Here is a 256,998-nt window from a genome sequence, read left to right on the forward strand (position 1 = left end):
ATATCAAGATGGTACTCTTTTAAAAAATCCTTAAGTTTAATTTTAACATGTTTGTGGCTCAAGAAGGAGCTTTGTCGCTTAAATGTGTGTTTGGTAAATGGTAATTCTTCATCTACTATGTAAGCAATTAGCTAGGTTTGGTGCAGTTGTGAAACTTAAGAGTTAACTTAGCCTTTTGGGATTGATTTTATGACACTACCAAATTGTCTTGAATTTGGTTACATACCACTTTCCTATGCAAAGAAGCTGGCTCTTAAACAGGCACAGTAATGTTACTGGGAGAATGGAAAGACTGATCACCAAGCACCTTGGTGTTTTCATCCCTGGAAGACTGTACCTCAAGTCTTTTTCTGTTCCATCAATTCTGTTCTGTTTTGGCCTATGACAAAAACAAAAATAAAATCATGGAAGACAGCAGTGGCATAGTGGTGTCATCTGAAAAAAAAAGAAAATGCACAGCCTACAAGTTGAGAGTTATGTTTTATTCAGCAGACAAAACTGAGGATTTAAGCCTGGTTCACAGCACCTCTGAGAGCTCTGAGAAACCGCTCTGAAGAGGTCAGGGAAGAGCCAGGATATATAGGAGTTTTTGCAACAAAGACCAGGTAGACAGAACATCAAAAGGTAACTGTTAATTAAGGAAAACCAGACATCTCAAGTTAATGAGTTTAGTGCTTTTCTGTGTATGGGAAGATGCCAAGTCTGGGCTCACTGAAATCATTCCTTTGATGTGCACCTCAGCTCTCTGGGGCCAGTGTCCTGTGCTTTCTCATCATAAGTGTCCTCAGGGTGCACTGCTGGGGGTGGTTGCTGGTGGCTTGATGGTCACAACATCCTTTGCTTATTGATACAGCAGGTGGCATTCTTAGCCCATGGTGGTGACAGGGAAACCCAGGAGAAAGCGAAGTGGCAGTGACCGAGAGGTCTAGGCAACTCTGACAGAGGTTCTAACCACTGCCAATGACTCTGGCCACGTTCATCAATGAGGAGCGAGGTGGCCCACCAGGCACACCCAAGGTCTCTGCTCAGCCGGCTGCACCCGACACTTGAGCAGCCCCAGCTGTGAGAGCAGGTGAGCACAGGAGACCGCAGCCAGATGTGGAAGAGGTGACCAAAAACGGACTAGGCCTTGTGGGGGAGATAGGGAACATTCACTCTCTCCGTGGATGTCGGTTAGAAAGGGGACTCTGAGCTCGTGGGTTCTGTTCACCTATCCTTGAAAGGCCTAGAAGAACATTCGTGACCCGGGCTCTCCGAGTTAGGCACCGAGAAGGAACTGTCCCAGTAATGGATGTAAACCAATAGAAGGAAGCAAAGAGTAAATCTTCGTTATATCATAATTCCACACTTTTCCCACACTAAACGTTTCCTGATTAATTTTTTCTCAAACCATTAGTACACAAACTAATACCATAAAATGCTCTTACCAATGATATTGCAATGTAATGCCTCATGGTGACAATCCAGGAGAAATTTTAAGATTTGAACATTCCATCTGCTTTCGTTCTAGCTAAATGAAACTTTACTATCTTACACAAGTTTCAGTCAGAGCAGAAGGAAAGTAAACTCTGAAGAGTGTAATCAGACACCTCTGAAAACTCACAAGTGGGTTTAGCCTGCACATTTCAAATAATCCCCAGGAGAGCCAATCAACCAGGACCTTTATTTTCATTCCACAGGGAAGCAAACTTTTCTAGCGTCAGTAACACTGGACTTGAACATTGAAATCTGTGAAAAGTATCCATTAGGAGTAAAATATGAGAAGTTATTCTATTAGGGTGAGGTGTGACATTGAGAAACAGACTTACCTACTCAATTCTATGCTATATCTGAGTGTGATTCTAGGGACAAAGATGCTTAGACATCAGCGAGCACAAGCTCTTTGCCATATTAAGTTGTATCCTACTTTTCCTGAGAAGCTTCCTTAACTTTGGACTTCTGGGAGCAGGTCCAGCCTCAGACCCTCCCGCCCGAGGGTTCCTGGGTTTCCTCTGTAAAGGCTCCAGCCCCTTCCTCAGATCCCTGCAAACCCAGGGAGAGGTGACCATTTCTAAGTTCCAGATTTCCTAAGTAAGATCGGGCCTCCACTGGTGATTAAGCTGGGTGACATGGGCAAAGTAGTTAACCTTAGTTTCCTCATCTTGAAGTAAGAGTAAAAGAATCTACCACATGGGATCCTTGTGAGGATTAATTAATATGGGTAGATCAGAAGATCACTCAAGTGATTCCTCACAGAAAAAGTAGCCCGGCCCCAGAGTTACTTTATGACTACCTAAATAAACACACTGTAGAGATATTAATTTTACTTTCAACTCTACTTCACCGATCACCCTTTAAGGACCAGTGGTTTGAGGACTTTAGAAAGCATCACAGTCACCTGGAGGGATTGTTAGAACACAGATTGATGGGGCCCATCCCTGGATCTTCTGATTTTGATGGAGCCTGAGAATTTGCATTTCTAACAAATTTCAAGGGAAATTTGGGGACTACATTTGGGGACCACACAGTGAGAACCATTGTTATAGACCATTAACTTTGTTAGATATTCTCTATGTTAAGCAAACTCCTTTATTCTAATTGGGACAAGATCAGATTAAAGCACATTAGTCTATTTATGATTCTTTTCACATAACTTATAAGAATTTATAAGCAAAAGTATATTTTCTAAGACTATTTTATAAGTTATTTTCTTTGAATGGGAAATTCAGGAAACAAAGTGAAGACACAGATATGAATTTGATATTTACAGGCATCACACAAGTTTGTTCAACTTTGAGTATCAATTATGGCTTGTTTTATGTCTACCGTTTTTATTTACAAAACCAAAATGAAAAGCTGCGTCTCACTGTATGTTGGGAATTTATGAGGCTGTGGATCAGATGGTACAATCAAGGGCCTAAAGACCTTTTCTTCACTTTCTGCAAAGTGCAAGCTGCAAGGTCTTCTGAGATCACAGGGAGAAAGAAAATCTCATCCTCTTGATGGAAAATGAAAATCCCTGTATCATTTACGAGACTTGGAGAGGAAGTGGCTGTTCACTTCATGATACGGAGAAGCACATACATAGCTCAAGGACCCAAAACTCTGAGCCTGCCTTCCATCATGTTACACACGGAGAAGGGACACAGACATGCCAGAGATAGTCTCTATTGGATACAGATGTCTACCACAGAACAAGTTTATTCTGTTAAACTGCCACAGCAACACCAGCTGCTTATGCAATCACGAGGAGACAGAGGTGAAGAGGGTTACATGTTCAGACATATAGTTAAAATCACTTTACAAACCTAATTATGTCCAAAGAAGAGCAAGATGGAAACAGCCGGCTTATAAAAACAGACTCGCCAACGAGGCCAACCATCCCCCACTCCCTTGAACACCATTTCGGCAAAATATATGTCCTAACTGGAGAACTGAAGCAATTATCCAGCGCGTCCAACAAAAGCCCTCTTTGATGCAGTCAAGGGCCTGACTTAGTAGGCAGACGTAACTTATATAAATGGAATCGAATCTCATCCCCTTATCACACAGGATGTGTTCAGCCTTCACATTCTAAAAAGACATCTGGCTAACAGTCCTTGAAGAGAGCCCGCCCAGCTTCCTCTAACATTTTGCTTCACTTTCTGATTTTTTCTGGCTAAAAATCCATGCATCTTCAATCAATCAATGAATTAATAATGATGCGTACAGCTCTGAAAAGAAGAACGGATGGGCAACTATTTCCAGAATTTGAGGGAATGTCCAATGACTATAAAATTGATGGAAATGTGCATACTTTCTGCTTCTGGCTCAGAAAGATAAGAATGGTACCAATCAGAGGATTGGACCATGGTGTCTCATCTGCATGGAAATGCCAACTGAGGCGCTACATGTGATTTTGAAAATGTGATAGTACCTTTATGCTTAAATTCATTGGAGAATGAGATCATTCTCTACATCCTGGCAGAAGTTTTGAATTTCAAAAGTAAAGAAAAATTTGATAAGCCACTGGAATAGGTTGAAGAGCAGTTGTCCAGCACCTCTAAGTACAGTTGAGAAGACTGTCTGCACCCTAAGAAGACAACTGAGTCACGTGCACAGAGGAAAATACATTGTCGGTGCATTTTACCTTGTCAAGATGCCCAAGAGAAAGACTTAAACATTTAGTCACTCAGAAAATGACCCTGGGATTTTGAACAGTTTCAGTTGGACGAGAGATAAATCGGAATGTAATTCTAACATATATATGTATATATATAGTCTACATAGCGTAACTTATGCTAACATAACTAACAACATAACATAACCATATTGCTTTCTACAAAGTCACCCAGATCACGTCTGTCTGACTCATCTTTTTACCTCACCCTTTCTACACAACTGAGAATGGCATAAAAGATCTGTTAAGGTTTCCCTTCCTTCGCATTCATCCCAGACCTAGAATTGAGAATTTTCCCACGTTATCAGACCATTCTGCACCTCAGGGGTGAAACTTGACCCTGGAATGCTTCCCTTGGTTTAACTCACTTGGTAACAGCCATGATGAATGACACCTGAGATCAAAACTGGTTTTACTTGTACCTCCCCTTGTCAACTGTGGCTAAACTCTTAAGTATCGGGGACACTGAATTAGAAGGAGTATTAAAGTTTTATTTGTTTCCTTTATTCATAAAATTAAAAATGCGTAGATAATATAATGCCCAATTGCATTGCAAGTTACTTGAGTAATGATTTCTGGCCCCTTTAAAATTCACGTTGAAGACAGCAGTGATTGGCGATTTTTAATTAGGAAAACCTAATAAATCCACTCGGATTGATATTAGCTGCTGGTGAATAATTCTTTACGAATGTCTCCTATAGGATCTATAAATGTCCCCTTGTTAGTGCTTAAAATCAGTGTGCATGGTATGGGTTCAACTATGTGTCTTTAAAAACATAGAAAAAGGCTATAAGAAAAGACACCCACAATATTAACTAGCAGCTGTATATTTTCAATGCTACGAGTCAGCATTCTGTAAGCATTTCTAAGTTTTCTACCATAAACATGTATAAATTTTAAGTCAGAAAAAATAAGCTCAAAAAATTCAGCATATACAATATGTTATATACTTCAACACAATCACCTAAAAATTCACAGCAAAAGATAGAAAGGAAATAAATCAAAATGTCAACAATATTTATCTCTAAGATGTAGAAATAAAGGAAATTTATTTTCTTCATTTTTGTAATGTTTTAGACATTTTGAAAATAATCATGTTTTAGATCCATAGGGATTAAACTAAAGAGACAGAGAAGCACTTAATAATGATTTATCTTTCTTTGGGGAATAACTGTATGAAAGAGTTTCACTGAAGAGTTCTGTAACCCAGTAATAATAGAAATCATACTCATAGTAACAAAAAGAAGTAATATTTATATGAATGTTATTAATTGTCAAGCACTATCTAAGCATTTACATTTTTTGTCTTATTTTATCTCTAAAACAATCTTATGAGATGGATTGCTACTATGATAACCATTTTACAGATGAGAACACTAAGGCTGAAGGGGAGGAAAAGGGAGTTTGTCCAACAGCTAGCAAAGAGTGAGGTCTACGCTTAGACCAAAATCTCTGGCCTAAAAGTAAAAGAATAAAGATGAAAATGGAATATATGGAAGAGGTTCCCTCCTACCCAGGTCAGGATCCTTTACTTATAACAGATTAACTTCTAGACCAAGCGCCCTCTTCCAGCCTAGACAAAACCCAACTCATGAACACCTAACTTATTGTACTTTCATATGGGCTTTACCTGCACACTGACCCATGCACATGGGGACATGTGAATGACCTGAATCCTCGGCAACCCTAGCTGACCCCTTTTCTCTCTGTGTTTGTGTAACCCCATCAGTGGACCCCTTCTTCTTAGCCCTTCTCATCTTTGTAAGTTTACATTTATTTGGGTTTTTTTGTTTGTTTGTTTTTTTGGCAGTACACAGACCTCTCACCGTTGTGGCCTCACCCGTCGCGGAGCACAGGCTCCGGACGCGCAGGCTCAGCGGCCATGGCTCACGGGCCCAGCCCCTCCACGGCATGTGGGATCTTCCCGGACCGGGGCACGAACCCGTGTCCCCTGCATCGGCAGGTGGACTCTCAACCACCGCACCACCAGGGAAGCCCCTACATTTATTTGAGATTATTTTTAAGTTATGTCTTTCTCACTTGACTGTTGGTACCATGATAACTAAGATAACCAGAGTCTATTTCATCTGTATCCTGATTTGTTTAGCACAGTACCAATTTAAGCCTGTTTTACGGGTATATTTATTAACAGTGCCCCTTTCACTCGCAAACGGATCTGATTTGGACAATGAATTGTGTGATAAGCCTATTTTAGTTTAACTGTACCCTCACTGCCAAGGATAGCTGGCACATTTTGAGAATTTTCTATATATGTATTGAATGAATAAATGAATGAATGAATACCACTACCACCTGGGAACACAAGTTGCAATATCTCATTTTTCCAAGTGCTAAGCAAGACCTTTCCCTTGGGAGTACCCATGATGGTGAGTTGAAGTGACACATCTAGTCCCCTTGTCACTTGTGTCAGTCACGGCTCATCCAGGGAGCTAGAAACACTCAAGTTACAGAACTACAGGAATTTGATCTTATACAATCATGGGAGAAGCAGGGAAGTAAAAGTCCAGGAGGGGAGATGCATGGTGAGTCAAGTCACCAACCAGTGAATCTGTGTGAGGTCAAGTGTGTTTAGCCACCAGTGTGGGTCTGCAAAGGGGAAGCTCACGGCAAGACTTTAGGAGACACAACAACATTCAGAGCATAATGGCTGGCTTTCACCACTGCCCTCCAGAGCTCGCATCAATTCATCGTTGGCCAAGTGCAACTCAAGACCATGCAGGGAATGAAAATCTGGGAAAGTATGGGTTTTTGCCTAACCAAGTTGACATCGCACAAACCAGCATGCTTTTCCTCTGTCCCCTCTGTCCACACACACACGCTCTTCTTTTTACCTGCAGGGTTCCCAGCCTTTGTCAGTATCCTACAGACTTTTCAAATGATCCTGCATTTTGTTCCTGGGAGGAAATGCCTAAGGTGGTTTGCCCCAATTCTGAGCTTTTCTCTAAAAGAATTGAAGGAATATTTCTTCGAGTCCTCTGTGTGCTCATTACTGTTATCATTTTAACTTATAAGGCTTAATTGAGAACAGGACTGAAACTTAGGAGAGCAAAATTTTTCCTGGGGAAGAAAACAAAAAATCTTCCACTTATGATGGTGGGGTCAGTATTATGCTTATACTGTGGCTTCTCTTTGTTCCTATGTGCTCTACTGGGGGTGGGAGGCGGGGAAGTGTAATCACTTGTATAATGTTCCCTTTATCAACAGGAAGGAAGAAGAATTCCTGACTCTTAAAATGAACTTCTAAGTGAACTCAAGGCACTTAACTATTTTCTTTTTAGGGAAGATCCCAGGCCTGGTTGAAGATGTCATGCTTCAGAGTATCAGATCATGAAGAATGTCCACAGTCCTTCCCTGGCTGAGCTGCCAGATACCAAGTTAGAACTGGTGGGAGAGACGTAACACCTGGAGGCAGGCTTGGGAGTGAAAGCCAGCTAGCACAGCACTGATGTCCATTTGATAGGCAAGTTTATTATTAGGACTGTGTGGCCATGAATTCATACTCAGAATCACAGAGGCAAGAAGACTACAAAGATCAATTAAGAAAGAGGGAGGGGCTTCCCTGGGGGCGCAGCGGTTGAGAGTCCACCTGCCGATGCAGGGGAAACCGGTTCGTGTCCCGGTCCGGGAAGATCCCACATGCCGCGGAGCGGCTAGGCCCATGAGCCATGGCCGCTGAGCCTGCGCATCCGGAGCCTGTGCTCCGCAACAGGAGAGGCCACAACAGTGAGAGGCCTGCGTACTGCAAAAAAAAAAAAAAAAAAAGAAAGAGGGAGAGGCTAAAAATATGGGTATAATTTGGAACTCAGATAAGGTGTAGGAGCTACAGTTGAGGCATAGCAGTCTGGATTCCTTTCGTGTTGATACTGACTGTCCTTCATCCTTAGGACCTACTATTATGTCTGTCCCTGCCTCTCTGCTTTTTGTCTCTCTGTCTTGGTCTCTGTCTCTCTCAGACACATGCAATCATTTGCATGAGAAGTCTGAGAATAGAATAAGATATTCAACAAACACAGACCATACCAGGAATTAGCCAATCTGCGTGCTGGCAACCTACAAAAGCCATTTGAGAGTGCTCTACCTTTATAAGGCCACTGATGACACTTTGATTTACTATGTTGTGTCTGCTTGTGCCACTGTATGCCAGCCAGTTTGACTGTGTTAACAGACTCATACTTGGTGAGCCCAATTTGGGGTGACTGTATTTCCAAATGTAGAGATTCAAGGTAGGAGGTAGACTGAGACAGTGTCAAGAACATGACTCTTTGTTCATACTCTATACATCTCTGCCCTGTCTTACCAAAAAACCTTGTCTGCCCTTCCCTTATAGTATCCAGTCTTTGCTTTCATATGTTATAATAATCTATATCACATCTTCTCTCTCTACTCAGACATAAAACTCCTTTAGCTCAGAATTTGTATCAGAATTGTCTTTTTATTTATCATAGGTGTCTGGTTAAGTATGCCTAAGTAATCAAACAATAGGTTTTAGGACCTTGACATTGCTTAACAAAATTCAATTTAATTACTGTTCTAGCATTTATGTTATGTTTTCCCTATTAGTTTACGGTTTTCTTATATTTAATGCCCATTTTCAATAATGGAGTACTTGAGGATGATAGTCTTTCCTATTCATTTGCGAGAGAACACTGTTGATGTCAAGAAGTATTACCTGGTTATGGGGTAAAGTCTTTGAGTTGCCAGTGAGGGTTTAGATGCACAGGATTTGTCATGGAGGATAAAATATTGCCTCTGAGTCAGACAGACATGGCTTCAAAACTTCACTCTGCCATTTGCTAATAGTGTGACCCTGGACTGTACCCTCATTTGCAAAGTGTGGATGATAATGCCCATCCTTTGGACTGGCTGTGGAGAAAAAATAAGATACATGTTAAAACCTTACCACACACAGTTCATGCTCAATGCATGGTGGCTTTAGAAATTTTTCTAAATTTCAGAGTCAATAAAGTAAGTTTTAAAATCACAAAACTCCATAACTTGGAGTAAGTGCATTAAAAAGCATCATGGGGCACTTTTTACTCTGAGATCTAAGATATTAAGTTGGATGTGTTCCAGAAAACAAGGGATGCCTGTCGTAGGTATATTTCTAACTTTCTAACGATGATATCAAAGAGCACAACTGTGCCCTCTCACACAATGCAAGAGGTGTTTGTGGCCAAGAGCGAGCAATGGCCACCTTGGAGTGGCCACCTGACTTCTCCAATGCAACAGGGAGCCAAGATGGCAGCCTGACACCCACCCACCCCCACCCTCTTCAACTGCATGCTCCAGCTTCCTGTGAACACACCTCAGAGAGATGAGTAGAGTAGACGCCATTTTTATAGTGTCCAGGAGGCCACGAATTCAAGGGATGTGAATATGGCTACCAGGTAGTAAAATTCCAGAAGAAAGCTAAAAGTCTTGGTCACATGTCATCTGTCAGCTCCCTGGGGTTCCTGCAAATATAGGGCTGAGTCACAGCAGGGTGTGGAAAACAGGAGAGGTCTAGAAAGAGGCTTATTGACCTTGAAGTGCTGTACTTTTTATGCTCTTACCCTCCCCTACCCCCACCTTTTCTGTATGGCTCATGATAGCAAATAAGGATATAAAATAGAAAAGGATCTCTCTACTATATGACATGCTGTTCCTCACAGGTGTGACTGTCTTCCCAAAGCCCCCTCCCACTGGCTTGTAGAGGAATCTTTACATCATCCTTCACCCCTTCCTTCCTGTGATAACTTTGTGATGCATCAGCTTAGGTAGGCTGAACTGCAGTCTCTGGAATTCCCTTTCTAGAATGTTTGTGGCTCGGATGAGTTCAAGGGATAGCTCTCCTAAGAGTTGGAGGATGGAAGAAGGGCAGCAGCTGTTCTGTAGCATACACACACCTTCCCTGCGGTATTCAACCAAACACTGTTCTGGGTGCTGCTATGAAGGAATTTTTTACCTGTTAATTATATCCTTAATCGGTTGATTTTATGTTACTCAAAAGGGAGATGATCTTGAGTGGGTCTGAAACAGTTGGAGGCCTTTTCTGAACCCAGAGACTCCAAACAGCAGCAGAGTTTGCAATTAATTATTCCCCTTCCTCCTGGATCTTCCCTTTTTTTTTTTTTTGTAGTACGCGGGCCTCTCACTGTTGTGGCCTCTCCCGTTGCGGAGCACAGGCTCCGGACACGCAGGCTCAGCGGCCATGGCTCATGGGCCCAGCGACTCCGCGGCATGTGGGATCTTCCCGGACCGGGGCACGAACCCGTGTCCCCTGCATCGGCAGGCGGACTCTCAACCACTGTGCCACCAGGGAAGCCCCTGGATGTTCCCTCTTAACTGCCTGTCTGTGAGCAATAAGCTTTAACCCATGCTCAGGGGGTTCCTTCCAGCTAGTGAGCTTCCCTCCCTGACTTCCTTTTCTGTGGTCCTTGGGCTCGCTTAATGCAGCTGCACAACTGTGAAGGCAATTCCAAATAATCAATCCATATATAAAAACCATACATCCTACTGGTTCTGCTTCCCTGGTTGAACCCTGACAGGTATACTCCCTCTTAACCCTCATCATCCAGGCATTCACCAAGTCCTGTCAATGCAATTCTTCCTTCTAAGTGGTACCTTAATATCACTGAAGGTGACACTGCCACCTGGGGAAGCCAGTTCCAATTTCTCACTTCTCCCAGTGCTAATGGAGGGTAATATTTTTCTGTGTTTTCCACTGCCACTAGCCAAGTCCAGAATATTGTCAGCTCTCACCAAAATGACTAGAACAGCTTCATGATCTGCTACTCAGCAAGCCACTCTTATCCAACCTACTTTCTTCATTGAAGACAGGGTAAACTTCCAAGGATAAAAATATGAACAATATGAACGCATCAGCCTGACTTAAAACCCTTCTGTGGTTTCCCAGTAGGTCGAGTCCAAGATCTCTGACATGCAGGTAAAGCTTCTGCACTACCTGGCTTCTTCCCACCCCTCCACTTTCCCTACATGACACACTATCTTTTCATTGCTCCCCAGTGGCCTGAAATGTCCTGCCAATATTCCCTACTTAGTAGGCAAAATAATAATCTCCCAAAAATGTCATATCCTAATCCCCAGGACCTCAGTGTATGTCACGTTCTATGGCAAGGTGGAATTAAGGTGGCTGATGGAATTAAGGTTGCTAATCAGCTGACCTTCAGGCAGGTGATTATCCTGGATTATCTGGGTGGGTCCAGTGCTATCACAAGCTTTCTTATTAGTGAATGGGGGAAGCATGAGAGTCAGAGTCAGAGTTTAAGAGAGATTTGAAAATGCTGCAGGACTGGCTTTGAAGGTGGAGGAAGAGGCCACGATCAAAGGAACAAGGGTACTCTCTCTCAACAAGCCCGGTAAGACCTATTTTGGAGGTCCAACCTCCAAAATTGTAGGTTAATAAATCTGTATGTTTAAAGTCATCAAGTTTGTAGTAATTTCTTAAGTTACAGAGGAAGGAAACTAATATAACCTCCTGCAGAGGAAGGAAACTAATATATCCACCATTGGAAATTTGTGCAGCTGCAAAACTCTAAGATTGACGGAAAATGCTATTAACTTCTAATTTTTTAAATAAAAATAATTACCATCTACTATACCCTTATTTTCAGTAATGAAAGGACTTTTTAACCTCTTGTTTTGAAAAAATCAAACTTACAGAAAACTTATAAGAAAGTCAAGGAACTCCCATTTATACTTTACCCAGGTTCACCAATATATAATTTATATATATATAATTTATATATATTCACCAATATATAATGTATATGTATATATAATTTATATATATTCACCAATATATAATTTATATATATAATTTATATATATATATATATACACACATACACAAATGCGAACAGTTATCACTACAAAGGGAAAATTTTAACACAAAATAATTAGGAGGGATGCAATCTCAGCAAAATGGAAAATCTCATATATCTAATAACTTCACAATATCATCCTTGCATTTTCCTCATTTTATCTTGGGAAACTTTATTATGGAGCAGTACTGATTCATGGACAAGCATATGAAAACCATTGTAAAGTCATACACTTACTTTTAAATGCTTCATTTTCAGGGAAGCATTATATCCTGCATTAGAGTTAATTTCCCAGTTATGGTCCCTCTTGAAACCTGAACTTCTTAGTGTCTGTCATAACATTTGCATACTGGCCCCATACCTGCTAGACTGTAAGCTCTTTTGAGGACAGGAACCATCATCTCACCTATCATATCATCTGCTTAGGACATAATCTGAACAGAAGACATACTCTTCAAAAATACTTATTGATCATATTAAAGAAATGACAAGATGGCCTGTATGGAAAAAGAATCTAAAAAGAAAAAAAAAGAAAGAGTAGATATATGTATATGTATAACTGATTCACTTTGTTGTACACCTGAAACTAACACAACATTGTAAGTCAACTATACCTCAGTAAAAATTAAAAAATAAAATAAAATAAAGAAGAAATGGCAAGAAAACAGATTAAAATATAGAATATAAAGTACCTTAAAAAACTGTCACTGTATGAATCCAAAAAAAAGATGTCAAACTCAAAAGGCAACAAATAAATCTGCTATGAACATTTACGTACAAGTCTTTGTATGCACATATAGTTTCTTTTCTCTTGTGTAAATGCAGGGGAATAGAATGACTGCAACATAAGGTAGGTGCATGTTTTCACAGTGGTTGTAGCATTTTAAATTCCCACCAACAGTACATAGAGGTTCCAGATCCTCCTCATTCTAGCAAACACTTAACATGGTCAGTCTATTTAATTTTAGCCATTTTAACGTGTGTGTAGTGGTTTCTCATTATAGTTTTAATTTGCATTACTCTAATGACAAATGACATTTAGCATGTTTGTTTGCCTTCCATATATCTTCTTCGGTGAAATGTTTGTTAAACTTTTTTGCCCATTTTTTATTTGTATTTTTTAGCTTATTTTTGAATTTTGAGAGTTTGTATATTCTGGACATAAGACCTTATAAGATGTATGCTTTGTAAATATCTTCGACCATTCTATGGGCAGGAGTCGATTACAAAATGAACCTTTGAGAATGGTAGAACTGTCGCATCCTAATGGTGGTGGTTTATGACTGTATGCATTTGGAAAATCTGTAGATCTGTACACCTACAGGCTGATTTTTATGGTATATAAAGTATATCCCATTAAAAAATACTATCTTTGCATCAAAAACTATAAGCCAGAGGATTCTGGGAAGATGGCAGAGTAGGAAACACCAGCAATCTGTCTCCTTGTCTAGAAAGCAATTGCCCTGGCAGAGTCTCCTGATGTAACTGTTTGCAACTCTGGAGTCTATTGAAGGTTTGCAATTTCAAGGGAAAGTTTTGGATGGTACATTGTGGTTAATTTCAGTCAATCTCAGCTCTTAGCTTCACAGCAGCCACCCATCTCCCACTTCCCATGTGTTCCTGAAACAGTTTGCACACATCTTGCAGGAGCCAGGGTGGGCGAAGAAGACTGTGTCCTCTAAATATCAGGGATCTGTGTCTGAGTGCCGATTGCTGTTTCTAATCACACAGCTGCAGAGAAAGAAGAGGGCAGCCATTGTTTCAAGCTCCTCCCCCTCACACTGAAATGACTTCCAGGGGAGTTAAAGTACCAAAATCTTCTCCCTAACCTTCATATTTCTCTTTTCCCCTTTGGGAGCTAGACATTAAAGACAAGAACATTCAAAAGCAATATATAGGAGAAATTAGAAGGTCACTGGGCATACACAGGGAAAGGCACAGATCCTGAGAACACCTGAGATGACTTTAAGTTTACACCTCATGATGATCCTCAGGACAGAGGCAGTCTATAATAATTAAAAAAGAAAAAAGACAAACAAAACCCAGCAAATTCTAGGGAAGGGGAACTGTCTGATTTCCAGAGTTACCACATTATTAGATCCAAATATCCAATTTTAAATTAAAATATTACCGTATATACAAAGATACAGGAAATTAAGGCTATCCAAAGGGAGGGAAAAAAAAAAAAAAACAACAAGAGAAACTGTGCATGAAAAAGACCTGTTGGTGAATCTACTAGACAAAGACTTTTGGAAATTATTGAGTCTGAGGTATAGAAAGAAAAAATATTGCAGAAAAGTCAACAGAGACTAAGGGACCTGTGGGACACCGTTAAGTGGACCAACATACATTGTAGAAGCCCCAGAAGAAGAGAAAGAAAGGGGCAGAGAGAATATTTGAAGAAATAGTGTCTAAAAGCTTCCAAAATTTGATAAAGACATGAATATAAACATCCAAGAAGCTCAATGTACTCTGTGTAAGATGAACTGAAAGAGACCATCAAACATTACCATCGAACCATCTAAAGACAAAGACAAAAAGAGAACCTTGAAAGTAGCAAGAGAAAAGTGACTCATCACATAAAAAGGGTCCTCAAAGATTATCGGCAGATTTGTTACCAGAAACTTTGGGTGCCAGAAAATCGTGGGCTGATATATTCTTAATTCTAAAACAGAAAAGCCAGTCAACCAGGAGTCCTATATCTGGCAAAACTGTCCTTCAAAAGTGAGGTAGAAATTAAGACAAACAAAAGCTGAGGGAATTAGTTACCATTAGATCTCCTCTTTGAGAAATGCTAAAGGTAGTCCTGCAAGTTGAAATGAAAGGACACTAGACAATAACTTGAAGGCATATGAAGACATAATTGTCAGTAAAGGTAGATACATGAGCAACTATAAAACTATTATTATTGTAACCATGGTTTATAACTCCACATTTTGTTTTCTGCACAACTGAAGATAGTTATGCATTAAAAAATTACTAGTTTATGGTTTTGGACACATAATCTATAAAGATGTAATTTTGTGACAACAGCTTAAAGGAGTGGGGAAGGAGCTGTAAAGAACCAGAATTTTTGTATGTTATTGAAGTTAAGACAGTATAAATTCAAATTAGAATATAATAACTTTAGAATGTTAAATATAACCCACGTGATATCCACAAAGAAAATAGATACACAATATATTAAAAAGAAAATGAGTAAGGAATTTAAATATTTCACTGCAAAAAATCAACTAATAAAAAAGAAGATGGTAATATAGGAAATGAGGGACGAAAAAACTGTAAGACAAATAGAAAACAAATAGAAAAATAGCAGAAGTAAGTCCTACTTTATCATTAATTACTTTAAATGTAAATAGATTAAACTCTCTAATCTAAGAACAGAGATTTGCAGAATGGATTTAAAAATGATCCAATTATACATTGTCTATAATAGACTCACTTTAGTTTCAAAGACACAAATAAGTTGAAAGTGAAAGGATGGGGAAAAAATTCCACACAATTAGTAAATCAAAAGAGAATAAAGATGATTATACTATTAGACAAGATAGACTTTAATTTTAAAAATGTATAAAAGACAAAGAAAATCACTGTATATTAATAAAAGTTTCAATACAGGAAGAAGATATAACAATTATAAACATTTACACAGCTAATAACAGACCATCAAAATATGAACCAATAGTAAAGTTCACTATCAAAAAGTGTCTTTCCTTCAAAATATAATCCTATATTTAGTTTGGAAGAATTAATATTGTTAAAATGGCCATACTACCCAAAGCAGTCTACAGATTTAATGGAATCCCTATCAAATTACCCATGACATTTTTCACAGAACTAGAACAAATACTGCTAAAATTTATATGGAACAGCAAAAGACCCAGAATTGCCAAAGCAGAAAAAAGAACAAAGCTGGAGGCTTAACCCTCCTATATTTCAGACAATACTACAAAGCTACAGTAATCAAAACAGCATGGTATTGGCACAAAAATAGACATATGGATCAATGGAAGAGAATAGAGAGCCCAGAAATAAACCCACACACCTACAGACAATTAATCTTTGACAAAGGAGGCAAAAATACACAATGGAGAAAATACAGTCTCTTCAGCAAGTAGTGTTGGGAAAGTTGGACAGCACATGTAAATCAATAAGTTAGAACACACCTTCCCACCATACACAAGATAAACAAAATGGCTTAAAGACTTAAATATAAGACATGATACCATAAAACTCTTAGAAAAGAACACAGGCAAAACATTCTCTGACATAAATTTTAGCACTGTTTTCTTAGGTCAGTCTCCCAAGGCAATAGAAATAAAAGCAAAAATAAATGGCACCTAATCAAATTTATAAGCTTTTGCACAGCAAAGGAAACCATAACCAAAATGAAAAGACAACCTATGCAATGGGAAAAAATATTTGCAAATGATATGACCAACAATAGCTTATTTCCAAAGTATACAAACATCTCATACAACTCATTAACAAAAACAAACAACCCAATCAAAAAATGGGCAGAAGACCTAAATGGACATTTCTCCAAAGAAGACATTTAGATGGCCAACAGGCACATGAAAAGATGCTCAACGTTGCTAATTATTAGAGAAATGCAAATCAAAACTACAATGAGGTATCACCTCACACCAGTCAGAATGGCCATCGTCAAAAAGTTTACAAATAATAAATGCTGGAGAGGGTGTGGAGAAAAGGGAAATCTCCTACATTGTTGATGAGAATGTAAATTTGTGCAGCCACTATGGAGAACAGTATGGAGGTTCCTTAAAAGACTAAAAATAGAGTTACCATATGATCCAGCAATCCCACTCCTGGGCATATATCCAAAGAAAACTCTACTTCAAAAAGATACATGCACCTCAATATTCATAGCAGCACTTTTTACAATAGCTAAGACATGGAAGCAAACTAAATGTCCATTGATAGACGAATGGATAAAGAAGATGTGGTATATATATACTATGGAATATTTCTCAGCCATAAAAAAAATGAAATAATGCCGTTTACAGCAATATGGGTGGACCTAGAGACAGTCATACTAAGTGAAGTAAGTCAGAGAAAGACAAATATCATATGATATCACTTATATGTGGAATCTAAAGAAATGATACAAATGAACTTATTTACAAAACAGAAATAGACCCACAGACTAGAAAACAAACTTAATGGTTACCAAAGGGGAAAGGGGATGGGGGAGGGATAAATTAAGGAGTTTAGTATTAGCAGATGCAAACTACTATATATAAAATACATTAATAACAAGGTCCTACTGTATGTAAAGCACAGGAAATTATATTCAATATCTTATAATAAACTATAGTGGGAAAGAATCTGGAAAAGAATATATATGAATCTGAAAAAGAATATATATATATACACATATATTTATATACACACATATTATATATATATATATATATAAAACTTTGCTGTATACCAGAAAGTAATACAATATTGTAAATCAAGTATACTTTAATTATATATATATATATATATATATATATATATATATATATATTCCTATCTCTTATTTTCTAGACCAAAGTGTCTAGCAGCTGAAATCATGAGGACATATCTACCACACAACAACATAATTTACTTCATCAAAAACTTTTCTACAAAGCCATCATGGGAAACATGGGCCTCTAGAAGTGAATATATCAGTTTATCCCTTAATAGTGTTTAATACTTAAAGCTTTTCTGACTCATCTATGCCCTTACATGACTAATTTCTAAACCACTACAGAGCCCTACTTATTTTCTCCCCACCAAGCATCCTTCCAACCTGTGTATAATGAGATGAATTTAAAAGATGTCAGTGAACATATTAATTTTTAAACATCTCAAACACATAAACAGGCTTTAAAAGACCATATGCTAGTCTTCCTTAGTTTCTAAACCACAATATATGCACTGGGAATGATTACTCCAAAGTCCTTGTGACAAATGAAATCCAAGGTGGTTCCACAAGTGATGAATTTATGATGGAAAAATAATTTCAGTCATTTGTTTTCTTAGCCTAGGATTTTTTCCATCCAAAAATATATGGGGGTGGCTATATAAAAAAAAAAAGAAACAGGAGGCATACTTGCAATGTTTACAAAGCAAAAAAGAAATGTTATGGTTCTGTAAATGAAGAATGTTTTTACAGTGTTTCAGGCTTGGCAGGACATCTGGCGTGGATGTTATCAAGGGCTTTAGAAGCAAACAGATAAATTCTGCTATCAGTTCCCTTACTCCGCTACCATATGGAAATCTTTTTCTTTTTTCCTTTATACTATGCATTATTGACTTGGGAGAGACAAAATCAATTAAAAATTACTTTGTAAACTCTTTCCTATCCAACTTTTGGATTGCCTAACATTATGGTCTGTTTTTAGTACATAGACTCAGTTCTGAACCTCAGCTTCCTTAAATAGGTTTCCATGCATTGGCTTGAATCTTATATAGAAATAAGACTTTTAAAAAAATAAGGATCTGGAAAGCTCAATATTGTTAAGATGTCAATTCACTACAAATTAATCCGTGCAAACCAAATAAAAATCTCAGCAAGTTGTTTTGCAGATAATGACAATTCTGATTCTAAAATTTACATGTAGCTAATGGCGGACTCTGGGAGGGCTCATGCCAAGGAGTACTTCCCAGAACTTCTGCTGCCAGAGTCCTTTTCTTCATGGTGAGCCACAGCCACCCCCACCTCTTCAGGAGACCCTCCAACACTAGCAGCCATGTGGATGAAAGGCTCTTGGTGCTGCGGCAAGGAGTCAGTGTTGTGCCTCTGAGGTGGGAGAGCCAACTTCAGGACACTGGTCCACAAGACACCTCCCACCTCCACGTAATATCAAACAGTGACAATCTCCCAGAGATCTCCATCTCAACACCAACACCCAGCTTCACTCAACGACCAGCAAACTACAGTGCTGGACACACTATGCCAAACAACGAGCAAGACAGAAACACAACCCCACCCATTAGCAGAGAGGCTGCCTAAAATCATAATAAGGCCACAGACACCCCAAAACACATCACCACACGTGGACCAGCCCACCAGAAACACAAGATCCAGCCTCATCCACCAGAACACAGGCACTAGTCCCCTCCACCAGGAAGCTTGCACAACCTACTGAACCAACTTTAGCCACTGGGGACAGACACCTAAAACAACAGGAACTACGAACTTGCAGCCTGCAAAAAGGAGACCCCAAACACAGTAAGATAAGCAAAGAGAAGAAAGAAAAACAAACAGCAGTTGAAGGAGCAAGATAAAAACCCACCAGACCTAACAAATAAAGAGGAAATAGGCAGTCTACCTGAAAAAGAATTCAGAATAATGATAGTAAAGATGATCCAAAATCTTGGAAATAGAATAGAGAAAATGCAAGAAACATTTAACAAGGGCCTAGGAGAACTAAAGAGGAAACAAGCAATGATGAACAACACAATAAATGAAATTTAAAATACTCTAGAAGGGATCAATAGCAGAATAACTGAGGCAGAAGAACGGACAAATGACCTGGAAGATAAAACAGTGGAAATAACTACTGCAGAGCAGAATAAAGAAAAAAGAATGAAAAGAACTGAGGACAGTCTCAGAGACCTCTGGGACAACATTAAATGCACCAACATTCGAATTATAGGGGTCCCTGCAGAAGAAGAGAAAAAGAAAGGGACTGAGAAAATCTTTGAATAGATTATAGTTGAAAACTTCCCTAATATGGGAAAGGAAATAGTTAATCAAGTCCAGGAAGCACAGAGAGTCTCATACAGGATAAATCCAAGGAGAAACATGCCAAGACACATATTAATCAAACTATCAAAAATTAAATACAAAGAAAACATATTAAAAGCAGCAAGGGAAAAATAACAAATAACACACAAGGCAATTCCCATAAGGTTAACAGCTGATCTTTCAGCAGAAACTCTGCAAGCCAGAAGGGAGAGGCAGGACATATTTAAAGTGATGAAGGAGAAAAACCTACAACCAAGATTACTCTACCCAGCAAGGATCTCATTCAGATTTGATGGAGAAATTAAAACCTTTACAAACAAGCAAAAGCTGAGAGAGTTCAGCACCACCAAACCAGCTTTACAACAAATGCTAAAGGAACTTCTCTAGGCAAGAAACACAAGAGGAGGAAAAGACCTACAATAACAAACACAAAACAATTAAGAAAATGGTAATAGGAACGTACATATTGATAATTACCTTAAATGTAAATGGATTAAATGGTCCCACCAAAAGACACAGACTGGCTGAATGGATACAAAAACAAAACCCATATATATGCTGTCTACCAGAGACCCACTTCAGAACTAGGGACACATACAGACTGAAAGTGAGGGGATGGGAAAAGATATTCCATGCAAATGGAAATCAAAAGAAAGTTGGAGTACCAATTCTCATACCAGACACAATAGACTTTAAAATAAAGACTATTACAAGAGACAAAGAAGGACACTGCATAATGATCAAGGGATTGATCTTAGAAGATATAACAATTGTAAATATTTATGCACCCAACATAGGAGCACCTCAATACATAAGGCAAATACTAACAGCCATAAAAGGGGAAAATGACAGTAACACATTCATAGTAGGGGACTTTAACACCCCACTTTCCCCAATGGGCAGATCATCCAAAATGAAAATAAATAAGGAAACACAAGCTTTAAATGATACATTAAACAAGATGGACTTAATATTTATAGGACATACCATCCAAAAGCAACAGAATACACATTTTTCTCCAGCGCTCATGGAATATTCTCCAGGACAGATCATATCTTGCATCACAAATCAAGCCTTGGTAAATTTAAGAAAATTGATATCATATCAAGTATCTTTTCCGACCACAATGCTACGAGACTAGATATCAATTACAGGAAAAGATCTGCAAAAAATACAAACACATGGAGGCTAAACAATACACTACTTAATAACCAAGAGATCACTGAAGAAATCAAAGAGGAAATCAAAAAATACCTAGAAACAAATGAAAATGGAGACACGACGACCCAAAACCTATGGGATGCAGGAAAAGCAGTTATAAGAGGGAAGTTTACAGTAATACAATCCTACCTTAAGAAACAGGAAACATCTCAAATAAACAACCTAATCTTGCACCTAAAGCAATTAGAGAAAGAAGAGCAAAATATCCCAAAGTTAGCAGAAGGAAAGAAATCATAAAGATCAGATCAGAAATAAATGAAAAAGAAATGAAGGAAACGACAGCAAAGATCAATAAAACTAAAAGTTGGTTCTTTGAGAAGATAAACAAAATTGATAAACCATTAGCCAGACTCATCAAGAAAAAAATGGAGAAGACTCAAATCAATAGAATTAGAAATGAAAAAGGAGAAGTAACAACTGACACTGCAGAAATACAAAAGATCATGAGAGATTACTACAAGCAACTCTATGCCAATAAAATGAACAACCTGGAAGAAATGGACAAATTCTTAGAAGTGCACAACCTGCCAAGACTGAACCAGGAAGAAATAGAAAATACGAACAGACCAATTACAAGCACTGAAATTGAGACTGTGATTTAAAATCTTCCAACAAACAAAAGCCCAGGACCAGATGGCTTCACAGGCGAATTCTATCAAACATTTATAGAAGAGCTAACACCTATCCTTCTCAAACTCTTCCAAAATATAGCAGCGGGAGGAACACTCCCAAACTCACTCTACGAGGCCACCATCACCATGATAGCAAAACCAGACAAAGATGTCAAAAGAAAGAAAACTACAGGCCAATATCACTGATGAACATAGATGCAGAAATCCTCAGCAAAATACTAGCAAACAGAATCCAACAACACATTAAAAGAATTAATCATATAACATGATCAAGTGAGGTTTATCCCAGGAATGCAAGGATTCTTCAATATATGCAAATCAATCAACATGATACACCTTATCAACAAATTGAAGGAGAAAAACTATATGATCATCTCAATACATTCAGAGAAAGCTTTCGACAAAATTCAACACCCATTTATGATAAAAAACTCCTGCAGAAAGTAGACATAGAGGGAACTTTCCTCAACATAATTAAGGTCATATATGACAAACCCACAGCCAACATCATCCTCAATGGTGAAAAGCCGAAACCATTTCAACTAAGATCAGGAACAAGACAAAGTTGCCCACTCTCACCACTCTTATTCAACATAGTTTTGGAAGTTTCAGCCACAGCAATCAGAGAAGAAAAGAAATAAAAGGAATCCAATTCAGAAAAGAAGAAGTAAATCTGTCACTGTTTGCAAATGACATGATACTATACATAGAGAATCCCAAAGATGCTACCAGAAAACTACTAGAGCTAATCAATGAATTTGGTAAAGTTGCACGATACAAAATTAATGCACAGAAATCGCTGGCATTCCTATACACTCATGATGAAAAATCTGAAAGTGAAATCACGAAAACACTCCCATTTACCACTGCAACAAAAAGAATAAAATATCTAGGAATAAACCTACCTAAGGAGAAAAAAGACCTGTATGAAGAAAATTATAAGACACTGATGAAAGAAATTAAAGATGATACAAAGAGATGGAGAGATATACCATGTTCTTGGATTGGAAGAATCAACATTGTGAAAATGATTCTACTACCCAAAGCAATCTATAGATTCAATGCAATCCCTATCAAACTACCACTGGCATTTTTCACAGAACTAGAACAAAAAATTTCACAATTTGTATGGAAACACAAAAGACCCCAAAGAGCCAAAGCAATATTGAGAAAGAAAAACAGAGCTGGAGGAATCAGGCTCCCTGACTTCAGACTATACTACAAAGCTACAGTAATCAAGACAGTATGGTAGTGGCACAAAAACAGAAATATAGATCAATGGAACAGGAAAGAAAGCCTAGAGATAAACCCACACACATATGGTCACCTTATCTTTGATAAAGGAGGCAAGACTATACAGTGGAGAAAAGACAGCCTCTTCAATAAGTGGTGCTGGGAAAACTAGACAGGTACATGTAAAAGTATGAAATTAGAACACTCCCTAACACCATACACAAAAATAACCTCAAAATGGATAAAAGATCTAAATGTAAGGCCAGAAACTATCAAACTCATAGAGGAAAACATAGGCAGAACACTCTATGACAAAAATCACAGCAAGATCCTTTTTGATCCACCTCCTAGAGAAATGGAAATAAAAACAAAAATAAACAAATGGGACCTAATGAAACTTCAAAGCTTTTGCACAGCAAAGGAAACCATAAACAAGACGAAAAGACAACCCTCAGAATGGGAGAAAATATTTGCAAATGAAGCAACTGACAAAGGATTAATCTCCAAAATTTACAAGCAGCCCATGCAGCTCAATACAAAAAAACAAATAACCCAATCCAAAAATGGGCAGAAGACCTAAATAGACATTTCTCCAAAGAAGATATACAGATTGCCAACAAACACATGAAAGATTGCTCAACATCATTAATCATTAGAGAACTGCAAATAAAAACTACAATAGATATCATCTCACACCGGTCAGAATGGCCATCATCAAAAAATCTAGAATCAATAAATGCTGAAGAGGGTGTGGAGAAAAGGGAACATTCTTGCCCTGCTTTTGGGAATGTAAATTGATACAGCCACTATGGAAAACAGTATGGAGGTTCCTTTAAAAACTAAAAATAGAACTACGATACAACCCAGCAATCCCACTACTGGGCATATACCCTGAGAAAACCATAATTCAAAAAGAGTCATGTACCAAAATGTTCATTACAGCTCTATTTACAATAGCCAGGAGATAGAAGAAACCTAAGTGTTCATCATTGAATGAATGGATAAAGAAGATGTGGCACATATGTACAATGGAATATTACTCAGCCATAAAAAGAAATGAAATTGAGTTATTTGTAGTGAGGTGGATGGACTTAGAGCCTGTCCTACAGAGTGAAGTAAGTCAGAAAGAGAAAAACAAATACCGTATGCTAACACATATATATGGTATCTAAGGAAAAAAAAAAAGGTCATGAAGAACCTAGGGGTAAGACAGGAATAAAGGCACAGACCTTCTAGAGAATGGACTTGAGGATGTGGGGAGAGGGAAGAGTAAGCTGTGACAAAGTGAGAGAGTGGCATGGACATATATACACTACCAAATGTAAAATAGCTAGTGGGAACCAGCCGCATGGCACAGGGAGATCAGCTCGGTGCTTTGTGACCACCTCGAGGCGTGGGATAGGGTGGGTGGGAGGGAGGGAGACGCAAGAAGGAAGAGATATGGGAACATATGTATATGTATAACTGATTCACTTTGTTATAAAGCAGAAACTAACAAACCATTGTTAAGCAATTATACTCCGATAAAGATGTTAATAAATAAATAAATAAATAAAAATAAAATAAAACTTACATGTAAAGAACAAGGAACTAGAATAGCCAAAGTCAATTTGAAAATGATCAGAGTTAGAACCCACACTATACAATTTCAAGACTTAATATTAAGCCACATTAATCAAGACAGCATGGTATTGGTAAAAGCATGGACCACTAATGGAGTTTAGAATCAATGACATCCCAGTAATAATGAAATCTCCTAGATCCCAGATCTTTGTTTCTAAACGCCACTTTTTTTTTTTTTTTTTTTTTTCGGTACGTGGGCCTCCCACTGTTGTGGCCTCTGCCGTTGCGGAGCACAGGTTCCGGACACGCAGGCTCAGCGGCCATGGCTCACGGACCCAGCTGCTTCGCGGCATGTGGGATCTTCCCGGACCGGGGCACGAACCTGCGTCCCCTGCATTGGCAGGCGGACTCTCCACCACTGCGCCACCAGGGAAGCCCTAAACGCCACTTTTTAATGATGAAAACCAGAACTTCTTGTAGAAGTAGTTGATTTCAAGGATGGGGCAGGGAAAATATAAGATGAACGTGAAGCATCTTGTGGTCCAGAAGTAAAGAAGTGCTCAAAAAAGGACTGGAGCGTGTCAGGAGGTCATAAGAGCCAACCGAGAAGAGCTCGCAATAGCTAAAGCTGGGACAAATTAAGTAACAAAATAAATAACGATGGATTGAATTATAACCAATAGAATAAAATAAGCATCCATAAGTCCATAATAACTTAAGTCAATAATTGAATAAATAAATAAATGAGAGAGGACAGCTCTTCCAATTAAGAAATATGGAAGAAATGATGAGAATAGAAATATATCACAGTAAAACTGTTGCAAGCAAGATCTACCAACAAATGCTAAAATTAATGGGCAAAATTTTGTGGAGAAACACAGTATTTGCCTAGTCTCAAATTATTTCCCCCAAAATCTTTATTAGTTACAGAAGGAAAAAATAGTAATTTTAAAACAGGAAATCCTGGCAGATAACACCTTAGCCGGTGACAAATGTCAGCATCACCAGTAAGAAGACATATTGACAACATGTACCCCCTGGTACAATACATTAAGGAGGGCTCATCCTCTCTGTCCTACTCTTGCAAAAAATTCACAAATTTAATCTATTTATGAAAAAACATTAAACTAATCCAAATTGTCAGATATTCTACAAAATATCTCTCTATTATCCTTCACCAGTGCCAAGGTCCTGGCAGACAGAGAGAGAGGAACCCTCACAGACTGGAATCCTGGATTGAGTTATGGGCCAGAAAAGAGCATGAACAGGGAGATTGTTGAAATCCAATTAAGTCTCTAGTTTAGTTTAAAAAAAAAAAAAAGAAAAGAAAAAAAACAAGGGCCCAGGTGCTGGCTGTTTAATAAAATTCCCCTACTTACCATAATGCAATCCTAAAAAATAGCCCCCATGGTGGGCTACAGTGACTATTCACTGCATTTAGGAATAAAGAATAAATAAGGATGTGTGAACAGATGCTAATAAACGAAAGCTTCAGAAAATGCTGCTAATACACACTCAGCCCAAAGAGATAGCATCATGTAACCAAAATACTTCCACATTTCATCACCCATTGACCTCCCTCTCTGTTCTCACTGGTCTCTAAATCTGTTGTTCTCTCCCTCCTCTTCCCATCTGTCTCGCTTTTTTCCTCTTCCCTTTCCTTCACCCAGCCTTCTGCATTAAGACATCATATAGAAGTTAAGTATACTTTTAAGTAACTGATATTATCAAGTTTTATAGCTTGCCTACTTAAGCTTTTCAAAAGTTTCTCTCTTTCAAAATAAAAAGCTAAAGCCGTATTAAGGTGATTGTTCTTCCATGTAAACCTTAAATTGATATAGCATGTGTGAGGTTATTGGCTCTTTTTTTTAAATTCTAACTTTATGTCAACTATGAAATTTCTTTTTTTGTGTGTGTGGTATGCGGGCTTCTCACTGTTGTGGCCTTTCTCGTCGTGGAGCACAGGCTCTGGACGCACAGGCTCCTCACAGGCTCAGTGGCCATGGCTCACAGGCCCAGCCACTCCACAGCATGTGGGATCTTCCCGGACCGGGGCACGAACCCGTGTCCCCTACATCGGCAGGCGGACTCTCAACCACTGTGCCACCAGGGAAGCCCCTAGGTTATTGGCTCTTTATAGAAAATGTTTTCCTGTCTCCAGCAAAAAGCTTAGAAGTCCATTCAGAATGATGTTGTCAGAGTATCTTTTTATGAGATACTTCAAGTAGACCAAAAAAAGCACACAAAGATTTTATTCTTTACCACCACAAATCAACCCAGTTTTCACCTGCTTGTTCATAAGCATGCTGCAACTGAACACAGTGTATAAATGGCCAGATAAAATATCATAAGTAATTGTAAAATATGATGTTTCCTTTTTTATAGAAAAGCCCTAATTTTATTTTGAATGTCAAATAGATTTTTTATTTTTTTATTGGCGTATAATTGCTTTACAATGTTGTGTTAGTTTCTGCTGTACAATGAAGTGAATCAGATATGTGTATACCTATATCCCCCCCTTCTTGGACCTCCCTCCCACCTGCCTGCCCCATCCCACCCAAGAAGGTCGTCACAGAGCACCGACCTGAGCTTCCTGTGCTTTATAGCATGTTCCCGCTAGCTATCTATTTTACGCATGGTATGTATTACTTGCGAAAAAGAGTTAATTGAATTCTGCTACGTTTGCTTTTCCATCGCTACTACTTCTTTAGAAAAACAAATTCTATTGAGTGCTGATACGGTACAAATTAGGAAGATGAGAGGTGCTCTGAGTTAGCTACCCCATAATTTATACCAAAATTAACTTCAAGTGGTGTTCAAGCACTTTCAGAATTTGGCTGTCATCCTAAATGCCTTCACTGGAGGATGCAAATGTTATTACTTTTTTTTCAATTTGCTGCTGATTTCCTAAGTTGAATTACCTCTAATTTAGTTCTGAAAGAGTTTGATCAAGAGAGATCCCAAAGATCAAGGAGGATATGAATCTATGTTCTGAAAGCGAAATCAAATATAGTATATCTCAAATATATTAGTATTAGGTTTCCTAAATCTATTCTTTCTTCACTCCCCAATCCTGCCTACATCTGGCCCTGGACTGAAGTAAATGCCAAATACAGGAAAAGAGAATGAACTCCAGGTGTGTGTGTATAAGAATGGGTGTGCTGGACGCATGGGCTGGGGGAATAGGGAGTGGACTGCCGGGATATCTTTTTATATTTACAGTAGCCTGCTGATTGAAATTCCCCAGCTATATGCACAGCTCCCAACCTTATTCTTACTGTGAGACAACCAAAATAACTAGACATTTGGGGAAACCTGGAACATGAAAGAGAAGGATCAAGATACAAAATTCTGACCCATAGATGATTCGAGTAACTAAAGGACACATTTTAAAATCCTTCCACTAGTCCCTGAGAGAACTACAAAAATATTTTTGCCTCCATAAACAAGAGTAGGGAAGTTTCAATAAATTAAAATCATGATTGCTCAGATTTTTAAAAATTCAATAGGATGGTTGGAAAATACATTTAAAGGATTCTGTTATTCACTGCAAGAGCAAAAAATATAAAGACCATAATTATGGGAGATATGATGAGGGACATAGAGACTAAATCAGGAAGTCTCTAGCAAACAATGATAGCTACCTACTCAACATCCATTCTCCATTTCTTTCTTATTAATATCTAGTCTAAAGTGGGTCCTTGATGGCCTTTCCCTTTCCTTTCACTCTTCCTTCCACTTTCCAACTGGACCACAGGAAGGATACCTGGAGAGGGAGAGGCCACCTTGGGATGTTGAGGGTGAAGGGAACATGCTAAAAATGATGACCCAAGAAAAAGGAATAAAAAGAATGACGCTGGGTCTTTATAGCATTGAATGAAACATTTCGGCAGGTTTCTGTTTACCTGGAAACAGAAATAATGTTAATTGATAGAATTAGAAAGCATTAAGATAGTATCATTCATTATTCATTAATAACATAACATTATTCATTTATAACATTCAGATAATATCTAAGTAATGTCATCTGATACAACATTCAACTAATAGAAAAAAGTGAGTAAAGTGGGAAGGAGAGGGAGGTGGGGAGGAAGGAGAAAACAGAGGTGAGGGATTTTTAAAGAAAAAGTTTTAAATTCCAAAAGATGAAGGGATAAAAGTGTCTTACATTTGGAAAGGTCTCCCAATTGCTGGAAAAATTAATGACAAATGTCCACTTTGTACCACAAGGGTAAAACAATTATCTTAAGTTTCCTGAGAGAAATAAGAATATACATAATATAAAAATAAAATTGAAGAAAAAGTTTAAGCTAGAATTCTTTGCCAGAGTGTCTAATAAAACATTTTCAGACATACAAGGGCTCAGAGTTTCCCTCCCATACAACTTTTTTAGAAGTTGGGTCAGAATGTACTCAAGCAGAACTGTATAAACCAAGGAAGAAGTTAACATGGATGAAAATATTCATCTAACCCAGAAAAGCAGTGAATAACAGTCTTAGTCTCAGTCTGATGCAGAGCTATCAGTTCAGATTAAAACACATAAGGTAATGAGAAACTCCAGGGAGGAAGATAGTTGTAGAACAAATACAGATTAGAATAGAAAGTCAGTAATTTTCCAAAAAAATTTAATGGATTCCATATGACAGATTTTATGTACTTAGTAGAAAGGTAGGACATACTAGGGCTATGGTAAGGAGGGAATATATTTTTCATTTCCCAGAGAAAGAAAGTACCCTGGGAAAATTTTAAAAACAAAACCAAATACCTTTTACAAGAAAGAAATGAACCATATATAAAGTAGACCAAGACGTTGCATGATTTTGAGCAATTCCAAAGAGTAAGAAACAGAATCTGTTTTGACATGCTTCTTTCATTGCCCTGAAGATTGCATTATTACAACTTCAATTCTATGACTTGATGATACTGTGAACAATATTAATGTCATCAAATAATGTAAGTATTGATTTTCAGTTTTTAGACACAACCTGTGAATTAATCATGGAATGCTTACTAATGTTTACAAAACAGAATGTAAATCTTATCGATCTTGACCTTGGTAAAGTACAGCTGAGAGAAATGGGAAGGTAGAAGAGGGAAGAGAGAATGAGAAATAAATAGTTCTGCTGATACCCTCACTTTATAAGGTGGAGGGTTGAGAGATAATGTCTGAGGAAGCTGCGTGGTGTGGGAAAGGCATAGAACCTGGAGCTAGACTGCCAGAGTCTCAGTCCAGCTCCATCTTTTACTGAATACAGGCAATCTCTGCAACCTGTCTGAACCTTGGTGTCCACAGATGTTTGAGAATCAAATGAGGAAAGTCTCTAGCAGTGGCAGATCCTCAGTAATAGGACACCTGGTTCTTCATGTCCTGCACAGCCTGGGACCTTCTTAAGAATGACACATGTAACTCTTAAAATAAGAAACTAGAAGAAGAGATTATTAATTAGAATGGTACAGAAAAAAATAAAATGAAATATCTCAGAAACAAATTTTACGTTGTTGCTGGGATACAAGGTAAGTTTTCTCAAACCTTTGAATTAGGAACTTCTTTTAGGAATGGATAATCTGATATTCAAAGACTTGTGTGGGGGCTTCCCTGGTGGCGCAGTGGTTGAAAGTCCACCTGCCAATGCAGGGAACATGGGTTCGTGCCCCGGTCTGGGAAGATCCCACATGCCGTGGAGCGGCTGGGCCCGTGAGCCATGGCCACTGAGCCTAAGCGTCTGGAGCCTGTGCTCCACAATGGGAAAGGCCACAACAGTGAGAGGCCCGCATACCGCAAAAACAAACAAACAAACAAACAAAAAAAGACTTGTGTAGGAGAGTATGAGGATGTTCATCATAGCATTGTCTATATTAGTAAAAAAAAAAGGTAACAATGTAAATGTGCAAACACAGGAAATGCTTAAATAAGTTGACATATCTGTACACTGATATATGACATTAAATAGTAACTTTTTAATGATTTGGGAAATACTCATAATACAATATCATTCAAATAACTGGATTGATTAGGATTCTCTTTTCTTAAACATATGATAACGTTTGTCTTAGTCAGCTCAAGCTGCTATAAGAAAATACAATAAACCGTGTGGCTTAAACAATAGACATTTATTTCTCACAGTTCTGGAGATAAGAAGTCCAAGATAAAGGTGCTGGCTGATTTGGTTCCTGGTGAGACCCCTCTTCTAATCTTGCAACTGGCCACCTTCTTGCTATGTCCTCACATGATGGAGAGAAAAGGTGAGAGAGAGAGAGAGCTCTGGTCTCTCTTCCTCTTCTTATAAGGACACCAGTCCCATCATTCATGACCTCATCTAAACCTAGTTATCTAACCCCCAAGATCCCACCTCCAAATATCATCACACTGGGGGTTAGGGCTTCAACATATAAATTGTGGAGGAACATAAACATTGCATAACAATGTTGAACATTTATTGGATATTTAGTGGGTGTGAGATAATTTTTTGAATTTTACATGTATTAATTTATTTAAATCTCCAAACCACCCTATGAAGTAGATAGTATTTGTGAGCATGTGTTGAAAATGTGCATACATACTTATATACACACATAAATATAAATATATATACATGTTTACATACATAAATATATATTGTACATATAAATACATTATATGTGCATGTACATATATAACTGTATGTGTGTGTGTGTGTGTGTGTGTGTGTGTGTGTGTGTGTGTATGATTTGCTTACCGTTTTTTCTTCCTCCCTTGCCTTGCTCTAGTTCCCCCTTCTTGGGAGTGTGTTCCTTGACCCCACTGACTCTGATTGGTCATGTAAGTAGCTTTAGTTTAATGAACTCCTACCAGATGTGATGCGAGCAGACAGTTTTAACTAAGCTTGAATGGTTTAACTTACCTTCTCTCCTTCTGCCATTACCAAGAGAGGAAGAGGCATTGGGTATTCATTGAGCCCAGAACGAGACCTGAACTTACCTACTTGCCTAGAGACAGGTCAAGTGAAATTGACTCAGCCCAGAAAGATAAATTCCAGCCAAATTATTAATCTATACATTCATGATGAAGAAAAAATAAATGTTGTTGTAGTCCCCTAAGATTTTGTAGTTCTTTGTTAAGCAGTATTACTACTGAAACAACTGACTAATACAACATACCTTAAGAAAGACTTTAGTGGTAATAATCTCTGGGTAGCAGAATTGTGAATGATTTTTATTATCTTCTTTATAGTTGTTGAATGACTTTAAAACTACTGTGTTTTGCTTTGTTTTGGTTTTTTAACATTTCTTTAGGTAAAGCACATTGCTTTCACATTTATGTTACATATTTGTATTTATACACACACTTGTCTTAAAATCGTTTTGATTTGGAACTTTTGGTATCATATATTAATCAATGTTTATTCAAACTTAATTTTAAAATTCCACTTGTTTCATACCTTAAAATGTCAAAAGTTAAATAATCTTCTGGCTCAGAGAGTCACTTAAATTTTTTTGAAAAGCAAATTGAGGAATCAGTGAATTGTAGAATACCTTCTTGGGGATACATGAATTTCTTCAAAATGTCATAAGGCTGGCATAATAAGTTGCGCATGGAGAGCTCATTGTTAGAGCCACAGCCTTACAGAAAAGGCAGTCTTAGTCTATTTTAATTTATCTAGAATCCTGAATTAACTTTAATTTATACAACCACTGGAACATCCCATGTGGATACGTTTGTTGAGCTGTGATAAATCATGGCGACCTTTGAGAACACTGGTGAAGCATTTGATGAAGTAGTTAAAGGAAGATAGTTCATCAACAGGATAGTGTTAAAGAACTGTCCAGAATCCAAATTTATTCTTCATGTTGCTTCTGAGTTACTGTCCTAAAGTCCCTTGAGCAAGAAAGGCCAAGGCCAATTACTTTGACACAGGGGAAAATCAAGAGTTAGCTTCCCTGCTGCCATTTAGGCTTTTCCTTTAGCCTCTCACTCTCCTGGGTGGCTTGGACTAAGAGTGACATTTGGGCTGGTCCTAAGAAGTACACTTATAAAAACATAAAATCCATCGTTATAGTGTTACAATAATTTTTCTCATATTGACCTCTCCAACAAGACTTTAAGAACCACTAAATGATCTCAGGTAAGAGGACAATAAAGACCCTGAAACTTTTGAATAGTTTAAGTGTTAATCATAATTCCAAATTTTCTTATTATCTACTTTCTAGTGCCTTCTTTCATCACAAATAACATTGAGCTAAAGTAATGTACAAAAGTCAAAATTATGCAATGCTTTGCCTGCTTTGGCTTCCCCTGGACTCAATATTCTCCCCTTTGAGGGCTGTTTAAACTAGATAATAACATGAATTACAGAAGACATGGTGGGATGGCAAGAGTGTCCTGATGCTCATCAAGAGATCTTTTCAATGTCTTTTCCTGAAATAGAAAGAGTTCAAACTGCAGATTGCCTCGTGAATATTTGGGGGTACTGAGAGTATAACTTACAACTAAAGAAGCAAAGTGTATATTCACCTTATTGATTTTAGTAAGACTGTTGACAATTTAGAAATTATTAAAAGAAATATAGAGTTTAATTAACTTTCTCATTGAAAGTGTTTCTTCTTTGGATATTATATTAATATCTCTGATAGTTCCTTTATACCTTTTTTGCTTATCTTTTTTTTTTCTCTTTTCTGTTCATCCGTCTCCATTTCAGTTCAATTGTTTTCTTTTGCCTTTTCCCAATTTTCTTAGGCAAGTTACAATAACATGTTTATCTTAAAAACTCAAATATTGTTTTTAAAAAAAGGAAGAAAATAAGGAAGAAAGGGAGGGTGGGAAGAAAGAAAGAAGGAAGGAAGGAAATTTTTCTATTTTCTACCCATATTCACTTCAACGCCTAAAACACTCCTAGTATCATGAATCCCAATTGATCCTCATATTTGGAGACTAAAAACTGTTCTGTGGAGAGAAGAGATTTATAAGCTGCTACTTAAGCCTCCCTTAGCAGTATTACCCCTTATTATTGATGTACATAAAATTAGTACGAGAGCTAAATATTTTAGCAACCTCAGGCACCTTTTTGTAAACTATGCTCACTTTGCCATTTATCCAGATGCTCCTATGACCTCTTTGTGGAACTAGCAGTTTATGAACGGAAACAATTTGAGGTAGGCTGATGCCTTTGGAACCCAAAGGGCTATCCCTGCAGGACTGTGGGCTGGTAAATATTTAACAACTAGCTCTCTGTTTAAAAACTCTAATTGCGGTGTTAGCAAATTTCCAAGGTATAAATATCCCCACTATGGCCAATTTCAAGCTACTAACATTATGTCACTGAACTCAGAGTTGGGGAGAGATGCCCATGGTGCACACATGGGCACCACAGCTCAGGCGTCCTCTGTGCTTATTGGATGGATTTATTAATTCTTCAAGCACTTGTGGATGCCCTGAGTGAGCCATCTCAAGTTCCATTTCTAATACTCACTCTCTCAGCATCCTCCAGTGCTATCTACCCGGTCCCTAGCTCTGCCTACCTTGGCCTCCTACTTCTTAGGGAACGCCTTGAGGTGATGTGAAGATATTCCATGAAATTCCTGCCCCTGCACATACAATGTCCACATGTGCATCCACCCTCATGGTCTCACATCCATCCTCAAGAGACCATGAGGGTGGATGCAATGTCCCACATGTGCATCCACCCTCATGGTCTCTTTTCCAAGAAGAGCTTGTTCTTCCTTTAAGTTAAATCTTATATTCAGGAGCCGTATCCTCAATTCCCTTTACGATTATTTTCACCCTCTTGGAGTTTTAATCCCTTTTTTGTATCCTTTCTTCTCAGCATGTAAATATGTTCCAGGCTTGCTCTTGCTCATGGTTTTAAAAAGAATCATTTAATCCCACTTCCTCTCAGGATTCTTCTGTTCTTAGCCAAGCTTCTTGAAGGAGTATTGTGGTAGGCAGAAATCTAAGGTGGCTCCCAAGATGCCCAACTCCTGGCATACACACACTGTATAATCATGAGGATTTGAGAATGTGATGGATCTCTTTCCCATGGTTAGGTCATCTTACATGGCACAATTGAATTTATGAATAGGAATTATCCAGGTGCACCCGACCTAATCACATGAGTCCTTAAAATCTGGGTCTAGACACCAAAGAAGTCAGTGATTTGAAGCATGAGAAGGATATGATATACTATTGTTGGCTCGGGAATGGAAGGGACCACATGGCAAGGAATGTGGCAGCCTCTAGGAGCTCAGAGTGGTCTCCAGCCAATAGCCATCAAGGAAACAGGAACCTCAATCCTGCAACCACAGGTACTGAATTTGGCCATCAATAGGAATAAGACTGAAAGTGACCTCCAGACAAGAACTGGAGCCTTCAGACAAGAACTCATCCTGGCAAAAAAAAAAAAAAAAATTAAATTAAATTTAAAAGATTTATGACATTTGAGTGAAGCAAATTCAACTAATTTTTGTATGAATTTTCTTTCATTATATACATGATGGGATTTATTTCTAACTTTCTACATTATTTTAACATATTTTAACATACATTATTTTAACGTTAATTGAACATTCTACTCCTGTTCATGCAGCTCTACAAACCTGTCCTGCCTATGTTCATACATGCACAAACACACACACACACACACACACACACACACACACACACACACACACAGAGTCTCATGGATTCCGGAAGAAATGTTTGGCTTTTGATTCCTTATGCACAGAGAACCATCCCAATCTGACCCTTCTTTTAGTGACCTTTTCTGCCTTTTGGATTGCTGGTATAGACTAAATCCGCATGAAAGTAATAGAATTTGCAGAAGTGGCCCCATATTGACATATGTACTAGAATATACTGGGGAACTAAAAACTACAGATGCTGGGGCTCTAGCCTAGAGAATCATTTTTAATTGGTCTGGGATGGGGTTCAGATATTAAGAAACTAAAAGAGTTCCCCCTCCAGCTGATATTAATGTACAGCCAGAACTGAGAAACACTGATGTAAATTTTATTACTTTTCCATGGGAAAATGCACCGCCTCCCGCCCCCGACTAATGAAAGAATCAAAGGGAAGGGGCCCAGGCAGCAGTATTTTTTAAGTTTCTCCCCCGTGATCACAATGTGTAGCCAGGGTTAAGAATCTCTGCATCAAAGCAGTGGTTCTAGGCCAGTACACAGAGAAGAAACATGCAAGGAGATTTGTAAGACTACAAATCCAAGTAGCACGCTCAGTCTAAATCAGGTTCCTTGGTTTGCAAAGCTTCCACTTCTGTCACTGCTGGCGACGGAGGAGAGAATGAATGGGAGCAGACCGTGTGTGACTTGCTTGCTTGAACTCCTCACACCCCATTAAAGGTGGAGCACCCCATCACACGGAGTTGCTACTATTGCAGACAAAGGAAAAAGCTCCCTAGAGAGGCTCTGAAAAGGAGACTGTGGAGTGCTGACAAGCTGACTTGGCAAAGAGAGTGTCCTAGACGGGCTTCTGTGCTTCCTGGTGGGTCTACGCTTAGCGCTGGTGTCTGGGAGTGACGTCATTGCCTTCAGTGGAACCAAGTTTATATCTACACATAGTCGAGCCTCCAAAAGTACTTGTTGAATTAATGAATCTAAAAAAAGTTCCCTATGAGCCTGAATCTCTGCCTCTCGGGTGTTCATCTAGCAACAGGAGTCCTTATGGAATTTGTTCCGAAGAGTTTACCAGTAATAAACAAGTCCAGTCAACAGCTCCCGGCTATGATGAATCTTGGTCCTGACATTGGACACTCTGCTGCTAGTGACAAAGTAAGAGAATGTCGGCTCTGAATGTCAACTCTATCCTGTACCTGTCAACCCACTCACCTCACAAGTGGAAGAGAAAAGGATTAAGCTTGCAACATAACCTCCCCTGGGAAGAAGCATCACTGTTGCTTTCTGGTAGCCTGACCTTGCCCTGAGCTGGTAAATGAGAATTGCAATTTGTCTAATGCATAACCAGTTCCCATGTAATCTCGGCAAAATGTCAAAGGGAGTTTTGAGACTTTCTCAGCATCACTTTGGTGATTAAAGAATATTCTCTCTTTGGGTAACAACACATTTTATGGGGTTAGTTGCCTCTCGCCTCAGGGCAATGTATTCCAACCCTTCACCTCTGCTCCTTAACATAATGTTGACTCCTTGGATAAAAATGCAAGGAACTTCTGTTGAATGAGCTAACTGCTGGAAATATGATGACTGCAGCTGAAAGAAATGAGGTGTGTACCACAGACCACACAAAACAATGAAAGCAATTTAAAGGCAAAATGTACAGAGTAACTAGGAACAATTTTGCAATATCAAAAGCATATGAGTGGCCCGCTGCTTTGGGTGATGCTCTGCAGACCTTGGTGTTCTCCCAGCCTGGTCCAGGAGACTCTCTGCATGAGACCTGGACAGCTAGCAACTTCCATCTTCAAAATCAGCCTTTCTGGTGCCCGAAGACCGTGGCCACTCTGACTGGTGCCGGTGTGGTCTGCGCTCGGGGTGAGCGTGGTCCGTGCGGCGTTTCCTGTTCTCACCCCTGTGCCGCTGCAGCTCGGGCCTTGCCTGACACAGCCCGACCATGGCTTCAGCTGTGGAGGAGCTACAGAAAGATCTAGAAGAGGTGAAGGTGCTGCTGGAAAAAGCCACTAGAAAAAGAGTACGTGATGCCCTGACAGCTGAAAAATCCAAGATTGAGACAGAAATCAAGACCAAGAGGCAGCAGAAATCACAGAGGAAAGCAGAGCTTCTGGAAAGTGAAAAGCCTGCCGCTGTGGCTGCTTCTATAACGACAGAGAGACAGTGAAAATCAGCAATTATGGATGGGATCAGTCAGATAAGTTTGTGAAAATCTACATGACCTTAACTGGAGTTCATCAAGTCCCCGCTGAGAATGTGCAGGTGCATTTCACAGAGAGGTCATTTGATCTTTTGGTAAAGAGTCTAAATGGGAAGAGTTACTCCATGATTACGAACAATCTCTTGTAACCCATCTCTGTGGAAGGCAGTTAAAAAAAGATCAAGACAGATACCGTTCTTATCTTATGCAGGAAGAAAGCGGAAAACACACCGTAGGTCTACCTGACTCAGGTTGAAAAAGAATGCAAAGAGAAAGAAAAGCCCTCCTACGACACTGAAACAGATCCTAGTGAGGGATTAATGAATGTTCTAAAGAAAATTTATGAAGATGGAGGTGATTATGTGAAGCGAACCATTAATAAAGTCTGGGTGGAATCAAGAGAGAAACAAGCCAAAGGAGATACAGAATTCTGAGACTTTAAAGTCTTTTTGGGAGCTGTGATGTGGATATATTGATGTTTCCAATAAGGAAATGTTGGTGAGCTGCGCACATAAATTTGACATATAACTAACTACTTACACAGTCTAAGTAAAGGCAATGAATTCTCCATTTCCTACTGGACGATTCATTTAAATAAAATATGCTTATTAAACACTCCCTCCAAAGATGGTTTCCTTAGTAACTGGGTCATTTTATTCAAGAAAAGGGTAATGTTGTATTCTAGTGTGAAATGTGAAGAAGCAATGTAAAGAAGCCTAATGAAAATGCCACATTGTGTGTATTATTGTTCAGAAACAAAAGTTATTGCTTGCCTTTCAGTTCCTGACATCAGCTCCCACCAATGTAGAAATAAAAATAAAACGTGAATTTTTGCATTAAAAAAAAAATCAGCCTATCTGGCCAGCCCTAGAGGGTCAAGTCAGCCATTAGGAACCGGAACTTTCCAACGCAGTCCATTTCCTGCTGATTCAGAAGAGGGGCCAAAGCAAGGACAACCTGCAGTTGATTAAGCACCCTGTGATCTGTGTTTTTCCTTCCGGTTTGATTCCCTGCCTGTTGCCCTTTTAATGAAACACTTTGTTGAGCAAGAGCTCCATCTATGGGAGAAATCAGTTGTATTGATTGTACCCTTAACATCACCAAGATTATAATTTATTTACACTAGACCAGTGATTTTCAAGTGGGGGTGATTTTGCCCCCCAGGGGACTTTTTTGGCAATGACTGGAGACATTTTTTGTTCTCATAACTGGGGTTGCAACTGGCATCTAGTGGTTAGAGGGCAGGGATACTGCTAAACATTCTGCAATGCACAGGATACCCACCCCCCATGACAAAACATTTCCCGCCCTAATAACAAGGTGGAGAAATTCTGCCTGAGAACAAGAGAATTGGTGAAATTTATGCTTACAGATGGGTTTCCCAGGCAAAATATTAATTTTTGATTGAAATCTTTTCATATTCCCTACCACTACTTTAAGCTTCTCATGTCCCCACCTTTTGTTATTGCCCATGGATTTGTCAAACTCTTTCACCCTAAGGTGTTAATGGCTTGGTTCATTAATCTGCATCTGGGCTATTTGAGAAAGGGAACTAGAGGGAGAGGACAATACTCAAGGCAAAGAAATGAATCTGTAACAGTAGAGTTTTAGGGACTGCTCCCTAAATGGGATCAATACTTTGGGTTCAACCTATCCTTGTGGCTGATTAAGGAAATAAAACTCTATCCCCTTGTGTTCAAACCACTGTAGTTGACATTATAGTTGTAAAAGTCCTCATGGTATGAATACAATGCTGAGAAAGATTTCAGTTTTCTTGGATTCTCCGCTCAACACGTGCTGTTCAGCAGGTCACCGTTCAGTTTACTAAGTGGGGTTTTGAAGAACTAAATACTAAAGGTCAGCTTCTGAGAGATTTTCCTTTTGTCCACAGAGAAGCACATGTACCCCTAGAGTTTATGATAGAGCAGATTTTTATAAAAATATAGCCTTGGGCCAGACTTTTCTGTCCTCTGAGGACTCCTCATTGCAGACTATGAATAAAACATTGAAGCCTCATGCTTCAGGACTGTCATAACCTCAAGTGCTTTGAGAGACCAGCCCCTGCCCCACAGAGAGTAATCTTTGTACCACCTGTAGAACCTACCTATCCTATTCCAGGGAACCCTAATCTAGCCATGCTACCTGCAAGAAAAGCAAGGATAAGCCCATGAGCCTAAAAACATGAGTCATCTCTCTTCATCTACATGGGTTTGTCTCTCTCCTCCCCTCTCTAATGACTCAGCATTAAATTCATCTCATCAACCAATGAGCACCTACAGTGTACAGCATGGGAATGCAGAGATAAATGAGAGCGTCCTATTCAATGAGATGTCCAAACAAGGGCGTTGTTCCTGCATTCCCTGACTCCAGAACACTTTTCCATTTTGGCATCTGGCCCTGGATGTTGCTCTTCAAGGAAAAACAGGCATCCTTGAAAGTTACCTGTCCATCTATTTGGTCATTAGCAACAACAGACTAAGCATTAAACCCTGGAAGTCACTAAGATCTTGCCCAGGTTTTCTACACAATATCTAGATTTCTACACTGTGACTGTACTAAGCAAAGAATATAGTGAGAAGTATTAGCGCATCCTAAAAGTTTATATTAAATGAGTAATGATTTAATAACTTTCTTCTTCAAGTGCCATCAGTAAGAAATTGTACAGTGTTATGGGATGCGATTTATTGGTAATGAAGATTGCCACGGTGCAGCCAGTTTGCCTCATAATTTGTGGGAAAGAAACAAGATTAAACAGGAATTTGAAGGGAAAAAATGAGTTGAGAAAAATTGGCAACAGGGCTCATGCAGTATTAATTGTAATTGAGAAAAGAGCAACCCTGCTGAATTTAGGGCACTTTTATATATCAATACTATGTGCACTTATAAAACAAATGTTCCCCAAACTATCTGATGTCTGATCATTGCTTTTAGTCAAATGGATCTGATGAGTAGTGAATATTAAAATGATATTCTCAGTAATTGTAAGAACATAAGGTAGAGAAAATAATAATGCCACGTCTACAAGCCAACATCAACTGTGAAAGGTGCTGGGTTGTTCTCTTCCCAAGTAGGACTTGGTGAGATGGTTGGAGGAGTGTGGGATGATGGGGGAAATGAACAGAAGTGGTATGTAAATAAACTATTGCAACATTTTATCTTCTTAGTTCCAAGAATAAAAACTTTCCAGAATATTGGACACTCATTCTAGGATCTAAATATAGTGAACAAAGAAGAAGAAAACAGCTGGCCAGGACTCCATCTACTCCTAACAGATCAGTATACAGCAGTTCAAAAATCTAGGATTATAGGGTTTGCGAAAGATGAAAAGTCTGAGTTATATACTCAGATTTGTGTGTAATGGTATTATTTGCTAGTCAAAATGCTGCTGAATTTTGGTTTGCTAGTTCACTTCTTTTTGCAATACAGAAAAAATGTGTTTTAAAAAATATTAATATTATATCTACATTGGGCTTATGTTACTAAGAATATGTAATTGCTTTTGTTACCAATAAACCAAGGTTAATAGTTAGGCAGTTTGGGGCAATTGCTTAGATTTCTCATGTTCCATTTGAAAAGGGAGGTTATTAAATCATCACCCATTTGTTACAAATTTATAAAGCACTACAGTTTCAGTCACATACCCTGCATACTTCAAACCCAGAAGACCAGATTTTCTACTCAGCCTCTTTCAAGAGCAGCATGGATGGATCAAGGTTCTAAGAAACTATGGGTTTTACAATCATTTCTGCAGACCTCTGAGGTTAGAAGGAGGCAAGGATCATCTGACCGCCCTCACAAGGTCAAGGCAGCCATGAGGAGCCAGAGTCTCCAGGGCTGACCATTTTCTGCAGGTCCAAAGTCCATGCTGTGTCTTAATTATGTTAAGTCTAATGTATCCAACAAGAGTCTGTCTAACTGAAGATTTGAAGACTTCCTAAAGTTGTTCATTCTATTTGGGGACAGATTGAACTATTAAAAGCACTGTTTTTTTTACATTGATCTCAAATGTTTACATTCTAGTAATTTTCATAGGCAACATTGATCCTAGACTACCCCCAGGGCCAAATTTAAAAATCGTGTGCGTGTGTGCGCGTGTGCCTGTGTGTGTGCGTGCATGTGCCTGTGTGTGTGTGCATGTGTCTGTGTGTGTGTGTGTGCGCATGTGTCTCTGTGTGTGCATGTGTCTGCGTGCATGTGTCTTGCGTGTGTGTGTGTCTGTGTGCGTGTGTCTTGTGTGTGTGTGTCTTGTGTGTGTGTGTGTCTTGTGTGTGCGTGTGTGCGTGTGCGTGTGTGTGTGATAACACTCGCTGCTCTGGAGACAACCCTTGCAGTATCTTTGGACAATAGGCAAGTGTCATAGTCCATGTCCCCACTCCTTACCTTGAGACTTTTCTCAATGGGCTAAGTGACAACATTTCTTTATATAACTTAGAACCAAATCTCCTCTGTAGCTTAGGATCAACTTTGATAACACGTTGGTTCCTGTGTTCTCAACATAACTTGTCTTTGTCCATATGCATTTAAAGTTTGACATCCGTAATAGCAGCAATAGCCCAGCAGGCTTCTTATCTAGTAAAGCAGAGATGTTACTTCTTCTTTCATTCATTTTTTTAAAAACATTTTATTGGAGTATAATTGCTTTACAGTGGTGTATTAGTTTCTGCTTTATAACAAAATGAATCAGTTATACATATACATATGTCTCCATATCTCTTCCCTCTTGTGTCTCCCTCCCTCCCACCCTCCTTATGCCACCCCTCTAGGTGGTCACAAAGCACCGAGATGATCTCCCTGTGTTATGCGGCTGCTTCCCACTAGCTATCTACCTTAAGTTTGGTAGTGGATATATGTCCATGTCTCTCTCTTGCTTTGTCACACCTTACCCTTCCTCCTCCCCATATCCTCAAGTCCATTCTCTAGTAGGTCTGAGTCCTTATTCCCATCTGACATCTAGGTTCTTCATGACTGCTTTCTTTTTTTTTTTTTTTTAGATTACATATATATGGGTTAGCATACAGTATTTGTTTTACTCTTTCTGACTTAACTTCACTCTGTATGACAGTCTGTAGGTCCATCCACCTCATTACAAATAACTCAATTTCGATTCTTTTTATGGCTGAGTAATATTCCATTGTATATATGTGCCACATCTTCTTTATCCATTAATCTGTTGATGGACACTTAGGTTGCTTCCATCTCCTGGCTATTGTAAATAGAGTTGCAATGAACATTTTGGTACGTGACTCTTTTTGAATTATGGTTTTCTCAGGGTATATGCCCAGTAGTGGGATTGCTGGAACATATGGTAGTTCTATTTTTAGTTTTTTAAGGAACCTCCATACTGTTCTCCATAGTGGCTGTATCAATTTACATTCCCACAAGCAGTGCAAGAAGGAATGCACTTTTCTCCACACCCTCTCCAGCATTTATTGTTTGTAGATTTTTTGATGACCAGTGTGAGATGATATCTCATTGTAGTTTTGATTTGCAGTTCTCTAATGATGAATAATGTTGAGCATTCTTTCACATGTTTGTTGGCAATCTGTATATCTTCTTTGGAGAAATGTCTATTTAGATCTTCTGCCCATTTTTGGATTGGGTTGCTTGTTTTTTTGATTTTGAGCTGCATGAGCTGCTTATAAATTTTGGAGATTAATCCTTTGTCAGTTGCTTCATTTGCAAATATTTTCTCCCAATCTGAGGGTTGTCTTTTGGTCTTGTTTATGGTTTCCTTTGCTGCGCAAAAGCTTTTAAGTTTCATTAGATCTCATTTGTTTATTTTTGCTTTTATTTCCATTTCTCTAGGAGGTGGGCCAAAAAGGATCTTGCTGTGATTCATGTCATAGAGTGTTCTGCCTATGTTTTCCTCTAAGAGTTTGATAGTGTCTGGCCTTACATTTAGGTCTTGAATCCATTTTGACCTTATTTTTGTGTGTGGTGTTAGGAGTGTTCTAACTTCATTCTTTTACATGCAGCTGTCCAGTTTTCCCAGCACCACTTATTGAACAGGCTGTCTTTTCTCCATTGTATATTCTTGCCTCCTGTATCAAAGATAAGGTGACCATATGTGCATGGGTTTATGTCTGGGCTTTCTATCCTGTTCCATTGATCTATATTTCTGTTCTTGTGCCAGTACCATACTGTTTTGATTACTGTAGCTTTGTAGTATAGACTGAGGTCAGGGAACCTGATTTCACCAGCTCCATTTTTCTTTCTCAAGATTGCTTTGGCTATTTGGGGTCTTTTGTGTTTCCATACAAATTGTGAAATTTTTTGTTCTAGTTCTGTGAAAAATGCCAGTGGTAGTTTGATAGGTATTGCATTGAATCTGTAGATTTCTTTGGGTAGTATAGTCAATTTCACAATGTTGATTCTCCCAAACTCATCTTCGAGGCCACCATCACCCTGATACCAAAACCAGACAAAATGTCACAGAGAAAGAAAACTACAGGCCAATATCACTGATGAACACAGATGCAAAAATCCTCAACAAAATACTAGCAAAAAGAATCCAATAGCACATTAAAAGGATCATACACCGTGATCAAGTGGGGTTTATCCCAGGAATGCAAGAATTCTTCAATATACGCAAATCAATCAATGTGATACACCATATTAAAAAATTGAAGGAGAAAAACCATATGATCATCTCAATACATGCAGAGAAAGCTTTCGACAAAATTCAACACCCATTTATGATAAAAACCCTGCAGAAAGTCGGCATAGAGGGAACTTTCCTCAACATAATAAAGGCCATATATGACAAACCCCACAGCCAACATCATCCTCAATGGTGAAAAACTGAAACCATTTCCACTAAGATCAGGAGCAAGACAAGGATGTCCACTCTTACCACTCTTATTCAACATAGTTTTGGAAGTTTTAGCCACAGCAATCAGAGAAGAAAAAAAGGAATCCAAATTGGAAAAGAAGAAGTAAAGCTGTCACTGTTTGCAGATGACATGATACTATTGATAGAGAATCCTAAAGATGCTACCAGAAAACTACTAGAGCTAATCAATGAATTTGGTAAAGTAGCAGGATACAAAGTTAATGCACAGAAATCTCTTGCATTCCTATACACTAATGATGAAAAATCTGAAAGTGAAATTAAGAAAACACTCCCATTTACCATTGCAGCAAAAAGAGTAAAATATCTAGGAATAAACCTACATAAGGAGATAAAAGACCTGTATACAGAAAACTATAAGACACTGATGAAAGAGACTAAAGATGATACAAATAGATGGAGAGGTAAACCATGTTCTTGAATTGGAAGAATCAACGTTGTGAAAATGACCATTCATATATATCTATATATTTTTTTCTTTTTTTGCAGTACGCGGACCTCTCACTGTTGTGGCCTCTCCTGTTGCGGAGCACAGGCTCCGGACACGCAGGCTCAGCAGCCATGGCTCACGGGCCCAGCCGCTCTGCAGCATGTGGGATCCTCCTGGACCAGGCACGAACCCGTGTCCCCTGCATCGGCAGGCGGACTCTCAACCACTGTGCCACCAGGGAAGCCCGACCATTCATATTTTTAATTCAACAAAATTTTACTGGGCAGCTGCTGGGTACTGGACACTATGCTGAGTGTAGGAGGTACAACAATGAACTACAAGTTACAGCCTCTGCGACAGTGAGACAGCTTTAGATGAATAGACACCAATAGACATAAATTACTACTTTATATAAGTGAAATGAAGACAAAGACTTTAGGTGCTTTAAACAAGAATAACAAGATTAGGTTAGATTTTGAAGTCAAGAACATTTTCTCTAAAGAAGGGACATTGAATCTGAGACCAGAAAAGTGAATGAGATCATTGTTGTCATTGTGTCGTAATGTGTCATCATTAATAGATCCTACAGCCAAATTAATTTTGAAAGCAGCTATATCAACATGTGGACTCATTTTTGACCTTATATTCTCATGTTAAACATTTACTCATTCTTCAAAACATATTTATTGAGCACCTGTTACCTTACAATAAATAAATACAAAGATACACAGGTACATATTTTAAACATACATGCTAAGCCCACATAAAACTCCCTCTGCAGGGGTGGGTATATATGCTAATGTAATTCCTGCTCTCGACGTCTCAAAAAACTCTTTAGACAAGCAGGGCAGTAGAAGATAAATTATCCCCTTAATAAGCCTTTCCAGGAATCTTGCCCAGGAAGAAAGTCAATCTCACTGGCTGCTAGTTGTCAAAATCTACCTTACTCATCTTGTTGCAAATTACATTAACATTTTCTCTCTTTTTAATCTTCTCACATTCATCATTGGTTTATTTCACTTTTAATCTTGGACCTCTAGAGCACAAGGCAACTTCTCTGTAAATTAGGATGTTTCTACTTCCAGACGAAAGAACTGCAAAATGGACACCCCATGGTAGACCAGGTAGAAAAGAGGAACCCCTTCCTCTGGGCTGTCACAGTCCCACTGCAGGAATGATGGCCTGCCCATTAGCAGAGAGTTGGTTATGTTTCACCCCTTGCTAGACACCCTCCTTCTGCTACCCTTGTGCTCTGCCCCCACGCTAAGGAGCACCATTCCTTTTCGTCACAATACCTCAAAGATAGCAAAGATCACAGAAAACAATTTAGCATTTTTATTTGTAAGCTCTTTCTGTATAGCAGTCTGGAACACTGGCTTTGTCTTAAGTTTAATTTTTGCCCCTTGGAACAGGTCTTCTGACCTTTTCAAATCTGACCTCTATTGTATGTATAGTGATGATATTAATGAATACATACTCCAAAAGAACTTCTGTAAAGATTACATGAGATAATTCATATAAAGCACTTAGCACAATGCCTAGAACTTTGTAAGAATCCAATAAATCATAGCTATTCTTACTTCTGGTCCCTGGCAGGAAACCGTCTAAGCCAAGAAAACAGAACAGCCAAAGTTTCATTTTCACTTACTCATACATCTTATATTTCAATCCCACTTACCAGTGTTTAACTGAATCATATCTTAAAACCTTTCCAAATAAATGTACGCAGGACCTAGGCACAATCCCTTAACTATCACCAGGGATATGACTGGGAAGACAGGCTTAAGTGTATTCTGGACATTGAAAGGACTCTGTCCACACAAAGGAGTCAGCTGGAAGCTGAAGGAAGTTTCAGGACTGAGCCAGGCATCATGTTCACTGAACATTTAGACCTCGATGTGCTGACTGCTCCTTTCTAAAATCTAAAGGATCACCGAAGCCCACAGAGTTCAAGATTGGCCCTAAACTTAAATGCAAGGGAAATAAAATTTTAATCTTTGTGCATCATTTCACCCAATGGATATATTCTGCTAACTCATCCTAATTCTTTCGACCCATTGTTAATACCTGTTAAATTATTTAAAAGTTAAATTTATTTTAGCAGATCTCAAAAGTATAATAAGGGGGATGTATATCTTATGTTAGAAATTTGGGGATTTGCTTCTGAAATTACATTGAATGAGACTAGCCCTGAGGAAAACAACAGAAAGAAAAAAGAAAATGCCACCAAAAACTTTAAAGCCCCCAATCTGCTTCTGATAGGTCAACTTTTCCAATAATAATAAAAATATTAAACAGTTCACATTTATAGAGTTCTTATTATATGTTAAGTACCATATAAAGTATTTCCCATGTGTTATTGCATTTTTCCTTTAAAACAATTCTGTGAGGTGGGTAGATCCTTTACTTAGCTCCGTTTTGCATTTGAGAAATTAAATAAGTTGCCTAAGCACCCCCGAACTCCCAGTTATTTAATGGCAGGGGCAGTAATTGAAGTTGACCCCCAAAACAGGAGCCCTTAGCCACTGAGTTGGACTTCCTTTTGCCTACCCACATGGTCATTTGCCAACTTTTCTAAAGGATTGCATACTTGAAGGGTTTTGTTCTGGGTTTGGAAGATTTTCAGATGTATTGATTAATAACTTGCTCATTAAAGTGGCCAAGATTTATTCTGCAGGCTGTGTGAAGCAGGTAAGAAGAGCAAGTTTCCTCGAATGGGTAGCTATTCACCAACTTTGTATAATATGTTCATGTTATGCTCATTGGACTATGACAATTAAAGTGAAATAAAGAACAATTTCTTGTCAGATTCTTTTTTCTTCTCTTGTTTATTGGTTTAATCCTTGAATTACAATAGATACTTAGATCAGTAATTTTAACGTTTTGAGGTTATGGATACCTTTGGGATGGGTGAAAGATATGAAATATTTTTCTAGAAAAATTCCTGTATTCACATGCTTACAAAACCTATCTAAATTTTGGAAGATTTAGAAAAGCCCTAAAAGAACCCATCTGTGGAGTCTTAAGAATTTAAGGAACCCATTTTAAGTACTTCTAATTTAATAAAATAAGCCCAAATTCCTCTCTTGTATCCAGGGAAGCAACTGAAATGAGAGGCCCAGAAAGCATCCTCTTCTCTCTCCACCTCCTTGGCTTCTCAGGATGAACCTCGGGAAGCACCAACCCCACCATCATAGCCACCACACTCAGGCATGCAGGCTGGGCCCTGAGCAAGTGTGGCTGGCCAAAGAGGCCAGTGGAGATTGAACACCAGTTTGTGGCTTGCTTGCTGACCACCAACCCTAGCACAGGACTGCATCCACCAGGAGTGAGTACCTTTTTCTAATTTGCACAAAGTTGTTTGTATATGGGCCGGCCAATGTACTACATGACCACCTACACCCTGGACTATGTGGCAACCAGAAATGCCCTGACTGTGGAGAAATTTCCCCCAGTCATAACATCAAAAAGCTCCTCACAAATATAACTGAATTACTTTGCTGTACACCTGAAACTAACGCAACACTGTAAATCAGCTATATTTCAATAAAAATATTTTAACACACACTCACAAGTTAACTCAAAATGGATTAAAGACTTAAATGTAAAACCTGGTACCATAAAACTCCTGGAAGAAAACACAGGAAAAAAATCTCCTTGACATTGGCCTTGGCAATGATTTTATGGATATGACACCTAAAGCACAAGGAACAAAAGCAAAAATAAACAAGTGGAACTACATCAATTAAAAAGCTTCTACACAGCAAGAGAAACAATCAACAAGATGAAATGGCAACCTACAGAATGGGAGAAAATATTTGCAAACCACATACCTTATAAAGGTTAATATCCAAAGTATATAAGGAACACATACAACTCAATAGCAAAACCCCACATGAGTAAAGGACCTGAATAGACATTTTTCCAAAGAAGACATACAAATGGCCAACAGTTGTGTGAAAAAGTGTTCAACATCATTAATCATCAGGGAAATGCAAACTGCAATAAGCCATCACCTCACACCTGTTAGAATGGCTACCATCAAAAAGACAAGAGAGAAGTCCTAGTGAGAAAAGAAAACCCTTGTATACTTTTGGTGGGAATGAAAATTGGTACAGCTACTATGGAAAACAGCATAGAGTTTCCTCAAAAATTTAAAAATAGAACTATTGTACGATCCAGCAATTCTACATCTGAGTATGCATCGGCAGGAAATAAAATCATTATTTCAAAGAGATAGCTGTACCTGTACCCGCCCCCCTCTCCAGCACGTTCATTATAGCACAATTCACAGTAGTCAAGACATGGAAACAACCTTCAACAGATAAATGGATAAAGAAAAAATATATATGTATGTGACATACACACACACACACACACACACACACACACACACACACACATAAAGAAATATATATACCAGCCATAAAAATCAGCCATAAAAGAGAAGGGAATCCTGCCATTTGTGACAACATGGATGAATCTTGAGGGCATTGTGTTAAGTGAAATGGCAGACAGAGAAAGATAAATACTGTATGATCTTACTGATATGTAGAGTCTAAAAATAAAACTGCACTTCTAGAAACAAAGAACAGGTTGGGGATTGCCAAAGGAAGGGGTAGTGGGGTAGGGCAAATGGGTGAAGGTGGTCAAAAGATACAAACTTCCAGTTTAAGTTCTAGGGATATAATGTACAGCATAGTGGCTATTGTTATCAATACTGTATGGTGTATTTGAAAATTGCCAAGAGAGTAGATCTTAAATGTTCTCATTGCAAGAAAAAACTTGTAATTACATGAGGTGATGGATGTTAAGTAAATTTATTGTGGCGATCAGTTTCCAACATATACATATACCAAATCATTACATTGTACATCTTAAACTTATACAATATTACATGTCAATTATATCTCAGTTAAACTGGAAAAAATTTTAGATTAAAAATTTTAAGAGCCTCAGTTCAGCTGCTTACAGCTTCCTGCCTCCCAACCTGAAGCTTTAGGCCACTTGGCATCTGAAACCTAGCTCAGTCCCTAAAGCTAGTCTCCAATACGCCCTAGAGCAGCATCGAGATGGTCATGTAATATTTTTATTTATGACATTTTCATAGACACAATTTTCTGAGGTCATATTCTTTAGAATGTGTTTGCTTTGATCAGAAGCCTTTGGTCCTTTTTTCCCACCTGCTTATTCATCACAACTTATAACTATGCAATATTTTTGCAATGCAAACCACATTCCCTCCTAATGAGTCACACTGGATTCCATTTTCCAGCAGTGGAACCTGCATGGTGAAGATTTTCATAGCTATTATGGTTCTTAACAGACTTCATCAGCTGTGAGAGTGCCAAGGATCTGGATCTGAGTCTTTTATCCATGTCACAAATATTTCTGAAACACCTACTGCATATCAAGCATTGGAAAACCCATTGCAGGATGGAGGTAAGAAAACGTGATGCTGTCCATCATGGAAAGGCTATCATGTGGTCAATGTGATTAAACTGGATAGACAAGACCCAGGGGTTTCCTGGCAAGACCCTCTCAAGAAGACATAAGCCCTTGACCATATATGTGTTGGGACCTTAACTCCTCTGGTCTGACTTGTGTAATAATAGCTTCATATTAACATGAAAAGTAACTTGGATGGTTTAGAGAAATCTTGCCTAAGGGCAAGAGAATAATCCAAACGGCCTCTGAGGTCTCTTTTAACCATAATGCTGTAAGGCATTGACAGACAAGTCAGTCCTCTGCAGTTTTATCATGCTCTTGGGGGAGGAAGTAGCTGAAGGAGACTTACTGTTATGAAATCTACTTCTTTACATTATAGAATTAAGACGTGGACTGTGCTGACAGCCTGCCAATTCAAGACCTCTGCTTCTGACCGAGTGAGGACCCTGTACTAAGCTTCAGGGAGGATGGGGCAGTAGCAGCACAGGGTTTCCCTAAAGCACCTTATTTTACACTCACATCTCATTCCATCTCTGCTTCTCCTGTGTCTGTCCCCTAACCTCTGATGTCTTGCAGGCTTCCACTGTCTTCTGTTCTTTTTGGTTTTTTGTTTGTTTACCTGTCCCTCCAGATTCTGACATTCTGTGTTTTCATTACCTTGCACATAGGTTTGTGATGAGGAAATGGCTTTTTCGAGTTGCTGCCTGCGCATTTTATAGTATGACAACCCTGCTGGACATTTAGATAAGGATCTGAGTTTAGGATCCCTGCCCCAAGTTCCCACTTTGCTTTTTCCCGGGACACTTTTAAAAATAACCACTTAGATTTGAGCTAGTGAAATGTTAGGGACCTCTGTCCCAGCCACCTTAAAAGTAGCAGGTGCTTGCTACCCTGCTGTCTATCTCCTTCTCCCTCCTGACCTGGGACAGAGGACTGCCTTTCCGCCAGCTCATTGCCCTGTTTCTGGGATCCATCAGTAATAGATCTTGTGACTTGACTTCTTTTGTGTGAGTGTACTGAAACTGTACGGTCAGTCAAAATGGCCCCAGGGTTTTCACTTCCCCAAAGTGGGAGCTCAGATGCTGAGGGAGCTCCCTGCCGACCCCCTGTGGGTGACTTGTGGCTCCCCACTCAGCAGGTCAACATCTGCATGTGCTTAATTTAATACACCAGCTACAGCCCCCAACACAGGGGTGTCTCTTTTTCTTGACTCAGGGTCCTTAGCACTGATTCCATGGATTTGCCTCTCCGACACACCTTGCCTCGTCCCCAAGGAGAGCACTAGTAGACAGTCCCCCTCATTCCCTGGATGTGTCATACCATCTCTGGCTCTTATGCTCAAATGTCTGATATCATATTCTGGTACAAGTGATGACCAGAACGACAAAAACACACTGCAATTGACTGTGACTGACCTATCCCTTAGCTGGGCGTGGCTGCAAATTCTACCCTGTTGGCTGTCTCCTTTGAAAGTATGATGGTTGTGAGTGCCTGTTACCATTTAATATATTCACTCAGTGTGAAAATATCTTCAAGGTAAGAAAATCTTTGAGAGCAGTGAGAAAACCTAATGAGTGAGCATCCCATTGTCTTTTGAATGAACTTTGGGCCTGGACCAGAGGCCCTTCTTAACGTTGAGTTAAGACGGCTCCGTGGAGACATTGTCAGTTCTGGCCTTGGAGGGAAGGGGAAGTTATCACAGTGCAGCAGGCCTCCTGGCAGTACTTTGTGGGGTGTTGATGCGTCCCCAAGGCCAGTTTCTATGCCAGTATTCTGTTATTTAGACAGTTGGTGAATTGTTCCAGAACAGGTCAAGCTATGCACACTTAGCATCATTTTTGAGTGTTAGGGGCAGCCCAACAAAAGGAGCATTTGCTCTGGTCCAGGGACATAGTAAAACGGGAAGAGGAGACAGAGAGAAGCAGGGAAGCAGACCAACAACTGAAATAGCTCAGCGAATGACAGTACTGCAACGTTCCAAAAATATTCTCTTGGGTTCCACTTTGAATAATGACTCTGTCTGGAAAAGAGAACAGTTAAGGACCATAAGCATTTATAGAAATGCTCCCATCCTGAAGAAAAGTTGAATAGTTAGATGGGACTTTGGAGGATTATAGCAACAAATGCAGTCCATTTCCATTGCAATCTTTTATTTGGAATTGCATGTAACTCATTTGTGTTGTTCTTGGGATTTGGTACTGAGACATATATACGCTGAGGTGCATTTTATGAGTGAAGAAAATAAGAGGATTTTCAACAGATATAAGAAAGGTTAATCCTTTTCAACTGAAAAGCTCCTGTGCTTGCCTACAGGGCTTAGTAAATTTGGGTCTCCCTGAAGTGAATATTTCTTTCCAATGAGTAAGTGTAACCACCTTTTATTTCAGGTAAAGAATGTGAAGGTAGAATTTGAAGGATGTTACTTTTTATAATAAGCTCACGAATGACTGACAGTTTAGAGGAAAATAAGACAGGAAATATGCAAAGTTAGTTCATACCCAATGGGAAGGGATAAGAAAAATTAGAAGAAGAAATAGAACAATAATGCCTTGGATATGCAGACTGCTTTAGCATTTACAAAATACTTTTCTCACTGGAATGTAGACTTCTTAAAAATAAGAAATTTGTCTTAATTAATCTTTGATTTCTCAGTCTTTAACTTAATGTCTGGCTGATAATAGGAATTCACTATGTATTAGCTTGATGAATATACTAAAGAATGGTTGAATGAAGGAATTCACTATTTTATTTAAGTTTTGCTACAAGCCTATGAATTTGGGTTTATGTTCTTCATTTATATATGAAGAACTCAATTCATATAGAGAGCAAATGACTTGTCCAAAATCACGTAAGTCAAAAGTAGCGCCAGAATTCTAGACCAAATTTTCTGTCCTTGGCTGGAGTTTTTTTTTTTTAACAGAAACCTCTGAATATGTTATGTTGCATAGCAAAAGGGACTTTACAGTGTAATTAAGATTATGAACCTTAAAATAAGGATATTGTTCAAGATTATCTGGATGGGCTCAATCTAATCACATGGGTCCTTAAAAGCAGAGAGCTTCCTCCAGCTGGAGTGAGAGAAATGCAACAGAAGGGAAGTTGGAGAGATTTGAAGCATGAGAGGAGCTCAACCCACCATTGCTGGAGATGATCACACGGAAACCATGAGAAGCAATGCAGACAGCCCATAGGAGCAAAGACTGGCCCTCAGCTGACAGCCAACAAGGAAAGGTAGATTTCAGCCATACATTCACAAGGAACTGAATTTGACTAACAATTTGGATGTGGTTGGAAGTAAATTCATCCCTAGAACTTCCATCTAAGAGTCCAATCCTGCCGTAACCTTGAGTTAGGCCTTGTGAGAACCTAAGCAGAGGACTCAGTTGAGCCCACTGGACTTCTGACCTTCATAAACTATGAGATAATAAATGGAAGTTTTTTAAAGCCAACATCTTTGTTGTGATTTGGTATGACAGTGATAGAAAATATTACAGCTGATGAAAGTCATGTGGCCAAGCCCAAAGTCAAGGGTCAAAAAGGCCATTCTGCCTATCAGTTGGCTGTGGCCAATCTTAAATGTAATACTACAGGATAGTGAAAAATTAGAGCCAATATTTTAAACTTCTCCAGTAGAACTGAGGTGGAAGATGAGCATCAGTTGTCTAGAGGAAGTTTAGTTAAAATAATTGGGAGGTGGGGAGGCTATTAGAAAAACCTTTCCCAAGGGACAACAGCCCAGAAAGAAGAGATATTTAAATAAGTTGTTAAACCAGAGAAGTCATTGAGTGGTGTTTGGCAAAGGTAGTTTTGACCTGAAACTGGTGTGGAGTGGCCTTTACATTTTCTCAAGAAACAAGGGACCGTTTAGGGTGTGGTGGGGGATAGAAATTAATACTGTGAGATTAATATGCTGGGTGGGTGGGATCCTTAACAACCAAGGCTCCATCAGTTATTCACCTTTGTATATAGTTTGCCCCTTGAGATTTTCCCAGCAATTTATTAATGTATGTTTGTATTTTACTAGGTGGGTTCTAAATACTAATGCAGAAAACCCAGAAACTGGATGTAAGTTCATGGCCATGGTCCCCTGATTTAAAAAAGAGAATCTTCTCTTTCTCTTGGATGGTAGTGGCATAAATTATTGTGATAGTGTCTCCCAAGGGCCCAGGGGCATGCAGAAAATGGGATTTTAAGGAGAGGACTACTTTTGGCCTTTTCTTATTTCTGCTTTGCATCCATAATCCTGGCTGGCCGGGGCAGTGAGTCACATAGCAACCAATGCAAAGGATACGGGTCCTGCATCTTCCAAGGAAATGGAGTTAATAATGCTTCTCTAGGGAAATCTCATTTGGAGACAACAGTTCACTATGGGTATGTGGCAGATATCCTACATACAACTCTGTGCTGGGCCACTTTTATTGGGTTTGCAAGACCTGGGGGAATTCAGAACAAAGCAACCTATCCCAAGATGTGTTCTCTTTATGTGTTGGGGAAATCTGTGTCCATTTCTACCTCTAGGAAAAATTAGCTCCTGTATCTAAGAAAACATTTTCTCTAGTGTGGGGCAGCAATGGATAAGGGTTTCAGATTCTGAGTACCTATGAATCCCAGCTCTCCTCCATCCTAACTATGTGACTTTGCATAAAGTCCTTCATCCCACTAAACCTGACGTTATTAATCTGTAAACAAGGGCTATAAAAGTACCCACCTCACAGGCAGAGAGCCATTTTGAGGATCAAACTGTAGCTGTTGTTAACACGACTCAAGGTCAAACAGAATGTAATCTCCTGAATTGCAGGAGAAGAGGTTTAAGGTTGACATAAAAAGGAGCTTCCCAGAAGAAAGAGTTACAAATCTTACAGTGAAAATTTATGGAAACTCCTTCCATGAAGACGTTTGAAAATAATCCTGACTATAAAATTATGTGATGGATGTCTCTGGACCTTCAAGAATTTGTACAGTCAAGTGACTGTCATCACCTCAGAGTTACCACCCTGGGAGTTTATACACTGATCCAGATGATATTGCTTTTGGGAAAACGCTGTTTTGTACTTCATCACTATAACAGCCTTCAGAGTGTGTAATGTACTCCCTTGACATCCCTTTATCAGGGACAGTTGTCATCTTTAGAGGGCTGATGTGACTTAGAAACAACCAGAAGTCATTCAGAGCCACTGAAGAGAGGTGGCTATACAGTGAAAGAGAATCTTATAGGGCTCAAATGCTGACATTTGCATACATGGACTCTAGATCATACGAATAGATTAGAAATGAAGATGACTACTTATGGCCTAATAGGTAATGCTTTAGTTATAGATGCAGTGGAAATTGCCTTTTATTTCTTAGATGGCTGAAACACAATTTTTTACCATGGTCTTTGTCCTTTGTGATGAGTCTGAAATATTTCATCATAAAAATTCTTTTAAAAAGACTAAGTTCAGAATTAAAAAAAATAGAGAAATCTAGCTTCCCCCAAAGTCACCTCTTCTCAGCTCTTCTCAGAGCCTCACAATATGTTTTCCTAACTCCCTCATCATTTCATGATTTAGTCACAGGCAGTGACTAAAGAAGTCTCTTTTGAGTCTTCCAATTTCAAGTTCCCCATGTAAGTGAAACGAAGCAGGACTCTGTGGAGCCTTCATGGGACAGACCCACCCGCATGTCCTCTGCCTGCCTCTTGACTGTAGAAAAACTTTAGCCAGAGATTAAACTTAATCAGAGAAATGAAAGAAATGAAGAAACAGAGAAAAGCAGTCGAACAGGACAAAATAATAAAAATTTCGTCATTACGCAAAGTCAAGGACATTTAGTTCCTCCTTAAGGGCTATAGATCATATTCTGAGCCACATCCTTTGAGCTGTTTTGTAGATACTGAAACCCCCACCAGGTGGAAGAAGGTAACTACATAATTACCAGACAGTAGGCATGACATAAGTTGCTCCATCTTGCACAACTCCAAGAACTGGCCTCAAGGAAATGGGAACAAACTGACCCTGGAACTGAAGATTAACTGTACTTAAAACAATCAAGATGATGCTGATCAGACCACTGAATGACTAATTTCAAGATGATTGTCAGAGATGACTGTGCTGTTATTCATGTAGCCCCTCCCTCCACCTACACCTCTGAAACTTCCCTTTAAAAGCTCTATGCCCCTTGATTGACAGTTCGGAGTTGGTTGTTGGATAGCAATCCACCTTCTCCCCCAGTTGCCAGCCTGCTGAATAAAGCAACCTTTCCTTTCTAACCACGCTTGCCTCTGAAATATTGGCTTTTGAGTGGTGAGCAGCCGGAACTGAGTTTGACAACATAAGGACCTTGGAAGCTGCAACTGTGTCCTAACAATGAGTAACAAGCTGAACAGACTTGTTCAACTTTTCTTGGATCCTTAAAAGGGGGGAGGACACAGGGCAAACTGCTGCTCTGAGATTGGAGGGACAGACAGGTGAATATAAAGAGCTAAGGCTTACCAGAGCAGAGACTTGGCAGTGGACCACGATGGGAACCAGTGCCAGGGAAGGAACACTTAAGCCATAATTGAAGAACTGCTGGAGGCTCAGTTCTCAGCAGAAAGCTCTGAAAGTATAAAAACTCCAAGGGGACCAAGTCATGAGGAGATCCTCACAACATTGTGAGATTTAACTCCAGGAGCTCAGTGGATTCTCATACTAAGTAAATCCCCTCAGGCTTCTGGCAGGGGGAGGGGATGGAGAACCATTTTGAAATAGGCCATAGTAGTTTGTTCTCTGAACAGGGCCTGCCTTCAGGGGAAGCTAGTTAACTAGAGCCTGCCCTGCTGAGGTATTATCAGAGCTGCAGTGAGGTGAGGAAGGGAATTAATTACCCAACTCCTACTGGCTCTAGTCATCCTGTCTCACCTAAAGGGGGAGAAAAAAACCTGAGAAATACTTGTGAAGTTCACAGTCCAGGGGCACAGGCATAGGCTCACTAAAATACCGAGACCCAATCATAGACCACAGAACACTTCCCCTCACCCCACACCTCACCAGCACATTACTAAAGGCCTATTTATAGCTATTCCTTTTATCTAGTACAACATATCCAACTATCAGAAAAGAAAAAAAATCTGTAAGAAAAAATTACAAGACATACCAAAAGGCAAAAAACAAACAAAAAACTCTGCTACAATTTGAAGACACAGAGCAAGAATCAGAACCAGACATGGAAGGGACGTTGGGATTATCAGACTGAGAATTTAAAACGACCTTTAAGGTCCTAAAGGGCTCTAATGGGGCAAGTAGACAGCATGCAAGACCAGATGGGCAATGTAAACAGAGAGATGGAAGTCCTAGGAAAGAACAAAGGAGAAATGCTACAGATAAAAGACATGATGACAAAAATGAATAATGTCTTTGATGGGCTTATTAGTAGACTGGACATGGCTGAGGAAAGACTCTCTGAGTTAGAGGATCTATCGATAGAATCCTCAAGAACTGAAAAGTAAAGAAAACAAAGACTGGAAAAAAACAGAACAGAATATCCAAGAACTGTGAGACCACTATAAAAGGTGTAATGTGTGCATATTAGGAATGCCAGAAGGAAAAAGAGAGAAAGGAACAGAATTCATTTAACTCTGTCAAATAGTAGTATTTCTAATCTACCTTAATAGATGGACTGTGTCTATTTAAGTCTCACACTTCATTAGCAGACAGCCACATAAAGTGAGGAGTGCAAATGGTTGAAGCTTCCACTCCCTCTGTGGTCAGAGTCTCACTTTCCAACTGCAAGCAAATACCAAAGGACAAACTCACATTCCTACTGGGTATTTTGATAAATATGAATAAACTATCTGTGTGTCAAATAATAAGAAGGCAACTGTCCTCCTTACCTTTCGTGTGTCTACTATTCTGGTGAACCTAGTTAGTAATAGTCAAAAGGAGCAAATACAGGAGAGAATGAGGCAGATGAATTGAAAGAAAATATAGAATCCACCAACAGAAAAGAATTTGCGTGGAAGATATTCCCGGGCCAAAAATTTCAGCCCTTTTCTTGGATCTGCTTTTCTAGCACTCTTCCACACCAGCACAGTCACTTGTGTTCTGAAATCCACCATGGAGAGGCCTCAGGACCTGTGCTCCAGGGAAAGAAACTCCCATATGCAGGAAGAGCTGGCCTAGACCATTACACCTACGTCTTCTAAACCATTTACAGTGAGGCCACCAAACCAGGGTCTAGACAGGTGTCTACACTTGTGACTAATGATCTCGAGACTCTTGGTCATCAGACGGGCTGCAGAAGTATAGGGTAATCAGTGTTCCAGTATTGGCCCTCTGTCCTCACTGAGCTTAGTGCTGTGTCTTAAGGTTCTTCACAGAAAGAAAATCAATAGGAGATATATGTATATAAATAATATTTATTATAAGAAGTTGGCTCACATGATTATGTATGCTGAGATCCCCCAAGATCTGCAGTTGGCAAGCTGGATACCCAGGAGGGCAGGTAATGTATGTACAGTCTGAGTCCAAAGGCCTGAGAACCAGGAGAGCAAAGTTTGTAAGTTCCAGTCCAAGGGTAAGAGAAGATCAATGTCTTAGCTCAACAGTCAGGCAGGCTAAGTTCCCTCTGACTCAAGCTTTTGATTTTATTCAGGTCTTCAGTTGATTGGATGAGGGCCACACACATTAGGGAGGGCAATCTGCTTTACTCAGTCTACCAATTCAAATGCTACCTCATCCAAAAACATCCTCACAGACACACACAAAATGATGTTTGGCCAAATGTCTGGACACACCGTGGCCTAGTCAAACTGACACGTACAACTAGTCATCACATCCTGGCTATTTTCAACCATGACCTGAAGCTCTCCTAAGGGGCTGCTCCCCACTTGTATCTCCCTCTTTGAGGAGAAAGGCATCGTGCATGCAAAGGAGAGGTTCTGGCCCCTAATATTTCTGAGTTAGGCTAGAATTGTTAGATAGGTCACACAGGTGCTACCCTTCTCCACTTTCATCCTCCATGCTTCTGGTAGGTGACCCCAACTCTCTTCCCTGATGACTGCAGGGTCATTCTCTGAATTACAGCTTTGGAAACCACCATCAAGCAGTAGAAATTAGCATACAAAATGAAACCTCTTTGTCATCAAGACTCTTAGCCAGGTCCAAGCAGCTCGGAAAGCAGATGTTTTATGTGCTACTCCCTCCCGTATTTTAAAATGACAATAAACATATTTATGATATGCATAAGCATCTAGGTATTACTCCTCTAGAATCAGAACATCCGAAAAGCTAAAACAATGTCAGAGATCATTTAATTTAACCTGCTCAGTTTGCAGAAGAGCAGCTGGAAGGCTGTTGTAGGCAGTCTAGTCTTTCTGTCTCTGTCTGTCTCTGTCTCTGTCTGGCTCTGACTCTGGCTCTGGCTACTGGGCATTTGAAACCCTTTTACAAATGGATGGTTCCTCAGTTCAAGTGCATCAATGGGAAGCAAAGTTTGACTCTCACTCTAGTTGCTGAAAACCCCAGATTTTACATTCCAGCCTCTCTTGCAGCTAAGACATGGGCATGTGACCAAGGTTATAGGCATCAGATGTCCTTGTCCCAAACTCTGAATTGGGAGCTTGAGGTGTACAGAAGCAGAGAGATTCCATTCTGGTCGTGGGTGGTGGTAACAACGTTTTCAGCAAGTCGAGCCTGGATGCTGCAAGAATGACATGCTTGTTCGGTTCTGCAAGCAGCAATGGTGTCCCCACCTGGCTGGTTTTGTCCCAAGGTTTGGCATGGTCCTAGCTGCTGCCAGCATCCACGTTCCTGAGCAAGCCTGTTTTTATGGCCGTGCTGGTTGTTCTGAGAGCTACGCATTGTCTTCTCAATAAAATACTTATCTGCCTAAAGTAGCCAGAGGTTTTGTTTCTTGTGTTGATTTTGTTTTGCTTTTTAGTTTCTCATACCCAAGAACCCTGACTGTGACCCACTGGGGACAGGCAATCAATATGGTCTTTGGGCAGAGCTGGGATTGCTGCCCTATAACGTCCAGCCCTTTGTGACTGACACAGGCACCAATCTCGCTCTTATTGTGCTAATGTCACTTCTAGCCCTATTCCCCACCTTCTCCTAGAAACACCATTCTGACTCTACTTTTCTTCTCCATCTTGTGTGAAGGAAAAAAATAAAGTAGGAAAGCATATAGGATCAGTTTTACTTAAAATATTGTAACAGTTTAGGTGCCTGTATTAGTGAGAAATAGATTTGGCAACAAGCAGCCTAAAACTCATAGTATCGACAGCTTAAGTAAGCTAGAAGTGTATTTCTTTCTAACACACAGTGGTGCAGGGGGGAGGTTTGAGTCTCTGGGCAGTTAGATACCCAGGCTCCTTCCCTCTCATTTCTCCTCCACCCTCAGCACTAGGGGTCTACCTTCTGGTGGGTTTGTAGTCAATATCTTGCTGTAGACAGAGCCTAAAATGCTTACTAACCAGCCCCCTTTTTTTTCAAAGACGTATGCAGAAGCTTGCTAAAATTCTTCCTCACCTTAATCAGTTCAGACTGCTATAACCAATACCATCCTGAGGAATGTAAACAGCAAACTTACTTCTTACAGACCTGGAGGCTGGGAGGACCAAGACTGAAGCACCAGCCAATTCTGAGTGTGATGGAAGCCTGCTTCCTGGTATGCAGATGGGACCCTCTTGCTGTGTCCTCACATGGTAGTTGCGGGGTGCACTCTAGTCTCACCGAGTTTCTTCTTCTTATGAGGACACTCACCTCATTATGGGGGCTCCACCCTCATGACCTCTCCAAGGCCCCTTCTAATAACATCACTCTGGGAGTTAGAACTTCAACATATGAGTTTGAGGGAAAAGAAACCTTCAGTCCATAGCACCATCCCACTGCCAAATATTTGAGCAGACGCCGTGCTTGATAAGGATCTCATAGGGGGTGGATCTCATGGGAGGTGGGGGTCAGGGCTGCAGAGCAGAGATCTCTGAGCTCAAGCAGCAGAGACTGTGCTGCTTTGACCCTCCTGGCACCAACAGTGGGTGAATGACTTTGGAGGGCAGTGTCAGCTCTCAGGTCAAGTTATAAATCCAAGGCGAAAAACAAATTCCTCTCTCTGTGTGGTGTCTGGATGTGTAGCACATCTATGCCTCTGGGCCTACATGGCAAACACAGGGTCCAGATGCTGCAATGCCAGGAAATGGAGGCTTTCATCTTCAACTTTTCCAGCTGAACTTAATATCTGATTAGACGAAATAATTGCATTGCAAATTTTAAGTGCAGGATGAATTTTGACTCTTGGCCTCGGTTCCTCTTGAAAATCATCAAAATTATTCTGAAATCAATATCACAAAAACTCCCAAGAGAAATAAAAGATCCCCTGTACTAAGGAGGAGATTATTTAACATCTGTCAAAGCCAAGATGTCATCCACCGGTAGCTTCATTGATCATCTGCAACTCTTCCCTCATTCGCCTGATTATCAGTAATTCAAATCAGCAGAGGTGATCAGTACTATCCACGCCAGTGACAGCTAGTATTTAGTAATGGGATGTGTTTTCTCTATGTCACTCCGATACAGATACATGGTAATTATACAAAAAGGCCCTCTGTGAAGAAGTTTATGGGTGGTGTTATCCTGTAACCAGAACGGGCAGCTCAACTTTTAATTATCTTCTCCTCCTTCAGATTTTGAAAACTACTCCTTTAAGCTGTGGACTCACCGCTGACATCTGTCATTTTAAGGGCCAGGCCTCCCCCTTCTTTCCTTCAACATCGGTCAGTCAAGGTTGGCTAGTAGGAGCTAAAATCATTTCCCATCTCGGTAATTGCGTCTTCCCCAGTCTGTGGACAGAGTGATGAATAGCCGTAATGAAAGCAACAGAAATAACAACTACTTGCAAAACACTTTGACAATTACAAAATGTTTTTACATCAACTATTAAAAATAACCTAAATCTTCCAACCCACCTTCATGTTGCGTGATCCAGCCAAAATGCCAACCCCAAGCTGATAATGTTTTTTGCATTATTTTTCTTTAAAAGAAAAAAAAATTCTACAGTTTCAGTAAAAGTCCAGCAACTCTTCTCCAAGTAAAAAGGGTAAAGTAGCTCCAGGTATGTTTGATAGAAATCAAACTACCCAGAATGAGGGACTGAACACACAACATGACAAAACGGGGTTGCTATGAAAATCAAAAGCATTGACTTTTTTTTTAAGGCAGAGCATGTGCTCCCAATACTGAGTGAACACGTGATGCTTCGGGTCTCTGGTGTGAAACATGAAGCCAGGGTGGAAGCAGTCAAGGTCCGGGATCCGGTGTCGGTTGCTACTTCTGTATCTAAGCAGCACTTGAACAAGACCGCCTCTTAGGTGTGACTCTGCATGAGGTCACAGAGCATCTCAGTTGGGTTTTAGAACCGGTGAAATGCCGTGAAATGACTTCTGCCCGTTACAGCATTGGGTTCCTAAGCTTGGATCAGATCATGTCAATGAAAGAAGATGTGTCCCATGACACGGACACTTCAGGACTCTCTGAAGAGAGGGAAGGCAGAGGACCAGTAAATTGGTGTGAGCTGAGGCTTCCTCTTTGCATGGTTGGCCTCATGCACAGTTGTGTCCTGGCCCAGGCTGGTCCCTCAGCAACTGAGCTCACTTTCTAGACAAGGAGGGCTTGTGTCTCACACTCGCCTCAGGCAGTGGTGGGGAAGCGAAATCCTGACGAGGGTGGTTTTGCTCTTTTTTTTCAGTAACTTACAGTTTATTATGTTTAATTCACAAATGTTGGAAACAAACCAGAAAGGCAAATTGAGTTCATTTGAACCCATCAAAGTTTCTCTAAAATAATATACACATTGTTCCATATAACGATTCTGAAAATATTGGTTTATCAATGACTGTTATTTTACAAACAAAAATCCCATTTGGACAGCACATCAATGTTAGCAATCGTGAACAGCAGGAGTAAACACCATGTGGTTTTTATTCTACCCTTGGCCTCTGCTTACGTCTCTAGCTGCAACTCTCACCTCTCATTCTTCCCTTCACACGTTGCTTTAGCTGCAAGGAACTTCTTTTTGTTCTAAAACACTGTGCCCGTCTTCCTGTCTCAGTGATGTTGCCTGTTCTGTTTCCCCTCACTTTTGATTGCTGACGGTCCTTCCAGCCTTCAGATATCAGCTTGAAACATAATTTGCTATGTGAGACATTTTTCATCCACTGGATAAAATTAGATCCTCCAGCTATGCAATTTCATAGCATCTTATGTTTCCTCTGTCTTCATCATGATAATGGAAATTACTTATACAGGTTCTAGGTACCGTACTAAAAATACCCACACACAGACCACACACACACACACACACACATATATATATATATATACCTATATATCTATGTATGTATACATGTAACTATCATCTATCTATTTTTCCATTTGTCTGGCTACCTATTTTTTGCCCATTGTGAGTATTGAATGAGTATCTATATAGTAGCTATAGATAGATAAGTAAATAGATGATAGATAGATGGAAACAGTCTTACTCTTTTTGCTCTTTCCCTCTGAGAGGAATATGAAAATCCAGATGGTAAACACTCAGCTGACAACTATAGGTACCCTAATACCCTACTGCTGCTTCAGACCATCAGTCCCCTTTGTATTTTCTCAGAAGCGGTACCAGCAGAGGCGAAAAGAGCACAAAGCATAATTTTGTATGCATGCCTGCTATGATCAGACATTGCAAGAGTTTCATCCAGCAAGGGCCATGACTGGCTCTACCCAGGAAGGAAAAGAATAAATCTACTGATAAAAGAATGATATTGAGGGTAAACGAAACCATGCACCAGCGGCACTAGTTAGGATGACACCAACCACTGTAACAAATCAACCCAAAAGAACTCACAGCTTACACACAACGGAAGTTTATTTCTTGCTGAGTCGTCACAAATCATCAGGGTTTATTCTTCTATGGTTTTTCAAGGGCATAGGAAACTCTGACATTGTCAACATGGGGCTTCTATGGTCGCCGTGTTTTGCTCCATCCAGTCAAAAAGAGCTTTGAGGAGACCACGTGGGCAGTTACTACGGACCATGCCTGAAAGTATGCTCAATCTACTCACCTTCCTTTGGCTAAAACTCGGTCACATAGAATATTAGTTTCCCATTGCTACTGTAACAAACTTGAAAATTAAAACAATGTACATTTATTCTCTCACAATTCTGGAGGTCAGAGGTCTGAAATCAGTTTCACTGGGCTGAAGTCAAGGTGTTAGCAGGGCCACACTTCCTCTAGAGGCTCGAGGGGAAAATCTGTGCCCTCTAGATTTACTAACTTTACTTTACTAACTTCTAGAGCTGCATCCCTTATATTGCTTGGCTCCCAGCCCCTTGCTCCATCTTCAAAGCCAGCAGTAGCATCTTGCTTCAGCGGTCACATTATTTTCTTCTCTGTCAAACCTCTTTTCCAAGGACACTCATGACTGCATTTAGGGTCCACGCCTCTTGGCCCCTAGTTCATGCTCGCTGGATAGTCCTTTGCTTACAACCTGCTGGAAATACAGATTTGGGTTTGGGCTTTATCGATAAAGAGGCCCCCTTAGAAGTTCTCCATATGGCTCAGGTGGATTAAAAGCATTTCTCATTGGGGTTTGGGGGCAACCTTCTAAGCAACTATAGTGTTATTTTATCTTCCACTTGTAAACCACTGTCCTTTGACAGTGCAGCCTTTTGGGGAAAGTGATGTGTCTGCAGCTGATGTGGTCATTATGATCCGCTGGCGAGATGACATTTTAATTATCTAATTATATCCTCCAATAGTCATGGAGGTATTCACCATTCTTCCAATGAGCTGTTGGTATGAGGGGGGCCAGAATCCACATTCTTTTTTCTTCTAATTCAGATCTCTTAGAAGGTATAGTATTTTTAAAAATTTTTATTGGAGTATAGTTGATTTACAATGTTGTGTTAGTTTCAGGTGTACAGCAAAGTGAGTCGGTTATACATACGCATATATCCATTCTTTTTTTAGGTTCTTTTCCCATAGAGGTTATTACAGAATATTGAATAGAGTTCCCTCTGCTATATAGTAGGTTCTTATTAGTTATCTATTTTATAAATAGTAGTGTGCATATGTTAATCCCAAAGGGAAAGAGAACATAGAAAATGTAGAAAATAAAAGTCTACAAGAAGAATGATGCCTTTAAAATAGAAACTGTAGTCAGATATAGTAAGAGTCAAAGCAGAGGAAATAAGGACATGCAAAATATAACACATACAGATAAGCATTTAAAAGCTGAATAAAATTGAGAGAGAGCAAAAGACAATGTACTAGAAGAAAGTGCAGGTTCTTTTCAAAAGAAGATATTGTGAACTTATGATCTGGGGTTTGTAAAAATTGCTTTTTATTTTGTGACATGAAACATAGTGTAAGATTTGAACTAGAGGATCTTTCATATTTCTTCCAAGTCTGAGTCCCTGTGAAATCCAAAATGGCTATGTAGTGATATAACACATCGTTTTGAACGATAATAAAGTGTTCCACCAACATTTCATTCTTGATTCTGTAGCTAAGTAGAAACATGTATGCTAATAGACTCATCAACTTGTGCACACATGCACATGTAACACACATACATGCTCATGTTCATACTTGTGCACACGTTTTCCTGAAATATCCAGCAGATAGAGATTAAGGACATTTGGGGAGCGTAAAATGGGAATACATCACTTAGTTACTGCACGCTGCACTGGCATATGAACAGGATAGAATAAAACCTTATACTGGGGAAAACATTGATACACTGACAATTGTACTTGGAGAAAAATTTTACAGATGTAAGAGACAATCATTGTTATGTGGTGTTTGGAGAAGGGAGGCATGGTTTCAATTAGTTTAACCCCGGAGTCAAATATTTAGAGCATGAAGTCACCATTGACCAATGAAATATTAACACTCCTCTGCTGCTCTGGTCTTGTCTCCAGAGCCCTTTGCCCTGGGTGGGAACTGAGAGGTCCTTCACTCAACAAGCAGAGCCAGAAATCAGGGTCAATGAACAGAGCTCAAGGTCAGAGGTGGGACAAGGAGACATTGCATGGTTTTCAAGTATGTTCATGGAAATGGTCAGCTCTATAGTGTATCTCTATGTTAAAATTAGGCAAGATGCTCGCTCGATAGAAGCATTGCCTTAGTTAATGTGTTAGGAGTTTTAATGTACTGAACACAAGCACTGAATTTCCTGGAGTTCTGTACATGAGTCTGAGCCTGGATGTATACAGCAAATGGGAAACCCAAGCCTTTTGAGCCCAAGCCTCATTTTCCTGGCCTAGACTTTAGATGTCCTCAGCAAAAAATCAATGGGAAAGCCTCTTAAATATACAAGTATTGGTTCCCAATCCAGAAACATGGAAGCGGAATCCACTGGAAACTGCCTGCAGACCAGGCTGGAACAATTCACCTGACTTTGGCTTTAAAGGTTCTCTATAGGTGAGGCAAAATTCTTAGCAGAAGATCACCTCTCTGTCTGATCTTTACTACCCTTCTCTCTTCTTCATCCAAGAATCTTTTTAAAGAAGGCAAGTGTGGAGGGTCATAATTTGGATGGATATGAAGGTGGCTTTGACACATGTTGGCCATTGTTCTCCAGACGTAATTTGCTTGATCCAGCTGCCCAAGGGGCCCTACTCTGCAGGTACATCCAAAGATGGGTGATTCCTATAAGGGAGGTTGGGGGTCTGTACTTTTCTCACAGAATCCCCCAAATTATAGCTTTTTAATAGGGAATAATGTTTTTCTCCCTTGATTATGGCACTCTGCTTGTTTGTGATGTTTGAACATATTCTACCATCTGCAAATTTTCTTGTGTTTTCTCCTACAACCATCTCCTACATGAAGGCATGGATTTCATACATTAGAAAAATCATTATCACTAGTTAAATTTAAAGTATTTTCCAAATTTTGCTTGATGATGACACATACATATGAAATTATGATGCGTGTCTATTACATTATGGCAGGTAGCATGAAAATTAAAAGCATAAACTTTGGTCCCACACATCCTGGGTTCAAATCCTGGCACTGCCACTTGCTAATCTGTGACCTTGGACTTAAACTCTTGGTACCTCAGTTTTCTCATCTATAAAAACCACTTCAGGGTTTCCCTGGTGGCGCAGTGGTCGAGAGTCTGCCTGCCGATGCAGGGGACACGGGTTCGTGCCCTGGTCCGGGAAGATCCCACATGCCGTGGAGCGGCTGGGCCCGTGACCCATGGCCTCTGAGCCTGCACGTCTGGAGCCTGTGCTCCACAACGGGAGAGGCCACAACAGTGAGAGGCCCACATACTGCAAACAAAAAACAAAACAAAACAAAAACAAACAAACCAGAAAGCGTTTCATAGGGCTGTTGTGAGAGTTAAGTCTGCTAATATCTGTAAAGTGCTTAAAACAGAGTCTGGGCAGTAATAAGGATCTAATAATAAGCTAATATGAGTTAGCTTTTATTATTATGATTTTTGTATAAACGTAGATGAAGTGTGGCTTAAAAAAAACCTACTTCCTACTCTGCATCCTTTTCCTTTTCCTTAAAACAGAGCAACAAATAAAGAAAACTCCTCCATCTCTAGGTTGGACTCTTTGTCCATTTTAAATTTTAATTGGATTATTTGAGGTTTTTTTCTGTTGAGTTGTATTAGTACCTATAGTGGATATTAACCCCTTATTAGATATGTGGTTTGCAAATATTTTCTCCCATTCTGTAGGTCACTTTTCATTTTGCTGATGGTTTCTTTTGGTGCAGAGAGCTTTTTAGTTTGATGTAGTCCCTTTTTTTTTTTTTTTTTTTTTTTTGCTTTTGCTGCTTGTGTTTTTGGTGTCATTGCCAAGACCAATGGCAAAGAGTTTTCCCTTATATTTTCTTCTAAGATTTTTATGGTTTCAGGTCTTACATTTAATTCTTTAATCCATCTTGAGTTAATTTTCATGAGTAGTGTAAGACAGAGGTCCAATTTCATTCTTTTGAATGTGAATTTTCAGTTTTCCTCATACCATTTATTGAAGAGACTATCCTTTTCCCATTGAGTATTCTTGGCTCCCTTGTCAAATATTAGTTGACATGTAGGCAAGGGTTTTTTCTGGGCTCTTAATTCTGTCCCATTGGTCTGTGTGTCTGTTTTTATGCCAATATCATATTGTTTTGGTTACTATAGCTTTGTAATATAGTTTGAAATCAGTAAGTGTGATGCCTCTGGCTTTGTTCCTTCTCAAGATTGCTTTCAAGTTGCAAAGTCTCTAACACCTGGGAATTTGGATTCCAACGCTTCTAGTAGCAGTTTGCCCTCTGTGGGAAGTGCAGAGCCCCTGACCCTTCCTACCCACAGAAACAGGGATATCAAGGAGACCCCATCTCTAGTTCCCATCTGCTGGTCTCAGTATGGCCATTTTCTCCCCACACTTCCTCAGAGATGAGACAGGAGGTTAAGTGCTCACTTCCAACACAGAGACAGATAAGAGAAGACAGAGCTCTTTGGAGATGTTGCTAGCACTCACCCCAACCTACACCTGTGCACCCTACCCTCGCCCTCACCTCCAGGGCACATGGGTCACCCTCACTCAGGGGCATGCTCCACCTCTCTCCAGAGTACTATCTACAGGGGCTTTGGGAAAATTTGCTCGGGGGAGGTAGGTTGAAAATTTTTATTGAGTTAATGAGATGTTTTGGCACTATGCAATCTCCTGAGATAATATTTATTTTTTGAATAAATAAATATACTTCTAGAGTACATCCCAGCCTCATCTTAGAAGTTCTCAGGAGTCTTCTTCCAAATTTTAGTGAATATATCTTTACTTTTCTTGTTTTACTGGGGAGACATACAGAATATAATTTTAATAATACTAATTATGCATTTTCATGTATAAATATTGAGCTATACATATTCCATAAGATTATATTTTTGTATGTACCTGTAATAAAGGAGTATCTTAGAACATAGACCTAACACAAGTAGAGAGGAAAACAAGACTGAGTCATGCCAGTCACATAATTTGCCCATTGGGAAGCAGCAAAGGCACAGACTAGGGATATAGTCCTGGGGTGAAGGACTCTTTGTTTTTCCTATGGCCCGACATGAACATGAAGCACATACTTCCTCCTAATACATTTATACCCAGCTCTTCACTCTGTGAAGAAAATGGGCATTTCACAGAATAAAAATTTTCCCTGCTTTGTATAAGGGATACAACTAGATTCAAAGAGCTACTGCAAACTGCATAGATCAACACAGGGCAAATAATATGCACCTTACAAGCATTAACTGCTATTATTATTATTATCATGATTATTTTAAGGGATAGCCACCCTTTTCTCCTGAGCAATAAGCCTCAGTTTCTTGGCCTAGACTTAATGGGAAAAAGCCTGAATTATCCAAAGGGGAAATACAAGGATATTACAAACCATTTCTGCTAACTTACAGTTTTCAATGTAATAGTTCTAATTGTTTGCTGGCTTCTCTTGGGTCCTTGAAACATAACAGAGACAGAGCTACCCCCTAAGACTGATAAGTTCTATATTTGGAAGAAAACTGTGACTCAGCCCTGCCTCTCAGTTCGGTTTCTTAAAGTGACATAGATGTATAGACAAGCCACCTTTTTCTACTTATTACCCTGAGAAATATTCTCATTTAGCTCAGGGCATCCATAGCTGTAAGGAGGTATTTTGGTAATAGTTACCCCATGATTCCCTGTTCTTAAGACAGATAGACTCAGGCTTTTGACCCACAAATAGATTTTGGAGCATAATATAGGCACCGATAGAGCCAATTCTTTACAGTGGAATCAGGCAAATGATGACTTCAAGGGAAATAACATTTGAAGAAGTCATCTCTCTCACATCAAAGCCAAATTAGAGACACACATTAGAAACCAAAGGCCAGATAAAACTGCTGGTTTCATAGAGAGGAAAAGTTTAAAGGTTTGTTGAAGAATACAAGTATAGTATTTCTTTCCAAAACAAAATCATTATCACAGAGGTTTGCTTTTGCAAGTAGCTACAGCTGTATACAATATGTAATTATAAGAAAGAACCTGGAGGGTGAGAAATCTGAATGAAAAGTAATGGTGGTCTTCATCATTGTGCCTTGGTGGGAATTAAGAGGGAGACAAGGTCATTACAAAGAAAATCCAAGGAATGACTCCACGAGTTCCCTGTCCAAGGGGTTGTGGGTTTGAAACGAAGGGAAACCTTCCATTATGTCTAAGCAAATTCCATCTTTGAAATGGACTTAAGGGCTTTTGTCTGGCTGTGGTAATGAAGAGAGAAAAACATTTTGCTGTGGAATTTTGTGTGAATAGATAGTGCAACTGATGGATACTTCAAATTTGAACAAAGAAACAACTACATATTGATTATATAAATATTCAGTATTCTCTGGATTTATCATGTGCCTTTCTGCAGAAGTGATGTATGGACAAGTGGCAGGAAACATTGTCTGCTCTGACAGATCTTTTAATTGGTGGAAAGTTGCTGCATAAGAAATTGAGATATTGGAGCCTAAATATCCCCACAGTGAAAAATCTTTAATGTGTATCTACCTATTATGCTTTGCTAGGTGTCAGCCCTACTGCCACCTCACACCTGCTTTATAACCTTGGGAAAGTAATAATTTTCCTCCCTGTTCTTCATCTCTTCTGCTAGTTACATAACTAGAAAAAGTTATAAAATTATGACTATATTTTCAGCCTCTTTGAGAGTCATTGATATGTCCAATCCATACTTTCTATAATAATATGGAAAATACAACATCTCCTTATATTCACCAAGCTTTCAAAAATATAGTCAAACTGTGTATTGATCACAGTTTCCACGTCCTGATGTTTATGTAGCACTTATCACCGTAAACTGCCATCCAGTTAGTCCTGTTACTCGGACCTCTTCTAAGAGTTTCTATATTCTTTTTCTGCCTTCAAAAACTTTCAGATCAAATGATGAAATATGGAGCTCTAATGAATGCAAGCCACTGTATACAATAAGGAATCTTGATGTAGACATATGTCGAGAAAGGATAACGCTTAAAGTTTACACGAAAGTACATGATACTGTTATTATATTAGCAAATATAATAAAGCTTATTTACAGCACTCTTCAAAGAATGAAGTGAATTTTTGTCAAACAATATAATCTGTATATATTTGGGATCTTGGACCTCAGTTTTCTTACCTGTAAATTGGGGGCAATAATCACACCTAATTCCTAGGGTTGCTGTGAGGATTGGGTAAGATAACATAAGTAAAGAATTTAGATGGAGAGAGCCTGAACCTGAATTGTAATGAGTACAATTATGAGTTGGACAGGGTTGAAACCTCAATACCTCAGAATATGACTGTATTTGGAAACAGGGCCTTTAGAAAGGTAATTAAGTTAAAATGGGGTTGTTAGGATGGACTGTAATCCAATCTGACTACTGTCCTTATGAGAACAGATTATGACACAGAGAGAGATGCCAGGGGTGCATGTGCACAAGCAGATGGCTATCTGTAAGCCAAGGAGCAAAATCTGGAACAGGTCCTTTCCTTATGACCATCAGAGGAGACCAACCCTACTGGCGCCTTGCACTTCCAGCCTCTAGAACTATGAAAAAATAAATGTCTGGTGTTTAAGCTCCCCAGTCTGTAATATTTTGTGGTCACAGACAGAGCAAACTAATGTAAGTGCTCAATATACATTTGCTCTTACGGAGATGAGACGGGCAGAGAGGGGAAAATGAATGTGTACACAGGACACTACAGAAGAATGGACTTGGTTATAGTTTCCCTCTTGAGTTGACCTCTCTGGACCTCAGGCTGCTCCATCTTTCTGGCACCAGAGCAGTATCATTAGATTGTCTTCTTAAGTCAGTGAGGAAACTCTGGTAAGCATCACAGTTACTTGTAGACAGAGGAAAGCAGAGCATCCTCATCGGTATCAATATATGGACTCATTTTGGAAGGAGATTGAGCTTCAAATCGTACCAAAAAGAGCACACAAAACAAAAGGAGCCCTCGTTCTCCCCAAGGCTGTTGTCCATTTGCAAGCATATAAATCAATAGTGCATTTCAGCATGCCTGGCTTCTCTTATGAATGCCTTGATTTCTCCAGGCCAAAACAACTTGGAGTCCAGAGTGAAATAAAACAAGCCTGGACAATATGTATCAGCATCAGTTCATAGGGACCTAATCAGTGCAATCATTAAACAATACTCTCTCAGTAAGTCACTTGCATTGGGTAATGTATGCTAATGTGTAATTCCTTACTATGGACCCAGCCTGCTGATGTATGTCATTCTCCAGTTAGGCCCAGAAGGCAAGAGAAACGGACTCAGAGCTATCTGCCTTTGCCGTGTCATCTCAAAAACAACAACAAAAATTCCACAGAGATCGAATAGTGTATTGCTGCCAGTATCTGGATCTTCTTACTGCTAAATGTTCTCTTTCTCCTTTGCTTGCGGCATAGTTTTAAAATCACGTAGTGCAGCTTATGTTTAGGAGAAATCAGATTATATCTCTATATCCTGAGTCAAGACTCCAAAAGCCCATCAGTTAGCACTGCCATGGGCTATGTATGTGACGTTTTAAGTACTTCATTAATCTGGGGCTGTGTTCCCTGGGGCTTTCATCTAACAAAGGGCGTTATGGGTGCTTTCCAAATGTTCAGTTGTTTTAAATCATTGTTATTAAATTTAGGCAGGCTGTATAAGGAAGAGAAGCCTAGGATTTTAGATGGTACCTTGGAAATCTTCTAGTCCAGGAGTGGCAAAAAGGTTTAGTTAACCCTTAGCAATTAATTGTGGCTACCTAGAGCATGATGTTGAAAATGTCCCAAGGTCAAGAGTGGGCTCAACAGGAAATAATAACAGGATCGATATTGATGTCTGTTTTGGGACAAGATTGGGGAGTGTCTTTGGGGTAGAAAGACATGCTAGGTATTTTCTGCCAAATTGAACACTTTCTTCTTATGGATGAGGAAACTGAGCTCCAAAAACATTAAATGATATTCTCAAGATGACATAATTAGTTTGCAAAAATGCCAAAGTCAGAATCAATACATCCTGACACTCCCTTTCTACTTTCCCAAAGTCTGAAATCTGCATGTTGAATTTAAGTCTCTCAAGCCCTTTGAGTTCTTTATTAAAAAAAATCCAAAAATTAAAATCCCTTTGGTTGTCAATATACTAAATATAGATAAGAAAATATTGATGCAAATGTAAAATGTTATGTACTTGAATTGGGCAAACTATGGGGGGAAAAGTTTTAAGAAAAGGTAAAAATGTTAGTGAACATTTTTGAAGGAATAAGAGCAAGGAGTTAAATTCTAATTTCTTGCAGCAGTTATCTTTTTTCACCTTGGGGAAGGACAGTAAGAACTTTTTTGCTGCAATTGCATCTACATTTTATTGCGCCAATGAACAAGTACATCTTTCCAAACTGTCACTATTCATCACATTTAAATAAGAATAGGTGAGTTTGGAAAGACATGAAGATTCATTAGTTCCAGCTCTAAATATTGCAGGTAAAATTATTTCCATCCACTGCAGCCTAAAACAGACTGAGTGAGGAGTCACAAAATACCCTTGAAAATTGTATTTCCAGAGAACATGGCCACCGTTGGGCAAATGCAAAGTCAACAAGGCGCAAGTCGTCTGTTCATCATCCCAACCTACTATGCATCCTACTATGCAACCTACTATGCATCTTTATGTACATAAAGAATGACAATTGATCACATGGAAGGAGTCCTTTCTATGTAAGGAGAATATTTGAAAAGCTGGGGGAGGCGGAGTTTGATGTTAAGGATATATATATATTTTTTAACATCTTTATTGGAGTATAATTTCTTTACAATGGTATGTTAGTTGCTGCTGTATAACAAAGTGAATCAGCTATACATAGACATATATCCACATAGCTCCTTCCTCTTATGTCTCCCTCCCACCCTCCCTATCCCAGCCCTCTAGGTGGTCACAAGGCACCAAGCTGATCTACCTGTGCTATGAGGCTGCTTCCCATTAGCTATCTATTTTACATTTGATAGTGTATATATGTCCATGCTGCTTTCTCACTTTGTCCCACCTTTCCCTTCCTCCTCCCCATGTCCTCAAGTCCATTCTCCACATCTGCATATTTATTCCTGTCCTGCCCCTAGGTTCTTCAGAACCACTTTTTTTTTTGATTCCATATATATGTGTTAGCATATGGTATTTATTTTTCTCTTTCTGACTTACTTCACTCTATATGACAGTCTCTAGGTCCAACCATCTCACTACAAATAACTCAATTTCATTTCTTTTTATAGTAATATTCCATTGTATATATATGCAATATCTTCTTTATCCATTCATCTGTCGATGGACACTTAGGTTGCTTCCATGTCCTGGCTATTGTAAATAGAGCTGCAATGAACATTGTGGAACATGACTCTTTTTGAATTATGGTTTTCTCAGGGTATATGCAGAGTAGTGGGAATGCTGGGTCGTATGGTAGTTCTATTTGTAGGTTTTTAAGGAACCTCCATACTGTTCTCCATAGTGACTGTATCAATTTACATAACCACCAACAGTGCAAGAGGGTTCCCTTTTCTCCACACCTGCTCCAGCATTTATTGTTTTTAGATCTTTTGATGATGGCCATTCTGAATGGTGTCAGGTGATACCTCATTGTAGTTTTGATTTGCATTTCTCTAATGATTAGTGATGTTGAGCATCCTTTCATGTGTTTCTTGGCAATCTGTATATCTTCTTTGGAGAAATGCCTATTTAAGTCTTCTGCCCATTTTTGGGTTGGGTCGTTTGCTTCTTTGATATTGACCTGCACAAGCTGCTTGTAAATTTTGGAGATTAATCCTTTGTCGGTTGCTTCATTTGCAAATATTTTTCTCCCACTCTGAGGGTTGTCTTTTCATCTTGTTTATGGTTTCCTTTTTTGTGCAAAAGCTTTTAAGTTTCATTAGGTCCCATTTGTTTATTTTTGTTTTTATTTCCATTTCTCTAGAAGGTGGGTCAAAAAGGATCTTGCTGTGATTTATGTCATAGAGTGTTCTGCCTGTGTTTTCTTCTAAGAGTTTGATAGTGTCTGGCCTTACATTTAGGTATTGAATCCACTTTTTTTTTTTTTTTTTGCTGTACGCGGGCCTCTCACTGTTGTGGCCTCTCCCTTTGCGGAGCACAGGCTCCAGATGCGCAGGCTCAGCAGCCATGGCTCACGGGCCTAGCCGCTCCGTGGCATGTGGGATCTTCCCGGACTGGGGCACGAACCCATGTCCCCTTCATCGGCAGGCAGACTCTCAACCACTGCGCCACCAGGGAAGCCCTTAAATCCATTTTGAGTTTATTTTTTGTGTATGGTGTTAGGGAGTGTTCTATTTTTATTCTTTTACATGTAGCTGTCCAGTTTTCCCAGCACCACTTATTGAAGAGGCTGTCTTTTCTCCATTGTCTATTCTTGCCTGCTTTATCAAAAATAAGGTTATGATATGTGCATGCATTTATTTCTGGGCTTTCTATCCTGTTCCATTGATCTATATTTCTGTTTTTGTGCCAGTACCATACTGTCTTGATTACTGTAGCTTTGTAGTATAGTCTGAAGTCTGGGAGCCTGATTACTACAGCTCCATTTTTCTTTCTCAAGATTGCTTTGGCTATTCGGCATCTTTGTGTTTCCATACAAATTGGAAAATTTTTTGCTCTAGTTCTGTGAAAAATGCCAGCAGTAGTTTGATAGGGATTGCATTGAATCTGTAGATTGCTTTGGGTAGTGGAGTCATTTTCACAATGTTGATTCTTCCAATCCAAGAACATGGTATATCTCTCCATCTATTTGTATCATCTTTAGTTTCTTTCATCAATGTCTTATAATTTTCTGCATACAGCTCTTTTGTCTCCTAAGGTAGGTTTATTCCTAGGTATTTTATGCTTTTTGGTGCAGTGGTAAAGAGGAGTGTTTCCTTAATTTCTCTTTCACACTTTTCATCATTAGTGTATAGGGATGCAAGAGATTTCTGTGCATTAATTTTTTATCCTGCTACTTTACCAAATTCATTGATTAACTTTAGTAGTTTTCTGGTAGCATCTTTATGATTCTCTATGTAGAGTATCATGTCATCTGCAAACAGTGATAGTTTTAATTCTTCTTTTCCAAATTAGTTTCCTTTTATTTCTTTTTCTTCTCTGATTGCTGTGACTAAAACTTCCAAAACTATGTTGAATAATAGTGGTGAGAGTGGGCAACCTTGTCTTATTCCTGATTTTAGAGGAAATGGTTTCATTTTCACCATTGAGAACTATGTTGTCTGTGGGTTTGTCATATATGGCCTTTATTATGTTGAGGTAAGCTCCCTCTATGTCTACTTTCTGGAGGGTATTTATCATAAATCAGTGTTGAATTTTGTTGAAAGCTTTTTCTGCATCTATTGAGATGATCATATGTTTTTTCTCCTTCAATTTGTTAATATGGTGTATCACATTGATTGATTTGCGTATATTGAAGAATCCTTGCATTCCTGGCATAAACCCCACTTGATCATGGTGTATGATTGATCCTTTTAATGTGGTGTTGGATTCTGTTTGCTAGTATTTTGTTGAGGATTTTTGCATCTATGTTCATCAGTGATACTGGCCTGTAGTTTTCTTTCTTTGTGACATCTTTGTCTGGTTTTGTTATCAGGGTGATGGTGGTCTTGTAGAATGAGTTTGGGAGTGTTCCTCCCTCTGCTGTATTTTGGAAGAGTTTGAGAAGGATAGGTGTTAGTTCTTCCCTAAATGTTTGATAGAATTCGCCTGTGAAGCCATCTGGTCCTGGGCTTTTGTTTGTTGGAAGATTTTTAATTGCAGTTTCAATTTCAGTGCTTGTGATTTGTCTGTTTATATTTTCTATTTCTTCCTGGTTCAGTCCCGGCAGGTTGTGCTTTTCTAAGAATTTGTCCATTTCTTCCAGGTTGTCCATTTTATTGGCATATAGTTGCTTGTACTAATCTCTCATGATTCTTTGTATTTCTGCAGTGTCAGTTGCTACTTCTCCTTTTTAATTTCTAATTCTGTTGATTTGAGTCTTCTCCCTTTTTTTCTTGATGAGTCTGGCTAATGGTTTATCAATTTTGTTTATCTTCTCAAAGAACCAGCTTTCATTTTTGTTGATCTTTTCTCTCGTTTCCTTCATTTCTTTTTCAATTATTTCTGATCTGATCTTTATGATTTCTTTCCTTCTGTTAACTCTGGGTTTTTTTTTTTTTGTTCTTCTTTCTCTAATTGCTTTAGGTGTAAGGTTAGGTTGTTTATTTGAGATGTTTCTTGAGGGACGATTGTATTGCTATCAACTTCCCTCTTAGAACTGCTTTTGCTGCGTCCCATAGGTTTTGGGTCATCGTGTTGTCATTGTCATAGGTTTCTAGGTATTTTTTGATTTCCTCTTGGATATCTTCAGTGATCTCTTGGTTTTTAAGTAGTGTATTGTTTAACCTCCATGTATTTGTATTTTTTTACACTTGTTTTCCTGTATTTGATATCTAGTCTCATAACATTGTGGTCAGAAAAGATGCTTGATACGATTTCAATTTTCTTAAATTTACCAAGGCTTGATTTGTGACCCAAGATATGATCTATCCTGGAGAATGTTCTATGAGCACTTGAGAAGAAAGTGTATTCTGTTGTTTTTGGATGGAATGTCCTATAAATATCAATTAAGTCTGTCTTGTTTAATATATCTTTTTTTTTTTTTTTTGTGGTACACAGGCCTCTCACTGTTGTGGCCTCTCCCGTTGCGGAGCACAGGCTCCAGACACGCAGGCTCAGTGGCCATGGCTCACGGGCCCAGCCGCTCTGCGGCATGTGGGATCTTCCTGGACCGGGGCACGAACCTGCATCCCCTGCATCAGCAGGCGGCCTCTCAACCACTGCGCCACCAGGGAAGCCCTAATGTATCTTTTAAAGCTTGTGTTTCCTTATTTATTTTCATTTTCGATGATCTGTCCATTAGGGAAAGTGGAGTGTTAAAGTCCCCTACTATGATGTGTTACTGTCCATTTCCCCTTTAAAGGCTTTTGTCATCTACCTTATGTATTGAGGTGCTCCTATGTTGGGTCCATAAATATTTACAATTGTTATATCTTCTTCTTGGATTCATCCTTTAATCATTATGTAGTGTCCTTCTTTGTTTCTTGTAATAATCTTGATTTAAAGTCTATTTCATCTGATAAGAGAATTGCTACTCCAGCTTTCTGTTGATTTCCATTTGCATGGAATATCTTTTTCCATCCCCTCACTTTCATTCTGTATGTGTCCCTAGATCTGAAGTAGGTCTCTGGTAGACAGCATATATACAGGTCTTGCTTTTGTATCCATTCAGCCAGTCTATGTCTTTCGGTGGGAACATTTAATCCATGTACATTTAAGGTAATTATAAATATGTATGTTCCTATTACCATTTTCTTAATTGTTTTGGGTTTGTTATTGTAGGTCTTTTCCTTCTCTTGTGTTTCCTGCCTAGAGAAGTTCCTTCAGAATTTGTTGTAAAGCTGGTTTGGTGGTGCTGAGTTCTCTTAGCTTCTGCTTGTCTGTAAAGGTTTTGATTTCTCTGTTAAATCTGAATGACATCCTTGTGGGGTAGAGTAATCTTGGTTGTAGGTTTTTCCCTTTCATCACTTTAAATATGTCCTGCTACTCCCTTCTGGCTTGCAAAGTTTCTGCTGAAAGATCAGCTGTTAATCTTATGGGGATTCCTTTGTATGTTATTTGCTGTTTCTTCCTTGATGCTTTTAATATGTTTTCTTTGTATTTAATTTTTGATAGTTTGATTAATATGTGTCTTGGCGTGTTTCTCCTTGGATTTATCCTGTATGGGACTCTCTGCACTTCCTGGACTTGATTGACTATTTCCTCTCCCATATTAGTGAAGTTTTCAACTATAATCTCTTCAAATATTTCCTCAGTCCCTTTCTTTTTCTCTTCTTCTGGGAACCCTATAATTCAAATGTTGGTGTGTTTAATGTTGTCCCAGAGGGCTCTAAGACTGTCCTCAACTCTTTTCATTCTTTTCTCTTTATTCTGGTCTGCAGTCATTATTTCCACTATTTTATCTTCCAGGTCACTTATCGATTCTTCTGCCTCAGTTATTCTGCTATTGATTCCTTCTGGAGAAGTTTTAATTTCATTTATTGTGTTGTTCATCATTGTTTGTTTGCTTTGTAGTTCTACTAGGTCTTGCTAAACATTTTTTGTATTTTATCCATTCTATTTCCAAGATGTTGGATCATCTTTACTATCATTACTCTGAATTCTTTTTCAGGTAGACTGCCTATTTTCTCTTCATCTGTTTGGTCTGCTGGGTTTTTACCTTTCTCCTTCATATGCTGTGTGTTTCTCTGTCTTCTCATTTTGCTTCACTTACTGTGTTTGGGGTCTCCTTTTCACAGGCTGCAGGTTCATAGTTCCCATTGTTTTTGGTGTCTGCCCCCAGTGGCTAAGGTTGGTTCAGTGGGTTGTGTAGGCTTCCTGGTGGAGGGAACTAGTGCCTGTGTTCTGGTAGATGAGGCTGGATCTTGTGTTTCTGGTGGGCAGGTCCACATCCGGTGGTGTGTTTTGGGGTGAATGTGACCTTATTATGATTTTAGGCAGCCTCTCTGCTAATGGGTGGGGTTATGTTCCTATCTTGCTGGTTGTTTGGCATAGGGTGTCCAGCACTGTAGCTTGCTGCTTGTTGAGTGGAGCTGGGTCTTAGCATTGAGATGGAGATCTCTGGGAGAGCTTTCGCCATTTGATATTACATGGAGCCGGGAGGTGTGTGTTGGACCAATGTCCTGAACTCAGCTCTCCCACCTCAGAGGCAGAGGCCTGACACCTGACCGGAGCATCAAGACCCTGTCAGCTACATGGCTCAGAAGAAAAGGGAGAAAAAAAGAAAGAAAGAAAATAAAAATAAATAAAGTTATTAAAAGAAAAAATTTTTTTAATTATTGAAAATTTTAAAAAGTAATTAAAAAAAGAAAAAGGGCTTCCCTGGTGGCGCAGTGGTTGAAAGTCCGCCTGCCAATGCAGGAGACACGGGTTTGTGCCCTGGTCCAGGAAGATCCCACATGCCGCGGAGTGGCTGGGCCGGTGAGCCATGGCCACTGAGCCTGCACCTCCGGAGCCTGTGCTCCACAATGGGAGAGGCCACAACAGTGAGAGGCCCACGTACCGCAAAAAAAAAAAAAAGAAGAAAGAAAGAAGAGAGCAACCAAACCATAAAACAAATTCACTAATGATAACAAGTGCTAAAAACTATATTAAAACAAAAATTGGACAGACAGAACCCTAGGGTAAATGGTAAAAGCAGAGCTATAGAGACAAAATCACACAAAGAAGCATACCATATGCACTCACAAAAAGAGAAAAAGGAAAAAAAAATATATCTATATATTAAAAAAAAAAGGAAGACAGCACCCAAATCAATAAACCAATCTACCAATGATAATAAACCCTAAATACTAAACTAAGATAAACATAAAACCAGAAAACAGTCAGTCTCATATACCCAACCCCACATCTATTCGTTGTCTATTCATGTATTCCACAGATGCAGGGTGCATCTAGTTGACTGTGGAGATTTAATCCGCTGCTCCTGAGGCTGCTGGGAGAGATTTCCCTTTCTCTTCTGTGTTCGCACAGCTCCCCGGGCTCAGCTTTGGATTTGGACCCACCTCTGCGTGTAGGTCACCTGAGGGCGTCTGTTCTTCGCTCAGACAGGACGGGGTTAAAGGAGCAGCTGATTTGGGGGCTCTGGCTCACTCAGGCCGGGGGGAGGGAGGGGTACAGATGCGGGGCAAGCCTGCGGCAGCAGAGGCCAACATGACATTGCACCAGCCTGAGGAGCGTCGTGCGTTCTCTCGGGGAAGTTGTCCCTGGATCACGGGACCCTGGCAGTGGCGGATTGCATAGGCTCCCAGGCAGGGAGGTTGGATAGAGATCTCTGGTTGCACACAGGCTTCTTGGTGGTGACAGTAGCAGCCTTAGCGTCTCATGCCCGTCTCTGGGGTCCGCGCTGATAGCCGCAGCTCGCACTAGTCTCTGGAGCTCCTTTAGGTGGCGCCCTGAATCCCTCTTCTCACGCGAAACAATAGCCTCTTACCTCTTTGGCAGCTGCAGAGTTTTTCCCGGACTCCCTCCCGGCTAGCTGTGACGCACTAGCCCCCTTCAGGCTTTGTTCCCGCAGCCAACCCCAGTCCTCTCCCTGGGGTCTGATCTCCGAAGCCCAAGCCTCAGCTCCCAGACCCGATCCGCCCCAGTGGGTGAGCAGACAAGCCTCTCAGGCCAGTGAGTGCTGCTTGGCACGGATCCTCTGTGCGGGAATGTCTCCGCTTTGCCCTCTGCACCCCTGTTGCTGCGCTCTCCTCCGTGACTCCGAAGATCATAAGTAAGTATCAATATTTAAGCTAAGAACTTCCATTAGGTGCAGCCCAGTATATCTCCAAGTCATCTGACCCATTCTGTTCTGTACCAGTTGCCATCTTTAAGGGAAAAGATATATTGACATTGTCCATAACATTCATTGAAGATATCTGGACGTACAAGGTGAATGGTGGGTCATTGTAACCCCTTACAGGATTGATAAAGGGACGTTATCTTCTAAGGAGTCACGTAACTGGGGCCAGAAGGAAAATAATTGATCTTTATGGTTGAGCAGGTACTTCTGCCATTGGGGAAGTCTGGTTAGTGCATAATGCAGATGCGCAATGCATACTAGAGGGGAGGGAGGAGGCTCAAATAGGAAGAGGAAAAGAAAACGTATGTTTAAATTTTTCTTGTCTTGCCTTAAAATGTGAATTTTTATTTCATCAACATTAACCTCCAGAAGACAATAACTGAGGCCGTATTTACTCTTGGGGAAAAGTTGGCGTGAGGAGCCATGAGTTCTAATGAACGCCTTTCTGTCCAACACTCTGGTTGGTGATTTACACCTATTACCATACTAATTGTCAGAGCTCTCCAAAGGGGTAGATTAAGTGGACTGAGGTAGTTCAGTGCCCTGGAAGCATGAATAGAACTGTCCCTTGAGTCGTTTCCACTAGGCCAAACTGAAGGCTATTTTGTGCCATATTTGGTGACCATTCCATATTCTTCAGCATCCTAAGTCCTTCAAAGGTTTCTTTCAAAGCAACCAAACCTCTACCACGGCAGCCATCTGGTCTACCTCCCTCATCACGCACCCAGCCCCTGAATGAAAATATCTAACTCTTCCACACATAGGAAGGGCTGGTCCTACATACTTTCTTGGAGTCATGTTTTGAGCTCCTAAAGAATTCACAGAGAATAAGACGTGACTGGGGAGGGATTACTGTATCTCACCTACTACATTTACTTCACCTTGCCCTTCACTAGACTTTGTTGCCTGTATGACTGGGGGCAAGAACTGTATCAAGCAACCTGAATCCCCTATGGCATCCAGCCCCCTGCCTTGCACATAGTAGGTGCTCAATAGTTGTGAGTGGAGTGACCAACTGATTAAATCAATTAATGGGCAGATAATAGCTCACTGATAGGGTGTCGTCAGCTGCCAAACCTTTCCTCCCTTTTCACTCATCTTCCAGCACCTGACCCACTTCCCTTCCCTTTCCTCCTGATAACCTGACATGCCCTCCACTGTGTCACCCTCCACTGATTGACTTGCCACAGTGTAATGAGGGCCCAAGGAGAATGACTTAGCTCAGTATTATGTCTGCCTCTCCCCTGACCTTGCTCCTTCATTATTTGCTCATTACCAGACTGAGTGACTCAGCACCTGGCTTAATGGAAGTGGTGTTTATAGTGTATATAATACTATACATGTGTTTGCATATATATTATATATATATATGTATATATATATATTTATATAAAATACATTTAAAAAAACTCTCCTCAGCCACTATCTCATTTTATTGACACAGCACCTTCTTGAGCCAGCAAGCTGCACCTCATGAGTCTTATGGGAAATAAAGTTGACTTAACAAAGGTCACATAGCTAGTTAAGCTGGTTAGTGGCAGGTGCATGTCCCAATATTCCTTTTACTGGATCACCAATCTCTTCTTCAAATTGCTGGCTTACCTTGTTTCTGCCCTCAGGGCAAAGGCTTATCACCAATGATGCAGTTCTAATATAGTACAATGGATGTTGATAAACTTGACCATAGCTTCTAAAAGTGCACTCTGGTAGTTTTTTAGCTCAGAGACTTTGAAGTACTTGTGGAGGCACATTTTTGTTATGAACAAACATTACCTGAAATACTGATATTTAGTATTTTAAAAAATCCCACCTCACTGAAATCTCATCAAAAATCCTCACAAATTCATTTGTGAGGATTTGGGGGGGATGGAGGTAGCATAAGATGTGAGTATTGTAGGAGCTTGGAGGGGTCTTCTGCCCCAGGAAAGGGTCCATTCCTGCAAACAGCCTGAGAACAATTGCACAATCAGCATGGCTGGGGCCCCCAGGCCAGGTGAGTGGCTGAAGGCCTAGGTGATTTGTTTTGAGAGATGAGGAAGTTTGTCAAGGAAGAAGTGGTGGGTTAAAGGATGCTTAGCAGGAGAAGGAGGACAAGTGAAGTAGAGACACGGGCTAAGGGATGTCTAATTGTTGGGTACATTAGGGTACCAATTTGCTATGTGCATCTGTAAGAACTACTTGGGTCCCCAAAACATGCATTTAGGCATTTTTTATTTAGTTTATTTTTTAATTGTTTTAAAATTATTTTCTTCTGAATCCATTTTCCTGTGTGTCAGGAGGTTACATTGACAAATTTACTACTTGTTAGCTATGTGACATAGGAAAAAGGTTTTAATTTCTCTGAGCCTCATATTTCTACTTTTGTGAATTAGAGAGACTTGGACCTGCCACACAGCACTGCTGTGAGGATGAAATGAGGTGATCTATGTAAGGCATCCAGGACAGTACTTGGCAAAGAGTAGTTGCTTAGTAATTTATTGTCTGGGTGGACTTTCAGGTGTTTCCATCACTTATACCAAATATATACATTTCTAATGACTGTCTTGATCCCCAAAGTCCAGATCTCTTGGAAACACTCTTGTAATCATTTCTTTTTTTTTCAATATCTTTATTGGAGTATAATTGCTTTACAATGTTGTGTTAGTTTCTGCTGTATAACAAAGTGAATCAGCTATATGTATACATATATTCCCATATCCCCTCCCTCTTGCGTCTCCCTCCACCCTCCCCGTCCCACCCCTCTAGGTGGTCACAAAGCACTGAGCTTATCTCCCTATGCTATGCAGCTGCTTCCCACTAGCTATCTATTTTACATTTGGTAGTGTAAATATCTCCATGCCACTCTCTCACTTCGTCCCAGCTTACCCTTCCCCCTCCCTGTGTCCTCAGGTCCATTCTCTACGTCTGCGTCTTTATTCCTGTCCTGCCCCTAGGTTCATCAGAACCATTTTTTTTATTCCATATATGTAATCATTTCTTCAGTCTGTTGACACTATTATATAGATGATAGATAGATAGATATAGAAATGAGAGCTAAAGGAACAAATGGGTAGAGAGACGTGGAGAGAGAAATATACATACATACACTAATGGAGAGAGAGAGAGAGATGGGAAGGTAAAGAGATATAGAATTGAAGTATTTATTGCTCTTGACTCACCCACATCCCCATGAAATGTCACTATTTAATGGCTCTGAATCCAAAGCCTGAGTAATTGCAAATGATTGGACTTAGGAACTTTCACTGCAGGTCCTGGTTATTTATACTTCTTTCTTGTTACTGAGTAATGAGCCATCACACAGGAATATGGAGGTCATGAATAAAGAGAGAACAAATTTAAACCTACTCAGATACTAAAACTGGGCTCAAATAATAATTGAAGAGCAAAGAGAATATATTTTCTCCAATCTGATTATACATTTTCAACCTCCCTAACTCCATCATGACTTCAATAAATGCCTCCCCACCTCAGCCCCACACCTCCTCTCCCCTGCCAAATGCACCTATGACCTCAGTTTTTACTGTGTAGCTGGGAGGTAACTAAAATGATTGTTTATGTGGAACCCAGGAAACCTGCCTAGTGAGTAGGGGTAGAGTCTGTAAGGGGTAGGTTCTTGGAAGAAAGAGCATGGGAGGGCAGAATCCACGGAGACTAGATGTCCTGGAACAATCACACACTTCTCACACACCTTGACAGGGAAGAGTCTCAGGTGAAGTCATCGTCACCAACCATTACCAGTGGGCAGAGGACACATATTGTAATTAATGGACCCATCAAGTCTTGCCCGTAACAGATGCTCAATAAATATTTTTGGAGTGAATGTAGTGAATGAATGTGTAGTTCTGCGTCTAGCGCCTCCCTGAGGGTATTAGCAAGTAAGGATAGTTTGGAAACAACTAGTTTAGATTGTGTAATGGATGGTAATCCCGCTGTTTTTTGACAGGGGAAATTTCAGAGAAGGATTGTAAAAGTGCTCCCCCTAGAGGGACCAGTATAAAAAGTATGGCACAAGGTAGGTTCCAGCAGCCCTTCTCCAGGACCTCTGATAAAGCAGCTATTTGGGGATGGTAAGTCATCATGGTCAATGGGGGACCAGTAGTCAGTGTTAACTGACACTGTCAGTGGAGATGGCAGGGTCTTTGGCCAGTCCTGGTCTGAGGCTGCTGCAGGTCACGACTTTCGTGTGGGACCTAGGACAGAGTAAGAAACACCTTCTTCAGGGCTGTGAGGACCACACTGGCCGCCAGAAGGATGAACCGGATGGACTTGGTTCAAGCTGCCTGGGTTGCTATCTCTGCTGTGCAGCAGAAGTTTGCACCTTCAGGTCGAATTTTAGCCGATTAACAGGGAAACTTCTCCTCCCAAACTCCTTCCAAGGGTGAGACCCAAGGTGGGATCCGCTCATTGCTAATTAGAATGAATAAAAAGAGACGCTGGAAAATTTGAAGCGTGTAATTATGGGTATAACACTGGCTAACGGGAGCCTGGAGGTGGCATTCTGAGAGGCTGGCGGAGCTTTCTATTCACAGCTCTTGGGTCTGCCCCATGGGGGATGCTGGGGCTCTTAAGCAGTCACTTCTCACTCTAGAAGGCAGCTAAGAAATCCCAGAGGGCCCCGCATGAGCCCTGGATAGGACAAATAAGAGTTTCCCAAAGGGAGCAAGGTCTGTATTATATCATAAAAAATGATCCATGAGAATTGGATAGCAAATCATTGATGTTGAGAGGGTTTTTTGGTCCTGAATTGAATGATACATGCAGAGATCATTATTTCCTCTTCATAAAAGCATTGGTGTCCTAACTGCAAAGTGCCAATCACTAAGATGGGTTAGGGGGACAGGACAAAAGGGATGCAGAGGACATTCCCAAGTAGTGTCCCATTAAGGTGGACTTATATCAAAGAAGACTGTGCTCGAATCCTTGCTTGGAAAGCACATTCTGAGTCAATAACGTCCTTGTCCTTCTCTGTTACCTGACATTCCACTTGCCTTTGCGTCATTACTTGAGACCTTCTTTACAGAATGAATCCTGATGGCCACTCGGTAAATCCAGCAAAGCAGTGTGGTCAAATTTAAACTTCTCAAAAATGAAGAATATATAAAAAGAGTAGGGGGAAGGAGGAGATTCTCATTTATAAAAAAAAAAAAAAAAGAGTAGGGAAGAGCAGAATGTTGGGTATGCACACGGAATCAACCTTTTTATTGCTGGGTAGAAATAAATCAAAAGCAGACACTTTCCTTTACCCTAGATGAAGCAGTGCCTGGAGCTGGATAACGGTAGGTCACTGAGTCTGAAGTGCACATAAAATCCAATTGTAAGTTGGCTGATCACAGCACATGACTGGATTCACTTATTGCTAATTAGAATGAATAAGAAGAGACACTGGGAGATGTGAAGCTTGAAATTATGGGTAGGAAAAGCCGCTTGATGGGAGGAAACCAATTTTTCCTAGTGTTTTGGAAAACTGTTTCACATAGTGTCTGGTCCATTATTTATGCCCTGATATTTACATGTAGTAAGAACCACAGATATTTCTGTTCAAACTACACTCCAGGACACCCAATTTGAAGGGGCTTTAAGGGTCCAAGCTGGGAAGAGTGAATGGGTTTTGCTCCCTGTTAAAGAAGGGATCTTCTGTTCCTGGCTTGTTTGGAAAGATATTTTTCCTTCTGCCTCAAGTGATAAAATGCACACCGTTGAGAAAGGCGCTGGATACTGTACTGTTAGCTGAGGTTGATGTGATGGCCAGATAGGCCTCTTGATTATTGATCATTTTATTTGTACCTCCTGGTGCTAACTTCTCTTTCTTAGGGTGAGCTCACTCTTCCTTTTATCTATTTAGAAAAGAAATGAACTGCTAGGCTCATACAAGCTAGGGGCGGCTGTAGGGAGGTGTATGGCCCGAAGAAACCAGCTAGACATAGTGCTGGTTAAAAATACAAAGGGATCTTTTGTGGGAATTCTTACTCTATAATGTTGGAATATCTTTTTCCCCCAACTTTCTGGCCAGAAGTGAGATGGCAGAGTTATTTTAATCTTAATTCTATTTAGGGGATTGGAGTGTTCCAAAGAGAAGGAGAGCTTTGCTGAACATTTTAAACAATTGATACCAGATGGATTTTTTGTATCATTTTTCAAATAGTTTTCTCTAAATGAGTTCTAAAGATAGAATGTCCATAATCACTAAATATTGAAGGATGCTGAAATATTAAGCAACTAGGATGGCGAATCCTGCTGTATCCAGGTGTCACTTTGTGTAAATGGCTTCAATTCTTTATTTCTTGGTGCTCCTATGATGTATCTGAGACAGAAACCCTGGCAAATCAGGGACCACAGAATGAATTTGTAGGATGAATTGCCCACATCTCTGCTCAGTGGCATACTTTGAGAATATTTTGCAATAATAATAAATGGCTTTTATTTCAAATTAGTTTTAAGGGTAATTGTAATGACAAGTGTATTTATGTGTGTGTGTTTGAGAGAGAGAGAAAGAGAGGAAACAGGGACAGGGAGAGACACATAGAAAAAGACAGGGAGAGAGAGAGAGAAATTCCAGTGCAGAAGCCAAGATTAAAACTGGGGTTGGGGCTTCCCTGATGGCGCAGTGGTTGAGAGTCCGCCTGCCGATGCAGGGGACACGGGTTCGTGCCCCGGTCCGGGAAGATCCCACATGCCGCGGAGCTGCTGGGCCCGTGAGCCATGGCCGCTGAGCCTGTGCGTCCGGAGCCTGTGCTCCGCAACGGGAGAGGCCACAGCAGTGAGAGGTCCGCGTACAGCAAAAAAAAAAACAAAAAACAAAAAACCAAACTGGGGTTGGATTCCCACCCATGACCTACTGCACAATGCTCCTGTCTCCTAAGGCTTTTCATCAAATAATCACCATGCAAAGGTGAGAGTCAAGACAACTGGCACAGCCCCAGCTCTGCCCAAATAGAATTAACATCCATTGTAAACTTTTAACATGGTTATAACTATGCATTGAGCAAACACCAGCCATGAACTGATATTCCAAGGACTCCCCATCCTTGCTACACCTACTGCCAGAGTGAAAGTACATGGGTTTTCTTGCTCTGGGTCACTAGACATAGATATCTTGGCCATGATGGTTTGAACTAGAGATTGCCTCCTCAGCTAAAAGCCACATGACATATATGGTAGCCCAGTAGCTTATAAGGTGGCCAAGTGCTGGATAAGTGTGCTCCTTTTTTGGATGAAGACCAGCCCACCCAGAAAGAGCCTTTCTCTGGAGGGACTGAAAGAGTGATACAAGAAGTAAAAGGAAGAAATATAGGCAAGGCAGCCACAGAGAGAAACCAAGAGTAAAGAGAGAAGCAGCTAGAAAAGTGGTTAGGTGGTGAAAAGGGCAAACTCACTAGAATAGGTGCTGTTGACAGAGAGGACAAGAAGGGACCAGAGCCCCTGAGGATCCAGAATGATGCTTCATCTCTTGTGACACCTCCTGTGGGAGAATGGGCGAGACTGCCTGACCCCTCCCACTTCCCCAAGTGTTCCTTGCTCGACTCCCCTCCCCTGAGGTTATCTGAAGCCTCTCTCTCCTCCTTGTGACCCAAAGTAATTATAATAATAATAACTCTAATAATCAAATGCTTACTATATGCTAAATGTTTAAGTAGAATGTTTTACTTAATTATTGCAAAAACACTCTGAAATAAGTATCATAATTACCATACCCATATTACAGATGAGTTAACTGAGGAAAAAGGGGGTCTAGTGCTGTGGAAGCCTTCATACTGATTGCAATAAGTATCACTAACTAGTCAGTTAATTGAAAATGCCAACTGAAATGAGAAAATATTAAAAATGGATTCATGCATACCTTCAACATTCCATTTTCTTTAAAACATGAATGTATATCAATTGGACAAGGCCTTCTCTTTAAGTAGAAACCACTAATTGGAATTCAGCCCTGTTTTTCTGGCAGAAACTACACACACGACATATGCTCAGCATTTCTAGTTTCAGTTTCTTTGATGCAAAATAAACCTGGCGGCATGCGTGAGGCAATCTGATGTGGAAACCTTCTAGATACTTTAAAATTTTTTCTAACCTTTTATAGTTATTTTTTCAACCAACTTGCATGGTTTTTCTTATCCAGTCCTTCCAAAGCATTCACTTAGTTTTCACAGGGGGAAAAAAAGCATCTTTTTCTCACACTCAGATTTTATTATTAGTTATCATATTTAATTAAATTATCTAATGACAACTGGCATTAAAACATTTAAGAACTAACTTTTAGACAACTCATCTGGTAAGAGCAGAAATGTAGGGGACTCAGAGAGGATTCTACATTCTAAGGTGGTTGTAACTATGTATACCATTTCATAAGTTCAGCTAGAATCTCCGTCATCGCCCCTTGAAGCTGGAGGGGCCTTGGTGACCACCTTGACAGAGTATGGTGAAATTGAGGCTCTGTGGCTTCCAATCTTTTTTTTTTAAATAGATTTTAATGAGTTATTTTATTAATTTTTATTTTTGGCTGTGTTGGGTCTTCATTGCTGCGCACGGGCTTTCTCTAGTTGCGGCGAGCGGGGGCTACTCTTCCTTGCGGTGCGCGGGCTTTTCATTGCGGTGGTTTCTCTTGTTGCAGAGCACGGGCCCTAGGTGCACGGGCTTCAGTAGTTGTGGTACCCGGGCTCAGTAGTTTTGGCTCCCGGGCTCTAGAGCGCAGGCTCAGTAGTGGTGACGCACGGGCTTAGTTGCTCCGCGGCATGTGGGATCTTCCTGGACCAGGACTCGAACCCGTGTCCCCTGCATTGGCAGGTGGACTCTTAACCACTGTGCCACCAGGGAAGCCCATGGCTTCCAATATTAAGTCATAAAAATGCCACACATTTCCACCTTGTTCTTCTGCAACACTGCCTTTTAGAACCCAGCCACATGCTGCAAGGAAGCGAAGCAAACTGTAGAGATGCCCCGTGGAGAGGAACCAAGGCCCTTATCCCATGGCCTTGTCTGAGCTCCCAGCTGACACCAGCACCACTTGCCAGTGATGTGAATGAAGGATCTGGAAAGCAGATCCTCCAGGCCCAGTCACACCACTCTGCCTTCTACCATGGGCAGCAGGGAGGAACCGTTCCTTTTGAGCACTTCCGAAGTACAGGTTAGTCAGCAAAATAAAAGATAGTCATTCATTTTAAGCCAGAGTTTGGGCCGTTTGTTATGCAGCAGCGGATAACTGCAGTGAGTGCTTTGGGTTTCACTGGTATGTTTCACAGAGGGAATGGAGAACTTAGGTCAATTAATGGGTCTGTTAGGTAAACATCCCCTATAACTTCTCCAAGGTTACACAAGGATTAAAAGATAAAATCTAGTTTTGAACCCAGAAGTTTGACTTCAGAATTATATTACTATGTCCCTGAAAACATTTTATAAGCCCCTGATAAGCCATATATAACAGCTGATGATTCACAATAATTTGGTTTTATTTCTTAACTCCATGCTTACAGACAAGCTCTTAACATTTACAGGGTCCAAGGCAGGAGTACAAATAAATCCCAAGATGTCTAACATTTAAAAGTTTAAAATGAAGTTTAAAACAGTTAAATAAGTTTTATCCTCTTAACTGTACAAAAAGCTTCATGAAGTCTAAATGGCCAGGTTTGAGTTTTTGGACTCCATGGCTCTGCCCTCTCTCTTTCTACCCCTGGATCCTCACCTCACTGCAGTGGTTTTGGTCACATGTGTGCAACCTCCAGCCTATACATCCAAGCTTCATTCATGGATCCTCTTGCCCCATCAGCTGCCTCTTGGATAGCCCTAAGTTCTATAGGGATGTTCATCCTGGTGGATGGTCAGTTCCAGGAGAATAACCGAGGAAAGAGGCTCATGAAGACTCAGGAAGTAGACTTGAGCCATTTAGGTAGAAAATTCTGAGATCCTAATGCTTAGAACATGGTTCAAATAAAGAAGTAGAAGTGGGCTCTGGATGGACTCTGGTGGGCAGGTACCCTTGGCCTACCATCCCCTTGTGCCATGTGAAGCAGTGTAGCTAGAGGAGACTAGAGCAGCACATATACCATGAGGGACACAGGACAGGGACCCCTATTCTCAGGTCCTAGGACAGTAGTGACTCCACCTCCCACTTGCTGTTTCTCTCCAAGCCCTCTCCCCCACACCCTCGTTCACAGTGTCTGACACGTGATGGGAATGGATAAATATTTACTGAATAGAGTAGCTTTATTCCCAAAGGCAAGTTATACCTGCTCAGTCTTGGGTGCTGCTGGGGGTTAAGCCTGTCAGCCCTGGGTGAGGTCATAAGTCTGGAATAGGAGCCAGACTTCCCCACACCTCTGAGCACAGCTACAATTGATGCTAAGTGAGTCTAAAGAGCAAACATGATGAATGGGAATTAGATTTGGCTCAATGAATGGGAGCACAACACAAGCACCGGACGTTTGAGAAGGAAACCTTGAGCACTGACTGTCCCAATGTTTTGTCCTGACAATGACGTTTTCCACTGACACTGAGAAACTGCTGTAATCTCTCCCAGATACCTGTGCCCAGCTGAGAGCACCCCCTCCCTACCCAAGTATATATATTCTTCTGGTAATGACAACCGAGTAAAGCGCAAGTGTTTGGAGCTAATAGTTGCTTTGTTGCTCTGTAGAATGTTGCAACTGCACATTTAGGAGATTTATTTAAAGAGAACTACTCATCCTGATTGTATTTTCAAAGCAGCCTCTGCAGAACCACAGAATCTTCCAAGTCCAACACCAGTAATGATCGTAGCACACTATTATTCACCAGACCTGTAAGTCACAGACCTTCCAAACTTGTGTATGTCATGGACAAAACCCCACTTACTTAGTTTCAGTGCTGGTTTCAAGCACATTCTCTGCTACGTCCAGAAAAATCATTACCCATGGAAATAGTTGTTTTGGTTAATCGGAGCTAGATATATACAATTTAAGTCCAAACATAAAGGCCTTGAGTCATGAAGTCCTATAAAAAATTTCCCGTCATTTTGATTAAACATAGTCCTACTAGCCTCAGAAAAAGACCAAGGTAAGTTATACCCCTATGTATTTTTAGTAAAAGTGAAAAGTAAAGGAAACTTTTCGTCTTGCAATTCTGTCACTAAATTTAATTTACTTTTATTTGGAAGGGGGTTAATGCAAATTCTTCATAAACATGGCTATGTGAAGATTTCTCATGGAACAAATGCTGAGGCATAATTCTCCTAGGGTCTAATTCAAAAGTGCACTCGGAATTCTGTTTCCTCTAAAGGTATCAGATCCAAAGCAAGCAACAGGGATTAAAACCATGAGAAATGAATGTTGCACCCTCTCCCTGAATGTTCTTTGACATCTAAAACATCCCTCAGCTTCAAGAAATCCATCTCTACCTAAACTCATGTTTGGTGTTGTGGGCATAGATATTGACAAAGAATTATATAACTTGTTTTAAATGGTACTTTTATCTTTAGAGATTTTGAGAGTTTCATGAATGGGGGGGGAGGAAGAAAGCAAACTGTGGAGATCGAATTTATTAATTATTAACTATTAATTGTTTTTTCCCCCTATGTCCATGGGAAACTAAAATATAAGAGAATAATACTCCTCCCCCCATCTTCAAGGCTGTGTTGGCACCTTTTTCCTGTTACGGGCAGTTTATTTTTGTTTATTATTATTATTACTTTCCATGAGGAGAATTTCACTGGGTCCTGGAAGGGATGGGAGGTGAGAGATGCAGGGATGATGTGTTCTAGGTCAAAGAATGGCCTCCCGAATATGCCCAAATTCTAATCCCAGAAACTGGTGACTATGTTATTTTACATGGCAAAGGGGAGTTAAAAGGCAAAAAGTTTCAGAGTGAATAAAAAAACAGGACCTAACTATACCCTGTTTACAAGAGGTAAACTTCAAGTATAGAAACACAAAAAATTTTAAAGTAAAAGGATGAGAAAATATATACCATTGCAAATAATAACTATAAGAAAGCAGATATGGCACAATTAATATTGACCAAGTAAAATTTCCATATCAGAGATAAAGAACATTTCATAATGAAAAAGGTCAATTTATCAAGAAGACAAATGATATCTATAAAAGCAAAGCTTTAAAATACGTGAAATAAAAAGTTACAAGTGAAAAATAGACAAATCTACAATCATAGTGGAGTCATTTATAACAACATGTAAATTTTAAAAATCTGTAAGGATATAGATTTGAATAATACTGACCAATTCATCACTATAGAAATCTATAGAATACCACACCCAACAATTGCAAGGGCATACTTTTTTTCAAGAAGCCATGAAAACTCCATGAAGTGTAGTACATTAAAAATGGCCACATCTGGTGGGAATGTGAATTGGTTCAGCCACTATGGAGAACAGTATGGAGGTTCCTTAAAAAACTACAAATAGAACTACCATATGACCCAGCAATCCCACTACTGGGCATATACCCTGAGAAAACCATAATTCAAAGAGTCATGTACCAAAATGTTCATTGCAGCTCTATTTACAATAGCCTGGAGATGGAAACAACCTAAGTGCCCATCATCGGATGAATGGGTAAAGAAGATGTGGCACATGGAATACAATGGAATATTACTCAGCCATAAAAAGAAACGAAATTGAGCTATTTGTAATGAGGTGGATAGACCTAGAGTCTGTCATACAGAGTGAAGTAAGTCAGAAAGAAAAAGACAAATACCATATGCTAACACATATATATGGAATTTAAGAAAAAAAAATGTCATGAAGAACCTAGGGGTAAGACAGGAATAAAGATGCAGACCTTCTGGAGAACGGACTTGAGGATATGGGGAGGGGGAAGGGTGAGCTGTGACAGGGCGCGAGAAAGTCATGGACATATACACACTAACAAACGTAGTAAGGTAGATAGCTGTGGGAAGCAGCCGCATGGCACAGGGATATTGGCTCGGTGCTTTGTGACAGCCTGGAGGGGTGGGATAGGGAGGGTGGGAGGGAGGGAGATGCAAGAGGGAAGACATATGGGAACATATGTATATGTATAACTGCTTCACTTTGTTATAAAGCAGAAACTAACACACCATTGTAAAGCAATTATACCCCAATAAAGATGTTTAAAAAAAAAAAAGGCCACCAATTAATTGTCCCTCCTCCTGTCAAATGGTAGAATCTACTTTCTCACCTTCTTAATCTGAGCTGGTCTTGTGACCTGCTTTGACCAATGGCATATGGTAGAATTGATGCTATAGTACTCATGAGTCAAGGCCTCAGAGGCCTTGCCACTTTATCTCCACCCTTTTGCAACGTTGCTGCCACTATGCAAGGAAGCAGAGACTAACCTCCAAGAGACTGAAATGTCACATGAAGAGAGGTCCAGCCAAACCAGTGTCCCAGCTGGGCCCAGCCCCCAGCTAACCCTCCAGTTGAATGCAGTCTCATGAGTGAGATCAAGGGAAATTAGCATGAGAATCATCCAGACAACCAACAGAATCAGGAAAAATAATAATTTATTGTTTTTAAGCAACTAAGTGCTAGGGGTGGCTCGTTATGAAGCAACAGATCACTGATACACTAAGAAAGACTGTATTCTTGGCCATAAAATCATCCCAACAAATTTCAGTGGATTTAAATCATACACAGCATCTTCTTGACCACAGTGAGTTAAATTATAAATCAATAACAATAAGACATCTATATGCCTACAAACATTTTGATATTAAGCATGTAGTTCTAAATCATTTATGGATCAAAGAAGAAACCACAAAGGAAATTATAAACTAGTTTGAGCTGAATAATAAGGAAAACATATGTCATGATATACTGTGTAGTTAAAACGACACTTAGAGGGAAATGTATAGTTTTAAGTGCTTATATTTGAAAGGAATAAAGGTTTAAAATTCATGATCTAAGCTTCTACCTTAAAAAACTAGACAAAGAAGAGAAAAATTAAACCCAAATTTAGTAGAATGAAAGAACTAATACAGTCATTATTTATAGATACATACCTGATTATGTATTAGAGAACATCAGGTCAATAATAACAACAAAAACCTCGATAATAACGAGGAGATTTAGTCACATCTCAGGACACAAGGGCTACATAGAAAAATGAATATGTTTCTACATACTAGCAATAAACAAATAAAAAAGCTAAATTAAAATATACCACCTACAAAAGCATAAAAGTATAAAGTACATAGAAATGACTTTAACAAAATATATAAAGGACCCCTACACTTAAAACTATAAAATGTGGGGGCTTCCCTGGTGACGCAGTGGTTGAGAGTCCGCCTGCCGATACAGGGGACATGGGTTCGTGCCCCGGTCCGGGAAGATCCCACGTGCCGCGGAGTGGCTGGGCCCGTGAGCCATGGCCGCTGAGCCTGCGCGTCCGGAGCCTGTGCTCCGCAACGGGAGAGGCCACAACAGTGAAAGGCCCGGGTACCACAAACAACAACAACAACAAAAAAAAAACTATAAAATGTGGTTGAGATAAATTAATTGAAATCCTAAATAAATGTTTATGTGTTAATAAAAGACTCAATATTCTTACAATCACTATTTGCCCCCAAATTCATCTATAACTTCAATGCAATGCCAAACAAAAGCCCAACAGGCTTTTTTTTTTTTTTTTTTTTTGCAAAATTGACAAGCTGATTCCAAAGTGCATATGGAAATGCAGTGATTCTAAAATAATCCAATCAATTTTGGAAGAAATGAGACAAAGTTGGAGGGCTTACACTAAACGTTCTCAGGACTAAACTACAACCAGAAATTCTACCTTAGATATGTTTATCTAAGAGAAATACTTTAAAATATATGTTCATAGAAGACTTGTACAAGAAAGCCATTTTCTTTGTAGTAACCCCAAACTAGAAATACCCTAAACGTCCGTCAAAGGAGAATGGATAAACAGTTTATTCGTGTAGTAGAATACTACTCAAAATACAAAAAAGAACAAATAACTGATACACATATATTGTGGATAAATCTCAAAAACATTTTGAAGAGCAAAAGTTGTCAGGCACAAAGTACACATACTGTAGTATAGAGTATATATGTATTTCATTTACATAAAGTTCAAGAACAGCCAACGCTAATCTATCTCAATAGAAACTACAACAGCAGTTTCTTCTGGGGGGCACCGAAACTGACTGAAAAGGTACATAAAGGAACTTTCTGGGGTGATGAATATGTTCTACATTTTGATTCGGATAGTTGTTGCACAGGTGTATACATTTGTCAATACTTACGAACTGGGTGCATTTTGCTGTATGTACATTAAAATGATAGAATTAATTTATAAGAAAAAATTAATTAGCATGTCTGCAGGGTGTTTTCAACTCCTGGGACAAGCAAATCCCATAGGACAGGCAGCCCAAAGCTAGGAACTGACTGAAGGATCCGGGTGAGAGCCCAGGTTGGGGTGTCACTCAGCCAGGAGTGATTACCAGACTTCCTTGGGGCAATCACCACGTAAGCCCAAGTAAGAGAGGAGGCATGTGGGCTACTGGAGCAGCAGAGGTAGTAGGCAGCACGGCTGATGCCCAAAGACCCAGGGCAACTAGCTACACCACAGACTGGGGTCAGTGGAGGCTGCAAAGTAAGATCACATGCAGACCAGACAACCTCCTCCCACCAGTGGTATATAATACAAAGCTTTCCCGTTTTCCCTTCTGCCTCCTGAATAAAAGAGAAGAAAAAGGAGGAGTGTTGAAAATCATTTTTTAATAAAAACATTTGTTCACACGATACAGCTTTTATTTAGAAACTTGTGTTCTAAAGCAGAAGAGGTTGGAGTCACCTTAACCAGCAAATTCAAATACCCAACCCAGGCTATACACTTGCGGACAGCAGGGGCTCCAAAACTCCAGATCCACAGCTATAAAAACGAAAATCCCTTCTTTTGTTTTGTTTTTGAACATTTGGGCTACAGTATGTACATTTCAATATTGATTCGTTCTGATTTTCAGTCTTCATTCTGGCTGGGACAGGTGGGATCATGGCAAGTAATGAGGCTGTAGAGAGAGAAAGGAACCAAGCCCTTGGGTACAATTTCAGGAGTTTGGATCTTATCCTGAAGGCAGAAAGGAGGAGGCTTTGACATTTTTTAAATCAGAGAGTGACACAATTAGATTTGTGACTTGGAAAAATGACTGACAGAAGTATGGGGTTTGGTGTGAGCAAAATTAGAAACTGGGAGACTAGATAAGAGGTTATTGCAGAAAGCTAGGCAAGGAATCGTGAGGGTAGTTTTTAAGAGAGTGGCAGTGGGTGTGGATAAAATGGCACTGAATGAGATCAAGGAAGTCAATCCGCAGGAAGGCAGAATATAATCTAAAACAAACAAACAAACAAAAATGACTCTGAAGAACCTAGGGGCAGGACAGGAATAAAGACACAGACCTACTAGAGAATGGACTTGAGGATATGGGGGGGGGGAAGGGTAAGCTGTGACAAAGTGAGAGAGTGGCATAGACATATATACACTAACAAATGTAAAATAGATAGCTAGTGGGAAGCAGCCACATAACACAGGGAGATCAGCTCGGTGCTTTGTGACCACCTAGAGGGGTGGGATAGGGAGGGTGGGAGGGAGATGCAAGAGGGAAGGATATGGGGATATATGTATATGTATAACTGATTCACTTTGTTATAAAGCAGAAACTAACACACCATTGTAAAGCAATCATACTCTAATAAAGATGTTAAAAAAAAAAGAGTGATGCCTATATCTTGGCTTGGGCAACTGGGTAGATTGTGATGCCATTTAATGAGGAAGGAATACAGGAGGGTTGGATTTGAGGGACAGAGGGAGGAAGATGACAAGTTTAGCTTTTATCCTGTTACAGTGAGATGCCGATTCAGGAGGACACCTCCAAGGTCCTGTTGCATTTTAGGTTTTAAAACTCAGCAAAGAGTTTTGGCCTGAAGTTAAAGATAATAAAGAGATCAAAAAGGACTAAAGTAAATTCTTGGCTGAAAATTCTACAATGGAGTGGTAAGGAGAATTGGAAGATTGGGTGTTCAGTTTGCAACAAGATTGCTTTTTTTGTAAAAACAAAACCAAATCAGAAAATCCAACTACTTGACAGAGTTTTATTCGTCTCAAGAAAAAGCTAAGAGGTTAAGTGGTTGCTGACATTGGTTCAGTTGTTCAATGATGTTATCACCAACGTATCTGAAGTTCTGTTATCCTCACAATTTTGAGACGGCTGTTTCAGCTCTAGCCACCATATCCATTCAAAGCAAGGAGGAGACAGTATCACTGCTCTGATTCTTTTTATTAAGAAATCAGAAACTTCTCCAGAGCTACCCTACCTGGCTTGTGCCTGTGTCTCTTTTCCCAGAGTGGTGGCACATAGCCAATCCTGGCCAAAAAGCTGGAAAAGTGAGTATACTTACGAAGTGACATATATAGCTGCAAGAGACAAGATACAAGGTAGTAGGAGATGGATATTGGGTTGACAAAGCAGCAGTGTTTGTACAGTCCAAAGCAACACACAGGTGTTAGTGATGAGGCAAGTTGGACAAGTCTATAAAGGGAATCATGCAGGGTCTTTTTCTATTTTTTTTTTAATTATTGACTTGTAAGAGTTCTTTTTTTAAATTTAATTTTATTTATTTTTTTATACAGCAGGTTCTTATTAGTTATCTATTTTATACATATTAGTGCATATATGTCAATCCCAATCTCCCAATTCATCCCACCACCACCAGTTTCCCCACTTGATGTTCATATGTTTGTTCTCTACATCTTTGTCTCTATTTCTGCCTTTCATGCAAGGTCTTAATACCTTAACTAAATAGATTTTTTTAAACCCCTTATTTAGATATTTAGGGAAATTAAAAAAAAAACTGATTTGGAGAGCTTTATCTTTATATGATACTAAAACAACCAAGTGGTAGGTGGGATATCTTGGAGCTGAAGAGAAAGAAACTTGTCAGGCTGCCTGAGTTTCCACTCAGCTCTGCCACTCACCAAGTGGTAGCCTTCCACATTTCAGTTACCTCCTGTGCCAGAGTTTTTTCATCCATAAAATAGAAATAATGAACATTCCAAACACTGCCTAGCATGGAGTAAAGACTCATTGATGTCAGCTGCTTTTAGTAAATCATGCACTCTGAAGGTCTTCAAACAAGTCATTACATTTAATTATTATAATGGAAAATTACATTTAAAGAGGTAATCAGTTGATTTTTATTCTGAAGCTGTGCTTTCTAAAAAAATTCTCATCTATAATTTGTCAAATAAAATTGTATGTTTAAAAAAATTCTAAAATTAAATAACAGTAACAAATAAATAAAAACAAAAGCAAGGGAAATTTAGAGAGTGACATGATTCTGCTTGCAGGTCTATCTGACTCCATTTCATTGCCAGTGAATTCGACTGGGCTTCTTTTTTTTTTTTTTTTAAACATCTTTATTGGAGTATAATTGCTTTACAATGGTGTGCTAGTTTCTGCTTTATAACAAAGTGAATCAGTTATACAGATACATATGCTCCCATATCTCTTCCCTCTTGTGTCTCCCTCACTCCCACCCTCCTTATCCCACCCTTCCAGGCGGTCACAAAGCACCAAGCTGATCTCCCTGTGCTATGCGGCTGCTTCCCACTAGCTATCTACCTTACGTTTGGTAGTGTATATATGTCCATGCCTCTCTCTTGCTTTGTCACACCTTGCCCTTCCCCCTCCCCATATCCTGAAGTCCATTCTCTAGTAGGTCTAGTAGGACACAGTCTTTACTCCTGTCTTACCCTTAGGTTCTTCATGACAGTTTTTTTTTTTTCTTAAATTCCATATATATGTGTTAGCATACAGTATTTGTCTTTCTCTTTCTGACTTACTTCACTCTGTATGACAGACTCTAGGTCCATCCATCTCACTACAAATAACTCAATTTCATTTCTTTTTATGGCTCAGTAATATTCCATTGTATATATGTGCTACATCTTCTTTATCCATTCATCTGATGATGTACACTTAGGTTGCTTCCACCTCCTGGCTATTGTAAATAAAGCTGCAATGAACATTTTGGTACATGACTCTTTTTGAATTATGGTTTTCTCAGGGTATATGCCCAGTAGTGGGATTGCTGGGTCATATGGTAGTTCTATATGTAGTTTTATAAGGAACCTCCATACTGTTCTCCATAGTGGCTGTACCAATTCACATTCCCACCCAGCAGTGCAGGAGTGTTCCCTTTTCTCCACACCCTCTCCAGCATTTATTGTTTCTAGATTTTTTGATGATGGCCATTCTGACGGTGTGAGATGATATCTCATTGTAGTTTTGATTTGCATTTCTCTACTGATTAGTGATGTTAAGCATTCTTTCACGTGTTTGTTGGCAGTCTGTATATCTTCTTTGGAGAAATGACTATTTAGGTCTTCTGCCCATTTCTGGATTGGGTTGTTTGTTTTTTGTTATTGAGCTGCATGAGCTGATTATAAATTTTGGAGATTAATACTTCGTCAGTTGCTTCATTTGCAACTATTTTCTCCCATTCTGAGGGTTGTCTTTTCGTCTTGTTTATGGTTTCCTTTGCTGTGCAAAAGCTTTGAAGTTTCATTAGGTCCCATTTGTTTATTTTTGTTTTTATTTCCATTTATCTAGGAGGTGGGTCAAAAAGGATCTTGCTGTGATTTATGTCATAGAGTGTTCTGCCTATGTTTTCCTCTATGAGTTTGATAGTTTCTGGCCTTACATTTAGCTCTTTAATCCATTTTGAGTTTATTTTTGTGTATGGTGTTAGGGAGTGTTCTAATTTCATACTTTTACATGTACCTGTCTAGTTTTCCCAGCACCAATTATTGAAGAGGCTGTCTTTTCTCCACTGTATATTCTTGCCTCCTTTAACAAAGATAAGGTGACCATATGTGCGTGGGTTTATCTCTGGGCTTTCTATCCTGTCCCATTGATCTATATTTCTGTTTTTGTGCCAGTACCATACTGTCTTGATTACTGTAGACTGTGTAATATAGTCTGAAGTCAGGGAGCCTGATTCCTCCAGCTCCATTTTTCGTTCTCAAGATTGCTTTGGCTATTCGGGGGTCTGTGGTGTTTCCATACAAATTGTGAATTTTTTTGTTCTAGTTCTGTGAAAAATGCCAGTGGTAGTTTGATAAGGATTGCATTGAATCTGTAGATTGTTTTGAGTAGTAGAGTCATTTTCAAATGTTGATTCTTCCAATCCAAGAACACGGAATACCTCTCCATCTATTTGTATCATCTTTAATTTCTTTCATCAGTGTCTTATAATTTTCTGTATACAGGTCTTTTGTCTCCTTAGGTAGGTTTATTCCTAGATATTTTATTCTTTTTGTTGCAATGGTAAAAGGGAGTGTTTTCTTATTTCACTTTCAGATTTTTCATCATTAGTGTATAAAAATACCACAGAATTCTGGGTATTAATTTTGTATCCGGCTACTTTACCAAATTCATTGATTAGCTCTAGTGGTTTTCTGGTAGCATCTTTAGGATTCTCTATGTATAGTGTCATGTAATCTGCAAACAGTGACAGCTTTACTTCTTCTTTTCTGACTTGGATTCCTTTTATTTCTTTTTCTTCTCTGATTGCTCTGGCTAGAACTTCCAAAACTATGTTGAATAAGAGTGGTGAGAGTGAGCAACATTGTCTTGTTCTTGATCTTAGTAGAAATGGTTTTAGTTTTTCACCGTTGAGGTCGATGTTGGCTGTGAGTTTGTCATATATGGCCTTTATTATGTTGAGGAAAGTTCCCTCTATGCCTACTTTCTGCAGGGCTTTTATCATAAATGGGTGTTGAATTTTGTCGAAAGCTTTCTCTGCATCGATTAAGATGATCATATGGTTTTTCTCCTTCAATTTGTTAATATGGTGTATCACGTTGATTGATTTGCGTATATTGAAGAATCCTTGCATTCCTGGAATAAACCCACTTGATCATGGTGTATGTTCCTTTTAATGTGCTGTTGGATTCCGTTTGTTAGTATTTTGTTGAGAATTTTTGCATCTATGTTCATCAGTGATATTGGCCTGTAGTTTTCTTTCTTTGTGACATCTTTGTATGGTTTTGGTATTGGGGTGATGGTGACCTCATACAATGAGTTTGGGAGTGTTCCTCCCTTTAATATCTTTTGAAAGAGGTTGAGAAGGATAGGTGTTAGCTCTTCTCTAAATGTTTGATAGAATTCACCTGTGAAGCCATCTGCTCCTGGGCTTTTGTTTGTTGGAAGATTTTCAATCACAGTTTCAATTTCAGTGCTTGTGATTGGTCTGTTCATATTTTCCATTTCTTCCTGGTTCAGTCTTGGCAGGTTTTGCATTTCTAAGAATTTGTCCATTTCTTCCAGGTTGTCCATTTTATTGGCATAGAGTTGCTTGTAGTAATCTCTCATGATCTTTTGTATTTCTGCAGTGTCAGTTATTACTTCTCCTTTTTCATTTCTAATTCTATTGATTTGAGTCTTCTCCCTTTCTTTCTTGATGAGTCTGACTAATGGTTTATCAATTTTGTTTATCTTCTCAAAGAACCAGCTTTTAGTTTTATTGATCTTTGCTATCATTTCCTTCATTTCATTCTGATCTGATCTTTATGATTTCTTTCCTTCTGCTAAGTTTGGGGTTTTTTGTTTTTCTTTCTCTAATTGCTTTAGGTGCAAGGTTAGGTTGTTTATATGAGATGTTTCCTGTTTCTTAAGGTAGGATTGTATTGCTATAAACTTCCCTCTTAGAACTGCTTTTCCTGCATCTCATAGGTTTTGGGTCGTAGTGTCTCCATTTTCATTTGTTCTATGTATTTTTTGATTTCCTCTTTGATATCTTCAGTGATCACTTCATTTTTAAGTAGTGTACTGTTTACCCTCCATGTGTTTTAATTTTTTACAGATCTTTTCCTGTAATTGATGTCTAGTCTCATAGCATTGTAGTCAGAAAAGATACTTGATATGATTTCAATTTTCTTAAATTTACCAAGGCTTGATTTGTGACCCAAGATATGATCTATCCTGGAGAATGTTCCATGAGCACTTGAGAAAAATGTGTATTCTGTTTTTTTTTGGATGGAATGTCCTATAAATATCAATTAAGTCCATCTTGTTTAATGTATCATTTAAAGCTTGTGTTTCCTTACTTATTTTCATTTTGGATGATCTGTCCATTGGTGAAAGTGGGGTGTTAAATTCTCCTACTATGATTGTGTTACTGTCGATTTCCCCTTTAATGGCTGTTAGTATTTGCCTTATGTATTGAGGTGCTCCTATCTTGGGTGCATAAATATTTACAATTGTTATATCTTCTTCTTGGATTGATCTCTTGATCATTATGTAGTGTCCTTCTTTGTCTCTTGTAATAGTCTTTATTTTAAAGTCTATTTTGTCTGATATGAGAATTGCTACTCCAACTCTCTTCTGAGTTCCATTTGCATGGAATATCTTTTTCCATCACCTCACTTTCAGTCTGTATGTGTCCCTAGGTCTGAAGTGGGTCTCTGGTAGACAGCATATATATGGGTTTTGTTTTTGTATCCATTCAGCCAGTCTGTGTCTTTTGGTGGGACCATTTAATCCATTTACATTTAAGGTAATTATCAATATATATGTCCCTATTCCCATTTTCTTAATTGTTTTGGGTTTGTTATTGTAGGTTTTTTCCTTCTCTTGTGTTTCTTGCCTAGAGAAGTTCCTTTAGCATTTGTTTAAAGCTGGTTTGGTGGTGCTGAACTCTCTCAGCTTTTGCTTGTCTGTAAAGGTTTTAATTTCTCCATCAAATCTGAATGAGATCCTTGTTGGGTAGAGTAATCTTGGTTGAAGGTTTTTCTCCTTCATCACTTTAAATATGTCCTGCCACTCCCTTCTGATTTGCAGAGTTTCTGCTGAAAGATCAGCTGTTAACCTTATGGGGATTCCCTTGTATGTTATTTGTTGTTTTTCCCTTGCTGCTTTTAAAATGTTTTCTTTGTATTTAAGTTTTGATAGTTTGATTAAAATGTGTCTTGGCATGTTTCTCCTTGGTTTTATCCTGTATGGGGCTCTCTGTGCTTCCTGGACTTGATTAACTATTTCCTTTCCCATATTAGGGAAGTTTTCAACTATAATCTCTTCAAATATTTTCTCAGTCCTTTTCTTTTTCTCTTCTTCTGCAGGGACCCCTATAATTCGAATGTTGGTGCATTTAATGTTGTCCCAGAGGTCTCTGAGTCTGTCCTCAGTTCTTTGCATTCTTTTTTCTTTATTCTGCTCTGTAGTAGTTATTTCCACTATTTTATCTTCCAGGTCACTTGTCCGTTCTTCTGCCTCATTTATTCTGCTAGTTTTTCCTTCTAGAGTATTTTAAATTTCATTTATTGTGTTGTTCATTGTTGCTTGTTTCCTCTTTAGGTCTTCTAGGTCCTCGTTAAATGTTTTTTTGCATTTTCTCTATTCTATTTCCAAGATTTTGGATCATCTTTACTATCAATTATTCTGAATTCTTTTTCAGGTAGACTGCCTATTTCCTCTTCATTTGTTAGGTTTGCTGGGTTTTTACCTTGCTGCTTCATCTGCTGTGTGTTTTTCTGTCTTCTCATTTTGCTTATCTTACTGTGTTTGGGGTCTCCTTTTTGCAGGCTGCAGGTTCGTAGTTCCTGTTGTTTTTGGTGTCTGCTCCCAGTGGCTAAGGTTGGTTCAGTGGGTTGTGTAGGCTTCCTGGTGGAGGGGACTAGTGCCTGTGTTCTGGTGAATGAGGCTGGATCTTGTGTTTCTGGTGGGCAGGTCCATGTCTGGTGGTGTGTTTTGGGGTGTCTGTGGCCTTATTATGATTTTAGGCAGCGTCTCTGCTAATGGGTGGGGTTGTCTTCCTGTCTTGCTAGTTTTTTGGCATAGGGTGTCCAGCACTGTAGCTTGCTGGTTGTTGAGTGAAGCTGGGTTTTGGTGTTGAGATGGAGATCTCTGGGAGATTTTTGCTGTTTGATATTACATGGAGCGGGGAGGTTTCTTGTGGACCAGTGTCCTGAACTTGGCTCTCCCACCTAGTGGCACAGGACTGACTCCTGGCTGGAGCACCAAGAACCTTTCATCCACACTGCTCAGAATAAAAGGAAGAAAAAGTAGAAAGAAAGAAGGAAGGAGGATAAAATAAAATAAAGTAAGATAAAATAAAGTTATTAAAATAAAAATTAATATTAAGAAATAATTTTTTTAAAAAGTAAAGACAACAACAACAAAAAAAAGGACAGACAGAACCCTAGGACAAATGGTAAAAAAGCAAAGCTGTACAGACAAAATCTCACACAGAAGCATACACATACACACTCACAAAAAGAGGAAACGGGGAAAAAATAATATATCTTGCTCTCAAAGTCCACCTTCTCAATTTGGGATAATTCGTGGCCTATTCAGGTATCCCACAGATGCAGGGTACATCAAGTTGATTGTGGAGCTTTAATCCGCTGTTCCTGAGGCTGCTGGGAGAGATTTCCCTTTCTCTTCTTTGTTCTCACAGCTCCTAGGGGCTCAGCTTTGGGTTTGGCCCCGCCTCTGCGTGTAGGTCACCTGAGGGCGTCTGTTCTTCTCTCAGACAGGACGGAGTTAAAGGAGCAGCTGATTCGGGGACTCCAGCTCACTCAGGCAGGGGGAGGGAGGGGCACGGAGTGAGGGGTGATCCTGCAGCGGCAGAGGCCGGCGTGACGTTGCACCAGCCTGAGGCGTCCATGCGTTCTCCCGGGGAAGCTGTCCCTGGATCCCGGGACTCTGGCAGTGGCGGGCTGCACAGGCTCCCGGGAGGGGGTGTGGATAGTGACCTGTGCTTGCACACAGGCTTCTTGGTGGCGGCAGCAGCAGCCTTAGGGTCTCATGCCTGTCTCTGCGGTCCTCGCTGTTACCGGTGGCTCGCGCTGTCTCTGGAGCTCCTTTAAGCAGCGCTCTTAATCCCCTCTCCTCGCGAATCAGGAAAGAAAAAGGGAAGAAAAAGTCTCTTACCTCTTCGGCAGCTCCAGACTTTTCCCAGACTCCCTCCTGGCCAGCCGTGGCGCACTAACCCCTTAAGGCTGTGTTCATCCTGCCAACCCCAGTCCTCTCCCTGCGCTCCGACCGAAGCCCGAGCCTCAGCTCCCAGCACCGCCCGCCCTGGCGGGTGAGCAGACAAGCCTCTCTGGCTGGTGAGTGCTGGTTGGCACCGATCCTCTGTGCGGGAATCTCCCCACTTTGCCCTCCGCACCCCTGTTGCTGTGCTCTCCTCCGTGGCTCTGAAGCTTGCCGCCTCCGCCACCCGCAGTCTCTGCCCGTGAAGGGGCTTCTAGTGTTTGGCAACCTTTCCTCCTTCACAGCTCCCTCCCACTGGTGCGGGTCCATCCCTATCCTTTTGTCTCTGTTTATTCTTTTTTCTTTTGCCCTACCCAGGTACGTGGGGAGTTTCTTGCCTTTGGGAGGTCTGAGGTCTGCCAGCGTTCAGTAGATGTTCTGTAGGAGTTGTTCCACGTGTAGATGTATTTCCGGTGTATATGTGGGGAGGAAGGTGATCTCCGCGTCTTACTCTTCCGCCATCTTCCTCAACTGTCGAAAAATATTTTTTAAGGGAGGGAGAAATGAAAACTCTGCTCTGAGAATACAGCCATTTTGTACTGTCATTCATAATTAGATCACAGTTTCTTCCCCACCAACAACTTCACTGATACTCCGTAGTCCCGAGCTGACTTTTTCGTTGCAGTTGACACTCTTGACCTCCTTTTCCCTTTTGAAGCAGTCTTTCCCCTTGACTTCTATACATTCAACTCCTTTGGTTTTTTTTCCCACTCTGACTGCTGCTCTTACATGGCCCCCAGGTGCTGATCACTCCCACACGTACGTACATCCCGCAGAGACCTTGCTCTTGAGCTCTGGACTCACACATCCAAATGCCTTTTGGACATCTCCATGCTGCTGTGTTACAGCCACGCAAACTCAGTGAATCCACAGCAGAACTTAGAATCATTCTGCCACCTCCTCCTGCCCTGTGCTCCCTGTTGGCACATTGCCCCTCTGCTCTCCAGACCCTGGACAGCTCTCAGTTTCTGTCTCCCTCCACCCCTTAAATCTCCAAGTCTTCTGCTCATCTCCAGATGTACTGGCTTCCCGTGAACGCTCCCTGGCTTCTGCTTCTTCAGGTTCTCAGTTTGGAGGTTACCTTCTGTAGGAAACTTTCCCTGAATCTTCCATCTGAGTCATCTGCCCTTCTTAGGCATTCCTTTCTTAAATTCTTGTTTGTGGCATCGCAGCACTTAAAACCACCTAATTGAATCTCCAATTTACTTGACCTCATCCTCCCCAAGACCACGAACTTCTTGAAATCAGCCTGTCTCTTATCCTCATCCCCAGGTGGCCTTCCCTCATTGTCGCCTCCTGGGCAGTCCCTTGGACTTGTTGCCACCATGCCCCACTTTTTCCTGTCCCTTCATTGTTGCTGCCTCTCCTGACCTCTTTCTGACCTCTCTAAGGGAGGCACTCTGTGCAGCCCATCTGGGAAGCTGGTCCTTAGTAATGTGCCCACCAGGAGCAGCCTGTTGTGTGCCTGGGTCAGAATATTTGTAAGAATGGCCTAATGGGGATGAAGCCACCTCGTTTGCCTAAGGCAGGATTAATGAATAAGGAGGGGAAGGTACAGAAGGAAGCATCCTGAGAGCTGCAGCTAACAAAGCCATCACATTGTGAAGAGCATAGTTAAATGGTACTGCATTTTTCTTCTCCTGTTCTCTGAATCAATGCTTTGGCTCCTTCTTCTTATTAAGTCCTGACATTCCCAAGACTATTATGGGAAGAGTGTCCAACAGAGCATCTCCAGGCTCTATCCACATGGTCCTTGTTGCCATAGTAGCCTCTGGGCAGATCTCCTGTATTCCCAAAGCCCCTGTACAGCTGTGACGAGGAGGTAAAGGTGGCACTGTCAGAAGATATTTCTCCCTTGGTTACTCACCCATGGGTGACGTCCTTCTGTGGTCCAGCAGTCAGGATGAATGTTCCTGCTTGATGGCTCCATAAGACAGGATATAAAATGCCTAGGTCACCATTACCCACCTACATACATTAGGCTTCATTGCCTGTGCATCTGAGAGCAAACCTCTTTTTTCTTCTTGTAGCACTAGAAAAAGATAATTTTCCCTTAAAGCCCTGAAAAATGTCTCAAAAATATGAAAAAGTTTCAAGAAAACTAAGGGACTGCTAACTTGTCTTGGAAAATCACTGTGAAATGCTTTGGGGTAAGGTTTATTAAAAAATATAATACACCTTCAAAATTTTATGGGAGATCATGCATTGTTTTCATTCTCCCACGGGCTCCCAGGGGAAAATCCCTTAAAATAACTTTGTTTATTAGTCTTTGACTAATTTACTAGATAAAATCACTGTGTATAAAATAGCAACTTTATGAAGATGGTGAGTAATTCTGTAGATTCCACTGAGGCCTGGAACTTTGAGCTTTGCTATAAATTATGGTACCTGTTGCAGTTCTGTACCACACACATGATGGGAACATTTTTTTCTGAACTGATAAACTGGAACTAAACTAGTTGTGTGAAGTATCTTCTTAAGATCTTTAACCAATTATTTCTAAATATACAGAACATAAATTTATGAGTTACATCATTTATACAAACATATATATTGAAAATAAAAACCAGATTTCACCACTGAAGTTTGATAAAGGATGATCTTGGAAAGAAAATGATAGAATATCCGATATTTGCAATCTACTGTCATTAAAATGTGTAAGTAAAAAAAAAATAAGTCTTAAAGGAAAATATGGACAAATAGTGACCTCTGTTTAAAATAAACATCAATTGCTAGATGACAACAAATCAAATTCTGGATTAGCAAAGACAAATCAATTTTGCGATTTAACTCCATAGATAAAGAAGGACTGAGAATCAAACGTAATAGGCTATGTTAACATTGCTAGTCTATGGGAAAATAAGGAAAAGAATAGCAGACCCAGATGGAAACAAAAGCAAGAGCGAGAGCGTGCTTTATTTTGGCATATTGTTAGCTGAACATATAGCATTCAAACATTTTTAAATGATGTTTAAGAAAAATCAGATGATAAAATTTATTTACTCTGGGAAATATTTGGAAGTACTTTCAATAACGGAGAAACTATATTCTACCTCACAAGAGCTACGATATGCTTTCCTCTTCTGAATTAAGGGTTTTGCTGTCTTCTGGGAGAGAGGAAAGCCGTTTGATGCTCCAATATTTCTACTCTTTTAGCTAATTTATTGCAATAGTGCTTGCATGTGACTGCTGCCTACTATTTCATTTTGTAGGATGTCTTCAAACGCTTTTGAGGATAGGGTCACAATTCATTACATTTTACCCCTGACCTTGAGAACTGGGAGTGTTACCCATAGGTATAAGGTCAAGAGAGGACATCCATCCCCCAGAGATGACCTTGCCAACCCTTACCATCTGTTTCTTGAGCACCATCTTCTCATGGGTCCCTGTGGGCTTCAGTCCCAGCTACCGAGCCAACCCCATAGGGCTGTGTCATGTCTTCAGATGTGCGCTATGCTCTCCCACATGAAATCTCCCACAATTACCGGGACACGTCTCTCTTTTACCCCCAAGCTCTTCCCAGAATGTTCTTCTCCACTTACCTGATTGGCAAACTTCTACTCATGCATCAACGCCCAGGTCCCACCAGCTCCTCAGTGATGCCTTCTCCAGTTGCCTCTGGCAAACTTTTACTCGTGCATCAGCACCCGGGTCCCGCCAGCTCCTCAGTGATGCCTTCTCCAGTTGCCTCAGGGCAACCTGACTGCTCCCGTGGACTGTCACTGCCCTCCACTCACCTGTGACCTGACACTTACCATGCTGGGCGGCACTTCACCCACTCTGAGTCTCCCTGTGAAGCTGGGTCATTCCGTGGCCACAGCTCACAGTGTCTGGCACACAGCAGGTACCCCATCAATGTTTGTTCTGTAGATTAGTGGTTGAAAAGAGACAGACTGGATACAGGTCTAAGTTTCTATATATTTGAAAAGATTTTTAAAGTATTTCCAACTAATTTTTTTTTTTTACCACGAATGGTTTTGCGATTTAAGACAGGCTGAGTTTGAATTACAGCATTCACAATTGAAATTTAATTGTTTATATCATATCTCATACGGCATATTAGAATTTTATTTATTTATTGGTCCCCTGCCCACACTCCCGCATGGCATGTGGGATCTTAGTTCCCCAACCAGGGATGGAAACCACGCCCCTTGTAGTGGAAGCATAGAGCCTTAATCACTGGACCATCAGGGAAGTCCCTAGAATTTTTATTTTTAAGCAGTGAATTCAATTCTCTAAATGCACCCATCCCACCCTTCACCCAGTGCTGGAGTCTCTATGTAATCATATCATGGATTGTACATTTTGAGTGGAAATTCTGCCAGATCCTTATTCCAATATTGATTTGTGTCACATATGGGTGTGTGAGTGTGTGGGGGCGTGTTAGGAGCTGGGGCCTGTGAAGATGGTGAAGGAAGAAAATGGGTGTAGACAAAAGGGGCATCCAAAGGGCAGGGCCCTGGGAAGGAGGGGAAGCTCAGGGCACACGTTCCTTTCAGGCTGATAAACCCGCTGTGCATCTCATCTCCAGGTGTCTCTGCCTTGTGCACCCCATACAGGGGTTACAGAGAGAGGGTTTCCCATCCTCTGTCCCTCCTTGCTTTTGAGTGAGTTGATATGAATACAAAGGTGCATACTAGTTAGAATACAAACGTGTACGCTTGCTAAATACTGGAGCAGTGATAGTCTAATCTGTGTCTAAAGTCTCTTTATCTGGTATTTTTAACACAATGCTCTAAACAACAGTACCCACAATTATTCTCCATTAAATGTGGTGCCATTGATGACTTCCCTTAGTGATTAAAGTGTCCAGGGCAAGCACCCACACCTGCGGGGCACAAATAATGGATTGCTGCTTTGACAGCAGGTCTGCATCCCTGGCTTCTCTATTAAACAGTCTGCCTTCCTGTCCCAGGTGGCTAAACTCAGGGCAGAGACCAGGTTGATAGGACTGATCTCCACCTCTCAGTGCCTCACCCAGGACTGTGCTCACGTGACATCAAACAATCAACAACCCTCTCATTTCCTATATATGCCCCGAAAGAGTGGTTGAATTTTCCTTCTTTCGTTACTTACTGATTCTTCATATTTCTGCAAATGGTCACATCTTTAATTCTTTTGTGACACACTTTTTTAACTGGGAAAATATTATTTCAAGTGTTGGTAGAATTTGCTATGTAGGAATCACAATGCTACCTGTAAATGTTAACTATTCTATTATGAATCATTAAAAGGTTATTTTTTAGAAAATATTAATAGAATGTAAAGCATTTTATTTCATATGCTTTAAAATCTAATCATCAATTACTTCAAATGACCTACATGTCCAACTTCTGTTTCTAAGGAAAGCATGACCTCCTGCCTCATCTATTCTGTTGCTACCCATTAAAATATGTCATTTACCTCCATTAGAAGGAGAAAAAGGTGCAAAATTCCCAGGTATCACTATTTAGCAACCTGTTCATGGGGAGTCAATAGCCTCATTTTTCTTTTCCTCTTTTCATTTGAAAAATACTTATCTAGTCAAAGAGAAACACTTCTCGCTGCTGGAGAATATTGCTTCATTAAACCAAGTAATAGAATCAGTGTTTAGATGATTAAGTAGGTATATAAGCTTTCACAAAAAGAAAATCTAATTAAGATGGTACTCATAGAAATCAAGACACGAATAATTAACAAAAATAATTGTGGCTGGTCTATGAGAGGGCTATGCAAATGTGAGGCAGTGTTATTATTACACGTGCAATGGTGCAACATTTTGGTGAGCTTTCAGGGTTATAAGTATGCAGGGTGCCCTGTCTGTGTAATATGTACTGCAGGACAGGCACACCTTGTTTTATTGCGCTTCATTTCTTTCTTTCTTCTTTTTTTTTTATCGTGCTTCGCAGACATTGCGTTTTTTTACAGATTGAAGGTTTAGGGCAACCCTGTGTCAAGCAAGTCTATTGGCACCATTTTTCCAATAGCATTTGCTCACTTCATGTGTCTGTGTCACATTTTGGTAATTCTCACAATATTTCAAATTTTTCCATTATTATACTTGTTATGTGACCTGGGATCAGTGATCTTTGATGTTACTATTACAACTTGAAGGTTCAGATGATGGCTAGCATATTTTAGATTTTTAAATTAAGGTATGTACATTTTTTTTAAGAATTAATGCTATTGCACACTTAATAGACTGAAGTATAGTGTAAACGTAACTTTTATATGCTCTGGGAAGCCAAAAAATTTGAGTGGTTTGCTTTATTGAGATACTCACTTTATTGCGGGTCTGGAACTGAACCCACAATATCTTCAAAGTATGCCTGTAAGACTATTTTATTCCAATTATCTTTATCTTTTTACAAGCTCTCTGTACTGTTTCAGAAGTTAGAAAACAAGCCGTAATTCCTAGAACTTGCATTCCTGGTGACAGGTTAATTCATCCTACACAAAAAGTCATGCTCAAGTGTGCCAACCAGCCTGAGGCATGAGGAAGACCAGTGCATCACAGAATCACCTCTGTGCTTCGCCCTTGATGGGCACTTTGGAATTTGCCCACAGCATTCTAAACTCTTCCCCATTGGTAGCATGCCTGAAAAATTACACATGGAGCAAAACGTTTGATAAAAATATATTTAAAACAAGCAAGAAAAAAATAGTTTTGACCTTAAGGATAATGTTCACCATTCTTTTAACCAAGTAGCGTTAAATAATATGTATAATGATTTCAAGTACCAACTTATAAAAGATGTGATAAATCAGAAAGCAAAGAACAGGAGGACTCTTTTTTTTCAGAAAAATGTATTTGCAATTCAAATGTTCATATAAAAAGCATAAATTTTAAAAAGTTCATAGATGTGTGTTTTTAGAAGTGCTATGGTTTTGCCATTCACTGCAATTACATTCCAAAATGTGCAGGGTGGTCCACATCGCGCCTTCTTAGCTTTGTCACACTGAAGTCACTCTCATCACAACCTCCCCCGAGCTGTTATCTTCTGACAAATCTTCATGGGGCCTCATCCGATTGAACAGATGTAATAACATGTAGCCACACTGAAACCTTGGGGAGGTCAACTGTGTTGGGTGGACCAAGTTCCTGTTTCGTAGAGCCGTCAATGGCAACCATAAAGTTCTGCTTGTGGAAGACTCTCCCCGGCTACTTTCTTCGATGTCTGTGGCTTTGTCATAATTTAATACATCCCAGTGTAAGTTGACAGCTCGCCAGCGTTTAAACACTCTGTAAACTGCAGCTCCTTCATGGACAATGAGACCTAAATTTGAGGGAAAAATGAAAAAGACTGGTCATCATCAAAAGTTGAGAATGTTATTTTGTATACAAGTAAGATTAAAGATATAGTCTATTCTCTGTTACGCATCATCATCAAAAACGTGGTATTCTGACTGCTCAAACACTATGTCTAATGGCAAGCTATTATTACCTGTATTACATAGGAGTTGTCAATATTCAAAAATAAGAATCCACTGCCATGCAGACAGTAAAGTCATCATGGGTATAAATTACTTGCTCCATTATGGCTCAGAACATCCTTAGGCATTTACGTTGCCTTAGGAGAACCATTAGGTTCGTTTCTTCATTCACCATCTCTTTCTTGAGTGCCCACTGTGAGCCAAGCAATGTGTTAGAGACTTGGTCCCAGTTGGCAACTTGATTTGTGAAAGAGACAAATATCAAGGTCACTGCCACCTCCCCAGCTTCTAGAACAATGTCTGACACACAGGAGATACGATCGAACCTTTTGTTATTTTTCCTCTCCTCAACAATTCAACAAATATTTATTAAGTGCCTACTTGAGAGATTTATGTATATTATCTCATTTATTTCTCACCACCCCCTTACAAAGTAAGCACTAGCATGTCCCCCATTTTACAAACAAGAAGTTGCTCAAGAGCAGACAGGTGGCAGCAGTGGAACAGGGATTCAAACCCAGGCAGGCGGGCTCCAGAGGGCTCTTTGCTGCTATACAGGGAATTGATGATTCCACATTTCTGAGACGAACTTTCAGGAAAGTAAACAAAATAATACGGGAACCTTGGGGACTACAAACTAGCCAACCGTAAGTTGGATATGGTGCCCTGTCGCATGGCTCCATCTCCACCATCCACTGCAGATCCCACCATACCCTGCATTTTTCACACATTTATATTTCAATATGTAGTCCAAAAGCTTTTGAATCTGTGACCTAATACAAAAAGGAGTTCCTGGTGGGGAGGTCCCTTCAGGTAGAAAAGTGAGGAGGAGCTTCTCTCAGAGGAATTTGCAATTCCATTGAAAGTTGGAGGAGAAGCCAATGAAGTCTTTCTTAATGGAATATGGCACGTAAGGAGGATGTGTCAGTTTTGACACAATCACTTTTAACCAAAATTTGAAACTGAGAAGATCTTACCACCTCCTAGCATTTAGAATCTTGGGAGTATGTCCTAGAGAAGCTCTCATAAATATGAAAAAGGAAGCATGTTCAAAAATGTTTATTACATATTTGTTTGAGAAAAAAAAACGCAAACAATCTCAATGTCCATCCTGAGAAGAATGGACAAATTGTCCTGGGTGGATCCAAAGGACTATAGCAACGAAAGAGAAGGGAACAAAGTCACATGCACTAACACGGATAAATCTTAAAATAAGAGTGGAAATCTCAAAGCCACATAACAAATGAAAATTTCAGAAGTATAAATGATTGGAGTGAAGAAATACTATAAATTTTTATGGATACAGATACATATGGTTAAAATGTTAAAACGTGCATGGGAATAATAACCATTAAATTCATGATAGTGAGGGGGGGTGAAATTGGAGAGAGGCTTCAAAGAGGGCTTTCTATTGTGCCTTTAATATCGCGTTTTTTTTAAGCTGGGTGGTGGGGATATGAATGTTTAACGTGTTATTCTATATACTTTTCATGTACCCAAATAATTCATAATTTCAAAAGTTATGGAAAATTTATTAGGAAAGTTGACCTAAGATGGGTTGAAGAAGAGACAACAGAAGTAGGGGAGACAAGTAAGGAGGTTACCACGTTATATGTGAGGAGCAGAGCGTTAGCAGTAAGGAGAACACAGAGAAACAAAGCAATAAACTTGTCAGAGGAAAAACTGACAGAAATTGTAAATGCAAGAAGGGGAAAAAAAAAAATCAGAGGCTCACATTTTTAAGGCTAGAAGACTGGGTGACTGAAAGGATAATAGTAACCTTCCCAGAGGTATAATGAGTACGGGTTTTGAACAAGTTTTTATTGAGGAGATTCTTTCTTTTTTTTTTTTTTTTTGTCAATTAAAACAATGCCACAGAGGTGATGGAGATACCAAGTCTTTGAAAAATCACACCTACCTAATATGAGAATTTAAATTTTACATCTATCCCTTACCAGGAGATAAACTTCTGGCACACGTGACTTAAGAGCATTCCAAAGATACTAACATAGGCCACTAAAAAATGCATATGCTCTAATAAATAAAAACGTCTTAAGCCCAATTATTGTACATCACCAAAATAATGCGAAGTAATGTAAACTTCTGTTAATCATAGGAATTCAATGGTTTGATTCCTTTTTCCTAAAGAATAATCAGAGTTGACCCAACTGACCAGATGTTTTGGGGAAACAGTCAGAATTATAAGTCAAGACTACCAGAATTTAATTGGTAATTCTAATATTAGCTTTTTGAAATCTCCCTGGCTAATGATTTAACTTTTCTGGTTCTGTTTTTCCTCCTTAAAATGCAATTGGAATGCCTAATCTATACATTCAGTGGGATAGTATGAAGATAAATTGGAATTCATGAACTATAAAGCACTCAGATTTCTTTGGAGATGGTAACTATCTAAATACAAGACATTATTATTGATTAAAAAATCAATAGTGAATCTATGTGGTGAGAAGCATTCATTCACACTAATCATAAGACCATTACAGTCTGCAACAGGTTCATTCTTGTTAAGTGCAGTGATGGGGGGCTGACTTCACCAGGGGAAACCACTTGTTTCACAGGATCCTCTTCTTTTTTTTTTAGTGATTTCCTTTGAAAGGCCAGAAATCAGATCATTTACTCAAGCTGAAGGTCATTTTCTGGGAATATATTCCTGGTAGCACTTTTCTAAATATTATACATAAATCTACCCAACGTGTAGAAATAAATCCCATAGGTCTTTATAGTCCATTTTGAACTAAATTTAAAGAAAGAGAACTACTTGAAGTTCTCATGAAGACATAGTCCTCCTGAATTTCCAGCTCCATGTGCTGCTTCTTCATTGCATTCAGGTTATGAGTGACATTTAGACTTTGCTTTATTCCCCGTGAAAGTTTGGAATTACTCCTCATCCTCTAGAGGCTTAAATTTTACTGAAATAGGAGGAACCCCATCTCACCCTCCTTTGTAATGTAAACTTTTCCCCTTTTCCTTAAGATTTTTCTGGGGCAGTGGCAAATGCCATTTGTACTAGTGGTTATGAGAAGACTTGACTACTGTGATCATTGAAATCCAGAGGTAAGGATTCATTTAACTCTAGTACAATGTGTTGAGAATCTGGCTATTAAAAATCGTACTGCCCTCCTGTCTTACTGATGATAGGTCCCCTCTTGTTTCATATCTGATCAGTTCACATCCTGGAGTAGCCTTCACTCTCTGTGTAATACCTCAAGTTAAGCCTTAAAATGAATCTGTCACCTTGACATTTCAGGTCATAGGAAGACAGGCTTGGATTTGCTTCATCTGAGTCACTAACTCTGAAGGGAAAAGCAATTATAATTTCTATAAAATGTAAATATTAAATGTTACTTGCTACATTATTAATGGCAAAGGTGTCAACAAGGTGTGATTCATGGGAACTTGGGGTTTTGAAACTTGAGGACCGTGTGTGTGTAGGTGTCCCTGTGTGTGCAGTTGGTTGTTTCTTATCATTTTCTTGCCAGTAACATTAATTTGAGCATTCCCTTATTGATGTGCAAAGGAACATTTTTGTTAGGGAATAATCTTTAACGACAGAGCAGGTTTAAGTATTTTTTGGTTTCATTGAAGTAAGAGCACAGTGTTTATGTAAGTAAAATATATCCCAAATTTGGAAATGGTGTGTTAGTTGAAATTCTTACAAGGTAGTAGAAAATGGGCTAACTACCCATGAAATAATGGGAAGACTCTCAAGGTACACAGACTCACGCATGTGCATGTGTGCGCACACTCACCATTTGTCTATGTTTATTTCAATATAGACAAATGGTGTGTTACAATTAACAGAGACTTGCAAAATTTATGTTCAAATACAAACAAATGTTGATATTAACTACCAAACCACCAGTCTAACCATTTCACTTCTTGTGTTGCTTGTTTCAGCTTTTGTTTGAATAGATTTGGTCATTTTTCATAATTTAAAAACTAAATTGTTATCAAGGATCTGTTCTGTGCCAAGTGCTTTTACATGCACAATTTTCATTTAATCTTGACTGCGACTCTACAAATATATATTATTGAATAGTTTCATAGTTAAGGAAATTGAGACCTAGAGAGATTTAGCCAATTGTCCAACATTATGAAGATATCAGCTCTGAGAAGGAAGCCCAAAATTTGTCTATATGTAAACCTTGAGTGCTACAGTGCTATTCATTCTAAACATCCAGGGAATGGCAGCCTCTCCTAGTCATAGAATGACCAACTGAAAGAGATATTGCTATGGACTGAATGTTTGTATCTCCCCCAAATTCATTTGTTGAAGCCCCAATCTGCAACATGATGGTATTTGGAGGTAAGAGGTAATTCATGAGGGTGGTTAATGCCCTTATAAAAATTGGGAGAGACATAAGTTTTCTCTGTGTGTGTGTGTGTGTGTGTGCGTGTGTGTGTGTGTGTGTGTGCACCAAGGAAAGGCCATGTGACAATGTAACGAGAAGATGGCTGTCTGCAAACCAAGAAGAGAGCCCTCACCAGACTGAATGTGCCAGCACCTTGACTTTGGACTTCCCACAGCCTTCGGAACTGTAAGAAATAAATGTTTGTTGTTTAAGCCACCCAGGCTGTGGTATTTCGTTATAGCAGCTCAAACAGGCTAAGACAGACCTGGTATAAAAACTACATCATCCTCATTTAAAATATGAGTAAATGAAGCCCCGGAGACTATGATTTGGGCAAAGTTACACAATTAGTTGCCATCTTTAATATCCTTGTGTGTCACTGACACTGTTTTATCTCTAGGAGTGCCAATAAAACAGTGCCTTCCATCTGTCCCCATCCTAGGAGAGAAAAGGGTTGAGGAACCTCATATGAAGGCAACACTGTAAGTGGTGAACACTCCATCTGGTAAGCTGCACTCATCCTGAGCTTTCCCAAGAAATGTAAGATCCTGATAACACAGCCTAAACGCCTGTGTGCTGTTCAGTCACAGAGACCCTTGGGAAAGCTAAAGAACTCGCAGCTCGCAGCGGATATTTGGCCAGAAAAGGCTCTCTTGATTGTGCGAAAATGTCTAAGATTTCTCAGTTAAATTTAACCATTCTCCCTGGCCAAGATTCTCACTCTCATTCTCCCTCTCTCCCCCTACCTCTCTCAGTGAGTTTCATTCTGGAAAGTCAGCGTGCACCAGAGCGGAATGGTGACTTTGGGGCCCCTATGGTTACAGTTAAGAAGAACAGGGCTTCCCTGGTGGCGCAGTGGTTGAGAATCTGCCTGCCAATGCAGGGGACACGGGTTCGTGCCCCGGTCCGGGAAGATCCCACATGCCGCGGAGCAACTAGGCCCGTGAGCCATGGCTGCTGAGCCTGTGCATCCGGAGCCTGTGCTCCGCAACAAGAGAGGCCGCGACAGTGAGAGGCCCGCGCACCGTGATGAAGAGTGGCCCCTGCTTGCTGCAACTAGAAAAGGCCCACGCAGAGAAACGAAGACCCAACACAGCTAAAAATAAATAAATAAATAAAATTTAAAAAAAATAAAAGAAGAACAGATTAGAGAAGATTAGAGTCAACCTCATAAAGTGGCTCCATTTTTTAGTCCTTAATTCCCACTGGAACTTGGGGAAGACCAGAGTGTGGTTGCACAAAAGAGGGTTAACTAAATGAGACTGTGGCCCAAGATACCCTTTGTTGGGAATCATCGTTGCTAGAATGTAATCAAATGCATGAATCCTCCTGGCACATCTTCCCAAGATACTCTACATTTAAATGCCCAACCATTATGGAAACTTAGATGTAAGTGTAGAGGTAATCACTTTAAAAGTTACTCTTCCATTGTTGAATCTTGTTAATATGAACCTTGAAGAAATAACCACAAGTCATTTCTATATACACTGAATGGTTTTTGTTGGGACTCAACTATATATGAAGCTTAAAGTAAAACAAAAACCAGGAAAGAAAAAAAAAGCAAAAATATAAAACTTAAAGAGAGATATAAAGATTGAAAGACAATACATATTCCATTACAGAAATCACTAAGCTCACAAAAGAAAGCTATCATCAGCTGATATCCTGAAATCTAGGCCTCTGGAAACTACAGTATCCTGATTATATATGGGGATTTTTGTGAAACATATTTCTAATATTGCCCATCAGAACAAATAATGAAAAGAAATATCCTGCATAAAATGTACTTATATCTCTAAAAGATGAGTTGATTCTTCTATTGTTGAATATTTATATATATATATATATATATATATATATATATATATATATATATATATATTAAGAACCAAGTTGAGAATGGCAGGTTGGTCATCAAAGTTTAAAGCTCAGGGGTTCAAACACAGATTCATCATTAGCATTGGTAGTAAGATCTTCTTTGCTAAGAAACGTGATAAGGACAACGAATTATTCAGAAACTTTCCACAACATGAAAACCCTTGACACTAGAGGCTGGCTAGTTTCCAAATATGGATGATCTAATCCACCTCACCCCCAAAGTAAAGAACAGCACACATGAAGAAATGATTATGACAACGATTATGACAACAGAGCCTAAATGACCGTTTCTCTGAGAGCACACAAAAGTAAATTCATGGTGTTTGTTTTACAACACTGCCACCCTCTATGTCTCCCTCTCCACTCAATGAAATCTGCCGTCATCAGCCTGGTTGCAAAGAACACATTTGTGCTGTTCCTTCAATGTTGAGGACCAACACTGCCTGGGCACAGAACAAGATGCAAAGGCAAATTTTAACATGGAGTGTAACCTCTCACTAGTTGGCAGTGAGGGAAGCACCCCCTTTTCTAGAAGGTCTTGACATAGGTTGGATCTGGTTCTTAACCTACCATCTCTATTTCAGTTAATGATCATCCCCCAAGTCAGTTAAGCTGAAACCCAAGAATCACCTAGACTAGTCTATCCTCTTGCATGAAATTCTGCTAATTCTCTCTTCTTAGCAAATCTGAGATGAAACCATGAAACACAGAATCATCTCTCCGTGACCCCAACCAGTCATGTGCTCCCTGAGGACAGGAACCCTATTCCTACTTCAATTACTGTCATGAATCCAATAGTCACAAAATGACTGTGCCCGGGCCAAAAACCTAAGAGGCAGACATGGATTCCTCTCTTCTATTTCCAGGCAAAACAGGAGAATTAAAAAAATGCTGTCCATTTATCTGACCACTTGCTCTTTTAAGAAGCCAATCCATCAATCAATTATTTTAATGAATTTTTTTCTTCCTTAGTAGAGAGGAGATTCTGCTGAACTTTCAATTACTAGCCCTGGAGCACAAATCTACCATAGGCATATTCACAGAATAGTCCTCAAAAGCTGCAAACTTGTTATACATTATAAAATACATGATATGTTCATTTTTTAAAAAAAGGATTAAAAGAATTCACTGGAGAGAAGAATTGTTATATTATCTAAGTTTCCATCCAAAAGTGCTTGAGGAAAAAAAGATCTATGGATATGATTATTTCAATAAAAGAAATAAAGGAATGAGTCCAATACTTTTATAGGTAATAAAGGTATCCTAGAGTTCCCCTGTAACTGGGAGCATGATTTAGAATCAGTTTAATTTCAGCTGAATGCAACTCCAATTCATGGACAGATGGAACACCTGGTAGCAAAGAGTAACATCATATCACAGAGATGAGAAGTTGTCAAATGTAGTCACTGAATTTCAAAATTAGGAAATATTGGGTATGATTTAACCCAACCTGTTCACATGGGGGGGATGAAGTCTCTGAGGCCCAGAGAAGTGACACGGCTTGACCAACGGGCCACAGTTAAGTGTCCAAGCCCAGAATCGGAGCCAGACCCCTGATGCCTGATCCAATGCACTCCCTCTGCAAGAACTCATATCTCAGGAGCCACCCCTGGCTGAAGCTGGTCCTCGCTAGTGTCTATTTGGCCCAAGGGATATTATACTGACTACGAAGTAGACAGAATCAAAATCTCTTTTCAGACTAAGATGGTCAGTTCTCCTCTGGCCTTTATTCTAAAGTGTGCATTGCAGCATCTGGATGGTAGATGGGAGTGATCCTCCCAGTTTATAAAATAAATAACTCTGCAAACCTCAATATCACAGTATTTGGTTAAAAAGCCTATCAATGTCTATCTTCTGGGTTAATTAATGCCTCAAGGATTGGGAATCTACTTTGGTACATTTCCATTTGTTTCCCACACTCTGGACCAAAGCCAGTTCTTAGAAAGAGTCTATTAGTGGACTTTTCCTAGTGGCAAGTCAAGATATGTACAACTAATGTTCCCTTCCATCTCCAATGGATAAACTGTCTACTCCAAACTTGCAGATTATGATTTTATTAATCTTTGGGGTAAACAATACATGTATTGATTGTTCCATTTCAGGGGTGAGAACAGCATTTTAAAAGTTTCAATTGATCTAATTAAAACCTGTGGGCTTCCCTGGTGGCGCAGTGGTTGAGAGTCCGCCTGCCGATGCAGGGGACACGGGTTCGTGCCCCGGTCTGGGAAGATCCCACATGCCGCGGAGCGGCTGGTTCCGTGAGCCACGACTGCTAAGCCTGCGCGTCTGGAGCCTGTGCTCCGCAACGGGAGAGGCCACAACAGTGAGAGGCCCGTGTACCGCAAAAAAAAAAAAACAAAAAAACCCCAAAAACCTGTTTCTCTCTGGACCTGACATAGGCTATTTCACATTTGTTGGCTTTGCTTTTCATTTCTCTTAAATCACACAGACTGTGGGTAAAAATTCCAAACAGAAGCGGCCGTCTCAGCATAAGTGCAGTTTCTAACTCTCTGAATTCATCCACATAACATCAGTAAGATTTTTAATTGAAAAAGCAATAAAAATTTTTATCCTGAATATAAAAATGCTCAGACCTTAAGTTTCCTTAATATTCTATTCTGTGATCTAGCAAGAAAATTCAAGGTTGAGATGTGATTCTTTACATAAATTATTCTTATCAAGAAACTGTTTCACTCAGAACAATGCAAAGAGAGAGACATGGCTTTTGGTATGGTATATTTTCCATTCTCTTTACTAATGTTTCTGTATGTTGTGGTTCTATGAATTTACAATAAATAAAGGCTTCGCAAAACAGCTACATTACTTTGGGTTTCTAAGGAAAATTTTTTCTTTATTTCTGATCTAAAATCAGTAGTTGAAGAAAGTATTTATTCCTGATTCCGTGCCTTAGGTGTTCGAGACAGCAACTGACGAAGTAGTTTCACTTTATTGAATAGACAACATTTTGTAAGTTAGCCATTTGAGCTCACCGTATAAGGAGATAGAATTAATCACATAAACATTTTTACACAGGCTCTGGAGTTGCAGTGTCCGGAGTCCAATCTTGGGTCCCTCTTCCAATCTGTGTGACCTCCGGAAACTGGTTAACGGCACCTTAGTTTTCTCATCTCTGAGGTGAGGAGAACGGTACCTACACCTCATTGGGTTGCTGTGAGGACTGAGTGTGAAAATGCAGGTAAAGTGCTTAGAATGCTGCCTGGGCCAGGGTAAACACACTCTTAGTCATCACTGGAGATTTGATTTTAAAACCTCCTTTCAACGTATTTGGAAGCAGCTGAAAACATATACAGGCTCCACTTCTCTGCTCCTCTGTGTGCTTCCTCATGACCCCAGAGAAACCCTGGCAGCGTGCCGCAGTCCCACATCCTCCGTGCGCTACGTAGGAGCATGGTTTAGAAAAATCACGTTCACACTCTCCGTCGTGAGAAAGTTCTTTGTTGCAAAATAGCGTGAAGCCAGGAGGCTCCCAAAGAGGTCGGTGCCAGTTCTGAAGAAGAATCTCCAGCTTCTCAGGTTAAGGGAGCTGTGTCATCTTGTCATGGTTCCCATTACCACGGTCTACTCTGCTTTCTCTTCCAAGGAAAACGTCCCATGTCCAAGTTGAATTGGCCTCTTTAAGAACCTCATTTTAGAGAAGCCTAGGGATGTACTCAGATCTCTCTAAAGTAGTTGCAATTGTTCCAACCCTCACGTGTTTAGAAATCACACAACCACTCTCGTGGAAGACAGTAAAGACAAAGAAAGAGTGAAGTCGCGCAAATCACACACACGTGCGCGCACGAATGTGCGGATGCTCACACACAGAGCGAAGCCACAAGGGGTGTCCCCTCCTGATGCCTCAGCTGACCCCTACAATCTCAGATGATTTGTCCCCTGGCTCCTGGATCTCCTCAGCCCCACAGACCCACACTCCTCAGGTCCATGTGGAAGACTTGACCACGACCTGACCTGCATAACCCTTGCCCTCCGCTGTCCCTCCTTCACTCCACCCCGGGCCTTTCCCTTCCAGAAACTGGTCCAAGTGCAAAAGCCCTGACACTGTACCAGCACTGCCAACAACCACCACCTCACTGCTTCTCACTCACCCGCTTTCTTCCTTTCAATGAGTGCACCCGTTCTACTTCCTGAAGACCTCGAGCCCCTCTATTGGGCAATCTTTCTCCACTCTGCCAGCTTCTTTCTGGCTCTGGTTGCTTCCCCAGCCACTGAGAAAGCAACCCCATCCTGTAATCGTCCTCCACCACTCAAGGTGAAGGGCAAGGTTCATCTCGCTGCTGGTCTCCCAGCAGCTCTGTATATACAACCTCATCTTAGCCCAGTCTCACCATTTCACCGCTCTGCACTCACTCTCAGCGCTAGTGGGTAAGAATACACAGCCTCATAGCCCTGGATGTCGGGGCCACCCCCCCGGCCCAGCCTCGGGAGGGCACGCAATCACGCCCAGTGGTTCTTCATGTCTCCTGGCTCAGCTCCCCTCCCCAAAGCCCTGCGCTGCTGACTGTCATTTTTAATTCTCTCCACAGACTCCTGTCCCCAGGCTGTGCCTTCCCTATCTCCACAGATGACCATACTATCTGCCTGCCTGAAAAAGGGGAGATCTTTGGCAAGGAGAACCATCTACTTACCCTCCCAGAGCAGCGTGTGCAGTATCTCCAGCTGCGCCCGCCCTCTCCTCCCACCCTGCCCATCTCAGGGGTGAGGGCGCCCTTCCTGTGCAAGACACGGACCCCTCCCCTGTGTGCTGGGCTCTATCTCCGCACCTCAGGGGCATCAAGCTGTCCCCTCCCACCTGGATCTTCAATCTGCCTTTCTGATTTCTTCTGGGTCTGTCTTCTCAGCATTTTGCTCAAACCTCGCTCCACCATTAAAACAAATAAACAGGAACTTTCCTCAATTCTACACCCACCCCCCAGATTCTACCCTCATTTAACTGTGCCCCTTTTCAGCCAAGACTTACAAACTTACATTTTGAGCCCCTTCTGCCTATCCCAGCCGTTCTCAGCAATCTTGTGTCTATCCACCGAACCCCCGTATTGCCAGCTCCAGTGATACGTTTTTGTCCTGATTTCACCTGCTCTTGGTAAGGCATCTGGCACTGTTGGCCACTTGCTCCTCTGCCCCGGTCCCTTCCTCCCCTCGCCCGGCCCCACTCCCTCCTCCTGTGGCCGCTCTCCCCTCCCTGCCTGCTCTGTGTCTCACTGTGCTCTGCAAACTGCTGCTCATATCACCCAAATCACTTGCCCTCGCAGACGCTGGTTTCAACCACCAGACACAAGTCCCCAGCTCAACTTTCCAACCCTAAGTATGATTAACCTTCCCCCACCTGCACTCACATATATTTCTCTCCTGGCACTTTCCACGTTGTATTTTATTTTTTATTTTTTATTTTTTTTGCATTACACGGGCCTCTCACTGTTGTGACCTCTCCCGTTGCGGAGCACAGGCTCCGGATGCGCAGGCTCAGCGGCCATGGCTCACGGGCGCAGCCACTCCGCGGCATGTGGGATCCTCCGGACTGGGGCCCGAACCCGTGTCCCCTGCATCGGCAGGCAGACTCTCAACCACTGCGCCACCAGGGAAGCCCTCCACGTTGTATTTTAATTGCTTATTTCCCTGACTGTCTCTTGTCAGCAGCTGGAGAGCAGGGAGGATGCTATATTCCAAAAGCTTTTCTGCAAAGGCCCAGATAGTAAATATTGTAGGTCATGCATACATCATGGTCCCTCTTTGATGAGGCTGCAAGCACTCACTGACAACATATCAGTGAATGGATATGACTGGGTTCCAAGAAAACTTTTTTTATGGCCACTGAAATTTATATATGATATAATTTTCATAGGCAGTAAAATAATATTCTTCTTTTAATGTTTGTTTGACCATTTCAAAATCATTCTTAGATCATGGATTATACAAAAACAGGTAGCAGACTGTGAACTACTTGTATTTCTATCCTGTACTTTATTATTGGGACACAATAAATACCCAGTGAATGTTGGCCTAATAGATGACTAATACTTATTTGGCTAAACCGCCCCAACTGAGACAGGCTGAAAGATTCACACTATTTCCTATGGAGGAAAGAAAAGTCAACGATAACAATATACTTGGTCTGCTGCTCGGCTTATCATGTCCATGTTTCTCCAAAAGAACTTGAACTGTACAAGGTCACAAGAGGGGAAGGTTTGGGTTGGGTTTTCTCCCCCAGGAGGAGGCCTGAAGAGTTAACTCACTTTGAGAGACCATTTCAGGCACAGCCTTGAGGACAAGTAGGAAAAGCAAGTTCCTTTCTGCTTTCTCTCCGGGGGTTTTAAAGGCAGCGATACCACTAATAACTATGATACTAATCATAAACTATGATAATAATCTTTGGAAAAGTTGGTAAACGTCAGTGTGATCAAGGCACAGAATAGCCTATAATTTGTACTTCCAGAGTAAAGAGATAATAACGGCCTGCTTCTCAAAGCATATAAAGGGTAAAGCTCTGTTCTTTCTCTAACGATGCTGAATTACAAGGGCCCATTCTGCCTCTCCGTCCAAGGGGCCTGGCTAGATTCTAAGTGAAGCTGGGGCACTTCCTGGGGCATCAAGTCCACGAATACATTCTGAGATCAGGAACTAATGATCTGTGCTTGTAAAGGAATTCTGCTCTAAGGAACGATTCCAAACAAGCCAGGAGAGCATCCGAATCTGGTAACAGGCTGCAAGGATGACAGACCAACCAGCGCGGCCCACCTCGCAGCCCAGTCCCGGCCTGGGAGGAAGCTTGATGGGAAACCCAGAGGGGCTCTGGGCCAGAGTAGAAGGCCTCTGTCCAGTTGCTGGGCAAGGGTCTCCCAAGTGGCCAAACTGAGACGCTGGAGGGACGTTAGTCCCCGATCAAATGAGAGATCAGGAAATTGAAGCAGGAAATGGAGCAGAGGTGGCTGACAGTCCTCTCCCATCTGGAGGGAAAACTGTGATAGGACGATTCAAAAAGGAAACACCGGGCTAATCGACTTCCTTCGTTATTTTGCCAGACACCGTTCAAGCTGAGCTGCTTTTTTCTCACGCCTTATATGATTCACGCAGACTCACCCACATCCGTGCTTCCTATGAAACTCAGAATGAGACAAGGGCAACACCACCTCCCATCATCCGCTGCAACCTAAAGCGCCAACCAGGCACTCGCGCAGCCTTCTGCGTCTCCCCCGCGCCCCCCGCCTCCCCTCCGTGGCCGAATGTGGACCCACTGACGTCCAAGCTCCGTTTTCCTGAGTGATCCCAGTGGCTCAGATCCCAAACCTGGTGGTAGTGGTGGTGACTGGGGTGGGAGCGGGTGGAGTGTGATGAAAGGTGGGCTCCGCCCACCAAAAAAATCTACTTTACGTAGATTTGAAATCTTACGATCAAACTCCCTGACAATTTTAAATGAGTTGGCGCTGTACCATTTGGCGGCCCTGAGAAGAGGTGTCCCCACTTCCCAGAAAGAAAGTCTCTTCGATGCGGAGACGCCCCATGTCAGGTCACACTGGACTGACTCCGTGGCCTAGGCTGTCCCCTGGGAGCGCTGAGACGTCTGTCCAACATCCACAACCCCTTCTGTGAAAGAGAGCGCCCCACAGGCCCTAGAGAGTGTGGTGAGCTTGAGTATTCTCTCGGTAATTTTACATTTTTCTCCTGGAACTATTTGATAACTTTTATATTTGCCCACAAATATACTGCAGCTTAAAAAAAATGCTATCTCTCTATCATGACCCGGGAGCTGAACTTTTTATAAATCTCGCCAACTGCTGTCCTTTTAATCACACATCTGTATGGTAATGACCCTGTGTGACAAGGTAAGAAGCAGAAGCCCTCTGGAGGGCGCTCCACAGCAAACCCATTTTCCTCTGCTCTAAGTTACGGCATGTTTCAATTCCAATGTTACTTTCTTTCAGTAAATATGTTTTTCACCTAAAACACTTTAAGAAATATTGTCACCTTCTGAATCATGCTAGGAAATGCCAGCGAGCATGGACAATTTTAAACAGGGGATGGTTTCAATGTCATTTATATTTTGTTTGGAACGCATTAGAATTTTCTTCCCTTAGTTGATTCACTTTCTTATGCTTTGCTTATGCTAATTGGGTTATACGTATTGAAAATGAGCCACAGGAAGGAAGATGACCTAAATGCACCATTTTAGGCGGAAGTAACCCTGGCATTCAATAGACAACTGGTCATCCTCCATGGCAAGGACTCATTTGTGGTAACCAAGACTCTGATTATCCTGAAATTCTTTGTCAAACTTCTTCACCTTTCCTCATATAATATCAAAAAAATAGAAAATGTACACTTTACACTTCACATTAATAAAATGTTAAATCATGTGTTACTGTTAGCTGCTCTATATGGAGAAAAAAATAGCAAAGTAAAGCAATACCAAAAGCAAGAGAGAATTACCGTGTCTTTTTTTTTCCCGGTACGCGGGCCTCTCACTGTCGTGGCCTCTCCCGTTGCGGAGCACAGGCTCTGGACGCGCAGGCTCAGCGGCCATGGCTCACGGGCCCTGCCGCTCCGCGGCATGTGGAATCTTCCCGGACCGGGGCCCGAACCCGTGTCCCCTGCATGGTCAGGCGGACTCTCAACCACTGCGCCACCAGGGAAGCCCTACTGTGTCTTTTAAAAAGTAAATATAGGTCTTATATCACTAATCCAAAACCACAGGAATAGGTTGTATTTATCTATTTATTGTTCTAAAGTTCTATAATGAAATGTGAATAAAAGTTACCAACTGGTAACTCTAGATAGTTTTCTTACATGTGCCTACGTAGCTTTAGCTTGGTATAGTACCAACTGTGAAAAACAGATTTTCAAAAGGGCCGTGATATATATAAGAATTTATCTGAATTTTAAAAAAATTATTTAGATTTGAAACTTAGGAAAAGAAAACTTCATGTTGAAGAGTATGAGATTTCTGCAGAAGAAGCATTCTTCAATATTGACTATAATTGATACAGAAAGAAGAAGAAACTTTGATCAGATCCTCGTCCTAGTATACCTCAGGTTATTTTTGAATACCATACTGAAATACCGGATCTGCGCTATAAACACTGCACTGATTCTTTTAGAAGATAAAATCCAGCAGGGGTGATCCAGATCACTGCCTCTCAAAACCCCTGGCTTCGCCAGCACGTTTAGGAGCTCTGGGGTCAGTTTCTCCTACCTATTATACTGTTGACATGGAGGGGATTTCAATTTTCAATCTCTTCTTTTCGTGCAGTAAATGCTCCCTGAAATTGCTTTAAGAAAAACTGCTTCCCTCTGTCGCACGGCTCTGTGGCTAAAGTACCGATTCTGTTATTGCTGGATCTTCTGATTATTCTATTTCTCAAATTCAAGTGCAAGCATGCAGAACAGAAGAGGTACACACACACACACACACAGGAAACAAGCAGCAACCAAAAGTACCTCTCAGGGCGCTTTTGAAATAATGAGATAAAGTATAAGATGGTTGTTTATGCCGTCCTGCTTTAGAAAGCTTCACGTGGCATCCCTGGTGTCCCCCAGAGATGCCAGGCAGGATGAGCTGCATAGCAGCAAGGCTCACTCTTACTTTCTTACATAAAATTGCCCCGCAAACCTAAATTGTCAGAGAATGGATTTTTTAAGAAAACCACTAGAATGGGGTTAAATATAGTCCAAGCTACAAATGTCAAAAAGCAAACTGTGAAAAAGATCTGGAGGATACACATTAAAATGTTGAGAGGGGACATTTCTGCAAAGGAAGTGACATAACAAAAGGGCAGTGTGAGGGAAATCGTCTTTTTAAAAACGTTACATATTTCACAGTTGTAAACACAAAATGTTTTTTAATTTGAATAGGCATATATTTATACTCTGTGGACGATTAAGAAAATCTTTAAAAAAAAAACAAAAGTAATTCAAGTTTTTAAATTTTATAGCCATAACCAGTTCCTTCCCTTACCATCCCAGGGAAGATACAAATATTTTCCCGATGCGGTTTTGGCACTAACTTGGAGTGTTAATGTGATTAGGTATAAGCACTGCTACCTCTGTTTCGGGAATCCCACTAACATAATAGCGTTTTCGTTTTAGTTTGTTGCTCCTACAAAGAGACTGAACTCACCTCATGAGGTTCCACCAGACACTGACGAGACTTGGTAAACTGCCCTCACCTTCCAGAGGCAACGTAATCAAATGACCCCCTGTCCTTATGGCCGAGTCTTACTTAGCCCCTCATTTCTGTGAGTCATTCATAAACGTATTCCTCTCGTGGCCCAAGCTTCCCTTGAGTTACACGGCCGATGGAAGTGTTTTATGTGCAAAGTGTGGAGCTGAGACCCAGGTCCTGTGCCCGGAGCCTTCCGCCAGGCATTTGCTTTTCATTTCTAAGTTTGCTCATCTTTCTTTGTCCACTGTGCAAATCTTCTTAGGGAGCCAATGCAGGCCTGCTGTGCTTATTACTTCTCCCTAAGTTGCTGACCCTGGGCTACAACATCTTGGTGATTTAAATCCTTTATATTAGTTTTCCTGGTGCACAGTCATAGTCTGAATGCCATCTATGTAAATATTTATAAGAGCTCCACAAACATAATACAAAGTTATATCTCTTTGTACTTCCATTTCCTTAAGGCGTCTCCCTCTTACAGCTCCCTGTTTATCTCTTGACCACCACCCTCTCACCTTAACACCCTTCTCCTAACCCTCTTGAACTCATTTTCACTTTATTCATCTCTCATGGAACAGAGTTACTTTATCATTTAGGAAATACAGCCTGTTTATACAGACAAGGTGAAACTTGTTCATCAAACCCTCACACATTTACCATTCCATCATCTAGAAATCTGTCCAATGTGGTAGCCACTAGCCACATGTGACTGAGTTAAATTTAAATTAATTTAAATAAAATTAAATTTAAGATTCAGTTTCTCATTCTCACTAACTACATTTCAAGTGCTCAACAGCTTAATGCAGCTAGTGTCCATGGTATTGGACAACACAGATATACAACATGTTCATCATTGCAGAAAATTCTGTTGGACAGCCCTGATCTAGGTATTTGAACAATAATGGTACCTAGACCCTTGGGATAATTCAAACTTTAATAGTAAGAAGAAACTGGATCTTGGGAAAGCAGAAAATGTTTTACATAAAAATAAATGAAAGCAACAAACAAATTTACTTTGCCTGGAAATAAGTAAATTTCCCCAAGTAAATAAATTTTCTACAAATCTTTACTTTTCTATTTAACAATCCAATAAAAATCTCTTCCTAAACATTACATGCACTGGCTGGATTATAACATATTTTTGGTTCTGCAATGGTCCTCTATGGATTCGCAGAATTCTTTTTTAAGAAGAACATTTACGAAGCTGTCAATCTGCTCCTCGTTTAGGTACAAACAAGTTTGAAAAGCTTGGATGAACAGGAATACGGGAATGTTTGCAACTACTTTAAAGCCCTCTGTATGGGGAGCCAATCTTACATCCTCCAATGGTGACAGCGGGGCCATCTCCCCACTTGCCAAGCACCTCTTCATCCATCAGCCTGCTTGGCTATCACTTTCCCCACAAAATCTGCCTGAAAATGTTCCCTCCCTGCATAAAACAGCCAGCATCAATCTCCCCCTGCTTTGTCCAACGACCATCTCCTGTGCATACGTCCATCACTCTGCACATCCAGCTGAATTCTAGTTATTTCCACGTCTGTCCTGCTCTTGTGGCTGGGAGCCCTTAGGGGGACAGGAAAGCGACCGACTCTCATTTGCATCCCCAGCACTTAGTACTCTGTTTGACACATACAAAGTTTATTGAACTGAGCTGAACAAATAGGACTCGAAGTTGAAAAGCCTGCTTTTCACTCTAACTCTGACTCTGGTCTTGCAGTCAGGGGTATGTATCTGAGGTATAATCAATGTAATCTACTTTGTTACTGTCTACATTTAATTAGAAGACATTTTAATTCATTTGAAATGGCAGCAGGAGCTATTACCTGCTATGATCCAGTTGGCTGTTGGTAGCCTACATCTATTTGCTTTCTGACTATAATGGTTTCTCAATTTCTTGGGAAAAAAAAATAAGATTTTCTCTGGGTCCAAACAGGCTAGTTAATGAGATTGCCAAATGAAATGAGCACTGTTGTTCAGTCTGAATTCTTTAATATTTTTCAAAATACACATAAACTATTGTATGATGGGATTTTGATGTGATGAACAAAAAGACAATGAAAAGTACTGTCAATATTTAAAACTTAGATAAAAATCCACTCTCCAAAGCTTATTCAGGAAAATGTCAATTGGTTTTTGTCCCTAAGAAACTTGACTTTATAAAAAGGGCAAACACCCAAATTTCAAAAGGGAGGCCCAAAGACATCATACATTGTCAAAAAGATCGTTAGTTTATACGTATGTGCTCTTAAAACCAGAATCCTAATAATCTTGATTAAAAGACTGGCATTAACAATGAAAATTTAAGATATAATAACTCAGCATTAAATTCAGGCTGCGGAATTCAAGAAAATGATTTCCTAACCAAGAAATACATGGCCCTTTTCAGTGCTGTAATAAAGTCAACTGGAATTTTTTTCCCTTCAGGTTGGATTGGGAGCCTAATGGCTCTTTTGCTTTTCATCTCCCCTTTTAATATCAGTGGAATACCACATTTCATAACTTTTATGTTGAAATATAGAATAAACACTGTTTCTGAATTTGCTGAGGGATTTGTAGAACAATTTTGTAATCCTTCTTAATTTAGAGCAATACCCCAGAGACTATATTTGTACAGAGATTTAGAATTTCCAAATGCTTACATATGCATTGTCACATTTAATGCAAATTGTTCATATACATGATTAGCTCAGTTATTCAGGCAACATCTGTTCAGTTTACACATTATTCATGACATTTCCCTCCCTTCTTTTTTCGTTTCTGGCCTGAAATTTTATACATTTCTTTCTTATTAGTCTTATATTAGTAACAAGAGAGGAAAGAAGAAAAGGAGGTGAAATCCAAGCTGATCATATCTTTTAAATGTATAGAGTTCTTTTAGAAAAAAATGAGGCTATTAAAACTGCGAGTTAAATTAAGGGTCTAGTGAGTAGAGGCGTTAATTTAGGTGGTTTAAAGCATTTCAGTGTTCGTGACTTATTTAAATACTCTTAATCTACAACTTCCAGTTAACAGCATAATTATTTTATAATAGTTATTTCCTGTACGCCTGTGTGCTAGGGATGCTTATTCCCATTTTTATAGGTGAGAGAGAGGACTAGGAGAGACGAAGTTGATCTATCCAAGCAGAGGCCAGCGTTGCAAACCAAGGCACCTGATCGCAGGTCGGGAAGCCTTTCCCTGAAATCAGTGGCTCTCAAGCTTCATCGCACCTTGGCGAGCTTGTGAACACAGACTGCTGGGGTGGGGGGCACCCGGAAGTTTCTGATTCGGCAGATCTAGGGTGGGTCCTGAGAATGTGCATTTCTCAAAAAAAGCACTGCAGATGCTGCTGCCATGGGTGGTCCTTGGACCATTCTTTGCAAACCACGGCTGCCTCCCTCGGCTCTTTTTACATCCTTTAAGCTGTAAACCACATCAGAGCAGGGAATCTCCTGGATACGGTGCTGCCTCTCTCCATCCCCATCTCCTATTGCCAACTGGTCACCATCACAATGCCTGTGGCACCTCACACACACTGGGTAGACGCTGCATGAATTGAATCGACCTCCATTTTCTCATGGTATAAGGGAAACAAGAGATTGGTTAAGTGAGACACGTACGGAACCTTTTTTGTACGGTCTATTTAAGGTAAAATATTCTATCCTTTATTTCTCTTCTAAGCCACTGAATTTAATAAGTGAAACAAAGAGGCACAGGACAGCAAGGAAAACTGTCCCCAAGTCCCTACCCTTCCAAGGGGCCCTTTATGCCCTCGGAGTCACCACACCACCACGTAAGACCTCCAGGTTATCAGTGCTCTCCCCAGATGTACAATATCGCCATTGGTACTAGTCAGTGCTTTCCCAGCTTTGTGAGGGGGATTTATGTGCTCCCATCCCTCAGAAATAAAGGACTATCCTTCCATCGCCCACTCCAAATAATTTCTTCAACTCCACCTTCCTTGTGTTGCAAAACAGATCACTTTAAACGGGCATTATCCTGTTCATTTTTTCAGACTACTTGAGAATAGAGATGCTATGCTTTTTGAGAAAAGTGGCGAGATTGTGACGCCCCAGATAGTCAATGAGCTGGATGACCGAGATCACGTGAACCACAACATTCTGCGTTAGATCCAACTGATGAAAACGTAAGAGCTGCAAGAAATGGATTACTGACAGTTTGTTAACGTTGAAGGTCATGATCTTACCTATGCACACTAGATCCATAAAACCATACATTCCATAGCAGATTTGAAAAAGGATGTCCTTCCTCTGCCACACTGCATAGGGACTGAAGGCTGACCAGAGGAGCCAGGTCACACTCGCTATTAAGAACAGGGATCCTAGGATTACAGCAATCATCTGAACTTTCTCAACCAGTGTTATAGAAATGCTTTGCCACTAAAAGAAAAACAGAGGCAGGTAAGAAAAAGGTGCTGTGTATAATTGAAAAAGAAAAAAAAAAACATTTTTCAGCCCCATGTTTCTCTTCATGTTAGACCCTTTTCAATCTGATCGGCCCCCAAATGAATTTTTCCATTTCATCCAGGCTATAAAAAATAGACAAGCAGATAAAGATTAATGAATGGCCTCTACTTCATTATTTTCAGTAATTCACCATTCTACAAGTTGAATCTAGTTTTATTCCAGATAACCACACTGAGTGTGAATGGTGAGGAATGTTTAGTACCTAGGAATCACATTATCATCTTTCACATGTGCATGAAATTAAATACACTCTGAAGAAATATGGTGAGGACTCTTCTATTCGGAAATTTATTTTGCTCTTAACACATTTGCCTACTGCAAAAAAAAGGGAATTATCCCTTTTTTATGAAAAAAATGTAAAAAGCAAACAAATAAGCTATATAAGAACATCCGTGAAAAAGTCATTTAACACACTGAAATAATTATAAGGGAACTAGAAAATTGTATGTTATCTGTTACTGGTACATTTCATATGCTCAGATATTACTGGCCATTCATTATCTAATGAGTAATCCATGAAGCCATTCTTGTCAAGATTTAGAATTTGTACTTGAAGGAGTATCTTTGAAACTCACAAACTGTGTAAGCACACACCATTCAATGGAGAAAGTAATTTGGTGTCTGAAGCATCAACGTTTGAGAGGGTTTATAGTATAAATGATGAAAAACCTTTCAAGGGTGTTATCAACTTGAGAGAATTTATTAGTCATGTTCTCACTTTCGCATTGCTGAGACAGGAACAAAACTAGAATTTCTGTTATAGTCTGCCAGTAAACAATGAAACTCAAAACAACCTGCACAATCTCCCTGTGTGTGAGAGTTATGGCTGCTGCAACATGGGGCTTGTCAGCAGAATCCCTAAACAGTTTAAATAACCTTGAAAACAACAAACTTGAACAGTCAGCATCCATTGGGTGAATCAGATATCTCCTTAACCTCTTTACTTACCTGGAGTCTGAATATGTGCATCCCCAGATAGGGGTCTATCACTACTCATAAATTCCCTCTCTCCCTCACTGCCTCTGTCTCTCATCATAAAGAATTAACATATAATGATTTTAAATATGCTTTGAGTCTTGCATATTCTTAGAGGCAAGGTTCTAAATTCTATACTTGTTAAAGATTAAATATCAAAATGCATTTGAAATATTTCATTCTCTCAGGTCATTTACTTCATGTTTCTCTTAAAAAAAAACAGAACCAAATGACAAAGGTTGTAGATTCTATAAGAAAGGTATTTCTCATGATTTTAATACTAAGATTCATTGACTGAAAAGTGGTTCTTGCTTTTGCATGAATAATAACTGAACTAGTCAATATTATTTTATCATTACAAATGAATCAATGTTGTATTTCAAGCACGTATTTGAAGTTTTTTTTTTTTTACTAGCATCCTGACATAATTTTAAACACATTAATTTCAAATGACTAGGCATTTGAATTTTAAACCATTTTAAATTTGGTGTCACAAGTGTGAAGTGTCAATGTCTGTGGTCTTGTTTAGTTCTGATGCTCATTAAAATCTGCATTAAATACAACATGGTAAATGATATAGAAAACTACTTCCAACTAATATCCGTCCTAGATGGATGCTATCGTGTCTGTATGCACTACGTTAGCCTTTGTCAATTTATTAATCACATCAAATAGATGAAAACAAATCATCGTTTTAAATCCATGAGGCAAAGGTGTCCAACTTGTGTGCGTGTGTGTGTGTTTGATTTTCCCATGATGTGCTACATGTTTCAAAATACATATGCCTGAAACAAAGAAGTCGGGTAATCAAAAATGAGTGAAGAAGATTCACCAAGAATGCGTTTTACATACTGAAATCTATTTTCCTTTTGCCAGGAATCCTTTACGTTCCAGATTCATTATGTGATTTTAGTGGAGTTAAATTTGGACAGCTCAATATTGTATAATTAATTATATTTAGCTTCAGTTAGGCTTATTAATTAATTAGTTGATCCAGGCTGCCTGCATGCCAATTCAGTAACAACACGGTGGACCCTAGTAGGCACTCGGATTTGGGTGAACTGGTGGGTATAGTTTTATGGTGCTGTGGTGTGACCTGGGACAAGGAAACTGGTGGCTTTGGTCTCAGAGTCAGCATGATTGCCAGGACCCGGAGGCCATGCTCAGGTGGCAGGCTTCCCACACATGAGGCTCAGCTGTTCCTTGACAAGGAAGGTCAATGAGCAAAGGGACAGACTTACTAGGAATAAGAAACATGTGATATGGCTTATATGTGGAATCTAAAAAAAAAATTGATACAAATGAACTTATATACAAAGCAGAAATAGACCCACAGACAGAAAACAAACATGGTTAGCAAAGAGGAAAGGTGGGGGGAGGGATAAATTAGGACGTTGGGATTAAAATATACACACACTACTATATATAAAATAGATACGCGGGCTTCCCTGGTGGCGCAGTGGTTGCGAGTCCGCCTGCCGATGCAGGGGACACGGGTCTGTGCCCCGGTCTGGGAAGATCCCACATGCCGCAGAGCAGTTAGGCCCGTGAGCCATGGTCGCTACGCCTGAGCGTCCGGAGTCTGTGCTCCGCAACGGGAGAGGCCACATCAGTGAGAGGCCCGCATACCGCAAATAAAAAATTAAAAATAAAAATAAAATAGATACGCAACAAGGACCTACTGTATAGCACAGGGAACTCTACTCAATATTTTGTAATAACCTATAAGGGAAAAGAGTCTGAAAAAGAATACATATAATATATAATATATATTATAGAACTGAATCACTTTGCTGTATACCTGAAACTAACTCAACATTGTAAATCAACTATACTTCAATAAAAAAAGAAAGAAACATCAATGCTTCACACTTGTGTGGTGTTACCAAATTTAAAATGGTTCAAAATTCAAATGCCTGGTCGTTTGAAATTAACGTGTTTAAAATTATGTCAGAAAGCTAGGAAAAAAAGAACAACTCGATTACAATACACTGGGAGGCTCAATTATTTACTATTATCATAGAAATTATTTTTTGTTGTGGATATAAGAAGTAATTTGGGATTTTTGAAGTTTACTTTTAAAGAAGGATAAACTGTTTAAAATCTATAATGAGCCCCTTAAAAGTTTGGTTTTATGTCACTTCGCTAATAATGCAGGCGTGCAAATGTGTCTGAAAGTGCATAGATACTCTTCACATACTGATGAACCCTAAAATTAATACCATTTCACTGAATAGCTAATGAGGACAAACTGTTATGGAAACAAAGTTTATTAAACCAATTATGAACTTAGGGATTTCCCTTTGAACACTGATAACATCTTGATAATTTCTTTTCTCACTATACACTGCTCTCTTATTTTTACCATTATGTGTGAAAAGTGGGATAGCTCACATTCTTCCCCTAGGAAAAATAATGCTGCTTCCTACCACTAGGAAACAGCCACCTAGCGTCCTTGCCCTGGAGGACACACATCACCTACCAGGCTCAGCCTAAAGGAGCTGTGTTAACGCACCATTTGCTTGGACAATATAAACAGAAGAGGAGTGTCTTGGGTCTTCTCTCTCTACCCCAATGGTACGCCAAGGACTGAATTTCGTTTGTAAAGCACTTCTGAATCTTGAACAAAATTTGTCAACTGCTGAGCACACTTCTCTCCTCTAAAACTTGATATATAAGTATGTATATATATATTTTTCACTTAAATTTCTTCCCATATTTGGAAAGTAATATAACAATAACCAGATTGGCTTAGAGCCAATAATTGCTATTATTTTCTTTCTTTCCATAATATGTGAGTGTGTGTGACTCTTTTATAGCCCTGAAACGCTGTTCACTTCTACACAACTATTGAACCTATTGTTTCTAGCAAAAATGGGCCCAATTGGTTCCTCTTTGGGAAGTTCATTCTAATTTTCTGTACTAGAAGAAGTAATTGAATATTCACAGCCTGTATTTATCTAGGGCTAATATGTGCCAGGCACTTTTCTAAGTCCTACGTACTAATTCAATTCATTCAATTCCCACAACGACCTTAGGAGGGAGGTACTATTATAATCCCATTTTACAGATAGGGAAACAAGCAGAGATAAGTTAAATAATTTGCCCAAGGTTAAACACCTAGTAAGGACTGGAGTTGAGATAGAAACACAGATAAGTCTGACTTCTAGGCTCATGCTCTTCACCCTTATACTATTCTGTGTAATGATTCCACTGAGCTCTGATAACAATTAATTGCACACCCCCCATCATTTCAGTGCCATGGCAATTTCCTGATAAAAGCTTCAAGTCTGTCTTCTCCGGTCTACCGAGATAGCTTTCTAGCTGGATGTCCAGCTGTGAGTCATTCGCTGATCCTCCATGTAGCTCCCCAGTCTACATTCCTAATGAAAGAAAAGCTGCCCCTGCTGGGCTGGACTCCAAGCTCCATCCAGGAGGCTAAATATTTGGTTCAGCACATATTCTCAGTGCCTGGCACGTGACTGCTGCAGGAAGGATGAAGAAAAGGGATGTAGGAATATTACAAGGACGAGAGGAAAGAAGAGAAGAAGAAAGTTGGAAGGATGAAGGGAAAGAAAGAAGGAAGGAAGGAAGGAAAGAAGGAAGAAAGGAAAAAAGGAAGGGAGGAAAAAAGGAAGGGAGGGAGGAGAGACAGAGGCACACTCCTCAATTCAGCTTCATCTGATTCTTTGTATTCTCCCAAATGCCGGGTACTTTGGTCCCTCTCTGCCTTTGAGCATGTATCTCACCTGATGAAATCTCTCATCCATCCATAACTGGCTATGATGCCAGCTCTTCTAAAAAGCTGTCCCCCTCCTGCCCCTCCTTTTCTAAGCAGAAATCCTCCTTAGGGACCCCACAATCCACGATGTATACTTCTGCTTAGTGTGTATTTCTTTCACTGGAATCCCAGATAGCTGTTTCTCTCCCTGTTGTCCACGGACTGCATACCATGATAGCAGAAGCTGAGTCTCACCTCCCCTTATGTTCACCAGACAGCTGAACACACCTAGTCAATGCTTTAAATACACCAGAGGCTGATTTTAGTTTCCATCACCTATCTGATTGCCAGATTAACATTCTCTCCACATCCATTCTATCACTGCCTACAAGATAAAGTTCAGCTCTGGCTGAACCACCAGTGAGTAGAGAAGTGAGAATGTAAACTCAGATCTGTTTCCAAAGCCTAATTCTTTCTAATGTGTCCTTCTCTCTGCATAACGTCTGCCCTTCACACCTTCTCTCTGCCTACTTAAACTGACACATTTTACATCTAAAAGCAAAACCAAAAAGGACATAGTTACATCTATCTAAAAGGTAGCTGTAGGGGTGAAAAAAAAGTCAACAAATGCAAAACGCAGCTCAGCAGAGTATCGACTAAATCTGACCTATAACTTCCCAACTGGCATCCTCACATACTTCTTGAGTCTGAAAGCTGCAGTTTATTAAATGAGTATTAACATAAAGATAACACTCTCAAGGAGTTATACTTCTTTAATTTTAGTGAAGTTTGGAGGGAATTAAATAAACTCATATTGGAAATTATTTAATATTCTCTTTATATATGACTATTCAGAGAAGCACCAAGTAAGGTCCCTCAGCCCTGGAAAGATACAACGTGTGGCCCCAAACTGGGCATCACTGTGTGTGAGGGTCCACGTTGGTGTGGCACCCTTCCTGTGAAACTGGGTAAGTACCCCAATGATTACCACAGACTGCTCTGAAACCATGGCACTAATTGTTGCCCTTACCAATGAAATTATATCCCAGGTTTACTACTGCCTTCAGACAAAAAAGGATAGAAGAAAAAGCTCGGAATTTTCTTTAAAGAAATGATGGGAGTCCAAGCCATGACAAGACCGAGTCTTCCCCTTGTATAAATCACTTCTAGCCAGTAAGATAAGAACCGGAGAAAGGAGTGCACTCCATCAGGCCTCCAGGAAGCTATTTAGAAAGATGCTCTTGTCATTCCATTGTCTGAAAGAGTTGATGCAGCTTCTCAATTTAGAATCAATTTCCTCCCTGAAAATAACACATGCTCAGAGGGAATGAGGCTGAACTCAGAGCAAGTAGATCTTTCAGTATGCATTAGATCACTCAGTCTGAAGCACTGTTTCATCTTTGTTTTTACAAGGTAGGCCAGATATGAATCTTAGCTAATAGATTTGTAGTACAATGATTTATAGCACGCAGTGTGACAGGTGGGATTAGTTACTAGTGTCACAGGAGAGAACACCTCCTCTTAAGAAGTGTCCTCTTCAGAAAAATGAATTTAGCTGAGACCTATTTTCAGTCATCTTTAGATGGTGTTTAAATTGAACCACTAAAGTTGGGATTTGAAATGCTGGCAGAAAACATCTCAACGTGTAATCAATTTGACATGCGGATAAGACATTCAGTTAATTATATGCCCATTCTTTGTAGAGTTGTATTTATATGCTGCATATTAAAAATGATTTCATGGTTTAATTTGCGTCTTCTCTGCGAGAAAAGCATTTTCATAAACTTATCAGACAGGAGGTAAAAGTCAGACAAAAGAAATTTACTTTGTCTGAGAAAGGGGAAATCTAAGCCACCTAGAGAAAACAATTAGGGAAACACGAAACTGCTTCTTCTAAATGTTAACAAAACTGATAAAACTAGCAGGACTAACCAAGAAATGAAAGAGAGGATATGATGATGGATCCTACAGATGAAAAGAGAAGTAAAAGAATATTATAAACAGCTTTATGCTAATGAATTCAATTATACAGATGAAACAGACATGTCCTCTGAGAAACACAACTTATCAAAACTGACTCAAGAAGAAACAGAATGTATAGAAACAGAATAACGCTATATAAAATAAATTGAATTTTTAATCAAAAGCCTTCCACAGACAAATGAACAAACACCTCCAGGACCAGATGGTTTCACTGGAGAATTTTATCAAACATTTAGAAAACACAATGTCAATTTAACATATACTCTTTCAGAAAATAAAGGAGGACAGAATATTTCCCAACTCATTTTATGAGGTCAGCATAAACCAGATACCAAACCCTGACAAAAACATTACAAGAAAAAAATAATTTCGGACCATATTCCTTATAAGCATAGGTGAAGAAAAAAATCCTCTACAAAATATTAGCAAATCAAATCCATCAATATATAAAAATAATAATGCAGCACGAGTGAGTGGAGTTTATCCTAGGAATGTAAGGTTAATATAACATTCAAATATCAATCAATGTCTAAAAAAAACGGGAATAAAGATGCAGACCTACTAGAGAATGGACTTGAGGACACAGGGAGGGTGAGGGGTAAGCTGGGACAAAGTGAGAGAGTGGCATGGACATATATACACTACCAAATGTAAAATAGATAGCTAGTGGGAAGCAGCCGCATAGCACAGGGAGATCAGTTGGGTGCTTTCTGACCACCTAGAGGGGTGGGATAGGGAGGGTGGGAGGGAGACCTAAGAGGGAGGGGATATGGCGATATATGTATATGTATAGCTGATTCACTTTGTTATGAAGCAGAAACTAACAAACACACCACTGTAAAGCAATTATACTCTGATAAAGATGTTAAAAAAAAAAAGATAACTCATGAGAACCTACTGTATAGCACAGGGAACTCTACTCAGTGTTCTGTGGTGACCTAAATGGGAAGGAAATCTAAAAATAAGGGGATATATGTATACGTAAAACTGATTCACTTTGCTGTACAGCAGAGACTAACACAACGTTGTAAAGCAACGGCACTCCACTAAAAACTAATTTTAAAAAAATCAATGTAATTGATCATAAACTAAAAGCTAAAAGAGAAAAAGTCTTTGGAAATAGGAGGCTGAGTCCCAAAGACTATCCTATCGGGCTGTCTCCAGATGCCAAGGAAGATAGCAGATCAAAGGAGTGGAAGGTGTGACGTTCTCTCATAAGGGACGAGTATCCTTAGTTTGGAAGGTTTCGCCTCACTGAGAAAAATCTCTCAAGTGACTGAATCAACAGGAGCAACAGCTTTTTGAACTAACAAGCATTATTTTAGCAACTCTAGGGTCTGGAGTCTACACGAGGACACCATAATTCTGGATCTCACTTAAGAAAAAGCATATTTATTCCTCCAGTTTTTTCTCCTAATTCTTTCAAAACCATCCATATCTCATTTCTCAATGTAATCTCTTTGTTTGTTTTGATTGCTACAGATTTCCATACTTTTCAAGGGCATGTTGATCCAGATTCAACAGTCTAAATGTTGAAATAAAAATACACTTTAGCTCTTCAGTGTTCAAGAGTTTATACTGCACTTTCCCTGTCTGTGTTAATTCTTTCTTGCAAAAGCAGGTGCTATCCATTATTTCAAATCAGGGAAATTTGCCCCAAGTGTCAACTGTCTAATATAGTTAATCTCAGTAACCAGATTTTGTCCCATATGAATTAAAAGTGTATGTCTGCATGTAATGCATTTTTGTTTCAATATTCTTCTCAGTATTTGGTATTAATGATGTTTGAACACAAGCTCCCCAGGGGATCTCTAAGTAATTAGTAGGTGGTCATAATCGTATTTATTTGTTCTCTCCACAAGGAGTTGAAAGCTACCTTTGCTAAAGGAGCTTATTAAAACTCTCAATGGGCTGTTAACTGTTTTCAACGTTGTTTTTGGAACAGAATTTTCATGGAAAGCAACTACCTTCCCATTTGAAATACTCAGTTCATGCGGACTGATAAAAGAAATGTTCACATATTGAGGTATGGGGAAATCACTCTGGCTTATACATGAGTTAACATGAATTTTATGCTAACTAAAACATCCTGTTTGCGGCCCATCAAACATACATTGTACACCTGCTTTAATTATTAAAGAAAAGGGTGATTGACCAGAAGTAAAGAATGTCCAGGTTAAAAATAAAGTTTAAATGCCTCCCTTCCCGGATGCCAATGCCGGTACTTCTTTGATAATAAGACTGTCTCCCCAGGTGCCAAGGCCATACCGTCTGGGTGTGTATACGCTGGTCTGTTTTTCTTGAAACCTTGAAGGAATGTATCCCTGACTTGTTTCATGTTTTTTCTTCTGACAAGATACAAAACTGTGCTGAAAACCATGCTTCTCTGGAGCAGTTCCTTGGAGTTATATGACAGGGTGTCTCCTGGGATATAGTCCTCAGTTTGTCTCAAATAAACTCTTTTCTATTCTTATTATAGATTACTTATTTATTATTTTCATCGACAAGACCAAACACTGTATATTCTCCTGGTGGTCAGAAGAGCACCCTTGGTAATTAAGGACCACAGCATGAGTCAAGGTCACCTCTTCTGTGTAATTTATGCAGAGTCTTTACATAGTGGTTTTCCTTGGCTCTGGGGAGGCAGTATAATGTGCTGGTTCAAACAGAGAGCTGTGAATTGGCTCTTAGACCAAGTGAGTTATTCTTCTCATAAGGACCTCAGTGTTCTTCACTATAAAGTGACATCTGACATAGCTGTCTCAGAATAATTGTGTACTGACACCTCCACACCTAGCTCTCCTTCCTTAACTGGGTTCTAGACTCTGAACCAGTGGCTGTAAGACAGTGAAGCTGGTGAATCAGTAACAGGGAGGACAGAGCCCAAAAAAACTGAGCATTGAACGTGCAGTGTCTACTGCGTGAAGCTGGGCTTTGCCTCAGTTCTTGGTTAGAGAAGTCTCACTATGGGATGACACCACCAACGCAAAGGTGCACGGAATTCTGCCGCCTTTAAATTTCTGACATGTATATGTTGTTGATTCAACACATACTTACTTACTGGCAGCCTGGTACGTGCCAGGCCCTACAGAAGGCAGCAGACTGAGGAAAAAGCCTTTTTCTCATGGGATCACTCACAAATAGAAAAAGAAATACATAAGGCTTCCAGGACAAGTGAGCTGAGTTTAAAAGTTTAGGTTAAAGAAAAGGGCTCGGTGGAAAGAAAGTATGCTGAAGATTTGGCAGAGAGATGGGAAGGGCAGGCAAAAAGAAGCATGTGCAAAGGAGCTAGTATATTTTGGAAAGAGTGAGATTTTTATTGTCACTGCAGAGTAGAATTCATGTTGGCAAGCGGCGCAGGCCAGCTCAGGAGGGGCTTCCAGGATGTGGCTGTGGAGTTGCACTGTATCCCGTCAGGCAACGGCTATTAGATAATCACAAGAAAGAGCGAGGTCTGAAGGTGACAGGATGCTTCCTAGTCCCGTCACACCTACCACCATGCCTGGGTACATAGCCGGTGCTCAGGCAGCTATAATTATCATTCCAAAGGCAAAAGAGCCTTAATTGAAAACTTCTCTGAGACAGGGAAACCTTGAGCCCTCCACTTTTAGATGTTTCTAGATGAAGTCTGATGGAGAACCACCACCAGTGTGTCTGGGGACGGCTGCCCCACCCAGCTTCCAGATACACCTCAAACCGTGACCCATTTCCTGACATCCTGCCACAGTTAACATAACACTTTGCTTAAGTGCAAAGAATCCTTTCCACTGACATAAGAAACTATAAATTCCTTAAGCAAGATTTGGCAATTCATTAATCGCCAGTAAGGGGGAGGCGAGTGGTGGGAAGAATAGCTATGATATCTTCTCATATCTTATTCTTTACTCTGAGCAATATTTTGAACAAAACACACAGACGAATGCTTCCTACTAGTTCCTGGAATTCCTCACTGTCTCGTAGTTTCCCCATCATAAAGGTTTTATACGAATAATAAAGAAGAAGCTTTTCCTCACTAAAGAGAGCTTCCCTTTGCTTAAACTTGAGGTCATTTGTTCACATTTGAATTGAGAACCTACTATTTGCCAGGCCAGGCGGAAGTACAGGATGGAACACTACTGTGAGATATGTCAGCCCCTGTTCTGGATACCTGAGCGTCGAGACACGGGACAGGTGCCCGCAGGGGATCTCCCAGCAACCACATCTGTGCCCACAGCGTTCTCCAAGTGCAGAGCATAGGTACCCTTCATAATAGGCAGCCACAGAAGCATAAAGAAGGAGGTAAGGTGCTCTGGGGTTTGGAAGCATCAGTAGAGGCGCGTTAGGCAGAAAAGAACGTGCCAGACAGAAGACCAAGCGGCTCTCACTCTTTGGCTACAGGTTTTGCTTTAATTTCATTTTATCATTCACGCATCTTTTCTAATAGATTTGAGTTCAATTCCCACACCTAGTTTTGCAAGCCAATAGCAGTCAAATAGTGAGTTCTTAGACCATTGACGTAAATATCCCAGTATAAGACCTGGTTCCCACCTCAAATAGCCCATAATCTACTCGAGTGATGAGGCCACTACATGGGAAACAGAGGGGGATCAAATAATGCAGCATGCAGTTAAGCCATAAACCGTGCAGAAGAGACTGTGAGTTTCATAATGGGAGTTTGGTGGGCAGACATCAATACAAACTCAAGCAATCTAGAATGGCTTTCTGGAGGAGACTGGCCTGCCTACGAATAGCAGGGAGAACATGGAGATGTACAAGTCTGAGATTAAGACCTTCCAGGCAGGAGCGACCTAAGCAAGGCTCCAAGGTGGGGAAATGAACAAGGGATGTTTCTGGGGTGCCCAATTTAAAGTAAGGCTGTGTCTGCAGAACCCCCGAGGAACCATTTGAGAAGTGATAAGTGACAGATAGAGAACAATCTGATAGATACAGAACATCCAGCAATATGACTAACTGTCTCCCTATTAAGTCACGCTGATACATGAGTATCTGTTTACAGGTCTGCTTCCCTGACCTCACTGTGAGCTCTGTGCAGGCAGGGATGGGACCTTATGGATGTCTGACTGAGTCCTTGTTACTTGGTACAGTGCCTGGCACATCAACAGAACTCACATTTGGTCAGTGAAGGAGACTTAGTTTTGCTTTACCTCTTTATGTGAGTGATTTGTTTTGACAGCATGAAAGGACCCCAAAGTCACTGTAACTTTCTAGTCTAGTTCTCAACCAGGCCCCAAATGTCGATAGTGCCAAGGTCAATAAACCCTAGTCTATCACACGTAAGACTAAAATAGATGCTGTGTTTGGACTGTGGCTGTTTTAGTTGTACTCTCCTCTGAACTTAAAGCACGCTTATCTAAAAAAAAAAAAAAATGAGGGGGAAAGAGCCTGATTCTTTTCAAGATAATTGCACTTAATTTCCCGGGAAACCTAACAGCAGTGATGTCCAAAATGTGTCACGGGTCATCTCATCAGCCAGCAAACTGCATTACATGGTGACTCAGCCAGAAAATGCATGAGAAACAGTGCAGGGAGGATAATGTCAGATGGCGACTAATAGGCTGATATGTTCAAGGTGCCTAATTAAAAACAAATTCAAATTCCTTGTGATCCTGCATGAAATAAGCTACAGCTATATAGTAACACAGGACGCTAATTTTTGAAATGAATGATAGATGATTCAATGAAGCATTGATAAAGGAAGGAAAAGCATGTTGCTTAAGGAAAGATTTCTTTATAACATGGGACAGATAGATAGGCATGCATGGAAAGAAACGAGGGAGGGGAGGGATAGAGGGAGGAAGCAAGGATAGATGGGTGGATGGATGGGTGATAGGCAGATAAATGGATGGATGGATAAATGGACAGATGGACAGACAGACTGAGCTACCCTCATCCAAGGCCACAGCCAAGGTCACTATAACATCAGTAACTGTATGGTCATCCTGCACTGTGTCTCTATTCACTGAAATAACCCAGATTAGTAAAAGCAGCTGGCCTTTTCTGGTTTTGATTAGGAATTGGAAGAAAGCTATTCAAAAATGTTAGGATAATTCTAATATTTTGACACCAAACAGCTTCCAGATTAGGCAAATCAGAGAGGGAAACTACCTTACAAATGAAATGATTGTGCTGTTCTAGAGAATGGATAGCTCTTCAGATAAGAGAGAAAAGCAAAATCAGTCTGGTTCTGAGGCAGATGATGGGCACGGGTGAAAAACAAAATGTGTCTACTGAGGAGGGACATCAGCCTATTCCAGATCTGAACATACATATCTGAAAACCTGTCCTCATCAAAACACATTTGGAAGGAGGCAGAGAGCTCTTCAGAGGCCCTTTATTTTACGGAAGGGAAAAGAGTGGTCCAAGTAGAGAAGTAAGCTGCTGGGCAAGGCCAGAAGCTGGCTGGCGGGACAGCAACATGACCACTGGCATTGATCCAGCCGTCCTGTCACTCTGCCATGATGCCTCTGAACTCATCCTGAAACCTCTCCCTGTCTCAAACTGGGTCATCTTCTCACTCCTATGGGCTAATGTACTGTTCACTCTAAACTCTTTCTTGCCAGTCCCACGGAGACAGCCCATTACTTATGATAGTGGCAGAAACCACCTGCCCCATGACCCACAATGTCAGAGGCAGCTCGGGGAGGACCCTCGACCCTGGCCAGGGACCTGGTTGCAGGTCAGATGTTTCACAAAGCTGCTCCTGTACTTCTTCTTAGGAAATCTCTGTCTATCCTGAAAAACATTCCAAAATGATGCACATTACAGAAGGAATGAATATGAAATTATTCATATGACAGCTGAACTAGCTTTTAAGCCATTTTACTTATAAACAGGAGTTATCTGACAGGAGATGTGAAGGCGGCTTTTCTAGAGCTTTCCCTCCCCCAAGAAATACTTAGAGTGAGAAAAATAAACTAAGTGGTTTAGAGAAAAGAGAAGGGCTTGAGGGAAGTACTATTGATTTTTTTGGAAATTAGATTACTGCATTATTGCTTTTTAGGAGGTTATATCCCTATTAAACAATAATTTATTCTTCAACAAACTTCTTTGACAAAAGTTTTGTAATTGGAAGCAGGACTGAATGACTGAAACTAAGCATGCTTTGCAAACAGTGAAATAAGGCAACCTGTATCTCCAAATAATTAATCAATTATTAAATAGCTACAACAATATTAAATGTGCCTCCCCACTAAAAGAAATAAAGCCTAAATCTGGGCAAGTTAGAGCTAAGAGATTGGAGAGGGACGGCAGGCACAGGGCTGCAGTGGTAGATGCAGAGCTTGGAAGGTCCTGTCTTAACGTCTATCAGGGAAGAGAAGGGGGACCTGCCGGTGGCAGAACTGTCCCTACGCAGGACAAGCTCCAGATGGAGAAAAGGAGGGGCACAGAGGATCAGATCTGTTCACTTCCATAAGCCCCAGTGGCCTGGGGCAGGGGAGGGAGGGTGAAGAGGGGGCTGCAAAGTGAGAGATTCGGAGTTGAAGTGGCCCAAGAGAGCAGGCAACACAACACAAGGCCAATGTATTTCCTAGTAGCTGAGGCACATGAGAGAAAAGTGTGCTCTGGTCTGTGTTTCTCCTGCAGCTGCAGAAACAGAACTCTGCATAAAGAGCTCTATGGAGAGAACGTTTGTATAGTGTGTGTAGTGTCTGTGTGTGTGTGTGTGTGTGTGTGTGTGTGTGTGTGTGCGTGCCTATGAAAAGGGAACATTGCCAGCCATTCCAGTAAACTGCCATTGTTGCCCACCATCAAGCCATCAGCCCCTGCAGTGGCATCCAATGGTGTGCCCTGAGGGGAATGCAGAATGAAGAAAAACAGGAAATGATCTATATTCTGGATACTGGCCCTAGATAGTTAAGATGCGTATCTAAGAAACAATTTCAATGAGTCTAGACTCCTGCATCTCCCGTACATAGAAAATCACTATAATCATTTTTTTGTGATTAGCAGTACTTGTGATGTTTGACAGCATGTTTTTTTCAGCAAGAACTCCTATATACCCTGGCTCCTCCCTTACCTCTCTGGAACTGTCCCTCAGAGCTATCTGAAAGGCTGGCTCCTGGGTTATAGTCCTCAGTAAGGTCCCCAAATAACTTAACTCACAACTGGTATGTTGTGCGTTTTTCTCCAGTCACCACACACGTGTGTACGTGTGGGTGAGTGTGTGTGTGTGTGTTCATGACCACATACCTGTGTCCTCCTCCTGGCGTGGGTGATGGTTAACATCACAAGCCTCAGTGTGGTCCAGCCTCAATGAGAGTCCTAATTCTGCTATTTCCTACATAACCTTGGAAATTTGCTTGACCTTTCAGAGCCTCAGTTTCCTCATTTGCAAAACAGGATAATAATACCTACCTCATAGGACTGTTGTGAGCATCACAGGAGACAATTTTCATAAAATGCTTAGCAGCATCCCTGGAACAGAAATGCTCAGTGAACTGCATCTAGCTATTAACTGTAAACATGACAGAGTTCCCAGAAATTCACCAGCTGAGCCCTGAGAGAAGGCAGGCCCAGGCATGTTTAATCCAACAGGCAAAAACAGCAATTGTCACTTTTTTTTTCCCAGGACCACTGGTATAACATACCATTGACGTTTCATTTAGGGAATATATTTTCTTCACAGATCTCTAAAAAACTAGGCAAATTATATCATATATTTTTATTAATTTAGAAAATTTATAATATATGCAATTTTAAAGGTCTCCTTTAGAAGACAGAAATGATAAGACAAAGAATATTATTTAGGACACTAACTGAGACCGAGATCACAGAATTCAGTTTCCGTACTTTTAAGATTGTTTTGCGCACGTGAATCATTACATCCTGCCACTGGACTCAAAGGAGACCAGATGTAGTTGAAGAAAACCATATAGCCCAGCCATCTACTGCACTTTTCCACAGCTTATATGTGGGCTACTAGTTGTGGGTGAAGACCAGCATTTTGGATATATGAATGCACAATTGTAATACAATAAAATAAAACTATATAATATTAAATAGATATTTATTTGAACTAGAGAATATTGGAGGTCAAAAACAAAGCAGAAAGTCTACCTCAACAAACAAGAAAAACCTCAAATAAACAACCTAGCCTGCCATCTAAAGGAATTAGAACAAGAAGAATAAACACAGCCCAAAGTCAGCTGAAAGAAAAAGTATAATAAAGATCAGAGAGGAAATAAATAAAACAGAGGCCCCCAAAACAATAGAGAAGATCAATGAAACCAAGAGTCACGTTTTTTGAAAAGATGAACAAAAGTGATAAGCCTTGAGTCAGGCTCATCAAGAAGAAGGGAGAGACGACCCAAATAAACAAAATAAGAAATGAAAGAGGAGAAATAACAACTAATACCACATAGATACACAAAAATCTTTAAAAAAATACTATGAACAGTTACATGCCAACAAATTGGACAACCTAGAAGAAATGTTCAAATTTCTAGAAACAAAAACCTGCTGGGACCAAATCAGGAGGAAATAAACAATTGGAAAACTGTTAACTAGTAGTGAAATTGAATTTGTAATAAAAATTACTCTCAGTAAAAATAAGCCCAGGACCAGACAGCTTCACAGGGGACTTATACAAAACATTTAAATAGGAGCTAATATCTATCCTTATCAAACTATTCCAATAACTTGAGGAGGATGGAACACTCCCAAATTCGTCCTATGAGGTCACCATCACCTTGATACCACAACCAAAGACACAGACACTACATCAAAAGAAAATTACAGGCCATTATCTCTGATGAATATAGATGCAAAAATCCTCAGCAAAATCTTAGCAAACCAAATCCAACAGCATATAAAAAGGATAATACACCACGGTCAAGTGGAATTTATTCCAGGGATGCCAGGACGGTTTGATATTTACAAATCAATTAATGTGATATAGCACATTAACAAAAAGAAGGATAAAAATCACATGATCATCTCAATAGAAGCAGAAAAAAGCATTTGGCAAACTTCAACATCCATTCGTAATAAAAACCCTCATCAAAGTTGGTATAGAGGGGGCTTCCCTGGTGGCGCAGTGGTTGAGAGTCCACCTGCTGATGCAGGGGACACGGGTTCATGCCCTGGTCCGGGAAGATCCCACATGCCATGGAGTGGCTGGGCCCGTGAGCCATGGCTGCTGAGCCTGCACGTCTGGAGCCTGTGCTCCGCAACAGGAGAGGCCACAACAGTGAGAGGCCTGCGTACCGCCAAAAAAAAAAAAAACAAACAAAAAGTTGGTATAGAGGGACCATATCTCAACACAATAAAGGCCACTTATGACAAACCCAAAGCTAACATCATACTCAGCAGTCTTTGCTCTAAAATCAAGAATAAGACAAGAATGCCAGCTCTCATCGTTTCTACATAATATAGTATTGGAAAGAGAAAGCAAGAAAAAAATTATGTTTAAAAAATCTCACCAAGAAGAATAAAATACCTAGAGTAAACTTAACCAAGGAGGTGAAAGACCTGTACTATGAAATCTATAAAACACTGATGAAGAAATTTGAATATGATACAAAGAAGTGGAAAGATATACTGTGTTCCTGTATTGGAAAAATTAGTATTGTTAAAATGTCCATACTACCCAAAGCAATCTACAGATTTAACACAATTCCTATCAATATACCCATGACATTTTTCACAGAAACAGAACAAATAAACTTAAAATTTATACTGAACCACAAAAGACCCTGAATTCCCAAAGCGATCTTGAGATAAAAGAACAAAGCTGTAGATACCATGCTTCCTGACTTCAAACTATACTACAAAAGCTACAGTAATCAAAACAGCATGGTACTGCCCCAGAAACAGACACACAGATCAATGAAGCAAATAGAGAGCCCGGAAATACACCCACGTACTTATGGTCATTTAATCTACAACAGATGAGGCAAGAATATACAATGGAGAAAAGACAGTCTCTTCAATAAGTGGTACTGGGAAAACTGGACAGCTACATGAAAATGAATGAAATTAGAACATTTTCTCACACAGTATAAAAAGATAAACTCAAAATGGCTTAAAGACCTAAATGTATAACCAGAAACCATAAAACTCGTAGAGGAAAACATAGGCAGAACACTCTTTGACATAAATCTCAGCAATATTTTTTGGATCCTACTCCTAAAGCAAAGGAAATAAAAGCAAAAATAAACAAATGGTAACTAATTAAGCTTAAAAGCTTTTGCATGGCAAAGGAAACCACCAACAATACAAGGAAAACAACCTACTGAATGGGAGAAAATATTTACAAATGATGTGACCAATAAGGGGTTCATATTCAATACATATAAACAGCTCATACAACTCAACATCAAAAAAGAAAAAACCTGATTAAAAAATGAGCAAAAGATCTGAATAGACATTTTTCCAAAGAGGACATACAGATGGCCAACAGGCACATGAAAAGATGCTCAACATCACTAATCATCAGGGAAATGCAAATTAAAACCACAATGAGATATCACCTCACACCCGTCAGAAAGGCTGTCATCAAAAAGAACACAAATAACAAATATTGGAGAGGGTGTGGAGAAAAGGAAACCCTCCTACACTGTTGGTGGGAATGTAAATTGGTGCAGCCACTATGGAAAACAGTACGGAAATTCCTCAAAAAACTAATAATAGAACTACCATATAACCCAGCAATTCCACTCCTGAGTATATATCTGAAAAAAAAAAATGAAAACACTATTTCAAAAAGATACATGCCCCCCAGTGTTTATAGCAGCATTATTTACAATTGCCAAGATATGGGTGAAACCTAAGCGTCCATCCACAGATGAATGAATATATCATACACAATGGAATACTACTCAGCCATAAAAAAGAATGAAATCCTGACATTTGCAACAACATGGATGGACATGGAGGGCATTATGCTAAGTGAAATAAGTTAGACTGAGAAAGATAAATACCATATTATATCAGTTATATGTGGACTGTAAAACATACAATAAACTAGTGAATATAACAAAATAGAAACAGACTCACAGATATAGAGAGCAAACTAGTAGTGACCAGTGGGGAAAGAGAAGTGGGGAAGGGGCAGTGTAGGGATAGGGAATTAAGAGGTACAAATTAATGTGTATAAAATAAATAAGATACAAGGATGTAATATACAGCACAAGGAATATATCCAATATTTTATAATAACTATAAATGGAGTATAACCTTTAAAAATTGTGAACCACTATATTGTATACCTGTAACTTATATAATATCGCACATCAACTATAATCTTAAAAATCTCAGCACCATGATGTCTTTGAAAAAATTTTAAAAATACAATCCTCCCTCCTAATAACAACACTTTATATCAAGAGCATATTTTTATTTTCAAAAGAAAGCTATTATCTTAGTTTTTCACAGAGCTGGTTTATAGTGCAAGAATTAAAAGTTAACAGAAATCTTGGTTTTAATATGTAAACTGAGATTTATGCAACTCAAAAAAAAATACAGAAAGAGGCTAAAATCTGAAAAAGATTTTTTGTGTTTCATTTGTGCAGTGATTAGGTTTGTAGGTCGATTGCCAACATGCCCTTTTTTCTTACTTCCAGCTTGGTTGTCTCCAGTAAAGCATCATTACTCTTTTTTTTTTTTTAACATCTTTATTGGGGTATAATTGCTTTACAATGGTGTGTTAGTTTCTGCTTTTTAACAAAGTGAATCAGTTATACATATACATATGTTCCCACATCTCTTCCCTCTTGCGTCTTCCTCCCTCCCACCCTCCCTATCCCACCCTTCCAGGCGGTCACAAAGCACCGAGCTGATATCCCTGTGCTATGCGGCTGCTTCCCAGTAGCTACCTACCTTACTTTTGGTAGTGTATATATGTCCATGCCTCTCTCTCGCTTTGTCACAGCTCACCCTTCCCCCTCCCCATATCCTCAAGTCCGTTCTCCAGTAGGTCTGTGTCTTTATTCCTGTCTTACCCCTAGGTTCTTCATGACATTTTTTTTTCTTAAATTCCATATATATGTGTTAGCATATGGTATTTGTCTTTCTCTTTCTGACTTACTTCACTCTGTATGACAGACTCTAGGTCTATCCACCTCATTACAAATAGGTCCATCATTATTCTTGAGTAGTAATCTCCCTTTTTGGTCCAGAGGTGTCACATTGCCCAAACAGTAGATTAGGAAGACCTTCTGTCATGTGCACAAGGGCTGACATTCTTGGAAGTCTTTTATTATAAGGAAGACATGGTTGCCATAATTATAAATATGAAAATGAAATACAGTGTGGTTTCTCATGTTTCCCCTTAATTAAATCTGCTCTGACTACTTGGATTGTTCTTTTAAGAATAAAAAAAGACCTGTGCTATGGAATCAAAAGCCATTATTCTAGGCTTTTCTAGTTGATGGTATTTGTCTATAGCACTTACCTGCACACCATGGCTTACCCCGTTGCAATTAGTTCATCCTTTTGCAGTGAATAAATTCCTGTCATCAGTGAAAGTCATGAATAAGGTTGTGAGTCTTGACTCTGCAGTAACATTTTTAATGGAGGCTGAGGTGGGACTTTGTAAAGGGCATTTTGCAATGAGCATAACTTGAAATGAAATATTTACTCAATCTATTTCTTATGATAAAATTTGTGAGTCGAATTTAAAATATTATTTTATAATGAGTGCCCTCTCATTCCTTAATTCACCCATTTCCGTCATAACACTTGCATTCAACATGCACTTAGATCCTCTTCCTGTGCTTCCCTGAATTGCGTCTGTTGTGCTGCTGGCTTTCTCCTCAGCTGAGGAGCACCGTCAAGTGCAGCTTGATGTCACAGTCTCATGAGTTTAGGAGAGAAGAATGAACTCATCAGTAAAATCTGAATCAAGAGCCCAGCAAGGTAGAGGAGAGGACAGAAGCAGTGACAAGCAAAGAGAATCCTGCTTCTGAAAGAAGCATTTACAGGAAGCATGCGAGTTAGGAGTCATCTGGAATTTTTAACAAATTGGGTAAGAGGGATGGAATAAAAAGAGTGACATAAAAATTTTGTTATCAGTTAAACTGAAACTTGGAGCTTGTTTAGTTTTTTAAACCTCATCTTTTTATCTGGGAAAACTTCAGTATAAGCAATTGGGTTGAGACTGGTTTTGCAGGTTCCTCTGTGGGAACAGGAAGCACAGGCTGACATGCATTTTGCATGCATTTCATGAGGCTGAGCATCGCTTACAGTGAGATGGCAAAAGTTTAGTGGCATGATTCTTGCCTTCAGAAATGTACTTGTTAATGACCGTCAATAGAGAGACACTGCAGGCAGCAAAGAAAACCATCCTCTTTATGTTTAATTATATCAAGTCAGTGAATAGTATTCTTGATGTTAGTGTCCTCAATCTCATCTGTCTGTCGGCTATCACAAAGTTGAATCTATCTGTAAGAAATCAAACTGGCTGCATTTTGGTGCCTAGAGCCTGGGATTGGTTCCCTCTCACCAGGAAATGTACTGCACCCACTACACTACCTTCATGACATGTGCCCCGTCTAACAGGGAGCTGGGATTGCCTGCTTTTCCATGCTTACGATTTCATCAAACAACTCTGAGTACCTCCAATGGCTTAGTTCCCTGTAACCTCTACCCCCAATTGCAGAGAACTGATATTACAGGTGATTTAGAAAATCGTTTCTGCTACCATATGAACTCCTCAAAGAAAGCAATACTGAACCACTGATTGTACTCTGTCTACTTTGACAGAATAAAAAGATCCTATAAGGACTTTAGAAAAATTAATCTTAGGTTACTGGAATGACAAGTAAAAGCTGCTATGCTACTGTGCACAATTATATCACATTTTGAAATATTTGGAAAGAACTCAAAGGTATCACTTCGTGCAATGATGAATAGCACTTCAGCATCCCAAAACAAATAGTATTCATGAATAGCATCCTTTAACATTTTAAAATCTCAAGGCTTGTAATTTTCATGGCTCTGGAAATTTAAACAAAACTATCTAAACCTAGGGACAAATGTTTAAGAAATTGAATTTGGGTAAAATTCCCCAAAGCACTCTTATAATAGAAGTTGCTTTCTCAGAGTCCCATCACCTCATGAAGGGTCAGACAGCAGGAAGTGCTAAGACTTTTTTCAGGCACAGGGATAAAAGCTCAAGGAAAAGAGCTGACACTGTCCAGCTAGGACATTTAAGGAGGACACAGATAATGGAGAAGAACTAAGCTCTACTGTAAATGTCATTCTGGCGATTAGAACCTCGAAGCAATTATTTAAATTGCAAGTCAGAATTACACTGAGAAGGACAAATGGGCAAACACTGCAGTAGTACCGGCCGTGGGGATCTTACCAGAGAGGTAACGAGAGCAAGAGAGAGGATGAGTTTTATAGCTGTTCCATCTGAAAAGAACCACCTAACTTAACACACAGAGGAGGGGAAGTGGGTAAGCACCAGGAGACCAGGATTGCTCTGGAAATCTCCTCAAATTGATTTCCTTCAATCCATAAATAAATAAAATATGACTGAATCAGCTGTGCTGTAACATGGCTCATTTGGGATGCTGTGAATTATTTATTCCTGACTGCATACCCATTTGGCATGTTGACTCACTAACCTTTTAAAGCCATCTGATAAAATGATGCAAACTTCTTAAATTGATTCATTTGGGTAGATATGCTTCAGGACCAGCTTCTTTCTTTGCAGTCCTGAACTAACTTCCATTTATACATCCGGAAAAAACCATACATGTAGGAAGTGCTCTACACAAAGCAACAGAGCACAGTCACACCCACATGTGGACTTGGTCCCTCAGGACGGTCACAGGCCCAAGGAAACTGATGACCGCTTTCTTCCACAATAAACTAGGAAATAAAACTCACTCGTTCATCCTATAACTTAGTGCTTACTATGTGTCTGACGTGGGACGTGCGCTGGTGAAAAGACAGGCAAGATCCCGCATATGTGATGCTTACAGGCTAGCAGAAGATGCAGACATTAGAACAAAAATGGCACAAAGAAAGTGGCATGTAACTATACATTGTGACACTTACTATGGGCAAGCAGAGGCTGCTCTGAAGGAGGAAAGCAGAAAGTACTCATCTGGGTTTTGGGGTTCAGGGAAGCCTCTTCAATCAAAAGGCTCTTTATCCTGAGACCCGAGGGATGGGTCTAAGGTCTCAGGATAAAGAATTCATCAGGAGAAGAGCCGGGGGACAGGTGTGCATGGCAAAGGGAAAAGCACTGAGCACCTGGGGGGATTTTGAGGAACACACAGAACCGTAGCTGAAATATGGCCGGTGAACATACAAGTAACATGAAAGGAGCTCGACGATGCAGGCATGGCCTGGGTCAGGCAGAGCCTGTGAGTCCTTTTAAGGATTGAGGTTTTCTTCCAAGCTCACAGGGGAACCAGCCACTGAAGGGTTTTAAGGCAGGGGGTGATGTTTCCTTCACTGCCATATAGGCAGAGAATGGATCTGAGCAGGAGAGAAGTAGAAAATCCATGTAAAAGGTCATTCAACTGGTCCAAATAAGAGGTGGCCATGACTCGGGCCAGACGGTGGCTTGAGACGGCAAGTGAATGGGGGCACAGCACATGGAGATGGGGAGACTGGAGGAGGACGAGGTTTGAGGGGAAAGACCAAGAGTTCTGTTATAGACATTTAGTTTGAAATTCCCGTTAAACATTCAAGGGGAGCTATCAAGTCGGTAGTTGGACTTATGAGCATGAAAGAATTACCATATTCGATAGAGAAGGAAGAACCAGGATGAAAACCAAAACAAAAAACAAAATAAAGCAGTCAGAGAGATAAGAACCCAGGAGAGAGGAATCAAGAGCAACAGAAGAAAGGAAGAGCCCACTGCCCACCATGCCACGCTCTGCGATGTCTGAAGACCCCTCTTCCAGGCCATGACTGGGTTTGTCAAGAACATTCTCAGCAAAGTAGCAGAAGAAGAATCTCACTTAGAGTGGGTTGAAGAATGACAGGGAAGTGAAGAGGTAGAAACAGTTAATCACGGGCAATACTTTTAAGGAGTGTGATGGGAAAGAAAAAGAGAGCAGTAGCTGAGTGGGTCAGAGGAAGGTTTATTTGTTAGCTTTTTGCTTTTTCTGTTCTGTTTCTTAGAATGGGAGGGAGACTCTAGAACTCTATACAACTACTCTTGGAAATAATCCAAGTGAAGAGGAGATGCTGAAGAGTCAGGAAAGAGAAGAAACAACCAGGGAACAAAAGAAGAGAAGAAACATGAGTCCTGAAGAGGCTACTATGTCCTCTCTGGTACAAGGTGGGGAGAGATCATGCAGGAAGCATCACTGACATTACACACAGGGCTTGGAAAAAAACTGATTTTAATCCAAACTCCCAGAGCCACGAAGATTGGAAGCCTTGAGATTTTAAAATGTTGAAGGATGCCTACCCACGAAGACTATACATTTTGGGATGCTGAAGTCCTATCAGCCAACAAAACAATTATGTTTACTGACTGCTGACAATACCTTTTAAGAATCCTCCAAGTCTGAGTTTATTTCACCAATTATTCCTCTAAGGCAAAGAAACCCAAGGCTCTGTGTTTTATTACTTCTATTTATAGTAATAAAAACTCAACCCACAGATTCAAATAAACATGCAGAATGAAATGAAGTAAAATGAACTAGCTTAAAATGCACTGTGTACTAAATAACCCTTCACAAATGGATTCCCTTAGGCTTTATGTCCATACTTATGCCACTAAGTGCTTAACTCAAGGACAATCTCCTCCCAGCAGATGGTCCAAGGACAACAAGCAGGACCTGCACCTGAGCAGCATCCATGAGCATCCTAGAGCCAGTGGGGTCCATGGAGGAGTTTCTGAGAACGGGGCTCCATTTCTTTCTGTAAGTTCACCTTGGAAATCTAAAGTCCAACAGATTCATTTACTCATTCACTCATTCAACAAGTATGTATTGAACATCCACCATGTGGCAGCCATGGTCCTAGGTGCTGAGAAAACTGTGGAAAATAAAACATTCCTTGCCCACAAGGATCTTTCACTCAAGATGACAGAGAGCGAGAATAAGCAGGGGATGGCTTCCAACATATATCTAGAATGTGGTCAATTCTCACGACTTTCACTGCTTCCACCCTAATTCAAGTTGCCACCAAGTCTCTCTTAAGATTAATGCAACAGCCTCCTAACTGGACATTCAACTTCCACTTTGCCCCTTTGTGATCTCTTCACAGAGCAGCCAGAGAAACACTTTTCAATTATTAATTCAGATATGTCAAATTCTGCTCCAAAGCCTCAGATGGCTTTCCAGCTTACATTTACAACTTACATTATGAATAAAATACAAACCTACATTTACAGCTTGCAAGGCTGCACTCCTCTCTGACCTCATGCCCTGCCACTCCCCTCAGGGTAGATTGCAAAGAAATGGCCACAGTGCTTGGCAGTTTGTCCCATCAAGACGTGGAGCCAGTTCCCCACCCCTTGAATCTGGGCTTGGCCATGGGACTTGCTTTGACCAATCGAATGTGGCAGAAGTGACCCGCCGTATGAACAAGCATCCAATAACCTACTGTTGGAATATCAATGTGGGCCAGAGACTGGCCATCCTGCCTATGGTCCCCAAGGCCAATCAGCACTCAGCTTCCTGATGGCTGCCAGAGACACATGAGTGAGCCCCGTCAAGACCAGAAGAAGAACTGCCCAGCTGAGCCCAGCCAAATGCCCACAAATAGGTTACTAAGCTAAATGAATGGTCATTGTTTTAAACCACTCAGCTTTGAGGTGGCTTATTATGCAGCAAAAGCTAACTGATACATCTCCCCTTATCTGTTTCATCCCTGCCACACCCGCTTCCTTACCATTACATGAATACAAGTAAATTTTGTACCTCTGACCCTTTGCACTTGCTACTCCCAATACTTAAGAGCACTCCTCACCCAGATATCCACAAATATCACTCTCTTCAGATCTCTGCCCAGCTGTGAGCCCTAAGGGAGGGCTCCCCTGCACACACTATATAGAATTGCAAACCCACCACTCCAGCCCAGCACTTCTTTGTTTCTCTGCATAGGGTTTCTCACCATCTGACATATGAAATTTACCATATATTTAACCTATTTATTGGTTTTAAATCTACCTTTCCCATTAGAATATAAGTCCCATGAGGACCGGGACTTTCTCTTGTTTTGTCATCCTTATGTCTCCAGTAACTAAGACAACGCCTGGCACATGGTAGGAATGCAATACATATTGGTTAAATGAATAAGCCAATGAGTGAATGAAACAAACTAGGAAATACAGCATAGTAATAACTACTATAGGGTGATGAGGTAGTAAGTGAGCAGGTGCTCACTTTAGATTCAGTGGCGACGGAAGGCATCACCGAGGTGGTGACATTTGAGTGGACACCTGAATAAATTCAAGTTCTAACTATACAAGGTTCAGTTTGCATGTAAGTGTCACACCAATAATGGCACTGTCCCCAGTTGCAGCTGACTCTGCTACAATGGCTGAGGGACAGTGTCCATTGATAGATCCAAAAAGCAAGGAAAAGCTTTGTACCCGTCCTGAAGTAGGTAGTTTTTCCTGTCCTCTTCATCAATTACACCATCAATATCATTATAGCTACACTATCACAGCTGCCAACAATCACATGAACCTTTTCAAGTGATTGTACTGTGCCAGGCAATGTCCAAGGTACATCATGGGTTTTACCTCATTGGTACTGTCATTACCCTCATTGTCCAGACAGAAACTAGGAGACAGAGAATACAGGTACTTTGTCCAAGGGCACAGGACTCAAAAGCAGTAGGACTGGATTTAAACACAGGCAATTTGAGCAATCCCACTCCTGGGCATATATCTAGAGAAGAACATGGTTCGAAAGGATACATGCACCCCACTGTTCATTGCAGCACTATTTACAATAGCCAGGACATGGAAGCAACCTAAATGTCCATTGACAGACGAATGGATAAAGAAGATGTGGTACATATATACAATGGAATATTACTCAGCCATTAAAAAGAATGAAATAATGCCATGTGTAGCAACATGGATGGACCTGGAGATTATCATCCTAAGTGATTAAGTCAGACAGAGAAAGACAAATATCATATGATGTGACTTATACGCAGAATCTTTTAAAACTTATACAAATGAACTTATTTACAAAACAGAAACAGACTCACAGACTTAGAGAACAACTATGGTTACCTGGAGGGAAGCGGGGGGAGGGATAGATTGGGAGTTTGGGATTGACATGTACACCTACTATATTTAAAATAGATAATCAACAAGGACCTACTGTATAGCACAAGGAACTCTGCTCAATATTCTGCAATAACCTAAATAGGAAAAGAATTCAAAAAAGAACAGATACATGTATATGTATAACTGAATCACTTTGTTGTATACCTGAAACTAACACAACATTGTTAATCAACTATGTTCCAATATAAAATAAAAATATTTTTTAAAAAGTACCTTGCAGTAACACGGATGGACTTAGAGTTTATCACACTAAGAGAAGTAAGTCAGAGAAAGACAAATATCATATGATATCACTTATACATGGAATGATACAAAAAATGATACAAATGAACTTATTTACAAGACAGAAATAGACTCACAGACATAGAAAACAAATTTATGGTGACCACAGGGGAAAGTTGGGGGAGGGATAAATTAGAAGTTTGGGATTAACAGATACACACTACTATATATAAAATAGATAAACAACAAGGACCTACTCTATGGCACAGGGAACCATAGTCAATATCTTATAATATCCTAAAATGAAAATGAATCTGAAAAAGAATAGAAGTATATGTAAAACAATCACTTTGCTGTACACCTGAAACTAATACAACACTGTGAATCAACTACACTTCAATAAAAAGTTGCTTTGAAAAACATAAAGTACCTATTTACATAGAAAAAAAGTAAAAACAGGCACTTTGGCTCTGTCGCCCACACCCTTTCTCAGCCACTACACACTGCCTCACGTGGATCCCGATGCCTTGCTCAGAACTTTGACAGAAAGAAACTTCGGGGCCCTGGGACCTAAGCATCATGCTTTCCCTGGGAAGCCTTGAAGCAGGCACGGGGCATGGGCCTAGAGAGAGGGAGCGGAGTCTCCCAGGAGAGAACGGAAAAGCTTCTCCACTTTCACAGTGAAAGGTGAAAGCCAGCCTTGTGCCACCTACTGACTGTTCAAGTTCCAGAACCCACGTTTGGTCAGCAATCTGAAATACCAGTGCTCATCACATATGTGATATTCATGTTTATTATCTCTTAAGAGCCCAGCAGAAATAAGTAATATTGAAGGAAAATAATTATGTATTTTTTCTGCCAGTTTTATTGAGATATAACTGACCTACAGCACTGTATAAGCTTCAGGTGTCCAGCATAACCATACGACTTACATACACTATGAAATAATTACAATAAGTTTAGTGAGCATCCATCATCTCATATTGACACAAAATTAAAGAAATAGTTTAAAAAATCGTGTTTCCTTGTGATGAGAACTCTTAGGGTTTACTCTCAACAACTTTCGTATGTAACATAGAGTGTTAACTATATTTATCGTGTTGTACGTTACATCCCTAGTACCTTTTTATCCTATAACTGCAAGTTTTTGTCTTCTGACTGCCTTTGTTCAGTTCCCCCTCCTCCACCCTCTGCCTTTGGTAACCACAAATCTGGTCTCTTTTCCTATGAGTTTGCTGGTTGGTTGGTTTTTGAAGTATAATCGACCTGCAACACTACGTTAGTCCCTGGTACACAACACAGTGATTTGATATTTCCATACATTTCAAAATGATCCCCATGGTAAGTCTAGTTACGATATGGCACCACACAAAGATATTACACAGTTATTGAATATATTCCCCGCACTGTACATTTTATACCTGTGACTCACTTAGGAAAATTTTTTAAAACAAGAAGAATTATGCAAGTGCCAGAAGCTCACAAAATGGCTCTCTTCTCCCTGTGCCTAACAACTGCCTCGCTTTTCTATCTTACAGTGGTGGCCACGACGATTTTCCTCCATCCAGCCTGGATGCTCCATGCAGCCTTGTGACTTTCTCCCCCTCCTCTCTAGCATTCTCTCACCACACACCTCAGTGGCCCTGGCTTCCCTCTGCCTTGGTTACCCAGCGCGTCCCTTTCTAACTGCAGATTAAACCACCTGGGCAGTAAGGCGAGGAGCCCGGTACAGTGGAGGTTTGTTTGCCCCATTTCAGAACGAGGGGCACATCACCGAGAGAGGGCCACGGAGATGTCTGAGAAAACCCAGACCACACACGTCCATGTTCCCTGAAGAAAACACCACTGGTAAGACAAGCTCTGTTAAGCAGAAAGGCGAGTCTACGCCATCTCAGTCTTGCATGTGTTACCTACGATGAGCCATTCTTTCAGCAACTGTGCTGAGAGCCTGTAAATTCAGAGGCACTTCCTCACGAGCTCACCTTGCCCGTTCTTGTTGAAAAGCCGCCACTCTTCACACCCAACTCAGAAGCCACCTCCTCCAATGCAAACCTTTCCCTCTTTCAAACTCATCACTTCTTGTTTGTTCCATTTATTTCCCACATGTTATGGGCTGAATTGTGCCCCCCTAAAAATTTCCTATATTGAAGTCCTAACCCTCAGTGTCGTATTTGGAGATAGGGTCCTTACAGGTATTACCACGCATCTTAGTCCATTCGGACTGTTATGTCAAAGTACCATAGATTGGGTGGCTTTTAACAAAAGACTTTTTTTCTTACTGTTCTGAAGCCTGGAAGTCTGAGATCAGGGTGCCAGCATAATTGGTTCTGGTGAGGACCCTCCCCAGGGTGGCAGACTGCCTTCTTATCGCACCCTCACAAGGCAGAAAAAGAGCTAGGCATCTCTCTGGCCTCCCTCTTCTTCCAAGGGCCATGATCTCATCATGGGGCTCCACCCTCATGATCTAATCACCTCCCAAAGGCCCCACCTCCTAATACCATCACACTGGAGACTAGATTTCAACACATGAATTTGAGAGGTATACATATATTCAGTCCATAACACCAGGTAACTGACATAAAATAAGGTCATTAGGGTGGGCCCTGATCCAATATAACAGGTGTTCTTATAAGAAGTGGGGATTTGAAATGCAAAAACACATATAGAGGAAAGACCATGTGAACACACGGGAGAAGTCAGCCATCTACAAGCCAAGGACAGAGGCCGGGAACAGACCTTTCCCTCATTGCTCTCAGAAGGAGTCAATCCTGCTGACACCTTGACCTTGGACTCCTAGCCTCCAGAACTGTAAGACTATAAATTTCTGTTGTTCAAGCCAGCCAGTGTGTGGCACTCTGTTACTGCAGCCCTAGCAAACTCATACACTGTAAATGGGCTTAGGATATGTCCTGTGCTGCCTTGTCACTGAACACCTAGGGTTTTATCTTATGACTCGATTTGGTTGCCTGGTATTGTTAGAAGGTGGTGAGGATGACAAGGAATTCAAAGATGAGACTCAGTAATCTGGACAAAAATGACCCCTCTTCTTCATTAATCCAAGAGAGGACAGAACTGTGAGTTGTAGGCAAACAGTTCTACACGGGATGGAGAGCTGGATCTGGAGGCCAGCATAATGGACTGAAAGTAGACGAGCAGGGAATACAAAAGCATGTTTTCTAGAAGTGGAGTCAAAACTGGAGGCATGGCCTCTTTCTCTATATGCTCCATTAATAAAGTTCGCTACGTCCCATAGGGCAGGCTGAAACATGCGACCCTACTAAGGAACCTCACATCCATTCACTTCAGTGACAGCTACAGGGAATTTGGTGTTTGAGGCATGTCCTCAGCCTGTGTCATCTCAGTTGCATAATCAAATTAAAACCCAAGGTAAGCCATGGTTTTGGAAATTCAGTCACCATTTCAGGGTAAATAATGTCTCAAGATATGAACTGAGGTTAGCCGAATGCAAATTTGTAGACATGGTGAGAACTATCAGATTTCATAAGACCTTCAAAAGGTTTGAGGCACATGAATAAAAATGATCTGCTTTGTTCAAACGTGATTGGAAACTATCTTTACAGAAACAATGTAACAGATCTGTCTCTCTGTTTTGCATATTAATTTTTGAAAAGGTCTGTGTAATGATGGATTTACAGCTGAGGTTCCCAAATCTTCTCGGTTCATGGAGCCCCTAGCATCACAGTAAATTTTCTCACACTGCCCCTAGGCCAAAAGAAATAGCTTACAGTTCTGTTTATGAAGTAGTCAGATCCAGACAATTTAATAAGTACTTATTTCTTAACAACTTCGCAGCCATTTGAAAAAATACTAATAATTGTCATCATTAAATGACCACAATTGCTTGTAATAGAACATGTGACCCTGCTGGGCACTGCTCAGCTTCTCAAATTTTGGACTGAGAGAAGACATTGACACCGCCACTCCCTGTTCCACATCTGTCTTCACGGGTCACTTTCACTGTATCACGGCAATCCTGAAAATCTGACTTTACCAACTATGATATCATCAAAAGGAAACTTGAAACCTGAAACCATGAATTACCTTGAGCTAGTAATTCACCCAATTCCCAACAGGTGGTGCTGTATTTTCCTTGAAAATTTACAATATCCGGTGGTATCCCCAGAAGTTTCTGGGCATAAATTTCCAAGCCAGAGATTTATACCATCATTAGTTTATATCTCAAACACAACAATACACTTAGGGACAAGATTCATAATTAACAGTAGAAGATGCAAATCCACATCTTTGGATTTCTGATAATCTGTTAATCATTTCTAAGTTTTGGGCTGACTTTTCATCAGATCTGCTAGATTTGCACTGGTATGAGGAAGGCCAGCTGAGCCATGTTCTTATTGTTTGATTATGTGTGTATTATTATAATTGCCTTCAATCCAAGGTTTCTTTGCCAGAATATTTTTCAGCCTCTTGTCAGTTATGTGATGGTAAAGCGGAGTTTAAACCAAGTGTTGTCGTCTACAATATCAATCCCACAGGGTCCTGATAACGTGATATGTCACATTAAGCTGAAATGAAACTCCGGTGAGGGTGACACTGCCAACCGCTCCTTCTTTGGAACATTGCTGATAGCATATTCATGACCATCTGACGTTTGAACTGAGCACTGGCACAAAAGCCAACCTGTATATTAAACATCAGTAAAGCTGCTCTTGTGTGGACTGAGGATAATACATAACTGTATTATCTAGGACTGTAACTGTCCTAGAACTGGGATGGCACGTGGTTCAAGTTCAATAAATCCTATTATTATCATTATCCTAGAGCCCTCAGTGCTGTGAAGTCTCCAAAATGGACCCCTGCCATGTGGCTTTTAAAGTATGAAATAACTCTCCAGCAATGGTTGAGCTGCCATGAAGAATCTAGACCCAAGGCTGGCATCTAAGCATGGATTTGGAGCTTGTAAAAGTAGCCAAGACCTTAGGACTGTTTCATCCATGGACACCTCTCAGCTGGGGAACCCTGGCTACCCGTAAGTTCATATTGACCGCTGCTTCATAATATTATCTAAGGGATCCATGTCAAGAAATCCAGAATATGTGGCCTGGTTATGAGAAAATCTAACTACAGTTGCTCTGTGAGGGACCGAAAAGTTACATAAATAAGTGGTAAGAAATTTAGTACAAATCACTTTCAAGTTCAGCTGACAAATGTCAGGAGGCGTGTGAGGTAACCTACGTTTTCTCTATGAGAAAAAAGACACAGCAAAGACATGTTGCCCCTGAAACCTGTATATACTAAGCCAATGTGATGAGAATTTTTATCATGCTGATTTGTGAACATTAACTTCTTGCTTGCAAATTTTTAGAAAGTGATCAGAATATGTGCTCGCTGTAAAGAATTCAGATGAATCCCTTAATTGTCTCAGTTGAGCTGCGGTGTCTTAAATAACATCACTCCAGCTAATGGTTATTGTGCAAATTAGGCACTGCAATGTGATGCAGTCAAGGAGAAATTGTTAACGAAGGACTAAAGGAGTCATCATTTTAACATAAACTATGGATGGCTGTAAGTTGGGGTGGTGGGTGGAAGGACCACATAGGGATCACTTGACATTTACAGAAAGGAAAATAAAGATAAATCACTTTCTCATCTGCATGGCGCTCACCGATTCCATGAAGTCACATGCCAAGAATGTGCCATAGAAACGCCGCTAATTAACAACTAAATCATTTACAAGAAAACGTTGGCACATAGACCAATTTTTAACACGTGAATTATTTTGTACTTTATTTCAAATTATAATACTTTGCAGCTGGAATTAAACTTAAGTTCTTAATAGCAAAGCCTCTTTAGATTGTTCTTATTGTTATCATAGCTACTTTTTTTTTAATGCCCTGCAGAGACATTTTATAAGCAAGAACTAAGTGCTTATAAAAATAAAAAATATGGAGACCTTCAAGATGGTGTAGGAGTAAGATGTGGAGATCACCTTCCTCTCCTTAAATACATCAGAAATACATCTACACGTGGAACAACTCCTACAGAACACCTACTGAACACTGGCAGAAGACCTCAGACCTCCCAAAAGGCAAGAAACTCCCCACGTACCTGGGTAGAGCAAAAGAAAAAAGAATAAACAGAGACAAAAGAATAGGGACGGGGCCTGCACCAGTGGGAGGCAGTCGTGAAGGAGGAAAGGTTTCCACACACTAGGAAGCCCCTTTGCGGGCGGAGACTGCAGGTGGCGGAGGGGGAAGGCTTCGGAGCCGTGGAGGAGAGCGCAGCAACAGGGGTGCGGAGGGCAAAGTGGAGAGATTCCCGCACAGAGGATCGGTGCCAACCAGCACTCACCAGCCCAAGAGGCTTGTCTGCTCCCCCGCTGGGGTGGACGGGGGCTGGGAGCTGAGGCTCGGGCTTCGGAGGTCAGATCCTAGAGAGAGGACTAGGGTTGGCGGCATGAACACAGCCTGAAGGGGGCTAGTGTGCCACAGCTAGCTGGGAGGGGGTCCAGGAAATAGTGTAGAGCTGCCTAAGAGGCAAGAGGCCACTATTTTGGGTGCGCAAGAAGAGGGGATTCAGAGCACTGCTTAAAGAAGCTCCAGAGACGGGCGTGAGCCGCAGCTATCAGCGCGGACCACGGAGACGGGCATGGGACACTAAGGCTGCTGCTGCCGCCATCAAGAAGCCTGTGTGCGCACACAGGTCACTCTCTCCACACCTCCGCTCCCGGGTGCCTGTGCAGCCCACCACTGCCAGAGTCCTGGGATCCAGGGACAACTTCCCCGGGAGAACGCACAGTGCGCCCCAGGCTGGTGCAACGTCACGCCGGCCTCTGCAGCTGCAGGCTCGCCCCACATCCGCACCCCTCCCTCCCCCCGGCCTCAGTGAGGCAGAGCCCCCGAAGCAGCTGCTCGTTTAACCCCGTCCTGTCTGAGTGAAGAACAGACGCCCTCGGGCGACCTACATGCAGAGGCGGGTCCAAATCCAAAGCTGAACCCTGGGAGCGGTGCAAACAAAGAAGAGAAAGGGAAATCTCTCCCAGCAGCGTCAGGAGCAGCAGATGAAATCTCCACCATCAACTTGACGTACCCTGCATCTGTGGGATACCTGAATAGACAATGAATCATCCGAAAATTGCGGCGGTGGACTTTGGGAGTAACGATATATACATTTTTTTCCTTTTTCTCTTTTTGTGAGTGTGTAGCTTTATGCTTCTTTGTGTGATTTTGCCTGTATAGCTTTGCTTTTACCATTTGTCCTAGGGTTCTGTCGGTCTTTTTTTTGTATAGTATTTAGCGCTTGTTATCAATGATGGAATTGTTTTCTGGTTTGGTTGCTCTCTTCTTTCCTTCCTTTTTAATAATTATTTTTTATTTTAATAACTTTTTTATTTCATTTTATTTTATTTTACTTTATTTTATTCTTTCTTTCTTTCTTTTTTGCTCCATTTTCTTCTGAGCCATGTAGCTGACAGGGTCTTGATGCGCCGGTCAGGTGTCAGGCCTGTGCCTCTGAGGTGGGAGAGCCAAGTTCAGGACACTGGTCCACCAGAAACCTCCCAGCCCAACGTAATATCAAGTGGCAAAAGCTCTCCCAGAGATCTCCATCTCAACGCTAAGACCCAGCTTCATTCAACGACCAGCAAGCTACGGTGCTGGACACCCCATGCCAAACAACTAGCAAGACAGGAGCACAACCCCACCCATTAGCAGAGAGGCTGCCTAAAATCATAATAAGGTCACAGACACCCCAAAACATACCACCAGATGTGGACCTGCCCACCAGAGACATAAGATCCAGCCTCATCCGCCAGAACACAGGCACTAGTCCCCTCCACCAGGAAGCCTACACAACCCACTGAACCAACCATAGCCACTGGGAGCAGACACCAAAAACGACGGGAAATACAAACCTGCAGCCTGCGAAAAGAAGACCCCAAACACAGTAAGCTAAGCAAAATGAGAAGATAGAGAAACACACAGCAGATGAAGGAGCTAGGTAAAAACCCACCAGACCTAACAAATGAAGAGGAAATAGGTAGTCTACCTGAAAAAGAATTCAGAATAATGATACTAAAGATGATCCAAAATCTTGGAAATAGAATGGAAAAAACACAAGAAACGTTTAATAAGGACCTAGAAGAACTAAAGAGCAAACAAACAATGATGAACAACTCAATAAATGAAATTAAAAACTCTCTAGAAGGAATCAATAGCAGAATAACTGAGGCAGAAGAACAGATAAGTGACCTGTAAGATAAAATAGTGGAAATAACGACTGCAGAGCAGAATAAAGAAAAAGAATGAAAAGAATTGAGGACAGTCTTAGAGATCTCTGGGACAACATGAAACACGCCAACATTCTAATTATAGGGGTCCCAGAAGAAGAGAAAAAGAAACAGAATGAGAAAATTTTTGAAGAGATTATAGTTGAAAACTTCCCTAATATGGGAAAGGAAATAGTCAATCAAGTCCAGGAATCACAGAGAGTCCCATACAGGATAAATCCAAGGAGAAACACGCCAAGACACATATTAGTCAAACTATCAAAAATTAAATACAAAGAAAAAATATTAAAAGCAGCAAGGGAAAAACAACAAATAACATACAAGGGAATCCCCACAAGGTTAACAGCTGATCTTTCAGCAGAAACTCTGCAAGGCAGAAGGGAGTAGCAGGACATAATTAAAGTGATGAATGGGAAAAACCTACAACCAAGATTGCTCTACCCAGCAAGGATCTCATTCAGATTCGATGGAAAATTAAAACCTTTACAGACAAGCAAAAGCTAAGAGAACTCAGCACCACCAAACTAGCTTTACAACAAATGCTAAAGGAACTTCTCTAGGCAGGAAACACAAGAGAAGGAAAAGACCTACAATAACAAACCCAAAACGATTAAGAAAATGGTAACAGGAATATACGTATTCGATAATTACCTTAAATGTAAATGGATTAAATGCTCCCACCAAAAGGCATAGACTGGCTGAATGGATACAAAAACAAGACCCACATATATGCTGTCTACCAGAGACCTACTTCAGACCTAGGGACACATACAGACTGAAAGTGAGGGGATGGAAAAAGGTATACCATACAAATTGAACTCAAATCTGAAGTAGCAATTCTCATATCAGACAAAATAGACTTTAAAACAAAGAGTATTACAAGAGACGAAGAAGGACACTACATAATAATCAACGGATCAATTCAAAAAGAAGATATAACAATTGTAAATATTTATGCACCCGACATAGGAGCACCTCAATACATAAGGCAAATGCTAACAGCCATAAAAGGGGAAATCGACAGTAACACAATCATAGTAGGGGACTTTAACACCCCACTTTCACCAACGGACAGATCATCCAAAATGCAAATAAATAAGGAAACACAAGCTTTAAATGACACATTAAACAAGATGGACTTAATTGATATTTATAGGACATTCCATCCAAAAACAGAATACATTTTCTTCTCAAGTGCTCATGGGACATTCCGCAGGATAGATCATATCTTGGGTCACAAATTAAGCCTTAGTAAATTTAAGAAATTGAAATTGTATCCAGTTATCTTTTCAAACCACAATGCTGTGAGACTAGATACCAATTACAGGAAAAAATCTGTAAAAAATACAAAGACATGGAGGCTAAACAATACACTACTTAATAACCAAGAGATCACTGAAGAAATCAAAGTGGAAATCAAAAAATACCTAGAAAAATAAGACAATGAAAACACAACGAACCAAAGCCTATGGGATGCAGTAAAAGCAGTTATAAGAGGGAAGTTTATAGCAATACAATTCTACCTCAAGAAACAAGAAACATCTCAAATAAACAACCTATTCTTACACCTAAAGCAATTAGAGAAAGAAGAAGAACAACAACAAAAAAACCCCAATGTTAACAGAAGGAAAGAAATCATAAAGATCAGATCAGAAATAAATGAAAAAGAAATGAAAGAAACAATAGCAGAGATCAATAAAACTAAAAGCTGGTTCTTTGAGAAGATAAACAAAATTGATAAACCATTAGCCAGACTCATCAAGAGAAAAAGGGAGAAGACTCAAATCAATAGAATTAGAAATGAAAAAGGAGAAGTAACAACTGACACTGCAGAAATACAAAGGATCATGAGAGATTACTACAAGCAGCTATATGCCAATAAAATGGAGAACCTGGAAGAAATGGACACATTTTCAGAAAAGCATAATCTTCTGAGACTGAACCAGGAAGAAACAGAAAATATGAACAGACCATTCACAAGCACTGAAATTGAGACTGTGATTAAAAATCTTCCAACAAACAAAAGCCCAGGACCAGATGGCTTCACAGGCGAATTCTATCAAACATTTAGAGAAGAGCTAACACCGATCCTTCTCAAACTCTTCCATAATACAGCAGAGGGAGGAACACTCCCAAACACATTCTACAAGGCCACCGTCACCCTGATACCAAAACCAGACAAAGATGTCACAGAGAAAGAAAACTACTGGCCAATATCACTGATGAACATAGATGCAAAAATCCTCCACAAAATACTGGCAAACAGAATCCAACAGCACATTAAAAGGATCATACACCATGTTCAAATGAGGTTTATCCCAGGAATGCAAGGATTCTTCAGTATCGCATATCAATCAATGTGATACACCATATTAACAAACCGAAGGGGAAAAACCATATGATCATCTCAATAAACACAGAAAAATCTTTTGACAAAATTCAACACCCATTTAGGATAAAAACCCTCCAGAAAGTAGGCATAGAGGGAACTTACCTCAACATAATAAAGGCCATATATGACAAACCCACAGCCAACATCGCTCTCAATGGTGAAAAACTGAAACCATTTCCACTAAGATCAGGAACAAGACAAGGTTGCCCATTCTCACCACTCTTATTCAACATAGTTTTGGAAGTTTTAGCCACAGCAATCAGACAAGAAAAAGAAATAAAAGGAACCCAAATCAGAAAAGAAGAAGTAAAGCTGTCACTGTTTGCAGATGACATGATACTATACATAGAGAATCCTAAAGATGCTACCAGGAAACTACTAGAGCTAAAGTAGCAGGATACAAAATTAATGCACAGGAATCTCTTGCATTCCTATACACCAATGATGAAAAATCTGAAAGAGAAATTATGGAAACACCCCTCTTTACCACTGCAGCAAAAAGAATAAAATACCTAGGAATAAATCTACCTAAGGAGACAAGAGACCTGTATGCAGAAAACTATAAGACACTGATGAAAGAAATTAAAGATGATACAAATAGATGGAGAAATATACCATATTCTTGGACTGGAAGAATCAACATTTTTGAAAATGACTATACTACCCAAAGCAATTTACAGATTCAGTGAAATCCCTATCAAACTACCACTGGTGTTTTTCACAGAACTAGAACAAAAAATTTCACAATTTGTATGGAAACACAAGACCCTGAACAGCCAAAGCAATCTTGAGAAAGAAAAACGGAGCTGGAGGAATCAGGCTCCCTAATTTCAGACTATACTACAAAGCTACAATAATCAAGACAGTATGGTAGTGTCACAAAAAGAGAAATATAGATCAATGGAACAGGATAGAAAGCCCAGAGATAAACCCACACACATATGGTCACCTTATTTTTGATCAAAGAGGCAAGAATATACAATGGGGAAAAGACAGCCTCTTCAATAAGTGGTGCTCCGAAAACTGGACAGCTACATGTAAATGAATGAAATTAGAACACTCCCTAACACCATACACAAAAATAAACTCAAAATGGATTCAAGACCTAAATGTAAGGCCAGACACTATCAAACTCTTAGAGGAAAACATAGGAAGAACACTCTGACATAAATTAGAGCAAGATCCTTTTTGACCCACCTCCCAGAGAAATGGAAAGAAAAACAAAAATAAACAAATGGGACCTAATGAAACTTAAAAGCTTTTTCACAGCAAAGGAAACCATAAACAAGATGAAAAGACAACCCTCAGAATGGGAGAAAATATTTGCAAATGAAGCAGCTGACAAAGGACTAATCTCCAAAATTTACAAGCGGTTCATGCTGCTCAGTATCAAAAAAACAAACAACCCAATCCAAAAATGGTCAGAAGACCTAAACAGACATTTATCCAAAGAAGATATACAGACAGCCAACAAACACATGTAAGAATGTTTAACATCACTAATCATTAGAGAAATGCAAATCAAAAGTACAATGAGGTATCACCTCACACCAGTCAGAATGGCCATCATCAAAAAATCTACAAACAATACATGCTGGAGAGGGTGTGGAGAAAAGGGAACCCTCTTGCACTGTTGGTGGGAATGTAAATTGATACAGCCACTATGGAGGTTCCTCAGAAAACTAAAAATAGAACTACCATACGACCCAGCAATCCCACTACTAGGCATATACCCTGAGAAAATCATAACTTAAAAAGAGTCTTGTACCACAATGTTTACTGCAGCTCTATTTACAATAGCCAGGACGTGTAAGCAACTTAAATGTCCATCGACAGATGAATGGAGAAAGAAGATGTGGCACACGTATACAATGGAATATTACTTAGCCATAAAATGAAACAAAATTGAGTTATCTGTAGTCAGGTGGATGGATACAGTCTGTCATACAGAGTGAAGTAAGTCATAAAGAGAAAAACAAATACCATATGCTAACACATATACATAGAATCTAAAAAAAAAAAAAAAGGTTATGAAGAACCTAAGGGCATAAAGCAGAAACTAACACACCATTGTGAAGCAATTATACTCCAATAAAGGTGTTTAAAAAAAAAAAAGAACCTAAGTGCAGGACAGGAATAATGACACAGATGTAGAGAATGGACCTGAGGACACGGGGAGGGGGAATGGTAAGCTGGGATGAAGTGATAGAGTGGCATGGACAGATATACACTGCCAAAAGTAAAATAGATAGCTAGTGGGAAGCAGCCGCATAGCACAGGGAGATCAGCTTGGTGCTTTTTGACCACCTAGAGGGGTGGGATAGGTGGGGTGGGATAGGCAGCATAGGAGGGAGACACAAGAGGGAGGAGATATGGGGATATATGTATATGTATAGCTGATTCACTTTGTTTTAAAGCAGAAACTAACACACCACTGTATAGCAATTATACTCCAATAAAGATATTTATAAATAAATAAATAAATAAATAAAAGCCTTTGGCAGAATTTTCCTGAAAAGAAAAAGAGAAAAATATTAGCATTACATGATGGTCCTATATTTCTTAGGGCAAGAAAAGCTAAATGATATATTCTTCCTCTGGACCTCTCTTTGGTTCTAAATATTTGGTTTCAAATATTTCAAGAGTCTCATGTAATGGGACATGTAGGATTAAGATTCTAATTGCAGAGTCAAGATTCTAATAAGTACTGACATTAAATCAATTCACCATGTTAACTGCTCAGCATAATACTGTTTGTTCTAACCTTAAGATATGACATCTTCAGAAGTCCTGCTTTGATAAGCATCTACTTTTAATGGCCATGGACGATTTATATGGAGTTAAATTAATAACTTGATTAAAGCACTAAAAATTGGGGGCATATTTTTGAAGGGTTGTAAATCTTTAATAACAACATAAATCTACCTACTTACATCATCTCGACTCAATCAAACAAATAAAAAATAAAAAGCATCTCCCACGGTTCTTCCAAAAATGAATGGTGGAGATAATTAAAGTCACATATAATTAAATAATTAGATAATTAAAGTAGCATATCTAGAGTAACTAGTTAAACATTCAGGTATCACAGGGTATGGTGGAAATCCCTAGAATAACAAGAATTAATGGATATGCAATCATGGGGGCTGAGTATTCAATTAACTTGGGCTAAGGAGTTCCACTCACTCTAAGTTACATTCATCGTTGGGATTCAGGCACAGAACAGAGACTGTCAAAACTCTTCAAAATCCTGCCTTTCTTTGCATTCAGGGTGGAGCCATGTAACTAAGTGGTCAAGAGGATATGAGTGGCGAGATGTCAGCCACTCCAGGCCTGGCCATAATATCATCTTATGTGATCCCCCCTCTATCTTCCTTCTTCTCTGGATCCTGGAGGCCACGTGTTGCAAACGGTTTATCTACAAGACAGAAGGCACTTGACCCATCTTGGACTGGAACATGAGCAAGCAGTTCTCTTTGGGTTAAGTCACTGAGATTTGGGGGTTTGACCCACATCAAAACCTAACCTCATCTGATTAATACGAGGCATGTCTGGGCAGGTCTGGTGAAGTGCCTGGGTCAATGTAGAAGTTTACTTGCCTGAGTAACCAGTCCCCTGGACAAGGACTCAAGCACCACAATTACAATCTTCATTGCTTTGCAGAGAAGAGGGACTATTCTGAGTGTGGCAAGGCATCTGTTTTGCAGATTTCTACTCTGACCCAGCTCCTAGGACCCATGTCTAGTGCAGTGTGGGAGAGGGGAGGGGAAGGAAAAGCTATGTGCCAAATACTCTTAGTTTGGGCCTCCACATCTCAATTCTGTCTTCTCCTGCTCTGTTCTTATGAAACCATCACATTAGCTCCCCTGCCCTCTGGCTTCAGGTTGGATGCAGCTACGGGAGGAGCCTGCAGGAGGTCAGAGGGAGGGAGGGAGGAGAGTGAAGTCGGGGTATCTGCTCTCCCTGCTTTTCCTTACCTGACAATGAACATGGCAGTGGCTACCTTCTTCTAACCTCAGCTCACCTCCTCTTCCACAGCCAAACCTCTGAACAGACAGTCTCCAGGAAGCCTCCACCTGCCCCTTCACACCCTAGGTGTCCACCATCTCTTGTTGGTTCTCTTAACCCTGCTCACAGCATCTACAAGACACATCCAGTGATCCATCTGTTTCCTACCAGGGCTGATGCAGGCCACGTGTAACTTAAAAAGCTAAAACTATCTTTATTGAAATTTCTGTAAGATGCCAAGACACAGGCAGCATTATCAGGTGAAGTGTGACCGAACAAAGGAAGTGAGGTGTTCCCCCGTTCTGACTCAAGGCACAGTGCAGCTGGGCTATTTGCAGGCTCCCAGAAACCCACAGGTACATGAGGGCCCTAGTGAGTGAGTTGGCAGCCTTACAGCTCTGGTTGGAGGGACCACACCAGTCTGCAGGCAGCTCAAACATGGGCCCAAGAGGTTGCGGCTGGGTACTTCCAGGCAGCTTTGCAAATTGCTGAACAACTACTAACTGCCAAGGCGTACTCAAGCCCACTGAAATGACCCCTGGGGATGCCCAGGAATATTCCGGCAAGGGTCTGAAGCTGTTCAGGGTCCCTCTAGAGGAAGGAATGGCAAGAACCAGAGAAATAGAATTTAATGCTCTTGAAGTCACCAGCTATGTAATTCTATACTGACATGGCCTGGGGGAGATAATCTTTCTTAGAGAAGGTGGTGCGGGAAAAGTCTCTGAGTATAGAATGTACCCTAACAAAAGAAATAACATCCTTGGAATGAATTTTAGAGTTTACCAGTCATGTACTAAACTCTGTGTGTGTGTGTGTGTGTGTGTGTGTGTGTAAAACCACGACTTCAAATGTGTCTTTCAGAGTCCATAAGAAAACATCCACTATTCCAAAATTTAGGGGAAAAATGTGAGTGCGCTTGACCATCTGTTCATGCAAGTAACTCATAAAACACCAATTCCAGATGTATATTTAAACCTTAGACATTCATTTACTCTGCCCTTTTGTGCCTAGTTGTTTTCATTTTCCAAAATGTCTCTTTTATTTTGTACATAAGACCACTCCCCTTTCAACATTTATGTTTATGCAAAGAAGTCCCATTAACCCTTGATTAGTAAGGGTTGATTAAAAGACGAGCTTACAGATAAATGTCTCTAATTTTAGTATCATAATTCAGTCCTTCATGTGGCAACTCAGAACTTATCAACTGTTAATCATAGTTCATGCAATTGGCACAATTGACATGTAACTGACATGAGCTGCTATGCTGCTGCTTACCCTGGAGTAATACTTTTTCTCATTTCTGAAAAGCCAGATGTCTTACAAATAAAACAGTATATGTTTGACCATCCAAAGACATTTGTAGATATTTAAAGCTGGGGAATGGCTGGGAATGTTTTCTATCATCTTAACACTATTATCAGTGTTTTGTTTGTTTTTTTTTTGCGGTACGCGGGCCTCTCACTGTTGTGGCCTCTCCCGTTGCGGAGCACAGGCTCCGGACGCGCAGGCTCAGCAGCCATGGCTCACGCACCCAGCCGCTCCGCGGCATGTGGGATCTTCGCGGACCAGGGCACAAACCAGTGTCCCCTGCATCGGTAGGCAGACTCTCAACCACTGCACCACCAGGGAAGCCCTATCAGTGTTTTTTGACTATATTTTCTTGGCATTGCTCAGGAAATGCTTTTTCTAGCATATAGTTTGTGCCCTTCATTTTTTTCTATAAAGCAATGTACTAGAACAAACAATTTTTAAAGTCACAGTTTACAATGGAAAAATTTCCTTACTTTTCAGACAAGTGTTTTATATGAAACAGCTATGCCAAATTTAACTTTATTTAATATAAAGATGTCCAAATAGAGATATTTAAAATATTTATTTTAGGGTTATTTTACATTCCTATTATACTTTAAGTAAATTATTTTTCAAACAACTTGCTGACTGAGCAATACTTTATTTCTACACTGAGTTTCAGTGATTCTAAAAAAGACTGTATAAAAGTTAGCTGCAGAATTAAGTAAGATATTATTAATACAGTACCATTCTTGAGTTTGTTTTCAGGTGTTTCAATAGAGAAATAGTAATTTTCAATTGACATTCATTGCAGTAAGTTACATAATTGTTTTGTTTGAGGTCATTTTATGCCACTTGTCCCAACTTAATTTTGTCCTTACATGGCACTGGGACTATGTTACTGGAGTGCGGAATGCCTATTAGTAAGACAAGGACCAAAAGAAAAATAAATCAAATGAAAAAAAAAGAGAATTCAGTCAAATTTGTGCTATGAAATACAAAGAGGATGAAATTTCCATGTTTTCCCTTTCTTAGCATTTCAAGATATATTTCCTAGGAAATTAATAAAGACAAAATATTTCATCAGTTACAGAGAAAATGAGATATTTATTGCCCTTAAGACTTTACCTAACTGAATTATGTAAATATAGGTAAAATCTCAATTTAGTAAATTCAATAATTATATCCAGATTCAATTTTGGAAATTTGGCCCACCTCTCAGCTAATAATTCATATTAACTGCTGTACTGATGGAAGCACCATCAATTCTAGTTGATAGACACACACGTATTATAGGTGTGTTCACATTTTTACTAACCATTTGTTAAACGTTGGTCAATGTTTCTAACCAATGAAGATCATGAGCTCTTCAAAAAGACTGTGTGTACAGACCTTGAACTTGAGTACTTCTGCTATGCTAAATACACTCAAAAATTAGGATATTGTGACACAAAATACTGTTCTAATGATATTTGGGCTTTATAAACATAGTTTTGCTGTTTTCCAGACTTCTGTAGAGCTGTGGGATGTTACAGAACAAAATCAGTGCAGGGTGCCACTCACTGGAAGACTACTCACTCTTTGGAAAATAAAACATCCTTGGTTCTCGTAACAAACAAACAAACAAAAATATGGAGATTGGCTCAAGATGGTGGAGTAGAAGGACATGCTCTCACTCCTTCTTTTGAGAACACTGATATCACAACTAACTGCCGAACAAACATCGACAGTAAGACACTGGTACTCACCGAAAAAGATACCCCACATACAAAGACAAAGGAGAAGCTGCAATGAGATGGCAGGAGGGGTGCTATCACAATAAAATCAAATCCCATAACTTCCGGTGGGTGACTCACAAACTGGAGAAAACTTATACCACAGAAGTCCACCCACTGGAGTGAAGGTTCTAAGCCACACATCATGCTTCCCAACCTGGGGATCTGGCAATGGGAGGAGGAATTCATAGAGAATCAGACTTGGAAGGCTAGTGGGATTTGACTGCAGGACTTTGGCAGCACTGGGGGAAACAGAGACTCCACTGTTGGAGGGCACACACAAAGTAGTGTGTGCATTGGGACCCAGGGCAAGGAGCAGTGACCTCATAGGACACTGAACCAGACCTACCTGCTAGTGTTGGAGGGTCTCCTGCAGAGACAGGGGGCAGCTGTGGCTCACCAGGGGACAAGGACACTGGCAGCACAAGTTCTGGGAAGTACTCCTTGGTGTGAGCCCTCCCAGAGTCTGCCATTAGCCCCACCAAAGAGCCCAGGAAGGCTCCAGTGTTGGGTTGCCTCAGCCCAAACAACCAAAAGGGAGGGAACCCAGCCAGACCCATCAGCAGACAAGCGGATTAAAGTTTTACTGAGCTCTGCCCACCAGAGCAACAGCCAGCTCTACCCACCACCAGTACCTCCCATCAGGAAACTTCCACAAGCCCCTTAGATAGCTTCATCCACCATAGGACAGACAGCAGAAGCAAGAAATGCTACAATCCTGCAGCCTGTGGAACAAAAACCACATTCACAGAAAGGTAGACAAGATGAAAAGGCAGAGGGCTATGTACCAGATGAAGGAACAAGACAAAACCCCAGAAAAACAACTAAATGAAAACAGATATGCAACCTTCCAGAAAAAGAATTCAGAATAACAATAGTGAAGATGATCCAGGGCCTTGGAAAAAGAATGGAGGCAAATATCGAGAAGATGCAAGAAATGTTTAACAAAGATCTAGAAGAATTAAAGAACAAAAAACAGAGACAAACAATACAATAACTGAAGTGAAAAATACACTAGAAGGAATCAATAGCAGAATAACTGAGGCAGAAGAACGGATAAGTGACCTGGAAGACAGAATGGTGGGATTCACTGCTGCAAAAAGAATAAAGAAAAAAGAATGAAAAGAAATGAAGACAGCCTAAGAGACCTCTGGGACAACACTAAACGCAACAACATTCACATTACAGGAGTCAGAGAAGGAGAAGAGAGAGAGAAAGGACCGGAGAAAATATTTGAAGAGATTATAGTCAAAAACTTCCCTAACACGGGAAAGGAAATACCCACCCAAGTCCAGGAAGCGCAGAGAGTCTCATACAGGATTAACCCAAGGAGAAACACGCCGAGACACATAGTAACCAAATTGGCAAAAATTTAAGACAAAGAAAAATTATTGAAAGCAGCAAGGAAAAAATGACAAATAACATACAAGCGAACTCCCATTAGGTTAACAGCTGATTTCTCAGCAGACACTCTACAAGCCAGAAGGGAGTGGCATGATATACTTAAAGTGATGAAAGGGAAGAACCTATAACCAAGATTACTCTACCTGGCAAGGATTACATTCAGATTCGATGGAGAAATTAAAACCTTTACACACAAGCAAAAGGTAAGAGAACTCAGCACCACCAAACCAGCTCTACAACAAATGCTAAATGAATGTCTCTAAGTGGGAAACACAAGAGATGAAAAGGACCTACAAAAACAAACCCAAAACAATTAATAAAATGGTCATACGAACATACATATTGATAATTACCTTAAACTGAATGGATTAAATGCTCCAACCAAAAGACACAGGCTTGCTGAATGGATACAAAAACAAGACCCATATATATGCTGTCTACAAGAGACCCACTCCAGACCTATGGACACATACAGACTGAAAGTGAGGGGATGGAAAAAGATATAACATGAAAATGGAAATCAAAAGAAAGCTGGAGTACCAGTACTCATATCAGATAAAATAGACTTTAAAATAAAGAATGTTACAAGAGGCAAGGAAGGACACTACATAATGATCAAGGGATCAATCCAAGAAGAAGATATAACATTTATAAATATATATGCACCCAACATAGGAACACCTCAATACATAAGGCAACTGCTAACAGCTATAAAACAGGAAATCGACAGTACCACAATAATAGCGGGGGACTTTAACACCTCATTTACACCAATGGACAGATCATCCAAAATGAAAATAAATAAGGAAACAGAAGCTTTAAACGACACAATAGACCAGATAGATTTTATTGATAATTATAGGACATTCCATCTAAAAACAGCAGATTACACTTTCTACTCAAGTGCGTACGGAACATTCTCCAGAATAGATCACATCTTGGGACACAAATCAAGCCTCAGTAAATTTAGGAAAACTGAAATCATATGAAGCATCTTTTCGACCACAACACTATGAGATTATAAATCAATTACAGGGAGAAAAAACGTAAAAAACACAAACACGTGGAGGCTAAACAATACATTACTAACCAACCAAGAGATCACTGAAGAAATCAAAGAGGAAATCAAAAAATACCTAGAGACAAATGATGATGAAAAGACGATGATCCAAAACCTATGGGATGCAGCAAAAGCAGTTCTAAGAGGGAAGTTTATAGCTATACAAGCCTACCTCAAGAAGCAAGAAAAATCTCAAATAAACAATCTAAACTTACACCTAAAGGAACTAGAGAAAGAAGAGCAAACAAAACCCAAAGTTAGCAGAAGGAAAGAAATCATAAAGATCAGAGCAGAAATAAATGAAATAGAAACAAAGAAAACAATAGCAAAGATCAATAAAACTAAAAGCTGGTTCTTTGAGGAGATAAACAAAATTGACAAACGATTAGCCAACTCATCAAGAAAAAGAGGGAGAAGACTCAAATCAATAAAATTGGAAATGAAAAAGGAGAAGTTACAACAGACACTGCAGAAATACAAAGCATCCTAAGAGGCTACTACAAGCAACTCTATGCCAAAAAAATGGACAACCTGGAAGAAATGGACAAATTCTTAGAAAGGTATAACATTCCAAGACTGAACCAGGAAGAAATAGAATATATGAACAGACCAATCACAAGTAATGAAATTGAAACTGTGATTAAAAACCTTCCAACAAACAAAAGTCCAGGACCAGATGGTTTCACAGGTGAATTCTATCAAACATTTAGAGAAGAGCTAACACCCATCCTTCTCAAACTCTTCCAAAAAATTGCTGAGGAAAGACAACTCCCAAACTCATTCTACAAGGCCACAATCACCCTGATACAAAAACCAAAGATACTACAAAAAAAGAAAATTACAGACCAATATCACTGATGAATCTAGATGCAAAATTACGCAACAAAATGCTAGCAAACAGAACCCAACAACACATTAAAAGGATCATACACTATGATCAAGTGGGATTTATCCTAGAGATGCAAGGATTCTTCAATATACGCAAATCAATCAACGTGATATATCATATTAACAAATTGAAGAAGAAAAACCATATGATCATCTCAATAGATGCAGAAAAAGCTTTTGACAAAATTCAACGCCCATTTAGGATAAAAACTCTCCAGAAAGTGGGCACAGAGGGAACCTACTTCAACATAATAAAGGCCATCTACGACAAACTCACTGCCAACATCGTTCTCAATTGTGAAAAACTGAAAGCATTTCCTCTCAGATAAGGAACAAGGCAAGGATGTCCACTCTCACCACTATTATTCAACATAGTTTTGGAAGTCCTAGCCACGACAATCAGGGAAGAAAAAGAAATAAAAGGAATACAAATTGGAAAAGAAGAAGTAGGACTGTCACTGTTTGCAGATGATATGATACTATATATAGGGAATCCTAAAGAGGCCACCAGAAAACTACTAGAGCTAAACAATGAATATGGTAAAGTTTCAGTATACAAAATTAATGCACAGAAATCTTTTGCATTCCTATACATTAATGATGAAAAACCTGAAAGAGAAATTAAGGAAACAACACTCCCATTTACCACTGCAACAAGAAGAATAAAATACCTAAGAATAAACCTACCTAGGGAGACAAAAAACCTGTATGCAGAAAACTATAAGACACTGATGAAAGAAATTAAAGATGATACCAACAGATGGAGAGATATACCATGTTCTTGGATTGGAAGAATCAACATTGTGAAAATGACTCTACTACCCAAAGCAATCTGTAGATTCAACGCAGTCCCTATCAAATTACCAGTGGCATTTTTTACAGAACTAGAACAAAAAATCTTAAAATTTGTATGGAGACACAAAAGACCCTGAATAGCCAAAGCAGTTTTGAGGGAAAAAATTGGAGCTGGAGGAATCAGACTCCCTGACTTCAGACTATATTGCAAAGCTACAGTAATCAAGACAATATGGTACTGGCACAAAAACAGAAATATAGATCAATGGAACAGGATAGAAAGCCCAGAGGTAAAACCATGCACCTATGGTCAACTAATCTATGACAAAGGAGGCAAGGACATACAATGGGGAAAAGACAGTCTCTTCAATAATTGGTGCTGGGAGAACTGGACAGCTACATGTAAAAGAATGAAATTAGAACACTCCCTAACACCATACACAAAAATAAACTCAAAATGGATTAGAGACCTAAATGTAAGACTGGGCACTATAAAACTCTTAGAGGAAAACATAGGAAGAACACTCTTTGATATAAATCACAGCATGATCTTTTTTGATCCACCTCCTAGAGAAATGGAAATAAAAACAAAAATAAACAAATGGGACCTAATGAAATGTAAAAGCTTTTGCACAGCAAAGGAAACAAACCATAAACAAGACGAAAAGACAACCCTCAGAGTGGGAGAAAATATTTGCAAATGAATCATCAGACAAAGGATTAATCTCCAAAATATATAAACAGCTCATGAAACTCAATATTAAAGAAACAACAAACCCAATCCAAAAATGGGCAGAAGACCTAAATAGACATTTCTCCAAAGAAGATATACAGATGACCAAGAAGCACATGAAAAGCTGCTCAACATCACTAATGATTAGAGAAATGCAAATCAAAACTACAATCAGGTATCACCTCACACCAGTTAGAATGGGCATCATCAGAGAATCTACAAACAACAAATGCTGGAGAGGGTGTGGAGCAAAGAGGACCCTCTTGCACTGTTTGTGGGAATGTAAATTGATACAGCCACTACGGAGAACAGTATGGAGGTTCCTTAAAGAACTAAAAATAGAATTACCATATGACCCAGCAATCCCACTACTGGGCATATACCCAGAGAAAACCATAATTCCAAAAGACACATGCATCCCAATAGTTCATTGCAGCACTATTTACAATAGCCAGGTCACAGAAACAACCTAAATGCCCATTGACAGACGAATGGATAAAGAAGATGTGGTACATATATACAATGGAATATTACTCAGTCATGAAAAGGAACGAAATTGGGTCATTTGTAGTGACGTGGATGGATCTAGAGACTATCATACAGAGTGAAGTAAATCAGAAAGAGAAAAACAAATATCCTATATTAACACATATATGTGGAACCTAGAAAATGGTACAGATGAACCAGTTTGCAGAGCAGAAACTGAGACACAGATGTAGAGAACAAACGTACGGACACCAACGGGGGAAAGCGGCAGAGGGGTGGGGGTGGTGGTGGGATGAATTGGGAGATTGGGATTGACATGTATACACTGATGTGTATACAATGAATAATTAATAAGAAAATAAACAAACAAATAAATAAATAAACATTAAGAAAAAATCTGATGATGACATACATTAAAGGGATAGACATAAAAGGGCAAAAGGCAATAACAATTTCATAGATGAAAACAACTGAGAAAGCATTATTAAACAAAGTCAGAGTGCTCAAAATATACTTCTAATTTGTCATTATTGAGGTAGAAGACAATCGTCATCACTCACACATCAAACCAGTAACACTGTCAAAGATCCAACCATAAGCTGACAGTCTAACTCCAGATGTGTTTACATAACAGGCACTACATTTTCCATTCTTACTGAAATTAGTCCACTTCCTAAATCTTTTTCCATCTCACAAAATTTATTGTGATCTCTATGTCTGAAGGCTCATGTTAATTTACCAGGCAAATATGATCTGACGGGATCCTTCATTTTAAATAGATGAAATAATGGTGAATATTTACACATGCTTTAGATACGCATTTTAAAGCCAGCAGTAGCTTGACTCCTCCATTTAACAGAGGAAAGCCTGGAGAACTAGGATAGAAGGACAGGCTCAACTAACACGGACGCACATGTAATATTAAGGCAAGTGCTGCAACAGTGAAACATAATTCTTTTTTAAAAAGTTCCAAACTCTAATCCTAATGGCAATAACTCCTTATTACTTTGTAAGGAAGAAACCAAACAATCATTATGAAAGAAATAGCAGGCAGTAATGTAGTTTAATTCACAAGCAGTAACATAATCCCAGTAGAATTACCTTTTGTGTAGAAATAGAAGCAGAAAATAGGAAATTACAATTTGTTACTTATGATTTTCTAGACAACCAGAAATAGATTCTGGAAATATTTTCAATTTTGAAATATAGAAAATATAGAAAATTGTAATTATACCAGGACAAATGTGAAAAAGTTTTGGACCCTGGTAGTAGAAAGAAAAGAAAATACAATCTAAAATAAAATATGTTATCAGCAAAGTAGTGTAAAGAGCTGGGGGGAAAATAAAGGATAAAAAGGCAGTGGATTGATGGGACCTGGATCTGATTTCCCATTCTGGAATCATGAATGAATCATTCCTACCCCTCTGGGGCTCAGTTTCTTCCAGTTAAACCTGATGATCTCTTAGATCCCTTTCAGCTCAAATATTCTGGGAACACTGCCATCTCGCAAAGAACAGCTTAAACAGAAAGATCACTTTACTTTGTGCTTAGGAGCTGAAATACATGTCCTTTTTTTAATCTAAATACCTACTCAGTTCTCTCTTCTGCCAGCTCTTGATGTGAGGTATTAAATAGTGGTGATGTGGCATTTAAAAGGGAGACACAATAATCAAGTCACAGATGCTCTGAGGTAAGGTAAGGTTCACCCACATAGAAAGAACAGAAAAGAAAAGCAGAGAGGAAGCCAATGACTTCGGCCCAAGAGTGTAGTCCAGAGCCAGCTATGGAGGATTCCTTTCATCTCTGATCCATGGTCCCAGGGCAAGAGCTCAAAGCATCCCCAGCTGTGGCAGGACAATGTGGCAAGGGCAGCACTTCCTCTTACCTTTAAAGCAGAGCAGCTGCCATGTTCAGAACCAAGCGTAATAACGTGAGTTGTTCTCAAGGTGTTTAAATGGCTTAAGAGCAAAGAGGAAATAATTATCTGGCTGAGAAAGAGAAGGTATAAAGTATAATGAGCACCATTCTGAATATGTTCCTTTTGGTCCGTTCTTACCAGCCTCAGGCCAGTTAAGTGTGTCCTATCAGTCCAACTTAGTACCTATTTCAGGGCTCCATTCCTTGCTGGTCTAGAACCTTCCATTTTGCATCCACCTTTGGCTTCTTCCTCCCTAACATGGTCCTCATAACCCCCCTATAGTGTCTGGACTGCCAGGACCAATGATGTTTAATGATGGAAAGTTTGTACAGTCCTCCATGGTATCTGCAGGGGATTGGTTCCAGGACCAAAATCTGTGCATGGTCAAGTCCCATAGACAGCTTTCTGTATCTGAGGTTCTGCATCTGTTCATTCAACCAACCTTGGATGTGTAGTACTGTAATATGAAAAAAACCCACGTATAAGTGGATGTATGCAGTTCAAACCCATGTTGTTCAAGGGTCAACAGTACATGGAAATTTAGTTGTATATGGAGAGCTTTTTACAAGCAAGGTAATAAGATATGGAAAAAGTTTCAGTAACAGGCAAATGAAGGGTTGCATTTGGATTTGGATGATTTATATTTAAAGTGTCAGAGAACAAGATGTGTGGAGTGTTAGCCTGGAGACCAAAAATAAGAAAGCTGACGTTTTATTAAAGGAACCCAAAGAACATTTTAGAAGACTTCTTGGAAGCCTCAGAAGTATAAAAGAAGCAATGCCTATAAGAACTAGAAGCAGAAAATAACAAGGAAAGAAAATCCTCAGATGAAAAGTCAACAGGAACAGATAGAAACACAACTTACCAAGACAGAGGTAAAGATAAATAATTGCAAGGAAATAAAAACACATAATAGGCAAATCAAAATTCACATTGGAGTAAGCAACTGACATCAACACAAGGAATAGGAATAGATACAATAATCAAAGACATACTGAAGAAAATCTCCTTGCACTTAAAAAAAAAAGAGTAAAATTAATTAATTTTAAAATGTCTCTTAGATACATCCTAGAAAAATCTTTGAAACAAAAGGATGAGGAAATACCCTAAAAGAATCCAGTGAAAAAACAAAAACAAAAAACAAACAAACAAAAACCAAACTAGTCACCTACTGTGGAAAATTAAAAGAATGTCCACAATTATCCCCTCCTCCCTTTACCCATGCCTTTTGCAATGCATTTTGCAATTCCTCCCGTTGAGAGGTGGAGGCTATTTCTCCACTCCTTGAATCTGGTCTGGTTCTGTGACTTGTTTTTGCCAATAAATGTATCAGAAATAGCTGTGTACCAGTTCCAAGCCTTTTTGGAACCCTACCATTTGAACAAGCCAAGCTAGCTTGCTGAAGAAGAAAGAACTGAGTTGCCCTAGCTTAGGCCATCAGGATTCAGCCAGCCTTCCATTGCCCAAAATGCAAGAGATTTTGGCTAAGATCAGCAGAGACAACTCCCTACCTCACAGCTGACTGTAGAGGCATGGGACACGCCAGCCAAGACCAGAAGACCACATAGACTGCCCAAAGACTAATAAACAATGACAAAGGATTATTGTTGTAAGACACTGAGTTTGGGAAATTTTTTGTTACACAGTGCTAGCTAACTAATTTACCTAAATAGGAACAAAAAATCGTCACATGCACACACACGCACCCACATATTCATACACATATATTTGTAAAAATATGAAAAATCTTGAAATGCCTTCAAAGGATATAGGCAAAACTTTATACATCAACAGACAACTGGGCAAAGAATCTCTTTAGACAATTTACAGAAAAAATACAAATGGCTAATAAATATCACAGTTTACACAATTCCATAGATGAAAGAAAGAAAAATTAAAGCAAAGAAATGCCAGTTTTCCATTTCCTATATTAAATTGACAACAAAACTTAAAACTCATAAGGCTACATGCTGAGGTTGGCATGGGAAGGCAACCACTCAAAACACATTCCTGGTGAGAATGTAAAGTGGTATGGCCATTCTCATGACTAATCTCATATTTTGAGCCTGAAAAATGCTCATGCTTATGTTATATTTCTGTAAATGTAGTACTTCGCAATAAAACACTTAAACAAACAAGCAAATTGGCACCGAAAAAAAATCCTCACGCTCTTTCACTTATTAATTCTACATCTCGGACATTATCTTAATAAAAGAGTTATAAATATGGACAAAATTTGGTAATACAAGAACTTCAACAGTAAGGGAGTGACTGACTAAATTCTGGTACAGCCTTATCATTTAAAAGTATGCAGCCATTACAAAAACTATAAATAAAGAATATTTACCAAAATGAGATAACATAGCAATACAAAGAGAAAAAATACTAAATTTTAGGTATTTAAATCATGACTAAAGTTTAATAAAATTATGTGTGTATATATACTTAAGACCAGAAGGAAACACAAAATCATGCTAAGTAAACTTTGTACCTGTAGGAGTATGATTATGGGTGATATTACACACACACACTCACATACACAGAGTTTTCAAATGTCCTACAGTAAGCATACATTAATTTTATAAATACAACCAATAAATTCACTTTTTAAACAATTAGTTATATAGCAACCTAAGTGCCCATCAATAAACGAATGGATAAAGAGGTGGGGGGTGAGAGGAGGGAGAATTAGATGAAGGTGGTCAAAAGGTACAAACTTCCAGTCATAAGATAAGTAAGTAGCAGGGATGTAATGCACAACATGATAAATATAATCAACACTGCTGTGTTATACAGGAAAGCGGTTAAGAGAGGAAATCCTAAGAGCTCTCATCACAAGGGAAAAATGTTTTTTCTATTTTTCAAATTTTGCATCTCTATGAGATGATGGATGTTCACCAAACTCACCGTGGTCATCAGTTCATGATGTATGTGAGTCCAATCATTATGCTCTACACCTTAAACTCATACAGTGCTGTATGTCAATAATAAAACTGGAAGAAAAAAACCAATTGTTATAGGTTTGGATGAATTTTTGAGGTCAATTCCTGGCCCAGTACATTTTACAATCTCTTCATTGGTCACTACACAGTGGCACAGTATATAAACTGAATAACTTTGGATCTTTCACCAAACCAGAAGACTTTATGAATTCAGAATGACATTGTTAAATGCTGAAGTGATCGGAAACGAACAGGATGAGATCCAAAAGGGCCGTCTGCTGGGTCATTTACAGAGGATGCACTAATTACACAATGCAATACAGAGAGTGAGTGCAGGTGTATCTAATACAGATCCAGGAGTTGGTGGACCAGAAGCTGAATGGATGTGAATTAGAAAGCTGTATGTAAAATCAAGTACGTTATTGAAAAGTGCATCAAAACTACAATAAAACATGAGATTAATTCCTCCCCACCCTTCTGACCATATATAGTCTTTATATCATCTATAGTTTTTTTGGATCCAGAGTTTAAAAAAGAAAAGTTCAAAGGAAAACATTATATAATACTATCTCTTCAGGTAGAGATCATGTAGCCCAAAGGGAACACTATTGAAAAGTTTAGAAGTCTTAGGATAGGTGAAAGCTGCCAGTGACCAGGTGGTCTCCATGTCTACTGAGAAAACGCCCCCAACGACATGACAGTTACAGCCACATTTTTATTGGGCTGTAAAAGATGTGGGAAAAGATATCAAAAACAATAAGAATGAAGGAGGGGAGGGAAGGAGAGCGTGGGAGGTGTGTGGTTGGGGGAGGGGGTGGGCAGAGAAAAGGAGGGAAAGAGGAGGAACAAACTTGGAAAGGTCTTCAATAGGAAGACAGGTGCCCCTCTAAAAAGACAGAGAGAAGGTAGACCTGGGTTTGAATCCTAGCCAGTCCTGTCTCTTACTATGCCTCAGTTTCTCATCTACAAATTAAGAAGGATGATAAATGAAATATGATCTCTAAAAAGTCAGGGAGAAAGTGATAGAAGTTAGATAAGGAGATGCTATATTTGCATAAATGGTGTCCTAGAATAAGGAAAAGCAAAAGAGACAGATAAATACATACGTATGTACATACATACAGGTAAGTAATACAAGAAAATGTTTAGAAATAAACAGACTGGAAGTGCACACTGGGTACCAGAAAAAAAAAAAAAGATAAGTAACAATAAACATGAAGCTAATGGAATTCAACGATAAAGAAAAATCCTTTGGGCATCCAGGTAGGATAAAGAGATAAATATATCCTGAAGGAAAAGACATGAGCTAACCTTGGCTTCTCCCCAGAAACATTCAGTATTGAGACATGGTATAAGGCCTCCAAAGTCCTTGGGCAAAGAAAGCCAAGAGGCAAATAAAAACCTTCAGCAAAATGCCTAGTAGTGATCACTGACTGCATTTAATCAAGGAATGAGAATTAAAGCCACCGTGAAAACAGGAAGAGAAGCCAAGAGGTGGCAGAATGCACTGGCTGACTCACCTTTTATAGCCAGGGTAAAAACATAACATTTAAATCCGGTAAAGGAAAAGAAAAAGAAATGTAACCAGATTAAAAATATAAAGGGAAATAGTAGAACAACTAAAAATATGTAGTGTAATCAACTAAAATTAGGTGGTAGAAAGAAGGAATGGAATGTAGAAATAAGTAGAATTATACATATTTCTTCATGAGTCTTAGGAGGCATAAATAGATACTGGTTAAAAGATTATAATTAGCTAAATATAACTATGAAGCTATAGTTATAAAGGTTATCACTAAAAGAGTTATGACATAACTCAGGCAAGAACTTTCCAAATAACAGGAAAAAACCACACAATTAAACTGAGACCATATAATTAAAAGTTAAGTAACAAAGCGAAGAATAGCATAAAGTATAATTACAGAATTAAGACTAAATACATCCATTATAGTAAAAAACACATTTGCATTATGCGCAAAAATCAAAACAAAAAGCCCCAGACTGGTTCCCAAAGAAAAAAGCAAATTGTATTCTCTATGTCAGAAGCACCTAAAATAAAGTGACTCAGAAAAGTTGAAAATAAAAGTCTGGGTAAAGGCATGCCAGGCAAGTACCAACAAAAAATCAGAAATCCCGATCTTAGTATCAAGCACACTGAATTCAAAGCAAATAGCATCCAACAAGAAAAGGCTCCTTTAAAACTGCAAGAGAATACAATCCACAGTAAGCAGTTATAAATATGGCATCATCATTTATATAGCAAAACCTATATGAAATACAAAAGCATAAGAAATACAGACTATTGAAATTTATTTCCGCCGAAGAAGGATCACATGAACAAGAAATAAGAATAAAATCACAAAGCTGTTCTAATTGATATATAAATGGAATTCCATACCTTAAAGCAGAAAATATGACTTCTTCACAAATCTCCATGGAATATTTTGACCATTTATTAGGTCAAAAATAAAGCCTCAATCAATTACAAAAATTAAAATGAAATAAAAATAATTTCTGTTCACAGTAAAAAACCAGAAAATCAAGAGATCCCACCATCTGAAAAATTTTTACTTCTCCAAGATATACTTTGTGTCAAAAATGAAATTAAAGCTAAGAACACAGAATACGCAGAAAATAATAAAACGGAGTGCTCTCTATCGCAGTCTCTGGGATATAGCTATGATGTGCTCAAAGGAAAATGTACCACCTAAACTACTTATATCAATAAAGAACAAAGAGTCATCTTTTCAAGTTAAGAACGCTAAGGCCAATGAATGAGATAAACCTCTGACTAACCAAAATAAAGAAAAAAAATAAAGTGAGAATATAGAAATAATCACAAATTGTTCATGAAATACATGAATTGGCTGAAAAATATTATAATAAATGTAAAAACCTAAACGAATGGATGATTTTTGTACATTACCAATTACCACAAATGAAACTGTACTACATTTTTAAAGAATGACCCCTCCCAGAGATGCAAGAGGGAGGGTATATGGGGATATATGTATACGTAGAGCTGATTCACTTTGTTACACAGCAGAAACTAACACAACATTGTAAAGCAATCATACTCCAATAAAGATGTTAATAAAAAGAAAAAAGAAAAGAATGATCCCTCCCAAAGTGCACCAGACTTAATCAATTTCACACTTGTGAATTCTACGAATCCTTAAAGAACGGATAATTTCAATGCTTTTTACAATGCACCCAGAAAAGGAAGAGAAGCTTTTGACGATTTCGACAAAACCAGCATAACATCAACACCAACATCTGACAGAGACAGCACACCCACAGAAAAAGAAACTATGGGCAAATTTCACTTACATTCTCAATGCAAAAATTTTAAATATGTGCTGTGAGCCCCAATGAACCAATTGTGCAGCTCACTGGGGCTCACAACAGGTGTTCGTGGACTGTTCAACGTTAGAGCATTATGTCGACATAATTCTTTGTATTAGTAAGTAAAAAAAGAAAATTTATGTTTTCCACTAATTAACTGGACAAAATTTGATAGAATTTAAAATTTATCCACTTTTGATTTTTAAAAACTCTTAATAAAATAGGAAACGGCAACATCGCAACATCATAATAATGACTAACATTTATAAAGTGCTTCTTACGTGCCCGGTGCTGTTATAGGTGGACGTGTACCTATTCAGAACTGCGCTTTTTTCTTTTCCTAAAGTGATGGTGAAGTAAGGAAATGGCAGTGGGAGCGAAGGATGCAGGGAAGAAGAGCCCACACTCTAGGCTCCTGATTTCTTCTGAACGTTGCAGAAATCATCTAGCTGCCAAACCAGAAGAAGAAACATCTAAAGCCTACCTCCCAGAATTCTTTCAACCCTCTAGACAGGACACCTCAGGCACTGCGTACAAAGTGCTCTGCTTTATCCAACAGCGGATGCATAACCCATCAGATGGCAAACACACTCACAGAACATGCGAATATTCACTGAGTGCCTGCTGGGTGCTAGGCACCGTTCTAGGTGCTGGAGGTTTAGCAGTAGAATAAACTGCCCTGGTCTGTCTCACATTTCAGCCCTAAATCTAAAAGCAGGAAGAAGTGAGTAGTGCAAATCCTCTTCATTAGTAGCAAACACTCCCAAAATCTTAGGCACTGAGTAAAAGGAAAACAAAACTGCGGTCCTTCCCAAGCTGCCCGCGGCGCACACAGGCCGTGCAGGCCGTGCAGGCCGTGTGGAAACAGGAACTGTGACTACCCTAGTCATTTCCTATTGGCAAAATAAAAGAAGGATGTCTTTGGAAAGTCATAAACAGAAATAGGAGAGAAATACACCCACCAGCAGCTAAATAATGGCTTGGGAACACACTTGTCTACACGGCAGCATCACCTTAATATTCTGAAGGAAAATGACATTGTTAAGAACCAATAAAATTTTCTTTCCATTCACCTTGAAAATGTGAATTGAAGCTCAGAGCCAAGAAGCACATGAGAACAATATATTCTGACCTTGAGCAAAAAGAGTGGCATTGCCTTCAAAACCTCTACGTTGTGGAAAGTACTTTCCAGTACCTGAGCACTTCATGCTCATTACCTCACAGCACAGGGACCCCTCAAGGCCTTCGGCAACCAGGATGTTGCTTGATTTTTAAGAGATTTCTCTCCCTTTTTCCTAGCAAATCACTTTAATACAGAGATTTTAAAAGGCAAGTCAGAGCCTCCCCGTGGTTTCCACATGAGTCACTGCCAAGAATTTAGAAGCCAGCCTTGTGATCCTTTTTAAGAGGAAAAATAGCAGATTCTATCTTATTCACAGAGTATCAACTCTGGCCAGTATGACTAAAAACCTCACTGGAAGAGCTAACATCACTATTTCCGAAACCAAAACGGTTATCAACAAGTAGTTAAAATTGAGGGGAAACTATTAAAGTGCAAAGGCAAGTCATTTCTGAGGTGAGCTGTTTACGAGGCAAAAGCATCCAAGAACTTGACAACCATAACACGGCTTTCTGGACCACCTGGAACCTTCATCATCTCCTCTACCCACACTCGCTTTCCTTGTTAAAATAACAACATGAAGAGTAATTCTGCTCTGGGACCATTGGGACAGATTTCAAAACTCCCTCTTCCGAGTCCAACAGCGTCTTAAGCCAAGTAGATGGCTCATAACTCAACCAGATAAAAAATATATCATAGAGTAAGTACCACAAGGCGGCCTGGTTTTGCACCGAGGATTCAAACTGCCGACAAGTTCCGGAGGCCAGCGTTTCAGTGGAGCACAGTGTGCTGTGCCGTCTGGTGGGCCAGGGGAAGTTCACCACCATCGCTGCTTCTCTTACCCCTGCCTTCCTCTCCTTTGTCAGTCCACTCAGAGGGAAAGCCCTGCTTATACCTTGTGCGTTTTACCTTCTATTGCATAAAAGCAAAGAGTATCAGACCTTAAAAGGGGCAAAACACCCTATCCCGTATCTCCTCCCTTCTCCTTTCTCTGTCCTTTGTCTCCTTACCTGTCCTTGGCTCTCCACTCTGAGACTCTTGTAGCTGACTGCTTTGTGCCATCCCTGTTTCTAAGATAGCACAGGGAGGTGGAGAGTCAGGGAGCACCGTGAACGTGCTGGAGTCGGGGAGGTAGGGTGGGATGGGAGAGGACAGCTGATGGGAGACACGTCTTGACCCGCCCTCTGCTCCTGCTTCCCAGTCATTCCCTGTCCCTCTGACAACTCAGTGCCTGGCTGGCCTCCCGGGCCAAGGCAGTCTGGCTGCCCTTGTCCTCCCTGGCTGGCCTGTTCCTCCTCACTGGCTCCCAGGAGCTGGCTCACTGTGCCACTGAAGGTAGACGTTCCCCCTTCTGAAATGAACTTGTCTTTAGAGTCCCTTTGACCTCGCAAGCAGCTAATCTGAACGCCATTCAACAAGAACATGTACCCGGGTGAGAGCTGTCCTGAGCAAGAGCCACGCCCTAGATAGCATTCCAGGAACAAAGGAATCTTCCCTCAACTCCAATTCACTCTTTTTACCTCAACCAGACAGATACAGCAAGGTCAAAGAGAGAGAGGTGGACTTCCCTGGCGGCACAGTGGTTAAGAATCCACCTGCCAATGCAGGGGACATGGGTTCAAGCCCTGGTCTGGGAAGATCCCTCATGCCACGGAGCAACTAAGCCCGTGCGCCACAACTACTGATCCTGCGCTCTAGAGCCCACGAGCCACAACTACTGAGCCCGCAAGCCACAACTACTGAAGCCTGTGCGCTTAGAGCCCGTGCTCTGCAACAAGAGGAGCCACCTCAATGAGAAGCCCACACACCGCAAGGAAGAGTAGCCCCCGCTCGCCGCAACTAGACAAAGCCCGCGCGCAGCAACAAAGACCTAACACAGCCAAAAATAAAAGATTTTTAAAATAAACAAATAAATAAAATAATTTTTTTTTTTAAAAAAAAAGAGGGAGGCAGGTATTGAGAGAATTTCGTCTTTGTCTAGCAGAGGGTGAGCATGGAGTGGCACGTGCAGTCGTAATCCTCAGGCCTGAGTTTGGGTGACTGCTCCCCAAAAAGAAACCTGGCTTAGACACCCTGATAGGAAAAGTTCCTCAAAAAGGAAACCGGCAGGACATGAGAAGTCGTCTGATTTAAATGCACTGCAGTGGATCCCACTGCAAGAGCCGCCGTCCAGAGACCCACGTGCAGGGCTCCCTCCCGGTTCAGCCCTCCCTAGCAGTGAAGGTTACTCACTCGTGTTAACTGAAGCCAGTTGACTTGAACTGACTAACGGAAGTTCCCGCTTCTTTATCTCTGAACAAGTGATCCAGGATAAATTGCTTAATCTCCCCAAGCCTCAATGGACCCAACTGTAAAATGGGACTAATGAAATTAACATCATATATTTTCACATGGGATTACTGAGCTAATGCATGTGAAAGCACCTTATACATAGAAAAACAAGAAGAAAATGTTAATTATTATTTCTCAGAGAAACAGAATTAACACTGTAAAATGAGTTTAGTAAAGAAAAAAGTCAAGAATATGTTTTTGAATGCTCTTCAAATATTCGTTGAGATGACTTAATGCCCTTTAAAATAAGATTTATCAAATTGCTCCGAGACGCCCAGACCATACATCCTCTCCTGGTGTGTTATCATCTCAATCATCTGCCATCATCAGCAGGTCCTCACTTCCCTCTCCATAATGGAACGCTTTCTAACAGCATCACTTACACTCTTATTCTCTCTTTTCTTCGTTCTCTAGCACTATCAAATGTGTGCTCACCGACCTTCTCTCCTCTTTATCCCATACATAATCCTACTTCTTGTTTTTCCATCAGCCCGTTTGATTGATTTGGGGGGTTTTGCTTTTAGTTAAAGCATGCAGCACTCTGATTCTTAATCAAAGCAACATATTGCAATCTGTTTATCAAGCACACAGAGGAATGCTCAGATATGAGTCACATGGCTCCACATCCCTTGAAACTATATATAGTTTAATAGCAAAGTGAGAAATTCATGGTGCCAAAGTAAGTGTCTTACTTGCAGCGCCAAACTCCATGATTAAAAAATAATTTTCAGTTTGTTATCTGACTTTTTAGGCTATTAGGCAAACATTTAAATTAAGTGGAAACATGAGGATAGCTGACTAAATTTTTCAGTCTTCATCTGGATTTTAAATGCCATGCGTGCACAACAGAAAAAAGGCAAAATTAAGAGTGACAGCTGACAGAAATGAGAAAAGGAGAAAGCACATGGAGCTTGCAGGAAGATCACTAGACAGAGTCTTCCCATTAGGGCTAGGATAAGGTCAGAACCGGGATTCACTGAGACGTTACAGGTTAACAGAAGAGAGTTTAATACGCTCATTTAATGAAGTCAAAAATCTTGCACCCTTTGAATGTGGAATGCACTTGCCAACTTGTTTTCAAAGAGCAAATTATGGAAGGAGGTGGGAGGAGGAAGGAACTGTAGAGCAGAGAAACCTGACAAACACTGCCACAAACTGGGTGCTCAAGGCCAACATCAATGGTTATATATAAGTCCTGTTGGTAGCACGTACCCTCAATACAATGTGGTAAGGACGGCACTTCACCTCTATGGTCTTCCTCCCCAAAAGCCAGAATCATAATCCCAGTCTATCTAAGAGAGAAAAACATCAGCATACCCAAACTGAGGAACATTCTAGCAGGCACCTGGCCAATACTCCTCAAATCTGCCCAGGTCATCAAAAACAAGGAAGGTCTTGAAAACGTCACAGCCAAGAGGAGCCTAGGGAGACACGACAACTAAACATAAAGTGGTGCCCTGGAGAGGATTCTGAAAGAGAAAAAAATTTATTACGGGGAAAAATAGTGAAATTTTAGTAAAGCTTAATCAATAATAATGTGCCAGTGTTTCTTCCCTAGCTGTGAAAAGTGCACCATAGTTAATATAAGATGCTAATAATAAGGAAAACCAGGTGTAGGGTACACAAGAACGCTCTATACTAGGTGGCAGAGATGGAGATGGTCAAGCTGGAGGATGCTGAGCTCACCTCCCCACCATGAACACATCAAAAATACAACTATAGTGGAGCATCTCTCACCGAAAGCAACCAGGAGACTGGCAGAAAGGCTCTCCTGCAGGCAAGGCTGTAACGAAAGGTCCACACAGAGTCTGGTAGGAAGGGCGGGGACCTGTACCCCTAGCAGGGGACACAGAAGAGGAGGAGGATATCACAGGCACAGTGAACCTCCCTAAGGAGTGAGGGGTTCGAGCCACTTATTAGGCACCCCAGCCCTGGGGTCAGACACCAGGATGATGTGTCCCCTTAGCTGGTATGAACACCAGTGGGACTTACCAGAGGGCTCTAAGAAACCGACATTCCACTCCTGAAGAGCACATGCACACTTGCTCACTCCTGGTCACAGAACGGAGGCAACAGACAGAAACTGCCTGGTCCTGAGGTTGGCTGGTCAGGACGACCCCAGCGTGCAGCCCAGCCTGAGCCAGGCACCTGCTCCAGCCCTTCTTGCTCTGGTCCTGCTCTCCACTAGGGCAAAGTTTGCCATTGCCAAGGAGAGTGTGCATACTTAGAGGAAACAGAACCAACTCAGACCCAACCTTGCCTCTCACAAGGGTGGAGGCGGCATGTACAAGTGTGCGAGTCCCTGCCCACATCTGGGAGGAGCAAAACTAGCTCCAGGGCAGAGAATAACATTCCCTGCAGGAGCAAAGCCAGCTCAGTCGTGAGGCACCAACCCCTCTGGCCCCAACTCAGCCTCTAAACAAAGGACCCACAGTGAGGACAAAGTGAAACCAGCACAGAAGTGCAGCCCCAAGCCACTTGCCACTACCCCAACCAAGGTGGAGACTACTCTCACACACTCGGGAGAAGCCCAACCCCTCAGGGCTTCTCCTCCAGCCCCTTGGGCCCCGACCTTACCCCTGATAGGATGGTGACCACCACTGAGCATAGGAGAAGCCCTGGCTCACAACCGGTTCTGGCTTTACCCTTCCATCTCCAGCCTTACCTCCTGCCAAGGAGGTGGCTGCAGCACACCTGGGGGAAGATGTGACCTATGCTCACTCAGATCCAGCTCTCCTACCAAAGCCTCTGGGCACACACAGACGGCATAGGGATGCTCCCACACAAGAACACCCCTTCAAGACTGGGATAGGTAGCTGTTGCACCTAATTTCATAGAGTCAGAGAAAGTTAAAACAAAATGAGAAGACAGAGGAACATGTTTCAAATGAAAGAACAAGGAAAAATAACCTGAAAAAAACACCCTAATGATATAAATAATTTACCAGATAAATAGTTCAAAGCAACAGTAACAAGAATGCTAATTGAACTTGGGAAAAGAACAGATGAACACAGTGAGAATTTTAACAAGGAACTGGAAAATATATAAAAGAACCAGTCAAAGCTAAAGAATACAGTAACTGAAATGAAAAATACACTAGAATGAACACTGTTAAGCAGACTAGGTGATACAGAAGTACGCATAAGCAATGCATAAGCAATCTGGAAGACAGAATAATGGAAAACACCCAATCAAAGAAAAACAAATTTTTAAAAAATGAGGGTAGTTTAAGGGACCTGTGAGATAACATCAAGCATACTAACATTCTCATTATAGGGGTCCCAGAAGAAGAGGGAGCAAAATTGGTAGAAAATGTATTTGGTGAAATTATGACCTAAAACTTCCTGAACCTGAAGAAGGAAACAGATACCCAGGTACAGGAAGTGTAGAGAGTCCCAAACAAGATGAACCCAGAAAGACTCACACCAAGACATATATATCATTATTAAAATGGCAAAAGTTAAAGAGAGAATTTTAAAGGCAGCAAAAGAAAAACAGAGTCATACAAGGGAACCCCCATAAGGCTATCAGCTGCTTTTTCCACGGAAACTTTGCAGGACAGAGGAAGTGGCATGATCTATCAACTTAAAACAAGTAGATATAGTTATATTCAACATATATGAACTCCAGGGTAACCACAAATCTAAAACCTACAACAGATCCACAAAAACTATAGAGAAAGGAACACAAGCATAACACTAAAGAAAATAATCAAACTCTTTAGAGAAGAGACAACAGAAGAAGAAAAGAACAGAAGAGCACTATAAAAACCACCAGAAAAAAAGCAACAAAATGGTAATAAGTACAGACCTATCAATAATCACTTTAAATGTCAATGGCTTTAACGTTCCAACCAAAAGATGTAGGGTGGCCGACTGGATAAAAACACAAGACCCATCTATGTGCTGCCTATAAGAGACTCCAGAGCTCAAGACATACACAGAATGAAAGTGAGGGAATGGAAAAAGATATTCCATGCAAATGGAAACAAAAAGAAACCTGGGGTAGCAATACTCATATCAGACAAAGTAGGCTTTAAAACAAAGTCTATAACAAAAGACAAATAATTATATAGGCATTACATAAGCAATATAATGATAAAGGACTCAATAAAGAAGAGACTATAGCATTCATACACATGTATGCACCAAATATAGGAGTAAATATATACAGCAAAGATTAACAGAAATAAAGGGAGATATACACTAATAATGAACTATCAGAAAGAGAAAACAAGAACACTATCTTGTTTAAAATTGCATCGGAAAGAATCAAATACCTAGGAATAAACTTAACCACAGAAGTGAAAGACCCATACTCTGAAAACTCTAAGATACTGATGAAGGAAATTGAAGATGATATGAAGAAATGGAAAGATATCCTGTGTTCATGGACTGAAAGAATTAATATTGTTAAATGTCCATACCAAAGCCATCAGCATATTTAAAGAAATCCCTATTATGATATTCATGACATTTTTCATAGAAGTAGAATAATCCTAAAATTTATATGGAATCACAGAAGACCCTGAATTGCCAAAGCAATTTTGAGAAAAAAGAACAAAGTGGGACATATCATGCTCCCTGACTTCAGACTATACTACAAAGCTACAGTAATCAAAACAGTATGGTACTGTCACAAAAACAGACACACATAGATCAATGGAACAGAATAGAGCCCAGAAATAAACACCCACACATATGATCAATTAATCTACAACAAAGGAGGCAAAAATACACAATGGGGAAAAGACAATTTCTTCAACAAGTGGTGCTGGGAAAACTAGACAGCTGCATGAAAAAGAATGAATTAGAACACGTTCTCACAGCATATACAAAAATAAACTCAAAATGGATTAAAGACCTAAATGTAAGACCTGAAAACATAAAACTCCTAGAAGAGAACATCAGGCAATACACTCTTTGACATAAGTCTCAGCAATATTTTTTTGGATCTGTGTCCTCAGGCAAGGAAAACAAAAGCAAAAATAAACAAATGGGACCTAATTAAACTTAAAATCATTTTCACAGCAAAGGAAACCATTGACCATATGAAAAGACAACTTATGGAATGGAAGAAAATATTTGCAAATAATATATCTGATAGACGGTTAATATCTAAAATATATAAACAGCTCATACAACTCAATATCAAAAAAAAAACTTAAAAATGGGCAGAAGACCTGAATAGACAATTTTCCTAAAGAAGACAATACAGATGGCTAACAGGCACATGAAGAGATGCTCAACATCATTAATTGGCAGGGAAACGCAAATCAAAACCACGATGAGATATCACCTCATACCTGCCAGAATGGCTATCACCGAAAAGACAACAAATAACAAATGTTGGCAAGGAAGTGGAGAAAAGGGAAACCTAGTACACTGTTGGTGGGAATGTAAATTGGTGCAGCCACTATGGAAAACAATAAGGAAATTTCTCAAAAAATTAAGAATAGAACTACCATATGATCCAGCAATTTCACTCCTGGCTCTATATCTGAAGAAACTGACACCAATTCAAAAAGATACATGCACCCCAATGTTCATAGCAGCATTATTTACAATAGTCAAGATATGAAAGCAACCTAACTGTCCATCAACACATGAATGGATGAAGAAGATGTGGATAAAGAAGAACATATATACAGTGGAATATTAATTAGCCATAAAAAAGAATGAAATTTTGCCATTTGCAACAACAAGGATGGACCTGGAGGGTATTATGCTTAGTGAAATAAGTCTGACAGAGAAAGGCAAATACTGTAAGTTTTCATTTATATGTGGAATCTGAAAAATAAATAAATGAATATAACAAAACAGAAACAGACTCACAGATATAGAGAACAAATGAGTGGTTACCAGTGGGGAAAGGGAAGGGGAGGGGCAAGATCGGGGCAGGGCATTAAGAGGTACAAACTACTATGTATAAAATAAATAAGATACAAGGATGTAATCTACAGCACAGGGAATATAGCCAATATTTTATAATAACTTTAAATGGGTTATAAGCTCTAAAAATGCTGAATCACTACGTTGTATATCTGCAATGAATGTGATATTGTAAATGAACTATACTTCAATAAAAATAATTTAAGAAGAACACTCTATACTATCTTTGAATCTCTTCTGTAAAGTAAAACTATTCTAAAATAAAAAGTTTATCAAAATATCACAGATCATTAACTGGAAAAACTAAAATTAATTACTTTCATTGCTAGCACTTTATAGGCCTCGGATAAATAGAAGGTAAATTTTGTTTTATTGCTGTTTCTACATCCTCAAATTCCAAATCAGGCCTCTCTTTCATCTTCTTCTTGTCCCCCTTTCTGCCCTGGTGCTAGGTTTCTTCTGCTGCCACTAAACTGCCAAGGAGAGGCCTCCATCTCTAGCCAGCTCTCCCTCTAAAGGCCCTAAACTTAGTCCCTTTCCTGGCTGTACCCTAAACTCTACCCCCTGTTCCCTGGGAGTAACTGCTCCATTCATGGATGTTAATGTATCAATAGCTCTTAAGTAATCTACAGGTAACTGGAGTAATTCATTTAAAGACAACAAAATGAATTTAATGTGAAAGGTCCATAAATTGGGGGGTAAAGCAAGTTTTTCTGGACTTTTCCATCATGCCCAGGGAACGTTAGAGGGCCCACTCTTCAAGGAGACAGCTGGATGGAATGTGTAAACTAAATCTCAGTGTCCTACTCAGACCTTAAGGAAAATCAACAATTAAACTGCTTTCATTTTGTAGTTATCTACTTAAGACCAAAAGTAAGTCCTTCCTGTGGACTGAATTATGTCCCCCAACAAAATTTTTATGTTCAAGCCCTAATCCCCAATGTGACCGTATCTGGAAATAGGATCTTTACGAGGTAATGAAGATTAAATGAGGTCATAAAAGTGGGGCCCTAATCTGACAGAGGAAGAGAGTCCTCCATGTGAGGACACAGGAAGAAGATGTCCGTCTACAAGCCAGGAAGAAAGCCACACCTGGAATCGCATCAGCCAGCACCTCAATCTTGGACTTCCCAGCCTCCAGGGCTGCGAGAAATAAAGGTCTGTTGGTTAAGCTACTTAGCCTGTGCTATTTTGTTATAGCAGCACAAGCTGACTAATATAGTTCTTTATGAAGGAAAAAGTAGTTTTAGAATATGGGAGCAAACATATTTACTCTATATAAAATGATACTTGTTGAAAAGATCAGTTTGTCAATGTTGACAGAGTGTATTTTGGGAAAGTATAAACCCTGTCCCTTTTTTTCTCATTCCAGCACATGCTCTTATCCAATCAAATGCATAAAGATTTTTTCTTTATGGGGAAAAAAGTGATTCACTGAATCACTATCTCCATATTTCAGTACGCACGTGACACATGATCCTCAGATGGGTGCCCTACACACGGTACATTTCCTTCCTTTTCTAGATAAGTTTTATCCATATTTATCCAGGGAAAAAATTAGATAAAATTTTACCATTTTTATGCACTGGATCTTAAAAGAGGGTTCTGTGTGGAAGCATTTCAAATCCCTTATGTCTAATTCAGTTAATACTCCCCCAAATTTCATAACTGGGGTGCATGATCCAGTTGCATTCAGTTAGTGAACATCTGAATGCAAAGCTCATAATAATTTTCAAGAACAGGGGAAAACAGCTTGATTTTGTAAATAATTAAAAGAATTGGGACATAAGGTCAACCTCCTCAATCATGAGCGGCTGATGATCTTGTTCATCTCCCTGTGTAATTGCCAAGACCCAATGTGTTTCTATTTTATTAAAATAAAGGGGCAGGTAGTATCCCTATAATCTCTCACAGTAGCCTTCTTTGTATTATACCAATCATTCTGACGCACCGAAGTTGATGCCTACTACTCATCAGTTAAAATCACAACAAGGTACAGACAAGCAAAGGCTTCGATTTGCTAAAAGCATCCTATTTTTTTTTCTCTTTAGCTCTGATGATTGAAATAGTTTCAAAAAGAGTATTCATGCTAAGAAAGGGAGACCTCAACTCAAGACTGCAGAATTCTCTCTGGTTCACCACCACTTGGAGAAGAGTGAAAATATCCTTGGACAATAGCCTTGGACTGGGGGACCGAGACTTCAGGGCTCACTCCACCAGCTCTATGATCTTGAAGGTTTGGAGTATACGATGTCTGAAGTACCTGCAGCTCGAACAACTAAAAACCTGAAACGAATTCAAGGTTCTGATTTGAAAGGCTGAGAGAAGAAGAAGAAACTGTTTGGGGTGTGTTGTTTCCAAGTTTTGAAGTTTGTGGCACAATAGCTAAACCAGAGGATAATCCATCATCTCAGTTCAGTTTCTGCTGTAACACAATTTGAAAGCAGTCCAGCTAGTGCAGAAGCAGAAATACAGGCTGTAGCAGGCACGTGGCTTAAGCAGTACGACTCCTGCCTTCTATTACAGTGCTTTGTAGGAGACCAGATATTAAGGGTAAAACCGGAAATTCTAGCTTAGCTATTCTGTGCTAAAAATCTTTAAAAGATGGAAACAGAGACTGACTGACAGAGACAGAGAAGATGCTGAGCTATAACAGCTTTCAAGTCAACCAGAGTGGAACCACTGGAAGTAGCTCAAGAGTTCTCAGATCAATTTTCTCAAAAGAAGGGACATTTCAAAGAACTCCCTTCATTTGCTATCATGGTAGATGTCATGTTTGAGGTGACTGTGCTTAGAGTAGGTCACAGCCATGACAGCACTGGTTTTGACTGGTTAATCTATAGGTGCTTCTATGAACACCTTGAACACTTTGAATCAATACTTAGTTTCCCTTTGCCTTCAACTGTAAAGCCCTTCCTTTAGAAAAACCTTGCTAACGCCAGCTGACATTTACTGAGTGCTTACTCCATGCATCCCTCTGCTAAACGCATTACATGCATCATCTCATTTAATCCTCCCCAAAACTCTGTGACACAGTTACTATTATTATCATCTGCTCTTGACAACAGAGAAAACTGGGACACCCAGAGGTTAAAAAACTGGCTCAAGTTTACAAAGCAAGTAAAAGCAGACAGACTCAAAACCTGACCTGTAGGATTATTAAACCAGGCCCTCACCTGCAAAGCCACTTGGGAGAAACAGCAGACCCTAGTTCTTGACACAGCTCAGCCATTAATTACCTCGGGGAGCTTGGCTACCTCATCCCTTCTTTGAGTAAAGAGGATTGGTCTAGATGATCTCTAATGTGTTCAGGGAAATCTACAATTGGGATTGCCCAGATATGTGGAAAGACCATGGCTCTGTCCTAGTTATCTCAGAGAAGCCTGTCCTGGGCAGTGGAGCCTACTGGATCTATTTATGCTAACTTAATATTGTGCTGCACACACAGCAATTCCTAACACTCTGCATGTTGGTTTGTAGTTATCTGGGTCCATGTCTATGTTCGACTAGAAATCCTTGAAGGCAGGAAACATAATTCATCACTGCATTCCTCCACACTGTCTACCCGGTGTCTTGAGTATGATTCACATTCAATGAGCACACCCCGATGGACTGAATCAGCTACAGAACCCAGGGAGGAACGGCTGGTTTATACAACTGTATATTCCAGGAAATGTCTACGCCACCTGCAAGGCCACTGGGGTGCACCCTTGGTGGCACTAACACGTCATGAGGAAATTTCTATAAAGTGTGTTTTTCTTAATCTGCCTCTAAAATTTTGCACACTTTAGGAAATTTTCAGGAAAAATGGGGGGGGGGCAGTTGCATTCAACAGCATATCTATTTAATGAATGATCAGAGTATGAAGTAAGCGTGCTATTAGGAAGCAGCGGACGTGAATTTAGTTTTTGTTAAAAGAAAAACAACTTGTAAGATTAAATTTATGGGAAAATCATATATGTGTATATATATGTGTGTGTGTGTGTGTGTGTATACCCACACACAATGAGTCAAAAAACATACACATCATAAATGTAACACTACTTCACGGTCCCAGACGATTTCTATACCCCTTATAAAACAATGGCTACCCAGAAATTGACCAAATTCAAGCGGCTATGTGGGATTTTCCTCTCCTCTTTCCTTCTTTCCTCACTAGCCTACACAGACACCAGCAACATTTGGCCATCTTCCCCGACCCCTGGCACCAAAGTCCAACTATAATTAGTATTGACCCTTGTCCAAATGCATGTGCACAATGGTGGGTTTGGTGATGAAGACAGGGAAAGAGAGAATAAGTCTCCCATCTTTTCATGGCCAGTTCCCCATGCCACCTATTAATTCTCCCCCAGCCAACAACTAGGCACCTTGTGAGCCGCCCCTTACCCATCTCCTTACCCAGGGTCCTACTTACCCTGTCCAGCACTGCTCCTGCCCTGGGGCCCTGCTCTTCCCCCAAGCCCTCACCCCAACTTCCAAGGCCTTCTTTTGAAACCTAAGTGAGGTCTTCCCAGAAAGTCATGAATACATCTTGTTTTAAAGACCTAGTGTCTAAGTGAAATGGAGAATAAGGGCAATGGAAAGTTGAGATGAGGAAGGAGCCTTTTTACACTACAGATGCTTCCTGACTGTGGTTAGAATTAAAAGTCATAAGTACCAAAGCATTGGCAAGGACGTGGAACAGCTTGAGTTTTCTTACACTGCTGGTGGGAATATAAATTCGTACAAGCACTTAGGAAACTCTTTGGTGGAACCTACTGAAGTTATATATACACATGTCCTATAACCCAGTGTCACTGCCTACATACGGCCCAAGTTCTTCACCTTGCCCTATATCCATGTCATTAGCAGTGTAACTTTGCAGTTTTTCCCGCATCTATTGATAAACTTTCTGCTCCTTGACTTTGGACCCAGCCATGTGCCTGGCTTAGGCCAATGGAATGTTGGCAGATGTTGCTTGCATGCTTGGTCATGTTCCCTTGTGCCTAAGCCACCTCCTTAAAAACAACATGTCTGGTGGTCCAAGGGGAAAGACAGCAGTACAGCTAACCAATGGACGTGCATACGACAGTACTACACGGCAATAAGAAAGAGTTAACTACTGATGCATGCAATGACGAATCTCACAGATGTAATGATAAGCTAAAGAAGCCCAAGATAAATAGTCAATACCGTAAGATTTCATTTCTATGACGTCCATAAACAGATAAAACCAATCTAGTTTAATAGACATTAGAATCATGCTTACCTTTGAGAGACCATCTGCAGGGAGGGAGCAGCAGGAAGCGTGCTGGGGACTGACCTGGATGGTGTTTACACAGGTGTGTGTGTATACACACGTAAAAATGCATCAAGCCAGATTTGTGCCCTTCATTCTCTAGGAATCATTCTTCCATGAAAGAGTACACTATTACAAATAAATTACATAATTCTTAGGCTTTAGAGGGGTCGTGTGTCTGCTTCAGGAACAGCAGGAAGCTCTGAGAACCAGTTCTGGTTGCACCAAGACAAGAAGCTGCACAGCTCAGAACCAGGATAGAGTAGGAGGAGGGGCTTGATTCCCCAGGCCCCGGACGCCCGTCACGCAGTTGGAGAGAGTACAGATGAGGAGAAATGTGTTTCCTGCCCCCTCAAATCCAGAAATCAACTCACCTGAGAAGCACAGTATGCGCTGCTACTGGACATACAGGCTGACTGGCCTCCAGGGCAAGCCTGCTAAAGCTACGCTGTCTCCGTGAGTGAAAAAGCACTGCTATTTCCAGACAAGTTAAATGCATTACCCGTTGGTAGGCTGCAGGCAGCCTTTTCTGCCCGTGTAAACGTTCATGTTCATTTCTAGCACTGGTTACTCTCCAGCTTGCTAACCCATCTTCTGAGTTCAGCTCACACTCGTCACTCCTGCAAACTCCCCACATGCAGCCCCTCACCCTCTCCCCCTATTCACCACACTCTAGGCTTAGGTAGTTACCCGTTTCCAGTATTCGCACGGTGCCCTGGGCACAGCTTCATAGATGCATTTCCCACACTGGATGGTAACTTATGTGCTTTTATTCTCCGCTAGGCTATAAGCTCCTTGAGCCTGAAGGCCACAACGTATATGTGATTCCTGGTGCCTGCCTCACTGCATCACACAAACTTTGTTGGCGAAGGAATGCTTTACCCCAACCTAAGATGCTGTTCCCGCCTCTCCACCCATCCAAACCCTAACTTGGATAAATGACTCAATTCAAGTGCTTCCTCCTGTGTGAGGCTCTCTTTGACCTTTCTGGCTACACTGAGCTTCCCCTTCGCTGAAACCCTGAGACCTTTAAGGGTTCATTGTAAGTATCTCTCATCACTCCCCATCAGCTTCGAGTTTGCATGTATCTTCCCAGTTAGATTTTTAATTATCAACGTCAATATTTTAGCAAATGTTTTTTCTAGCTATCTCTTTACGTTCATAGATACGTTTAGATATATAGATATGAATCTACATATCTATTCAACTACTAAGTAGAATCAGAGCATACATGTGTTCTGGAACCTCCTTTTTGTCCTCGAAATAGGTTGTAGGAATTCTCCCAAGTCAATACACTTCATTGGCTTCGTAGTACACCACTGTATGGTGTACTACACCCTTATGGATGAGCATTTAAGTGTTTTCCAATATTTCTGTGTCACAAACGAGGCAGAAATCCATATCTTAGTACATACATCATTTCAGACTGGTATAATTATATCCTTAGAGTAAACCTCTTGAGGTGTGATTGCCAAGTCAAAGAGTCAAAGATTTTATATTTGTATAAACATTCCTAGATTACTTTCCAAAAACACAGTGTCAGTTAATAAGCCCAAATCCTTTGCCCAGAACCATTCCTCCGCCACATCCCACTCTTTGAGACTGATTAATTACTTTCTCTCCTAGAAGGACAAAAACCTGGCAGCTTAATTTTGCATTTTGCCTTAAGAGTGTGTGTGTGTGTGTGTGTGTGTGTGTGCACGCATGCACGCGCGCACGCGCGCACTATTGAAAGGCGATATCAATCAGAGTTCTCCCTTCCATGTCTCTAGTTACTGCCACAAGTAAACATTTCAACTCTCATTCTTAACACTGGCAATAAACATATGAAAAGATACCCAATGTCCCCACTAATCAAAGGAATGCAAATAAAATAATAATGACTGTTTTGGTTTTATTTTCTTGTTGTTTTTGTCATTTGGGGGTGAAGGCAAAGAATAATATTCTCTGTTGATGCAAGTGTGGGGAAAAGACACTTATGTTCATTTTTTGGTTCTCTTTCCTAATTGCGGTAGCTAGCACTTCCAGAAAATTTTCAAACTACTGTGGTGACAGCAGCGCGCATGTTCTGATCCTGACACTAGTAGTTGTATTTCCAGCATCTCGGTCATCAAGCACGAAAAAGTTTTTAGTTGAACTTTATATTTTTATTTATATTTCACTCACAGTTCGCTTATAATTAAATGACTTTTACCAAGTGAAGCTTTTGCATATCTTTCAAGATAAATATACACTGATTCAGATGCTTACGATGGGTGTGATATAAACCAGACGGTTTCTACCTGCCTACCAGTCTGTCTAACAAAGAACTTTTTCAGTTTCTGCCCAAACATGAGGTTTGTTCCACGTTTCTGGACTAACGTGCAAAAATATAGTTAAAACATATGTCCTGAGTGTATGTACAGCATAAGAATAATAAGTACTATCAAGATCCATGTCACAAACCGTATCAAGCCCTGTTTATTAATTTCATCTTAGAGAAACTAAGCCACATTTTGGCAAGATCCAGTCTGATGCAAAGAAATCCTGTTTGAGACAAGATAGATATAAAACCACAGGATAAGATTACCTATAAACAGCTTTCACAGCAAAATCAGACATCCATTTCTTACCCTCAGTGAGACACAAATGGAGCCCAAGATGTTTCATCACTCCTTCCCAAAGTTTATGAAATAAAGTGCCCCCTGATGAATCCAATTTCAGGAACTGGCATTGTTTCTAAATTCTGCTTCCTCTATTTGGCTAAGAATAAATCTGTTAAAATATTAAGATATTTTAACCAGTAAGTGGTATCATGTTTTCTCTCCCCGCCTGCAGCTACTTATGGTATCTTTGAACTAAAAGCATCTCTGCTTATTACTGTGATCAAGCACTGACCACGTCATTTGGACCACACAGAGAATAGATTACGTTAATGTAATGTAATATTGTAGATTTGTATAAAATAAATATTATGGCACTAAATGCACACATTTTACAATCAATCAATCATTCACTTTATTTAACTTCCTTTATTGATGTATCATTGTCCAATGTTATACACATGGCTAGGATGGAAAAGTAACTCAGGCACCAGTTCTGCCCTCAAGTGCTTCCTGGTGCAATGGAGAGACAAAATGTGGACACAGTTACAGAAGCACAGAAAAGATAAAGTGTCGTGGTAGTTCCAACAGGAAGATTACGCACATTTTGGAGTGATCAGAGATGTCTCAATGGACATGTGGCTTTCGGATTAGACTCAAGAAGCAAGAGGAGATTTCTCCATGTAGAAAACAGAGAAATCGCATTCCTAGATGACAAAGGAGTGTCATCGGCACAGGAACTAAGACAGGGTTCACGGTTTGTGCTGGGAAAACAAGAATAACTCTTTGGCAGGATCACAAGAAGAAGCACAGGAAGCAGGCATACTTTTGGTAACTTCAGATACGGCCAGCTCGGTTAAGACCTTGACGTCAACACCATGCTAGGGAGCATGAATGTGACTCTGTAGGCAACTGGTAGCTGCTGAAGAGGCTCTTAAGAAGGGGTACAGCATGCTCAGAGTTGTGTTTAAGATGTGGAAAAGGTGGAGTTCTAAGTATTTTAACAAAGATTGCACACAAACTTAAGTGTGGTATTCTTTATACTTCAGGACACTTATATTCAATAAACTGAGTATTAACTGATAGATGTACGTATTGATAGAACTTATAGCAGAGACTGCTAATCGTTGCTCAATACCTATTTATCCCTTTTGTTAAAGTCCTCCCAAAATTAGGCTGGTCACAGCCTACCAGAATAAAGACCAAACAGTTCCTAGTTTGCCTTGCAGCTAGATGTGATCATCAGACTAAGTGGTAGCCCATGGGACATAGTCTGAAGTACTGTGCCCCACTTCTGAGAAGTGGCCTCTAGACATTTCCACACATCTCTAGAGGAGTGTTCTTTCCCTTCTTTTTTCCTTTGTCCTGGAATGTAGATGTAATGTCTGAAGCTGAAGCAGCCATTATCGGCAATAAGATGAACTTGAGATGGAGGTCACATATATCAGGACAATAGGAGGAAGAGCTTGGACTCTGACACATGGAGCACCTGCACCGCCCCAGAGCACCTTACCTGACATTTTTATGAAAGAAAGAAAGAAATTCTTATATTTTCTGAGCTTCAGATATTTTGGATATTCACCACTGGCATCTAAACCAAATCCTATCTGACATGGTTGGGAAAGGAGCTTTCTGTAGCTACATGTCCAACAAATCTGTTAGCTTCACCTTAGGAACTCAAAAATTCTGTAAGGGGTGGGGCAAGCTGTACTGGACAATCCAATTAAACTTGAGAAACTGCATCCAATAACTGAAGAAAACACATTCTTTTCAAGCACACATCACACATTTACAGAAATTAACCATATAGCTGGCCAAAATTCAAGTCTCACCAAATATTGAAAGACTGAATTCATATCAAGTATGTTTTCTAATCACAAGGCTATCAGTAACACAAAGATAATCCTCATACGTTTAAAAATTAACTGCATGATGACTTGTTAATGTCTCTATCCCAATTAGATTCTAAGTTATATAAGAGAAACTGACAGATCAAGCTGGCCAAGAAAAGGGGAAAAGTTTGTAATGATGTGAACGTAAATTTTTAAACAAATAAACTTGATCTCAATCAAAAACAGGCAAAGGATATGAACATATTTGCACACACACAGAAATGCCAATGGTTAGTAAACACAGAAAGCAGTATTCCACCTCACTAATAATTAAGAAAATGCAATTTAAAATAACAAGCTATTACTTGTATAAAACATTAATAATTTAGTTTACTAGTAATTAATAATTGATGATTTCCAGTGTTGCTGAAGATACAGAAAATGGCCACTGTCTCACGCTGCTGACGGAGAGTCATATTAATACAGTGCTGATGGTGGTCAATTTGCAAGTGTCTTTCAAAAGTTTAACGGCACGTACTTCATAACCCAACATTTCCACATCTGGCTCAATCCTACCGTAATGTTCCCAACATGTGTGTAGGGTTATCTGCAGCATTTTTATAACAGTGAAAAATTATAAACTACCTAAGTGTCCCTCAACAGGAAAACTGTTAAATAAATTGTTAGATTCATTCTGAAGAATATAATTAATGCATTAGTTAAAAAAATAATAGTCATGTGTGATGACATACTATCAAGTAAAAGAAACTAAAGAATAAGGCACGAAGTGAGGGAAAAATACTATAGATACACAAACATATATGTATATACGTTTAAATGCATTCTTCAAAAAGTACTAGAAGGCTACAGACCAATGTTTTAACAGTGATTACCTGGATTGGGGTGGGGTCTTGGGGGTAAAAAAAGAGAGGAATTATCCATTTTACTGGTCTCTGTATTATCTGAATTACTAAAATTTTAACATACTTTTTATTATGTTTTCCTGAGTTACTTGTGTAGTTAAAAACAGTTCAGTAAATTATTAAATTTACCCCAAATCTCATAGTGATATGTGGTGACTCATAAACTAGGATTCAGGCTCCTTAACAGGTCGGAAAGTGTTTTTCCATTTTCCCAAAATGATTTAAACTTTTCTGAACGCCAGAGAGTTTGATTGATCCTGTACATGCGGGCACAACTTATACTGAAGCACCTCCAAGTGAGACACATTTTTCTACACGCTCGTTCTTACAGCATTTGTGAGAATTAAGTCAGGCAATGCCTCTTAAGCACACAAGAGCTCAATAAATGGCAGCTATTAGTATTATCAGTTAGAATCTCTATAAGCAATCCTTGTAGTGTGACACAAACTTTACAATAAATGTGCTTATTTTCTGAGCTCATCAAAGGCTCAGCCACAGTCAGCCTGAGAAAGCGTGTACAAGGGGAGATGCCCAAACATACTCTACATCCTCCTACACCAGATCGCTCTCAACCACACTTAAGAAACATTTTCAGTCCTGGAAATGATGTACTGGGATTTGCTTAAAGTAAACACTTGTCTGATCTACATCACTTTACACTGTTGCTTGCCATGCAATCAAGTTAGTTGTAATCCATAAATATCTCTAAGTATACAAAGCAATATAATTTTTGTACTGAGTTCTGAATGGATTTACTAGATCCTTAAAAGATAATAATCATATAATTTAATCATTGTAAAGTCACTTTGCTGGCACTGTTTGGTTTTGATCAGACATGTAGAAGAAATTCCATTATCAGACTCTGATACCACATGAGAAATGAGCTCGTTTCTAAAGTGCTGGCCAAATTCTGACTCACAATTGATAAAGAGTTCTGTGTTACTTTTTATATCATAGAACTGTCATCCATATATAATTAGCACCTTATCTGAAGTATAGTTTGCCTTCAAACTATAAACTAAAACTGCCTTCAACGATGGCCAATATTCTCCTAGTCCTTTATGGAAATACTAGTCTTATGTCAATGTGGAGCTGCTGGGAAACGGTTAAAGGAATATGTTTTAATACAGAACGTGTAATGCAGATACATTATTGATGTAAGAATTTCTCTCCTTACTCTCAATGAAACTTCATGTTATTTCATTGAAAACTGTCCCAATTTGCTATCAACCCTTTGCTGCAATACCACCATAAAATGAATACGCTCTGTATTTTGCTAAAGACTTAACTGCTGAAAACATGTTATTGTTCTCGCGAAATAATTTTAATTTACTTGTGTTTATTTCATTTAGCACCTATGGTCTGCTACTCAGACAAAAAGGCATTTACTAAGTAACATAAGCCATTTTCCTCACCCTATGAAAATCTGAGGAAGAACATTTTTCTAGCTGTCTAGAAACATACACGATCTAGCTGTCTAAAACATACACGATCAAGATATTCAGCTACAAATTAACCACGCTAATTTATGCAATCATTATCATGTTTAGCTTTTTAAATCTTCTCTGAAATCTATGCTGGCCTCAAAATACTTTCCAATTTTTAATAAGGCAAGAGTATCTTTATGTAAAAGGCAGTGTACTTCTTTTATATATTTATCTGTTCACTTAAAGTCCCCCCCCCACTTTATCCCTATTTAAAATATATTTAATGAATGTTATGCTCCCATAGTCATCTATCGGAAGCCTCATATACCTACAGGCCCCCACCCGGCCTGTGATGCTGGAAACCACAGTGTTGAAATGGTTTTCCCCGACAGAGCATAACATCCTTTCCACCTTTTACCATGCTTTCCTGTCCTTCTTAATAAATGAGTTACTCAGCCAAAAAGGCAGGGACAGTGTTACTAACCAAGTTCTTTGAGCTAGTTATGTATTGTTCATTTTCAGTAACTAATAGGTCAACTTTTCCAAGCACTGAACTAAGAGTAACTGTGGCCTCATTGCTCTGGAAAGGATAGTCACATACTTCCAGACAAATAATCTGTTTGTCTAATACCCACTATTAATGTTCTTGAAATGCTTTGTACCTCCAAAATAAAAATATAGTTCCCATTTAGAAAAAGAAAATTCTATCTTTCCTTTTTCCTTCCTCTATTTCTTTTTTTTTTTTTTATTCCAGTTATTTCCAGGGTACAAAGCCTTTCCTGGGAACTCAAAACCAGACAGAAACACTCACTCTTCATGGTCCGTCCCCCGAGTGACGAACCTCAGGAGATGGCCGGGACCGCTTAATTAAGGTTCCTCTGGTTGTTAGCTAAGAACTTAACCCTCTTGGAAAAAATTTTCTCCCTCAAGCAAGATGACCTGCCATTAGTAAAGACAATCAGCAGTAATTAAAAACCTCATTTTCACACATAGTTCCTAAGTGTTACATCATGAAAATTGCTTCTCATCTAATACTCTTTAAAAATATTGCCCTGAGCAAAATAAAAGGCCCTCTTTGAAAAAGACTAAAGCTGAACAAAAGAAGCTGAAATATAATCAGTTTCTCTTTCAAATAATAAAACTGCCCCAATATTTGGTCAACAGTTTTTCTTAAATACATGAATCCAAATAAGGGATATTCTTTTCATCTTATTTCAAAAATATCTAAAATACTTGATAATCAATGTGTTACAAATACTTTGGCAGAGACGCTAGATGTCGTAATTATCTTCTGTTTAAACTTGTTGTACCCAAATATTCAATGGGCAATCAAAATGTGAATGTACTCCCTAAAATAACTTTAAATGGATTTAACATTCTGCTTGAGTTCACATGATTTATATTCTTAAACTATTTAATAAGTAGTTATTCCAAAATCTCTGAACAGACTAAAGTTTAAACCCCCAAACTTGCAAAGGGGAATAAAAAAAACAGACAAGGTTTGATATAATCAAAATCTAATCAAATTGGGGGGTGGGGGGAAGTGCCTATTCTGAAACAAATTAGGTAAATAATAACAGATGTCAAAGCCTTTTAAGTAAATGGAACCTAGGCCAAATTTATTTTCAAACGAGATGAAAAAATATATATATAAATATCTCTAACCTAATGGAATTCTGGGCACCATGGGTCAAATTTCGAGAACATGACTGTAGTTATCAGGAGACACTAGAGGGCAGAGTTGCCCAAAGAAGCTCTTCTGACATCTAATTAGCAAAAGGGATACCAATAATCAGATGCTTGCTCTTTATATAAACCCTCAAGATACTGACTTCTCTTGAAAGGTTTTAGACTTTTAACAGATGATCTAAACTAGTCCAGTACAATCAAACAAACAAAGGAAACCCACACTAGGGCTCCCTGGAGAATACTTGTCCTAAGAATGATCTATCTTCCTTCCTGTACATGTTCATGACTACAACATCTCACTCCCCATGAAACAACCATCACTTTTCTCCTGAATAAAAGATCTTACTAACCCACTTATGCTCATGCCTTCGAAAGCTAGGGGCTTTAAGTTTCAGATGACATTTCCCATCAAATCTGGGGAACGGATTATTCCCAGTACCATAAGCTCAAACAAAATTTGTCTCCATATTAGTAAAAGTTTTCTGAAGAGGAGGAAGAAGTGTTCAACCTTCAGAACTCCTTTGTGTTCATTCTCTGTCAATGACAGAGATTCAACAAAGATGGGCTGCCTGGCATTCCACTGCACTGATTAATGGAAGCCATTTATGTCAAGTGGATTTTGGAAGTCCAAATATCAATTTCTGTAGCTCTAAGAGCAACATAAAAAGTCATTTCCCCTCTTTCAGCCACTGCATGACTTTCATAGTGGCCAAGTCATGTACAAGCCACATCAATAGCTCCTAATTATAGTAACTTGAAAATTAAAGCCTCACACATTCATTCCCCAAAGAGCCAAGTTTCCTCGATGGCATTCCATGAGGTGATGGAGCTTCTCTTCAAAACAATCCATCTCAGAAAATGTGTGTTTTTCAACAGAAATAAAATGTATTTGTCCTAGAAGAGTGTTTTATTATCACTGTATTTATAAAATATACTCATAAAAATCAGTATTTAAAATAGTTATAATTCAAATAGGCTGAATTTCTCATATGTTTCTCATATGTGATGATGGCTTTTAAGATCCTAACCCCTTGATAATTCTGTAGCTTGAACAGTGAATGTGACAACATAAACATATATTTTAAATAACTCAGGAAGAGCAAATTGAGCATTTGTGATTCTTAGAATCTAGAATACATTTTTCACTATTTCTCACTACTCGTTTTCTCTTAATACCTGTCTGATCGTACCTTTTTTTCCTGGCTTTTAAAACCAATGTCTTGAATATTCATCATAATATCCAAGATATACATACAACGGATCAAGGAAATTGGGCCCCTGTTGAGGCATTTAATATATTGATGCAAATTATAAAACTATAGGCTGTAAAATATTGACCTCTCCAGTCCACTCGTGGAAAACTAAAACTCAGAATGAAATGTACTTCAGCAGGAAAACTAATCATGGTAAACATTCACTAGTGTATCTTATTTCTAGAAAGCCATAGATGAAGAATTTCTGTCAATCAACATCAAAGATGGCCTTCCCTAACCACTTCATCTAAAATTTTAACCACCCCTCTCAACATTTCATATCCCCCTTCTTTGTCCAGTGTTTTTCCCTTAGCACTTACCATTAATTAATTTACGAATTCTTTTACTTGGAATTTTTACTTGTATATTATCAGTCTCCCTCTCTGGAATGTATGCCCTCTGAGGGCAAGGATTTTATTTCTTTTGTTTATTCTTTTTTTCATCTCCAGTCCCTAGAACAGTGCCTGGCACCTAGTAAAGTACTTAATAAATATTTGCTGGATTATTAAATGGATGAATAAATAAATGAATAAACAACAAATCCAAAACCTGGCAGAACTGTACGTGTTCCAACAGAATAACAGATCCTTCTAAATTGATAATTGCACAAAAAAAGCAATCTCAACAACATTCGTTGACTTTCGTAAGGCTCTATTTCAGGAATAACTATATACAGGTCCAAATAACCCAACTATATGCTGTCTGCAAGAGACACACTAGAGATTCAAAAACCAAATAGGTTGAAAGTAAAAGAATGAAAAAGATACATCACAAAACAGTAACCAAAAGAGAGCTGGAGTGGCTATACCAATATCTTAAAGATAAAAATTGTTACTAGAGACCAAGGCCATTTTCTCATGATAAAAAAGTCGATCTGTCAAGAAGATTTAACACTTACAAATGTATTTGCCCTTAATAACAGAGCCCCAAGGTATATAAAACAAAAACTGACAGAATTGAAGAGAGAAAAAGACAATTCAACAATGACATTTAGAGACTTCAATACCCCACTTTCAACTAGACAAAAGATCAACAAGGAAATAAAAGACATGAACAACACTAAAAACTAACTACACCAAGCAGAACTTTATAGAACACACCACTCAACAACAGCAGAATACGCACTCTTCTTAAAAGCACATGGAACAATTCTACAAGATAGACCATATGTTAGACCAAAATCCCTTACCCAAAACACTTTGGGCCATATGTGTTTCAGAATTCCAAATTGTCCAGATTTTGAAAATATGATATGGTACATTTTTATTGTATTATGTAATATCCCACATGCTCAGCAGGATCTAGGTCAACATCCTGTAACCAATCACAATATTTCTATGGCACAATATATGAAAGTTGACACTACCTGAGATAAAGACTATAAATAGCTTCAACTCAGTTCAGGTGTTTTGTCACAAAATAAATTACAAAAATTTTTTTTAACTCTTGCTTCTACTTTCAAAGCATTTTTCAAATGGATCCACTCTTCTTCATCACTGCTGCCATCATCCTAATATGAGCGCCCCTGTTATGTCCTTCCCAGCCATCGGGGAGCATTCTAGCAGCACCCCTGCTCTCAGCCCAGGCTCCTTCCAACCCAGTCTTTACAAGGTAACCAAAGGCATTTGTTACTTTTATTATATTGCTCCTCTGCCTGAGACTCTACAGTGATGTCCCATTGCTCCTAGAGTGAAACACGCCTCCCTCACGATGGCCTCCGTGGTAAGGTGCATCCCGGCTTCCCCAAGGTCTCCTACTCCTACTCACTCGTGGACTTCTTACTCCCTTCAACGCAACAAGCTCTTTCCTACTTAGAGTCTTTAGTCTAGCCGCTCCCCCTTCCAGAATGCTCTTCAAAGAGTTTTTTCAGAGGGGAATCATCATCAGTCTTTAGATCTAAGCTCGGATGTCATCTCTTCAAAGACTTTCCCTACCCCTTCTATCTAAATACACTTAGCCTTCCCCATACCTTTAAAACAAACAAACAAACAAAACACGGGGGACTTCCCTGGCAGTCCAGTGGTTAAGACTGCAGTGCTTCCACTGCAGGGGGTGCAGGTCGGATCACTGGTCAGGGAACTACGATCCCACATGCTGCACAGCGCGTACAAAAAATAAAAATTTTTTTTTAAATTTTTAAGAAACTGAATTTTAAAGTTGCTTTAGATGTACATAAAAGTTGCAAAGATAGTACAAAGAGTTCCCATATATGCTGCGCACAGTTTCCTCTACTGTCAACCTCTTACATTGCTAAGGTACATTTATTTACAACTTAGTAAACCAACCCTGGTACGTTACTATAATATTAACTAAGCTCCACACTTTACTAAGATTTCACTAGTTCTTCCCTAATGTCCTTTTTCTGTTCCAGGACTCCATCCAGGACACCACATGACATTTAGTCATCATGTCTCCTTAGCTTTCTCTGCTCTGTGACAGTTTGTCAAACTTCCCTTGTTTTTTCTTCACAGTGTTGAAGAGTACCGGTCAGGTATTTTGCAGACTGTCCCCCAACTTGGTTTGACCTGCTGTTTTTCTCATGGTTAAACTAGGGCTATGGAGTTTTAGGGGGAAGACCACAGAGATAAAGTAGTCTCATTACATCATACCGAAGGCATACAGTATCAACATGACATCACCGATAATGTTAAACTTGGCCACCGGGCTTAGGTAGCATTTGCCAGGCTTCTCCACTGTAAAGTTACTCCCTCTCCCCACTTTCCACTCTGTAACCAATCTACTCTTTGGAAACAAGTCACCAAGTACAGCCCACACTCAAGGGCCAGGGGGAGTTGAGGTCCACCTCCTGGAGGGGACGGTATATAAATAAATAATTTGGAATTCTTCTGTAAGGGAGATTGTCTATTTCCCCCATTTACTGATTCATTCAGTCATTTATTTATATCAATATGCACTCATAGATGTTCATATTAGAGTTTAGGTTATAACCCAAAACTACATTATTTGTTTCATTGCTCAAATCACTCCTGGTTTAGCCGCTGGGGGCTCTTTCAAGTTGGCTCTTATGTTCCTTTGCTATGCCTCATCCTTTTGTCTTTTTGAGCACTCCACTTTCTGGAGCAAGATACTCCAGTCTCATCTCGTGTAAGAATAGCACCTTGTATGAGACTGGTTCCTTTTATTGGAGAATGGTTTTGGAAACCAAGATCTGGTGCTAGGTAAACTTATTGTTACTGGGGTGTTACTATTAGGCCTTCCCAATAGACAGAGCTAGGAAATGTATATGTGTATACTAACCCATGCACAAGCACAGATCTAAAAATATTTCCATATGTAACCGTTTGTATCTATATTAAGCAAAGCATGAGTTTATACTGATGTTCCCACCTCTAATCCAGTATCACATGATTCGTTGTAGGATTCCATTTTTTTAATCACTCAGATTCTTTTCCACTGGAATTATTAACATAATCTAAAATTACCTAGTTTGTTTGCTTACTGTTTGTCCCTTATCATCAAGAATTTAAATTTAGAAGCAGAGGTCTTGCCTGTTTTAAGAAACTCTGGAGCTCTAGAACCTAGAACAGTGCCTGCAACATGGTAGTGGTTTATTGATCAGTGAAAAAATAATCGAAAAAGAAGTACTGATTATTTGATTTATAGTAGGAGAAAAAAAGATGAAATATTTTGAGGCTACCCCTTGATATGAGTAAGATCATCTTCTAAACGAAAAATAAACGCATATTCATCCAACGCTATGCCCTGTTATATTAATAATCTCCACGCATTCACCATCACTTGGCATTGGAATTTCCCCCACAAGCAATTCAAGGAACGCTTGACAATTTTCCCCTAGAGTTTACTGTAGTAGAGCTTAATCATGTCCAAAATGAAAGTAACGTATTTCTTCCTCAGATTTCCTCCTATGTAACATATACTATCTTCAGTCTTAGTAGGGTGTAGGTCAGAGAGAAGAGGCAGACAGGAGGTAGGGAGATTCCTCACCCATCCTTACACGTTTCACTAAACTACCCAAGGAGGTTTCAGTGTCTTTCCCCCCATAGTCTAAGGACCATGTGTCACTCAAAGCTACAGTTAGTTGTAACTTTGTTGGCTTAGCATTTTCCTACTTCTTTCTACTACTTCTCAAATTGCCGAAAAGTCTTGTCTAGATCTGAAAATGCCTTTCATAGAAGCTACTGTGGTATGAAAGGTAAAGAAAGACAGTTCGGGAGGGGATTGAAAGGGATTTTTCATTCAAGATTTTCTTTAACCTTCCAGGTTTGCACTTGGGCATGCTTGTTGGTCCTAGAGAACACAATGTGAGCAAGGGCTGTCACCCCTGTTCACTGTATCTTTCTCTCCAAAGAACTGGAGGTTCCCCCCGGAAACCTCCCATCTACTTGCTCCCACTAAAAAGATATGGGTATGTCAAGAAAAGAAAGAAAGAGGTGGAAGGAGGGTAAGAGAAATACTGAATGCTCAATGTATGCCTGGCAAATCCTGTGCTCTTTACTACCCTACTCTCAAGATTGCAACTAATTTTACCAAAATTTGGTAAAATTTTTTTAATTTTCTTTATTTTTTTTCCTTTAAATTAATAGAGGGGGCACTTACATACATACTGATATTAAAATCTGCAAATGTAACACAGAAAAGAAGTTAATACTGGGGCGGGGGGAGAAAAGAGCAAAAGTCTTTCCCGTGGCTTCTGGAATATTCTTTCACAATACGTAAAATCCCCTAATATTTGTGAGAGATGTTATCCTTCTTAAAATCTTTTTTTTTTAAAAAAAAACAAGCTGAACAAACCAAGGCAAGCCTGTATATAGTTCTTGAAATAGTTCCTTGTTTATCTGAACTATTTTGTACCTCGGAGCCATGACACGTAAGTGTCAGCGCACAACTGCACGTCCATATATAACAAAGGAGTGCCCAGAGGGTTCCCGAAATAAGAGCTTGATGCTCAGTTCATATGAGGAGGGCCCCCTACGCCCAAATTAAGCCTTGGCCACTTGCACATAATTAGCATACCAAAATGAGAAATGAAACCAAATGGCACATTAGGGCCATGGAACTCTGTTAACCTGTTAAGGATACAGTGCCCAGGTGTCATCAGTCAAAATGAACTACGTCAAAGAGATGAAAACTGAAGAAAAAAACAGGTTTCCAGACAGTAGCTTTCAGAGCATATACACCTAAAGGAAGGACTGAATAAGAAATACCTCCCCAGTAAGTTCTCTTATCGACTCTACCTACACAGAAACGCTTCCAGGTTTTCGTCACGTCTTCCCACGGGACTGCTCCCAGCCCACCTCTACTCATGTGGGACTTCATTTGGCTGAGTCATAAGAACAGCTGTTGAATTATGAGTTATGGGCACAGGCAAGAAGCTGTCGAATGTCCGAGGATACAGAAAGCACAAGCCACAAGTGCAGTTTTTCTTGGCCAAGTCCTCAGTGTCTGCCATCCATTTACTTGTAATTGTAGGTGATTATCTCGTCCCCTCCCTGCCACTCTGAAGGGTCGGAAGCACTCTAGCTGTGCCCTCAGAGTCATCCCATTCTACTCTTAGAAGGTCCGAAAATAGAAGGAAGCCGAGTTTCCTTTGTTCCAATCCTTTCAGCAAACATCAGTCACATCACAGCAAAGCCACGCGCCAAGACAAAGCAGGAAATGAGTAAGGGATAAAGAGTCTGTTCTCTTGCTGCCTTTCCCTGTGTTGGAGTATTGCACTCACCAGTGGAAACTCATTTTCGAAGTTATGTTGCAGCTGTACAAACTGCTCATTGAAAAAAAAAAAAAAAAATCCGTCACCTTGTTTTCAGCCCAGTGGCAGATTTCACATCAAAAATATTATACCCAGTAGACATTCCTAGCAGTTCATCTATATCTTCAATCATACAGTAAAATTTCCAACAAATTATTCAAATTCTCTGAACAAATGCTAGATGAAATCCTTCAACCAGTGACAACCTCAAGAAACCAAGTGTGTCACACATGGGTAATTTCACATTCATGGAGGCTTTTCTCATGACATTTTATTTTCTGAATAGAGCAGATATGTCTCACTGGAAGCATTTTTTTTTATTTTAGGTTTTTAAAAATAGATCCTGCTCTTAAGACTTCTTCCTGTGGTCTGAAGAACTGAACATATTTTCCCAGGCAGATTCAGAATAGAATTATCAGATCAATTTAAGAACAAGTTGAAAATTGACAGTAGATGGCTAATGGGTGAGCGGTAAATGCAACTTGTTTCCTTAAGTCATATTCTCACTGCATAAATATGAACATGACCCCCATGATTCTCTCTACCTTTCTAAAACACTGACTCATGTATTCATTCACTCATTCATACCACAAATACTCACTGAATACCCACAAAGTGACCAAGAAAATGACTGTCAAGCTACATTGAGCTGTGTCACATAGTCTTTTCCAAAATCTATCCCACTCAGATCTTCCTTTCTTCTACAGGCAGCTGAGTGGAGAGGCCAAGAGAGCAAAGAAGAGCAGGCCGTCGAAAGGAAAATACATTTAAAAAGAGCTATAAAGAAGGTAGAAAAGCAAACACATGTGGAGAAGAGAGTTCTGGAGAGTTATCACCATCGGGACCACATCAGCCCCAATCCTCTCTGCATAAAGGATAAAAGCAAACACCAGTCCACGATGCCCTAAATGGTCCCCATCTTTTTTTTTTTTTTACTACCATCTCAGAACCATCTGGCTTTGAAACAAATTGTAAAATCACTGTACATATGGTCTATACAGTAAATAAGATGGCTAGAGTAGTAGACAAAGTATAATTTACATATTTTATTCACTAGAGGATCATTAATCTGTTCTAGTGAGTAAAATGCAGATTTGAGTGTTTTGAGAATTAGTAAGCAAATGAAACAAAAATCACCTCAAAGGCCAGAGAGTTGCCTCGTGCTGTGTTCTTTGTTAATTCTGACGTTTTTAATTACCTATCAAATATGTCAGTACATGTATTTAAATATTACGTTTTAACATTGTTCCTTAGTTATTCAGGCATGGTAATAAAAAGCTTCCCCTCTGCTTGTCATTTGCTATCAAACCTATAAGAGCAACAGTTAGAGAAGTAAAAGTGGTGGCTTTACCACTTCAACCAGGCTGTATGTATGCAGACATTCTTAATCCATAAAATACAAACGCCTTGAAGTATTTCAACTGACAGCATGCAACACTGTCACGCGCTGACGTTTTCTTAATACACTTTCAAAATCGCACGTCAATTTTCAATGAGGATTTGTCAGTCTCTTCTAGTGCATCAGCTATGTCATGAGAACAACTTAATCAGTTCTGAAGAAGGAAATACCCCTTTCGTGACAGAGCCCTATTTAGGAAAATAATGATCAGAGGGCCCTCAAGAATTTCATTAAAGTTCTATAAACGCTTTACAAATAGGTTCAGAAGCTGCACCTTAGAACAGTAGCCAAGGTGAACCTACCTAGTGCCAACTTCCTCTCTAATTCAAAACTATCATGATGAACCCCATCATGATAAGAATATGGATAAAAATGAAAACTACCCTCCTTCCTAGGAGTCTCTCCAGTCATTCTCACTGCTGTAAGAAGACTTGCTGCTGACAGCCCATTTTAAGAGTTTAAAGGAAAAGCAGTAAGGGGAAGACTAATACAAAAGTTAAAGGCTGGTAAAGATGGCCAGGGCTCTACTATCCGCAAAGACAGGTGGCCCATCTGCAAGTCTCAATCCCTACTCCGCAAGTCCCTTGCCAGTCCTTTCCTCTGGTGCTCTGAGTAACAAAGGAAGAGAAAAAGCTGATGGACACCACGATTCGCTGTGACTGATGCTGGACTACCTGCCTGTGTCCTTTGCGATTGCCCCTAGCCCGGGATCTCTGGGGGTTCTTCAACCTCCTGCTTTACTCACATACACCCCAACCACCAGGGGCCTTTCCAAAGCATAAACACACACCGGTACCCAGTGACGCCGAAGAGCGCTGCCTTGTGCTTGGCCACATGCAAAAGCATCTCATAACTCCGCTTATGAGCTGACTCCAATGAAGACCCATGGGGAGGGACGACTGGAGAGTAAATATGCTCCCATGTGCTGAGATCATTATAGCTCACTACATCTGATTTTTTTTTTTTTTTTTTTGCGGTACGCGGGCCTCTCACTGTTGTGGCCTCCCCCGTTGCGGAGCACAGGCTCCGGACGCGCAGGCTCAACGGCCATGGCTCACGGGCCCAGCCGCTCCGCGGCATGTGGGATCTTCCCGGACCGGGACACGAACCCGTGTCCCCTGCATCGGCAGGCAGACTCTCAACCACTGCGCCACCAGGGAAGCCCTACATCTGATTTTTTTAATGCTGATTCCTTCTTTATTTACAATAACAAATTTGGTCAGAAACCAAGGTGGGCTCACCTAGAAAAAGCAGGGAGTAAATATCCAGAGATAAAGAATGATATGGAAAGAAGAGTCATTAACTTCATTTTGGTGACAAGAGATTGAAGGAAATAACGGGGACCTGTGAGCACTGTTGCTGTGAGCAAATGAAGGTCCCCATCTGCTAGCTGATTGAACAAGTAAAAATCATCAGCACCAACACTAAAATGACACCTACTATTGTTAGCACTATTCTAAGCACTCCATAGGTATGTATGTATTTCATCCTCAAAATACGTATAAAACAGGCGCCATTATTATCTTTTAAACATGAGTGAACTGAGGCACAAATAGTTAAGTAACTCGTCCACGGTAACACAGCTATTGCCTTCCGTGAACGCTCTATTTTCCTATGTTTAGGCATTATAGTCCATCCCTTACAAAAAGTTTAAAGTTTCCCGTACAACACTTCATCTAGTAAATGTCATCTCTTCAAACATCTCTATTTCTCGAAAAAGTACTGAAAGCATTCATAACCCTAAATATACTCGCTTAATTAGTTTAAAATATCACCATCTCAAAATAAATTTGATCTTATAGGTTCTTAGATTGCACTTATTTTATACCATACTGTGAGATTCAAAACAGAATTAGCTTTTACTCTTAAAATATCATTAATGCATCATCTTGAATATGGTAATCGATAAAAGAGATTCTGCAAGGAGGTAGGAACGTAAATGCATGTTAATTATTTCTAATGTCTTAATTAACTCCTACTGCTAATGATACAGTAATTAAGGTTTAAATATATTGTAGAGGATACATCAGTTTTCTATTGGGTCGTGTTTAAGCATTAAACATGATTAAACAGATTAATCATCACTAAAATCTCACAAAATGGGGAGATTTAGACCCGAATTCTCATTGAGATTAGAATTCTGTGTCTAAAACTAAGGTTTTAGACACAGTGCAACATGGTTTCCTCACACACACCTGCTTCCTGGTTAGCTCTTCTTCTCCTTCTCTGTCCCCATGTCCCTCTGAGCACCCAGAGGTACGTCATGGCAATAATCACTTCTGAAAGTGGTTTAGTATATGCATCAAGCACCACTGATGAAGTCAAACTCCCATACATTTTTTTAACCTTCTTGATTTCTGAGCCCTGGGAGGGAAGTGATGGTGATGCCTGTTGACTGACCTGGACCTGATGAGGACCAAATGTAAAGACCAGAGTAGGTAGAGAGTGCCATTTTAGAAGCTATCTCCTATTGTGGATTAAAGAGGTCCACTCCCTTTAAAGAAGGGCAGACTCCAGCGGTGGAGTCTATTTTTCCTTCTCTTTAATCTGGTTGATCCTGTGACTTGCTTCAATCAAGGGAGTGCAGCAGACATAAAGGCATGTCACTTCCAAGGCTGGGCCTTAAGAGATCTGCAACTTCCTCTTTTATGCTCCTGGAACCCAATCATCACGGCTGTGAGCCATCCAAATCACATGGAAAGAGAAGTGAGTAACCAGCTGACAGCCCCAACTGAGCTTCCAACCAACAGCCAGCACAAACAGCAAGTCAAATGAGTGAGCCACCTTGCATGTTCCCATCCAGTCAAAACTCTGAATGATGCCGCATGTGGACAGCAACCTCCCAATTGATCTCAGTCAACCCGCAGACTCTTAAGAGATAATACATGATGGTTGTTGTTTAAACCACTAAGTATATGAGGTAGTTTGACTATACAGCAATAGATAGTCAAAGCCTTTCTAGACCCTCAAAGAGACTCAGGCTGAAACCAGTTCCTGCTTGACTTAGCATAACACAGGATTAGTCGTGGTGGACCCAGACACATCAGGATGGCTACAAGGAAGTTGAAAAGAACACTTTCCAGTGGGGGCACAGTGGCTAAGACCATGAACCTCGGAGCCAGACTGTTTGAATCCTGGCTTTGCCTTTTACTAGATATGCACCTAGTAGAGGTTATTTAACTGTTCTGTGCCTCAGTTTGCCTCCATATAAAATAGAGATAATAATATTCTCTACCTCATAGGTTTATTTTGAAGACTAAATATCAGTATCACTATGTGTAAAGCACTTAGAACAGTGCCTGGCACAAAGTAAGTGTTCGGTAAATGTTTATTATTCTCTTGAACGTCCAAGGAACCACCCACTCACAGCTCTGGGAGGGCTCTATACTTAGAACAAAGGGATATGGAAAGTGAAGGGGAGGGTCATAACATGGTTCCTGTTTGATCCTGTGCCATGAGGAAACGGATCTCTGCCATGCCATAAAAGCACGAATATGATAAATGCTAAATCTGATTAGCCTCACACCAGCAAGGGAGAAACCCAAAAATCAGAGTAAATGCTCAGTTTCTGGGTCATCAGTAATAGAAATGTCAGACAATCAGTCACATTTTATCTGAGAATAAACTACTCCTAGGTATAATAATCCACACTTTGGATTTTATAACTGATTTCTGTTCATTAAGTGTCCTGAGCTTTATAAACGTATAATGCAGTCCTGGTAAGTTATGTTCTCAGGCATGATCTGAACTACCATCATCATACTCATATCAGTTCTGTTTCTAAATACTATTTTGCAGTTCACTGCAACAAACAGATCAGGCTACCGATTACAGCAGTTTTTGCATATGTCATAATAAAATTAATCTTAAATGTATTAGTAATACCAGGTTAGTTTTTGGCTTTTGGTTGCTTTTTGTTTTCTTTTGATTTTTTGGTCATATCATATACACACCTCGGGAACTGTTTTTGTTAAAATGATTATTGATTTTTTTTAAATGAAGCAAAATACAGTAATAACTCATTTTGCTATAGGATTAGAATTAGTAACTAGTATTTTTTGCCCCAACCCTTTGTCTCTTCTCTATTTTAAAATTATATCAAGGACCTATTTATATTTACTTCAGAAGTAACCAGCCCAGGTGAATTAATGCCTTGTGGCCGTAAGTTAAAGTTTTTGAAATATTTAGCCACCTTGAACATCTGACCATAGCACTTCTCATGGGACTTTTCACTGGAGCCTCAAAGCTCTCCATTTCTCATCTCCACATACTCTGTTCATAAAATTATTGCAGATTCAATTATACTACTCATATCCTGGTATTTGGACACGTGTCCCTCTGTTTTTCAAGAGAACTATGATGGATCAATAAATTGATACCAAGTAGTTCAATCAATGCAGTTCTGAGAAAATATGTCAGGTTTGTGCCTATCTTCACCATGATAACATCATTCATCCACATTAGTTATTCATCTTCTTTCCAAATTATTTATAAGCCTGAGATCAGCTTGAGAAAATTCATACTTTCATTTCATACCTGCTAGTCATGCCTTAAATGGTGACTATCAGAGATGCAAAGTAATTGCAACTATATGAAGGATGCACAAACTAAAAACTATGAAATTTAAATTATTAATTCAGCATCCAGATTCCTTCTGCAATCACTAACAATTTCACCTGTTTTATTGCTCAATGCAAACTAAATTTGGTAATATAAATAGAAATAGAGAACACTAGACCTTATCACTGTTTCCCTCCTAACTTTAAGTCCCTCTTCCTTTTCCTTCCATTATCTCCTTCGTCTCTGTGTTTTGAACCTACTCTTTTATGTCTGCTGAACTTCAGTCCCATGTCATTGTCAGATCTCATCAACTACTATTCTGCTTTAATCTAAGATGTCATTCTTAATATTATTTTACATCCCACCAGTCTATTCCAAGAACCTGAATCCGTTCCACTATACCAAAAAAAACCAAAAGCCTATTTTTCCATGGGCTTTTGTCGGGTTATGGGCATTATGTTATTATGTGATTATGCACTAAAAGTTTTAAGAATATATACAATTTCGGTAGTATTATTGAGAGTAACTGTTGGGAATACTTCTGCATCCACTATGTAGCTGAACAGAGCAATGAATGAAAGTAGGCAAAATGTAACTGTGAAAAAAACTCATATGAAAAAGAAAGCTTGGTTAAGTAAAAAGACTGTTCAGATTAGAACTAATAGGTTCAACCAAAGTTTTCAGACTAGTAAAGTTTTGCTTTACGTGCATCTATTTTCTGTAAATGGAGCCCGTTTAGAGTTTCAATGCTTAAATTAACAAAATAATTTGTGTAACGTTTCTAATGAATAAAATTGAGTTAATTGAGTGTAAGACATTTGTACCAACTTGCCCTTCTAGAAACAAGGATGGGTATAATTTCATCAATAAACAACAAATAAAGGAGAACATTTGAATAAAAATGGCTTTTGAGTTTCTCAGATAAAAATGTCACAGATTTCTCAAAGCACATCTCTACAAATTCTAAATCTTGGTTTTAGTGTGATTTGCATAAAATGTCTTAAGTAGCATATGCAAATATTCTCATGTCTAGCAACATTATTTCAGGGGGAAAAAATGTCACAAATGTCTACCTGGCAAGGTTGCTTCATTTTAATGGCTATGACATGGTATCTGTAACAGCAGAGTTCACAGGTCCAGGAACCCCTCTCACTGATCCACTTCAGCAAGCAAAGCTGATGTGTATACCGAACGGACCCGTCACATCGGCAGGGGTTTAACAGCTCCCCCTGGAAAGAAAACAACTCAGTATGAATATATATTGTGTCTCTATTTTAAAAATCCAACAGTTGCTTTCTTTTCTTTCAAAGCCATTTACCCAGAAGGATACAAGCATCAAACTCTATCCTAGAAAATGAAATTAAATGTTCATACCTCTGGTGGGAATGCAACTAAAGTCTTAAAACTATTTCAAAGATATTACTTAGAGTTATGACATAAATGTTCTACCAACATACGAAATATCTGCAGGATACAGCTCCCAATACCCTAGGGGAAAAGCTGTACTATTAAATCTCTTTAATAACTTTTAAGTGGACGGTCAGATGCAATTCCTCTGCAGTTATTCTTAATCATTGCTAAAGAAGAAATGCATGCCATCCCAGAAAGTAGCTTGCAATAGCATTATGCTTTTATTTTTTCTAACTGTGGCATCATAAATATTGACTTAGGGGACTATATTCCTGAAAGCCTTCATATTCTTATGCAATTTCCTTACTTTGAAAAATATTAAACCTAATGTTTTCTCAGACCACACATTTTGTAAGAGAGATGTATTATCCCTGTTGTCTTCGTGATTACTCGCATGTAAGTTTGCATGCACCTCTAATGGAGTTTATAATTTTAGAATTGTGTTTCTTTCTTTCACAAGGTCAAAGTAGTTTTAGTTCTCTTATGAAAACTCTAACATGCTTTTCACCTCAGTGATATTGAGTCACCAAAATGGGCAATAAGGAAAGACCCTGCCCTTTTTGGTTTTGACATGACTCACCCCCTGTTTGTCCTCTAAGACTATCTGCCTCACGATACACCTGTAGAAAAGGAATACAGGTTTGTCTCTATGTATAAACCAGACCCATCAAGGAATTCACACAAGAGATACTTATGGCATTAACACTAAAACACCTGAGGAATGTGTAACTGCAAAACCAGGTAGAAAAAATCAAGTGTAGCCCAAAGCAAACACTATTCGCCACCGGGACAATTGTATCTGCTTTCACAGGAAAGGAAAAGGGAACGCGCAGGAGCCGCCAGGCAACCGCTCAGCCCAGGAACCCAGAGGCGGGCGCTGTCCGTGGTGCTGACAGGGCGCCGTCGAGAGCGGGAGCCAGCCCAGTCCTGCCGGACCCCACAGCAAGCTGCGCCCGGGGCCCGCCGGGCCTTACCTGCTCGGCGCCCTGGAAGCAGATCTTGCAGATGGGCTGGTGGTGCTGGTGCTGGTGCCCGGAGCGCCGGTCGTCGCCGCCGCCGCTGCTGCTGCTGCGGCTGCTGCATACCGAGCGCGTCTCGGGCCGGTCGCTGGAGACCCGCCGCTCTCCCTCCCCACCCGCGCGGACCTCCGGCTCCCCGGGGCCCTCCTTCCCCGCCGCCGCCTCCGGGACCGTCGTCTCCGGAAGGCGCCTCGGACCTGCCCCGGAGTCGCCTGCCGCGGCCACCTCCTGCCCTGCCGGCGGCAGCTCCTCCGCGCCGCTGCGCCGCGGGACCACCTCCGCTGGCGACTCGTCTGGCCCCGCGGGGCGCTCGGGGGACGCGGGCGGCGCGGGCAGCGGTGGCAGGTAACGCGGGGGCGCGGGGACCGAGGCTGGCTCTCCTGGCGACGGCGGCGGAGGCGACGGGGGCGGCTCGGCGTCCCCGCTCTCCTCCCCGCGGCGCCGACTGCCGCTGGGGCCGCCCTCAAAGCTCATGGTGGTGGGGCCACCGCCGCCGCCCTCCTGCCAGCCCGGCTAGCGCCCCCGGCTCGGGCTGCAGGCGAAGGGAGAAAGGAGGGGGGAGGAAGAAAGGAGGGAGGAAAGCGGGGCGGGAGGAGGGTGGGGACGGAGCCTGGGGCGCCAGGGGCCGAGGGGCGGGACGGGGAGGGGACGCAGAGGGCCCGGCTGCGACGGCGGCGGCTGCTCCGCGGAACCGCGGGCTCGGCTCTGATAGAGGCGGTGCCGAATTCCGCGGCGCGTGAGAGCCGGGCCGCTGGGGGGCGGGGGGGGGGGGGGGGGCGGGGGCCGGGGAAACCCGGGGGGGGGGGGGGAGCGGCGCAGCAGAGGGGATGGGCCGGGGGGAGGTATTTGGAGGGAACTGGAGCGGGGCGGTAGGTGTGGAGGAGCGGAGGGTCGTTCCCGGGAATGGGGATGTGGAGGGCCGGGTGCGAACCCCGGGGGAGGTGCGGAGACCGCGGGCCGGCATTGGGGGCGTGGGGGAAATCCCTCAGCCGCCTCCGCCGACCCCGCCCCAGGGCCGCTCACGTGTGTTCCGGGGCGGATTACCCCTCCCCAAGCCGCGCGGCGCTGCAGCTCTTGTGAGCGGGGGCGGGGGGGAGGGGTGGAGGAGAGGGGGAAGGGTCGGAGGCCACGGGTCCAGAAGCCGTTACTGGATGGGCGAGTGGGATTCCGCGGCGCGGGGCTGGAAGGGGCCGGGATGATCGAACGCGAGACTCGCGAGGGCAAAGGGGGTCGCGAGACTGACGCCGCGGGCGTGCCCGAGCCGGCTAAGCAGGGGTCGAGGGGAAGGTCGCGTGGGCCCCGAGGACTAACGGACGCTCCCAGGAGACCGCGTCCAGCCCTGTGCGCCCTCTCCCTCAAAGGTACTCTCACCGACCTTCCAGAGCCCCCAAAACAGACGCCTCTGGAACCTGCATCCTCCCTCTGCCCTCCTCGCCCTCTCCCTCCTGCAGGGAGTATCTGGGTTTATTTGAAACCGTTCTGGTGACTTTGTAAATATCGTTTCCTGCAGTGGTTGCTCCTAGTGAACCCTGGTGCCACGTTCTGTGGCGGGCGTGCTCTTCCACCCTTGCGGTGGGAGAAAGGACTCAAAGGACACCTCTCGTGCAGAAGTTGCTGCAACCGCGGATTTAGGTTGTATGCACCCCGAAGCCAGCTGGTTTCTCTATAGTTAACTCCACTCCGCGAAACCTCTCTGGGACTTATCTTCCGGCAGGGCAACAGTGCCCTCAATTCTTTTCTGAAAATAAACTACCTTACCTGCAGGAAAGTAGACGGAAAACAGTGCACAGGCAGTAGTTTCTAAATTCGAACAGTGTACACGCATAAAGCAATAGATTTATATATAGTGCAATGTGTCTAGTCAAAGCCTTGGTGATTTTCACTAGTGTAACCCTTTGATGTCTTTGACGCAACCGACTTGCTCTTACGGCAGTCATTTTTGGCTGCATAGAGCCGGGATCAGATAGGCAAAGCAACTTGTTCAAGGTCACAGAACTGTTAACGAAGAACTTTTGAGCTCCCTGACTCCAGATTTTCCGGCTCAAACACTGAATGATTTTTTTTTCCCTCAATTCTCCTGCCTCCTAAAACAATATGTAATACATGGTGCGTTTGGTGGCACTGACTCCCATTAATAGTTAGATGGTTTTTTTTTTTTTTTTTTTTTTGCGTTACACGGGCCTGTCAGTGTTGTGGCCTCACCCGTCGCGGAGCACAGGCTCCGGACGCGCAAGTCCAGCGGCCTTGGCTCACGGGCCCAGCCGCTCCGCGGCATGTGGGATCTTCGCGGACCGGGGCAGAAACCTGCGTCCCCTGCATCGGCAGGCGGGCTCTCAACCACTGCGCCACCAGGGAAGCCCTAGTTAGTTGTTCTTAAATGGTTAAGATAAACTACCAGCTTAAATTAATTTTTCCAGTATACATTTTGGCAGTAAGAAGTATATTTGGTTTAAAAAAAAAAGGTCCAGCTCTTTTGACAGAAATTGGTCTGGTTGGAAAGCAGAGAAGGAGGTAGTAAAAAAAAAGTCAAGAATGCTTTGTTACAAATGGTCCCAGATGAAATAGTTCCCAGAAATGTCCTCTAACACTTAGCACCCTCAGACTGACTTAGTTTTGGTGGCGGGATGGCAAGCAGCAAGCACATTTTGTTAGAAATCATAATCCCTGAACGCCCTAGGAACTTATCACACTGAAGAAATGTGGTTGTAGATAATGCTTTCATTTTCAGTCTTCACCTGTCAAAATGACATTGCACAAGATTGTGTATTGCCACAGTCATAAGATAATCCTAAGCCTTGATTCTAAATTCTTGAATTAAATGGAGTCTAAATTCAATTTATGACTAATACATTTCTACCAAGTATGATAAAGTACATTATTATTTGAAGGACAGCATAAAAGCTGTGGGTTCTGGATAAACAATGCACAGTGACTCAGGCAGCAAAGTAACATGGATGGAAGAGGAGAAGGCCACAATGCTAGATGTATCCTCTCAGTTGATTGTTGGAAAATAACTCTGGTAAGAGAAGATTAACCTTCCTTGATATGGTGAGTAGCCACATAGAAACATTATTTCCTAGCATCTGTGACCTCCAAAGCTGACCTCTCCATGAAAAACGGAAACTTGTTCATGATCTTCAGTTAACTCAGTGAGTCTTCAATGGATCAAGGAAAAATACCTTTGTAACTTTGATTGCATCCTCTGCCATAAAAATATAGAACAATGGGGAACACAAAAGGATGAACCACTCTCAGCTGCTGGGACCCAAGTAGAAGAGCTGCTAGAGAGACACAGACATCGCATAAAGAACAACAGGGCACCCACAGCTGCTGACAGCCATCCAATAGCCAACATGGCTCCACCAACTAAAAAATGGATGAAGGGAGAGGCAATTCTATCAATCTGAGCAAATAGTGAAAGGCACATCCAACCTGCTTCAACCTATATAAATGAAGAGAGAGATATAAATACAACAAATGCTTGAAAAGTCTCCATTCTCATGTTTCTCCCTACCCACGCACCCATACATGCAGAGAGTTAAATATACCCTTTACCAGAAGAGGTCTTTCATTATGAACATGCAAACTCTTTAGACACCAGGAATCTCTTGAGTTGAATCCAAGGATGGAGGGGAGGTGGGAGGGTCCCAGGCAAGTATGTCCCAAAAATTTCTTTGGTGATATTAATGGATATCTGTAGGATATTCTCCTTGAACTTCCCAAGTGACCATGTCCTGAAGGTGTCCCCTGAAGTCACCTCAGGGATATTAGGTAGAAAAGAGTCCAGGCTACACTAGGTCAGAGTTGTTTCAGAATGACTTTGAAGCTACATTAGTTGTGATGACCTTGATGTGTCCTCCAATAGGAGAGTTAGCCTGAAGAGCTCTTTAAAATTGCCTTTAAGATGAACCTAGAGATTATCATACTAAGTGAAGTAAGTCAGACAGAGACAAATATTACATGACATCACTTACATGTGGAATCTTAAAAAAAAAAGATACAAATGAGTTTATTTCCAAAGCAGAAATAGACTCACAGACATAGAAAGCAAACTTATGGTTACCAAAAGGAAAGGGGGGGGGTAAGAAGGGGTAAATTAGGAGTTTAGAATTAACAGATACAAAGTACTATATATAAAATAGATAAACAACAAGAACCTACTGTATAGCACAGGGAACTATATTCAACTATCTTGTAATAATGGAAAAGAATCTGAAAAAGAATGTATATATACATATATATATCTGAATCACTTTGCTGTACACCTGAAACTTTGTAAACCAAGTATAGTTTCAGTAAAAAATTAAAATTAAAAAATGGTCTTTCAATTCTTTTTAAGTTTAGCTTTTAGAGATATTCCAAAATTTTTCACTTGGCACCTTTGGGGTGCATTTATTTGTCTCTGTGGTCACTGAGTACAGAACAGAGAATTCTCAACTGTCTTCAAATACCCGAGAGAAAAGAACTTGAGAACTCCAAGTATGTTATAGAGCAATAAGGTTATGTTGTGTGAGTGGGAGGGTAATTTTTAAAGAGGACAGTGAAGTGTGATCTGTGGATTGCGAGCACTTGGTGCAGAGTATAGCTTTGTCATACACCAGAAACGAAGCAGTGTCAGCCCAATGCCATATACAGAAAAGTCCACAATTTATGTCTCCTATTCTAACCTGTTGATTGAATTCCAGCCTTCTGTGTCAAGTCGCCTCTATGACTGCTCTGCTTAGATACCTAAGAGCTATTCTAAACTAACCCAGTCCAAAAGCACACAACACTCTCAAACCTGCTCATTTCCCAGTCTTCGTCATGCCGGTAAACCAGTTGTTCACTCATCCAGTTACTTAAGCCTTGGAGTCGTCCCTTGACTTTAATTGTTCACGTCATATATTCAGTGTATCACAAAATTATTTCGCATGTACCTTCAAAATACACTTCAAATTTCACTACTATATTTCACCTCCACTCCCGCCATCCCAGTTCAAATCAACGTGATGCCCCAGGATCATCAAAATAGCCTCCTGTCACCCTGCTTCTTATTCTTGAATCTGTCCCCAACAGCAGCCTGGATAATCCTATTCAAATGTAAGTCCAGTCATGTCATCCCACTGCTTGGTACCCACCAGTGGCTCCCCAACACAGTTGGTGCAATGTCAAAAATCTTAGCCTGCCCTACCAATCCTCAGTCTAGCTCCTGGCTACATCTCTGAAGCTATCAATCTCCATATCCTCTTCACCACCCTCTCCCGGTCAGTCCCTATTATTCATTCCTACTCCACTGACTTCCTTGCTACTCCCCAAGTACATTCCCTCCTCACTCCTCCAGTTATCATGGCTCACTCCTTCACTCCTCTCATCTTGCTCAGAGACACTTCATCCAAAAGAACTTCCTCAACGTTCCTAACTGAAATAGAATCCTCCACTCCCATTTTTTTTAACTCTAACCTTTGCCCAGTTTTACTTTTTCATATCCATTTACTATTCAACATTATATATTGATATTTACATATTGTGTGCATTTCTTTTGCTTTTTTTATTTTTTCTCATCTAATATCTTCCACTGGAACACTGGCTCCATTGGAGACTATTTTGTTCACTGCTCTGTCCTTACCGTGCCTAGAACTGTGCCTGGTCAGAGTAGTACTCAGCCAATACTTAGAGAACCATTATATAAGAATTCAAGCAATCAAGCAGGTAATTATTAATCAGCTTCTGTGTTTAAGGCACTGTGCAGCTTGTTAAACCATAGTTTCCAGATGGGAATGCAATCTGTAGGACAAAGAAGGATGTAGTCACAGCATTTTGGTGCACTCCATGTGATGCCATTTTTTTTCATTGCTTAACCAACTTACCTAAAAGTATTCTTTCCCTTAGTAATTTATATTAGCTGCTTAATGTGTCATTTGCTACTATGTATGTGCAGTCAACGTCTTGGTTGACCTTGATCCTCACATTCGATGAAGATATCAGAAATTTGAAAACGCACACCACTGGTCTTAAGGTAAAGTGAAGGAGTGTGGATGGAGGGTCTCCATCTCTGACCAATTTCACTGATCATGAATCATGCTCCTCTTTTGATTTTATACTACACTGCATTCTAACATTTGTCAATTCTACCTGTAGAATTGGATACCATACTCTCCTTCCATTTTTCTATCTTTGCCTCTTGTATCTCTCCACTGTTCCCTGTCCCTGCCTTGGTCTCCCTTGGTCTCCCTACCTTGAAACCTGGAAATGTAGAAGGGATTTTTACCTGACAGATTGAAAACATGGAAATATGTTGAATCACTGTGTACACTGGAAATCCTAAACCTGACTGACATCTGGAATGCAGTTGAATCAGCAGGACCTGACAGGGCCACCCAAGCTTTACAAGGATCTTGAATAAAGCTAGCCCTGATTCCCCTCAGCTGAAAATCATCTATTTTTCTACCAAACTCACATATTAAATATGATTTTTATGACCTCTATTATATTATACCTTGCCTTGTGGTTTGTTATGCGCTTATCTGCGTTTTTTGTGTTTTTTTTTTTTTCCTCTTGTGCTAGATTGTAAGCTACTTGGAGTTTGAGCCTATCTGTTTAAGTGAACCTTTTATCTTCATATACTCTGATGGCTGACATTAGTGGCAGCTCAGTAAATATGCACTAAGTAAATATTAACAGAAGCCTTAATTCAAAAGAACTACTATTTATTTGTTAAAAGGTACTGATAGAGTTCTGCACAAATAACAACTCAAAGATAGCTATGCTTCCATGATGTTTGGATGAAGTGCAGTAAATTAGTTTATATACTAGACAGAGAACTTGCTAGACAAAGACAAACCCTTGTGTGGGTAAAGGATTCAGAGTCCCTCAGGATCAATCTGAGGGTAGTAAGTACAGTGAGACACCCGGGTGTCCTTTCTCTTCTCCCTTCCCCTGCCCACTCTCCCTTAGGAGATTTACCTCACTTACCTAGGACGTGATCAGTTTCACCACCAATCTGAGAAGAGTGGAAATGAAGCAGGAAACATGCAAGGATGCTATGCCAGAGCTTGGCTCCAGTGGGGTCCTGCTCTCAACCCTGGTTTCTCTACCCATAGAATCCTGGGGTCTCTACTTTTTCCACAGGGCCTCTGCCTAGATTAGGATCACTGGTCTGTTTCCCTCTGTCTTAGAAAAGTCCTTGTTCAGACAAGAAGAGGAGGCAACTCCACACCTACACCAGGTCACAAATTTCATACCCCACCCCCAATTCTACCTCAATCCACCCCTTTTCCAGACTTTAAAGTTTTCAGGAAAGGACCATGAGTGACTCAGTCTGGAAGATGAGCTGCTGACTAGTCACTGAAGTCATCTTCAACAGAATTACATTGTTATGGGTAAACAGCAACTCCTCGAAGAGAAATGTTACTTTCAGGGGAATGACTGCTTGACAAATACAACTAGATGCCAACTCTCCCCACATTGTGGAATTTGACATCTAGCACATACAATTTACAGTACTTGTCAGCTCCTTCCTCCTGTCCAGCTGAACTCCTGAACTTATTAGCCCTTCCCAGCTAAGCCAACAACATCAAACTGCACTCCAAAAGTTACAGAAATGCAAAATCGAGAGTTATAAACTGCAACTATAGCAAGGCTTCTTAAATGCAGGAAGTTTTAAATAAGTGAACCTAACAGTACAAGTAAAGAAAATTAACCTTTGATATTATAAGCATGAGTTCAACATACAGGTGTGTGCATGCACACACACGTGACCACATGTCTGTGTGGTGGGAGGATGAGTGGATGACTAGGTAAGGTATGTCACAAATGATGGGTATCATCAAAAAGAAAATGAGTGCAAGCCATAAAACACCATTTTTTGTGCAATCAATAATCAGCAAGTGACAATTTTTGGTAATGCACTTTGAGAGATGGATGGACCTGACCTCAAAAAAGCCCTAGTCCAACTAAGAAGATAGGCACATAGATATAAACATGTTACATATATTAAGAGTTACAGTAGGAGGATTAAAAGTGTTATGGAAGTACAGATATAAACAATTCTGCATGAGAAAGATGATTCATCCTAAGAAAAAGTTTCTCAGAGTAGATATTTGAGCTGGGCTCTGAAGGCTGGATAGGAGTACGCCAGGTATGATCCATCTCATCAACCAACTCAATAGGTTAGAGAAACTGCTGTGGACCTTAGACTTAAGTGTGAGGACTATAGAGACAAGGAAGGATGAGAGAGGATATGATTCGAGCTCATAAAAAATGAAGATGGTGACAAGTAGGATAAAAGTGAACCTACTACATACTGAAATACTAGAAGAGAGGCACAACTTCTGTTAGAAAATTGTCACTGTAAGTAGAACTTAGATCATTTAATTACCAAGAAGTCACTATCCCATCAAATGCAACCAGAGCCACCTAAGGACCAGGAAATAAGCAAATCAGCCTCCAAAAACCACTACAGTCTACCCCACACACTACCGCATAAAAATCCATTTACAAATGCTTCCACTTTCCTGTCAGGTGAGACTACTAAATCTGTTATATTTGATTTAAAATATAATCCTAATAAACATGCTTACCTAATTTCTCTGTCCACAGCAAATTACAAATAACAAACTTAGAAATGTAAGCAGAATAGCAGTTCCGGGAAACAACAGCTAATAGTCCAGCCCTCTCGAAGAAGCTGATCCAGTGATTTTTAAACCTCTGCAGTTTAAGAGTTTATTTAAAAGCAGACAGCTCTATAGGCAGTGTAGTAAGCCACTAGAGGTCTGTCTGCCTTTTAGACTTGCACAATCACTGGTAATTTTAATAAAGGGTGCAAATATCCAAGAAACATTTACACCTGGGCATGTTTGTTGATTAATCTGTAAGCATGATGAGACACGTGTTCATAAGACCCCCTTTCAACATGGTTAATTACAAATTTTTACCACTTAAAATATCCAGATTAGAAAGTTCCCTTATCCTTCTCTGGGCCTCCCTCCACCTCCAACCCTGGGCTGTGCCCGTATTCAATCGCACTGCGCCCTTGTGAGCACGCCCTACCAGCGCCCTCCCCTTACTCCACCAGCAGATGGCAAGTTATTTGAGGCCAGATCATTTATATACATATAAAGTTTATAGTTTGTCCCCAGCAGTTAGTACAAATGCATTGGTACGTAATGGGTATTCAAAAAAGTTTTATATGATGAACAAGAGAAAAATGAAGTTTTTGTAACACTTTTAGAGAAGATTTATGTTAAAAATGAATGAGTCTCCAATTACGTGAACAATTCTTTTGCACTTACCAATGATAACTAAAATTGGTTGATCATTTACTGGGTCAGACACTGGCCCAAGCACTTCACATGTGTTAATTTGTTCAATCCTCAGCCACAGTCTGTGAAGCAGGTACTATTACCCGCATTACACTGATGAGGAAAGTGAGGCCAAGGAAAATGAGTTGTGACGATTCAGGGAGCTGAATTGTGAGAGACAAGGGGCTGCCTTCACAACTGGGCACTCTGGCTCCCACGCCTGCACCCTTAACCACACAGTTATTTGCCTCCTGTGTCATTGAATTTATTACAGACCCGAAAAGAAACTTGTGCTACAAGAGGTGGCTAAGATCATCAACATAGCTTCACCAGTTTGAAAAAACACTCAGTTTTTAAATCATTCTTTTACCCTCTGTTTTTGTAAGTTCAACTGTTTTACATTCTGTATATAAGTGAGATCATACATTATTCTTTTTTTGTCTCATTTAACAAATGCTCTCAAGGTTCATCCATGTTGTTGCAAATGGCAGGATTTCTTTTTCTTTTTTTTTGAATTTTATTTTATTTATTTTTATACAGCAGGTTCTTCTTAGTTATCTATTTTAAACATATTAGTGTTGTATACATCAATCCCAATCTCCCAGTTCATCACACCACCACCACCCCTGCTTTCCCTCCTTGGTGTCCATACATTTGTTCTTTACATCTGTATCTCTATTTCTGCCTTGCAAACTGGTTCATCTGTACCGTTTTTCTAGATTCCACATATATGCGATAATATACGATATTTATTTTTCTCTTTCTGATTTACTTCACTCTGTATGACAGTCTTTAGATCCATCCACGTCTCTTCAGATGACTCAATTTCGTTCCTTTTTATGGCTGAGTAATATTCCATTGTATATAGGTGCCACATCTTCTTTATCCATTCATCTGACGATGGACACTTAGGTTGCTTCCATGACCTGGCTATTGTAAACAGTGCTGCAATGAACATTGGGGTGCATGTGTCTTTTGGAATTATGGTTTTCTCTGGATATATGCCCAGTAGTGGGATTGCTGGGTCATATGGTAGTGCTATTTTTAGTTTTTTAAGGAACCTCCATACTGCTCTTCATAGTGGCCATATCAATTCACATTCCTACCAACAGTGCAAGAAGGTTCCTTTTTCTCCAAACCCTCTCCAGCATTTGTTGTTTGTAGATTTTCTGATGATGCCCATTCTAACTGGTGTGAGGTGACACCTCATTGTAGTTTTGATTTGCATTTCTCTAATAATAAGTGATGCTGAGCAGCTTTTCATGTGCCTCTTGGCCATCTGTATGTCTTCTTTGGAGAAATGTCCATTTAGCACTTCTGCCCATTTTAGGACTGGGTTGTTTGTTTTTTTAATATTGAGCTGCATAAGCTGTTTGTAAATTTTGGAGATTAATCCTTTGTCAGTTGCTTCATTTGCAAATATTTTCTCCCATTCTGAAGGTTGACTTTTCGTCTTGTTTATGGTTTCCTTTGCTGTGCAAAAGCCTTTACGTTTCATTAGGTTCCATTTGTTTATTTTTGTTTTTATTTCCATTTCTCTAGGAGGTGGGCCAAAAAAGATCTTGCTGTGCCTTATGTCAAAGGGTGTTCTTCCTATATTTTCCCCTAAGAGTTTTATAGTGTCTGGTCTTACATTTAGATCTTGAATCCATTTTGAGTTTATTTTTGTGTATGGTGTTAAGGAGTGTTCTAATTTCATTCTTTTACATGTAGCTGTCCAGTTTTCCCAGCACCACTTATTGAAGAGGCTGTCTTTTCTCCATTGTATATCCTTGCCTCCCTTGTCATAGACTAGTTGACCATAGGTGTGTGGGTTTATCTCTGGGCTTTCTATCCTGTTCCATTGATCTATATTTCTGTTTTTGTGCCAGTACCATATTGTCTTGATTACTGTAGCTTTGTAGTATAGTCTGAAGTCAGGGAGTCTGATTCCTCCAGCTCCTTTTTTCTTCCCTCAAGATTTATTTGGCTATTTGGGGTCTTTTGTGTTTCCATATAAATTTTAAGATTTTTTGTTCTAGTTCTGTAAAAAATGCCATTGGTAACTTGATAAGGATTGCATTGAATGTGTAGATTGCTTTGGGGAGTAAAGTCATTTTCACAGTATTGACTCTTGCAATCCAAGAACGTGGTATACTCCATCTGTTTTTGTCATCTTTGATTTCTTTCATCAGTGTCTTACAGTTTTCTGAATACAGGTCTTTTACCTCCTTAGGTAGGTTTATTCCTAGGTATTTTATTCTTTTTGTTGCAATGGTGAAGGGCATTGTTTCCTTAATTTTCTTTCTGGTCTTTTTTTGTAAGTGTATGGGAATGCAAGAGATTTCTGTGTGTTAATTTTTTATCCTGCATTTTTACCAAATTCATTGATTAGCTCTGGTAGTTTTGTGGTGACATCTTTATGATTATCTATGTATAGTATCATGCCATCTGCAAACAGTGACAGTTTTACTTCTTCTTTTCCAATTTGGGTTCCTTTTATTTCTTTTTCTTCTCTGATCGCCGTGGCTAGGACTTCCGAAACTATGTTGAATAATAGTGACGCGAGTGGACATCCTTGACTTGTTCCTTATCTTAGAGGAAATGCTTTCAGTTTTTCACCATTGAGAATGATGTTTGCTGTGGGTTTGTCATATATGGCCTTTATTATGTTGAGTTAGATTCCATCTATGCCCACTTTCTGGAGAGTTTTTATCCTAAATGGGCATTGAATTTTTGAGATGATCATATGGTTTTTCTTCTTCAATTTTTCAATGTGGTATATCACATTGATTGATTTGTGTATATTCAAGAATCCTTGCATCCCTGGGATTAATCCCACTTGATCATGGTGTATGATCCTTTTAATGTGTTGTTGGATTCTGTTGGCTAGTATTTTGTTGAGGATTTTTACATCTATATTCATCAGTGATATTGGTCTGTAATTTTCTTTTTTTGTAGTATCTTTGTCTGGTTTTGTTATCAGGATGATGGTGGTATCGTAGAATGAGTTTGAGAGTGTTCTTTCCTCAGCAATTTTTTGGAAGAGTTTGAGAAGGATGGGTGTTAGCTCTTCTTTAACTGATTGGTAGAATTCATCTGTGAAGCCATCTGGTCCTGGACTTCTGTTTGTTGGAAGATTTTTAATCACAGTTTCAATTTCATTACTTGTGATTGGTTTGTTCATATTTTCTATTTCTTCCTGGTTCAGTCTTGGAATGTTATACCTTTCTAAGAATTTGTCCATTTCTTCCAGGTTGTCCATCTTATTGGCATAGAATTGCTTGTAGTAGTCTCTTAGGATGCTTTGTATTTGTGCAGTGTCTGTTGTAACTTCTCCTTTTTCATTTCTAATTTTATTGATTTGAGTCCTCTCCCTCTTTTTCTTGATGAGTCTGGCTAGTGGTTTGTCAATATTGTTTATCTTCTGAAAGAAGCAGCTTTTAGTTTTATTGATCTTTGCTATTGTTTTCTTTGTTTCTACTTAATTTATTTCTACTCTGATCTTTATGATTTCTTTCCTTCTACTAACTGGGTTTTGTTTGTCCTTCTTTCTCTAGTTCCTTTAGGTGTAAGGTGAGATTGTTTATTTGAGATTTTTCTTGTTTCTTGAGGTAAGATTGTTTTGCTGTAAACTTCCCTTTTAGACCTGCTTTTGCTGCATCCCATAGGTTTTGGATCGTCATGTTTTCATTGTCATTTGTCTCTAGGTATTTTCTGATTTCCTCTTTGATTTCTTCAGTGATCTCTTGGTTATTTAGTAACATATTGTTTAGGCTCCATGTGTTGGTGTATTTTATGTTTTTTCCACTGTAATTCATTTCTAATCTCATAGTGATGTGGTCAGAAAAGACGCTTGATATGATTTCAATTTTCTTAAATTTACTGAGGCTTGATTTGTGTCCCAAGATGTGATCTCTCCTGCAGAATGTTTCGTGTGCACTTGAGAAGAAAGTGTAATCTGCTGGTTTTGGATGGAATGTCCTATAAATATCAATTAAATCTATCTGGTCTATTGTGTCATTTAAAGCTTCTCTTTTCTTATTTATTTTCATTTTGGATGATCTGTCCATTGGTGTTAGTGAGGGGTTAAAGTCTCTCACTATTATTGTGTTACTGTCAATTTCTGCTTTTATAGCTGTTAGCAGTTGCCTTATGTATTGATATGCTCCTATGTTGGGTGCATATATATTTATAATTGTTATATCTTCTTCTTGGATTGATCCCTTGATCATTATGTAGTGTCCTTCTTTGTCTCTTATAACATTCTTTATTTTAAAGTCTATTGTATCTGATATGAGTATTGCTACTCCAACTTTCTTTTGATTTCCTTTTGCATGGAATATCTTTTTCCATCCCTTCACTTTCAGTCTGTATGTGTCCCCATGTCTGAAATGGGTCTCTTGTAGACAGCATATATATGGGTCTTATTTTTGTATCCATTCAGCGAGCCTGTGTCTTTTGGTTGGAGCATTTAATCCATTCACATTTAAGGTAATTATCAATATGTATGTTCCTATGACCATTTTCTTAATTGTTTTGGGTTTGTTTTTGTAGGTCCTTTTCTTCTCTGTGTTTCCCACTTAAAGAAGATCCTTTAGTATTTGTTGTAGAGCTGGTTTGATGGTGCTGAATTCTCTTGGCTTTTGTCTGTAAAGCTTTTGATTTCTCCATCAAATCTGCATGAGATCCTTGCCAGCAAGAGTAATCTTGGTTGTAGTTTCTTCCTTTTCATCACTTTAAATATATCGTGCCACTCCCTTCTGGCCTGTGGAGTTTCTGCTAAGAAATCAGCTGTTAATCTTATGGGAGTTCCATTGTATGTTATTTGTTGTTTTTCACTTGTTGCTTTTAATAATTTTTCTTTATCTTTAATTTTTGCCAATTTGATTCCTATGTGTCTCGGCGTGTTTCTCCTTGGGTTTATCCTGCCTGGGACTCTCTGCACTTCTTGGTCTTGGGTGGCTATTTCCTTTCCCATGTTAGAGTAGTTTTCAACTATAATCTCTTCAAATATTTTCTTGGGTCCTTTCTCTCTCTCTTTTCCTTCTGGGACCCCTATATACGAATGTTGTTGTGTTTAATGTTGTCCCAGAGGTCTCTTAGGCTGTCTTCACTTCTTTTCATGCTTTTTCTTTATTCTGTTCCACAGCAGTGAATTCCACCATTCTGTCTTCCAGGTCACTTATCTGTTCTTCTGCCTCAGTTATTGTTATTCTGCTATTGATTCCTTGTAATGTATTTTTCATTTCCGTTATTGTATTGTTCATTTCTGTTGTTTGTTCTTTAATTCTTCTAGGTCTTTGTTAAACTTTTCTTGCATCTTCTCAATCTTTGCCTCCATTCTTTTTCCGAGGTCCTGGATCATCTTCACTATCATTATTCTGAATTCTTTTTCTGGAAGGTTGCCTATCTCCACTTCATTTAATTGGTTTTTTGGGGGTTTTATCTTGTTCCTTCATCTTGTACATAATCCTCTGCCTTTTCATTTTGTCTGTCTTTCTGTGAATGTGGTTTCGTTCTACAGACTGCAGGATTTTAGTTCTTCTTTCTTCTGTTGTCTGCCCTCTGGTGGATGAGTCTAAGAGGCTTGTGCAAGCTTCCTGATGGGAGAGACTGGTGGTGGGTAGAGCTGGGTTTTGCTCTGGTGGGCAGGGCTCAGTAAAACTTTTATCTGCTTGTCTGCTGATGGGTGGGGCTGAGTTTCCTCCCTGTTGGTTTTTGGGCCTGAAGTGACCCAGCACTGGAGGCTACAGGCTCTTTGGTGGGGCTAATGGTGGACTCTGGGTGGGCTCACGCCAAGGAGTACTTCCTAGAATTTCTGTTGCCAGTGTCCTTGTCCCTGCAGTGAGCCACAGCCACCCCTCGCCTCTGCAGGATACCCACCAACACTAGCAGGTGGGTCTGGTTCAGTCTCCTATGGGGTCACTGCTCCTTGCCCTGGGTTGTGTGTGCCCTCCAGGAGTGGAGTCTCTGTTTCCCCTAGTCCTGTCAAAATCCTGCAATCAAATCCTGCTAGTCCTCAAAGTCTAAATCTCTGGAAATTCCTCCTCCCATTGCCAGACCCCCAGGTTGGAAGCCTGACGTGGGGCTCAGAACGTTCAGTCCAGTGAGTGGACTTCTGTGGTATAAGTGTTCTCCAGTTTGTGAGTCACCCACCCAGCAGTTATGGGATTTGATTTTATTGTGATAGTGCCCTTCCGACCGCCTCACTGCAGCTTCTCCTTTGTCTTTGGTTGTGGGGTATCTTTTTTGGTGAGTTCCAGTATCTTCCTGTTGATGATTGTTCAGCAGTTCAGGATTTCTTTCTTTTTTAAGGCTAAATAATATTCCACTGTATTTACAGATCACATTTTCTTTACCCATTCATCCACTGATGGGCACTTAAATGGTTTCCATAATTTGGCTATTGTGACTAATGCTACAATGGACATGAGAATACAGTCTTAAAAGATAAACTGAGGCATATTTAAATTTTTAATAGTTTGAGTAGAAATTGATTCATATGGGACAGCATCCAATCTGGCAGATAGAAAGGAACTTCAGAGGTCTGTACAAAATGAAAGACTTTTATAAGCAGAAGGGAGCAGGAACAAGCAAGTTATATCAGGTAAAACAAAGTGGGTTAGTTATTGGAAGATTACTTTTCTTTAGGGGATGGCAGCAAGGTATCATGCAGATTACCTAACTAGTACTGATCAGGTGATTCCTGATTGACTGGTTTAAAATTTCATTTCTGGAAGAGCTGAAACTATAATTATGTCTCAATTTGGTGACATTGGGCTTAGCATAAGTAAATCCATCTTGGGCCTGTTGTCTTGTTTTTAACAGAGGTAAACTGAACTTTCATCTACATTTTCAGATTTTTGCTCCTGAGTAGCAGGGAAACTTAGGGGATGGGGGTGTTACATGCCTGACCTTTTGAGATTGATAGCATGAAGTGTCATAACCATACTCTTTTAATTGTTTTTTGATGCTACTGGCAGAAAGAAAATAACAGGAGTGGAGGGGCACTGAGTTGAATAAGTATGACATACATTTCCTGGTGTAATGTTAACTTAAAACAATAAAACAGACAGTTATTTTACCAGCATTTATTTGGGGGCAGCAAAGAATTGCAATTCAGGATGTGCAACTAAAGGAAAGGAGAGGAAGCTCTTTTATAGAGGAGAGAGGCAAACTGGGAAGGACTGTTATAAACAAAAATTCCATTGGAGGAAACTGGGAATTTGAAATATAGTGGCTTTTCATTGGCTGAGTTGTGACAGTCTCTGATTGGCTGAGCTGTTGCCAGGCTAGGAGAAACTCTTTCTTCCTCCTGCCGGCAGTAGTAAAGTAGTGTCACTTCCCCCCAGAGACGCAGGTATGTCTCTTCCTAATGGGGTTTATGTTGATGTCCAGTGGTATGTGCATGACAGCTCTCCCTTCTGATCTCCTCACTCAGTTTTACTGAGGCTTCCTTTTATTAATTTGCACACCCTTCTCTGTGTACTGACTGAAAAAACAATCCTGCCATAGAAGACCTATTTACTTTAATGCTTCAGAGAATAACTCATTCATAAATCATGATTGAAAACAGAAACACAAGCCTAAAACTTACCCTCTCTGTTTCTCAACAGGAAGCAACTTTGCCCCCTCTTGCTCCTATCTTCAGGGGACACTTGTCTGTGGCTGGAGGCATTTTTGATTGTCACAACTAGTGGGGTACTGCTTCTGGCCCGGAGTTGGGTAGAGGCCAGAGGTGCAGCCTAATATCCTACAATATACAGAACAGCCCCCAAAACAAAGAATTATCTGGCCCCCAATTTTAATAGTGCCAAGGTAGAGAACTCCCACCCTAAATAACAGCAGAATTTCCCCGAAGATCTGAGTAAAGGAGAAAGAGTTAAAAATTTTAAAGCAACAATAAAAAGGAAATGATAAATTATACAAAGGAGGATATTCTAATTTTTTCTTAGAATTAAAAAAGAGAAAGTTTAAAATCAGAGTTTTTTAAATCTTGAAAGAAGTAGAAACAATTAGGAAAAAAGGACAATGTCCAAAGACTAATTGAACAGGCTGTGCATAATACAAGAGCATATGCTTAAAATAAAATGCTAATTTAAAATAGATTAAAGTAATGCATGGGCATGATGTAACTCAGACTGGTGAGAGTCACTTTCTTTCAGCTTATTTTTCATCTTTTCCAATGCTCAGTGGACAGCCTTCCCAGTTATTTCAAAGTATATTTTGGCTCTGAGATTAGCTTTATAGAAGCTAAAAGTTAGACATTAAAAATTATTGACTCCTGATCATTTAGATTTTGAAACTCCTAAAGTAAAAGGACATGCTACTAAACAACATGTACTAAACAACGATAAATATTTTGATGATGGTAATGAGAATGATATCTGTATTTCTAGAAGAGGTGTTAGTGATGATATGAAAAAATCTGACTAGTATAAGAAAATGTTATCCTAATAAAGTGAGTTTGAAACCAAAAACACACAGAAGAAATCCTCAATCATTAAAAAGATCATGTTAGTAACTCTTAAACAGACAAAAAGAAAATATTTAATATGATATTAGTTGCATTTTTTTCAAATTTTATCATTTATATATGAAGAGGAGCAGAATATGCCACCCCAAAATATGCCTCTTTGGCATAAGGATTATCTTGAGCTGATTATTTTTAAGAAACAGCAGACTCAGGAAAAGCTCTGAAAACTAAGAAGTTGCTCTTTGTAAGGGACAGTTACCTTTCTAAGGAAAATCTCCATTTGTAAGGTTGTATCCCTCCCTGTATTAGGAAGAGAAGAATGATTCTAAATCTCTAGAAACTCTTGTCAATGGAGAAGGCAATGACCTTAATCTGCAAAACAACCTTACCTTTGTTTACTGTGCTTTCCCCATAACCGTACCCACTGTCCCAACACACACGTATCTACCTTTTGTCTTTAGTTGAAGATGGTATTTAAGGTGGTGGCTTGGGCCATTTCAAGGAGTTACTCAGTTTTCCTGGGTATCTTAAGTGTATACAGGAGGTATACATGTCATTAAACTTCTGTTTGTTTTTCTCCTGTTTATCTTTTACTAACGGGGGCTTCTCAGCCAAGAACCTAGAAAGATAGAGAAAAAATTATTTTTTTCTCCCCTACATATATGTTGTTTGCTGAAATTTTGAAAAACGCAGAAAACCAAATAGAAAAAGAAAACAATGACTCCTAATTCTACCATCCGGTAATAACAAACATGTGCATTTGTAGGGAAGGAACTTTTCTCTCCGCTCTAGAAATCCCTTCCAAGGAGGAAGATCTTTGGTAAGAGGAGGAAAAGAGCCACAGTCTCCACTGGAATAATGATGCAGCAGAGGTAGAGTCAAAGAGCATCTGCTAGGAGGGAAAAGTTATGTTGTGCAAATGCTTTCTTTTTGTTTCATACTTTTCTGTGAAGCACCCAGAGATACCTTCCACAAGCCCCTCCATTCCACCTGGGGGTGGGGGTAAACAGGAAGGTACCAATTGACTAAGTTGCAATAGCCTCCAGGGAAGACAAAGACAAGGAAACCTTAAGATGGGTTTTCTTTTTTTTTTTAGATGTTGGGGGTAGGAGTTTATTAATTAATTAATTAATTTTTGCTGTGTTGGGTCTTTGTTTCTGTGCGAGGACTTTCTCTAGTTGTGGCAAGTGGGGGCCACTCTTCATCACGGTGCGCAGGCCTCTCACTGTTGTGGCCTCTCTCGTTGCGGAGCACAGGCTCCAGAAGCGCAGGCTCAGTAGTTATGGCTCACGGGCCTAGTTGCTCCACGGCATGCGGGATCCTCCCAGACCAGGGCTCGAACTCGTGTCCCCTGCATTGGCAAGCAGATTCTCAACCGCTGCGCCACCAGGGAAGCCCTTAAGATGGGTTTTAATGCTAGAGTAAGAGCCAGAGGAGAGACGGACCAATTACTTTAGGAGGGGACATAAGGACCAAGAACACCCTTATCAGCATAAGAAATCTTCTCTACAAGCTAGTCTTTAGGGTGCACACTCATCAGAAAGATTTCCTTTAGTTAATTAACTAAACCCTCTAGTCCTCCCAAGCATTATGGCTCAGCTAAGGGAATTCTACTCTACAGACAGTATATTTTGATCATTTTTTTCATATCTTTCTAAAATATACTTTTTATTGGAGAGATGGCACCATATATTTACATGGATGTCTCATTTATTTATTTCCTGCTAGGATATTTTGGTTATTGCCTATTGTTTTCTCTTTTTTCTATTTTTGGGTTTGGTTTTGTTTTGTTTTTTATGGGAGAAGGGCAGGCCAGGACTATTAGCAATAATGTTTGTATATGCATCAATACAGACATTTTTCTGATTATTTCCTAAGGGAAAATCACTAAAGTAGAACCCATGGGCCAAGCAGTATAAAACTGAAGCCATAATGGGATGGACACAGTACAGATGTAAAACCAAGCTTCAGTTACTCTCTAGGTTCCAGATGGCCCTGCCTTGAACTTTGAGAATCTCAACAGCTGCTGGCTGTGCTTGTTGAGATAGGTCCTGGACCTTGGCTTCCTGCGAAACTACGTAGGTATCTAAAGATGGATCCATGTGGAACTGCTCTGTATGGCAGCTTGCTTCATCAACTGTGCAGATTAGAAGAGCCAGAGAGAGGGAATTCAGCAAGAGGGAAGTCAGTCTTTTGTAACCTACTCTGGGAAGCCATATCCCATCACTTTTATTGTATTGTTTGTTAGAAGCAAGTGTGGGTCCAGCCCACCCTCTAGGCTTTTTCTTTCTTTCTTTTTATTGAAGTAGAGTTGATTTACAATATTAGTTTCAGGTGTACAACAGAGTGATTCGATATTTTTACAGATTATACTCCGCTTATAATTATTATAAAATATTGGCTATATTCCATGTTTGTGGATGTGAGATCCCACATCCCTTGTCATGCCCTAGGGGACCTGGGATACTAAGGAACCTTGCATCTTGGGATGAGCTCCAGCGCGGGGCCCATTCCCAAGGCCTCCCACGTCAGAATTCCTCCTTCACAATTCCAGAGGGAGTGAGCTGGGAATCAGTTCCAGAAGCAGCCTCTCTCTAGGGGTGGGGTTGGGGAAAAAAATAATTCTTTCTCAGCGGTTGCCTTTTCAGAATCTGGCAGACCACCAGTACTAGTGCTTTCTCCTGGTCCTGCGAATTTTTTGGAGCTCAAGTTACAGAGTGGTAAGGTTGTAGTTTCTCAGCTCCATTAGCATTTACTATTAATCAATTACCAACTGCTTTGTATGTCACAGAATTTTCAGTTTTATTAAGCCACTGGCACCTTCCACTGGTTTTTCAATATCTTGTGGATTTATTTAGATATTCTTATTTTCATAGGGTTTGAGAAGGGAAGGTGATAACTATGCCTCTCATTATGTAAACTGGACCAGAATTCAAATGTTCTTTATGTAATAAGATTGCCTATGTTCAAAATTAGGCTCCATCATTTACCAGCTGTTTGACTTGGACAAATTACTGTGCCTCAGTTTCCTTATTTGCAAAATGTGAATAATAAGACATAGTGTTGCCATAGAGAGACCCTGTTCAGGGCACTCCATAAAATCTAGCTGTTGTTATTATTTTCTCTGTTATATATATTGTAAAAGTTGTCTTCTACTTGTAATTCTGTATGTTTATGTGTGTATATATATGAGTGTGTGTACATATCTTTATGCTTTTCAATAGTAAAGGCTAGAACTTATATAGTGCTTACCACGTACCTTTTAAGCACTTCACATATATTAATCTACAGTTCAGAAGGAGAAATTACAATGGAAATTAGAAAATATTTTGAACTGATAATGAAAACACAACCTAATAAAAATTATGGGGTGTGTTTTCCATTATGTTTCCTAATTACCCATCACTGGTGTCTTAAAAATGTTTTAGTTTCTGTTCATTTATTTTGAATCTAGTTTTAATGCTGAACAAAGCCTCAGGCAGAGGGCTTATGAGCTATTAGTTTATTAGGAATTACCGTTCCTGGGAGCAGGAAAGAGGCACAAGGGGAGTGAAGAGGGGGAGATGGGCGATTCCATGTGAGCATGCGCTACGGAGATGGCTGTCTGTAGGTGTGCTCACTCCAAGCCCAGGACCCACCCCTGAGGAGCTATGTGAACTGCACTTCCAGTCTTGGCGGTGCGGGTGTCGGGGGATGTGAAGGGAATGGGGAAGAATGGCACATTCTTTGGCAAGGAAGGGGAAATACTTTACCAGCTTCCGTCCTCTTCTTTCTCTCTGGGATATTAGCTCCTCAATTCCCAGCCTTGGCAGAAATCCAACCCAATAAGCTCCTTTCTCTCCAGGAACTTGGTCTCTCAAGTCCAAGCTGCTTCAGCTGTCTCTAAGCTTTCAAACAGAATCCCTCTTTCAATATATCCAGCTTTCCTGGTAGTTCTCCTAGAAGCATTGGTCTACTACAAACCATATCATTGAGGTCAGAAGTGAAAGTTCATCTGTATGCTTTGATTTGTGATTATTTTCATTGCTACTTTTCCCTAAATAATTAAGAGTTTTAGTTTTGATTAACTCTTGGCTGAAGAATCATTAAGAAGTATATTGGGTTTTGTTTTTGTCAATTAGTTTTCTATTGCTGTTGCTCTAAAACTTGGTAGGTTAAAACTACAGCATAAATTATCTCACCATTTCTATGGGTCGAGAACCTGGGCAGGGCTCAGCTGAGTGCCCCTGGCTTAGCACCTGTCCCAGGCTGCAAGCAAGGTGCCAGCCAGGACTGAACCACCTTAAGGTTCCACTAGGAAAGGACCTGCCTCCAAGCTCACTCATGGGTTTGTTGGCTCAATTCCATTTTTCCAAAGGATACTGAAGTGAGATCCTCAGTTCCGCCCTGGCTGCTGCCCTGAGGGGTCTTCAGCTCCTTGCCAGGTGGGCAGCTCAACAGGACAGCTGGCTTCATCAACTGAGCAATTGAGAAGAGCCAGAGAGAGGGAATTCAGCAAGAGGGAAGTCAATCTTTTGTAACCTACTCTTGGAAGTAATATCCCATCACTTTTATTGTATTCTCTGCGTTAGAAGCAAGTCCCTGGGTCCAGCCCACCCTCTAGGCTTTTTCTTTCTTCTTTCTTTTTTATTGAAGTATGGTTGATTTACGTTATTATATTAGCTTCGGGTGTACAACATAGTGATTTGATATTTTTATACATTATAGTCCATTTAAAGTTGTTACAGAATATTGGCTATATTCCCTGAGCTGTAGCTTATTTATTTTATACATAGAAGTTTGTGCCTGTTAATCTAGGCTTTTTCTATGTTTGAAGAATCCCCTGCTGTACTTGGAAAAGCCTATAAACCTCTACAGAAAATGAAAACGTCAGACGCTGCATATTCACTACCTTCCTGGTGGCTGGCATACAGATACATGATCTATGCTTATTCACCGAGGTGTGCCACTGCAGACGTTGAAATAAAAGCATCTTATGGGAAGAAACAGGGTGGCGGCAGCAGGGCAGCGGTATCCAAGTGCCAGGCACAGCAGGGAGGTGGAAGCATTCCGGATCCAGCATTCAATACTTCTGCAGTCCAAGCTGTGATATCTTTGCCTGATTATCTGCCTACTTCCTGGTTACCTAGACTCCAAGTCTGATCTGGGACCCTCTGGGAGATATTGTGAATTAACCAATATTTTTAAGTAAATTCCTTTTTTGTTAAATTAACCAGAATGGTTTTCTTTAGCCAGTGAAGAAAGCTGAGTGCTCAAATGTCCTCATTATCACTTTACTCCCTTCCTTCTAGTGTCTTCATCAAGATCGGCAGCTCTCCATCTCTGCTCTTCATCTTCCATCTTCATTTCTTTTTTCTTTCTTCTTTTGCCTCACCTTTTTGTACTTTCCTGTGTATTCTAAGATATGTGTGTGTGTGTTTCACCTAATGATTTGTTTCTCTGCAGTATTAATGGGTCTTCAAATAACAACTTGACTTCTGTAATTTTTTCTTTGCATTGTTTTCAGTCTTCCCCTTTGCAATGTTATTTCTTATTTCTACCTGCCTCTCAGGTGTATTCTTATTCATGTGAGACTGGGATTTTCATCTCTTCAGCAATCTCTTCTTTCCAGAATTTATCTACTCTTAAATTTTATTGAGCATCAAAGCAAATGTTTCCCCCAGCTAAACTTTGTTTTCCATAGTAAAATTTTAAATGTAGACTCTTTTCCTCTATCTTAAGTGCTATGTTCTCTGTCATCTGAGGTGCAGAATTCTTTCAAAGACCCACTGTTACGAGGAATATAAGTTGCTTCAGGGGACTCACTGTGCACCTGGTTGCTGTTAGAATCATCTCAGATTTCACGTAGAAAGCATGATGATCTGCATGGCCCTAGCAAACATTTTTTTAAAGTTTAGATTAAATCTAAAGTCACGGAACAAATATGGTATATTCTTTTTTTTTTTTTTTTTTGCGGTACGCGGGCCTTTCACCACTGTGACCTCTCCCGTTGTGGAGCTCAGGCTCCGGACGCGCAGGCTCAGCGGCCATGGCTCATGGGCCCAGCCACTCTGCGGCATGTGGGATTTTCCCATGCCAGGGCACGAACCTGTGTCCCCTGCATCAGCAGGCGGACTCTCAACCAGTGCGTCACCGGGGAAGCCCGATGTATTCTTTATAGTCTTGACTTCGAAACAGGAAACTTCAAAGGTAGACTATGTTGCTTATAAAATAGGTTAACATATAAAAAGTTTCCACCACAACGTGATCAAAGTCAGCTGAAAAATAGCAAAAAAAAAATTAGCAATATTCATGTAAAGATTAATGTCCATAAATAAATATAATGCTTACTATAAATATTATTGATTTATTATAATGTATTGATAAGAAAGAAACCAATAATCTTATAGACATGGGCAAATGTCATGAATAGATAATTCACAGAAAAGGAAATATAAATATTTTTATACTTATGAAAATATATTTACCTCAAAATAAGAGAATTGCAAATGAAATACAATATGATTGCATTTCTTACCTGTCATCTTGGCAAAATTATGTGACACACTGAGTGGGCAAAGGTTTGGAGAAATAGGAAAATCATACATTGTTATTGGTGGTGTAATTTTTGTACAATCTTTATGAATGTTGTCAATAGCTATTAAAGTTTAAAATGTGTATACCTCTTTCCTCAGCAATTCCACTTTGGGGCTTTTATCTCACAGATGCACTTACACATACGCTTAAAGATAGTATACTATACTTTTTAATTGTGGCATCTTCTATAGCAGCAAAAGATTAAAACAACTTAAATTTCCATCAATAGGAAAATCATAAAATAAATTATAGGACCTCATACGATGGAATAACATGCAACACTGAAAACACTGACATAACCCTGGTCATTCAAACATAGAATAATTGCTGAGATGCCTTGGAAATAGTAGAAAAGAAAACAGGGTCCTGGATAGTATTTATATCATATTATCACCTGAGAGAAATAAAAAGGAAGCACCTACCTAAATGCTGGATGTGCATTGATTAGTTCTAAAAAGATACAAGAAACAATAATATGATACAAGTCATATTATTGACTCTTAGAAAAAGCACTGTGGGACAGGTGGGCAAGGGTGGTATATAGAGTTACTTTTTACTCTGTGGCTTCTGTAGCATTTGATATTTGACCATACACGATTTCAAAAATACAACAATCAAAGTCTTAATGAGATTGCATAATACAGCTGCCCATTTTTTTATGTACGAGTGCTTCAACTGTTCTGCTTGTGTATTTTTAATGGTAAAAATCGAGGCAGGAGTAATATGACTTTTGATCCTAAGATCCTCAGGCAATTTTATAAACCAAATAAAGGCTAATTTTAAAAAATAATGGAGGCAAAATTATTTGCAGAGGTATCTTGGCAGTAAATTCATTAGATAGTAAAATAGCTTTGAAGAATAATAGCCAATGCTCAAACGTTGGTCCTTTGCACTTAATATTGACCCAGAACTTGAGCAAATGACACTTAAAACACCTGTCCAATCCAGGATGTAAGCCCACGTGTCTACATATGTGTAGCTCCACAGTACACATATGGTACATTCTTTAGCTTCCTTGAAAACTGTCAGGTCTTTGATCTTTGCTCTGAAATAATTTCACCTATGTTGGTGATTTCATATTTAAAAAAAAAAAGAAAAAACTTGGTCTTAATCTTGCATTTTCTTTCATTTCTTCCTTTTTTTTTTTTTTTTTTTTTTTTTTTTTTTTTTTTTTTT

At 40.0% G+C, this 256,998-nt stretch overlaps 1 protein-coding gene and 1 pseudogene across 1 annotated transcript; one reads left to right on the forward strand and one right to left on the reverse strand.

Moving 5' to 3' along the window:
* The first annotated feature begins 36,928 nt into the window (after positions 1-36,928).
* On the forward strand, positions 36,929-37,623 carry LOC113630210 (calcyclin-binding protein pseudogene; annotated as a pseudogene).
* A 75,496-nt stretch (positions 37,624-113,119) lies between these two features.
* Positions 113,120-232,214, reverse strand: MARCHF11 (membrane associated ring-CH-type finger 11). The gene is made up of 4 exons (XM_027125349.1): positions 231,466-232,214; positions 230,155-230,310; positions 134,362-134,554; positions 113,120-113,599 (listed from the first exon to the last, which is right to left on the reverse strand). The coding sequence occupies exons 1-4, from the start codon at positions 231,982-231,984 to the stop codon at positions 113,277-113,279; spliced, it is 1,191 nt and encodes a 396-aa protein (XP_026981150.1). The 5' UTR covers positions 231,985-232,214; the 3' UTR covers positions 113,120-113,276.
* Positions 232,215-256,998: the final 24,784 nt, after the last annotated feature.

The sequence above is a fragment of the Aethalodelphis obliquidens genome, unplaced genomic scaffold, assembly GCF_003676395.1.
Source record: "Aethalodelphis obliquidens isolate GAN/ISIS:26980383/991018 unplaced genomic scaffold, ASM367639v1 scaffold29, whole genome shotgun sequence".
Taxonomy (NCBI): domain Eukaryota; kingdom Metazoa; phylum Chordata; class Mammalia; order Artiodactyla; family Delphinidae; genus Aethalodelphis; species Aethalodelphis obliquidens.

Excerpts from the sequence above, each read along its gene's own strand:
- MARCHF11 (XM_027125349.1), bottom strand. The coding sequence starts at position 231,984 with ATGAGCTTTGAGGGCGGCCCCAGCGGCAGTCGGCGCCGCGGGGAGGAG. Across the intron at positions 230,311-231,465 it reads GCTTCCAGGGCGCCGAGCAG|GGGGAGCTGTTAAACCCCTG; the intron begins GTAAGGCCCGGC and ends TTTTCTTTCCAG. Across the intron at positions 113,600-134,361 it reads TATGGATCTAGTGTGCATAG|GTCTCATTGTCCATGAAGGA; the intron begins GTAAGATCATGA and ends CCTCAAATTTAG.